This window comes from Achroia grisella, unplaced genomic scaffold (assembly GCF_030625045.1).
Source record: "Achroia grisella isolate CSIRO2021 unplaced genomic scaffold, CSIRO_AGI_Agris_v1 utg241, whole genome shotgun sequence".
In the NCBI taxonomy this organism is placed as follows: Eukaryota; Metazoa; Arthropoda; class Insecta; order Lepidoptera; family Pyralidae; genus Achroia; species Achroia grisella.
Window position 1 is genome coordinate 4,347,402 of NW_026712734.1, and position 226,043 is coordinate 4,573,444.

The 226,043-nt window shown below is 34.6% G+C and overlaps 6 protein-coding genes and 13 non-coding genes across 20 annotated transcripts; 10 read left to right on the forward strand and 9 right to left on the reverse strand.

Annotated features, from left to right (window-relative positions):
• The first annotated feature begins 10,539 nt into the window (after nt 1-10,539).
• Nucleotides 10,540-36,795, forward strand: LOC131842677 (facilitated trehalose transporter Tret1-like). 2 transcript variants are annotated; one of them, XM_059191251.1, is made up of 4 exons: nt 10,540-10,742; nt 24,343-24,395; nt 33,580-33,715; nt 34,063-36,795. In XM_059191251.1, the coding sequence occupies exons 2-4, from the start codon at nt 24,375-24,377 to the stop codon at nt 35,391-35,393; spliced, it is 1,488 nt and encodes a 495-aa protein (XP_059047234.1). In that variant the 5' UTR covers nt 10,540-10,742; nt 24,343-24,374; the 3' UTR covers nt 35,394-36,795. The 2 variants fall into 2 exon arrangements, with proteins under 2 accessions (XP_059047234.1, XP_059047233.1); XM_059191250.1 differs by lacking the exon at nt 10,540-10,742 and adding an exon at nt 19,601-19,676.
• A 3,219-nt stretch (nt 36,796-40,014) lies between these two features.
• Nucleotides 40,015-43,460, reverse strand: LOC131842686 (beta-1,3-galactosyltransferase 5-like). Its single transcript, XM_059191261.1, has 2 exons — nt 42,623-43,460; nt 40,015-40,712 (listed from the first exon to the last, which is right to left on the reverse strand). The coding sequence occupies exons 1-2, from the start codon at nt 43,359-43,361 to the stop codon at nt 40,438-40,440; spliced, it is 1,014 nt and encodes a 337-aa protein (XP_059047244.1). The 5' UTR covers nt 43,362-43,460; the 3' UTR covers nt 40,015-40,437.
• Nucleotides 43,461-48,142: 4,682 nt separating this feature from the next.
• LOC131842664 (uncharacterized protein K02A2.6-like) lies at nt 48,143-52,269 on the forward strand. The gene is made up of 2 exons (XM_059191234.1): nt 48,143-49,361; nt 49,475-52,269. The coding sequence occupies exons 1-2, from the start codon at nt 48,143-48,145 to the stop codon at nt 52,267-52,269; spliced, it is 4,014 nt and encodes a 1,337-aa protein (XP_059047217.1).
• Nucleotides 52,270-53,751: 1,482 nt separating this feature from the next.
• Nucleotides 53,752-74,414, forward strand: LOC131842685 (glycine receptor subunit alpha-2-like). Its single transcript, XM_059191260.1, has 9 exons — nt 53,752-53,831; nt 58,597-58,744; nt 59,487-59,569; nt 60,348-60,574; nt 67,056-67,190; nt 70,159-70,259; nt 72,244-72,404; nt 73,117-73,189; nt 74,286-74,414. Exons 1-9 carry the CDS (start codon nt 53,752-53,754, stop codon nt 74,412-74,414), a joined length of 1,137 nt encoding a protein of 378 aa, XP_059047243.1.
• Nucleotides 74,415-84,338: 9,924 nt separating this feature from the next.
• On the forward strand, nt 84,339-168,765 carry LOC131842689 (chloride channel protein 2). The gene is made up of 23 exons (XM_059191266.1): nt 84,339-84,658; nt 133,660-133,822; nt 135,164-135,286; nt 137,871-137,999; nt 138,990-139,123; nt 140,014-140,170; nt 142,162-142,250; nt 143,887-144,008; nt 145,034-145,135; nt 145,536-145,638; nt 146,716-146,844; nt 152,107-152,269; nt 153,213-153,304; nt 153,782-153,920; nt 160,599-160,702; nt 161,924-162,127; nt 163,179-163,269; nt 163,948-164,095; nt 164,755-164,890; nt 165,614-165,730; nt 166,143-166,238; nt 167,035-167,121; nt 167,842-168,765. Exons 1-23 carry the CDS (start codon nt 84,590-84,592, stop codon nt 168,001-168,003), a joined length of 2,859 nt encoding a protein of 952 aa, XP_059047249.1. The 5' UTR covers nt 84,339-84,589; the 3' UTR covers nt 168,004-168,765.
• On the reverse strand, nt 148,020-148,101 carry Trnas-gcu (transfer RNA serine (anticodon GCU)). The gene has a single exon. It is a non-coding gene; the product is annotated as a tRNA-Ser (tRNA).
• On the reverse strand, nt 149,978-150,059 carry Trnas-gcu (transfer RNA serine (anticodon GCU)). Its single transcript has one exon. It is a non-coding gene; the product is annotated as a tRNA-Ser (tRNA).
• Nucleotides 151,430-151,511, forward strand: Trnas-gcu (transfer RNA serine (anticodon GCU)). Its single transcript has one exon. It is a non-coding gene; the product is annotated as a tRNA-Ser (tRNA).
• On the forward strand, nt 151,597-151,678 carry Trnas-gcu (transfer RNA serine (anticodon GCU)). Its single transcript has one exon. It is a non-coding gene; the product is annotated as a tRNA-Ser (tRNA).
• Nucleotides 151,764-151,845, forward strand: Trnas-gcu (transfer RNA serine (anticodon GCU)). Its single transcript has one exon. It is a non-coding gene; the product is annotated as a tRNA-Ser (tRNA).
• Nucleotides 151,931-152,012, forward strand: Trnas-gcu (transfer RNA serine (anticodon GCU)). Its single transcript has one exon. It is a non-coding gene; the product is annotated as a tRNA-Ser (tRNA).
• Trnas-gcu (transfer RNA serine (anticodon GCU)) lies at nt 154,589-154,670 on the reverse strand. The gene has a single exon. It is a non-coding gene; the product is annotated as a tRNA-Ser (tRNA).
• Trnas-gcu (transfer RNA serine (anticodon GCU)) lies at nt 154,753-154,834 on the reverse strand. Its single transcript has one exon. It is a non-coding gene; the product is annotated as a tRNA-Ser (tRNA).
• Nucleotides 157,217-157,298, forward strand: Trnas-gcu (transfer RNA serine (anticodon GCU)). The gene has a single exon. It is a non-coding gene; the product is annotated as a tRNA-Ser (tRNA).
• Trnas-gcu (transfer RNA serine (anticodon GCU)) lies at nt 157,381-157,462 on the forward strand. Its single transcript has one exon. It is a non-coding gene; the product is annotated as a tRNA-Ser (tRNA).
• Trnas-gcu (transfer RNA serine (anticodon GCU)) lies at nt 159,028-159,109 on the reverse strand. Its single transcript has one exon. It is a non-coding gene; the product is annotated as a tRNA-Ser (tRNA).
• On the reverse strand, nt 159,497-159,578 carry Trnas-gcu (transfer RNA serine (anticodon GCU)). The gene has a single exon. It is a non-coding gene; the product is annotated as a tRNA-Ser (tRNA).
• LOC131842710 (small nucleolar RNA U3) lies at nt 168,405-168,489 on the reverse strand. The gene has a single exon (XR_009357498.1). It is a non-coding gene; the product is annotated as a small nucleolar RNA U3 (small nucleolar RNA).
• Nucleotides 168,766-178,179: 9,414 nt separating the features above from the next.
• On the reverse strand, nt 178,180-204,425 carry LOC131842669 (inhibin beta B chain-like). The gene is made up of 5 exons (XM_059191240.1): nt 204,032-204,425; nt 181,397-181,503; nt 180,729-180,947; nt 179,817-180,092; nt 178,180-179,170 (listed from the first exon to the last, which is right to left on the reverse strand). Exons 1-5 carry the CDS (start codon nt 204,405-204,407, stop codon nt 179,012-179,014), a joined length of 1,137 nt encoding a protein of 378 aa, XP_059047223.1. The 5' UTR covers nt 204,408-204,425; the 3' UTR covers nt 178,180-179,011.
• Between the last annotated feature and the right edge of the window lie 21,618 nt (nt 204,426-226,043).

A 226,043-nucleotide genomic window follows, 5' to 3' on the forward strand; every position in this document is an offset into this window, starting at 1 on the left:
TATAGAGATTATAAAGTATTGTTCTCATTCTCGAACCAAAAAACTCAATTTTTATTTTTAGTAATTTATTGAATTACACTTTACAAGTTAGTTAGTGCAGAATTATATGTTACTCCGTTTCTAATTTATTTCTAAGTTGTTAAACTTAAATGAGTCAACTGAGTTCGTACCTTATGTAGGTAGATATGCAACCTGAAAATAACACCACAGATAACATAATATTACATTTGAAGGACAAACTCTACCCTACACTAAGATGTAGTGTTAATAAACTGAATATTATTTTATATTTAAAGACCCTATATATATATACACATATATAAATGATTGCATTGTACAAGAATCGAAGATACGACCATCGGAAGCGGCGCTGTGCTGCAAAACCACTACACTACCGTCATATCACTTGATTAGTGACAAAGAGCATTCAAATGAGCAAATACTTTTTTTACCGAGCGTTCGAAATGGAGATTCAGCCCAAGTTTTTGCAGAAGTCTTTTGTGTACCAATGTTTACATATTTAAGATTTTGTGTGAATAATAATAATAGCGTAATAATTAATAATATTTCTTACACTATATTGTAGTTACAATAATTGCGCTTCTGGGAGGTGCTTGGCTGGCTACTTTAGCAATCTCGGCTCTACACGCACAACGGTCCAAATGTCAGGCTAATTGCGGAGAATGGAGTCCACGTTACATTACTTTATGTCCAAAAGTTATGACAAATTATTCTGATTGCCAGACCTTGAGCTGCGCTACTGACCACTTCCTTGTTCAAAATAAAAACTTTTGCTCATGCATGCTAATAAGTAATTGACTTTTTTTTGTGTCTAACAATTTTGCAAAACCTATTTCGGTTGTATAGTCTGACTTTTTGCTGGTTGCGCTCACAGCACGAGGTATTTCTCAAAAAATATTGTTAATAGGGGTAACAGTAAAAAATTACAATGTAAATTTATCTTAGCAGACAGCGCAATACCATCAGAGAAGGAAACTTTGTACAAGACAGAAAAGACCTGGTGGTCTTTTGCTGAAAAAGAAAACTTTGTACAAGGTTGTCCTGGATTGGCATTTCTGTCTTATCCTTTTATGACAATATACAGCTTGCTTTGCGAGCTATAGACCGGGGCTACTGGTGAGATGTGGCAGTGAAGTTATCGCAGATCGAGGTGAATCATATCCTTCCTGTCCAAAACTTCAAAGATGGTCAAGAAAGTTGTATTATGCCGCCCGCAGGAATCGCATAATATAATTGAGCGGTTGGTTGGAAACAGCGCCCTCGCAATCATGTAAAAAAAAAAGTAAATTTCCTTCCTTCTTCTTGGTTCGAATTGCTATCAATACATAGTTTTTTTAAATTCATAACTAGCTTTTGCCCGCGGTATCGCTCGCGTTAATTTATCCTCTTAGGGGTGGAATTTATCAAAATCCTTTCTTAGGGGATGCCTACGTCATAGTAGATTTATGTATGCAAAGTCTCAGCCCGGTCGGTTTAAAATTGACAAAGTTTCATACAAACTTTCATCCCCTATTTTATTCCCTTGGGGGTAGAATTAATCAAAATCCTTTCTTAGCAGATGCCTACGTCATAACATATACCTGCATGCCAAATTTCAGCCCGATCCGTCCAGTGGTTTGGGTTGTGCGTTGATAGATCACTATGTCAGTCATCTTTGAGTTATATATATTTAGATAATGGAATGGTGCACCCGCCTAGGCTAACGGTTTACGCTGGCGGGGAAAACTCGCCAGAAGTAACAAATAAACCCTGTTTATATAGATAAGTGTTTAAAACAAGTGTAATATAATTTAGGATCCTTGTCCCTCTCAACCCTAATTACATTATCACACTTTGTCGACCTACCCCCTCCTCCTGTCCCCTTCCTCCCTTGTGACATAGTTTATGGTTAGCCCCTTACGTGACATCAGATCATTTAATTTCCTAGTTAGAGCAACAAGAACAATGCAATGATTACCTAATTAAACTGTCTGCATACCTAATTTATTCATACGTCTATTCATATAATAAAAATGGAACTGATTTCTGTCTGCACTTGAATGGTATATAAAAAAATGATCCGGGATTTTATCAACATGAGAGAACCTAAAACAAAATAAAAAAAAAAATAGAAATATTGTCTGTTTGTGTTCGCTATCTCAGAAACGTCTAATTTTATTGTACTCTCTCTTCTCTTTCAGGATCTGTTAGTCCACTGTTGGACGTATGCCTCCTGCATAATTTTGTTCCTTGATCTATCTGTGGCGCATCTTGTCCAGCTCGGCCCTGCCGTCTTCTTGATGTCGTCAGACCATTTGGCAGGTCTGCCTACGCTTCTGCTTCCCATCCTAGGTCGCCACATTAGGGATCTGTATGTCCATCTGTCATCTCCGCTTCGAGATACATGACCGGCCCAACGCCACTAATATAATAAACTATTACTATTCCTAATATTTATCACGAATACAAATTAACAGATTCAGCTAGTAACATTATATATATATATATACAATACAATGAAATTCTTGTCTCGAATAGACATATACATATTTTTCATTCAACACTGGTCCAGTTCCGGAGACAATTAAATTTCCACCGTAAAGAGACAAATTATATTTAATATTGTACCAATTTTTTTTTCTTTAAATTAAGTAATATTCTGTTAACATGATAATTCATTGCATTACGTAGTTATATATTATTTTCTATTTAGTTTACTTTTCTTTATATAACCTTATCTAGCTATCTAGCGTATATTGAATGCGTCTATATAATTTAGCTTTTAGGCATACATAGTGTTGGATTAAAATCTAGTTTTGTACTGAATTACACGCTCCTAATTATATTATTATATTGATTGTAATCTGTTTTGTATGTTAATAAATAAATAAATACATATCCTAGACGCCTTAATTATTAAATAGATTAAAATTATTTTGTTAGCATGTGTGAAACTTTAAATGTTCAGTGCGGAAACCTGACCACCATTCGCTTTCCTATAAGTTAGTTCCCTAATTTACTTTCACTGGAATCGAATACGCGATTCGATTCTAGGAACGAAGTGAACATTTGTATTTATGAGTGTGATTGTTTGTATTTGTCTGCGTGTTTTTTATGTATATTATGTATATACATATTTTAAAAGAATATATACAGAAAATACCCTTCGCTTAACTGAATGGCTACGTGTAAATTCCAGTGATACTATTATTATAAGGAGGAAGACCTCCGGAATAATAATATTTAATATTATTATTCCGGATAATATAATAATATTTAATTATTATAAACACGATTCGTAACCAGTAATTTCACTGCTTGCGACTCACCTCATGGTAAGTTTTCACAATACCATCTACTTCCATTTGACCGCATTCAGAACCGAGCAGCCAGAATCATTGGTAATCAAAGTCTATGTGACAGACTCGACCCATTGGCTTTGCGGCGAGATATTGCATATCTGTGCATTTTCTACCGCATATATCACGGGGAGTGTTCTGAGGAATTGTTCGGATTAATACCAGCTGCTGAGTTTCAACACCGTACCACCCGCCAGAAACTGAAATACCATCCTGATCATCTGGATGAATGGTGGTCTTCCACAGTACGGTTCCACAGTACAGAAACTTTTTGCCCCGCACAACCACATTGTGGAATCACCTTCCAGCAATGGTATTTCCGAACCGATATGATATTGAAACCTTCAAGAAAAGAGCTTATTCCTTTTTAAAAGGCCGACAACGTACTTGCAATTCTCCTGGTGTTGCGGGTGCTCATGGGCGGCGGTAATCACTTACCATCAGGTGAACCGGTTTACGCTGGCGGTGCACCAGTGGAGGATGATAAGATGAGCATGGAGTCAGGTCAGTTAGCCCATCGTGACAAATTCATCAGGAATTTATCACGATGGTTTCCAGGGAGAACCGCGTGGAGGTCAACCTGACATGGTACATTGCTAGCAGTGGGGTCATGAGTCCATATTATTAACAATTTTCTACCCCCAGTATGACATGGTCACGTACTTGACAAGATATAGGACTCATGAAAATAAATATTAAACAGAATTCAAATTAGAACAAACATAATATTTCTTGAGCCAAGCCCCATAAGTCACAAATATTGTCTTAGTATGTATGTTTTTTGCGAACTGCCATAATCTATAATCTATACATATAAATAAAATTGGAGTGTCTGTTCGTAATATTGAAATAACCGTTTTTTAATACATGCATATGAATATAAATACGGTATATACACCAAAATAACATTTTTTACAATTTATGTCTGCCTGTCTGTTTGTTCCGGCTAATCTCTCAAATGGCTGGACCAATTTTGACGGGACTTTTATTGGCAGGTAGCTGATGTAATAAGATGTAACTTATTTTAGAAAAAATGATTTATTTTAGACAAATACAGTTAAATTCCACACGGACGAAATCGCGGGTGCAGCTAGCATGTAATAAAATTCTTATAAATATGTATATATATATATATATATATATATATATATATGGTATAATAAAGTTCAAATTATAATATCATTAGGTAATTATGACGATGTTAATAGATGAATTCTTTATCCGTATTTACAACTAGCTGTACCCGCGACTTCGTCCGCGTGGAAATTAGTTTATTTTTCTTAAAATAAATTTTAAAGATTTTTTCTAAAATAAAAGTAGCCTAAGTTACTCCTTATTACATCAGTTACTTGCCAAGAAAAGTCCCGTTAAAATCTTTCCAGCCATTTCAGAGATTATTTGGAACAAACAGACAGGCAGACAAAAATAAAAAAAAATGTTTTGGTGTACGTACCGTATTTATATATGAATATAAATACGGTACGTACACCAAAATAACCATTTTTTACTACATGCATATGAATGCATGTAGTAAAAAATGATTATTTCAATATTACAAACAGACACTCCAATCTTATTTATATGTATAGATATATAATATTATATTATCTGTGGTATAGATAAGGAATAGGTAGGTACAGTTGGCTTTATACATGGGACAGTACTATATGAATTAGCATAAAGATTATTTATATAAATGGAATGACAAACAAACTAACCCAAATGATGGTAAGTGGTAGATGATTACAACTTTACATTTCCATAACTAATTATGAGAGTCAGTTTTTTTATTTAGGTTTTGTATCTATTATAATTTGCTAAGATCTGTAGCACTGCGACCTGTATAGATCTATTGTGCTTGCCCTTATTCAAGGATGCTATAGTAATGCAAATAATTAATACTTACTTTGTTATAATCTATTCTATGTCAGTTATTTTTGAGTTAATTTTTTTTTATAACACAGGGGACAAACGAGCATGCGGCTCACCTGATGGAAATTGATTACCGCCGCCCATGAGCACCCGCAACACCAGGGGAATTGTAAGTACGTTGTCGGCCTTTTAAAAAGGAATAAGCTCTTTTCTTGAAGGTTTCAATATCGTATCGGTTCGGAAATACCATTGCTGGAAGGTGATTCCACAATGTGGTTGTGCGGGGCAAAAAGTTTCTAGAAAACTGTACTGACTAAGACCGCCATTCATCCAGATGATCAGGATGGTATTTCATTAATAATTAATTGCTTCATTAAATAAAATAAAAAATGACCTATGTAACTCGATCTTTGTACGTGAAATTCAAATTTTATGATGTCTATTTGAGACAATTATATTCCATCTTATCGCATATAATTTCTACGTGAAATCCAAATTCATAATTGCTTTTATTTCAGGATTTTATCTTATACCATCTAAAGTAGAGGTAAGAAACAATATACCCATACGCATTATACTATTCAGAAAGTCTATTATTTTATGTCCACTCTGTAGGTAAGTATAACCTTCCTTTTGATAGCCTCGGTGGTTTAGAGGTTAAGCACACCGCTTTACGTCCGATGGTCGCGGGTTCGATTCCTCGCACGGCACAAACGTTTGTATTCGTGAGTATGATTGTTTGTATCGGTCTGGGTGTTTTTTATGTATAATATGTATGTATTTAAAAAAAAAAACAAATCTATGGCAAAAATATGGGAATTTTGTTTTTTTACCCGGGACAAATTATCAAAAGACAAATTGTCTAGCGTAGATCGATAAGCCTAAAATACGGGACCTCCGGGGTAATATGGGACGTCTGGCAAAGCTAGCCGCTCAGCTAGTATATAGCCAGTGAGTACAATTCTCCCAACATGTCACTACTTGTCCAACGGCTCACGTTCATTGTGCAACGCACCGTGTACTCATAATTTGCACAACGGTGCATTCTGTGACATAAGCACATAACGTTGAATTACGACGCCTAGAGACGCGGACGTTTTGTAAATCAACTAGTGGCCGTCCCGACTTCGTCTGCGTGCTCATAATTGTTTTATAGGAATAGGGAATAGTAATGCCTTTGCTTACAATTTACCATGTGAGGTCGACCTCCACGCAGTCACCCCTGGAAAGGTCCGAACCACGGCTCAGACTGTCTAAATTAGATCCTGGTTTGAATTGGACAGTAATAATATGTAATATTATGTTATCTGTGGTAATAATGAAGTTAAAAGAGAGATATATATTTATTTGAGAGATGTATATTTTTCACAGATTTCTGAGATAAAAATAAAATAAATTATTTCAATTGTTTTTCAGGTAGATTAGGTTAGACAATTGTAAGGGTCATGTATTTTTTATATCATTACAATCGGGTGGACCGAGGGGGAAAGATAATTATTAGTAATACCTATTAGTAATTTATTATTAGTAATAAGGTCTGTTTACCTCCACGTGGTTCCCCCTGTAAACTATCCATACTAATGGAGACCATCATGATAAATTCCTGGTAAATTTGTCATAATAGACTAACTGACCTGACCTCATGTTCATCTTATCATCCTCCACTGTTACCTCACCTCACGCAAAATTCCATTATCACCACATAATTTTTTTGTTAGACAAAAAAAGTCAGGTGGGCCGTAAACGTGTTTACCATATCAATTAAAAAGGATACATAAAAAAAGCTTATTCTTTTATTGCCAAATATTAAATAATTGTTAAGTGTTTTAGTGCAAACACAGTATAACATTTCGCATATTATCGCGGAGTTGTGTGTTTAGTTAGACATAAGACTGTTTGTCACCTTATTTGAAGAATAAACTAAACAAATACGGATTAAGGCGTGTCCAAACTACTTATTAATACGATGATTTAATCATTACGTTTGCAATCTTAAAAAATAAACATTTAATTAGTAAATAGTTATGGTAGACTTTGTAAAAAGTCGACTGCGTGGGTGCCTTTGTCTAGAAGAAGAAAGAACACACAAATATTAGAATCATTAGTATCCTGACGACTTAGGCGTAATGCTGGTTGGTCAGATGAGAAACACCTCAATGCTTACAATATTCACAATTACCTATCTCTTATTTATTTTATAATAATATCAACACTCCAACTTTTTCGCTCCAAAACTCCCGCTACCTCCTATGTAATATTATATTATCTGTGGTTCAATCATCCGTCATCCACTTGTCAAACTCACAAAGATTACTTTGGCTCTGGCCTCTGACGTTCCGTTTCAGGTTATATGATTATTGACTTTACCATTTTTAATTAACGGTGCGTCACACGATATTTAACACAAAGAAGGAATACACTGATTCGATACACATAAAATAAATAACAAAAAATTATTATTAAATACAATTGGATTATTAATTGTGGTACCGAAATAGAAACTTTTTGCCACGCACAACCACATTGTGGAATCATCTTCCAGCAATGATATTCTGAACCGATACGATAATGAAACCTTCAAGAAAAGGGCTAAGAGGCCGACAACGCACTTGCAATGCCCCAGGTTTTGTGGGTGTTTATGGTTACTTTTTTTTTTTATACCACAGGGGACAAACGAGCATGCGGTTCACCTGATGGTAAGTGATTACCGCCGCCCATGAGCACCCGCAACACCAGGAGAATTGCAAGTACGTTGTCGGCCTTTTAAAAAGGAATAAGCTCTTTTCTTAAAGGTTTCAATATCATATCGGTTCGGAAATACCATTGCTGGAAGGTGATTCCACAATGTGGTTGTGCGGGGCAAAAAGTTTCTAGAAAACCGTACTGTGGAAGACCACCATTCATCCAGATGATCAGGATGGTATTTCAGTTTCTGGCGGGTGGTACGGTGTTGAAACTCAGCAGCTGGTATTAATCCGAACAATTCCTCAGAACACTCCCCGTGATATATGCGGTAGAAAATGCACAGAGATGCAATATCTCGCCGCAAAGCCAATGGGTCGAGTCTGTCACATAGACGTTGATTACCAATGATTCTGGCTGCTCGGTTCTGAATGCGGTCAAATGGAAGTAGCTGGTATTGTGGAAACTTACCATGAGGTGAGTCGCAAGCAGTGAAATTACTGGTTACCAATCGTGTTATCTTCCTCCGGAATAATAATATAATAATAGTATCACTGGAATTTACACGTAGCCATTCAGTTAAGCGAAGGTTATTTTCTATATATATTCTTTTAAAATATGTATATACATAATATACATAAAAAACACCCAGACCAATACAAACAATCACACTCATAAATACAAATGTTCGCTTCGTTCCTAGAATCGAATCGCGTATTCGATTCCAGTGAAAGTAAATTAGGGAACTAACTTATAGGAAAGAGAATGGTGGTAAGGTTTCCGCACTGAACATTTGCGGTCTCGCACATGCTAATGGTCGCGAAATTAAACAAAATAATATTAATCTATTTATTCATTAAGGCGTCTAGGATATACATTTACTTATTTATTAACATACAAAACAGATTACAATCAATATAATAATATAATTAGGAGCGTGTAATTCAGTACAAAACTGGATTTTAATCCAACACTATGTATGCCTAAAAGCTAAATTAGGTATATAGACGAATATATATAATGCTTAAAAGTCGTCTATATGTACGTATCTACATATAAAAATGTGTTTCTACTAAAATATGATTTCATGCCATACACTTTTAGGGGTCACCATTTTAGTCAGTAAGTCGTTTTAGGGGTGTTAATGAATCTGATGGCGATGAAGATGAGGATAAGAAAACCTCGTTACTAATTTATCTTGTATGGTTTTTAAAGTGCAACAATATTTTTTATAACCATATCCTTTTGTGGAGCTGTATATAACATGCGGTCATTCGTAAGTTTTGTTATTAAATAAACATTAATGAGTAATGAAAGTGCTGTTTCTAAATATTTATTAGACTGTAAAAAGTAGATCGCGGCGATTATATATGATTGTTTCAGTAGTTTTTATACTATTTTCGTACACTAGTTTTGTTTGGCAGTAGTTATTATGACATGGAAGAGAGGTTCCATAATAAAAGATGTAACATCCCACTACTGACAGGTACTGGCCATGGATAATAATAATAATAAAAATAAAACTCTTTAGGGGCCGTCCATTAATCACGTGATCTTTTTTTAAGCACCCCCCGTTTCCCTTGGTGAGATTTAAAACAACCCCCACCCCCACTCAACATCACGTGTATTTTAGTACCTACAAAGAATCTTAAAATTTTTAGAATATTATCTTTAAATACAGGTATAAAGTATAATCTTATTTTATTCTGAAATTAAGGAACATGATAAAAATGTCTAGACAGAAAGGTTGCAGATCGTTTTTGATTGGCATAAAATAAAAGCACGTGATGTCTTACTGCCCCCCCCCTCCCCTCCCCCCCCCCCCCTTGTGATATTTCGTGATTTTTGTCAAACCCCTCCACCCCCCTTTTCCAAGCCTCACGTGATTAATGGATGGTCCCTTATTGTGCATAAATAAAAAAATAAAAAATTACAAAAAAAGAAGAATATAAAAATATGCAAACGAAGTTTGTGAGTATAAATGAATGGATGGATGTAAAAAGTACTGAATGGATTTTAATGAAACTTTACAATAATATACAGCTTATACATCAGAACAACACATATGTCGTGAAATCGTATTCAATAATGTAAACGCTACATTCGTACTAAGATTCAGTTAAAAAGAGTAGACGAGAACTTAGGTAACGTAAAAGAATGTAAGATACATAATTTGTTCTACAAAACCGATTATTAATCATATCACACAGAAATAATATTTATTTCAAGTTAATTTTTAATTAGCTCTCACTCATTTACAATGTTGGGTACATTCTATTCAGCCCAGAAGAATGTACACTTGTAATATTTATTTAAATTTGGAACAAAAAAAATCCTTTAGCTTGCAATAAAATAAAAAAAAACATTGATTCAAAAAATATCTTTTATCGAAGTCCGAACTTACTGCTATTTGAAATCGTTTAAAAACTAGAAATAGTGATGTCCATCGTTCTCTATGGTAGAATAAATGCATTGTACATTATGTAACGTATCTTGTACATAATATATTTTGTTAAGAAAACGAAACCATCAATAACGGAGCGCGTGTAGCCTCCCTTGCCAATGTCGCAACATCTCTGTACTCTCAGCTCTGAGTCCATTCGTCGTGCATGGAGAAATCGATGTAGTCGCACTTTCCCCTCACTAGACCGCGTTCGTTTAATAACTAATATTTAATAACGATATTCCATAAAAATACTTCCGCGAACGTGTCAGGTTTTATTAATTGAACGTTTATTGTTTTATAACCTACAAAAAGTGCTGGCTGTTATTTTTTTAAGTTGATAAAAATTTGTGTTTGTGGGAATGATGTAAGAAACGAATATTAAGGTACAGTACATAAATGTTAAATGTTTTATATAGATTTAATTCATAAGGTTGTTTTTATGCAAATGATTTTTTAGTTTCTGTTTTCGCGCCATTCCCGTCCAGTTTCGCACTGGACGTGCATAGAGTATGTAATATTATTTTATCTGTGGTAATAGTGAACTCGGCTTTGACACGCTCCCGCGTATCTAGATGTTGGATTCTATGGCATAACTTGTCTTTTTTTTTAATTTATTATAGATAGACAAGGGACAATAGTTTTCAGATGACTTAATTTTAAAGATCTTTAAACAATATATTGTTTTAAATCTGTCGCCATACTCAAATTTAGATTTAAACAAGAGAATGTAGAAAAATCTTGGTTGATGTTCTTTTGAATAAAAGTTATAAAATATGACATATATTATGATTTTCTATGAATTTAAACTATAATACAGAATTGAAATATAGCGCTGGAAACTGTTTGCAGCATTATGCTGAGTTGTGGTCCACATTTTACTCTGTTTTGAAATGTGTGTAAATTGTTGTTTGTACGTTTTATGTATATATATATCCTTATTGTTGTTTTGTGACAAGTCTATAAATTATATTTTATAAACAGCACAAAAACATAAACTCAAGATATTAAGTATAGAAATGGAAGAAAATATAAAAATGTGTCGCTCGTGACACTCGTGTTCCCATTCTGGAGGACACCTTTTTCCTCCATACCGTGCTTACCTATACATAGTCATATCATATAATTTGATGATGGAAACGATAATATAAATCCAAAAGCATAGTTAAAAATGAGCCCAGTAGAATACAACGTCAACTGTTCTCTTTCAGAACCGCAACTGGGAGAATAGTCCCGAAAAATAGGATATACTTTTCTGTAAAATATGTTATTAATTACTTAAACTTTATTTATTTATTTATAATTGCACATGCATATACATAAATTCCACCATATTCGATGTTAGTATTAGATTATGATTATTTATATAATTTATTACTACTACTAATTCTGACGGTCTCAGTGGTGTAGCGGTTTAGGACATCGCCTTACATACGATGGTAGTGGTTTCGATTCCACGCGGTACAAACATTTGTATAAATGAGTATGGTTGTTTATATTGCTTTGGTTGTTTTGTATCTAAGTATATTATGAATATATTTGCAAGAATAGAAATAGAAAATCATTTATGAAAATAAACTTACATTGAAGCACTTTTGAATAGTCATCACATTTTTTTTTAATCTACCGCTCATTCGGTCATAAATTTACATATAATAATCAACAATACATATGGACTCTGTTTAAAGAGTATGGCAATGTCGTAGATGACTCATTCCCAAAATGAAATTTAAGATTTAAATCTGTTGTAGTGTTCACTTAGCTCCTATAGTACGTCTATTAAAAATTATTTTACTGTATAGTACGATTTTTCGGTCAGTAATTCTTTAAGCCTTTTTTTAAATAAATTAATTTTACCTTCTTGTTTTATGGTTTCCGGGATTTTGTTATATATTACAATGGATCCGTAATACGGACTCGCCCTAAACATTTCTATTTTAGGTTCTGGTAGGGCCAGTTGGCTTTTTAATCTATTATTACATTTAAAATTAAAATATGATAGATGTTCATGAACAAATACAGCTATCTCCAATATATAAATAGATGGTAAAGTTAATATTTTTAGTTTTTGAAAGTAAAATTTTAAATAGTTTATTTCTTTCAAAAACGACAGGTTTCTTGTATAAGGTAAGTTGGGACTAGAGGGCGTTGTCTGATTTGTCTAGGGTTTATATTTATTTATCTATACGAGTACATCGGCCAGGCGGTTTCGGTAGTCTAGAGGTTTAGCACATCGCATCGCCTTACTTCCAATGTTCGCGAGTTCAATTCCTCGCAAATTTGATTCTCAACTTTATTGCTCAATAAACAAGTATTACACGATGGCTATAATCGCCCTCTTAAGTGTTTTAAGGTATTATTTCAGCAAGCAACGTAATTTGATCAGTTTAGAACAAGGTTTGGATTACACGGTCGTTGATGGATTAATGATGTGGTTATTTTGAGATTCCAGAGAAGATATTATGATGACAAGAAAAAGAAAATCACGATTAATATCCCGTTACATAATGTGTATTTTGGTATAATTATTTGTAAAACGGAATGTTATTAAACTTTTGTATTCATGAGTATGATTGTTTGTATCGGTTTAGGTGTGTTCTATGTGTATTAAGTAGGTATTTACAAAAAAATAATTTAAGTAACATAGGCTCTGTTCAGCTTGGGACTAGATGGTGCTGTGTTAGTTGTCGTGAGACATTATTATTATTTATTATATCCCAGTGATAATTACTGAATAGTGAGTTGATAACTCTATTTTTATCAATATAGGTAGAGCATGTATGTATAACCTTCGCTTCACAATGCGTCTTATGGATGATAATGGAATGGTGCAACGGTGTACGTTGACGGTTTACGCTGGCACCAGTGGAAGATCATAGAATGAGCATGAAGTCAGCTCAGTTAGCATATCGTGGAAAAATCATTAGAAATTTATCGCGATGATTTCCAGGGGGAACCACGTGGAGGTCAACCTGACATGGTACATTTCTAGCAATTCCTTCCCCCTACTGTCAGATGTATCCCGCTCTACCATAACTATTTACCACCTACGTGATATTTAAATAAAAATTTCATCGTAAATTATCTAATTACTATAAACTAAAAAAAATTATTGTCTAAGAATTTTAGTAGATAGATAAGATTTTTATTTGTCTTAAGAATTAGTATTCGTGCAAACGACTTTGTACAGAAGAAGAGGGGGTTATTAGCATTGGAAACGAATGTTTATATTGCTTGCAAACATGCTATATAATAGTTTTTATTCCATTATTGTTGGGTTGACCTCCACGCGGTCACCTCTGCTTATCCTGGTGCCCCTGAGAAGCATTATATTTAATTCTTGTTGAATTTGTCAGAATGTGCTTACAGAACTAACTAACATGAAACAGTTTTGAAGGACTACGCCTTTTAGTAATCATTCAAAAGACTTTGTACGGGAAGAGAGAAGATTTAGTAAACCCCTGGATACTCTTCTAGAGAAGAATAGTATCCATTACTAGTGTAATGGATACTATTCTATCTAATCCTATTGCTAGCAATAGTTAATTCCTTGTGATTTCGCCGCAATGGGTTAACCGATCTGACAGAAAAGATATTGTAAAAACTTTCCGGCAACTATTTAGCTATTTCAACTATAACTGGTAGATATTTTAATTTAATCACACCGTTAAAAGCGTGGAGATATAGGGTATTATTATAATATTATAAATAACAAAATAACATCTAAAATAGTATAGTGTGACGATGGACAGACAGTTAAAAAGGTAATAAAGGTGTAATTGAGATAGGCGAATCATTTTCTCATCGTTTTATAAATATTAATGAGTTTAAATATTAATATATTAGTAGGTATGTCATTGACATTGGCAACAGTGAGACGCCCTCTGAGATATTTGATAACTTTATGATAATTAGAGAGGTTTAGTGAGGTACCTATCTATAAAGGCGGAATTAAACCAAAGCAGCGAATGTTCGTTCTTTTATTGGAACAAGAGTCTGATAACTTTCTGGTAATTAGATAGGTTTAGTGAGTTGTCTAAAAAGGCGGAATTAAACATCGAATATTCTTTTATTGGGTGGAACAAGAATCGTTTAGTGTGAATGTAGCTAAGAGATATAATATAAAGTAAGGCAAGAATATGTCAAATTAATTTAGGAAAAATAACACTGGGTAATAAAATTTACCTTGTTATTTGTTGCATAAGAAAGAAAGAAAGAAACAATCTTTATTCATATAAACTCATTACAAGCACTTTTGAATAGTCATATTTTGATTCTACCACTCATTCGGAATGCAGATTCATCACAAGAAGAATAAGCAAGAAACTTGTGTGTTGCTCTTTTTAATAGATGTTTTTTTTATATAATAATTACAGTATAACAAGTAAGAGGCATGCGATAATCAACATAGAAATCGCTACACACTCATTACACCTTTATTACACCTGATGGTAAGGTTTTTTTACAGATGTTTATTAATTTGGGCGTGCTGATTTCGAATCTACTCTCAGATTTTTTGTAACCGCTCTGGTTAGTGCGATAATGCATAGTCGATAATGTACATCAACAGCGGTGTAACCAAACTAGTTTCTGTATAAATGTCATTATGTCTTCCTCGAGGGGGTCGGGTTTAAATAGCCCTGATTGTGTAAGTGTTACTTCCGGAAAAATATGTTCAAAATTTCCGTTGAACTACTTGAACTACTTTGGATTTCCATTGCTGACTAATGCTATACCCTGGATACCTAGTTTGGTTTGTAAAATCGTGTTGAGTCTTTGCTATTATCACAGATAACATAATATTACATACTATTATTGACAAATAAAAAGACACTCAATAAAAATAAGTATAAATATACAATGTTCTGATCCTCATACCTAATGTCATACTTGACATTAAGTATGAGGATCAGATGGGCACGTGCCCAGGGTCCCGCGATGGATTGAGGCCCTCTAGTCTAGTCTAGGCTATTCCAAACGATAACCGATAGCTACTCTACTCTCGCCAGAAAATCAGTCTTAACAAATGCTTACCGACTATGGTCAATTTGTTCTTTTTTATAAATATCTAGTAAGAACTTGAATCCCATAATGAATATCATGCCATAATGAATTTTTTGAATTATTTTTCATAGGTAGAGGCCCTGGGCACATCAGTATAAGGGGGGCTGTTGTATAAATATGTAATAAAACTATTAATGACTGAAAATTGTATTTTAATGTTATGGTAGATAGAGAAGGTGACATGATATAATCTTCTTTTTATATTTTTGATTATACAATAGAAAAAACCTTTAAATATATTAATATCAAAAGAGTTTTCTCAACAGGGGCCCTTATACTGATGTGCATTTTCCCCTCTAATAGGAGCAAGTCGACCCTGCTCTTATACGCTTAAGATGCTTATAGTCTTATTGTATACTAGCCGTTCCTGCGATTTTCGTCCACGCGGAATTTAACTTTAATTTTCTAAAATAAAAGTAGCCGACGTTACTCCTTATGACATCAGCTACCTGCCAAAAAAAGTCCCGTCAAAATAGGTCCAGCTATTTCAGAGATTAGCCGAAACAAACAGACAGACAGAAAATTGTAAAAAAATGTTATTTTGGTGTATGTACCGAATTTATATTCATATGCATGTAGTAAAAAACGGTTATTTCAATATTACAAACAGACACTCTAAGTTTATTTATATGTATAGATGTTCTCTTACATGTATGGTGTAACTTCACGTTTAAAATATGTTAATATATGTCAAATAAAGTGATCACTAACGTATTTAGGATTATTACATCACCGTTATAATGGACAAATAAAAATTGATCGACTTTATGACCGATAACGGAACTATACCTACTCTCTTGATTAGTAATCACTAATTACTAGAATATGATGATTTAATACAAACATTGACGGCCCCGGTGGTTTAGTGGTTTAGCACACGGTAATATTTCTGATGGTCGCGGGTTCTATTCCTCGAATGGCACAAATATTCTGTATTTATGAGTATGACTGTGTTTATTGGTCTGGGTGCGTTGCATCTTATGTACATACTAGCTGTGCTCGGGGTTTCACCCGCATGAAATTCATAGCCTATTCTGATGTAAGCTATACTACTGTAAAGCTTTATCAAAATCTGTTCAGTAGTTTTTACGTGAAAGTGTAACAAACATTCATCCATCCATACACCCAAACTTTCGCGTTTATAATATTAGTATGTAATATTTTGTATCTGTGATATTAGTAAGATGATTGTCCGATAACATCTTTTCTATTTCTACTAGACTGTGCTGTGTAAATTGTTAGTCTGTTCACGTGCAAAAAGTCTAAGGCAGGTGTTACTGGAGCGGGAACACAACTACTATTTTAATAAAAACTAAATACTAGTAAAAATGTGTATTCTTGCTCACAGCGAGAAGTAATAAAACAAGATTGTGCTGTGTATATTGTTAGTCTGTTCACGTGCAAAAAGTCTAAGGCAGGTGTTACTGGAGCGGGAACACAACTACTATTTTAATAAAAACTAAATACTAGTAAAAATGTGTATTCTTCCCAAAAGGGCTCACAGCAAGAAGTAACAAAAAAAATATATAGTTAGTCAAAAGTGACATATAAAAAATAGATATAAAAAAATATAAAGTTTACAAAAAGAATGGTAGACAAGCTGCCAGTAACAGCAGGCTTAAAAAAAACATTAAAATTAAAAATACTACTTTGTGCTGAATTTAAAAAAGAACTCACAATGCATGTGACTTGTAGATAACAAGCCACATGCATTGTGAGTTCTTTATGACTCTATGTATAGGTACATACAACCTCCTTCCGATTCGCACGGGTGCAACATTTGATGTTTTACCACATTTTTCATCGCTGCTCCGGTTCTATTGGTCATAGCGTGGTGTTATATAGCCTATAGCACTTGGGGATAATATTTGTGACGACCTCGGTGGTTTAGCGGTTTAACACACGGCATAGCTTCCGATGGTAGCGGGTACTATTCCTCGATTGGTACAAATATTCAGTGAAACATTTTTTTTAATCGGATCTGCAGAACCAAAGAATACTCCGAACAAACAAACGTACAAACTTCAACTGTTTATAATATTAGTATAGATATAGCAGATAATTAATAACATAAAGGTCGAGCATAGAGCTGGATAAATTGTTCTCAATAGTTTTAATATCAATGATCCATAACTAATTTATTAGTATGTAAATTTGATTTTTATGTAACCTAGAATATTAACAAAAAAGACTAATGGAATATTTTTAATTCTAAAATAGTAACAATGTAGCTATTTATATAAAATTGCTAGATATAATTGGAAACCATAAACATTATATTTCAACTTCCTACTAGACAAAATTATTTTAGGTAGGTATTGTAGTTCGGTTTTGTACAGTCTTAGAGTTACCTCAAAGTCGCAGAGTACCTTTCTGACAGAGTCTCGCATTATAATTTCTGGATGCATAAGATTCCTTTTGTCCCTGTGAGACGTGAACATTGACACAAAAGGAAAGAGATAAACTGGAAGCCTTTGAAAAGTGGTGTTGGAGAAGAATGGAAAGAATTAGCTGGAAGGATAAAATAAGGAATGAAGAAGTGCTTGAAAGGGTTAAAGAAAAGAGACAGATCGTAGATATTACTGAGAATAGGCGGGGAAAATGTTGGGGCACTTGATACGACACGACGAACTAATTGATAACATTATTGAAGGAAAAATAGATGGAAAGAGAGGAAGGGGAAGACCGAGACACAGCTATATTAAGCAAGTTAAAGAAAAAGTTTGAGTCGTGTCGTATCAACAGCTAAAAGGACTGATAGAAGAGCGTGGAAGGTGGCGGGAGCTCCGCCGACAAGAGCACAGCTCTTAAATTGTGAATGAATAAATGAAGATTCCTTTAACTTTTTTGGAGTGAAATTAACGAAATCGTGGTTTATGTTGGTAAAGCTCTTATGGGATGCTTTATTAGATATATTTTTATCTAATCGATCTCCTCTCGAAATCAACATTACGACGGCCTGAGCTGAAGTTCGAACCCCTAGCGGCGCCTTCAGATTAAAGTCGTATCCGTTAGGCAAGAGTTGGCCTTCAGCCGCTCTATAAGTCCTCCCGCGAGTTTTTTTTTTTTGTGGAAATGATGATAATGGAATGGTGCACCCGCCTGCGCTAACGGTTTACGCTGGCGGGGCACCAGTGGAGGATGATAAGATGAGCATGAGGTCAGGTCAGTTAGCCCATCGTGACAAATTCACCAGGATTTTAACACGATGGTTTCCAGGGGGAACCGCGTGGAGGTCAACCTGACATGGTACATTGCTAGCAATGGGGTTATCAATCCACATTACTAACAATCCCCTTCCCCCCTCCTCCCGCGAGTTTAGATTGCCATCTTCACTCGCCTCCTCTAGTTCGGTGAAACTGTAAAGGCCAGCTGTGGCCAACAGCATTAAGATAATAGGAAAAAAAAATAGTGTTATGGCAACTTGCACTTCACACTTACCGTCACTTTATTTACCATTACAATTATTAAAAAAAAGTTACAAGATGATATTGGTAAATAACCATATTCATATAATATAACAGCATCGAATTAATGTTAATTAAAATTCGTATTTCTGGAATCAAACCGGTAACTATAAAAAAATGAGACAGTCACAATCGCTATAAATCCATGACAAAACAACGAAGTTAGAAGTCTACATTGCGTAACATAAACAAACATGGCTAGCCAGAGCCTCTCTCTTGTTAAAATCAATTGAAAACGATAACTGTTTCATACTATGTGCTAATAAAAGCAAATGGCTTCCTACATTGTTCAATTAAAAAAAAAAACAATAATAGCCCTAGATGAATAGCGTGAAGATAAAACAGGAAGCAAAAATTTTAATTCGATTTGTTTCCCTATGAATAAACAATACTTATTCTTGTAAACTAAAGTAATATAAGATTCATAATGCACACGTCTATAGTCTATGCACAATTTCCTCGTAAGACATTCAATGATATTTAATAAAACATTTCATTTCCCCTAACTCATTACGTGCGACTATGTCAATTTAATCGCCAAATTAATTTGAGCTATACTTATCGAAGCAATTCGTACATTTCACAGGCATATACATTGGAAATATCTGTATTTCAATGCCAAGGATTTGTTCAAATCGAGTAATGAGAAAAAAAATATAAAAAAATTCGATGTTTAAAACTGTGGACTCGACTGGCAATTGGTTTAGTCTATGGTCTGTAGTTGTGTGTAACGCGGGATCTGAAAGTGTTGAGTTTTTAATTTGATTTGTGTGGGTGAGGCTTGGCTAAGTACGTTTGTTTTTTTTTTAATATTTTTATGCAGGCCAAAGAATTTCTTTATATCATATTAGACTTCGCATAGCTGTAAATATTGCACGGATGTCTTATGTTTTATAGATAAAATAAACCCTATATTATTCTTCTATATACACAAATAATATAAATACGAAAATAAATCGTCTGTATGTCTATTTATTAGCTTTTAACGACTAAGCTGCTGAAAAGAAAGTATTTATATGTTAAAAATTTTAATTAAAATTAGTTAAGTTTTTTTTTTTTTATTTAAAAACATATTTATTAAAATTCAAATGAATATTCCAATAAAATAACACATATTATTAATTTAGAAAGACAATTATCATATGCAAATGATTATGGGATCTTCAAATCACTATAAATAATAATTTATAAATTTAATGCCACAATTGTACCTATAACATAAAACATAGGAAAATTTTCTATACTTTTTCTAAAAAAAAAAATTTATTCGAGGCTTCCCATTAATAATATAATCTTAGAAATCGACACAAAATATAATCTCTTACTCGCGAATACGTCTGATTTTTTAAATAAATGATAGATAAGATATATCTATCTATCTTTACGCTAAATTTCCTTAAAATTCGTTCAGTCAGATCCCTTATTAGTGAAAAGTACAAACAGATAGACAGATACATTTTGGTATATTAGTATAAGTGGGAATCGAACCCACAACCGAGTGATATCGAGTCATAAAGTCATTCAAATGTCTGATATAATGAGTTATTGTTCTAAAGATTTTCCTGAAATTTCTGACAAATGTAGATCAGGATCAAAATCAAAATATCTTTATTCATGTAGGTCTATTACAGACTCTTATGATATGTCAAATCTACCGTCAGTTCGGAATGATTTCGAGATGAGAAGAGCTGACAAGAAACTCAGCTCGTATTCTTTTCAAATATTGTTTACAATAATACAGATTCATTTTTAAATTCATATTTCGGAGAATATAATGACCACCAATAAGTCCTATTGCAATTTTGGAAAATAGGAAATACTATAATCAGGGTTCGTAACCCGAACAGACCACTCCCCTCGAGTATATAATAAAAATAAAAGATAAAATAACAAAAAGAAATGTTTTTGTTTTTGTTATTTTAGCGCGCCACCTACCCTTTTCTTATCTTTACTTTCTCTATGCACCCAAAGGTAGTCTGGAAGAGATTGCTTAGAGATAAGACTGCTGTTTGTATCGGTTAACTCAAATTTACTATTTTATTTTATTGTTATGAATTTGATGCAATAAATAAACATATGTTATGTAGGTTCTGTTCTAGAGGAGTATACGCAGAGTTCGAATCTGGCCAAACGTGGCGACGCAAAAAACTTTTAGGTATTTTATATTTTGTGATGTTGGAAACATTTATAACAAATCGAATATGTTTTTATATATATTATGTTATTTTTATATATACATAATATGGGTTTGCCGAAGTTATATCAAATACTGTGGTTACCACGATACTGAGTTTTTTTTAATTTATAGGTTCGATAGGTTTATACTAGTTTGACGACCCCGGTATAGCGGTTTAGCACACCGCCTTACTTCCGATGGTTCGCGGGTTCGATTCCTCGCACGGCACAATCATTTGTATTCAGGAGTCGTTTGCATAGGTTTTGTTGTTTACTGTGTATAATATGTATGTATTTACAAAAAATAATATATATCTATGTATTTGTATTAGTACCCATAACACAAGCACCCATAAATTTAGCTAGAGTAACTTGGGACTAGATGGCGCTGTGTGAATTGTCCTGAGATTATTATTACTAGTGTACCGCCAGCGTATACCGTAAGCGCAGGAGAGTGCACCATTCCCTTTATGATCGATTCCTTTTAACAAAATTGCAATAGAATTTAGAGTTATAGAGTGTGACTATTGCTATTAGTCTATTTTCTAAATGCACATATTTTTTTATTCAATGGCAAACGCGCTGAAGTGACGAGTTTACCATCAGGTAAACGCTTACGAACATTATGTTGACATATGGAAGATTTTTACATCCGTCATACTCGTGAACAGGTGCTGCTTGTGGTGAGTGGTCTGTTCGGGTTACGAACACTGATAGAGTATTTCCTATTTTTCAAAATTGCAATAGCACATGGTGGTCACTCAATTCTTCCAAATTTAAAAATGAATCTGGATTTATGTAAACATGTACCAGCAAATTTCAAAAGAATAATAGCTGAGTTTCATGTTAGTTCTTCTTAGCTCGAATACTCTGCGAACTGACCTAGTTTTTGACACATCATAAGAGTCTGTAATAGACCTACATAAATAAATATATTTTGAGTTTGATTAAGAAAAAATATATAGTCTGTGGAATAAAATCTCTTTAAACTTTTTATATTTTTCTGTATATCGAATAAAAGTATATTTTTTTCTTTATTTTAGGTTTTTTCAATATTAAATGGATTTATATATATATATTTTTTAATTCCGTGTGAGACCACAAATATTCGCAGTTTGATCGCCAAACACTCGACGCTAGGCTTCCAAGCTATATCCCAACTCTATTCAATGCAGATGATGTCTCGTTCAGAGGCAAAACACGTGTCGCGATAAAGGTTTTTTTTTTCGGACTACTCTAATGCTGTTGGCCGTAGCTGGCCTTTACAGCTTCACCGGACGTTAGGGGCGAGTGCAGATGCCACTCCAAACCCGCGGAAGGACTTATGGAGCGGCTGAAGGCCAACTCCCGCCTGACGGATATGACTTCAGTCTGAGGGCACCACTAGGGGTTCGAACCTCGGCTCAGGCCGTCGTAATTTGGATCCCAATTTGAATTGGACGGGGTATCGATCGGAGGGGGCAATATAGGTGTAGACTCAATAACGGTCTGAATTTGATCACCAATAGAGATGGTCGTAACGCATCCAGTAGCGGTGGTCAGGTTTCCGCACTGAATATATGTGGTCTCACACATGATAAAGTTAGCGGAATTAAACAAAATAATACAAATCCATTAAGTAATGAAGTGAACTATCGCAAAACAACAATTAATTAAATAATAGTGCAGGAATTCAATTTACTTTCCTCTTAAAAAAATCCGCTCTCTTTTGATAGTAATATAGGAAAAAATGGCGCGTCAAAAAACTTTTTGCGTACCTGACTTGATACCTCTTATAAAATTTGGTAATGTTAATCTATACATCTACACATATAAATAAAATTGGAGCGTCTTGTAATATTGAAGTAACAGTTTTTTACTACATGCATATGAACATAAATACGGATCATAGACCAAAATAACATTTTTTGAAATTTTTGTATGTCTGTTTGTTCCGGCTCTGAAATGGCTAGACCGATTTTGACGGGACTTTTATTGGCAGGTAGCTGATGTAATAAGGAGTAACTTAGGCAACTTTTATTTTAGAAAAATAAAGTTAAATTCCACGCGGAGGAAGTCGAGAGTACATCTAGCTTATTCATAAGTGATTACGGAACCTTGATAAATGAGGAAAAAACTACACTTTACGCGTATTCAGGAGAGTAGGTACCCAGTCTAATTACAGATCTATTGTCAGACGACGCCCTTCGATTAACGTTTTTTAGACCAACCTAAATGTATTTTTTTTATATTACTTTTCGTAGTAAGTAGTTATGTTTCAGGGACATTTGTATTTGAAAGTAACTACCTGCGTATTGAATTGGTGAGAGGATTGTTGGTAATGATGAATCAATGACCCCATAGCTAGCAATGTACCAGAGTGACCTCCACGCGGTTCCTCCTAAAAAACGTCATGTTAAATTAATGTTGAATTTGCCATGGTATGGTAACTGACCAGATCTCATACTCATCTTATCATTGTCCACTGGTGCCCCGCCAGCGTAAACCGTTAGCGCAGACAGGAGCACCGTACGATTATCATCAATTAAAAAAAAACAGGTCGATCACCATGCAATCCTCGTAATAACAATCATTAAAAACCATGAGAAATAGATAAGCATACACCCAAATATACTATTCAAAGTGATAACCCACTATTGCTTCGCTATAGCTGGTGTGTGGGACTGAGGTCGGTGCAGCCAACGGTGATGCTAATTACAGGTGCAATATGAATGTATAATAGTATATTATAGAAATGTATGTCGTAACAAAACTAGTATGAAAGCAAGAGGCAAGAGCAATAAAGGAATGACAAAACCATAAAACAACAACAAACCATAAAGCAACAAAATGGCAATATTCGTCTAAAATATAAGAATTCAAAAATATGAATTGTCGTGCCAATCAGCGGCCTGATTGTAAGGAGTCCTGTACAACTGGGTTTTTTTTTGTGCGTGAACATTTCGCTGCTAGGGAACATGATATGATGAGCATGAATCCAGGTCAAGTACCCCACATAGGTGAATTCACCAGACCTGAACTACAACAGTTACCAGGTGCGACCGTGTGGAGGACGATCTAACTTACTAGCGACATCTAACAACCTCCAACTTACCAATAAATTTATGAAACGTATTATAAACAAAGAGGTTGGATTATAATTACCTTTTTGTTACTAAATATGCCAAGTATAAGAAAAACAAACTGTGGTTTGTAAACAATAGCTTAGTTAGTAAACTGTTGTATTAATTTCCATAGACTAGGTGATAAAATAGTGTAATTATCATCATTAACGTTACAGGTACCCGCTGGGCTGCAGGTCGAAGCGAGGCGATGAAGCCGTTTATAAAACAGGTAATTTTTTTTAATTATACAAAATAATCAAATCAAAATATCTTTATTCATTACGTCTATCACAGACCTTATGGTATGTCAAATCTACCATTAGGTATTTGTTTTAATTACACTACATCCAATTCGAAATATCTTATTTATTTAGGTCTATTACAGACTATTACGTCTTTACTCTTAATCAAATCTACCGTCAGTTCGAAGTGCTTTTGACGTAGACTTAAGAAGACCTAACAAGGAACTCAGCTTTTAGTTTTCCAAATTCACTCAGGGAGAATGTAGTGACAGACAAATCCTACTCATTGATTACCTTAATATAGACCTGTAAGATTAGTAAGTTTTATTGCAAAAAGACTCCCAATATCTCTAATTTATTATGGCACAAAGCAAGTCATCGCTACATTTTTAGGTATAGCATTGAAATTCTATGCTTACCTGAAATATTTTCTCATTAGAATAGAATAGAATAGAAAATCATTTATTCAAATAAACTTAATTTAAGCACTTTTGAATAGTCATAACAATTTGTTTTTTATCTACCACTCGTTCGGAAAGCTGTCTCATCACAAGAAGAACGAGCAAGAAACTTGTGTGTTGCTCTTTTAAATAATCCTTGTAAGTTTACATTTACAAGTCGAAACGTGTGAATACAAACTACCAACAAGCACTAATTTTTGGGTCAAATATAAATATGCAATAAGATTAAATCAGTCGTAGTGATAAGAGCAGACCAGTCCCTACAAGCAGCACTCGTTCACGAGTATGACGGATGAGCCAGCCATCACTGCGCTCGACCATATTTTAGGGAGCCCATTGACCCGGCCCACCACGCCGCCACATGTCTGGACATTTTAGTGAGCATGACTACTCATTCCACACGACCACGTCACAGCTACAAAAATTACTATATGGTAGTTACAGTATTCGCACTTTACATAAGGATGCATGCGGCAATCAATACAAAAGCCGCTACGCTATCATATATCAAGAAAGCAGTATGAAAATTAAAATTATAACGTTGTCCGCAAATAAACTTATTCTTGCTATATATTGCTATCATCTATAAATTCATCTATCTTATAATAGGCTTTTTTACATAACATTTGTTTAATATAAGATTTGAATTGCCTCTCTGTAAGATTTAGCGTAGACTCTGGCAGTTTATTATAGAATCTTACGCAATTACCATAAAATGAATTACTAACTTTGTGTAGACGGCATTTAGGTAAAATTAGCTTATTTTTATTGCGTAAGTTTCTACTTGTACAGTCTTTAAGTTTCTTGAAACTATCTAAGTTTTTCCTTGTATACATAATATTTTCATAAATGTACTGTGAGGCAACGGTGAGGATATTTGATTGTTTAAAGCATTGACGTAATGACTCTCTAGAACCCATACCATAAATAGAACGTATGGCTCTTTTTTGTAAAATAAATATAGTATTTATATCGGCAGCTTTACCCCATAGCAGTATGCCATATGACATAATGCTATGGAAATAACTAAAATATACAAGTTTTGCCGTCGCCACGTCTGTTAATTGCCTTATCCTTCTAATTGCATAAGCAGCAGAACTAAGTCTACTGGCTAATTTTGAAATATGGGGCCCCCATTGTAACTTCGAGTCCACTGTTATTCCTAAAAAAACTGTATCATTAACAAAATTTACTATTTCATCATTAAGCAATAGCTGCGTATTTACTTGTTTTACATTAGGCAGCGTGAATTTAATGCACTTAGTTTTGTTGGAGTTCAATAATAGATTATTACATGTGAACCAATTTAGTATAGCAGAGATAGCATAATTTACATCGTCTAATTGATTACATTGGCGACCAATTTTAAATACTAACGAAGTATCATCCGCAAATAACACTATATCTGCAACTTTCTGTACCATGTAGGGAAGGTCATTTATATAAATTAAAAAGAGAAATGGGCCCAATATTGAACCTTGAGGAACGCCCATTTTTATATTAGTTCCCTTAGACTTTACACCATCAATATCTACAGTTTGCACCCTATCCTCTAGATAAGTTTTCATTAGACTTAGGTCATTATCTCTAATACCATAATGTTTGAGCTTGTACAAAAGTGTTTCATGATCTACGCAATCAAACGCCTTTGACAAGTCACAACAAACGCCGAGAGCATCCTGTGAGTTTTCCCATGATTCGAATATATGTGTAATAAGCGCTACACCTGCATCAGTAGTAGACTTGCCGGCAGTGAAACCATATTGCTGACTGTGAAGCAGTCCGTTATCCCTGAAGTATTTTAACATTTGGTTAAACATAATCTTTTCAAATACTTTACTTAGAACTGGCAAAATAGAAATTGGTCTATAGTTGCCTAGCTCAAATCTATCTCCAGATTTAAAGAGTGGAATTAATTATTATTGCTAAATTTCATTAATTGAGGAAACACGCTCTACAGGCGCAAATCTCCTGGGTAGCTATATCAAATTTCAGCAAGTATGTAGCGACCCACGCGGGTGCACTGATCGAGCATGAAAAAAAACGTCGTTAAAGGCAGTTATTCCAGTACTGAAGATATCCCACTTTGCAATTAATATAGTTGCTGTAACGTCAGTTAATCTGTCTCTTAACATTTATAATATCTTTGAAATGGGCTCTATCAGAGAAATAGATTGTAAAACGAGTTCGTAATTGACGGCGAATTGAGAACTAACAATAAAACTATACATGCACTTGCATGAAAATAAAAGACTTAGGATATTAGTGCGCACTTAAATATCTTTATGTAAAAGTAAGACTGTAATTAAGTATTAATACATTTTAATACCTATATGTACTTACAGAAAAATAAAAGATTACCGATATAAAACCCTATTTTAATTGGATTGACGTAGAACTTTATCTCCCGTTTGACCGCTCTTGTCGTTTTTTTATGCAATTCTAGGTAATAATGATGAAGTACCACCTGATTTTTTTTATTTGTTTAGAAGTGTGTAGACTGCGTAGTTCACTTTACACTTACATTCTTATTTTCTGGACTACTCCAATGCTGATGGCCGCAGCTGGCCTTTATAGCTTCACCGGACGATAGCGGGCGAGTGCAGATGGCACTCTAAACCAAAGAAAGGACTTATGGAGCAGCTGAAGGCCAACTCCCGCCTGACGGATACGACTTTAGTCTGAGAGCGCCGAACCCCAGGCTGTCGTAATTTCTATCCCCGTTATATACATATAGATATTTATATTATGTATATAGCCGGCCTGATAGTGCGAGGTAAAAATCAACACCGATTATTAGCCATTTCAAAGTATATTTAGTTTAAATACGAGATATTCCAATCTTATTTTTATGTATATTGTATCTAAGTGAATTATCTTACAGCTAAATAATTATAATATGTAGATAAAAACATCAGTTTATACACACACCAGCTTTTGCCTGCGGATTAAAACGAGCGACGTTTTAATTTATCCCCTTAGGGGTGGAATTTATCAAAATCCTTTCTTAATGGATGCCTACGTCATAGTAGCTTTATGCATGCAAAGTCTCAGCCCCATAGGTTTAAAATTGACAAAGTTTCATACAAACTATCATCCCCTATTTTATCTCCTTGGGGATAGAATTAATCAAAATCCTTTCTTAACGTATCATCTATTTGCATACCATATTTCAGCCCGATTCGTCCAGTAGTTTGGGCTGTGCGTTGATAGATCACTATGTTCAGTCACCTTTGAGTTATATATATTTAGATGTCAACTATGAAATTAGAACGATTGTTTAAAAGAGCAACACGCAAGTTTCTTGCTCGTTCTTCTTGTGAGGAGACAGTTTTCCGAATGAGTGGTATATTATAAATATAAGTATGATCATTTAAAAGTTTTTTTTTTTTTAATGAAGAATTTTCTGTTCTTTTAATACTTATTTTTCTTCAAAGGAAGTCTGCGTTCCTAATGAGTAGCAGAATAAAACATGTTTCTTTAAAAAAATATAAATTCTAATTTGGATAAAGATTATTTATTTTGTTTATTTATTTATTAAAACTTTAATGCACAAATACAAAAAAAGGTGCAAAGGGCGGACTTAACACCATAAGGCATTTACTCCCAGTCGACCATGAGGTCTATTTCTAATTATTTAATCGGAACCCTCAGTCTCCATTTCTGATCATATTTTACCGGTTTCGGTCACAGACCATATGACTCTTTAAAAAATAATAAAAAAATGAGAATTTCTAATTTGAATAAAGATTATGTCTATTTCTAATTATTAGTTCGGAACCCTCCGTCATCGATTCCGACTCGTACTTTACCGGTTTTTGTCACAGACACGTGTATCGGTTACTTATTGGTGACATGGCAGTTTTTTTGTTTCATAAAATCACACAATTCGTTCCAGCATATTTTCAAGTTTATATTTAGTTTATTTTAAGCAACTATACAGCTGATAGCCATTTTTTTCTATTAATATCAGACTCGACACACGTTGCCCTGTGTTAGTTATTGCGCAAACTGTCATTCGCTATTTTATATATACATTAATAATAATAATATCTCAGGACAATTCACACAGCGCCATCTAGTCCCAAGCTAAGCAGAGCTTGTGTTATGGGTACTAGACAACTGATATAAATACATGGATACATTTTTTTTTGTAAATAAATACATATTATACATAGAAAACACCCAGACCGATACCAACAATCATACTCATGAATACAAATGTTTTTTTTTTTTTTTTATATTTAAATACATTTTTCCACAGACATATTCGTCCGTGCCTTTTTTAATTTACTTTAATATTATAATATTTATTTAATTTCCATTTTTGTACAACTCCAGCCGAGATGTTACAATTTGCCTAACAGTGACACCGAGGCAGACCTTATCCGTCTGGCCCAGAACCACCGCTGGCCGGCCGGGTGAGTTGACAACATGCAGTGTCACCCATCTTTATTTGGAAGATTAGATTTATCAATATGCATATACAATTATATAAATCTTACACTACTACTAATTTCACAGTTTTCATTACATTGTGCAATGTAAGAATTCATAATGTAACAATACACATTATGAATTCTTACACTGCATATACAATTATATGAATTCTTATTTTAACACTATTTTCAAAGTTCACTATTTGTTATAGTCCAGGTTTTGTTTAATTATTGATTGTTTAATTTCACAGTTCACTTTTTGTCGTAATTCGGCAATTTTTTTTTTTTTTTTTTCCCTTTTTCACTTCCCTTTCCCCTTTTTTCCTTTCCTCCTTCTCTTCTCCTTTCCTTTCTTTTTTCTTCTTTTTCCCTTCTCTTTTTTTTTTTTTTTATACTTTTAGCGAGCATGTTCCGGCCTTTCCAGTCCAAAGCGCCCCGATGATGCATTAGCTGTTCTGGTTTTCTATGTGCTGATTATTTTAGCGCAATCAGCGCATCAACAATCGCCCTGTCTCTATTTTTAATCGCCATCTGCAGTGAGTACTCACGAATGTCCGAGTGAGTCGCGCCTTCGGCCTCTTGTATAAAACGAGCAACTGCGTCTTCTCGATTTCTCGTATAATATACGCAGTCGCCTGTGTGCCTGGTGATGGCTACCACGGCATGAGAGTAGCTGCCATGCACTTCCAAGGGTTTACTTCTAGTATTGATGATAATAACCCTCTCCGATGTCAGTCCCTGGGCCTCATGAATCGTCAGCACTTTAGACTCCTCGTCCATTCCATATCCCTCGGATATTAGCTTTGCTTTCTCCGCTTGGGTATGAACCAGGTATAGAGTCCTGCTTTGGTCCGATGGTATGACTTTGCTGTCGTATTCCATGAGCCTCAGCGACCTAATCCGGAGGTTGGTCGAGTATATCCCGTTGTATACTTCTCTCAGGGCATACGCTACATCCAAGGGGTTTCTGTGAGTACATAGAAACTCCCTAGTAATACCTGCTGATTTGTTAGGTCGCTCGTAGGTAATTTCAAATAGGTTATGCCTATCTATAAAGGGGAGTTGATTTACGTCGCCAATAAGCAGGACATCTTTTGCTTTGGCCATTTCTGCTGCTAGCACTATGGCCCCAAAGTGGTTCATAAGGGCTTCATCCACTAGGATGCGGGACACATTTGTATTGTCCCTTTTGCCGTTAACCAACAAAGAGGCCATTGTTCTCACCCTTTCTCCTGTGTTTTCCGTTGTCTTGGCTTCAGTTGATGTTTTACTTAAAAAAAAAAAAAAGAAAATTAAAAAAAAAGAAGAAAGAAAAAGGAGTTATTCCAACGAGAACGAAACTTTACTCTTCACTCTATAATTCGGGAACGGCCTGACCTATATTTAATCTTCTTTCCCTTTCCAGACCAAATTATAGTATCAATCGCTGTGCTTCCAGTGATCTCCTCCTTTTCCTCGCGAACTGTGAACTTCTGGGTTTTCTGGCTGTGTTCCAGGTTTTTACGTTTAATTATATATCTCCTGATTTAGTTGGTATTTTTTAAATCTAAAAGTGCCAATATTCTTAGAGTGAGGTGGACTTACTTGGCGTTCTCCCCGTTGAGCTCTCCTTCTGCTATATCTATGACCTCGTGGCCACGTGGTTTTCGGTTTTTTGCTTATAATTCGGTAAATTTCGGGATAAATTTATCCCGAAAATTTTTCAGATGATGGACCTTATCTAAACACACATTTTGGCTGAGTTACTTATGTTGGTCGCAGATCTCCCCAGGGAGAAATTGCACTTTTTCCCACCAACACTGTACTGCACTTTTAGGTTATGATCGAATTTTAATGATAGATTGATGACACCACACGCGATCCAACTTTTGATGATACCCTTGCGTAGAGGGCATTAAAACGCACCGTTTGGTGTTTTCAGCACGTTTCTAGCTCTTCAAGGTCCAAAGTTATTGATTTTTGACCGTGGAGCTGCTCAAAAATGATGTTTAATGGGCCGCGCGCGGGACTTGTTCTCTGAATCTTGTTCTCTGAATACAAATGTTTGTACCGTGCGAGGAATCGAACCCACGACCATCGGATAGTAAAGCGGTGTGCTAAATCACTAGACCACCGAGGCCGTCTACTTGTGGCAATCACTACAAACAATATACTAGAGATGTGCTAACTCGTAATAAACATGACTCGAGTTAACTCGAGTTGAAATTCAGGTAACTTGAGAATATAGTTTTTTTTAATTTTTCGAACAAGTTTAATGTTTTAAGTCGCAGCTGGCCTTGAAAGGTTTAGCGAACCATAGGGGGTGAGTAGAAATGACACGACAAAACCGCGGAAGGACTTATGAAGCACAAGCATGACTGCAGGTCAACTTCTCCTATTTGAGTGCTATTTTTTAATATGATTCAGAGAACGAGCTCGTATTTTCTACATATTTAAAATAAATCCGAGCATTTTTTACATTTTACACTTTTACTCACTGGCGATTCGAAAAAAACAAAGAATTTTCTCTTATGCCATAAATAAAAATATACTATTGTAACCGTTTACCATCAGATGGGTCATATGCTTGTTTGCCACCTACGTGGTATAAAAAATAATACTAGGCGTTAAAAATAACAAAGAAATGACAACTGGCAACCGTTAATTTAATCATTTTAATGATAACGTAACCGGACGAATATGGGAAAAAAATGATAGCAACCTCATATGAAATGATTGGAAAATTTCATGTCATTATCAGTTCGACGCCCGAATCATGTTCTCGCTCTTTCACTTGATTCGTTTATTACCAGTTGTATTATTCCAACTCGAGTTGGCAGAATTCAAGAATGCTGCCAGTGTAGTAACAGGCCGACCACTCTGGACCCCTCGTTGCCGCCAACCCGTCCGCTATTTTTGCAGTTGCTTAAGACACACGCAATTTGACGACATAAAGTTTTGTGTATTTTACTAAATAAAACAGCTTTCCATAAGAGGAACTAACTCACATCATACAAACCCTGAGATCCTCACGCCTATATCTGGTGCCTATAAATATCTAATATTATGTTATCTGTGCTATAACCTTCGGCGCGTGGAATTCTTTTTTTTATTAAGATAAGTAAAATTTCTAAAATAGGAGTGCCCTAATCTATTACTAACATTAGCTCTGCGAGTGAAAGTTCTGCTAAAATCGTTTTCCAAAGTCCAGCCGTTTTAGATATTAGTAAGAACAAACAGACAGACTTATTTTTTATATGCATTAAGCGAAAAAGGTTGTACGAGCTAGCATCGTACATTATTTCGCAACATTAACATTTTATTTTACATTTCACATTTCATTAAAATCAGTTCGCATTCGGTCATCAAGGACGCCGCGCGTACTCATTACAATCATTAATCAGTTATAGTTAAGTTTCAATATACAGTTTTAATCAAGTTTCTATCAGTATCATTTATCAGTTTTACCTATCAGAATCTTTATAGTTTCGGTACAACCCGAACAAAGGTGTTAATTTGAAACTACAATTTTTTTCTGATATAAACGTTATTCTAAATCTCATATATATTAGATAGGATATAAATGTTGAAATTTTGTTTTTTTTGTTGTTTAACATGTAATGTTTATTACTTTTATCAAATTGGTATATATACACTAGCTGTTCCCACGACTTCGTCCGCGTGGAATTTAAGTTTATTTTTCTAAAATAAAAGTAGCCTAAAGAACTAAAAATTATTTTGTTCGTCTTAATTTATTCGTTCCATTACCTGATAGGTTCCAAACATTTACATCCTGCATCGTCTCTTATTTTATCCCCATGGGGGTTTAATTTATCAGTCCTATTTAAGCGAACGTCTTCAACATAATAGCTCCCAATCTTTAATTTCAGTTCAATCAGTCGAAAATCTAAGAAGTATTATACAAACTTTCATCCTCTTAGGGGTGGCATTTATCAAAATTCTTTCTTAGGGGATGCCTACGTCATAGTAGCTTAATACATCTCAGCCCGATCGGTTTAAAATTGACAGTTTCATACAAAGTTTCATCCCCTTGGGGGTAGAAATAATCACAATCCATTCTTAGCAGATGCCTACGTCATAACATCTACCTGCATGCCAAATTTCAGCCCAATCCATCCAGTGGTTTGGGCTGTGCGTTGATAGATCACTATGTCAGTCACCTTTGAGTTATATATGTTTAGATTTTTATTTATTGCCGCTGTGCAACCCGTATAATAAAGACCACAACTGAGTTATCACTAATAACAAAGATTTTTTGTTCAATATTCCAGGCGTTCGTTGTAAGCGGAGCAGCACTTAACATAGCCGGGCATGGATGCGCACACGGCTTTCCAGCTGTGCTGTTCGCGCAGCTGAAGATCGACGGAGGACCTGTGGTTCTGACTGACCATGACACTTCCTGGATAGGTATATTCTTTCATCTATAGAAACCGCAGGCAATTATCTAAAAGAAGTCTTCATTTGTTTCTTCCTTATCCCATTTATGTTGGTGCAATAAGGCATTATAAATAAAAGATAATGGAAGAATACAAATGTTTGCACCGTGCGAGGAATCGAACCCGCGACCATCGGAAGTAGTTATGGGCTAAAAAGCTAGTACTGGTACTGTGTTTCTTATTGTATTTTTTTCTATGTGTACAATAAAGAGTTTTTTATTATACTTAATATTAACCACCGAGGTCGTAATAAAAATTTTGATATGGTTTAATTTGAAATTACTCATGATTTATCATATAGTGTCTTTTAAATTTCAGCGTCAGTGGTCGGCGTAATGGGCATCGTCGGCAACTTCATATCACCAGTACTGATGACGCGCTTCGGCCGCCAGAAGGCGCATCTCATCTCCACTGTCCCAGCGCTGCTAGGCTGGATCGTCTTCGTCCTAGGCAACTCCGTACCCGCCTTCCTCACAGCCAGACTACTCCACGGCCTAGCTCTAGGTCTCCGAACACCATTGGCCGCAATTCTTGTCGCAGAATACACAGATCCAAAATACAGAGGAGCATTTCTCGGAACCTTTGCCATATCATTAGGCCTTGGGATATTTCTCTCCCACCTTTGGGGTGCCCATCTGACATGGAAAATGACAGCGACTGTCTGTTCGCTGTTCCCTCTAATATCAATGGCAATTATAAGTCTTTCCCCTGAATCAGCTAGTTGGTTGGTATCTAAAGGACGATTTGAGGAAGCAAAAAAAGCCTTCAAATGGGTTAGAGGAGACGGGAATGAACAACAAGAAGAATTAGAAGCTATGATTAACGCGCAAAAAGAAGAAATGGCAGTTGAAGACGACCGTAATAGTGAAGTTAAGATGACCGTCAAGAATTTATTTAAATCAACGTCGGACGGAATTAAACGAATATTGAGAATATTTAAGAAGAAAGAGTTCTATAAGCCAGCTATTATAGCTATTAGTATGTTAATTGTATTCGAATTTGGTGGTGCACATATGGTAGCAGCATACGGCAACATAATATTACAGGCTGTTTTAGACAAAGCTGACGCAAAAGATGTTGCATGGCAGTTCACTGTGATCGACTTATTGAGGACTGTCTGTGCGTTCGTGGCTATATTCTTGCTGAAGTACTTCAAAAGAAGAACAATATTATTCACAAGTGGTGCTTTGACTGTGATATCTCTGACTTCTATATCAGTTTTTGTGTATATGAGAAAGGCTGGATTGTTTGACCAGCCGTGGATGTTAGATATAGTTCCGATGGCATTAATGGTTGCATATACATTGTCGTTTTGTTTAGGATTAGTGCCTTTGAATTGGGTGATATGTGGGGAAGTGTTTCCTTTAGCTTATAGAAGTTTAGGGTCTACTATATCGACATCGTTTTTAACACCCTCATTTGTGGTGTCTATGAAGACAGCACCCCATTTGTATTCCTCAGTAGGAGTGGAAGGTGCGTTCCTAGTATACTCAGTTACTTTAACAGTCTTCCTGTTGATAATGTATGTGTTGTTACCAGAAACAAAAGATCGGACATTACATGCAATTGAAAATAGCTTTAAAGGTATAAAGAACGTAGATCCCGAAGTACAAATGACATTGATTAATAAAGAAAATGTGGTAAAATAAGATACAAAATCAGTTTCTTCGTAAAACACGGTATATTTTAAAAGTAATGTTGAAAAAGACGTATTTGAGGATAAGACAACAGATGTAGATGTCCTAATTAACAATACGAGCGATTGATATTGTGATTCGAAGTAGTAATTATATATTCCAGTCAAGTAATATTTTTAGATGTCAGATGTAATTAGAATTAAGGAATTTTAAATTAAAGAATGACCAAGTTATATTTTAAGTTTTTAAATATATTTAGGATTAAGAAATTAGGCATTAAAGAAAGGCCAAATTATGGGTACCCCAAACACAACGAGCCTAAATAATAATGAACAATAGAAATGGAGCCAGACAAATATGTATTGATAGACAATACAGTTACTGCTTATCTCAAAATAGAAGCAAGTCGTATTTTTGACGAAGCAAGACTTAAATTCTGACGGACATTTTGATTACGCGAAGCAAATCGTGGATTGAATCTAATATGATTCTAAGTTTACAGTTGTTGGAAGAAATTCAAATTATGTGTCTCAATCGACAGTTTGGGAACAGTGGCGTAGTTAGGTAACCAAGGTCCCTGAGGCAAATAAAAAATGGGGCTACATTATAGTTTTATTAAAATGCACATATCGCTATCCGTCAAACTGCCAACCTACAGAATAAATTTAGAGGAATTCCAAAGGTATAACTTTCGAATTTCTCTCAACTGAGTTGCCATGATTAAAATCGGGTTGCAACCTGTCATATTTATTTTGAAAATAGGAGAAATTTTCAAAAGTTCAATTAGATCGAGATTTTCTGGTATGGGTTCGAGGGCCCAGCCTAGCCTCTAGGTAGCTACGCCACTGCTTATGAAACATCCTCTTGGTATCCAATTCATGGGTTTAAGTTATAGAGTTTGTTGCGAATGAAAGTACATTTGATAACAACAATTATATTTTGTATAGATTCTGTTATACACTTACATAAGGCAATGGCATGCAGTTTATCACAAAGTGTCTAAGTATAATATATACATTTATGAATCTCCTGAGAAAATAACAATATATATCTTTTCTTTACTTATACTCTATTGTAGACAAGTGTCGAATTATTAGCAGATACATTCTCCTGCTGTACGAATGAGATAGAACGATACAGCCAAAATTCTCTGTCTCGTTCTTTCTCAAGGAAGTCAACAAGTATCAAGCTAATAGCAGATACATTTTCGTCCCGAACGAACGAGTTAGAACGAGCTGCTAAGATTGTCTGTCTCGTTCTTTCTCAAACGAGGTTGTAGACAAATGTCTATTAACAGATATGTTCTCGTGTCGAATGAATGAGATAGAATGAAACTGTCAAAGTTTGCTGTCTCGTTCTTTCTCAAGCGTGGCACCGTATCACGTCTATCATATATGTTGCGAGAAGTTCGTTTGTTTCTTGGAGAATCAATGTATTCATAGGATATCGTACCCAATACTGAGCTAGTACAGATCACATTACGTAAAGTGTAAATAACTATATATAACAATAAACTGTATGTATATAAACATTAAGTCGGTTTCAGAACGACAGATGACTGTAATTATGTTATTATATGCTTTGATATTTAAATATAGTCAAAATTATTGAACGTACAAAAACCATAAGATAACAAAAGTAATTTATACTAAAATAATATTAATAATACTCAATTTTCATATATTAATTACCCGGATAATATGGCCAAGTTTACAAAAATAAACATTACAGAATAACATGCTGTTTTATAACTTATTTGTTTAACAATAAGGCACAAAATCCCTTTTTAACTTAACAGATCTCTGATAGGCCACATATGGGACCTTAATAGTAGATCATATAATTTTTCATGCAATTCAAGTAATCATATATCCTGACGACTTCCGATGGTCGTGGGTTTGATTTCTCGCACGGTACAAACATTTATATTCATGATTGTTTGTATCGGTCTGGGTGTTTTCTATAGTAACTAGTTACTCACCCCGGCTTTCCACGGGTGTACCATGTATTATATATATATATATATATATATAAATCTTCCTCTAGAATCACTCTATGTATTGAAAAAACCGCTTCAAAATCCGTTGCGTAGTTTTAAAGATTTAAGCACACACACGGATGAACAGACAGCGACAGCGACTTTATTTTATACTATGTAATGATGATGTATGTATTTAAGAAAAAAAAGCTATGTATTTGTATCTGTTATCTAGTACCCATAACACAAGATTTATCTAGCTTAACTTGGGTCTATATGGCGCTGTGTTAATTGTCCAGGGTTATTTATTTATTATTATTACTAAACTCATCATCTGCTTCTTCCTTATCCCATTTATTTGTGATCGGCGTAATATGTTTTTCTCTTCCATTCATCCCTGTTCGCAGTCATCTCGTTATTTACTTCCTTTCTTATCATATCATCTTCACACAGTCCATCCATCTATTTTTCGGTCTTCCTCTGCCCTTATAACAATCCACATTCATATGTAACCTTTCTTAAAATATTATCCTCATTCCTACGCGTTACATGTCCATACCACGATAGACGATTACTCTTCAACCTCTCTGACACCGGCGCAATGACAATTTATTATTATTACTAAACTATATATTTGATATATATATCGTATATATATATATCTGACAATATTATTACTACTAAACTATATATTACAATATGATTCCTTGAATTGTACGGTTTTGTTACTGGACAAGAAAGATGGAGTATCTGTTGTCTCAAGGCATACAAAGCCGATAGTAATAGTAGCATAATAAATGCAATGTACGTTTGTTTGTTACCTTGTCACGACTGCCGTGTCTGTCATTCAGGAACAGTCACGAAGTGTCACAAACAGCCTAATTGATTTTAATGACATGTAATGATGGTTTGCATTGTAATGTATAGTGCATTAACTATATATAAAACGAGTGATATTCTTACTAATATTATAAATGCGAAAGTAACTCTGTCTGTCTGTCTGTCTCGCTTTCACGCCAAAACTACTGAACCGATTTAAATGAAATTTAGTATACAGATAGTCTAGACCCTGAGAAAGGACATAGGCTACTTTTGAATGCGATAAAAGGGTTATAAGGGGTTGAAAGAGTTATTTATTTGAAGTGTCGTCATTTTTGAAGATGAAACAATGAAACTTTTTCATTTGGCTTTTATTGGATTGGGTCATTAAATATTATTTTTATTATTTGGTCAAGGTCACTATTTTACGCGGACGAAGTCGCGGGTACAGCTAGTATACTTATAAATAACTCTTTCCGATCCATCCCCTTCCAATTCAAACGAGGATTGAAATTACGACGGCCTGCCGAGCCGAGGTTCGAACCCTCAGTGGTGGCCTCAGACTCGTATCCCTCAGGCGGGAGTTGACTTTCAGCCGCTCCATAAGTCCTTCCGCGGGTTTGGAGTGCCATCAGTATCGCTCCCTTTCGTCTGGTGAAGCTGTAGAGGCCAGTGCGGCTAACAGCATTAGAGTAGTCAAATGCTCTCTATATCCGAACTCTGGAGTAGTCCTTTGTCCTCTCAACATCACAGCATCATCATCATCATCACAACATCCACCATTTCATGGCAACACTGCCATAAAAAGGTAGATGTTGAGAGGACAAATGCCGCCGTTGGATATTAAATATATGCATTCCATATAAAGATATGATCAAGATGTAGTTGTCTAAACTATGGAATAAACATAATATATGTTTATTCCGTGATTATTTCATAAAATTTTATATTAAAGAAAGAAAAAATACATATATTGCAACAAAAACAAGGATACAGAAGTTATCTTTTATGAAAGAAAAAGCAGACTAAGACGCGGGTAATATCTAGTATACAATATTTACAAGCCCACTGCAAAATCCGTCATTACATGTCTAATATAATTAATCAATGCAGGGTTGCCAACACCAAATAAAAAAAATCGAATTTCAATTTGGAACAGGACAATTCGGTTTAAAAACAGGACACAGCGACAGAGTCGTAATAGTGATATTAACATATAATAAAAATAGATTGAATGAAATTCAAGTAATTAAAATAAACATATTTTTGAATAAAAATTAAACGCGGTCAAAGATGTTATTAAAAGAGGCGTGCGAATTTTAAGATTTAAAACTTAGGACGCTGTAATTAACATTCAGTACACTAGGAAAAACTAGGAGATATCCTGGTAAAGCAGGACGGTTGGCGACTCTAAATTAATGTGATATTGTGCAGTTACATCTCACACTAACATATAATACTGTACACATTTATCTTAACATAATATTTAGTATTCATTTAGTATCACATCCTTAATAACATAACAATAATAAATGTATTTTTTATATAACAGTATAATTATACTGTTATATAAAAAATAAAATTTGCACCTTCTGCTCATTTCTATAAAACATTATTTACTCTAACATTCATTTCAGAAATCATGACAGTTTTAGCTTCAATCTTCGATGGGTACTGTACAACTGATAGAAATATTGAAATACTAAAACAATATATTCAATAATACTCATGATTACAAATATTTGCATTGTGCAAGGAATCAAACCCATTGACCATTCGAAGTAAGTATCCACGGCCTCCGTGGATACTTACTTCCAATGGTCACGGGCCATATTTAGACAACATAAGTACTGTTCTGAAGAGTTGTTCGACGTGATGCCTACGGCTACGTTTTACCATCGCACAGTTCGCCATCGACAGGAAATTCATATCCACGCTTTGGAATCGAAGTGGTCTTGGACAGTGCGGTTTTAGGGGAGCTTCCTCCCGTGTACACTTGGATTCTGGAATGAACTACCTGCCGAGGTTTCCTCGAGATACTATAGCATGGGGATTTTCACGTGCACATTGTCGACCCTTAAGAAACTTCGTACAGGTTTCTTAAGGGTCGGTAACGAGCACGTGAAACCCCTGTTGTTTCAGAGTCCGTAGGTTACAATAACCGTTTACCATCAGAAGGCCGTAAGCTTATTTGCCACTATCGTAGTATAAACAAAAACAATAGTAATAATAATGAAGCTCATTGACTTTAGAAGTACCTCATTCAGGTATGGCCTTCCAAATTTGTGCGATTTTGGCAGACTTGAGATCAGGAGGTCCAAAGATGAATGTACCCGTGTATTTTGGACCTAAAGAGGTGAGCAGGTTAGCTTTATGCCAGGAAAGGATGAGGTTCCCCAATGGAGTTCTTGCAACTCCAATCTGCTGTGCACAGATTCCTGTTATTTGGACATCATCAATCCAGAAGTACGGCATTGATTGTGCTGCTTTTAGGAGACGACGTACCACATCTTGGGAGTACAGGATGGCCCAACCTGAAATTAACAAACAAATAATATTTTAATTAAAAAAAATATATAGAACTATCTGACCCACGCGACTTCGCCTGCATTACAGTTATCATTATATATCAATTTACAATTTAAAAAATTACTCTTTAAAGTATAGCCTATTTATTATTCTGATGTATAAGCTATATTACTGTAAAGTTTCATCCAAATCAGTTTAATAGTTTTTGTGTGAAATAATAACAAACATCTATCGATACTCATAAACTTTCGCGTTTATTATAGCAGTGGTGACAAATGTTTTAATAAAAATTAATATACAGCAAAAATTTACACTTTTGTATTTACTCCAAAGTCAAGCTTTTTTTTACACAGCATAAAGTTTGATACAACTTTCTGCTGTGTAAAAAGCAGCAGTTGGCCTTCACTTGTTCCTTAAGTCTTTCCGCGGGTTTGCAGTGCCTAACTGCGCTCACCCCGATTGTTCGTTTATGCTGTATAGACCAGTTGTGGTCAACAGCATTAGAACAGTTTGAGAATAAAAAAGTATTCACAATCATAAGGTAATGTAATGTAAATTGGAATCTATCTTCGGCAAACAGCCTCTCATCTGGGCCTTTATACATATAGAGCTGAGATTACTAAAGTAGACAGCAAAGCTTCTCTCGGAAGCGTAGAAGTCACCGATGTCTTAAGAGACTTCATGGAACGACCTTACCGTTCCGAGGATTAGTGTTCATATTCAAGCTGACATATTCATAATAATTTCATGTACGTATTTATGTGTATTTTTTTATTATAATTCTATTTCCGCATTTGTGTATCTCTGCACATTCCAAAGGTTGACTGGGAGAGAATGCTATATCATTAAGTCCGCCTTTTGTACCAATTTTAGTGGTCAATAAAGCAAATAAATAAATAATTGGAGTGTAGAAGGCTTCTGTATAAATCTGTCATACATAGTGATGCAGTCAAAGTTGTACAGAAAAGTCAGTCCTATTTTGAAGAGGAAAGAGTTGTATTTTTATATATAACAAAACTTATTGGATGAATTTCAAAAATTCTTTTCCCATTTGTAGGAGACATAAAAACTTCTTCATATTTATTTCAAATTTCAAATGTGCTTCGCATTCATTTGTTTTAAGAATAAAAATATTATTAGAGATATGAAAATACCAACATCTCCATAAATATTGAACTATGGTTTATACACTATTAATTTGATACATTATCCCTGTAGAAGGATAATATATACAATAAAAAAAAAACATCTTGTGATGCACACTCATCATTTAAGTAATCATTTAGTGAGTAATAGGCTTTATTCTTCATATTATTTATATCAGGCTACTATGCCCATAATATGGGTGTTTCTTGTCAGTTATTTTCGTCTCGAAATCATTCCGAACTGACGGTAGATTTGACATATCATAAGAGTCAGTAATAGACCTACATGTATAAAGACTTACGACTATATTATTAAGATATTGAAATTATCTGTGTGGTCATGGTGATGATGGCAACCTGCCACAGCAATCTGCTTTGCTCAGTAAATATGATTTAACAGATGTTTTGAATTTTAAGGGTAATTCCAGTACATCCTTCGGTATCTTATTGTAAATTTTAACACCCATACTGGGAAGCCAGAATAGACCTAGTTTTATTTCCATATACATATCTTGCAATCAGTCACCAAGACTTTAGCAGATTTGTTGTGGGAATCTGTTGAATAAGGGCAAGCGCATCTATACAGGTCGCAGTGCTATAGGTCTTAGCATCTGACAATAGAATAGAATAGAAAATCATTTATTCAAATAAACTTAAATGTAAGCACTTTTGAATAGACATAACAATGTTTTTATCTACCTCATTCTGAAAGCTGTCTCATCAAGTCTTAACACATGTCTCATGTAATTAACAAAATAAAACAAACTAACCTGCACAGTATGTTGGATAATATCGATTTGCATATTCAGCAGTCGTAACTTTCCACTTCGAATTATCAGACCTCTGCGCCTGGGCATGCTCCAACACCTGACAGGTGATCAGGTTCTTAGCACCCCACGGTGACAACTCCCTTGCAAGAAAATGTCTCATCTCATACGAGTTCACAACCGTATCATCATCCGTTTTCAAAACATATTTTGCCATTGGACAATGGTGTGTAACCCACTTCAGACCCATAGCATGCTTATAAGTCAAGTTACGGTATACATCCACAAAATTACCTTGGACTATATCCCCATAGTTTATACTCTCGTTTTGAATCTTCTGGGCTACAGTAACGTTGTCTGGCTCACCCATTAAGAACACAACTTTAGTGGATTCAATAGCACGACCCCATGTATTCCTTATAATTACCCTGTTGTCGTAATTCAAAGGGTTTGAAGATATGATGACGACTAAAAGTATACCTGCAGTGTACTCCTGACACGGCTGAGGATTCACTTTGAAGCTGAAATTCTTTATATCAATCAGTTGATCGTATACATCATCAGTGGATGCTTCTGTTGTATTGTAAGGGCCGAGAAGAGTGAATTTTGGATTCGCGATTCGCGCTACAACCGGCACAGTGGTATAATAATAATCGTAAAATAATAATAAACCGAAAAACACGATGAGAAACTTGTGTAATGTAATCATTTCGATTTTATCACTACGCTGCACTTCCGTCATAGTAATTTTCTTGTAAGTGTTGAAAATTAAAATAATAATTTATATACACGGTTTACACATGATTCTAATATAAGTCGATTGGTACTATAAAATAAACAACAAAACTTATCAGTTTAATTTTTTTTTTCTGAAGGTTTGCCAGTTGCCATCTCATATAAACGTTTACCCGATTTAATCTTTCACATTCCAAGATTTTACATATATTTTTTAATTTGCATATTAAAAAATAATTTTTTATTTGTTTTGTGAACATAGTGATTTATTTTGTACGATTAAAAAATCTTGCAACAAGATATATATAATAATCGGAAAATTATTAGGTAGCGGTCATTAACTTTTATGATAGTTTTATTTATTCTCTCATTTTTTAATATAACTTATGCGAATAAATACTTCTTATTACCATTATTATTTTGGTTTCAGTATCTTTTTATTATAATAAGCTCCATTTCGGTATGAAAGATTTATTCTATTGTTCTTTATTAAACTATTAGTAAATTATTAAAATGTTATCTAAATACTTGGTTTCATTGTTTTAAACGCTCTAAACTTTGGTATAAAAAACTATACTTATCTATTATAACTATAAATATCATGGTTCTAATTTAGAAATTTAAATGTATTATTTCTTTTCATACAATTACAGTAAAAAATTAACTAAAATTGATTGATTGAATGTTAATTTTCACGAAATTTAGGGAAAATATCCTAAGTTGGTCTCATTCTGATTCATTATTTATTGGCTGAAAGGGAATTTCCAGGGCCGTAAAATATATTTAATTCTTAACGTTAGCAAGAAAATAAACTAGTAGTTGTGAAGCCTATAGTAGAAGATTTCATTTACATTTTATCTATGAAATAGTTTATTAAATCCTAATTATTAATTAATCTAGTTTTATTTAATAATACAACACTATGGTCATATTGATAGCGCCGTACAGCCATAATCGATATTTTTATTATTTCTATATTGAAGTTAATTATAAAATATCCTGTTACGTCAGACTTAATAGATCGTATCGTTATATATGTAGTGAGGAATCTATTAATATCCTCGAGTTATTAATAGATTCCTCACTATTATTATTATTATTACTATTATTTCATTATCTATTATTTATTAGTAACGCCCTGTATAAATAGACTACCTTATGCTTAGCATATAGGTAGTCCTTAAGGAGGGAAAATACTTGTAGTATTTAGATCTTGCCTCCTAACATTACTAATTATTATTACAGTTGCTGGTGGGACACCAATTGCAAATATAAGATGAGAATGCTAGCTACCAATATAAACCAGTTATAGTGATTATAGCAGACACGCCCCTTCGGATATCATCTATTCTAGGGTAGGGCCAATGGCTCAATCATTATTACGTTCAACCATATTTTAGGGAGCCTTATAAAGCGGCTCGCAAATGCTTGGAAATAAATTAATGAACACTAAGTATTTTCTGTTTTAGGAATCCTGTTATTAGATATAGACTAGAAATTATTCCATTAAGCAGTTTTTTAAATTAACTTAACATTAGGTGAAGTCTGCAGTAGTAAAGCGTGAAGAGTTTTTTTTATGGATTGCAGGGATCTACACTAAGGACTTTTAAATGAAAGATTGATTGGACTGTAGTTTCGTATAATAATCTAAATATATGTAACTCAAAGGTGACTGACATAGTGATCTATCAACGCACAGCCCAAACCAATGGACGGATAGGGATGAAATTTGGCATGCAGGTAGATGTTATGACGTAGGCATCCGCTAAGAAAGGATTTTGATTAATTCTACCCCCAAGGGGATAAAATAGGGGATGAAAGTTTGTCAATTTTAAACCGATCAGGCTGAGACTTTGCACGCATAATGCTACTATGGCGTAGGCATCCCCTAAGAAAGGATTTTGATAAATTCCACTCCCAAGGGGATAAATTAACGCGGACGAAGCCGCGGGCAAAAGCTAGTTTAAATATAAAAAATACAGAGTATGAGAGAATATTGTGCGCGCGTGTAGTACCTATTCGGTGGTGAGATCAGAAGAGAGGGCCGGTCGGTCTGGTGCTATTCGCATTCCTCTCGAGCCGCGCCCCGCAGCGTTGCTCGCGGACTCCAGTCCGGCGAGCCGACGATGTCCGAAGAGTGATAATGGAATGATTATAAAATGAGCATGAATTCAGGTCGCTATCTGACCTGACATCTTGGCAAATGGCAAGCACGATAGCTTCCAACCATACTCATAAATACAAATATCTGTGCCATGCCAGGAATCGAACCCGCGTCCATTGGGGGGAAGGGGATTGTTAGTAATGTGGATCGATAACCCCATTGCTAGCAATGTACCTTGTCAGGTCGATCTCCACATGGTTCCCCCTGGAAACCATCGTGTTTAATTCCTGGTGAATTAGTCACGATGGGCTAACTGACCTGACCTCATGCTCATCTTATCATCCTCCACTGGTGCCCCGCCAGTGTAAACCGTTAGCGCAGGCGGGTGCACCATTAGATTATCATCCATAAAAAAAAACTATCGGAAGTGAGGCAGCGTGCTACATGTCATATCATTTAATATACTCGATTAGTCCGTATTACCACAGCCATTATTACTAACAATCCTCTTTCCTCTGCGTGAAGATGATTGTAACTTAAAATATAGTCGTATAAATTGATGTTTGTTTCTGTCCGTCTGTTAGATCTATGTATAGAACCGAGTTGTGGAGGTAAAGCGATTGAACAAACGTGCTTAAGTGGTCGTAAGCCACTAGTCGATGTCCGCAGCCAATAATAGGCTTCAGAGAACTGCAGTATTGCAAGGAATAATGCTGTAATCAGCGAATAAATAGAACTCAGTTTGCAATTATTATGTCTGCTTAATGTATTTATTTATTTTATTTATTGACGACCTCGGTGGTCCAGCGGTCTAGTACACCGCTTTACGACCGATGGTCGCGGGTTCGATTCCTCGCACGGCACAAACATTTGTATTCATGAGTATGATTGTTTGTATCGGTCTGGGTGTTTTCTATATATATAATATGTATGTATTTACAAAAAAAAATATCTATGTATTTGTATCAGTTGTCTAGTACCCATAACACAAGCTTTAGCTAGCTTAACTTGGGTCTTGATGGCGCTGTGTGAATTGTCCTGAGATTATTATTATTATATTATTTTGTTCAATTCTGCTACAATTAGCATTTGTGAGACCACAAATATTTTTTTTTATTGATGACAATGGAATGGTGCACCCGCCTGCGCTAACGGTTTACGCTGGCGGGGCACCAGTGGCAGATGATATGATGAGCATGAGGTCAGGTCAGTTAGCCCATCGTGACATATTCACTAAAACCACAAATATTCAAAGTGGAAACTTGACTGTTACGACCTTCGGCGACCAAACTGCGCCATTTAACACTAGGCTTCCAAGCTATATCAATATATCAAGCTGTATTTCAATTTAAAAATTAATCAGCATTATTGTAAATATGTAAAAGAAAAGAATACGAGCTGAGTTTCTTGTCAGTTCTTCTCATCTCGAAATCATTCCGAACTGACGGTTGATTTGACATATCATAAGAGTGTAATAGATCTACATGAATAAAGATATTTTGAATTATATCAGAACTCTATTCCAATGCCTGATGATGCTTTGTTCAGAGGCGAAACACGTGTCGCAATATAGTTATAGACTCAAGGGGATGGACGAAAGGCGTGTGCATGTGGCAGAAATGCGAATGTTAAGATGGATGTGTGGGGTTACCAGGAATGACAGAATAAGGAATGTGTATATACGAGGAAGTTTGAAATTTGCGCCGCTTATAGAAAAGTTGCGAGGTAACAGATTGAGGTGGTATGGGCATGTTATGCGGAGGAATGAGGACCATGTCTTATGGAAAGTGTATAATATGAATGTGGATGGATGTAAAGGGAGGGGACGCCCTAAGAAAAGATGGATAGATTGTGTGAAAGATGATATGAATAAAAGAAGAATATGTTTAGATATGACGACCGATAGAGAGCAGGGATAAAGGCAAAGCAATGATGATAAGTAGTGTAGAAATGGACTTCCGCAAAATAACATAGAATTTGATAAAAATTCATGCCTGTATTTTTTTTATTATGATCTTTTATGCGAGAGACCAAGTAACGCTATAATTTAGGGGCCATTCAATATTATGTTATCTGTGGTTATACGTAAAGTGTAGAAGGGAGGGAGTCCTTATAAGAGTCGGTATTGCCATTATGAAAGAAACCAAAAATTAATTGACAATAGTAAATACGATCTTATTTGTGACAAATGTGATAATAAAATGGTGCACTTGCCTGCGCTAATGTTTTTCGCTGGCGGAGCACCAATGGAAGATAACAAGATGAACATAATGTTTAGCGATAAGACCGCTTCTTTGTGTGTATTTTTTTTTATATGATAATGGAATGGTGCACCTGCCTGCGCTAACGGTTTACGTTGGCGGGGCACCAGTGGAGGATGATAAGATGAACATGAGGTCAGGTCAGTTAGTCCATCGTGACAAATTCGCCAAGAATTTATCACGATGGCTTCCAGGGGGAACCGCGTGGAGGTCGACCTAACATGGTACATTGCTAACAATGGGAGTTACTAGGTCCTATTTGTGGTATAATAGATACTTTTTATAGACCAACGTCATATTTATTATTTATCTAGCTGTTGATTGACATTGTAGAAAAACACGAAACTATGTCACTATATTCGTAACATATTAAATATATTCCTCAATTACTATATTTTAATACAACATAAATTTGGCGACGAGATGTCGTTGGAACGTTTTAATTTTAATATATTTGACAACAATACAGAAGACTGGGATTACTATATACAAAGATTTGAGATCGAGTTACAACTTCATGGGCTTGACGGAACAACATCAGATAGTAATAATAAGAGAAAACAATTACTTCTCTCCCGAATCGGTCCAACATCATTCAAGGTACTTGTGGATTATTTTCGACCGACTCCCGTGACATCGAAAACTTACGAGGAACTTATTAAAGTACTACATGAATATTATGGCAAGAAGACCTACGTTCTCTCCGAACGGTTATCTTTTGCTACAAGATATAGAAACGAAAATGAGACAATTTCACAATTTATACTACAACTTCGTTCACTCGCTGGATACTGTGAATTCGGAAATACACTAGAAGAACGAATTCGAGATCAACTAGTAATCGGCATTAATAACATTACATGGCAACAGGAACTCATCAAAGAACATCCAACGAATGATTCGAAACTTGCTGATATTATCGCTACACTGAACAAACTGGAACAAGCAGAAATACAGAGTCAACGTTTAACAAACAACAATTATACTACTATGGAAACTACTAATGAATCACCGCAAGCTGTAAACAAACTTAACATCAACAACAATAGAAAACCCGGAAAGAAAACAAACATTCCCTCAAAAAAATGTATATTTTGTGGAGGAAAATACCACCAAAATTTGAACGACTGTCCTGCAAAGGGGAAAAGATGCAATGCTTGCAATAAAATGAACCATTTCTCGAGCGTTTGTATAGGTAGTGGTCATTTAAAAATAAACAAGTATAATACAAGACAAGTTTCAATAAAGAAACATCGTACTGATAGCGAAAATGAAGATTCTGATGCTGAGAGCACACACACTCGTGCGGTTGGTTTTCGTAATCCTGCCAGCAAAATTATGATATCGACGAAACTTAACAGTATAGAAGTTGATATGTTATATGACCCTGGGGCAGTACACTCAGTTATTGGCAAATTGTTATGGAAAGCAATTGGTCGACCAACACTAAAAAAATGTAAGAATCTTGTTGCCTACACAGACGTCAAGATCGAGACTCTGGGAATCTGCGACATAACCGTAATGGCCTTTAATAGTGTGAAGATATTGTCAGCCTATGTAACAAAACATAATGACTTACCTTTATTTGGATTAAATTGGTGTTTACAATTCAACCTACCTATGCCACCGGGGGCTCGGCTCTGTAACATAAAAGAACCCATAACAAAAACAATTCCCCTATAACAGGACAACATAATAAGGATGAGGTTGAATGTTTACTAAAGGACTTTAAAACACTATTTGATGGGAAATTAGGTACAATTAACTGTCATACTGCCAAGATCCATATTCCTAACAATGTACGTCCTAAGGCTTTCAGACCACGACCAGTTCCATTAGCCCTACAGGACCAAGTCAACGACGAATTACAGCGTTTAGTAAGAGAGGGGGTTCTAGAACATATTGATACAATGGTAACGCCGATTGAGTGGGCATCACCTATAGTCATTGCAATTAAATCTAATGGAAACGTACGTATTTGTGCTGATTTCAAAGTAACGATCAACCAGCATGTACAAGTTGATGACTACCCCTTACCAAGGTTTGAGGAAATTACATCCAAATTAGCTGGGGGTCAATTGTTTACAAAAATAGACCTTAAAGACGCCTACCTTCAATTATTGGTACACCCGGACTCCAGGAAGTACTTAACGATCTCAACACACAAGGGTTACTTCCAGTATAAAAGATTACCCTTTGGTATATCTTTTGCACCAGCAGTTTTTCAAAGAACCATGCATCAAATCCTAAGTGGGCTGGATGGTGTTGTATGTTACCTCGATGACATTTTGATAACGGCGGAAAACCGACATGAGCACATAAAACGAGTCAGAACAGTCTTACAAAGGCTACAAGAAGCAGGTATTAAAAGTCAGATAACTAAATGTTTCTGGTTACAGGAGAGTGTAACTTTCCTTGGTCATAAGATTGATAAAAACGGTTTACACCCAACATCGGAGCGAGTTGAAGCTATCAAAAAAATGCCAACTCCAATGAACGTGGCCGAATTACGATCCTTTTTGGGTTCCATTACATACTATGGTAGATTTATAGACAATTTACATGTTAGATGTGCACCGTTGTATCGTCATTTGAAGAAGAACCAAAAATGGGATTGGACCAGCGAGGATACCCAAATAACAAACGATCTGAAAAACATTTTAACATCGAACGAAACACTTGTCCACTATGATGAGAAACAGCCTATCTACGTCAGTAGCGATGCCTCTGATAAAGGAATTGGAGCAGTGTTATTTCATAAAATTAATAACATCATGCGTCCAGTCGCATTCGCCTCCAGAACTCTTTCCGAAACAGAACGTCGATACTCAACAATCGACAAAGAGGCATTAGGGATTGTTTATTCAGTAACAAAGTTCCATCAATACCTTTATGGACGAAAATTTACTTTGCTAACAGATCATAAGCCTCTTGAACGTATTTTTAGTCAAGAAAGAGAAACACCCAAAGTCGCAAGCAACCGATTACTTAGATGGGCCATGATCTTAAACAGTTACGAGTACACCATAAATTACCACACGGCTAAGGAGAATACTCCAGCAGATGCACTTTCAAGATTACCGCTGCCAAACTCTGATTTAACTATAGAAGAACGAACAGGGTTACCCCAATTTGCCCATCTCTTACATCTTAGACTGAGTAATATACCCGTAACAAAACAAAAACTTAGAAAAGAGACACTTAACGATATAAACCTTAACAAAATCAAAAACTTCATAACAAATTATTGGCCGGAAAAAAAAGAACTACCGATAGAAATGCATACTTACTTCGAGAAACGAGAACAATTGTCATTTGAAGATGGAATTATCCTGTGGAACGGAAGACTATGTATACCAAAAAAATTACAATCAGCCATACTAGAAATGTTACATGACGGACATAATGGGGTAAATGCTATGCAGTCACTGGCAAGATTGCATGTGTACTGGTCAAACATAGACAAAGATATTCAAAATTTTTCGAAACATTGCAAATTATGCCAATCTTCAAAAACCAACACTAACTCTGCACCGGTGTACCCTTGGGGAGTGCCGCCGGAACCATGGCATAGATTACATATAGATTTTGCGGGACCATTTCTCGGGTACATGTGGCTTATAGCAATAGATGCTTATACAAAATGGCTGGAAGTTATACCAATGAAATCAACAACATCAGGAGCAACAATAAGTCGTCTAGACAACATATTCGCCACATTCGGTATTCCGAAATATATAGTTACAGATAATGGCCCTCAATTCATATCAAGCGAATTTAGAAGCTACTGTCAGAGTATCGGCACAACACACATAAAAACAACACCATATCACCCTAGAACTAATGGGTTAGCTGAACGTGCTGTCCGAACATTCAAAGAACGTATGCTTGCCTCGGATAAGAATATTGACATACATGGACGCCTTAACAGAATTCTTCAGGCATACCGGAACACAACCCGACGTTCAACGAACAGAACCCCTTACGAAGCGATGTTTGGAAGAACAATGCGTACTACCTTCGATTTATTGAAACCTAACATCCGAGACGATCTAGAAAGAACGCGATTATATAAGGAGTTGAGACCAACAAACAAAGAAGTTGTCCCACCAACATATAAACTTGGAGATAAGGTTTGGGTAAATAAGCCCTTGACAAAGGGATCAGATCCTGCAATAATAACGAAATGTAACGGACCATACTCTTACGAGGTGGAGTTTTCAAATGGAATTCGTAACCGTAAGCATTCCGATCAATTACGTCCAAGATTGAGCGGCAGTCAGGATGATGACCCTACAAGTGCTTACACCCACTACTATAAACGTATAGACACAGAGGATCAATTACAACATGGTGATTATAGAAACCAGCTATCACCGATACCCTCTACGAGCGCGCAACATCCTGAGGGTCCAATAGTGTTTCAAGATGAGGATGCAACTTTTCCGTCGACATCACGTGGCGCCACTGCCACTACCACAACACCGCAGCTGCAAGTGCCACGTCGTTCGCAACGCCAGCGGAAACTACCAGCACGATTAGGTTTATAGAGACTAGAAGCTTTGTTTTCCATTCGTAATGTGGTATAATAGATACTTTTTATAGACCAACGTCATATTTATTATTTATCTAGCTGTTGATTGACATTGTAGAAAAACACGAAACTATGTCACTATATTCGTAACATATTAAATATATTCCTCAATTACTATATTTTAATACAACACTATTACTAACAATTCCCTTCCCCCCTCTTTGTGTGTATTTACTACTTTAATATTTTTCTGTATTTGATACAATGAATAAATAAATGTCAAATTTATTAAAAAATATATAGGATAGTTTTTATATGCGACCGCATCACATTGTTAGCAACGAGGTCTCCATTACTAATAATCCCCTCCCCTCCACTTAATGTTAGTCATCTCCTCTAGAGAAACGCATTAAACAATTAAAACTTAACGTATCAAATCACGCCTGAAGTATATAAATCTAAGAACTTACACAACACAAAAGAGAAACAAATTGAATAAATAAGAAAAAACCTAAAAATAGCATGTACATATAATCCTTGCTAATATCACAGATAACATAATATTACATATTATAAATGCGAAAGTAACTCTGTCTGTCTGTCTGTCTGTGTGTCTATCTCGCATTCACGCAAAAACTACTGAACCGATTTAAATGAAATTTGGTACACAGATAGTCTAGATCCTGAGAAAGGACATAGGGCATTTTTTAATGTGGAAAAGGGTTGTAAGGGGTTTGAAAGGTGCGAGGTTGTATGGATATATCGCCATTTTCAAAGCCTGAAACTGATTTTTAGGCTGTTGATTAAATATGAAAAAAGAAAAGATATATTAAGAAAAATGGGTTGTATGGAATTTAAAAGAGAGTTAAATGATTATATGGAAATATTTTCATTTTTAAAGCTAGAAGGTTGAAGTTTAATTTTAAGCCTATTTATTAAATATATATTAAGAACAGAGTTATAAGGGATTGAAAGAATTATGTATGGAAGTGTCGTCATTTTTGAAAATGAAATGATGAACTTTTTATATAGTTTTTATTGGGTTAGGTCATTAAATATTTTTTTCATTATTTGGTCAAGGTATTTTACGCGGACGAAGTCGCGGGTACAGCTTGTTGTACTCTATTTATAATGTACATGAATATTTTTAATGCGCATGACTAAATTATGAAACGTTCAAACGGAACTCAAATGTTGAATTTTCGCTGCACGCTGTCCGTCATTATGTCCATTTCCCGCGCTTCGGCCGCAGCTGTCAAAGTTCACGCGGTTATAACAGATCTGTGAGTTTGAGCGGGAAAATCTTTTATCAATGTTATAAAAAATTGTTCGTAAGAATACAATACTTTTAATGATAATTATGGATATATTTTTGCGACTAAAAAGGTTGATATAAGTTAAATTATTAATCATTATAACTTCGATTATATTAAAATGTTTCATATAGCACGTTTAAAGAGTCTGTAGGGAAATTAAGAAAGTAGATTTAAAAAGAAAAATGGCAGCGGAAAAACTGTTGTGGGTCACCACCGTGATTCTAAGACTGTGGCTAGGAGCAACGGATCTTTGTTATGCTCAGTAAGTATTTAATAAAGTAATTAAGCTATATATATTACTAGGTGACCCCGCCAAAGTTTTTTTGACATATAAATTAAAATCGCTTTTAAAAAAATAGGGTATGGTGATAGAAGGGTAAAAATTTAACGTTAGATATATGTTTTTTTAATGCTACATTATAAAAATAGAAATAGAAATAATTTTTATTCAAATAAACTTAATATAAGCACTTTTGAATAGTCAAGTTTTTTTATTCTACCGCTTATTCGGAATGCAGACTCATCACAAGAAGAATAAGCAAGAAACTTATGTGTTGCTCTTTTAAATAAATTTGTAAATATGTAATTAATTATAAATAATTTGTATTTTAAAAAATAAAATTGTCCAAAAAATAAAAAATAAATGTTAGGCGTGGACAATCCTTATAGATTAGGTATAAAAAATAGATAGTACCCGACTCCCAGACCTACTGAATATGCATATAAACTACCGTTTTACTTACCGTCCTACCGTTTCGGAGGAATATAGTACCAAACATTGTGACACGAGAATTTTATATATAAGATTTTAAACTTCATAAATGGTTGTTTCTGCGTACGGCACAAACATTTGTATTCATGAGTATGATTGCTTGTACTGCACTAGGTGTTCATATGTACTTTACGAATCTATTGAAAAAATATGTATATGTATCAGTTGTCTAGTACCCATAACACAAGCTCAGCTTAGTTTGGAACTAGATGGCGCTGTGTGAGTTGGGATATTATTATTACATTATTATTTTCATAACCTGAGGAAAGGTTATTGATGTAGTGGTTCGTATAATAATAATAACTAGCTACTCACCCCGGCTTCGCACGGTGTACATGTATACATATAAACCTTCCTCTTGAATCACTCTATCTATTTAAATAAACCGCTTCAAAATCAGTTGCATAATTTTAAAGATTTAAGCATATATAGGGAAGGACAGACAGCGACAGCGAACTTTGTTTTATACTATGATAATCTCAGGACAATTCAGACAGCGCCATCTAATCTCAAGTTAAACTATTAGGTACTTTAACTTGGGTCTAGATGGCTTGTGTTATGCCGGTTATGGGTACTAGATAATTGATAAATACATACATATCTATATATTTTTTGTAAACACATACATATCATATATAGAAGACACCCAGACCGATACAAACATTCATATTCATGAATACAAATGTTTGTGCTGTGCGGGAAATCGAACCTGCGACCATTGGAAGTAAGACGGTGTGCTAAACCGCTAGACCACCGAGGCCGTCAAGTAGAGTAATAGCTAGTATGTATGTAGTTAAGAACACGAAGCTTTATGGAATTTAATTTGTCGCCATAGTTACGTGGCAGTGTTATGAGCTATAAAGAGACTATAAACCAAGCTTTTTAATTAGACAATAGGATTTTTAATCATCACCTTACTGGTTATGGTTTACAATAGTGCTGGATTAACATATCGCCCTATACAATGTAATATTTGGGGACGATACCAGTTTTAAAAACAGTGCAATTAAAAAAAAAATCATCATCATCATCATCACAGCCTGGAAGACGTCCACTAATGGAGAATGGCCTCCCCCAAACATCCACGACGATCGGTCCTGCACTTCTCGCAACCATCGTCTTCCAGAGATCTTGATAAAAAATTGAAAAAGAAAAACAGTACAAACCAGTTTTATCAATGCTATTTTACATCTATGTACTTGCGTCGAAAAAATTGAATTAAAATCGGTTGCGTCTTTTAAAAGATGTAAGGGTAGAACCTTCATGCATCAACGTGCCATTTTTTCCAAAAAAAGTTTAATGGGGTCATTGACGTGCCATCAAATAATTTTGACTTTCTGATTATTTGGAAAATAATAATCTATACATATAAATAAAATTGGAGTGTCTGTTTGTAATATTAAAACAACCGATTTTTACTACATGCATATAAATACAAATACGGTACATACACCAAAATAACATTTATTACAATTTTTGTCTGTCTGTCTGTCTGTCGGTCTGTTTGTTCCGGCTAATCTCTAAAATAACAGGACCGATTTTGACGGGACTTTTTTGGAAGGTAGCTGATGTAATAAGGAGTAACTTAGGCTACTATTATTTTAGAAAAATAAAGTTAAATTCCACGCGGAGGAAGTCGCGGGACAACTATTAATAAATACTAGCAAAACTCTCTATGAAATAAGTAAACAAAAGAGGTACATTCTGGATTGTTTTCATTACAAGCATAAATTAAATTACTGTAAAATTTGAGTGACTTCTGTTGCTGCAGGTTAGATGACAAAATTTATGTCAGGCTTGTACGATGTTACTTTTAGCAAAATAGAAATAGAAATAGAAATAATCTTTATTCAAATAAACTTAATATAAGCACTTTTGAATAGTCAAGTTTTTTTATTTTATCGCTTATTCGGAATGCAGATTCATCACAAGAAGAATAAGCAAGAAACTTATGTGTTGCTCTTTTAAATAAATATTGATTTACTTACATTTAATTAACAACAAGGATTAGGCATACGACAATCAACATAGAAACCGCTACGCACTTAATCTCTGTTCAATCAGATAACATTGTCAGCGCTATGAATTTTAAGTTAGATATTTTCTACAAAAACATTATTATCATTTATAAATTCTTCAATTTTATAATAAGTTTTTTTACAAAGAAAATATCTTATGACACATTTGATTTTTTTTCTGACAAATTGACTACAGACTCTGGGAGTTTGTTGTAAACCTTACCCAATTTCCATAAAACGAATTATGACTTTCATCAAACGGCATTTAGGTAAAACTAGTTTGTTGACATTACGTAAGCAGCAAAATGCATGCATAACTGGATTCATGTGTCAAACAGTTTCTAACCGAGTTTTTAATGTTATTCATCTCTGAAAATAATGATTCGCAGGCATAGGTAGGTGAAAATATTGTTAAAATAGCATGAGCCAGCTTCTTTAAACAGTTTTATGATCGACGACGTTCCCAAAATATTGTGTCACGTGCCGTCAATGGCACGCGTGCCATTGGTTCGCCTACCCTGATCTAAGCGATCAGACAGCGACCCCGACTTTATTTTGTACTATGTAAAGTTGTAATAAAGAATTGTAGGTTATACAATTTGCCTGCATTTAATTTAAAGGCGTTTTCTGCAGGAACAATTTTTTTTAAATTAATGATAGCGGAATAGTGCTTCCGCCTGTACTAACGGTATACGCTGGCTGGGCACTAGTGGAGGATGATAGGATGATCAGATCAGTTAGCCCATCGAATACATCAGCCATCAGGCGAATTCACTAGAAATTTATCACGAAGGTTTACACTTGGACGCATGGAGGTAACACATGTGTGATTCTCAACGAGGTGCGTGGATATATCCATTAAAAACAATTATAAAACACCAAATTGTAATTATATTTTTATTATAATTTCGATATAATTAACGTGGTAAAATTTTATTAAAAAGAACATAAACAAAAAAACTCTCGTACTCATCTTTACACAGAGTTCTCTATTTGAACCTCATTAATAAATTTATTTTATTAAATTTTTTAATGAGGTATAAATCAGTTTTTGTTGCGAGTTTCCAACACATATATGACTATATGACTTCAATTCAGAAAATCGAGATTATTTTTGTAAAAAACAATTAAATTCAAATATCTCGAAAACGGATTTAGTATAGATATATATATCAGATATGATGTAAACTATACTGTCTAATATAGTTGTATACTGTCTAATCTATAGTAAATGTAAATAAAACTATATCTGTCAGAAATACCCTGAACGGGAATAGGTCGACTTTACATGTGACCCTGTCCATACTAAATTCCACAACATCTGGTGAGCGTAGCATCAGGCTGATATTTCATTGCTTTTTCATAATTCAGATTATTTTACCTGTTTCGTTCTGTTTACTGGTCCCTCTGCCATCATCTAACTAATTGTTTCTCCGTTACAAAACAAATTTTACAAATGCAACCCTTCATGCAATACTTATTTGCTTTCAGTTGGGGGTCCCGCTGTTATATATACAGTTCGAGCTACTCGCCCTGGCTTCGCCCGGGTGTCAATGTATTGTAATACAATTATATATAATTATATATATAAACCTACCTCCAGAATCACTTTATCTATCAAAAAAACCGCTTCAAAATCCGTTGCGTAGTTTTAAAGATTTAAGCACACATAGGGACGGACAGACAGCGACCGTGATTTTGTTTTATACAATGTAATGATAAAAATAGTATGTACGTATAATACAAGTATTCTATTATGTAGTTGAATACCAAACAAACTAACTGCCGGCCTAATGGCAAAATGGTGACGTCATATTTTTTTAATGGAAATTGATGTATGGTGCAGCCATGAACATGAAACAATCTGACAATCGCTGCGAGGATTTTTTTTATAATTATATAGAGATAAGTAGGTAGGTAGAGGCTTTTGAGAATCTGCCTGCTTTGTAGGTTTTTAGCTAAGTAGTTTCGTGAAATGTTTTTTTTTATGGATGATAATGGAATGATGCGTTCACTACTCTAGACATACGCTGGCGGGGCACAAGTAAAGGATAAGATGAACATGAGATCAGGTCAGTTAGCCATCAGGAATTTATCATGATGGTTTCTAGGGCAAACCAAGTGCGGGTCAACCTAACAAGGTACATTGCTAGCAAGTTCATGTCATATAGAGTAAAATAATTGGGTATAACTTTATATAGGAATGACAATCTACCAGTTAAAAAAATTGTCACCAGGTCAACTCTGCTGACATTCCAAGATCTGCTGCCTGATGACCCTCGGCTGTATGACAAGATGCGCCCGCCGAAGATCAACGACCAGCCGACCATAGTCAACTTCCACGTTACAGTTATGGGGCTGGACTCCATTGATGAAAACTCTATGGTAAAATATTTATGAATCAAGTAATTCCAATTGAAGTGAGTGTAAAATATGAGCATACAATTCCCAAGTGGAGCAATAATTAGGATTTTCAAAAAAAGTTTGTGGCTTTTAGTGAGAGGAGGATCTTGATCGTGATCTTGAAGGTATTAAAAATCGGAGATTTCTGGTTAGTTTTTTAATTACTTAAAAATGTTTTAAAATGGATGCGTATAATTATGCGTAAGCGATCGTTAGCCAATCTATACATACTAAAATTGGAGTGTCTGTTTGTAATACTGAAATAACAGTTTTTTACTACATGCATATGCATATAAATAAGGTACATACACCAAAATATATTTTTTTTTAATTTTTGTCTGTCTGTTCCGGCTAATCTTTGAAATGGCTGGATCGATTTAGACGGGACTTTTTTTACCAGGTAGCCGATGTAATAAGGAGTAACTTAGGCTACTTTTATTTAAAAAAAATAAAGTTAAATTCCATGCGGACGAAGACTCTAGTACAGCTAGTTTTGAATATAAACTGTAACCGCCGTCGTTTTGTCTATGACCCGCTGAAATCCCGACGTTGCAAGGTTGCTGTATAACAATAATATTTTAGGCCACACCTTTCTACATGAGCTTGACTTGAGGATTCAGCATATTTTTTTTTGGAATTTCACACACCTCCAGTGTTTACCGTAGACGAGTGTACCATTCCATTATCATCCATAAAAAAAATAGATCTATCTATCTTTTAACAGACATACGCGGCTGATATATTCTTCGCGCAAACTTGGAAGGACTTCCGTCTTAGGTTACCAGAGAATATGACGTCCGAATACAGGTTTGATTTTGTTTTTAGCTACAATAGCACAATTGCTCATGTATGCATAAAAATACATTAGTTTATAATCTCACACAAGAGGTTATTTATATAAGTGTGTGTGTGTTAAAAACATGGTAGTATTTGACGCACACACGCAAAACATTCTCTTTTCAGATATCCCATATTACATTTACTTTTTTGCCATGTAAAACGAGTCACATTTGGCTCGTCATTGACAAAATTATAAGTTAATTAAATTCGTTACTGCTGGTTCCAAGATCTTTTTGTATTTTTTTATGGTCTGGCCGATAATAAATAACTAGCTGACCCTCGCACATTCATCTGTATGGCACTTATTTATAAGCTGTATAGTTTTATTAGAATAGAAAATCATTTATTAAAATAAACTTACATTGAAGCACTTTTGAATAGTCATTACATTTTTTTAATCTACCGCTCGTTCGGAAAGCTGTCTCATCACAAGAAGAACGAGCAAGAAACTTGCGTGTTGCTCTTTTAAATAATTTTATTATTACTCTACATTTTTAAGTTTAAGTGTGTGAATACAAACCACCAATTATCACTAATTCAATTAAATACTCAAATAGAAAAAATATTGAATATATAACCAACTGGTTAAACAATTAATAAGAGGAAATCAGTCATAGTGAAATAGAATTCGTTCAGCAGTTTTTGCGTGAAAGAGTAACAAATACCCATCCATCCGTCCATACTCACAAACTTTCGCCTTTAAAATCTTAGTAAGACGTACATTTAAATTGAAAATTTCCACCAGGCTGCTAGAAGTGGACTGGCTGAAACACATGTGGCGTCCGGACTCCTTTTTCAAGAACGCCAAATCAGTGACCTTCCAAACGATGACCATCCCAAACCACTACGTATGGTTGTACAAGGACAAAACCATATTGTACATGGTCAAGCTGACCCTGAAGCTGTCCTGCGCCATGAACTTCCTCATCTACCCTCATGATACGCAGGAGTGCAAGCTGCAGATGGAAAGCCGTAAGTAGCATTTATACTGTACTAGCTGATACCAATTTTAATCTCCTGCTTTATACACTTTCTCATCGTTCTAACTTCTCATCTCAATCGTTTACTATTTCTGCTATTAATCTTTGGAATGCACTTCCTGTTGGGCTCCGAAGATATCAAACCAAAATTTTCCTTATCTAACACTACTCGAAATTCCTGTAGCAATATTCAGCCAAATCATCAACGCGACGGTTGACTGGTAGAGAATGCCATCAGGCATTAAATATCAATTAATTAAATACCATAGACTGTTATACTGGAAGGGTGTGTTGTCGCAACATCGATGCCATGCAGTAGGTAGATGAAGCTGGAAGCTGTCGGCTGGTAATACTGTAATCCTGGCAACCAGATATGGAAATATGCCTGAGCGAGACAACTCCTATTGGCATTTTAGGGATTACAATTAAGTACTCTGTGCTCTTTTAATATTCCAATTATTTATAATATTTTTTCATTTTCTTTTATGTATATGTTTATATATTTATGTGTATTTCTATATATATATTTTGTTGTTATAATTTTGAATTTTTTGTTTTGACGGCCTCGGTGGTCTAGCGGTTTAGCACACCGCCTTACTACCGATGGTCGCGGGTTCGATTCCTCGCATGGCACAAACATTTGTATTCATGAGTATGATTGTTTGTATCGGTCTGGGTGTTTTCTATGTGTAATATGTATGTATTTACGAAAAAAAAAAATCTATGTATTTGTATCAGTTGTCTAGTACACATAACACAAGCTTTAGCTAGCTTAACTTGGGTCTAGATGGCGCTGTGTGAATTGTCCTGAGGTTATTATTATTATTATTATTAATTTATGTTTCTATTAAAATTATTATTAGATTTACTTTTATTTCCTGTACTATATTTATATATATGTATATATATTGCTTTTCGCGTATTTTTTTATTGTACTCAAAGGTTGACTGTAAGAAATCCCTCTTTTAGGATAAGTGCGCCACTGTACCATTTTTTTTAAAACATGTATCTGTTAATAATCTGTACAATAAAAAATTACAAACAAAGTCTTTAGACTTGTTACTCGGTCGGCCTTTCATCTAAGAAGGAAGATGTCAAGACAGAACCGTACTTTATTAAATGTGTACCATAAATAACAATATTCCACAGATATATATTTTTCGGATACTTATCACTATCACTTAACATCTGTACTGTCCATAGTAAATGTGTAAACTTTCAAACGCGCGAAGTTACAATAGTTCTTTTTAATTTTTTTTCTACTTTATTCTTTCGTGGTGCTTTTTTAATTTTGTTGTTGTTCAATATATTATTATTTATTAGTTATTATATGCTTTACATTTTTACTTTTAATTTTTTTATATTCATTAGCTAGGTGGACCGACGATCTGGTTAAGATCGCTGGAGGGCGATAGATGCGAGCAACGCAGGATCGATCGTCGTGGAGATCATTGGGGGAGGCCTATGTCCAGAAGTGGACTTTCGGGCTGAGATGATGATGATGATGATATGCTTTACGCTTTATATTACTTCAACTCTATGGACATATATTTTATATCTATTTTCTTATGTTGGCTCGTTATTCAGTCTGTTCTGAGTAGAGTGGCCGCCACACTCGAGTCGCGCCGACACCGCGACACTTGAGTCGACACTCGACACTCGACACTTGACACTTGACACTTGACGTCTAATTATAATATGCAGCCAGATTACTACCCAGCTTATTTTAGTGTCAAAATATTTATTATTTTATGCACAGAAAATTAACTTGATTTCTTTGGTTATTGCAATTAGTAGATAGATGGTTAAAAAATACTTTATTTGCAACATATAGTAAATAAGAAGCGTAAAAATATCTCAAAGGACACGTGTATCGTTACGATAAGGCGGCCTTATTGCTAAAAGTAATCTTTTCAAGGCAACCTTAGGGAAACGTATTGTAATATCGAACAGGTAGGTAATATGACATGAACAACAATCTAAAAATTATTTATAGTATTAGAATAATTTAATTTCACGAGAAAATATAGATTCCAATTACCTTCTGTATAATAAAAAATATATATTCACTATAATGTTTATGTATAAAAATGACGTGTCACGTTGTTTGCCCGCGATGGACTCCTAAACTACTGAGCCAATTGCAAATATGATTTGCACATTGTGTGCAATTTGATCCAACTTGAAAGATAGGATAGCTTACATCTCAATTTATAGTCGCAATATTATTTAACTTTAGCCCTAAAAAGGCGTTTCTATTTTTTAAATAGAAATATATTTTATACTCGAATAAAAATTTTAAGTCAGTTGGTAGGTTTGTTAAAACAATATATATTATTATTTATTTATTAACAATATATATTTTTATTATATATACATGTCTGTAGTAATATTATAAGGAGCTAATGGTCCATCTGATGGAAATTGCTAAACTTTTTTTTATACTACGACCTTGGCAAATAAATATACGGCCTGTCGTAAATGGCTACCGTAGCCTATGGACGCCTGAAACACCAGCGGTGTCATGTGCGCGTTGAAAGGAACCTCACATGAGCAGGAATATAAGCTTGAAAGAATATTGTGATGCCTGTCAGAGGTTGCCATTTCTGATGACTTTCGAAATAGTATTTCCTGAGATTAGCGCGTTCAAACAAACAAACAGCAGCTTTATAATATTATTATTATATATTAATATACATACCTATTTTTAAAAACGCTGTAAAATCACACTATCTGTCTCATTAAATTTTTTTTCTACTATCCTTTCCTTTCTACTAAATTGTCTCTTTCTTAATTGCACATTGCTTAGATTATTACTAATTTACTTTTTTAATTTTATATTTATATTATGTATGATGTATGTATATGTATTTATATTATGTGTATATATATGTATATATGGATATATATGATATATTACTATTATTATTTCTGTCTATTAATTCCATTTTGCGCCATCCACCACCTTCTGTCTTTTTTCCTCTACCCAAAGGTTGTCTGGACGAAATCGCTTTAGCGATAAGACCGCCTTTTGTACCTAGCCTACCTTTCTGTATATTATGAATATTGTTTTTTTTGTATTGTTTTTAAGGTGCAATAAAGAGTTATAAATAAAAAAAATACCTAGTATAGAATAAATAGGTGACAACCCTAATTAAGATGGATGCAGCACTTCCTATTCAATTACGCGGAATATATAATATGAAGTCCAACGGCAAACAATACCCATAATTGCTACCTCTGTGCCCTGTAAATTCACCAGACCTACTGTTAATACTCATAGTACTAACATCGCATACTGCCATGGTGCGCTCATCAATCCTACTGCGGCTGCGCGCCGTCCTTATATTTTGAATCTGTGGCGCGTTGCTTTTGCGCGGGAAACTATCTACACTAACTAACTTCTTCTAGAGACATTCTTCAACTATTGTACTTCTGATCACTAATTTTTGTATACTGTTCTTCATTACTATATATAGCTGTAAATTACTATTATTTGAATAAACTTCTTATATACAAGTCCCTAAACATACCGCATACCTACATTTTGAAAACACTCAACCCGTAAGTAAAGTTTGTGGGGCGATACAGAATTTGACGGTTGAGTGGTACGCAGAATATAGGGCAAGGGCCACTCGAGTCTTCTCGTCATTCCTCTGAAGTCAGCTCGTTTTTATCGTGAGAGATCAGTCAAGTGTACTGGTGACGGGGCGAGATGTAATATCGATTTATAAATAGCTCTTGATGAGTTCTTAACGAGCGGTTGATATTTTAATATTCTCTTACTAAAATTAACATAAAGTGATTTATAGTTTATCGAATTAGGAATTATTTTGCGTTAGGCTATTTTAGTGGATCCCATAGTGGTCTATATCGACCCCAAGAGGTCTATGACAAACTGCAAGGGGTCTTTTACCTAAATGTCGTTTGGCTAAAGTTAGTAATTCGTTTTATGGAAATTGCGTAAGGTTTTACAATAAAATACCAGAGTCTGTTATAAATCTGCCAGAAAAAAGATTTAAATGTCAAATAAAACAGTTCCTTTGCAAAAAAGCTTACTATAAAATTGAAGAATTCGTTAACGATAATAATGTATTTATAGAAAAACTAAAATCCATACCACTGACAATATTATTTAATTACACTAGTAATGAGTGCGTAGCGATTTCTATGTTGATTATCGCATGCCTCTTACTTGTTATACTGTAATTATTTATATAAAAAAAACATCTATTAAAAAGAGCAACACACAAGTTTCTTGCTCGTTCTTCTTGTGATGAATCTGCATTCCGAATGAGTGGTAGAATCAAAATATGACTATTCAAAAGTGCTTGTAATGAGTTTATTTGAATAAAGATTATTTCTATTCTATTCTATTCTATTCTATTCTACGACAGCGGTCATATCGTTGTTTTTCCTTTATGTTTTTAATACTAAACTTTACTACAATTAGAAATTTACAAAAACTCAATACCAGGTAAGAATAGGAATAAGGGTAGGTATAAGGGGTATACGACACAAAAAAGTTTGGGAACCTCTGGTCTATTTCATTACCAAAAAAATATTGCTGTAACATGAAAAATGAAGAACTCTACATGACTCTGACAAATTGTACTCCGTGGTGTACAATATTTTACCTTCCACTCTGGTAATTAGGTGTTTGATAGATACAAACTTCATTCATATCCATTGAGATAACGTTTAGGCTACAATGAAATACGTGTAAGAATACTATATATACTGACGAAGATTGTTTATCGGAAATAAAGCGATGAGAAAATAAAGAGAGGAAAAAAATAGGTGCATTAAACGTCGGTAGTCTAGTGACTACCGACGCTATAAAAATAGCAAGTTAACTAAAAGCTTTTAAAATATAGGTGTATATTGTTTAAATCTGGCAACATCTGAAATAACTAGTCATTACATATATTTCTATACAATTAATTACTTCTAATACTAGTTATAAATATATTTGATTATTTCTTCTTCTTCTTCCTAATATACGAGTACCTACACTCTAATATATAAAATTCTGATGTCGCGATGATTGTTACCAAAGTCCTCCAAAACGGTTTTATAATTTTTTATGAAATTTTTCATACTCACAATGATAAGGGTGGCCCACCCCTATATATTCTTTTTATATTGTTGACAATTTTCTACAACTTTATCACTATCTGGCCCGGGCAACTTCGTATGCTTTTCATTTCCCCACCTATTGCAATATTTTTCATTGCAGCCCCGTTCCTATTGATCGTAGCGTAATGTTATATAGCTTAAAGACTTTTTCAACATTGGACTATCCACCACAAAAATATTTTTTCAATTCGAACCAGTAGTTCCTAAGATTAGCACGTTTGTACAAACAAACAAACAAATAAGCTACGCAATGAATTTTGAAGCGTTTTTTTTTAATAGATAGAGTGATTCAAGAGACCTAGTTGGTTGTAATTATTAATATAAAATGTACACCTGTGCGAAGCCGAGGCGAGTAGTTAGTTTTTTATAAAAATGTCCTCAATAGATTTCAACATTTACTAAATTCTCTCGTAAATTCGCGATTATTGCCAATATTATCAGTCTTTGACCTACTAATTGTGTTATCAGTGGTCGATACTGTCAATTTCCAATTGATCAATCCATACCATCCTCGTGATGCACTTACAGCGACATGTTTACACCCAAACAGTAGCCAAACATGCTGTAATCAGATAAGATTGTGTAAACCAAAAATTCCCTTGTACTCATTTCGCTAGACATAACAATTATATGTATTTTTATACTAGCTACTTGCCCGGGCTCCGCACGGGTGTATATGTATTATTATATATATAAACCTTCCTCTTGAATCACTCTATCTATTAAAAAAACCTCAATTAAATCCGATAGACAGCGACAGAGACTTTGTTTTATACTATGTAATGATGATTATAATGATACGTTAATTTATAATTTTGACTGTTTCAATGAAAAAGTGTTCAAGTGGGCATTTCTTCAACGGCTCGGTGGTTTAGCGGTTTAACACATTGCTTTATATCCGATGGTCGCGGGTTCGATTCCTCACATGGTACAAACATTTGTATGAGTATGAATGTTTGATCGGACTGGGTGATTTCTAGGTATGTATTTAAAAAAAAATATATCCGTTATGTAGTACCTATAATACGGGCTGCTCTATTCTTATCTTGAGCCTAAATGGCGCTGTGTGAATTGTCCAGGGCTATTATTATCTTATATATAAAATTCTCGTGTCACAGTTTTCGTTCCATACTCCTCCGAAACGGCTTGACCGATTCTCATGAAATTTTGTGAGCGTATTGAGTAGGTCTGAGAATCGGCCAACATCTATTTTTCATCCCCCTAAATGTTAGGGGTAGTCCACCCCTAAATTTTTTATTATTATTTTAAGGCAAAACAACGTTTGCCGTGACAGCTAGTTTAAATATAAAAAATGTCATTTTCTTCTATTCCAGTATCCCATACGACAGATGACTTGATCTTCCAATGGGATCCTGATGTGCCCCTGGTTGTGGATGAGAACATAGAACTACCGCAGCTGGAGCTGGTGCAGAATAGAACAGCAGACTGCACCCAGGTCTACTCAACTGGTAAGCTATCACAGGATATGAAGGCACAGGAACTCAAACTGTACGAATTTACGTACGAGTACGAGATGCTTGGTCATGAGAATATATTCAGCCACGTACAAGTCATGAGAATATTTTCAGCCACGTACAAGTCATGAGAATATTTTCAGCCACGTACAAGTCCTGAGAATATTTTCAGCCACGTACAAGTCATGAGAATATTTTCAGCCACGTACAAGTCATGAGAATATTTTCAGCCACGTACAAGTCCTGAGAATATTTTCAGCCACGTACAAGTCATGAGAATATTTTCAGCCACGTACAAGTCATGAGAATGAGAATATTTTCAGCCACGTACAAGTCATGAGAATATTTTCAGCCACGTACAAGTCATGAGAATATTTTCAGCCACGTACAAGTCATGAGAATATTTTAAGCTACGTACAAGTCATGAGAATATTTTCAGCCACGTACAAGTCCTGAGAATATTTTAAGCTACGTACAAGTCATGAGAATATTTTCAGCCACGTACAAGTCCTGAGAATATTTTCAGCCACGTACAAGTCATGAGAATATTTTCAGCCACGTACAAGTCATGAGAATATTCAGCCACTCATCCACGTACAAGTATTTTCAGCCACGAGAAGTACGTACAAGTGAGATGAAGCCACGTACAAGTCCTGAGAATATTTTAAGCTACTGAAAAGAATATTTTCAAGCTGTACGTCAGCCACGTACAAGTCCTGAGAATTTTTAATTTCATGAGAATATTTTCAGAACAGTTACGTCATCTGACCTGACATACTCATCTTATATTCCTCCACTGGTGCCCTGCCAGCGTATACCCAAACCCTTATTACTTAGGGTTATGAGTACAAGTCATGAGTATGCATAAAATTTCATAAAAATATGTGAAGCCGTTTCGGAGGAGAGCTAGTTAGCAATGCGCATTTGGTTAAAAGGAGTCTATCCTAAATACTCTTAACAATATTTGTAGGCCTTCAAACCTTGCTCCTTTTAAAAGCATAATAATAATTGTATAATCATTCAAAGCCTTGTTCTAATTAAAATTGGTTGTAAAGAGAATTAAACCATTGTGTACATGAACATATGTAGGTTTAATCTCTCATAAAGTATAAGCCGTTTATTGCCCCTAAAGTGTTATATCTTTTTATGGTGAAAAGATCATTCGATTATCATCTAGGGCATGGTTGAACAACACGCGGCCCGCGGGGCATTTGCGACCTGTTAAATGTGTATGTATGCGGCCCGCCATGAATTTGTAAAATTGAATTCTTTTTTCGAATTTCCGCCATTAAAATATTGTTAGAAAATTAATTACTATAATGAAATGAATGAAAAGAAAAAGTAGTACTAGTAAGTAGTACTAAACCACTTTTTTTTCTGTGGAGTTACTTGTCGGCGACATGTTCACACATGCAAAATAAATGCGCCGCGTCGGCTGATTATTTTGCTTAAAAGTTTGTGTATGAAATTTGTACTTTTTATTTTATATTTTTTATTCAAATATTTATTATAAATAACGTTTGATAAATTATTACTAAGCGTTACTTTATTTGCCGCCCAGAAAAAAAAAATTAAGTTGCCTCGTTGCAGAAAAAGGTTGCTCACCCCTACCATAGTCGCATCATAATCTTTTTGGATGAAAACCAAATTTCTTTATCTTAATCCAATATTTCGTAATTAACTCAACATTAGATTGCTAGCTGTATCCCGTTACTTCGTCTGCGTTTTTTTTAATTTAAAATAAAAGATGACCTATGTTATATGTCCATTCTCTTTCAGTCGATTAGTCGTAATCGAAAACATAGAAATGCATAATCCTTACAAATATTATACATGCGAAAGTAACTCTGTAACCAAAATGTATCATTTAAATCTGTTTAGTAGTTTTGGCGTGAAAGCGCTACAGACAGACATAGCGATTTCACGCCAAAACTATTTTTTTTCCCCCATATTCGTCCATCTCCTTTTCAGTGATGGAACAGGCAAAGATCCTTAGACCGTACAGCCTAGTCTACTTTTAAACTTCTTCATATTTGAACAAGTGATGAGGCCAAAGGCCAATTCTTATGTATGTTTATTTATTGTTTTCATTCGTGTTCAAAATTTAAGTCTCATCCGTAGTCCATGTCCTTGTATCAATTATTTAAAGTTTCATCGATATCGAGGTAACGTATAAATATATAGGTATATACGTTTCAAAATTATTTAGCATGTCTTGGATGTCGCGCGGGATTTTTTCCGGTTTCTTGTAAATGTTCAGTAAATTATCAATAAAGACCAAGCGTTGAATATTATAAGCGGAACATTCGAAAAATATGTGATTTAGGGTCTGACTGCTGTTATTGCACTCTTGACATGCATTTGAATCAATTATTTTCATTCGGCACAAATGACTATTGTATCTAGCGTGACCAAAACGAAGTCGTATAAGGAGTGTGTAAAATTTCCGATTTTTATAAACTCTAGATTTAGTGAACCAGGGTGAGGAATTAATATTTTTGTTAATGGAGTAACGCCAAAACTACTAAACAGATTTAAATGATACATTTTGGTACACAGATAATCTAGACCCTAAGAAAGGACATAGACTATTTTCTAACGCGAAAAAAGGTTGAAGGGTTTAAGAAGGGAGACGAACCGTTGTATGGAAGTATCGTCATTTTTACAATTTTTTTTTCAGAGTTTACAAATTTTGTCGTCATATTTATAGCTAGAACTTGAAACTCATTTTTCAGGTTGTTGATTAAATACTATAATTATTTAATCAACAGCTTTAAAAATAAGTTTCATTCAAAGTTTGTATGGAAATTCATTATTTTTACAAACTAGAACGATGTAACTTTTTTCCATCGCATTTTTGAGTTAAATGATTAAATATTTTCTACTATCCAAGGTTCCTATTCGACTCGGACGAAGTCACGGGAATGGCTAGTGCTGAATGAATGGTTATTATTATTTACAGGTAACTTCACGTGTTTGGAGGTGATATTCAAACTGAAACGACGTCTCGGGTACCATCTGTTCAACACCTACATACCAACATGCCTTATCGTCATCATGTCCGTAAGTTGAATAGAAATTGTTTGACTTGGCTAATGTAATTGTATATCAGTTTTTATTTTTGTTTTTATTATACAGTGTTTTTGTGTGTTTGTTTGTCTTTAACGTGAATAAAATTTTTATCTATCTATCTATCTAAATTATTTAGTTATTTATTTATTTATTCAAAAACATCATATGACGGTCTCGGTGGTAGCGGTTTAGCACATTGCTTTAGTATCCGGTAGTTGTGGGTTCGATCGCACGGTGATAGGTATCTCCGCCCCTGCCAGAAGTAACAGCAAGCACAAATATGTATGCTCATGCGTATGATTATTTCGGTCTGGCAGGGGCGGATCTACCTAAGGATTTCTTTAGCTGTACCCCAGGGCCCCGAAGATATAAAGCCCCCCAGCCCCCACTGAAACAATATTTAGAATATAAAAAATATCTACAATGTTAAAAAACCTATCATAAAGTTGGCAACCCTGAGATGAATTAACCCATGCAATTGCGCGTCTATCGAAAGGAACGGGTCGAATTTTTGGTCGGTGTATTTTTTAGTAAAGTAATATAATTAGGTATGCCCCTAAATAGATTTAGCCCAGGGCCCTACAAATTCAAGATCCGCCCCTGCGGTCTGGGTGTTTTCTATGCATAATATGTATTTAATTACAAAAAAAAACACCATAATACAAGCTCTGCTATCATGAGACTGGATGGGAGAATATCTCAGGAAAATTCACACACTGGTGTGAACCCCTCTGATCTGTCCCTGTGATCCCCCATCCAATTCAAACAGGGATCGAAATGGTCATTTTCCCTTAATACATTCAAACACGCGGGCCTTAGTCAAGTGTGGATGAATTTTAAAGTTATATAAGGATGATGAAAGTGAAGACGACAGAAATTTCCGTACAATGCGGCATGTGTTGAGAATAACGGCTTTTTGTAATAGGTCTATTGTAGAGGAGGGGATTTGCAACGTGTCTAGGCGTTTGATAAGACTTTTTGGTATAATTCCTGTGGATGACAGAACTATGGGTCCTATGTGGATGGTGTGTGCTTTCCATTATTTTTTTAATTCTATTGCTAGATCTATATACTTTGTTAGTTTTTCATTGACGGTGCTTTGTATATTGTGTGTGTTTGGGATGGCTATATCTACAAGATATACTTTTTTTGTTGATTTTGTCGTGTAATGTTATGTCGGGTCTATTGTGATGTACGGTTTTGTCAGTAATTATTGTTCTATCCCAGTACAGTTTACAGTGGGCATGTTCGAGTACATTGATTGGAATATATATGTAATATGGAACTTTACTTTCTATGAATTTATATTTGTGTGCTATGTATTGGTGTATAATTGTAGCAACTTGATCGTGGCGGTGATTATAATCATTTTGTACTAACGTCTTACAAGCACCCGTGATGTGTTGAATGGTCTCGGGAACACTTGCAATGTCGGCATATCATTGGGCGAGTTTCTGTCTTTTAAAATGTGCTTTGTATAGTTTCTGGTACTAATTATCTGATCTTGAATCGCTAACATGAATGCTTCTGTCTCTGGGAAGAACTCACCGCGTTTCAGCTTTTTGTTCGACGCATTCTTGTCGACATGAGTTTGGCATAGATTCGCTCTGTCTTCCATGAAGAGACTTTTTACTCCAGTAAAAAGTATAAATATAATATATTACATATGAATATCGGATTTGTCTGTCTGAAGAAAATTTCTGACTATACGGCATATATTTAGGATATATGAGTATATAAGTTTAGGGTATTTTTTGATTATTGTTGACGCCCTAGCAACGGGGACGCGGGTGCGTGGGGAGCGGGAGGACACGATCGACCGGTGACATTATGATTGCCTACAGATGCGCGAGCGCAACTTAATAAAAAATTGTAATTATCTTAAATCTTTAGAAAATAAATAAGTACGTAAACTCATCTTAATTTGAATCCACAATCCCCGTACAATTATAATTATTAATTATTCTCAATACAGTGGGTATCGTTCTGGATAAAGCCTGATGCGGCACCTGCGCGGGTGACGCTGGGCGTGACGTCACTGCTGACGCTGTCCACGCAGCACGCCAAATCGCAGGCGCAGCTTCCGCCCGTGTCGTACCTTAAAGCTGTCGATGCATTTATGTCTGTCTGTACAGTGTGAGTCAATTTATATATAGTAACTAACTGTCCCGGCAAACGTTGTTTTGTCGTATAAATTAAAATCGCTATTAAATAATTGGGGTTAGTGATTGAAGGGTGAAAAATTAGGGTTGTATGTATTTTTAACGCCACATTATAAAAATTAAAAAAAAAAAATTAGTCGTGTAAATGGAACAAAAAAGATTGTGGTACACCCCTTACACCCTTAACACTTAGGAATAAATAAATTAGTTGTAAGCCTACACTCAGATCTACTGAATATAGGTACATATAAAATTTCATCTAAATCGGTCAAGCCGTTTCGGAGGAGTATAAACACGAAACCTGTAACACAAGAATTTTATATATTAGATAGGTTTTTATGTATCGAATGAGATTTAACGGCCTTAGTGGTGTAGCAGTTGAGCACACCGCTTTACTTACGATGGTCGCGGGTTCGATTCCTCGAACGGTACTAACATTTGTATTCATGATGATGATTATTTGTATCGATCTGAGATGTTTTGTATTTATATTATTTATTTACAAAAAACATATTTATATATTTACTAGCTGTGCCTGCGGTTTCACACAATTTATCCACTTTTTACTCATGTAACCATCTATACGATGATTAAATGAGTAAAAAAATAAATCAATCATAGTGATAAGACTAGACCAGTTCCTACTAGCTGCACCGTTCACGAGTATGACCATTTCTTTATATCAGATTCGTGTTTATGGCGTTAATGGAGTACTGCTTGGTTAACATAGTACTTGGGGACGGAGCCGGCAAGCCTAAGGTATGTAATTTTTTTTAGTGTTATTGTAATAGCAAGCAAGCAAATATGCAGTGCTACAGGTCCAAGCACCTGGCAATAGTCCAAATCCCCAACAAAAAAAGCTAATACGTCGTCATAAGGAATGTACCTCTTGACACGTCCATTTTCCACTAGGTTAGTTCTCTAGTGAAAAATTGGCCTCTAAGTATTGGAATGCAATATGCCATAAAACTAGTTTGTTACCGGTGTTTTCATCATCGAGCAGTTACTCAAAGATTCAGGTATTGTTGTTTTTCGGCCTATGTCGAGTTTTATTTATTTCATCATCTGCTTCTTCCTTATCCCATTTATTTGTGGTCGGCGTAATATGTTTTTCACCTTCATTCATCTCTGTTCGCAGTCATCTCGTTATTTACTCCCTTTCCTTATCATCTTTCACGCAGTCCATCCATCTCTTTTTCGGTCTTCCTCTACCCTTATAACCATCCATATTCATATGTAACACCGTCCTTAGGATATGATCTTCATTCCTACGCATTACATGCCCATACCACGATAGACGATTACTCTTTAACCTCTCTGACATCGGTGCCACTTTCATACTTCCTCTGATGTATTCATTCTTTATCTTGTCTATCCTCGTCACACCACACATCCATCTCAACCGTCGCAGTTCAGTTGCATGCAAGGTTTATTTATTTTATTTGGGATACAAACAGTTTCAGAATGTAGTATGTATTTAAGTACATAAATATGATTTAATAATAGTAAAACCAATAGAAATATTCACGGGTTAAAAAAAATAATAACTCTTTATTCCGCACAGTAAGTAAAATACAAAAGAACACTGCATAAATCCTCTTAGTAAAAGGCTGCCTCATTGCTTAAAGCAATCTCTTGCAAACGACTTAGTTAGTACCCCAACATGAACCGAAAACTAAAAGGTCTAGAAACATCTAGAAAATTACACTGAATAAATGTGGTTACTAAAAGGCGGCCTTATCGCTTATAGCAATCTCTTACAGACGAACTAGTTAGTACCCCAACATGAAGTTCTAGACACATCTAGAACTCCCTAGTACCTGGATCATGATCATTACCAGAGTCTCCCTTTCAGGACGCAGCGGAAGCGGCCAAAGCCAGGACCAGAGCGATCAACATCGACCGATTCTCCCGCGTCTTTTTCCCGCTCTTATTCTCCGTGCTCAACGCCACCTACTGGATACAGTTCGCTCAGTACATCTGAAATAAAATTAATTTTATTTGCAGAAACCAAGTTAGATATTGATAATATGTTCAGATAATAATCCTTATTTAAAATTATAAATGAGAAATTCACTCTGTCTGTCTGTCTCGCTTTCACGCCAAAACTACTAAACCGATTTAAATGAAATTTGGTATATCTGTGTACGAACTGCGTAAGAATATAGGGTTCTTTTTGATGCGAAAAAGGGTTGTAAGGGGGTTGAAAAGGAAGATGAATGGTTATATAGAAGTATCGTCAATATTAAAGCTGTAAGTTTGAAACTTATTTTGTAGGCTGTTGATTAAATATAAAAAAAGAAAAAAGGGTTGTAAGGGGTTGAAAAGAAAGATGAATGGTTATATAGAAGTATCGTCAATATTAAAGCTGTAAGTTTGAAACTTATTTTGTAGGCTGTTGATTAAATATAAAAAAAGAAAAAAGGGTTGTAAGGGGTTGAAAAGAAAGATGAATGGTTATATAGAAGTATCGTCAATATTAAAGCTGTAAGTTTGAAACTTATTTTGTAGGCTGTTGATTAAATATAAAAAAAGAAAAAAGGGTTGTAAGGGGTTGATAAGAAAGATGAATGGTTATATAGAAGTATCGTCAATATTAAAGCTGTAAGTTTGAAACTTATTTTGTAGGCTGTTGATTAAATATAAAAAAAGAAAAAGGGTTGTAAGGGGTTGAAAAGAAAGATAAATGGTTATATGGAAGTATCGTCAATATTAAAGCTGTAAGTTTGAAACTTATTTTGTAGGCTGTTGATTAAATATAAATAAAGAAAAAAGGGTTTTTTTTGTGGATGATAATGGAATGGTGCACCCGCCTGCGCTAACGGTTTACGATGGCGGGGCACCAGTGGAGGATGATAAGATGAGCATGAGGTCAGATCAGTTAGCCCATCGTGACAAATTCACCAAGAATTTAACACGATGGTTTCCAGGGGGAACCGCATGGAGGTCGACCTGACATGGTACATTGCTAGTTATGGGGTTATCAATCCCCCCCAAGAAAAAAGGGTTGTAAGGGGTTGAAAGAGGAGATGAAATGTTGTATGGAAGTAACGTTATTTTTAAAGCCAGAAGCTTGAAACTTATTTTCAGGCTGTTGATTAAGTTGTATGGAATTCTTTTATGTAAATTCATCATTTTTAAAGCTAGAATGATTAAACTTTTTATTTAGTTTACTATTGGGTTAGATTACTAAATAGTTGATTAAGGTCACTATTTTACGCGGACGAAGTGGGGGGTGCAGCTAGTATTGTTTATGAATTGAAGCAAATCGTCGGTTGCTGTTTAATTATTATTTATATATTAGATAAATATATATATAAGGAAACTATGTTTATATTTCGGAAATAAAATGTTCATTTGTTTAATATATTTTTTTTTATAATAATAATAAATGGAAAGCACACTCCATCCACATATAGTACCCATAGTTTTGTCAGCAACAACAGTTTTTGTAGCTGTATAAACCGATACGAGAACGGCATGGCCTACCACAGGCTAGAAAAGGGAAATTATTAGCAGTAAAGAAAGAAAGAAAGAAAGAAAGAAAGAAAGAAAGAAAAACATTTATTGACTACCAATATTACATTTACACATTTGACAAAGGTACATTTTACATATATATGTATATACATACATACACACTTAGAACAATTACTAAAAAATCATATTATTTATATATATGGTTGGCAACATGGCTGACACTCAGCATATGCCGCAGCAGCTAACTGTCAGTAACAGTAGTCTGTACTGAGCCGCCTAGATGGCGCTTCCGTCTCTTGTCAGCAAGTCTTTATAACCAGGCATAATCGCAAACCTTTCGACGCTCCATTACGCGATTGCGCCAATCTGCTCTGCTGGTTGCGAGCTTTACCCAACACGGTGGTCTATTTGAAATGTGGCCATGTCACGATCTAAGAATGCGACAGAATGCGCAAAAGTCGTTGCAAAATTGAAACGAAAGAAAGCAGGAGTAACCACGACGCGGCGACGGTTTACAAGAGTTATAACTTAGAGTATTATTAGAGGTACCTGCAGAGGCAAAAAGTACCTATTGAATTACATTATCAGAGCACTATAATTCTGTTAACTACGCAGTTTGTCTTAGAGGGATATTAGATTATTGTTATTGAATTTAAATAATGATTTTTCCATATTGAAGTTACAAAAATAGAATAAAAATTTGATAATAAAAACAAAAATGCCCTATTTCTCCATATTGCAGACACATACATAGGTATCTTATTAATATTACATGGATGTTTGTTACTTTATTTTATACTATGTGAAGATTTTGAATGCTATATTCATTATTTTAAGAATAAATTACGATTAAATGTATCATCATAGTGTTTTATCTTAATTATTTAAACACATTTATAAATGCATTATAATAATGAGAGTGGACTGTACTTGCGACCCCATTAGATTTCTGCTTTGCTTTGATAACTCTCTTTGATTGCTTTGGAAAAGCGCCAATGCAATGAGGTCGCCGCGCCGGCACGGGCCGTTCAGTCTAAACCTAAAGCGAGCTCACTGTATTTACTAACATCACGCGCAATAGCGGATCCAGGGGGGGGGTCATGGGGTCATGACCCCCCCCTGAGCCCAGGTGGACCACTAATTGAACATAATGATTTTATTTATACATTTTGTCACCGTACAGATTTTATGTAACTACATACCCTCAATATTTAATTAATTATATTTATATAATTCCTCTCTGGATGTCTTCAAGAGAAGATGGTAGTATGTACAAGTTATTATGTGTTATGTTTTTCAAGTGTACAATAAAGAATAAATTTTTAAGTACAGCACTTACGTACGTTAAAATACCTACTTTTTATTGTATCTATTGTTATCAAATTATAAGTTCTTGACTTGACTACGATTATGTGACCCCTTCCTGGTGCCAAAGCTGGATCCGCTCTTGATCACGCGGCAACACCGTTGCCTGGTTATGACACAAACAGGTAAAATAACTATACAGTCATTGGAGACCGAATCCTTTACTTAATAAAATAGTAATATACTATTGTAAATATCTCTCTTAAGGGAGAAACGGGAATTGGTAGTAATGTAGACTGATAATCTTATTGCTAGCAATGTACCATGTTAGGTTGACCTCCACGCGGTTCCCTCTGGAAACCATCGTGGTTGGATATGAGATGATAAGATGAGTACGGTTAGGTCAGTTACAACATGGTAAATTCACCAAAAACGTTACTAATAATCCCCATGCAAAAACTATTTATGGCTACTAGACAACTAATGGATAGGGTACTGGCACTAGTAGTCGGCCCCGCACCAGTACTCAGCCTTTTTCGGTTTAAAACCAATAGGAATAGCGCTATAACAGAAAATAACTAATCAAATTATTTTAAATAGCTTCTATGACTTCTCATTGCTAGAATTAAATCCAAACATAGTAGCTACGTGGCTGCGAAGTACATTAAATATGAATCTATTTCGATGTCATCGGCTGACGAGGCGACATGCGGCGTGCGCGCCATTTTTTTATTAGTGAGAAGCGTTCACAGAAATAGTAATTTATTTCATTATTTTGTTAATTTTAGGCCACTTTGTATTAAAATTTACATTAATTAAGACTTTTGGCATTGAAATCAATGAAAAGTATCATGTTTTTCTTAAGAATTATTAAATAATGAAGTGGCCGACTACTGGGTACCATTTTTATATACATTATCCAGTACTCAACCACCCCTGGCTGACTACTGGTTTTAACGCTGTTTGTCAAAAACCCAATAGTCGGCCACTTAAATAGTTAGAGTTTGTTACATGGCTGAGTACTGGTGACAGTAGATCCAGTGTTCAACCGTCCATATTTAAATTGTTTTTTATATAGTTTTTTATACAAAAAAAGAAAAAAAGCAGCTCGAGATTCTACCAAAAGTAAAGTGAAGGAGACTACAAAGAAGAAAAATTATGATTATGATAAGGAATTGAGCATAAAATGCACAAAGACAGGCTGTGATTTAGTGGAAAACAAAACAAAATAAAATTAAAATTCTCAGTAATATACTTCTATATCCTGAAACTCCTGACACAGAAACCTGTAAGGAAGATAAGCTCCTAAAAAAATTGTTAATCGGCGACTTTTAGAAAGAAGAAGAAGAACTTGAAATCTTTTTAAATACTGATGTTACTAAAGAAGTTTCCGACTGATTTAAATATAAGTTAGATAGGTATTTGATTGTTGTGATTGTTAGGGCACAGTTAAGTCCTTTTAGGTTCTATGACCGGACTAATTGTTTATTAATGTTCTTAATCTTTAAGCTTGAAACTATTGATCTTAAGAGAGGCTGACCACTGGTGGCAATATGGCTGAGTACTAGTTTTTGGCGGCTGAGCACTGGTGAAAAGTGCCTTATTTTGTTAAAAAGTATTTTTCACTTTATTAAAGGATAAATTTGTAATTTTTGTTAATTTTGTAACAAAGTTTAATAAATGAGTAAGTTAAATTATACAAAAGACTTTCAATTTACTCTTTCTAATATTTTCTTATATAAGTTTGAACCCAGACTTACCACTAAAAGGCTGACTACTGGTGCCAGTACCCTAATATATATTGTAAAATGCATACAGAATTATACATAGACATCACCCAGACCGACACAAACAATTATACTCATGAATACAAATGTATCATCGGAAGTAAGGTGGTATGCTAAACCGCTACCACCGAGAAGCTTGAATGTATCTTTCAAACAGTGAAGGAATTACCCAATTCAGTACTGTGTTTCCATAATTTACATTTTTTATAAATATACTCTCTGTATGTACTTACAATATCCATAGAGTAGATAAGTTGACAAATTCGTGTACCTTTCATCATATATATTGGACAATGTAATAACTCCTTTATACGCGAAATTACTTTTTTCTCGTTAGAGTAACTAATCGTCGAAGCATGAACGTGTACTTAAACCCTATGCAGATTGGCGACTTTTAATCTACCGGGAAACGACGTTTTCGCAACTGTATCGAATTTTATTGATTGTTTTGCCACATTCAGTAATTGCATTCATGGTGATTTGTGATTTAGGAACCGTATCATGTGCATACTCGTATGTGCGTGGAATTGCTAACGATTGAGCAACTAAAAATTACTGTTTCTGTTGATGGTAAATAGATATAATATAAAAAAGAGTTTATTGTATATAAGAAATAATTAGACTATTGTAAAAGCCGTAGGATTTGTAAAACTGAACCACTAATTAAATAACTGAATATACGATAAAAAAACCTTCATACAAACTACACTACCGTACTATAAACAATTCAAATGATCAAAATTTATTTTTAATTACCACTGTTTTATGAGTATTCTAACTGATTTTTAACTTAGTAAACCCTTTTTTGTGCACTTTTGGAATTGGAATCTTTGAAACAATTTGAATGTCAGACAAGCTGACGACCTACCTGATGGTAAACCGTAATCGTCGCCTTTGTAACTGCGGTCAACGAAACTTTGAAAACTTTTGATAATTAAGTCGCAGTATAAAATTGACTTATGGTTTACCATCACAATGAGAACACATCATTAATACTCTGATCTCTATATCTTGTTTATGGAAAAGTCTGTGGTTGATTGAGACTACTTTATTGCTTTGCTTATTGTGTGAGAATTTGTTAAAGAGAAATAATGATTTCTAGAGAATACTACTTCTTTTCCAATTCATCATAAAAACTTCTTTCGCTATATAATCACATAAAAATACCTACTTAATCGTTGCCTAATTGTCTATAAATCATCTTGTTTATAGGTAGTTAATGTTGATTATTAGGTATATTGTGATTGACACTAATATCACAGAATCAATCACTAGAGCGTGAGGCTAGAAATGACGTGTAAAAAGGTAACACGTGTGTGGGAACTTCAACAAAAATAATTGTTAAAAAATTTATTTCATTATTTTTAAACAGAACACTGTGTTCTCATGGTTATGATCGTCTTTTGTTTCTATTCTCTACTTCTGTTACATCACAGATTTTTTGAAATTATTATAAAAATATATAATTTTATTTTGGTGTTTTCTTTTACTAATTGGTTATCACGATCACATCCACGCACCTCGTTGAGATCATGAAAAATGTACATATTTGATCTATTGTTTAGATATACACAGCCAGCACCATTGAGCGACTAAATTACCTATAACCGCGACTAAAAGTGGCGCGTATGCATGGTACCTTAATGGTGCGGTCAAGTTCAAGGCTTTTTTCTATAAAATAGACGATGCGGAGATAGTTACGAAAATGTTTGTGAGGTACGTTTAGAACTGACCTTGAATACTACCAGGAGGTTAACACTCGCTGGCTGCAGGGGCATTATGTAACTCAGTAGATAGATGAATAAATTGTTTATTTCAATCTTTGATACAGGTGATGACCAAACGGGGACCGATGTTACGACACCGGGTTACGACATCGGGTTACGTCTGAGGGCACCACCAGATTGCCCTTAGACTAAAGTCGTATCCGTCAGGCGGGAGTTGGCCTTCAGCCGCTCCATAAGTCCTTCCGCGGGTTTGGAGTGCGGTGAAGCTGTAAAGCCAAATGCCAAATGATAACCGACAGCTACTCTGCTCTCGCCTGAAATTCAGGCTTAACAAATGCTTACCGACTATGATCAATTTGTTATTTTTTGTTATTTTTTTTATAATTGTCTAGTAACAACTAGAACCTATCATCACATAATGGTTTTGAAAATTATTTTTGCCTTGTTTGTTTGTTTTGAAGGTAGGTTATCCCCATATATAAAGAGTCATGTTCAAAAATGGCTTTGTCCATTCAAACAAAATAGTGCTTTATGGTCATATGGGCCCCATTATCCTAATGTGCCCAGGACCTCTATTAGGTGAAAGAAGGCCCTGATTTTAGTATTAAATGGCAACACATGAGTGGTATCACGAGCGTCACATGATAACGAGATGTCTGTAGTCCTGTTTATAAACTACGGTTGCTATTTGACGTTAGCAATTATAAAAAAAAATCAATCAATCAATTTTTCTTTGATACAGGCCACTAGCAGCAGTTATTTAAAAAAGGAACACGCAAGTTTTTGCTCGTTCTTCTTGTGATGAGTCTGCGTTGCGAATGAGTCATCATTATCTCAGCCAGGAAGACGTCCACTGCTGAACAAAGGCCTCCCCGGTCCCTGCGCTGCTCGCATCCAATGCCTTCCAGCGATCTTGACCAGATCATCGGTCCACCTTGCTGGAGGTCTTCCCACGCTGCGTCTTCCGGTCCGCGGTCGCTACTCGAGGACTTTACTGCCTCAACGGCCATCTGTCCTACGAACTATGCCCTGCCCATTGCCACTTCAGTTTTGCAATTCTTCGGGCTATGTCAGTCACTCTTCTGCGGATCTCCTCATTTCTGATTCGATCACGCAGAGAAACTCCGAGCATAGCCCTATTCGATGCGAGCATAGATCCAAATGAGTGGTAGGTTAAAAAAAAAACTATTTAAAAGTGCTTTATTTGAGTAAAGATTATTTCTATCTTTATTTCTTGCGGAATTCTCAATCAGAAATCTAGATACTAGACTATTTATAGCCTCTGCATTATATGACCATTCAAAAGTGCTTGTATTAAGTTTATTTGAATAACGATTATTTCTATTTCTATTGGATATTTCATGGCGGATATATTTAAACAAAAGCAGTGATTACTGTCCACAATTGCATGACTAATCCGAACAATACATTCAAACAGCATCTACATATGAATGGATTGAATATCTCTTGTTTTAATATTTAAAATAACGCTCTTATGAAGGGTTTTTTTTTTTTTTTAGGGTTGATAATGGAATGGTGCACCCGCCTGCGCTAACGGTTTACGCTGGCGGGGCACCAGTGGAGGATGATAGGATGAGCATGAGGTCAGGTCAGTTAGCCCATCGTGCAAATTCACCAGGAATTTAACACGATGGTTTCCAGGGGGAACCGCGTGGAGGTCGACCTGACATGATACATTGCTAGCAATGGGGTTATCAATCCACATTACTAACAATCCCCTTCCCCCCCTCTTATGAAGGGTACAGATTTGGTTCTTATTTGTATTTTTTTTAATGGATAAAAATGGCATCATGCACTGTGTAGTAACGGCTTACACTGGTGGGGCACCAGTGCAGGATGTTAGGATGAGGATGAGATCAGGTCAATTGCCCACCGTGAGAAATTCACCAGGAACTTATCGCGATGCTTTCCAGGAGGAACCATGTGGAGGTCAACGTGACATGGTACCTTCCTAGTAATGGGGTCATCAATCCACATTACTAACAATCCTCTTATTTGTATTGGATTGGAGTAAAATATATTAATTGTATTTTATTTAAAAAAATCCCTACGATTTAAGTATCGGTCCCTATTAATTGTTGCAAACACTATGCACATTTTTATACATAACTAACTATTAAAAATAGGGGTGATAGTAGAAGGATGAAAATGTAGGGTTGTATGTATTTTTAATGCCGAATATATTTGAGATATACTTTTTTTTCTTTTGGTGGCTTAGGCATAAAGTGCATTTGCCAAATGCAAAGTGTAGAAAAGAAACGTGATTTTAGTATGTAACAGTACTGTTATCATATCATAGAAAAGAATATAAAAACGTGACTATGGTAAGTCTCGTAGGTGTAATATTTTTTCTATGGTTGCCTATTATTTTTTTTCAAGGCGCATTCTGTATAATTAGTAGCTATTATAATTATGATTTCGTAATTACTTGCCTATTGACTTGACTACGTATGCTGTCTAAATGTTTTTTGTGATGAAACGAATCATATGAAAAAAATCTACAATAATATCTATACAATCCATACTATTATAAAATCGAAAGTCTGTCTGTTTATGTTTATCACATATTCACGACTAAATGGATCTTAAAGAAACATTTTAGGCGAAGTCGGATTGAATCACTACCTTTATCTCGAAAAAGAAAACAGTAGACTAAGTAAAGAACTAGTCACTGAAATAAAGGTACTATCTTCTTAACAGAATTGTTGTAAGTATAACATTACGTTTGTTAGTTATATATACAAAATTAGGGTATATTACAAGTACAATAGATCTATGCAGATCACAGAGTTACAGATCTTAACACCAGCCAGTAGCTCAAAACTCTCAATAAAAAAATAGGGTATATCAATCTGAAAGTCTGGTAAAGCACTCATGAAACTGATGTACCAAATCAGGTTACTAGATTATTACCAAGCATATGGTCTGTCGGATGATACGCGAAAATTTCCGACACTCATTAGGACCCTTGTTTCGTGTAAACGTTTTGTTAAAATTGCGTATATAACCTTTCAAACTTGAACAATATAGCAATATAACATAAGGTCACGGGGGTGACCTTTCAAACAAACTTTCCACAATCTCCCCGAAGATCAAATGCAGTAGGATGGACTAACATTTATATCCAGTAAGTATCTAATAATATTCAGAACACTACCAGACTGCAAATAGTTATGTCAGTCTATTCCTTATCTCTTCCTACCTGTACTTAAATAAATCATAATTATCAGTACACAACGGAACGATGATAAAAAAATACAACCAACTTTCTGTTTTAGTTGCGTTCAGAACATTTTACTTACACACGTATTCGTTTAAATATATATAAGTGAACGCTACAAATAAGAAATAAGAGATAAACTAACAAAAAATCAATAAGTTTTATTGCTGTTGTAATGATAATTAAATAGTAATTATAGGTTGTTTGATGGAAATAAAAAAAGGATTATATTCAAGTTCATGGACGTAGAACGAGTTTGAACGTAAACGACTCAGTGTCCCGTACTAGCTGTCACCTTCTGTCAATATGTTCCGAAGTCCAATTCGAAATGTCACGTCAGTCAGTCGGTCATTGCATGAACGACTATTTGAACGTGTGTAAATATATCCGGCGGTATACGAGCAATTTGCATGAAATCGCGTTTATTCAATTGCATATTATTTTATTACAGTCGTTGGGTCCATTTATGAGCAACGGGGATATGTGTGACCACGACAGGACACAGTGATCATTGTCTTTTATTTTAAAAAAAGTTGGCCCGCGCGCAATCTTTGTGAATTGTTTTGATTAAATTTTGTTTTGTTTTCTGTGTTGACGCGGAGAAATTGTTGCGTCTAAGATGAAGGATGTGCAGGGAAAAGAAGAAACATCTGACGATGAGTCCGGTTTGGGATACCAGAATACATTGGTGAGTGTTTGCAATTTCTTCGCACACTTTCATTCTTCTAGAAAATTTCGCTACGGTGCAGACAGGGTACCGGTTTCCTTGTTTTCCGTTACCCGGTCATGTAACTCTTGTGTGCTAACGATTTGTTTGTATAGTGATTGTGCACGTGATTTAATTTAATGAAATTAATTGTCTATGCAAATAAGTAAATAATTTGTCAACTTATTTAATATTCTAAGTATAGGAACCCATATGGAATATGGTATGAATATACCATATTCCTTATGGGGTAGCCATAGAGTATACTAATGATATTCAATTATATTTCTCTAATAGAGTAATTATTATATACCTGTATAATAATTTAATAAAAATAATAAAATTTGACATATACCTGAAAAAAAATTGTGTGCAAGAAAAAATTGGCTGGATGGGCTTAGACTCTTTGCTTTTCTTATAGGGATAAATAAAAGAAAACTAAACTTATTTATCATATATTTTTAGTATCAGTTTATAATTCAATTTATAATTATGTAACAGATTTATAATTCACATAGTAATAATATTAATAATTGTGTAAATAAATTAAAATGACAATGCTGGTTGCAAGTAGTAATGCTTACCTACATTATATTTGTTATTTATTACATACAGACTTCTATAAGACATGTAATCTGTCTAATCTTGTAGATTAGGATATTACTTTGTTTGTTTGTTAAGTCACACCAATTCAGCAGTTATTTGTTTGTTTCATTAATCAATTTAATGCTAATTAATTTGAAAATAAACATATTATGATTATAAAAAATAATAGAAAACTGATACTAGTAATTAACAATAACTGAGAACAATTCATACAGTGACATCTAGTCACAAACATAACAGAGGTTGTAGAAAAATAAATAAGAATAACATAATAAAATGTATCACTAACATTAGTATACAAGATTTTTGTTAGCAAATTCAGAAAGTTCCTATTGGAATTGGTATTTTTTTAAGAAGAAACCAAATACATATATTCTTTGAAAATTTCTTACCTATTCCAATAAGAAAGTATATTTTGAATTCATTAATATTATACATCATTATTAAATAATGAAGGAATTAAATTAAAATACCAGCAAATATTATATTAAATATCTTAAATAATAATATTTTATGAAAATGCCATTGCATTTTCATATAATATTATAATTTACCATTGTAAATTAATAGTATTTATTGTATATTATGTACTTGAAATGGTAAGCTAGGTAACGGCACTGATGTTAAGTGGTAACTGTTGACTATACATAAATACAATGGATGTTACTTTACCATGTGACCCCCGTAATACCACTCATGCATTGCCAATCCAGACGACAATGATATTAGGCGTGTTATCATGTAATTTTAGAGAATAATTGCAAAATAAAACTAAAAAGCAAAAATAAACTTAAATATAAGAACTTTTGAATGTTCTTACATATATTTTTTAATCTACTGCTTATTCTGCAAACTTCTTGGTGGCTGGGTGACAAATATTCTTTGCTTATAATATTGAGTCTACATCTGGAAAAATCTTTTACTATTCTCATTAATGTAGTCCAAATTTGGTTCTTATGGTGATGATGATGATCAAATACTGTATATTCTCTGCAAGCATATCTGAAATTTATATCTTTTATTTTCGTTAATTTGAATCAAATGTGGCAGTATTATCTTAAAGGAGTAACTTTAATTTCAAAATAAGGAGAAAGAAGGCTTTTTGTCACCAGTTTCCATTTTATTATCCTCTCTTTTGTATTCAGTAGCTATAAGATATGTATATTGCATTATTACAGATCAATAGAAAAGTCTGAAGAAAAAATATATGCACAATAGTTATTTTTGGTTTTACATAAAATCTAAATCCTGTAGGAATAATGTCTGGATCGATTTTGAATACTTATTATCAATAACAATGAAAATATTAAAAAAAAAATCATTATAAAGTCTAATATAAATGCAAAATATTATAAGTCTGCTTGTATCTTATGAATAACATTACCCTCTTTAGCACTGACGCGCTGACTATGAAAACAAAGAATTTACTAGTTTAGTAAAGGCCATTAAAATATTTGGTAGGTATTTAAAAATAAATTTGTTATATAGGTCATTTATCAGTGCCGGTATTAGGCTGTGTTCACACCAAACGCAGTCAGTCGCCGACTACCGTATTTGAGATCGAAAATACTACTGCAAGGAGATACTTCCATATCATTCCAATATGCTAAGTTATTAAATTTTACACCTTTATACCCCGCGGCGGTTTTTTTTTTGTATAATTGATCTGTGCGTTCTGAAGTCCCAGTACCTGATTTAACCGTCACTCTGAGGCTCATATTTGTCAGTGTCCTAGTCATGAGATCCATAGTCGGGTACTGTTTATACGTTCGGTGTGAACGCAGCCTTATGTAATTAATTTTTATACAAGTAATATTGGAAAAAACCGGTCTGTATCTGCTTTGTATGTAATACTATTATTATAATGATAAAAAATGTTTATAAAAAAATACCTTTGGGTTTGCTTAAGATTTTTCAAAACAACATTTATGACGTCAACAATAAAATTTTGACCTTACATGCTGGCAGAACATTAGTGGAAGTAAATAAAAAAATGACATTTTTCAAAATTAGAAGCTAGAATTGCCTTATTTTATATAAGTCAATTAAATTAACCACGCCGTCTTAATCATTATATAAATACTTTTAAAATGATATATATTACTTCTATGTAAATTTTTGTTAAAACTTTAAAGGAAAATTAAAGAATATAATAATTTAAAAACTTTAATAGCTTGTCTTGTAATAATATACACTTTGAATACTGCCATTTTTCTATTTAACCGACGATATGAGTTATATATCAGACGATCTGTACCCGCAACTTCGTCCTCGAACTGCGAACTTTATTTTTCTAAAGTTAAAGACATTTTCTAAAATAAAAGTAGCCTAAGTTACTCTTTATTACATCAGCTTCAAGCCAATAAAAGTCCCGTCAAAATCGGTTCAGCCATTTCAGAGAATAACCGGAACAAACAGACAGATAGACAAAAATGCAATTTTGGTGTATGTACCGTATTTACATTCATATGAATGTATTAAAAATATTATATGGTTATTTCAATATTACAAACCGACACTCCAATTTTATATATGTGTACATATGTTAGTACATACAAAACATACGCAAACAGTACATATTGTAACAAAAAAAAACACTGAGTTTTTGCCAGTTCTTCTCAACTGAATTGTGCAGCCGGAAAATGGAGCTGCATCGGCTTGTGACCAATTCTAAACCTTGCCTTTGTAGTCTACCGCCGCGTCTTCTGTTCTCTTCTCGTAGTTCTTCCTATTAATTAATATTTAAGTAACAATATTAACAAATTCTTCTACAGCCAATATCCCGTGACTCTTATTATCATCATGACATAGTATAAAATAAAGTCGCTGTTGCTATGTATGCTTATAAACACCTATCATGTTTTTAGCTAAGAAATAGAAATAGAAATAATCTTTATTCAAATAAACTCATTACAAGCACTTTTGAATAGTCATATTTTGATTCTACCGCTCATTCGGAATGCAGATTCATCACAAGAAGAATGAGCAAGAAACTTGTGTGTTGCTCTTTTTAATAGATGTTTTTTTTATATAAATAATTACAGTGTAACAAGTAAGAGGTATGCGACAATCAACATAGAAATCGCTACGCACTCATTATTAGTGTCAGATAATATTGTCAGTGCTATGTATTTAAAATTTTTCTACAAAAACATTATTATCGTTAACGAATTCTTCAGTTTTATAGTAAGCATTTTTGCAAAGGAAGTGTTTTATTTGACATTTAAATCTTTTTTCTGGCAGATTTATAACAGACTCTGGTATTTTATTGTAAAACCTTACGCAATTGCCATAAAACGAATTACTAACTTTAGCCAAACGACGTAAGCTAAGCAAGCTGTTTCAGCTGAAATAGCTGATATAGATGTACTCAGATCTTTTTCAATATTTATTATATACTAGCAATGGCCACGGTTTCACCCGCGTTAAATTTCAATCAAAAATATAGCCTATACGTTATTCTGATGCATAAGCTATGTTACTGTCAAGTTTCATCAAAATTCGTTCAGTAGTTTTTGCGTGAAAGAACAAAGATCCGTATTCACAAACTTTCGCGTTTACTATATTACTGATTACCGTCTTCGCACGGGTGTACATATATTATATAGTGTATATAAATCTTCCTCTAGAATCACTATATCTATGAAAAACAAACTGCGTTTAAAAATCTTTAAAACTACGCAACGGATTTTGATGCTGTTTTTTTAAATACATAGAGTGATTCTAGAGGAATGTTTATATGTATAATACATGTACACCCGTGCGAAGTCGGGGCGAGTAGCTAGTATGAAATAAAAATAAGAGATACGTCTAAATAACTGTACATGCAACTTAAAAAAGAAACTGATGTATATGTTATATATATAACTATGATGTAGGCACCGAATAGAAATCAAAAAGCCAAGCTAAACAGAGCTTGTATTGTGAGTACTAGATGTACTTAGACACACATTTTTCCTGTAAATACATATATAATGAACATAGGAAACATCCAGATCAATACAAACAAATTCTCATGAATACATATATCGCAAGTTCGACTTCTTACACGGTGCGAGGAATCGAACTTGCGGCCATAAACGGTGTGATAAATCTCTGGACCACCGAGGCTGTAAAATTATTATCTTATATTATATAATGTTGAACCATCAGCTAGAGCCACAAGGAAGATGGTTGGACATCTATTCGCTGACACCAGACAATTGGGATAAAGGTCACTCGGACGATTTGATAGTTTATCTAGAACGTTTATCAAAATTAATTCATTTCTGCAACCGAGTGGTGTAGTTCCATTGTCAAATAATTCAATGAATTCTATTTATTTTATTGAATTACTAGCTTTTGCCCGCGGCTTCGCTCGCGTTAATTTATCCTCTTAAGGGTGGAATTTATCAAAATCCTTTCATAGGGGATGCCAACGTCATAGTAGCTTTATGCATGCAAAGTCTCAGCCTGATCGGTTTAAAATTCACAAAGTTTCATACAAACTTTCATCCCCTATTTTATCCCTTTGGGGGTAGAATTAATCAAAATCCTTTCTTAGCGGATGCCTACGTCATAACATCTACTTGCATGTCAAATTTCAGCCCGATCCGTCCAGTGGTTTGGGCTGTGCGTTGATAGACCACTATGTCAGTCACCTCTGAGTTATATATATTTAGATATATACTGCAATTTAAAAGTCAGCTAAATCCAAATATAGGAATGTGCGGACTATTTATTTTATTCTAAAACTATTGTATGTATAAAACTGTTGTATCTATTGTATGGTTTGTTACTCTCACGCAAAAACTACTGAATTTAGAAACTACTTTTGATGAAACTTTACAGTAATATAGCTTATGAATCAGAATAACATATAGGCTATATTTCTTATTGAAATTTATCGTCGGTGAGTCCGTGGGCACAGCTACTTAGTTATAAAAAAATAAAAGCTTTTTACCACATAGGCCTTTAAATATTTTCATTCTGTCCTGTCCTTTGCTTTATGAGTCCATACTGGATCAACTATTTTCCTGATACCATCTTCTGATCTTATATTCTCTTTACCTCTAGTTCTTTTGCCGTCTCGTGGATACCATTCCTTTATTTATTTATTTTGCTAAAACTGGCTTGACTTATCATCTTATCATCCTCCATTGGTGCTTCGTCAGCGAAAATCGTTAGCGCAGGCAGGTGCACTATTCCATTATCATATATTTAAATAAAAATTATCTATATCTGATCTATTACAGTAATAAAAAGGTTTAATTAAAAAAATAATTATTACTATTCAAAAGTGCTTAAATACAAGTTTTATTGAATAAAGAATTTTCTACTTTATTATGTTACTAGCTATTCGCCTCGGCTTCGCTCGGGTGTACATGTATTATACATATAAATCTTCCTCTAGAATCACTCTATCTATTAAAAAAAAACCGCTTCAAAATCCGTTGCGTAGTTTTAAAGATTTCAGCATACATAGGGACGGACAGACAGCGACAGCTACATTATTTTATACTATGTAATGTTATAAGATACTAACTCGGGTATTATATATACCTGAGACCTATATCTACAGTAGTAGTTTAGGAACAGGTTACTTTTAAAATTTCATGCCTAACAAGGAAGTTTTCGGGCCTACGTCAAATATTATTGACATTGAACTGCAATATACTTATTTGTATCTTATCAATGTCGTTATCACCAAAATTGACTGTACGATAACATAAAGTCATGTGGTTTTATATCGCGGATTAGCTAGATTTAATCTGTTATCATAAAACTGTATACATATAACACCAGATAAAGCTATAAATTTCAAACGCTTGAAAGTGTTTAATTTTGATAGTGTTCTTCTATGGTACAGGACGGATGACGGCCTCGATGGTGTAGTGGTTTAGCACACCGCTTTACTTCCTATGGTTGCGGGTTCGATTCCTCGCACGATGCAAACATTTGTATATATATGATTGTATGTTTCGGCTTGGATGTTCTATTTAGTTATTTGAGCGACCAACAATACATACAATATGAGGTTACAATTATTATAACTTGCAAAAAGTTCAGGTATATAGTGTTAACTTAATTACTGGTTGCCACGGCATGCGTAAATGTTTACAGAAGTTTATATATGTATACATATTTTACTTTTTATTTTATTTATTCTAGTTTATATATATATGTATATACCGATTTTTTTTGTTTTTTTTTCTATGTATATTATGTATATATTTAAAAAATATATCTAAGTAATTATATCAGTTGTCTAGTACCCATAACACAAGCTCTGCTTACAATGGGACTAGATGGCGCTGTTTTAATTGTAAATTATAGGAATGGTAAACATGCTAACGGCTGGGGGTTGTAAGTAATGTGATCTGTTGACCCCATTGGTAGCAGTGTCTTAGGGATGATAATGGAATGGTGCACCACCCTGAGCTAACGATTAACGCTGGCGGAGTACCAGTGGAGTATGATAAGTGAGCCCGTCGTGGTAAATTCACCATGAATTTGTCACGATGGTCTCGAGGGGGAACCACGTAGAGGTCAAGCTGACATGGTACATTGATAGCAGTGGGGTTATTAGTTCACATTACTAACAGTCCCCCTTCCCCCTAGCTAGCAATGTATGGCACATTGTATGGTCAGGTTGATCACGCGGTGTCCCTAGAAACCAATTCCTGATGAATTTGTCACGATGGTCTAACTGATCTGACCTCATGTTCGTCTTATTATCCTCGACTCGTGCCCCGCCAGCGTAAACCGTTAGCGCAGGCGGGTGCACCATTCCATTATCATCAACTTAAAAAATATATGCAAATATAAAAAGAGCAACACACAAGTTTCTTGCTCATTCTTCTTGTGCTGCATTCCGAATGAGTGGTAGAATCAAAATATGACTATTCAAAAGTGCTTGTAATGAGTTTATTTGAATAAAGATTATTTCTATTTCTATTTCTATGAATCTTAGAATATTATGGATATTTGAAACCGCAGGAATTGAAATGAAATCATCGTTGTAGTAAAAAGGTTTTTACTACAACGATGAATTAGTAGATAAATTATTACCTGACCTTGGTGGTTTTGCGGTTTAGCACTTACTGTTAGTTGCGGTTTGAATCCCCGCAGAAATACTTTCGTAATCGTGATATGACTGCCTGTATTGGTCGGAGTTTTTGCTATAGTAGCTTATAGTAGATATATTAATGTAACGAACGAAGAAACGGCTCCTCACGTAATCCTGGAGTGCGTTGCTACACAACGAAAACAAATCCACGAAACAATGAGGTCGCTCCGTGAAGCCTGTGAAGATACCAGGAGGCTTCTGCGCTTTTGGGAGGAGGTTCGCTGGATACTCTAGTAGTCTCTACACGTACTCTAGTAGGCTCTACATGTACTCTAGTAGGCTCTACACGTACTCTAGTAGGCTCTACACGCGCAACGGCCGAGATGAGAAGATGATTGCGGAAGATAAAGTCCAACTTACATTTACCTTTTTAGTAGGTACCTATATCATAATCCGATAGTTGCATGTTTGATTTCTCGCACAATACAAACATTTGTACGCCTGAGTATTATTATATTAGTCTGGGTGTTTTCTATGTATGCATATTCTGTACAAAAATAATATTTTGGTACCTATTTTTATCAATCGTCTAGTACCCATAACAAAAGTTCTACTTAGCTCGGAACTAGATGGCGCTGTGTGAATCCTCAGTTTTTATTATTTTACAAAGGGACGGATAACTGAAATAATAATCATCTTTATTTGTCTCAAATAATAAACTCTTACATTTGCTTTCTTATAATAAAATTTATAAACAATAAACGAGACAAAACGGTCTTCAACTCAAGAGGGGGCAGTGGCCATCCATAATCCACCCATAGCAGAGATGCTATTCTGTATAGCCTTCATTAATAAATTAATATAATAAAACATCAACAACGACGATAGACCTTAAATTCTAAACTGTTCTCCATTAGTAGAGGACAGTTTTGAACTTAAGTTAGCAAAGTAAAGATAAAAATTTAACAATAACTTAACAAACTTACTTAAAACAATTTTTAAAAGAGCAACACACAAGTTTCTTGCTCATTCTTCTTCTGATGCCTCTGCGTTCCGAATGAGTGGTAGAATAAAAAAAATGTGACTATTCAAAAGTACTTCTTTTAAGTTTATTTGAGTAAAGATTATTTCTATTCTATTCTGTTCTACAAAATTACATTTTGATATTGATTGATATGAATACATGTCGATGCTTAGTATAGTACCTAGGATATATCGTATAATGTAAACCACTATTTCAACGGGCACGTGACATTCCCTGTGTGACATCTGTATGTGTGTGTTTATCATCAGATGATACAAAGCTTGTTTACCACTGTTGTATTATGAAAATAAATGATACGCTTCCATAACCAAATTAATATGATAAAAAATAATTAGCTAATGTCGTCGCTTCGTTATTATGTCAGCCCACCCATACTTCATAATCGCACTTGATTTAGAGTAGCGTGATTTACTATACGAATGAATTGCATTGACTTATTGTGTACTCATAATAGAGGAAACGCTGCAACATATGATGCGGCATAGTCGCCGCAATTGTCTCGATCAGTCGCTGCATGCGTTGTAATGTACTGTAAAGAAAATATCCGAATAGCTTAAGTAATATACTCGATTATTCGTTAAGCGCGTTATTGCAGACTATAAAGAAAATAAGCTATTAGCATAACATATGCCGTATTCATATATCTTTTATTTATTTATTTAATTCAGGCTACATTGCCCAATATTATACATACCTTATAGACTAACATACATAAGAAATAATAATAAAATGTGTAAATAAAATTGTCTATGGTCACGGTACTGACGACGGCAATCTGCCACGGTAGCGCCGATAGACCACCCCCTTCGGCCAGTAGTCTTCCATCATGAAGGTGGGCAGCATGTTGGTGGGGACCCGGGCCACGAACCTTTTATAATTTTATTCTCAAAAAACTTGTCTCAATAGGAAGCAGCCACTCAGTATTCAATCGGATGAAACATACATAATATATATAGCCAATGTGAAATTGTGATTTCTTTTCATATATGTATAATAAATAATTTTCGCAGATTGTCCTTCAATTTACGTACAAATTCACAAAATTCATACTTGCTTTTTAAATTAATACTCCAAATAGTGTACTGGTAATTTTCGCAGATTGTCCTTCAATTTACGTACAAACTCACAAAATTCATACTTGCTTTTTAAATTTATACTCCAAATACTGTACTAGTAATATAATTAGCTTACCTTGAGTTTAGAAAGTGAATATTTGTGTGCATACATATATATATATATATATATATTAGTAAAACCGATATTTACGCAAGCAAACATTCTGAAATAACATAATTCAATTCAATAAATGTTTCATACATTAGCGTATAACTAATGTGTACGACTAACTTTTGCTTTACTTAACATTTATCTGCTTTTCTGCGTATGTTCTATATTTGTATGCAGCGTCATCTCTACACGTAAATACGTAATGCCTCAATGGTAGATATATGGTTTATTATCAGCTATCTATTATATATTTCTGATATCCAATGCGACCTTTAATTCTTGCCAGTGTCAGGGCTTGTTTGTGGTTACTTGTTATATATTTTGTAATTAATTGTATCTGGTATTGTGTATATTCACATCTTAGTTCCACTCGGTAGGTATATTGACGACCTCGGTGGTCTAGCGGTCTAGCACACAGCTTTACGACCGATGGTCGCGGGTTCGATTCCTCGCACGGCACAAACATTTGTATTCATGAGTATGATTGTTTGTATCGGTCTGGGTGTTTCTATGTATAATATGTATGTATTTACAAAAAAATATCTATGTATATGTATCAGTTGTCTGGTACTCATAACACAAGCTTTAGCTAGCTTAACTTGGGTCTACGTGGCGCTGTGTGAATTGTTCTGAGATTATTATTATTAAAGTTCCGATCTATGGGGTCAAGCAATGAGCAGTGCGGTCATTTCTTGGATGGGTGATCACTGATCAGTTACAATTTGAAATTTCGTTTTTAGCTGTCTATCAGCTTGGTAAAATTTTGGATAAGGATAAGGCTTTAAAAATATAGGATATAACATCTTAGGCCTCCAGAATAGCAATGCATGAGTGGTATCACGGGCGTCACAGGATAATGTAGTAATAGTGAAGTACATGTATATAGGCAAGGTTAATAATTACTGAAACGACTTGACCGATTTTTATGAAATTTTATATACATGTCAGCAATTCTGAGAATCGGCTACTATCTATCTGTCCTCTTAAATCACTCTATCTATTTAAAAAAAACCTATTCAAAATCCGTTGCGTAGTTTTAAAGATTTAAGCATATATAGGGACTAACAGACAGCGACAGCGACTTTATTTTGTACTATGTAATGATATACCTGATTTGTAGTCAATAAGACTTCTGCTCTTAAACAGAGTAGTTCAGTCGGTCGTCAGAACACAAGCAGGGCGGAACTCTTTAAATAATAAGATCACATAACAGACTTAGTGGATAGGAAGTAAGTGTTTAAGTGAAGTAGGTCGCCGTTCATGCAGCGGCCACAGCTGCGCTTGCAAAATGATCGTTCTACTTGTAAATGCATTTTTGTATAATGTAATTTAGATTTTCGACTGAATTGTGAGCACATTTGTTTTTTTTATTAGGGGCTTTGAGCTATTGTATACTGTAACTACCATATAGTAATTTTAAGTAGCTGTGACGTGGTCGAGTGGAATGCTTCATGCTCACTAAAATGTCCAGACATGTGTCGGCGTGGTGGGCCTGGTCATTGGGCTCACCAAAATATGGTCGAGCGCAGTGAAGGCTGGCTTATCCGTCATATTCATGAACGAGTGCTGCTTGTAGGGACTGGTCTGCTCTTATCACTACGACTGATTTAATCTTATTAAGTTTTTTTATTTGACTCTAATAAAATAGTGCTGGTTGGTAGTTTATATTCAAACGTTTCGACTTGAAAATGTGAACTTACAAGGATTATTTAAATGAGCAACACACAAGTTTCTTGTTCATTCTTCTTGTGATGAGACAGCTTTTCGAATGAGCGGTAGACTAAAAAAAATTTTTGACTATTTAAAAGTGCTTATATTAAGTTTATTTGAATAAATGATTTTCTGTTCTATTCTATTCTATTGTCAGATGCACCTATAGCACTGCGACCTGTATAGATCTATTGTGCTCGCCCTTATTCAAAGATCGCTACCTAGACCCGTCAGGGACAAGAACTGAAGGATATTCTTAGGAGCGATGGTTTTTATCTCCTCAGGATAGAGTGTAAACTTTCCAAATGAGATATTTCGTTTATGCATGAGAGGGCTACAACCACATAGAATGTCTAGTGGCGTTTCCTCTTCTGCTTGGCAAAATCTGTAAATTGATGTTACGCTAAGGCCTAATTTCGCCATGTGCTTATTCAGCTTGCAGTGTCTAGTGAGGTCCCTAGTCATGATGCCATATATTGTAAGCACATAATAGGACAATAGTAATTGCTAGTGCTCGCCAAGTAGCCAAAATTCGGCCATAATCGTCATATTATTATTAACGTGAAAGTTTGTGAGTATGGATGGATGTTTGTAACTCTTATACAAAAACTACTGAACGGATTTTGATGAAACTTTACAGTAACATAGCTTATACATCGGAATAACACAGGCTATAATTTAAAAAGTTATTATGTAAATTGTGTGATATTACTTTTCTACTATATACTTCGTCTGCATCACATTTATCATTATGATAAGTGTGATGCAGACGAAGTCGCGCGAGTCAACTAGTCAAAAATACAAGAAGATCTTTAAAAACAAGAATAAAAAATTATTAGAAAAGTATATGTGTTTATGTCACATACATTTTAGTGTGTGTAATATTGTTTTTATTAATATTATATGCATATATTTAAGAAGATTTTTAGATTAGCATTCTGTACTGCTTCTCTACTAGCGATCCGTCCCGGCTTCGCATGGATGCATCACAAATCTTTGAATTTCTCGGCTTGTTCTATACTATAACACGCATGTATTATACATATAAACCTTCCTCTTAAATCACTCTATATTACCGAAAACTGCATTAAAATCCGTTGCGGAATTTAAAAGATATAAACCAACAGACAGCGGCGGTGACTTTGTTTTATATTATGTAAAGATGTGTAAGACATACTCCTCGGTCCGCGCAATTTTCTTAAAACCCCTTTTTAAGAAAATATATAAAGTTTTTGCTTCATGTATAAATATAATGAGAATATCGTTATATTTATTATTAAGTATGAAATTGCAGTGAAAATGAATGCAATACCAATCATGCGATCCTTTGTGTTCTAAATTAACATTTTTTTAATGGATGGTAATAGAATGATTCAAGCGCTTGCGCTAACGGTTTACAATGGCGGGGCACTAGTGGAGAATGGCAATATGAGCATAAGGTTTTTTGGTCAAATTTGTTTAATAGCAGATCCGTTATAAAATAGAAATTTTAGTGTGACTTTGCCGCCGTACCAAGGACAAGCCGACAAGCCACGAGCGGAGCGGACTTGCCATTCGGCTCCGTTCGGTTCTATTCGGTGATGGTCGTTGTGATCCGTTATAAAATATAAATTTTAGACTGACTTTGGAGCCGTACCAAGGACAAGCCGACAAGCCACGAGCGGAGCGGACTTGCCGTTCGGCTCCGTTCGGTTCTGTTCGGTGATGGTCGTGCTGATCCGTTATAAAATATAAATTTTACAGTGACTTTGCCGCCGTACCAAGGACAAGCCGACAAGCCACGAGCGGAGCGGACTTGCCGTTCGGCTCCGTTCGGTTCTGTTCGATGATGGTCGTGCTGATCCGTTATAAAATATAAATTTTACACTGACTTTGCCGCCGTACCAAGGACAAGTCGACAAGCCACGAGCGGAGCGGACTTGCCGTTCGGCTCCGTTCGGTTCTGTTCGGTGATGGTCGTGCTGATCCGTTATAAAATATAAATTTTAGACTGACTTTGCCGCCGTACTAAGGACAAGCCGACAAGCCACGAACGGAGCCGAACAGACTTGCCGTTCGGCTCCGTTCGGTTCTATTCGGGTCTGGTCGGTGTCCTCCGAACGGTCCCTCCTTTTGCGCTGCTGCTTCATTAGGGTACCGTGTAATGAATATCTGTTTTTTGTATATAATAATGGAATGGCGCACCCGCCTGCGCTAACGGTTTACGCAGGCGGGGTACCAGTGAAGGATGATAAGATGAGCATGAGGTCAGGTCAGTTAGCTCATCATGACATATTGACCAAGAATTTATCACTATGGTTTCCAGAAGGAACCACGTGGAGGTCGATCTGACATGGTACATTGCTAGCATAGGCATAGACATAGACAATGTCTGTCTGCTCAACGTTGCGAATTCATCAGGAATTCATGATGGTTTCCAGGGAGGTCAATCTGAAAAGGTCATTACCCACATTATTAAAAAATACCTTCCTTCTAATGGACTATTTTTTAAAGGCTTACCTGAGGAAATAATAACCGTAGCCAATACATGAACAGCATCACAAACGTTACAGATATTTCTAAGGACTACGGTGACATGCCTGCGTACCTTGTAATTACTCTGCCATATATCACCCTTCAGACAGATTATAATCTGTCATAAATATTGTCTAAGCGGAGTAATTATAGGTTTATATGACAGCGGTGTGACGTCACTCATGGGATGTTGAAAAATGGCAGATTTAACGTTTAAGTATGCAAGATTTATCACCTTTATCACCTAATTGTTATGTTGTAGTCAATATTAAAAGATAAGATTTCTTAGAGGTAGCCATGTGGTGTGGTGTTTTTAATCTATACGTCTATACATATAAATAAAATTGGAGTGTCTGTTTGTATTATTGAAATAACCGTTTTTTACTACATGCATATGAATATAAATACGGTACATACACCAAAAATTTTTTCACAATTTTAGTCTGTCTGTCTGTTTGTTCCGGCTAATCTCAGAAATGGCTTGACCGATTCTGACGGGACTTCTATTGGCAAGTAGCTGATGTAATAAAGAGTAACTTAGGATTATTTATTTTAGAAAAATAAAGTTAAATTCCACGCGGACGAAGTCGCGAAAATAGGTAGTCGTAAATATATATACTAAAGTCTAGGGAACTAATGTACACGTAGAAGCAGTAATTAGTGTCGGCCTACGGTATGTGCTTGGTTGATCGCAATCGGTGCTAAACGGGCCGGCCATGTTGTTATTTCAATACCGACACGGTTAATTTATTATTAATAATTAATATATAATATTTTTTAATTAAGAAAGAAAAATATAGTCATTTGGTGCATACGAAACATTCGACGACCTTGGTGATCTAGCGGTCTAGCATACTGCTTTACGCGGGTTCGATTCCTCGCACGGCACAAACACTTGTATTCATGAGTATGATTTTTTGTATCGGTCTGGGTATTTTCTATGTATAATATGTATGTATTTATGAAAAATATATATGTATACGTATCAGTTATCTAGTACCCATAACACAAGCTTTAGCTAGCTTAACTTGGGTCTAGGTGGTGCTGTGTGAATTGTCCTAAGATTATTATTATTATGTTTATCTTTTCTCTCTCTTCTTTTATAAATATTATTATTATTATTCATACAACATAGTACAAAAAATTATAATTAATTATTTAAAAAAATACAGCTACGACCAAATTGGTTACCACTCTATGTGTCGAGGCTGTAATGCCCAAACGCTGATATTCAGCGGAACCTTTAATTGAATTCGGATTTTCTGTGAGTTGTTCAATAGGTTTTATTTTTTAATAATTTTATTTAAATATTTTGTAATATACCGAACAAAGAAAGTATATTGTAGTTAATGACTAATCTCGATCAGGTCAGCTTTGAAAACCGCATAATAATTGGTCCATTTCTTTAGAAGCCACAATGCCACAGAAAGATTCGTAAAACTTATAAACATGGGTGATGTTTCTTGCTAAGCAAGCTGTTTTAGCTGAAATAGGTGATATACATGTACTCATACCTTTTTCAATATTTATTATATACTAGCAATGCCCGCGGTTTCCTGCGCTAACTTTCAATCAAAAATATAGTTACAGTAATATAGCTTATGCATCAGAATAACTATATGTTATTCTGATGTTCAGTAGGTCTTACGTGAAAGAGTGACAAACATCCATATTCACAAACTTTCGCGTTTATAATATTACTAGCTTCTCGCCCGGCTTCGCACTGGTGTAGATGTATTATATAGTATATATACCTTCCTCTAGAATCACTATATCTATTTTAAAAAATCCGCTTTATAATCCGTTGCGTAGTTTTAAAGATTTAAGCATACATAGGGACAGACAGCGATAGTGACTTTATTCTATACTATGTAATGATTAAGATTAAATTAATTTCAAATATATGATTATAGTAGTAGGTAATGTACCGAGATGTGAGCACGCAATGTCTGCACGCGAAGGAGCAAGTATAATGGGTAATTGTCTTAGAACGTAAGGGGAAAAAATACTGTTTCCATTGTTATACGATTTAGTACCGTACGAATACGACATTCCATTGTTATACGATTTAGTACCGTACGAATACGACACGTCACGAAGTTATTTTACGGTTAACATTATATAGAAACCTGTTATATGAAACTAAATGTTATATAAAATCTAAAGAAATTCCACATCAAAATGTTGAATATTACATTGGCTACACCGCAGCTGGCTTTACAGCTTCACCGGACGATACGGGACAGTCTCACATATTTTAGCTTGTTTCTACATAGCATAGCGTCAGTTTTATTATATGAAGTACTAGCTACTCGGCTCTGCTTCGCACGGTTGTACATGTATTATATATAAATCTTACACTTGAATCACTATATATATTTGTTGTAGTAATAAGAAAAAAAGACTTTGTAAAATGGAGAAAATATATTAATAATAGACTGACATATTAGGAACAGAAAGAAATGAATTAATTGAACTATCAAAAAGAATCTAAAAAGGAACTATAAATTTCAAAATACAAATTTAGATATAAAAAACACATTTCTTATTAGCCAGTTACAATAATATTACAATAAAAAAAAACCCTTCAAAATCCGTTGCGTAGTTTTAACGATAGATACATAGGGATAAAGATTTAAAAGTATACATATACGCACATACAGCGACAGCGACTTTGTTTTATACTATGTAATGCTTACACAGTTTTACACAAACTGAAATGTCACACTAACTCTTTAATTACCCGCAGGACAGAGTGAATTAGGGTCAACATGTAATGAAGAACCTGAAAAAGAAGTCACTTTCGATACGGAGAGTCACTTCAATCCAAGTTTATAATAATACATCTGTCCGTAACTTTATTTATATATATGTATTTAGAACCTTAAAGAATCTGGCACCAAAGTTCTTATTTTAGTTTGTAATTTTTTTTTATTTTTATATATTTATTTAATTCAGGCTACATGGCCCATATTATAAATACCTTATAGACTAACATACATAAGATATAATAATAAAATATGAAAAATAAAATTGTCTCTATGGTCACGGCACTGACGACGGCAATCTGCCACGGTAGCGCCGATAGACCACCCCCTTCGGCCAGTAGTCCTTCTTCATGAAGGTGGGCAGCATATTGGTGGGGACCAGGGCCACGAACGCTTTGAAGCTCGCGTTGTGGCTCGATTCCAACTGCGTCACCCTCAATGTCAGGTTGCTTTTAATCCGGATGTAGTCAACAATGTCCTGTTCCTTGGTAGCGTAGTGTAGGCGGGATAGGTACATTGCCGTGGTCGGTGTTGCGGCACGTAACAAGAAGTTGGGCCCTGTCAGTGCTGTGCCACAATGGTTTCGATTGACCCTCTTTGTGCGCCTCTTCTTTTGTACTGGATAAACTACAAAAATTGTGTAATGGATAAACTTAAAAGATATCAAAAGAATTATAGGAAATCATTCAACTATATTAAGTTACATTATCCGCGAATAACATCGGCCATCGGCAAATTGAAAATAAGGAGAAATTTCTGTCAGTTATTTAGTTTATTATAGTGTTATAGCTATAGCATAAAAAGGCATTATTTTGGATTCAGGTAAGTACTGAATCGTAAAGGGGAATCACAGTATGGTAGTATATCAGTCTTTTGGAATAGCGAATCGTAAGGATGCACGGATGTCACATATTGATATAATAATCATGGTTGCCACTGAATGATGGTATCATTTGGGCCGTTAGAGTGTGTTTATTCAAGTCACATAAATCTTATAATATAATATTCTCCGTGTCACTATATTAGTTACCATACACCTCCGAAACGACTTGGCAGATTTTTATGAAATTTTATATACATATTCAGTAGGTCCGATAATCGGCTACTATTTATATACATTATTTTTCAGACCCCTAAGCGGTATGGGTTGTCCACTCCTAAATATTTTTTATTTTCTGTAATGTGCCAAATTTACGCCCTTCTACCATCAAAACGTATCTTTAATAGCGATTTTAATTTGTAAGGCAAAACAACATTTGCAGTTTGGTGTCAGCTAGTAGAGCTGAGTTTCTTGTCAGTTCTTCTCATCTCGATATCATTCCGAACTGACGGTAGATTTGACATATCATAAGAGTCTGTAATAGACCTACATGAATAAAGATATTTTGAATTTGAATTTGAATTTGAAATATAAAATCCCGTGCCGTAACAAACAATGGACACGCACCCGTCCGTACTCACGGTCGACGAGACTTCCGTCTAGCGTCTGACACGCTCCCTACCGAGCTAGTGACGTACAATATGAATAATTCATTTAAATCAGCTGTGCTATACGTAATGCTATCAATATGTTGCCACTGTAAAAATTGATTGGCAATAATCGTAGTGTATCGCGAATGAATTAGTTCGGAAGAGTGCTCCCAAGTTTGAACTATCTTATTAATATAGGGTTCTCTTTTCTGAACTATTTAGTTAGTTGACAAACTACGAGTATACAAAACTATTGAGTGTAGTAAAAACAGCTGCAAAATTTCATAAAAAGGGGTTCTCCCAAGATTAAACTATCTTATACTAGCGAAAGTTTGTTAGTATGGAAGGATTTTGTTACTCTTTCACGCAAAAAGTACTAAACGGATTTCGATGAAACTTTACAGTAATATAGCTTATACATCAAAATAATACGTATATGTAATATGTTTGATATTAATACGTGAAGTAAGAAATTTGTATGTGTCCCTTTTTATGAAAATGTTGCTACTGTTTTTATTATACTCAATTATATTAATATTTATAAAAAAAATTACACACTCTACAATGCGTTTGATACATACTTAATTACATTTAGTGTTTTAAATTGTTTGTCATTGAATTTCAACCACTATGCTGTTGGCATTAAGGTTCAATTTATAGAACGAGTGTATTTAAATCAGCTGTTCTCGACTTAATAGTATCAATATGTTGCCACTTTTGAAATTGATTGACAGTACTCAAGGAAGTTTGTCAGATCGAGGAAAATATAAACGAATCATTTATTGAATTAATGTTTTCTATGAATTGTATTTATTTATTGCCACTAAATGATCTCTTGCGGTAACGTTGTTTATGGTATTTCTTTTGTACCCGGCACGCTTCACGCTTGACCGGAAAAATAAGCTATAGGATATGTCCTCCAACATTAGTAAAGAAATACCTTTAAACCATCTATATATAATATACTAACCTTATCTGTGGAAGGGGTGAGGGGGGAAGGGGATTATTAGTAATGGATAAATAACCCCCTTGCTAGCAAAGTCAGGTTGAGCTCCACGTGGTTTCCTGGAAACCATCGTGATAAATTTATGGTGTGGCCACGATGTGGCCCACAGTGATAATTACATGTATGTATTCACAAAAAATGTATCTAAGTAATATGCGTAGAAGCAAGAAAACACTCAGACCGATTGAAACAATCCTACTCATAAATACAAATGTTCCGTGCGAGGAATCGAACCCGCGACCATCGGAAGTAAAGCGGTTAAACCGCTAGACCATCGACGCCGTCTGTCTGTTTAGACAATAATAATAATAATAATAATCTCAGGACAATTCACACAGAGCTATTTAGACTCAAGTTAAGCTAGCTAGAGCTTGTGTTATGGGTACTAGATATCAGATACATACAATCATACTCATGAATACAAATGTTTGTGCCGTGCGAGGAATCGAACCCGCGACCATCGGAAGTAAAGCGGTGTGCTTGACCGCTAGACCACCGAGATCGTCGAAGACAATAAATCTCGATTGCAAGAAGGATTGCTACACACGCTGAACTTATAAAGAGTAATTGATCTGAGTGGACAAATTGCAATTCCTCAGTTGGGAAATCATTGCAAATGCAATTACGCTATGGTAGACTACATTGAAATTCAGCGCTAAAGGTTCTTGTCGAGTTGAGAATATTGAATACAGCTACTCAATATTCGAAATAGAATACATACAATATATGTTACGTGTTTACAAATATATATTTAATGGAAGACGACTGCATGCAACTGAAATGAGCATATTGTTTTTTGTATATGATAATGGAATGGTGCACCCGCTTGCGCTAGCGGTTTACGCTGGCGGGGCACCAGTGGAGGATGATAAGATGAGTATGAGGTCAGGTCAGTTAGCCCATCGTGACAAATTCATCAGGAGTTTATTTCGATGGTTTCAAGGGAACTGCGTGTGGGTAAAGATGGTACATAGCGTATGTAATGTACGTATGTATTTACAAAAAAATAATGTAAGTTTTTATATCAGTTCTTTTGTCCCTATAACACAAGCTCTACTTTGTTTGGGAATAGATGGCGCTGTGTTGTCTTGAATTATTTATATACTAGCTTTTGCCCGCAGCTTCGCTCGCGTTAATTTATCCCCTTAGGGGTGGAATTTATCAAAATCCTTTCTTAGAGGATGCATACGTCATAGTAGGTTGATGCATGCAGTCTCAGCCCGATCGATTTAAAATTGACAAAGTTTCATACAAACTTTCATCCCCTATTTTATCCTCTTGGGGGTAGAATTAATCAAAATTCTTTCTAAGCGGATGCCTACGTCATAACATCTACCTGCATGCCAAATTTCAGCCCGATCCGTCCAGTTGTTTGGGCTGTGCGTTGATAGATCACTATGTCAGTCACCTTTGAGTTATATATATTTAGATTATTACGTGTTGCAAAGACTTTGTATCCTTTTTACGAAGATTGCGCATGCGCAGAACTGCTGATACCTGTCAAATAGGGTGCGTTCAGAAATTTGTTGCGTAACTAAATTTCAAACAACCCTTAAACTTTTAAAATTTTGAGGCGGAACAGAGTTGCCAGCGTCAGCTAGTTATAAATAATAATAATAATAATCTCAGAACAATTCACACAGCGCCATCTAGACCCAAGTTAAGCTAGTTAAAGCTTGTATTATGGGTACTAGATAACTGATACATATACATAGATATTTTTTTTTGATATTTTTCAAATTGTTTGTGCCGTGCAAGGAATCGAACCCGCGACCATCGGTCGTAAAGCGGTGTGCTAGACCGCTAGACCACCGAGGTCGTCAAATAAATAAGTTTCTTTAAGGAATGTATGATTGAGAAACTCTTTATTGTTCCTCTCATAGAAACAAAATAACAATTACATAAATTAATATGTAAAAACAACAATTACAATAAAAAGGTGACAGTGGGCGGCCTTATCGCTAAATAAGCGAATTCTTTCACATTTCTTTAATGTCTGATATAGAGGGAAAAAATCACGTGAAATTCTCAGACATTTTGGTAATTATCACATGATTATAGTGGAGCGTGGCGATAAACGGTGGCAAGGCGTCGGTACACACTAATGTACAACACAAACTGTGAGAATGAGCTATGGCAATAGAAACAAGGATAATAAAGTCAAGTACAGACACGGTATGCCACATGTGTATTCAGAATAGAAATAATCTTTATTCAAATAAACTCATTACAAGCACTTTTGAATAGTCATATTTTGATTCTACCACTCATTCGGATTCATCACAAGAAGAATGAGCAAGAAACTTGTGTGTTGCTCTGTTTAATAGATGTTTTTTTATATAAATATTTACAGTAGAACAAGAAAGAGGCATGCGATAATCAACATAGAAATCGCTACGTACTCATTATTAGTGTAATTAGATAATATTGTCAGTGCTATGGATTTAAAGTTTTTCTATAAAAACGTTATTATCGTTAACAAATTCTTCAATTTTATAGTAAGCTTTTTTTTGCAAAGGAACTGTTTTATTTGATATTTAAATCTTTTTTCTGGCAGATTTATAACAGACTCTGGTATTTTGTTGTAAAACCTGTAAACAGATTTTATTATATGTCATGGTAGCATTGTTGTTTATTGCTCCGTTTCACTTCCAAACACTCTTCGGCACACACTAATCTATACATCTATACATATAAATAAAATTAGAGTGTCTGTTTGTAATAACGAAATAACAGTGTTTTAGTACATGCATATGAATATAAATACGCTACATACACCAAAATAACATTTTTTACAATTTTTGTCTGTCTATCTGTCTGTTTGTTTCGGCTAATCTTTGAAATGGCTGGACCGATTTTGACGGGACTTTTTTTGGCTTGTAGCTGATGTAATAAGGAGTGACTTAGGCTACTTTCATTTTACAAAAATAAAGGCAAATTCGACGGGGACGAAGTCGCAGGAACAGCTAGTATACAATACAAATTGTGAGAATGAGCTGAGGCAACAGAAACAAGGATAATAAAGTCAAGTGTAGACACGGTATGCCACATGTGTAGTCAGATTTTATTATATGTCGTCGTAGCCTAGTAGTTTACTGCTCCGTTTCACTCCCAAACACTCTTGAGTTGTAGTTTTGTCCATATAAGAAAAAGACTTTGGTGTCATTCACTCCCAAACGCTAAAGTTCTAATCTTGTGTATGTTAGAAAAAAACTCTGTATCAATTTATATTTCTGCCTAATTCTGCAGTGACAAATACACTGAAAATTAAATTGACAGAACAAACTTCCAGAAATGTGGGCATGTCAACTGTTGCGTTCACCATAACTTGATAATTGATGATGTCTCTGACTACACCATTCTGGATAATAGTCGTGATGGTATGTTTGTATGTTATCAGGAGATGTCCTGTATTATACACAAATCCAAAATGTTTAATGCAAAATGTTATCACTGCGAAAGTCTGTTTGTTACCTTTTCACCACGAAACGGCTGAACAGTTCTGAATGAAATGGTGTGAAGGTGGATAGCATGCCAAGGTCAGACATATGTCATGTAATAACATTTGAGCACAATTCATACAGCTCCATCTAGTCCCAAGCCAAGTAGAGCTTGTGTTTTTTTTATGGACGATAAAGGATTGGTGCACCCGTCTGCGATAACGGTTTTCGCTGGCGGGGCACCAGTGGAGGATGATAATATGAGCCTGAGCTCAGGTCAATTATCCCATCATAACAAATTCACCAAGAATTTATCACGATGGTTTCCAGGGCGAACCGCGTGGAGGTGGACCTGACATGGTACAATGTACAATCATCATGGTACAATCATCAGTTCACATTACTAACAAATCCTTTCCCCCAAGTAGAGCTTGTGTTATGGGTACTAGACAACTGATATAAATACATAGATACATTTTTGTTATTAATTACATAATATACATAGAAAACATCCAGACCTTGACGATCAATAATTCTCATGAATACAAATATTACTGCCGTCGTGGAATCGAACTCGTGGCCATCGGAAGATGTGCTAAACCCCTAGACCTGTGAGGTCCTCATAAAAAGGAAAACCAAGTAGCAGGTATTAGAAAAATTAAAAGAAATTAAATCATCTTTAATAATTCATAAACAGACAAGACACGACAGACATTTGCACAAAAATGAATTGCATACATCAATTTACACAAAAAGGAGGAACTCCCAATTGAGTCTTCCTCGATTTAAGTGTCTACTTACCTTGATCTTGGTGTTTATTAGACGTCTCAAGGCTTTATTATTTTTGCGTTTCTCAACCAACTCCCAAATAGCGGTTACCAATTCGAATGGATTTTTTATTTATCTATTTTACGCCGATTTTGCATAAAATTCAGAAGAGCACAGTCGGATAGGCTCTTTTACACTCTTCTTTAAATGGAAGAGTAAATGCGATTACATATCCTATGTGGTTGTAGCTCACTCATGCATAAACGAAATATCTCCGTTGGAAAGTTTACACTATATCCTGAGGAGATAAAAACCATTGCTCCCATATCCTTCAATATTTTTGTTTGAGTTCCCTGATGGGACAGCGAACTCAAACTCAAAAAAATAGCGAGCACAACAGCAGGTCTCAGTGTCTAAAGGACGCAGTAATGACCTAAACCACTTAGTAAAAAAATCTCTTTATATGACTTATTTCAATTTACACTTAAAATATAAAAAAAATAAAGAAATAAATATAAGTTTTTTTATTTAGTTTACTCTAAATAAGCAGAATATATCTAAAAAATCAATAATGTTGGAATTATTGATTCGTCGCTGATTTTCAGTACCACATAGTTCATATATTGTTCCGCATAAGTTTTGCGGATTCTTTTTGCAATTTATTTAATATATTCCCGTGTTGCTTCTAAATAAGTTTTATTTGTCGGTTTGTATTGTTTATTATGTATATCTATTCCGGAGAGCTAAGATGACTCTTCTCTATCCGAACGTACTTTTGGCACCAATTCAGCTAAAAAACCTAGATTTTGTCACAGATTGTACCATAAACATGTTCTGTTTTTTTTCAAACTATGGTAATGCTGTTGGTTTCAGCTAGATTTACAAACTGTAGGAGCGAACTTCTGCCTTATGGATAGGACTTTAGTCTGAAGTCACCGTTTGGAGACCGAATCTCAACTCAGACCATCGTAATTTCGATTTATTGGACAGGGCATCGATTGGAGGGGGGTGTGTTCTGGTGTAAATATGACTAGGTTGCCAACACAATAGATGAATAAGTTGACATTCCCAGGAAACCTGAAATAAGGGTATATATAGCTATACACAGAAAAACAGTCGAATTGGGATCTTCCTTGCGCAGTCGCTTACAAATTAACCTTAACTAAGCTTTCCCGTGCAAAATTGAAATACTAATGTTACACAAGTGTTTTGCTAATCTCGACAATGTCAGAGAAAAACAATACGGGCAATTTTCGAATCAAGATAATGTACCATTTTATCCTTATCACCTGCGAAATGCAATGCATCGTGAGAACGAGTCTTAAGTTTCAGCGTTTCAGTACGTTTTGCGGAGGTGTGCCGGCGGAGTCGCGGAGTCAGTCTGCCCGGACCGTTCGTCTGGCAGGCAGACTCGAAAACAAGAAAATCTATTAGCACATCCATTACATACCATAAAGTTTGCCTAAAAAAATAAAACAATGTATTAACGTTTTTTTAGAGAATAGTCGGCTTTGAAAAGTTTGTGAGTTAGTGCGCCTAAAAGTTTTTAATTAGGATTTTCTTTAATAAATTGATAGTTTATTTGAATTAGTGTTTTCAAATACCTGGAAAAACTAAGATTTATTTATTATTCAAATTATTATTCTATTTATTAAATTTTAAAAATGTAATAACTACAAATTTTGATAAATAAAGCAATGAAAAAATAAGAAATGTTGATTCATTTTGTTATTTCATAAAATCTCAGTTTTTGGAACTTGGACTTGTTTATATTCATCCATTAATTATATATAGGTAACCAAATCTTTATCTTTATTATATAGGGTGGTAAAATAAATATTATAATATATCCAATACTAGTAGATTAGTGTTTGTTTTTGTTTTAATAAACAAAAGCATTTTTATTCGAATCGAATTCGCAAAGCGCGATCACTCGCAACTAACTGCCTGCCGATAGGGTAAAAGTGTGTGTGTGTTTTTAAAAAAAGTGAAACATGAAGTGGAGGAATCGGCAAACGTTGGTCTCCGGAGATACTTCTGAGGAGGAAATTGGACACAGCTACTTGGGCACTCTGGTAAGATTACATAGTGTTTTTTTAATAGATGATGTAAAATCGGTTCAGTGGTTTCGGCGTGAAAGTGAGACAGACAGACAGAGTTACTTTCGCATTTATAATATTAGTAAGGATCATATTGATAGCACAATTTATAATATAATTATATTAATATCTTTTGAATGTATAATATTCACTTACATAACAATGTGATGAATCGTCACTATGTATTGATTGAAATAAGCATATTTGTTAGTTGAGAGTGGCAAATTCTCAACACTACATAAATCTACATTACCATAGGTCTCCTCCAACGGTCTTACACTCTTAGTATTAGTATCCAAACATGGTATACCCCATTGCATGCCCATGAAATGGAGTATCCATTTCATGGGCATGCAAATTTTGAACCTAAGTAGTATTCACTGTTTTCGGCCTCTCGTGTATCGATTTTATTTATTTTAATACCAAGCTGATAAAATCGCGAGTAACAGCTAGTTAACTATATACAATAAATTACAAAATTTGCTTACGTAATTTGAATGGTAATTTTAAAAATGAGATGAAGTTATCCGCACCTCTCTAGAGGAGTGAAGATTGTGTCCCTGGGGCGAACTCCTTTGCCATGGCATCTCCTCCGGGAGCAACAGCTGTGATGCCAAATTGCCATCTGGCTTGAAAGTCTCTTGCTAGGAAATTTGCTAAAATGAACTTAAACTAGGAACATAATTATAATAATCAAATTGTATTTTATTTATTAATAAACTTAGCCTAACTTAAGAATAAGTGCCATACTTGGGATTTATTTATTTTTTCTTTAATTTTCGGTTCTGTTTTGGAAATGATTATTTTTCCAACTTCAATTTCATCATACTGTGACTGGCTTTCGTCTTGATATATATATATATCCTTTTTGATTGAACATATATACTCGTAGTATCTTTAATTGTAATTTTTATTGTCACAGCAGACAATTAATTCAAGTTTATAATTATTGTAATTGTTTTATAAATGCTTCATAACCGCATTGTGAACGTTGAATAAAATGAAATGAATAATTAAATAGTTAATATATCTAGGTATATATAATAAACTTCATAATACAACGGAAATATAGTTTTAAAAATAAATAAACTAAAATACCATCATGTTCATCTGGATGAATGGCGGTCCTCCACAGTGCGGTTTTCTAGAAACTTTTTGCCACGTACAACCACATTGTGGAGTCACCTTCCAGTAACGGTATTTCCGAACCGATACAATTAAAACCTTCCAAAAAAGAGCTTATTCCTTCTTAAAAGGCTGACAACGCACGTGCAATTCCCCTGGTGTTGCGGGTGCTCATGGGCGGCTGTAATCACTGATCAACAGGTGAGCCGTAAGCTTGTTTTTCCCCTGTGCTATAAATATATTTGTGTATTTATATATGTGTATGTGTATAAATATATTTAGGAAATCAAATCTGACGTAGCCTGTATTTAAAATAATCGTTTATATATAGTTTTTAATGACAACTAATTATAGTCTCTCTTCAAAATTCAAACCCTAAAAATACTTAACGAATTGTAAAAATTGAATCTGTGGAACGATAGATTATCAGAAAACCGGCCGACTAAGTTACCGAGTTAAGTTGCAAAATAGATGCCTACTTAGAGATATATGCGTATTTTATAATTTAATCACCATGACGCAAATATCATTTTCCCTATCTTGTGAAATTCGTTTTTTCCCTAACATGACGCATATTGAATACGGCTTTTTATGCAGGTTGGTGTCCTGATTACTAGAAAAAGAAAGAATAGAATAGAATAGAAAATTATTTATTCAAATAAACTTATTTTAAGCATTTTTGAATAGTCATTAATTTACCGGTCATACGGAAAGCAGCCTCATCACAAGAAGAACGAGCAAGAAACTTGTGTTGCTCTTTTAAAGAATCCTTGTCAGTTCACCTTTACAAGTCGAAACGTCAAAAATATAATAAATAATATATCGTTTATTTGTTTGTTACTAATCACACACAAGTCCCTAAATTTATAAAGAAATAAAAATAAAAAAAGTACATGTACATAAAAATAGACAATAAATAGTAAGACATAAGGTTTACAATCATAATAAATAATCAGTTATCATACTGGTTTGCCTAAAAAACATGCAAAACCGAGGTAGATCACATGTATAGTGTGTTCTTGTTTTAATGAATAGTGGTGTATACATACGTATATAGTGGTACGTGGCTTACAATAGCGTATTTGTCCGCATGCAGATATTTATAAGTCTTCTATTTGCATTACAGTCAGAAGTACTTAAGTTATTATTTATGCTACAGTGATTTCAGCATGCGTCTATGTAATACACCAATACACCTCATCTGGGGGAAAGGGGATTGTTGGTAATAGGGACTGATTACCCCATTGACGGTCTCGGTGGTCTAGCGGTTTAGCATACCGCCTTACTTCCGATGGTCGCGGGTTCAATCCCTTGCACGGTACAAACATTTTGTGAGTGTCATCATGAGTATGATTGTGTTGGGTGGGATAGGGTGTTCTATGTATATTATGTATGTATTTACAATAAATGTATATTACATTACATTACACCAGTGTACCCATAACACAAACACTGCTTAGCTTGAGACTAGATGGCGCTGTCTGATTTGTCCAGGGGTATTATAATTATCAAATGAAAACTCTCTAATCTTGTATTATTGCTAGCAATGCACCATGTCCGGTTGACCTCTACGCGGTTCCTCCTGGAAACCATCGTGATAAATTCTTGGTGAATTTGTCACGATGGGCTAACTGACCTAATCTCATATTCATCCTATCATCCACCACTGGTGCCCCGCCAGCGTAAATCGTTAGCGCAGGCGGATGCACCATTTCATTATCATCCAATAAAAAAAAAATACCTCTAGTTACTATGCAATATACCAGGATTAGATCTAATAATGGGCTACTCCAATAGACAAATGCTATCGAGTAAAACAATGTATCATCATGACTAAGACCCTCACTGGACACTACCCATGGTTGACTGGTACAAAATGCCGCATAATGTTAAGTCCGCCAAATGTACTACATACCTTTTGTATTGTATACATTCAAGTTTAATAAAAACAATATCCTCATTCGGGGAAAGACCCAGCAATGGTTCAGATTGTTATTACTATAAGTACATCGATCCCATTCACAAACTACATATGGTCATCAAATCGCCAGTTTTAATCAATTAGTGTATATATAATAAAAACGCATGAGGACATGTTACATCGGGCGGGCCCCATGACGGCACCTCGTATGAGTTTATGTTTGTCTGCTCGTTACCATTTCGCTAATTCAAATGCCTTGTTTAGCTACTAATTACTCATTATCACGTCGCGTGATTTTCGTGCGATTCGTTTAATGTCTAATTGGAGATGTAAAGAATTTGTGGCTCTTCCGTTAAAAATTGATCGCGGAAGAGTTATCTATTTTCCCTCTGTAGAACGCTTTGTCTTCATCATTGCCTTGCCTTTATCCCACGGAACAGTTATCAATTTTCCGTCGGTAGAAGTAAAATTTGTCTTTATCATTGCCTTGCCTATATCCCACGGAACAATAATCAATTTTTTTCGGTAAAACTCAAATTTGTCTTCATCATTGCCTTGCCTTTATCCCACGGAAGAGTTATCAATTTTCCGTCGGTAGAACTAAAATTTGTCTTCATCATTGCCTTGCCTTTATCCCACAGAACAGTTATCAATTTTCCGTCGGTAGAACTAAAATTTGTCTTCATCATTGCCTTGCCTATATCCCACAGAACAGTTATCAATTTTCCCTCGGTAAAACTTAAATTTGTCTTCATTATTGCCTTTATCCCACGGAAGAGTAATCGAATTTCCCTCGGTAGAACTTAAATTTATCTCCATCATAGTCTTGCCTTTATCCCACGGAAGAGTTATAGATTTTCCCTCGGTAGGACTCGGTAGTTTTTTTAGGTGCCAATCTTGGTACCTCTACCATGTAACTTCAATGTGTTTTGTGGCACAACAAAGTCATATGACTACATAAACATGTGAATCACAATATCATCTCAGACAGGATTCATAAATTACTTATATCTCAACATAAATTGTTCTATTCTTGTAAATTAAACATAAATAATCGCAGTAATTATCAAGGGGCGTTTACATTATAACATCTTAACATACATATATTGTACTAGCTGTACTCGCGACTTCGTCCGCGTGGAATTTAACTTTAATTTTCTAAAATAAAAATAGCCTAAGTTACTCCTTATTACATTGGCTACCTGCCAAAAAAAGTCTTTTGTTACTCCTTATTACATCAGCTACCTGCCAAAAAAGTCTCATCAAAATCGGTCGAGCCATTTCAGATATTAGCCGGAACTAACAGACAGAAAAATTGTAAAAAATGTTATTTGGATGTATGTACCGTATTTATATTCATATTCATGTAGTAAAAAACTGTTATTTCAATATTACAAACAGATACTCCAATTTTATTTATATAAATATTATAAACGCGAAAGTTTGTAAGTTGGATGAATGTTTGTAACTCTTTCACGCAAAAAGTACTGAACTTATTTTGATGAAACTTTTTTTGCGCAAACTTATTTTGATGAAATTTCTTTTGCGTCAGAATGACATAGGCTATCTTTTTATTGAAATTAAACGCGTATGAAACCCGGGGGCACAGTTAGTAATATCACAGATAACATAATATTTATAAATGGGAAAGTTTGTGAGTATAGATGGATGTTTGTCACTCTTTCACGCAAAAATTACTCGGATTTTGATGAAAACTTACTGTAATAATAATAATAATAAACTCTTTATTGTGTCTATACATTACAATAAGAAAAACAGTAAATAAAAAAAAAAATATTACGATAGGCGGTCTTATCGCTATAGGCAATTTCTTACAGACAAACTGTAATATAGCTTATACATCAGAATAGCACATAAGCTGTAACTTAACAAGAAATTATGTAAATTGCGTGAAGTATAATGTATATAAATGTCAGGAAAGATGCAGACGAAGCTGCGCGGGTCGACTATAGTATAGAATAATTGCAACAAATGACACGACCCAGTTAGTTTTCGAGTGTCATCAAGATTTACATAATTAGATCAAGAGCGGCACTCGCTGCACACAAACATATGCATAAGTAGAGATGTGTCAACTCGAGTTACTGACTCGAGTTAACTCGAGTTGCGGTGAGTTCGAGTTAACTCGAGTTGAATTTACTGAGTTGAAAATCAGCGCTGTAGTGATACGCTGCGGCACCAACTGGTAAATGAACGAATGAAGTGAAAGAGCGAGAGCATGATTCTGTCGTCGAACTGACAATGACATGAAATTTTCCGATCATTTCATATCATACAATTTTCACTAGTCACAAATGTTTAAATATTGATTGGAGGTCGTTATAATTATTTTTTTTCGCATATTCGTCCACTTATGTTATCATAAGATTTAGATTAGATTAAAGAAATGTGATGACTATTCAAAAGTGCTTGAATGTAAGTTTAGTTGAATAAATGATTTTCTATTTTATTAAAATGATTATGTGTTCTATAAGTCCTTCTGCGGCAATGAAGTGCCATTTCTACTCGCCCCATATGGTTCGGTGAAGCTTTCAAGGTCTTGGTCGAAAAATTAAAAAAAAAAACAAAAAAACTCTTTATTCCAGGTAACTCGAGTCAACTCGAGTTACCTGAATTTCAACTCGAGTTATGTTTATTACGAGTTAGCACATCTCTACGCATAAGTAAACGCAAACAACCGTAGTGTGTTTGACATTGTACTATGATTTTCTGAACAAACATTAGCGTAGTACTGGAAGCATAAAGTTACGAAAAACTCACTATATCATTACATAGTATAAAACAAATTTGCGGTCGCTGTCTGTCCGTCCCTATGTATGTTTAAATCTTCAACGGATTTTGAAGCGGTTTTTTAATGGATAGAGTGATTTTAGAAGCAGGTTTATATATATAATTCATGTATACTCGGGCGAAGCCAGGGCGAGTAGCTAGTGAAGACTATAAATTCAAATACAGATGCTAGGTGTATATCGTATAGTACTGCCACCAAGTAATTTGCTTTGTTAACTGTTTTTTTATGTATAATAATAATAATAATCTCAGAACAATTCACACAGCACCATCTAGACCCAAGTTAAGCTAGCTGAAGTTTGTGTTACGGGTATGGGTGACAACTGATACAAATACATAGATTTTTTTTCGTAAATACATACATATTACACATAGAAAACACCCAGACCGACACAAACAATCATACTCATGAATGCAAATGTTTGTGCCGTGCGAGGAATCGAACCCGCGAATATGGCGGTGTGCTAAACCGCTAGACCACCGAGGCCGGTAATGTATGATAATGGAATGGTGCACCTGCCTGCGCTAACGGTATACGCTAGCGGGGCACCAGTGGAGGATGATAAGATGAGCATGAGGTCAGGCCAGTTAGCCCATCGTGATAAATTCACCAATAATTTATCACGATGGTTTCCAGGGGGAACCGCGTGGAGGTCAACCTGACATGGTAAACCCCACCAGCGTAAACCGTTACCGCAAACGGGTGCACCATTCCATTATCATTCATGAAAAAAAAAACAGCGCATGAGCACAACCATGCGTGTCAAATCATATGATCTCGCACATCTAGTAAAATACTGGATTAACTCACAAACTACAAACTTTAAAAAATCCACTTTAAACTGTTAATTTTAAAGTCGATTTCAAAATGTTTCTAATTTTGACTTTATCCAGTATTTTTCTAGAACAACGTAGATGCCCATGTATTTAAGCGATTGTTAGTATCTTTCACCTGGTACTCGTTGTCCGTTTGTTTGTTTGCATTATCTTATATATATATATATATATATGTATAAAATTCTTGTGTCACAATCTTAGTTACCCAAACGGTTTGACCGATTTTTATGAATTTATATATATTTTTATATGCATAGTCAGTAGGTCTGGGAATCGGCTGCTGTCTATTTTACATACCCCTAAGTGATAAGGGTTGTCCACCGCTAAGATTTCAGTATTTTTTTTGGACAATTATTTTTACATTTTTTTTTTATTTATTTAAAAATTTGGGGTTGGTGGTAGAAGAGTGTAATCTTTCACTCTTCTAACATGAACCCCAATTTTTAATAGCAATTTTAATTTATATGGCAAAACAACGTTTGCTACTAGCTGACCCCAGCTAGTAGTTAAATATATAAAAAAAAAATGTGGTATTGGTAACACAAAACAATGGTTTATAATGTTGCCTTCGTTATAGGAAGTTTCATACCTCTTTCATGCTTTTGAATGTCGTTTATTTTTATTTATTTTATTTTATTTATTTGTACACATTACATCGATGGTTGTAGACAAGACAATTAACAGCAATCCCTGCACTAAGCTCTGGGCTTGTGTCGCAGGAATCAGAAATCCTTAATTACAAAAACATTAACTTAAAACAGGCTTAACGTTGCGTCTTCACAGATCATCAGCATAATTACCAATAATTATTTAAATGTTTTGCAGTTAAGTTAAACGACGGATTTTCCTTGGTTATCTATCGTTACTTCAAGATTTCAGTTTATATTTCTTTCAATAAATGAAAACTTGTTCTTACAGAAATATTAGTTATATACACAATCACTATCCAAGTAAGGGGGCATAAATAAATTACTTGAGATGTTTCTTTGAATTTTCTGTCCCTCCCTCCCCCCTGGCGAGATGTCGTGAGATTTTATTTAACTGGGGGATGGAGGGGAGGGGCCCTCATCCCCCAATCTCACGTGAGATTTTCCAAAATGTGGGTTTCTTACGTAAACGCGTTGGATTGTTATCGTAAAAAGAAAAAAATAAAATAAAAGCGCGAACTTAAATAATGACTAGTTTGATTAGTAATCAATATTGCTGAGAGTTATAAGTGTAATAAGCATGTACAATCTGGATTAAATGGGACCAAAATAGTATATATTTTTTTGTTTCAATCAGAAAAAAAATTGCGTGACTCTGAAATGGCCGGACCGACTTTAACGGGACTTTTTGGCAGGTAGCTAATGTAATAAGGACTAACCTAAGCTACTTTTTTAGAAAACAATATTTTATTTTAGAATAATAAAGTTAAATTCCACGCGGATGAAGTCGAGGGTACAGCTAGTGGTACATAAATGACAACATAAGTTTATTTTTTTTTTAATTTCTAAAAAAAATTATTTGTTTGTTTGTATAGTAACAGTTAGTACATTCCATGAGGTAGACCTTCAGCTTTCCCACGATTCCTCGTCGCCTAACCCTTGAAACTTGAAAATGTACGCAAAAATGAGCCTTACGTTCCTAATATTAAAATTTATTTCACATCTAAAAACCATATGCAAAATTTCTACGCGTATCGATTACCAAGCACTGACATTCGATCCTTAGAAATTGCAATGGCCCTTTGTCAAGTGATTATGATACTTTTATCAGTGGGTTTCGGTCCACATTCGTTTGTAGGGCAGGCCATGTGGGACAGATGCATCATGCATTGTACATTAGATGTCTATCTTGACACTTTGACGAGGTTATTCGTCCCACATCAATCCTTAGCCGTGACCATCCTGTTGTGCTATTTTTTTTATATATGACTAGCTGTTCCCTCGACTTCGTCCGCGTGGAATTTAACTTTATTTTTCTAAAATAAAAGTAGCCTAAGTTACTCCTCATTACATTAGCTACCTGCCAAAAAAAGTCTTATCAAAATCGGTCCAGCCATTTCAGAGATTAGCCGGAATAAACAGACAGACAGACAGACAAAAATTTAAAAAGTGTGTGTACCGTATTAATATTTATATTCATGTAGTAAAAAACGGTTATTTCAATATTACAAACAGACAGTCCAATATTATTTATATGTCTATACATAGATTGAAATTTAAAGCGGAAGAAACCGTGGGCACAGCTAGTATGTAATTAAATTGTTCAATCCTTCGTTTAAAATTCACAAAAATATACATATAAAAAAAATGGTTACAGCTAGTGTTGGCATTGTACGTAACAATTGCACGTGACATCATGTGATAACGTTACTCACTGTTATAGAATTTTACACAACTCGTACTCGTTACAGCGTTTCCGGAAACTGCACGTTCTTTTTGAAAATTAAGGCCAAGGAAAATCTCGACGCGGCTATAATTTTTATAAAGATTTTTATATACATTAGCGTACAAATGCGTAGCGATTTCTATGTTGATTGTCGCATGCCTAATCCTTGTTGTTAATTAAATATAAGTAAATCAATATTTATTTGAAAGAGCAACACACAAGTTTCTTGCTTATTCTTCTTGTGATGAATCTGCATTCCGAATAAGCGGTGGAATAAAAAAACATGACTATTCAAAAGTGCTTATATTAAGTTTATTTGAATAAAGATTATTTCTATTTCTATTTCTAGGTTAATTAATTTTTTTAGTAACTGCCGGGTTGATATATTCATAAATTTTATAAATTATAGAGAAAATAGATAATTAAAAAATTTATGTCATAGACATTATTATATATATTGTAGAATATATATTATATACTAGCTGTCCCGGCAAACGTTGTTTTGCCTTAAAATAAAAAAAAAATGTAGGGGTGGACTACCCCTAACATTTAAGGGGATGAAAAATAGATATTGGCCGATTCTCAGACCTACTCAATACGCTCACAAAATTTCATGAGAATCGGTCAAGCCGTTTCGGAGGAGTATGGGAACGAAAACTGTGACACTAGAATTTTATATATAAGATTTTACGTGACCATAAAGAAGATAATACGATCTAAAGGATAATAAGAATAATTCGATAAAAAATTAAAGTATTCAATAAAAAATATTTTTTTTTTTTATATTATGATGGTGGCAATCAAGCATACGGCCCATCTGATGGTAAACAGTTACCGTAGCCTATGAACGCCTGAAACACCAGGTGTATCACGTGGGCGTTGCGGACCCTTAAGAATATTATTTACGACTAGTTAATATATATAAATTTGTGCCGTGCGAGGTATCGAACCCGCGACCTTCGGAGGTAAAGCGGTGTGCTAGACCGCTAGACTACCTAGGTCGTTGTCGTTTTGTGGTACAATAAAGAGTATAAATAAAATAAACAAACCTTTGTTGGTAGTTTATGTGTAATTTCACGATTTTTATGATCTATTAACAGTCAAATACTCGATTCCTTCTTTATATTACTGTTATCTCATATCTATGTTAGTTATCTATTGTAATAATATTTTAGTAGGTTAGTGACTAATGCTGCTGAGATTTTGTTTGTTTGTCTTTCCCATACATTATCTGTAATTAAACAGTAGTTTGATAAATCATGTACCTATGTAATGGCTCTTGGCCAGTAGTTGAGGTTATAGAAAATATTTCTATTTCTAGTTCTTTTGAAACTCGTGTTTCATACACATTATTTATATCTATATATCTATACATATAAAATAAAATTTGAGTGTCTGTTTGTAATATAGAAATAACCGTTTTTTACTACATACACCAAAATAACATTTTTTACAATTTTTGTCTGTCTGTTTGTTACGGCTAATCTCTGGAATGGTTGGACCTACTTTGACGGGACTTTGATTGGCAATTTAGGCTACTTTTATTTAAGAAAAAATCTAGTATATTGTGGAATTTAACTTTATGTGGTCGTGGTTGTAAACTGAATGACCTTTATTTATCATAATACTTTTCATATAAAGACCCGGTTAACAATTTAAATAATTTTATTTAATTTATTTCGTGTTTCTCCTTATGGTTTCATATAATATAATTTGATAAACATCTGACCAGTAGTTTTTGAGTTATCCTTAATAATGAGATTAAAATCTTTTTTTATACGGGACTTATACACGTATATTTATTTGTTACATTGTTGTTTTTTTATTTTTCGAAAGTTAATCATTTAAATTCTGTTCTATTAAAATTGAAGAATTTGTTAACGATAATAATGTTTTAAATATTTTTTTTATAGATAGAGTGATTCAAGAGGAAGGTTTACATATATAATACATGTACACCCGGGCGAAGTCGGGGCGAGTAGCTAGTAATAGAATAAAGTAGAAAATTCTTTATTCAATAAAACTTGTATTTAAGCACTTATGGAGAATAAAATTTATTTTTTATTTATTATTATTATTGTAATTATTTCCAAGGACGACGACCTGAAAAAATACAAAAAAAAGCAAAATGTCCTAATCAGATATACTGCGCCTATCACACTTATACGTTTATCAGGCGCCTTCCAATCATACAACCTCATTACACCCATACAACAGCTACCGGTACAGTGATAAGGTTTTATAAATTCACGGAAATTAACCGGCCCGGGCATGGTGTGGGAGGTAAAATGATAATGATGAATGGCTATCATATCAATCACTCTGTGGTTATATCTACGTAACAAACCTATTACGTGACGGCCTCGGTGGTCCGCCTTACTTCCGATGGTCGCGGGTTCGATACCTCGCACGGTGCAAAATTTGTAGTCATGAGTATGATTGTTTGTATCGGTCTGGGTATTTTCTTTGTATAATTGTCGATATTCGCAACACAGTTTTATAGTTCTGTGAAATATCATCGTTTTTTCAGTAAATTAGTACTAATTTACTGAAGAATATACAAAGAAAACACCCAAATCTTTTGGATTTTTTGTTTTAAATAAATAAATAAAATAATTTTTCTATGTAAATCCGATTTAAACTTATTACAAACTGTATCTCGCTACTAAATGAAGTAGAAGTTATTTCCAATACGATACTTTTTATCTACATTTTATAATTTGACACCTTTCACAAACAAATAAATTCTACAACGAACTTAACGTAAGTAAGCAGCACCCGTTCACGAGTATGACGGGTGAGCAGCTATCACTGTGCTCAAGTACATTTAATTGTGAATGGGTAACAAACCTTACCATTCATAAAATTAACATGATAAGCAATAAAATGACGGACTTTTTACCATTCATAATATTGGTTATCACAAAACTGCTAATTACGATTCATAATATTAGCTATCACAAAGCAGCTATTTCATAAAATTTATGTATATATATGTAAGTAGTATGTAAATTAATATTATTAAGTTTTTAGTATTGCTATGCCTTTTTTATTTCTCTAAACCATTCCTGCGCTCTACCACTCTTCTCTCCTCTACCCAAAGGTTGTCTGGAAGAGATTACTTACGTGACAAGATCGCCTTTTGTGCCTTATTACTTATTATGTACTTTTTTTTTCAATTTTATTCTGGCACATAACAGTCAATACATATACAAGTGATATAATATAACAATATGTTGATAGAAAAGACCAAACAGTGCCGAAACTTAAACTAAACAAATAAGTAATTATTACAATACTTGTTGAAAGGATATAAATCTTAGTATACAATATATACAGTTGTTGAGTTTGTATATGTGTATATGTGTGTGAAAATATATGTGTGAGAATATATTATTGTATGTTCGATTTAAAAGTCATGCAATAGACTGATGACAATAAAATTTAAGTAAAAAAAAAACAAAAAACGAAGTAAAATAAAATAAAACTTCTGCCTACATATTAACAGTTTCTTGTATTTTTATAATGTTGTGTTTGAATGTTCTCAAAGAGCTATTAAATAAGTCAAGGTCTTATGTATGTTCAAGGTATGTATTAATTTATTAAAGTATGTTCTTTGTAATATACCTCTGGTGCAATAAAGAGTAAATAAATACATGTACACCCATGCGAAGCCGGGGCGAGTAGCTAGTAAACTATATATTAAAGAACACACATGTGTTGTGCTGGCTGCCTTGTTGTAACTACATTGTAAATACATATTTACAATGTAGTTACAACAAGGCAGCCTTATTGCTGAAAGCAATCTTTTTCAAGACAAGCTTAAGGGAATGGACTTAGGTAGACTTGTCATTAGTGTTTTTTTTTATACACCGACACACATTAATCTTCAAAACTTTCAGGCTTTCTATTACCACAGATAACATAATATTACATACTATTACGTTTTCTACGTTTTTTGTCATAAGTATCTGTAATATGTATGTGCATATAAGTATATGTATGTGTGCATATGTATATATATATATGTAAAATGTACCTTTGTCAAATGTGTAAATATATTTTTTTATATCAATAAAAAAAAATTAAAAAAAACAGGTTAGGCAATAAAAGGACCAACATTTACCATTCATATTGTCATGGATAAAGAGAGCGGTCAAAGCAGCTAACTTTACAAATTGCCACTGCCAATTGTGAAATTTACCTAATCAGACTGTGTATCCTTCATCCCACGGGATACCGGGATGACTGTGCTGTTACACAATTGTATAATCACACCCAAGCAGGTATATTTTATTCTTAAGCTATTTGATACGTCCTGTCGTGTATTGCATTCAATTTGTAGGTGTTAAGCGTTAATTAGACCGTTTGTAGAAATGGAATAGAGTAGAAAATACTTTATTCAAATAATCTTACGCATAATGGGCCATGCATTAATCACGTAAGGCTTAAGGGGGGGGGGGGGGGAGTTGAAAAATTAAGAACTTTCACAAGGGGGCGGGGGGGTCTAGTATGACATCACGTGTATTTATTTTATGCCAATCAAAAACAATCTGCAACCTTTCTGTCTAGACATTTTAACATGGTCCTTAATTTCAGAATTAAATAACATTATATTTTATACCTATATTTAAAGATAATATTCTAAAAATTTTAAGATTCTCTGTAGGTACTAAAATACACGTGATGTTAGTGGGGGAGAGGGGGGGGGGGATAGTTTTAAACCTCACCACGTACTCGTATCACCAAGAGGGGGGTAAATTGCTTAAAAAAGATCACGTGATTAATGGACGGCTCCTAAGCTTTTTTAATCTACCGCTCATTTAGATATTGATAAATAGATAAAAAATCTGAATGAGCAAAAAAGAGAAAATTATATTATAAAAAAGATTGTATAAACAATATTATATAATATTGTATTATACAATCTTTACTTAATATATATATGTACATAATTATATTATATTTTAGACTTATTAAAATATATTATTTAGGACTTTCCCTCGTGATGCTATATTATCACATAGAGTTCTATTAATATCCTCGCAATCGTTTTTTATTGAAAAGGTATCAACAGACAAACAGATATATTTTCATATTTACAATATTACTAATAATAAATCAGAATGCAGTATATTATAATGTGTACCTACAACAATTTCTCCTGCCCAGTAGTTCATGAAATTGCACCGTTTATTTCGCGTCTGTGTTGTCACAGCGAGGATAAATTTGAACTCGTGACTGTGTTTACCCGCTCGTTAAGTATGTACTTCACACACAAGTATATACTTTAAAAGAGTACGTACGTACGTACTTAAGTGTTGAGACGAAGTAGTTTTTGTAAATCTGTATGTAATATATATGGAAAAAGGATTTATGCGTATTATGTTATATATATAACTATCTGTTCCCGAGACTTCGAAATTTAACTTTATTTTTCAAAAACAAAAGTTTTTTTTTCTAAAACAAAATTAGCCTAAGTTACTCTCTATTACATCAGCTACCTGCCAAAAAAAGTCCCATCAAAATCGGTCCAGCCATTACAAAGATTAACGGGAACAAACAGACAGACAAAAATAATAAATAATGATATTTTGGTATATGTACCGTATTTATATTCGTATGCATGTCGGAAAAAAGGTTATTTCAATATTACAAACAGACATTTTATTTATATAGACTATATATAACACGTTAAAGACCACATGCCCAACGGTGGGACACTCCGCAACGAAAGTAAATTTACACGTTGGGACCGGGTGATCACCCGTGGGCACTTTAATTGACATAAATCTAGGGGTTAAATAATATCTACCTCAAATTATTGTACTGTATAAACATATTTCAAAAATAATATACGTAATTAACAATAAAAAAAAGACGGTCCCTATGTCAGAAATAATGGGATGATGCACCCGCCTGCGCTAACGGTTTACGCTGGCGGGGCACCAGTGGAGGATGATAAGATGAGCATAAGGTCAGGTCAGTTAGCCCATCGTGGCAAATTAACCACGATGATTTCTTGGGGGAACCGAGTGGAGTTCAACCTGATATGCAATAGGATCATCAGTTCACATTCGCCATCGACAGGGAATTCATCCCCACACGCTAGAACCTAAGTGGTCTCGGACTGTGCAGTGTCAGAGGAGCTTCCTCCCGCGTACACTTAGATTGTAGAATGAACTGCCTACCGAGGTTTTCTCACGAGACTACAGCATGGGGTTTTTAAAGAATATAAGAAGTATATTAGGGTTTCTTGAAGGTCAGCAACGCACGTGACACCCCTGATGTCTCAAGCGTTCATAGAATAGAATAGAATAGAATAGAAAATCGTTTATTCAAATAAACTAAATCTGAATAGTCATAACAATTATTTTTTATCTACCGCTCATTCGGAAAGCTGTCTCATCACAAGAAGAACGAGCTAGAAACTTGTGTGTTGCTCTTTTAAATTATCCTTGTAAGTTTACATTTTACAAGTCGTAACGTGTTACCAAACCAGCACTAATTTATTAGAGTCAAATACAAAAACATAATAAGATTAAATCAGTCGTAGTGATAAGAGCAGATCAGTCCCTACAAGCAGCTCGTTCACGAGGATGACGGAGCCAGCCATCACTACGCTCGACCCTATTTAGGGAGGTTTGACCATATCATAGGTTTCGGTAACGTAAATGTTTGATCAAATGGGCCGTATGCTTGTTTATTATAAAAAAAAATACTAACAACCTTTTTTCCAACTGTACATATTAAAGATTAAAAAACAATATTAAAGTTGAGTATATAGGATTACGACCGGAGAACACCTACGTACGTTACTATACACCTACGTTTTTTTTATTAACTCAAGATTAGTGAAGAAAGCTATAGTTATACAGCTTCGTGGAGTATTTCAATCTTTAGATAAGGATAAGAATACACAGTAGACTAATACAAGGATTAGCTAGTTTGCGAACAATACAGATAACAACGGACAGATACACAGAAAATGCGCTTAGATTTAATTGAATCAGATTAGATAAAACAAAAAAATAAACATAGATTGTAAGTAGGTTATAATTAATTAAATATTTTCATAACACGTGTATTTAGTGTTTTGTACCGACTTAAAAATAAGGAGATTAGGTAATGCTAAGGAAATATTTGAAGGATGTATGTTTTATTAAAGGACCGTTCAAGTATTACGCAAGCAGATTTATTACAATTATTTACCCCATCCCCTCTGTTAACAAAAGTAAGCAAAACTCTTACCCCCTCCCCCATGCTTACGTAAGCATTCATCAATTAATGTATTGTTTTGTAGCAAAAATTATAAATTCTTGTCCCTGACGGGTCTAGGTAGTGAACTTTGAAAAAGGGCGAGCACAATAGATCTATGTAGGTCGCAGTGCTACAGGTGCTACAAACATCTGACAATAGGGGGGAAAGGAGATTGTTAGTAATGTGGACTCATGACCCTATAACTAGCAATGTACTATGTCAGGTTGACCTCCACGCGGTTCCCCCTGGAAACCGTCGTGATAAGTTCGGGTGAGGTTGTCACGATGGGCTAACTAACCTGACCTCATGCTCATCTTATCATCCTCCACTGGTGCCCCGCCAGCGTAAACCGTTAGCGCAAGCGGCTGCACCATTCCATTATCATCCATAAAAAAAAACATCTGACAATAGCCCAAACTACCCAAAAAAAAAAAATTGTAGCAAAGACAATGTGAGGTCATTCGTTTAAAAAAGTAAATAAGTACCGATGACGTAATCATCATCTAGACTCACCTAACCCCCAAGTCAGGGGGGAAGGGGATTGTTAGTATGTGGACTAGTGATCCCATAGCTAGCAATGTCGACCTCCACGCGGTTCTCTCTGGAAACCATCGTGATAAATTCCTGGCAAATTTGTAACGATGTGCTAAATGACCTGTCCTCATGCTCATCTTATCATCCTCCACTGGTGCCCCGCCAGCGTATACCATTAACGCAGGCAGGTGCGCTATCATATAAAAAAAAACCCCCAAGTCATCCAAAATAAGCAAAACAAAGATATAGGTGACTGACGTAGTGATCTATCAACGCACAGCCCAAACTACTGGACGGATCGGGCTGAAATTTTACATGCAGGTAGATGTTATGACGTAGGCATCCGCTAAGAAAGGATTTTGATTAATGCTACCCCCAAAGGGATAAAATAGGGGATGAAAGTTTGTCAATTTTAAACCGATCGGGCTGAGACTTTGCATGTATAAAGCTACTATGACGTAGGCATCCCCTAAGAAAGAATTATAATGACAAATTCCACCCCTAAGGATAAATTAACGCGAGCGAAGCCGCGGGCAAAAGCTAGTTGGAAATAAAGCGGTGTGCTAAACTACTAAATCATCGAGATTGTCAATTAAGAACACGTGTAAATAAATGGAATTCAATAAAGTATTGATTGAGTAAGATTGTTTATATATACATATATAGGTGTTTATATGTCTAACATTAAATGAATATCTCGTGCATGAACAACTACTGCCATGAACTTCGTTCCATTGCGTAGTATAAAACAAAGTCGCTGTCGCTCCCTATGTGTGCTTAAATCTTTAAAACTACACAACGGATTTTGAAGCGGTTTTTTTAATAAATGGAGTTACTTTAGAGGAAGGTTTATATATATAATTTTGTACACCCGTGCGAAGCCGGGGCAAGTACTTAGTAACATATATAATATAGAGTCGATTTGAGAACCTATAGTTTTTGATGAAAGATACCAAACGTCTCAACATTTGCAATTGAATTGCGAATGTTCAGATGCATAGATGTAGTGTGACAAGAAAGGATAAGATAAAGAATGAATGCTTTAGAGGAAGTATGAAAGTGGCGCCGGTGTCGGATGAAGAGTAATTGTCTATCGTGGCATGGGCATGTAATGCGTAGGAATTAAGATAATATTTTAAGAAAGGTGCTACATATGAATGTGGATGGTTATAAGAGCAGAGGAAGGCCGAAAAAGAGATGGATGGACTGTGTGAAAGATGATATGATAAGAAAGGGAGTAGATAACGAGATGACTGCAGACAGGGATGAATGGAAGAGAAAAACATATTACGCTGACCATAAATAAATGGGATAAGGAAGAAGCAGATGATGTTTTTGATGAAAGAAGTCGTAACATAATATTAATAAGAGTAGTTTAGTATAATGTTTTATTTATATAATATTTATATGAGTCTGTCATATACCTGCCTGAGAAAAGATTTAAATGTCATATAAAACACTTCCTTTGCAAACAGCTTACTATAAACTTGAAGAATTCGTTAACAATAATAATGTTTTTATAGAAAACCTTAAAATCCATAGCACTGACAATATTATCTGATTACACTAATAATAAGTGCGTAGCGATTTCTATGTTGATTATATGCCTCTTACTTGTTATACTGTAATTATTATATAAAAAACATCTATTTAAAAGAGCAACACAGAAGTTTCTTGCTCATTCCTCTTGTGATGAATCTGCATTCCGAATGAGTGGTAGAATCAAAATATGACTATTCAAAAGTGTTATAAAGATTATTTCTATTTCTATTTCTAAATGTATGTGTATTTTTTATGTATGTATATTGCAAATATACATACATAAATGTATATTGCAAATATATGTATGTTTACACATACATATATTTGCAATAACTAAATATTACTATTTAGTTATATATTAATAGTTTATTTTAGTGTATATTACTATTTAAACCTATTCTGGTGTACATCTTCTGTACATTTAATTTTAATTTACTAAAAAATGAAAATTATTTACATAAGTGTAAATAATTTTCATTTTTTTTTTATTTTAAGTTTATTATCTTATTTCCACTCATGTGCCGTCTGCTTTATTTTTTTTAATACTCTCTTTCTTAAGGTTGTCCAGAAGAGATTGCGTTAGCGATAAGATCGTCTTCTGTACCTTCTTCTTTCTTTTATGTAATGTTATATATATATATATATATATATATATGTATATGCTTTTAATATTGGTGCAATAAAGATTTATAAATAAATAAGAGTAGGTATCTTATCTGGAGTCTGATGACGTCTATAAAGTACAAGTGTCCCGTTGCATTGTAAATGCATCTCTAAAAATAACACTGCCCACACTCGTTTAATTGTGGCAATAATTGTCTTATATGGTATGGTACTTTACAATGGTAATGACCTATGTTGCTCGTAATTTGCACGTGTTAGAATTATATACTTGTTTTTTTTTCGGACTACTCTAATGCTGTTGGCCGCAGCTGGCCTTTACAGCTTCACCGGACGATAGGGGGCGAGTGCAGATGGCACTTCAAACCTAAGGAAGGACTTATAGAGCGGCTGAAGGCAAACTCCCGCCTGACGAATACGACTTTAGTCTGAGGGCACCGGTTGGGAGTTCAAACCTCGGCTCTGGCCGTCGTAATATCGATCCCCGTTTGAATTGGACGTCGCATCGCCCAGTGGTCAGTGGTGGAAATTCGACCATAATTAATTTAAAATTCAGTAAGACTAGAGCAATAATAATTTGTTGTGAGTAATTTTTTTTTTCTACAAATAAGTTTATGTAGCTGAAGACATTCAGATATACATATAAATTGACGTACAGAATAATAGAATACAATAACTATATATACAATCAATAGCTTAATACAGATTAATAAACTTAAGTAATAATAATAATTTCGGGACAATTGACACAGCGCCATCTAGACCCAAGTTAAGCTAGCTAAAGCTTGTGTTATGGGTACTAAATAACTGATACATATACATAGATTTTATTTTCTTTTTTGTAAATACATGTATATTATAATATACCCAGATAGGTACATAGAAAATACCCAGACCGATACAAACAATCATACTCATGAATACAAATGTTTATGCCGTGCGAGGAATCGAACCCGCGATCATCGGTCTTAAAGCGGTGTGCTATACCGCTAGACCACCGAGGTCGCCGTCGGTCGTTAAAGATTATTACGCTTGATATAATCAGATTTTGTAAAGGCCATGTTTTCAATAATATCATATGTGTTATGTATTCAAAATCCTTTACAAATAAACTAATTATTTATTTGAACTTTATCAAAATTAGTACAGTGTTTCGTCTATCGGCTACGGCAACTATTTGCCATCAGATGGGCCGTATGCTTGTTTGCCACTATAGTGGTATAAAAAAAAGAACCGACCTGGAAGCAAACTCTGATTGATTGCGAAGAAAAAATATTTTTTCTTTGTAATTTTGGTACATAAAACAGGAAAACTTAGGATCTCTCCTTTTTGAACTTGGTAAAAAAAATTCAATCTGCATGGTTTTGAAAACAACATATTGACCTCGACCTTGCCTTGACCTTAAAGCCCCGTATAATAAACTCGTGTCGCATTAAATTACGCTAAAAAACTTACTTAGCACATCGCAGGAAACGTACGCCTATGTACTTTATATGTACTTTCGTACTACGCATGCATGACGCCTGACTAACGTGACTAGATGTCCCGTTTTAAACGGGACTGTCCTTTTTATTACTACGAGTCCCGGTGTCCCCACAAGCTCTGGGACGTAAAATTGTCCCGTTTTTGGAAACTCCGCGAAAATTTGTGCAGTCGAGCGGGCTAGTTCTGATGTTGATAATTAACCCATTAACGGTTGCTGTACCCAATTGAGGCAAAAATATTTTTTTTCTGCACACGTACTTGATATTTTAATTGTAGGTTATTATATTTTAAAGACAGTCGCCAATCATTCAATAAGTGAAAAAAGTAAACTGAGGGTACTGTCGAAAAAGTTAACATTACGAGTTGACAAAGTTTTGAGTTTTAACAGGTAAGTTTTCACATTGTTTTTTTTTATATTTAGATATATTTTTTTGTTTTTCGTTTACAATTCTAAGTAAATAAATATGATTTGTTCCTTTGAATACAAGAAATGACGTCGAAATATATTTTGAAAAGCCTTGTTTTCAAAAGAGGAAATCAGTCATAGTGATTAGAGGAGACCAGTCGTAACGTAGACTTATCATCGTCGTCATCATCATCATTAGCCCACTGCAGCCTATATTTAAGAATAAAGGAAAACAGTTAATTGTATACATTTTACAAATGGGTTATTTAGCATGATAATATTGTAGAAATTAAATGCTGCGAGCGTTATGGGAACCTTTAAGCCGGGTACGATACAGGACAATCATAGCAATTAACTTTTAGGTGTTTTTTTTTTTTATCTTTTTTTTTTTATTGTCTGTATCAATGTAATTATTAATGTAATTTATTTTATATATTATTTTTAATATTAATAATTATTGAAATTGTAAATATAATTAATTTAAATAAATTCTCATTCTTATAAAAATGTATGTAGGTGTATAGAACGATAAACAAAACGTTTGTAACAGCGTCGAAATATCACGAACTCTTAAATTAGTCGGACGGAGAAAGAATTAGTCTAGCCATTCAAAGAGGGCCAGTGCCAAAACGCTGCCAGTGTCTTCGGAATTTTCCCTAAGGGACTCTTAAATAATATTGTCATTGTTAATATCCCATAATATACAATTGTAAACAAGCAAAAAACAGTTTAAAACAGTATTCAAAATACGATACTATATAAACATAAAGAAGGTATCTATAGTGTTAATTTGTTGTTTGATAAGGAAGAGTGTTTTTAAATGAAACTGTGACCTCTTCTCATGAAGCGTTTATTGCAACAACTTAACGTTTTTTAAATTACATAGGGGTGGAGTATCCACCCTTTTCATTGGTGTTCATATGTGTCGCGTGATGAGCGGTGCTTCTCACTGGTCGATTGACTGATGCCGTCATCGACGCTAGGTTTGACGTCGACCAGTGGTGGTTGAGGATGGCGTCTGTGACTTTGAGTATTATACTACTCACAGCAGATTTGCTACTACTGTTTTAACATATAGTTATATATAATATATTATTTTAGTGTATAATAATAATAATAATCTCAAGACAATTCACACAGCGCCATCTAGACCCAAGTTAAGCTAGCTAAAGCTTGTGTTATGGGTACTAGACAACTGATACAAATACATAGATATTTTTTTCGTAAATACATACATATTATATATAGAAAACACCCAGACCGACACAAACAATCATACTCATGAATACAAATGTTTGTGCCGTGCGAGGAATCGAACCCGCGACCATCGGACGTAAAGCGGTGTACTAAACCACTAGACCACCGAGGTCGTCAAATTCAAAGGCCAAAGATTCGTATAAATTTCTACACTATATTTTACTATACTTATACTATTTATTGACAGCCTCGGTGGTCTAGTGGTTGAGCACACCGCTTTACTATCCGATAGCCGTGGGTTCGATTCCTCGAACGGTACAAACATTTGTATTCATGAGTATGATTGTTTGTATCGGTCTGGGTGTTTTCTATGTATAATATGTATTTATTTACAAAAAAAATGTATCCATGTATTTATATCAGTTGTCTAGCACCCATAACACAAGCTCTGCTTAGCTTGGGACTAGATGGCGCTGTGTGAATTATGCGGGGTTATTATTATCATTATACACTATTGTAAACAAGCAAAAAATAGTTTAAAACAGTGTTCAAAAGGAGATACTATTTAAAGGTAAAGTTATTTTAGTATACATAATTTCTTCACTATATCTACTATACTTAAGTATAAGTATTAATAAATACGAATTTATACCGTCTGTCCGACTCCCTATACTACCATCGCCCTCTACCATTAAGTCAACGTTAAATTGGAAGGAAGAACTCTTTCAGAGATAAGCACACCTTCGTAACATGTATTATTTTCAGTTACAAAAAAACACATCGCGATGGAAAAATATGCCCTATCCGACAACCCAGAACAGCTTGTCCTAACGCCACTATATGGGGGTCGACTCTACTAATTTTTGGAGAGTCGACCCCCACATAAAGTGGTGCGATAGTGCAAATAAGAAGTAGATGCTGGCTCGCAGAGTAATATTTTTTTACTTGTAACTTAAAACAGTTACAAGTGCAAAAAAATAGAGTTTGCGAGAATTGACTTAACATTTAATCATTTATTCTTCTGCTTATTAATTTGTAAGTCATTAATATTGTAATTTGCATGCGTCTCGAATATGAAGCGAATATTTGTATCTAAACACTTGTAAGAAATATACTGTAAATGTTCAAGCAAATACATTATCTATATAAAGTTATTATTAATCTTTCCAGATGTATGGTCGCTATCAACGCGACCTCAGTGAAGCTGCCAGGGAAGAAGCTAGGAGGCTACGAAGACTTCGAAAGAAGAGACGGAAAGACGACAAACTCCGGCAAAAGGAGCTGGAAGCTACCGGAAAGCATAGACCTAGGGGGAAATTCTTTAAGGTTCTAGGTAAGTCACTCAACCAAAGGGGCTATTGAAATCTAACGCTTTGTAGATACAGTGGTGGTCGCATATTTAGAAACACTACCAACGGTCCTTGACATTATGTAAGATAGGGACAACAATGTGTTCAATAATTTATCGTTTATTAGAAAAACAATTGCACTACACAAGAAGTTTCAATATTACATTAGGGACAAACATTTTAATCAGTTTTAAGGTATGAACAGTTTGACATCTTGATGGATGTTATGAATATTCAGTGGATGTAGATCAAATTACGTGCTATTTAGCAGAGGTACTTTATGGATTTATATCATTTTGTTAGTTTGGTCTAAACTAAACAGTTAATCGGCACTAGGTTCCCAAGCTATGTCCGAACTCTATTAAATGCTTGATGATGCCTTGTTCAGAGGCAATACACGGGTCCCAATATGGTGTAGACTCGGTAATAGTCGGTATTTGATCACCATTGGAAAAAGCCTAAAAGGATTAAATGACAATAAGCAACGGGAACTACAGACCTGCGGAAAGACGGAGCGGTTAAATTTTAAAACTCTTAACTGACTGATACGATTTTAGCCTGAATGCATAACAGGGGGTTCGAAGCTCTCTTCAGGCCGTCGTATTTTTTTGGTATTCTGTAATTTTGGTCTACATTTGATTGACCGGGGATTGGTCATAGGTGCCGAGCAATAAGTTTAATCAATAAATATCGACGGCCTCGGTAGTCTAGCGGATTCGATTATTTGCACAATGCAAATATTGACATTCATTAGTATGATTGTTTGTATTTGTCTGGGTGTTTTCTATGTCTATTATGTATGTATTTACAAAAAAATATAAATTTATGTATTTCTAACAACTGTCTAGTACCCATAGGACAAGCTATGCTTAGCTTGGGACTAGATGGCGTTATATGAACTGTCCAGGGCTATCCATAAGACAAGCTCTGCTTGGCTTGGGACTAGATGGAGTCATGTGGACTGTCCAGGGCTATTCATAAGACAAACTCTGCTTGGCTTGGGACTAGATGGAGTCATATGGACTGTCCAGGGCCATCCATAAGACAAACTCTGCTTGGCTTGGGACTAGATGGAGTCATATGGACTATCCAGGGCTATCCATAAGACAAGCTCTGCTTGGCTTGGGACTAGATGGAGTTATATGGACTGTCCAGGGCTATCCATAAGACAAGCTTTGCTTGGCTTGGGACTAGATGGAGTTATATGGACTGTCCAGGGCTATCCATGGACAAGCTGTGCTTAGCTTGGGACTAGATAGAGTTATGTGTATTGTCCAGGGTTATAATTATGAAGTAAATGAACAATGATGTGAAGTGTGTGACAGGGTATGTCTGGAGGCACACATTTGCGCGGCTCGGCGAGGACTGGATCTTCCTGGCGTTACTGGGCATCATCATGGCTTGCATCAACTACGCCATGGACAGGGGGATAGGCATCTGTAACAATGGTAAGTGATATTGAATTAACATTAATTATATGAGTAATATTATCAACTAGTTAAGCCTTCGAAATTTCACCCGCGTGAAATTTATAGCCGATGTGTTATTCTGATGTAAAAGCTACATATAATCATTGTAAAGTTTCTTTAATATCTATTCAGTAGTTTTGTTTATTGTCCCTGTTCATAAGAAGATTGCATTATAAGATGAGTTTTGTATGAGACAAGACAGTGGAATTACAGAGTATATGGTGCTGTGCGCGTCACATGACTATGACATTCTTTCCCCTATTTCAATCGCCAAGAAAATTGCATCGTAAGATCAGTTTTGGATGAGGCAAGGCAGTGGAATTACAGAGTACATGGTGCTGCGGGCGTCACATGACTATGACATTCTTTCCCCTATTTCAATCGCCAAGAAGATTGCATCGTAAGATCAATTTTGGATGAGGCAAGGCAGTGGAATTACAGAGTACATGGTGCTGCGGGCGTCACATGACTATGACATTCTTTCCCCTATTTCAATCGCCAAGAAGATTGCATCGTAAGATCAGTTTTGGATGAGGCAAGGCAGTGGAATTACAGAGTACATGGTGCTGCGGGCGTCACATGACTATGACATTCTTTCCCCTATTTCAATCGCCAAGAAGATTGCATCGTAAGATGAGATTTGGATGAGATAAGGCAGTGGAATTACAGAGTACATGGTGCTGTGCGCGTCACGTGGCTATGACATTCTTTACCACATTCCAAACCGTATATTTATGTTTCCAATGCTCCATAAATCGCGACATGAGATGACGTCGTAAATCTAATCTGGTTTTAAGAGTATTCTGACATTTAATATTTAAAATATTGCTATTTTATACCAGTTGCGGGTCACGGTTGTTAATATTTGATGATATAAAATAAATATATTTGGAATGATATTTCTTCCTGGTTCATAAATATGTCGTGAACCCTGTGTGAAAGAGACAGGACGATTGAAGAAATTATTATTTAGGCAGAGTATGCCCACACAATAAAATTGTGATGTAGGTACTGTCCAGTATTAGTTCTGTCTCTATTCAGAGAGTTTACGTTTCCCCTCACCCAAGCGCGATAGCAATACTTTCAAACGCAATTTTGCTGTAAATATTCACGTTCCACTCTACTAATAATACTCTCTTTTCCGAATTACTAATAATTAACACCCCATGAAAAAAAGTGGGAACTATATGAGAGAAATTGATAAAGTGAGGTAGGACACCCTGAAATTTCATTACGAAATTAAGCTACTTGCGAAAATTTTCGCTTTTTTCCAAAGATCGCGGGGTCGATTTCTTGCACGGTCCAAACATTTGTATTCATAAGTATTATTGTTTTATCGGTCTGGGTGTATCGACCTCTATATAGTAGGTGTGTACAAAATAGCTTGGGACTAGATAGCGCAGAGTGAGTTGTCCTGAGATATTCTTAAAGTTTCGTTGCATACAATTAGTTCACAAAACTTAACATTTAAAATATATTTAAAAATGAAGTTTTTGTTCCACGCAACGAAGGACAGCGACAGGTAAATAGTGTAATTGGTTTTTTTTGTTTGTTCCGAGACATAATTTGCATTCTCAAGTATAGATTAAAAATACCGATTGACTTAACGTTCGATTTATTTATGCAATATACATATTCAAATAATTATGATGGAATGCTGCTCCCTGAGAATCACGATCGTTTCCACGGGGGTCCGCGTGGAGGTCAACCTGACATGACTCCACATTTTTTTTTGTATTATGATGGAATGGAGCACCAGCCTGTTCTAACGGTTTACACAGGCGGGGCGCCAGTGGAGGATGATAACATGAGCATGAGGTCAAGTCAGTTAGCCCATCGTGACAAATTCACTAAAAATTTATAACGATGCTTTCCAGGGGGAACCCCTTGAAAGTCAACCTGACATGGTACATTTACTAACAATCCCTTTTCTCCCCCATCAGTCCACATACAGTCTCCATTCTCCTCTTAACAATTAAGGGCTCGAAACTTGACTCTTTTCAAATTTCGATAGTAAAAATGGATTTATACTATAGTCTGTTTTGTAATCCCGGAGACAAATTTGACGTTTCCGATGATGCTAGGTTTTTATATTTTTTAAACAGGGTTGTAGCACTATCGGAAATTAATATTATATACCCATTTTTATAGGTTATTCAGAAATAACGTGTGAGTGTTTATATAAAATGCATTAACACAAAATTTATAAAGTATAGATATTAATAAGTATATGGTTGTTGTATCAAAATAGTTTTTATTTTTAACTAAAATAAAGACTAACTGTCTATTTAATAAAACAAATTACATTTTTATAGTGTCATATATCATAAATAAACATCAATTTAACATATTTTGCTGTTTTAAAGTAAAAACCACTACTCCGCTATAGGTGGTAACATTATTTGAAAATGACATTTACACCTGTCAATTTAGTCTCCGGGATTAAAAAACAAACTATAGGCTTTGTTTTTTCATCATCAGGCATGTAACCCTTATTTTTTTCGTAATAAGGTGCATAATGCATATGACTGTTGCTTTACAACATTGTGCTTGATTATTGCAGCTCGCATGTGGATGTACAAAGACGTAGCAACATCGACGTTCAGCCAGTACGTAGCGTGGGTGTCGCTGCCCATCTGCCTCATACTGTTCGCCGCTGGCTTCGTGCATATAGTGGCGGCTCAGAGCATAGGTAAGTCAGTTCATTTACAATAAATATCTAAATATATAGAACTCAAAGGAGACTGACATAGTGATCTATAAACGCACAGCCCAAACCACCGGACGGATCGGGCTGAAATTTAGCATGCAGGTAGATGTTATGACGTAGGCATCCGCTAAGAAAGGATTTTGATTAATTCTACCCCCAAAGGGATAAAATAGGGGAAGTTTGTATGAAATTTTTGAAATTTTAAACCTATCGGGCTGAGACTTTCCATGCATAAAGCTACTATCCCCTAAGAAAGGATGCTACCCCTAAGGGGATAAATTAACGCGAGCGAAGCCGAGGGCAAAAGCTTGTAAATTTATTACATTAACCAGCTCAGGACAGTCAGCTACTTTACAATTTTTTTTTTTTTTCGGAATACTCTAATACTGTTGGTCGCAGCTGGCCAACGTTACAGCTTCACCGGACGATAGGGGGCGAGTGCAGATGGCACTACAAACCCGCGGTTTAAGTTAAAAAATGTTAAAAGAAAGTGAAATGACATGATTCAATAGTCATCATTATCAATTCAGTAGTCATGCTCACTGAAAGTCCAGACATGTGGCGGCGTGATGGGCCGAGTCATTGGGCTCCCTAAAATATGGTCGAGTGCAGTGATGGCTGGCTCATCCGTTATACTCGTAAACGAGTGCTGCTTGTAGGGACTGGTCTGCTCTTATCACTACGACTGATTTAATCTTATTGTGTTTTTATATTTGAGCCTAAATAAATTTGTACTGGTTGGTAGTTTGTATTCACACGTTACGAATTGTAAAATGTGAACTTACAAGGATTGTTTAAAAGAGCAACACACAAGTTTCTTGCTTATTCTTGTGATGAGAATGCTTTCCGAATAAGCGGTAGATTAAAAAAAAAATTATTACTATTCAAAAATGCTTAAATTAAGTTTATGTGTATAAATGATTTTCTATTCAATTCTATTCAAAAATAATATATTTATATATGAAATTCCAGGGTCGGGTATTCCAGAAATGAAGACGATATTGAGGGGAGTGCATCTGAAAGAATATCTCACGTTTAGGGCACTCATATCCAAAATAGTGGGGCTCACAGCCACGCTTGGGTCAGGGCTGCCATTAGGGAAAGAGGTAAGAATAATCTCAATATAAAAAATAATCTTTGATTTTTCTAAATATAAATTATATTATATACTATTTTAAATTTGACGCGGTCATAATTTATACGTATAATTAGTAAACATCACGGGATCTTACCACGTTTTATATTTATTTGCTGTAAAACTGTAAAATCTGTTCACCCGTGATCATGGTGGTTGAAACACTGCCGAAATATCGGGAACTCAGCAAGTAAATATAAAACGTGGTAAGATCTCGTGATTTTTACTAATTATACGTATAAATTATATTGTATGTAGTAAGTGGTAAACTTCTCCTTACAATATAATTACTTACTTCTTACAATATAATTTATATTTACACGTTATAGTAAGTAAATCAATAGTTATTATAAACTCGATAGAAACCTGTACTACAGATCTACAGTATCGTAATGTAGAGTCCCGGAGATATCCCGTGTAACATTTTATGTATACATATAAATAGAATTGGAGTGTCTGTTTGTAATATTAAAATAACCGTTTTTTACTACATGCATGTGAATATAAACACGGTACATACGGTACGGTAGCAAAATAACATGTTTTATAATTTTTGTCTGTCTGTCTGTCTGTCTGTTCCCGCTAATCTCTATAGCGGAGCTAGATCGATTTTGACGGGACTTTTATTAGCAGGTAGCTGATGTAATAAGGATTAACTTAGGCTATTTTTATTTTAGAAAAAAAAACTTTTAGAAAAATATAGTAATGTTGTAAAATTCCACGCGGACGAAGTCGCGCGTACAACTAGTACATTTATAAAAACTCAGGACAATTCACACTGCATCATCTTGTCACAAGCTAAGTAGAGCTTGAATTGAATATATGTATATATATATATATACGAATATTTAACTTTCTCAGGGCCCGTCCGTACATATAGCTTCGATGGTGGCAGCGCTACTGTCCAAGCTGGTGACCACCTTCCAAGGGATCTACACGAACGAGTCCCGCACCAGCGAGATGCTGGCAGCCGCCTGCGCAGTAGGTGTGGCCTCCTGTTTCGCCGCACCAGTTGGAGGTATGTTCTCATTCAGCTGTAGCATTTATATATACGAGGTTGTCCGTTGAGACGATGTATATTACTGATGATAATAATAATAATAATATAATAATAATAATCTCAGGACAATTCACACAGCGCCATCTAGACCCAAGTTAAGCTAGCTAAAGCTTGTGTTATGGGTCCTAGACAACTGATACAAATACATAGATATATATTTTTTTTTTCGTAAATACATACATATTATATATAGAAAATACCCAGACCGATACAAACAATCATACTCATGAATACAAATGTTTGTGCCGTGCGAGGAATCGAACCCGCGACCATCGGTCGTAAAGCGGTATGCTAGACCGCTAGACCACCGAGGTCGTCAATGTAATAGACTGACAATATGTACATACAAATATTGATCTTATAATTGATCTTATATTTATATACTAAATGACAATAGGAAAATGTAAGGTGGAGTAACACAGTTTAGACACGGCAGTGCTTAGTACACAATTGGATTTGTCTTACTAGACATTATTAAATGCAATTATATTCTCTATATATATGACAATCTTTACGTAGTGTAAGTCCACGCCGCCGTCTGTTCGTATTAGTCTATTACTAGCAACCCGCCGCGACTTTGCACGGGCCCAATATTTGAGATTCATCTTAAAACAATTCGTCATACATATTTTTTGGGTAACTTTAACCGTTCACGCATTACTGGCAGCGGAGGTTCTCAAAATGGATATATTTTGTATTTTTTTTATTACTGCTCCTATTGGTCGTAGCGTGATGTTATATAACCTATAGTATTCGGGGTATTATAACGGTGAAAGACTTTTTAAAAGCGGATATTACCCCGAACAAACAAACGTAGAAACTTTACCTCTATATAAAATCGACGGTCAGGACATCAGGAGCGATTTGTACTAAATGAAAGTTACAGCTCTATATATTATGTTCATCCAAGCGGATACACAATTTTCCATTCCGGATGCTGTTGGCTGCAGCTGGCCTTTACGGCTTCACCAGACGATAGGAGGCGAGTGCAGATTGCACCAACCCAAGGAATTATGGAGCGGCTGAAGACCAACTCCCGCCTGACGGATACGACTTTAGTCTGAGAGCACCGCTAAGGGTTCGAACCTTGCCACAGGCCGTCGTAATTTCGAACCCCGTCTGAGACCTTAGTCTGAGGGCATCGCAAGGGGGTCGAACCTTGGCTTAGGTCGGCGTAATAAAAATTACATCCCTATATACTCTAACAAAAATAACTTAACACCGCGTAGTAGAAAAATGTATGAAATAATACAGCGCCATCTAGTGGTGCAGATATAAAACCACATTGACTCGAACAACCTCTTCATAATCTTATTAATATTATCTATACATATAAATAAAATTGGAGTGTCTGTTTGTAATATTGAAATAACAGTTTTTTACTATATGCATATGAATAAAAATACGGTACATACACCAAAATAACATTTTTTACAATTTTGTCTGTCGGTCTGTTTGTTCCGGCTAATCTCTGATATGGTTCGACCGATTTTGATGGGACTTTTTTTGGCTGCCTGCCAAAAAAAGTCCCGGGTAAAACCTACCAAAAAAAGCTTAGGGTACTTTTATTTTAGAAAAATAAAGTTTGTGAGCTAGTCAACTATAAAGTTTGTGAGTATGGATGGATGTTTGCTACTCTTTCACGCAAAAACTACTGATTTTGATGAATCTTTACAGTAATATATGCACCGCCTTATTATCTCTGATCAACGCGACGGTTGACTGGTAGAGAATGCCATCAGGCATTAAGTCCGCCATGTATACATTTTTGTGTGCAAAAGAATAAATAAATATATTTCATACATCAGAATAACATATTGGCTATAAATATAGGATATAATTCACACTGGTGGAACCGTGGTCACAGCTAGTATTAGTATAGATATTACCGAATTATTTTCAAAACTAATTTATTCACAAGTTATTAATTGCGTTTAATATTTTTCCAGGCGTTTTGTTTTCAATCGAAGTAACTACGACATATTTCGCGGTACGAAATTACTGGCGTGGATTCTTCGCGGCATGCTGCAGTGCTATTGTAAGTATGAACTTTTTTAGACCATATATAACCTCTGTACCTAACTGGTAATGCAACCTATCTTCTGACGGAATTTCATTGAGATCTGTACAGACATTTAGTTGTGAAGTGACAACAAATAGACAATCATTTTTGCGTTTATACTATTAATATAAATGAAGGAACCAGAGGTGCATAGCGTTACGTTTTGTACCGTTATTCTATGGATGGAAAGGAATATAATATTTTCACCGGAAGGTCGTGGAAGAGATCGCTATTTTGCGATAAGGCCGCCCGTTGTTACCTCCATGTCTTGCTTATTGTAATCATTATTATTGTTAAATTTTTATATTTTTAGAACCGTTCTTTTTATATGACATTTTTTTTATATATTTCAATTATTCTTTAATGGTCTCGTAGATAGTTCGCAACTGTATTTCAATATATCTAAATATATATAACTCAAAGGTGACTGACATAGTGATCTATCAACGCACAGCCCAAACCACTGGACGGATCGGGCTGAAATTTAGCATGCAGGTAGATGTTATGACGTAGGCATCCGCTAAGAAAGGATTTTGATTAATTCTTCCGCCAAGGGGATAAAATAGGGGATGAAAGTTTGTATGAAACTTTATCAATTTTAAACCGATCGGGCTGAGACTTTGCATGCATAAAGCTACTATGATGGAGGCATCCCCTAAGAAAGGATTTTGATAAATTACACCCCTAAGGGGATAAATTAACGCGAGCGAAACCGCGGGCAAATGCTAGTTATATCATAAAGTACAGGTTTTCATCATTTAGACACCCATACAGTCCACCGATTCACTACAGTAATTATGTTTATGTAATTGTATATATGTGAAAGGAACATTACAGAGTTTTCATTTGATGATTATAATTGCCCTGGAAAAATCACACAGCGCCATCTAGTCCCAAGCTACACAGAGCTTGTATTATGGGTACTAAACAACTGATACAAATAGAAATAGAAATAGAAATAGAAATAATCTTTATTCAAATAAACTCATTACAAGCACTTTTGAATAGTCATATTTTGATTCTACCACTCATTCGGAATGCAGATTCATCACAAGAAGAATGAGCAAGAAACTTGTGTGTTGCTCTTTTCTAAAACTATATATATAAAAATAAATTGCTGTTCGTTAGTCTCGCTAAGACTCGAGAATGGCTGAACCGATTTGGCTGATTTTAGTCTTGAAATATTCGTGGAAGTCCATTGAAGATTTAAACAGTGATAAAATATTAAGAAATTGCATGTAAAATAGTAAAAACAACACTTTTATTTTCGCATACATACTGCTGATACCTGTCAAACAGGGTGCGTTCAAAAATTTATTGTATATAGTAACTAAACTTCAAAAAACCTTTACATATTTAATTTTGAAGCGGAAAGGAGTTCGCGGGGTTAGCCAGTATTTATATAAAATTCATTTTTTGTAAATACAATATACATAGAAAACAGCCAGACACCAACAACGACACAGACAAACATACAAACAATCATACTCATGAATACAAATGTTTGTGCTATGCGAGGAATCAAACACGAGACCATCGTTATAGCCACCTTTTCCCGGCCGGTTTCATATATTTCTTACTACCTTCTAATGTGGAATTAAATATTTTGCAGATGTTCCGTTTACTGTCAGTATGGTCAGGTGCTACCCCCACTGTTAAGCCATTGTTCCCCACCAGTTTGCCCCAAGACTTCCCCTTCGACCCCCAAGAGTTTGCAGTATTCGTCCTCCTAGGGTAAGTAATAACTTGATTATATTTTTTTTTATTAAATAAATAACCCTGGACAATTAACACAGCGCCATCTAGTCCCACGGCAAGCAGAGCTTGTGGGAGTACTAGACAAGTGACATAAATTTTTTAAATATCTACATAATATACATAGAAAACACCCAGACCGATACAAACAATCATACTCATGAATACAAATATTTGCACCGTGCGAGGAATGGATCCCATGACAATCGGAATAAAGCAGTGTATTACTGAAGGTACAGGGGCTCAGTATAGGTAGAAATGAATTTTACTTGTGGACATTTTCGCAGCTGGTCTTTACAGCTTCGATAGAGGACGAGTGCAGATGGCACTCCAAACCAAAAGAAGGGCTTATGGAGCGGCGGAAGGCCAACTCTCGCCTGACGGATACGACTTTACTCTGAGGGCACCACTAGGGGTTCGAACCTCGGCACACGCTGTCGTAATTTCGATCTCCGTTTGAGACATTAGTCTGAGGGCACCGCTAGGGGTTCGAACCTCGGCACAGGCCGTCTTAATTTCGATCCTCGTTTGAGACATTAGTCTGAGGGCACCGCTAGGGGTTCGAACCTCGGTACAGGCCGTCTTTCGATCCCCGTTTGAGACTTGAGTCTGAAAGCACCGCTAGGGGTTCGAACCTAGGCACAGGCCGTCGTAATTTCGATCCCCGTTTGAGACATTAGTCTGAGGGCACCGCTAGGGGTTCGAACCTCGGCACAGGCCGTCTTTCGATCCCCGTTTGAGACTTGAGTCTGAAGGCACCGCTAGGGGTTCGAACCTCGGCACGGGCCGTCTTTCGATCCCCGATTGAGACTTGAGTCTGAAGGCACGGCTAGGAGTTCGAACCTCGCCACAGGCCATCTTAATTTCGATCCCCGTTTGAGACATTAGTCTGAGGGCATCGCTAGGGGTTCGAACCTCGGCACAGGCCGTCGTAATTTCGATCCCCGTTTGAATTGGACGGGGGATCGATCGTAAGGGACAATGATGTGTTGTAATATTTCCAGTATAGTGTGCGGGTTCATGGCTGCCATCTGGGTGTGGTTACATCGCCAGTACGTGCTGTTCATGAGGAATACCAAGACCCTAAGCAACTTCCTGCAGAAGAAGTGAGTAACTTTATTTTTATATAATTTTTCAATAATACATAAATATACTAGGCGTGCCCCCGGTTTCACCCGCGTTAAATTTCAATATATAGCCTGTTTTTGCGTGAAAGAGTAACAAACATCCATACTTACAAACTTTCGCATTTATAATATTATTATATTAAGATTAATCTAGTCTTTGACAAATTAAGAAAAAAATATACAGATTATTTTAGAATTTTAAGAAAAAAACTAAACCGGTTTTGATTTAATTAGGTATCTAGCTTTTTTTAATTTATAAATTTGACCGCGTTTGTACGCAATCTCACCTAATGTTAAGTGATGATGCGGTCTAAACTAAGCTAAGCTTACCTCATCTTTAGTACACTGGTTCAAATAATAATAAAAAAAAATTTCTCAGCCGGTTCATCTACCCTGGTTTCATGACGTTGGCAGTGATGTCCATCCTGTTTCCACCAGGCATCGGGAAGTACATGGCTGCAGACCTTGGCAATCAAGGACAGGTACCCAATTACTTAATACACTCTCTATGATAGAAAGGTACTCGCGTTGCGTTCAAGTTAAATAGACTTGGGTGCATTGCTTAGAATATTGTATATATTTATGTTATATATTATTGTATCTCTTAATATATATATATATATATATTGTATATATATTTTTGTTCTGTTTATATTTTGTTGCATTTTGTTTACGTTTATCATTTTGCACCGCCAACAATTATTCTCTGCACCACTTATGGTTGCCTGGTAGAAAATGCCGCATGCTGTTAGGTCCGCCAAATGTAGTGTACTATATATTATATTGTGTCGTTTAAATTAAATAAATAAATAAATATTGATAGAGTCAGCTTCAGATGCAGCCTACGTATTGTTCTGGCTGGTATCATAATAATTTAAGCTGTATTTTTGTTATTTAATTTAGGTACGATGGGATTATCGTAAGCTCTAATTGTTATCCAATGGCCATAACAATATTTAACAAGTTGCCAAAGGAGTTAAAACAATTAAATAAAAGCAAATTAAAAAAAGAATTGTATAATTGGTTGTTATCTAACTGCTTTTATAATATAAACAAATATCTTTCACAAATGGTGAAAAAGTGACTAATATTAATAAATAAATAAATTATAATAATATATGTATGTAATAATGAGTAATGTATAATGACAATATTTTAATTGACAATTGTCTGTTGCATGTCAGACATTACTAAATGTGCGAACAATATAATAATATTCAAAATACCACATCCAATGTACTACATTTTATGCAATAAAATTTCATTTCATTTCGTCGTCATATTTTGTATACAAAAATCCTAAACAGATTTAAAAGAAAAAATACATTTCAGGCGCCAAAAATACATTTATATATAACTTCAACGACCAATAGGACTGGGTCATCAATGAAAAATGTTACAAAATAGGGGAAAACATGTCGCAGATAAAGTTTCCCTGGTCAGCTGGTATAGTGATAACATTATGGATGATAATGATGGTGGTGATGGTGATAATGATGGTGGTGATGGTGATAATGATGGTGGTGATGGTGCTAATGATGTTGGTGTGATGATGACAGGTGCTGTCGCTGTTCGCGAACTTCACGTGGGGCGACGAGCTGACCGCGCAACAAGCGGCCATCGTGTCGCACTGGCAGACTCCTGAAGTTAACTACTTTGGGTGCCTCATCATCTACTTTTTCTCTATTGTGAGTACATTTGTTTTCTTATTAGTATTAAGGAGTGCCTGTGCTTAACAAAGATGGAGATTTTGCCAAATTGAAGAGGAAACCCTACACATGCTTTGTAGTTGTAGCCCACTCATGGATAAACGAAATATCCTCCTTTGGAAAATTTGCACTCTATCCTGAGAAGATAAAAACCATCGCTAATACACTTTAATTCTGGTCCTTGGCGGGCCTAGGCGGACTCTAAAAAAGAGGCGAGCACAATAGAACTATTCAGGTCGCAGTGCTACAGGTCTAAATAGTATAAATGACGTAGTGGAGTAACTTGAAACAGTCATGCTCACTATAAAGTTCAAACTTGGGGCGGCGTGGTGGGCCGGGTCGATGTGCTCCCTCTAATATGGTTGAGTGCAGTGATGGCTGGCTCATTCGTCATACTGGTGCTTATACTGGTGGTCACTCTATTCTTCCAAATTTGAATTTAAATGAATCTGTATTTTTGTAAATATGTACAACATTTATTTAAAAAAAATGCGACCTAAGTTTCTTGTCAGTTCTTCTCATCTCGAAATCATTCCGAACTGACGGTAGATTTGACATATCATAAGAGTCTGTAATAGATCTACAAGAATAAAGATATTTTGAATTTGAATTTGAATTTGATTAAGAACTTAGCAAGAACCTCAAACCCCTTAATTAAAAAAAAAGCGCCTGGAAGATGATTCGTTTCTACTCGATAAAGCAGTGTTTGTGGCAGAACCGCACTATTCTGCCCCACTTGCATTCAGGCATGGTGGGCCATTGTAATGTATTTAGATGTATGTCATTTTATATTTTATTTTATTTATTTTATGTATTTATTCTTTTTTTATTTATTTATTCTTGGCATATGGTTCCATATGCCATGTCGGTGTTCTGTCTAATAGGGTCTTTGATTTGAGGAGTTTTCACATTTGTAACTTATAAGTTTTTTTGCTTGTCAAATGATTGCAATAAAATAAGAACAAAGTTTGAGATTAAACTTACCGTAATAAATTGGTGAAAACCGCATCCATATCGGTTAAGCAGTTTCTGAGATTAGTGCTCACAAACGCAGTGTATAATAAAATTCCTCGAATATCTTTCCGTGTCTTGAAAGGTATTCGAAGAATTTAATTAATTAGTTAAATTATATTATTAATTGATACAAAACATACCGACGAGGATGGGATTCGAACCCACGCGTGCAGAGCACATTGGATTAGCAGTCCAACGCCTTAACCTCTCGGCCACCTCGTCTTGTATCACACCAGCCAATTTAAATAACAGAAATAAAATTCATATCATTGTATTTAAATTCCGTGAAATTTAAAGTAAATAGTAACAGGTGCGTAATGTTAAGTATACAGTTAAGTTTTTTTTTATATGGTATACGCTGGTGGAGCACCAGTGGAGGATGATAAGATGGGCATGAGGTCAGGTCAGTCAGCCTGGAAACCATCGTGATAAATTCCAGATGAATTTATCACGACGGTTTCCAGGGGGAACCGCGTGGAGGTCAACCTGACATGGTACATTGCAAGCAATGGGGTCGAGAGTCCACATTACTAACCACATATAACCAAAAATAAAAAATAAAATATGTTAGGGGTGGACAACCCTTATCACTCAGGGACATGAAAAATAGATAGTAACCGATTGTCAGACCTACTGAATATGCATATAAAATTTCATAAAAATCGGTCAAGCCATTTCGGAGGAGTTTGTTAACTAATATTGTGACACGAGTATTTTATATATAAGATAATATGTACTATCAAGACCGTAACATCTAATGTAAAATATTAGTAACTGCATATATGATTTGAATTTTAAAGTGATAATAATACAGTTGATTTTCTTGTCCGTTCTTCTCAATTGAATCTGTATATTAAAATTGTTCATAAACGGGTAAAATATCCTACATGAATAAACTATTTTTGATTTGATTTATCCCAATTAATCAATATTTGACGCTCATGGGAACAAAGTCACACGTAAAAGTACTAGTATTGTATGTTCATGACCTTATTACAATTTAATTATCTACACAAGTGAATTATTAACAATTTCACAGTATATTAACTCCATTAGTAAATTATCACTTGGATAAACAAACCGTTCTCAGTCTGCAAACACTATTAGCTTTGTTTCTGACGCCCGGGCGATCGCACCGGGGCCTCCAATCGACCCCCCGTCCAATTCAAACGAAGATCAAAATTATGACGGCCTGAGTCAAGGTTGGAACCCCTAGGGGTGTCCTCAGACGAAAGTCGTATCCGTCGGGAGATGGCCTTCACCCGCTCCATAAGTCCTTCCGCGGGTTTGGAGTGCCATCTGCACTCGCCTCGTGTCGTCCGGTGAAGCTGTAAACTGACAGCTGCCAACTGCAGCCAACAGCATTAGATTTGTGATTTTAAATAATTTGTTTTAAGGTATTTTCTTACCAGGTTCTTGCGAGGTAACAGATTGAGCTGGTATGGGCATGTTATGCGGAGGAACGAGGACCATGTGTTATGGAAAGTGTATAATATGAATGTGGATGGATGTAAAGGGAGGGGACGTCCTAAGAAAAGATGGATAGATTGTGTGAAAGATGATATGAATAAAAGAGGAGTATGATCAGATATGACGACCGATAGAGAGCAGTGGAAGAGAATGACATACTGCGCCGACCCCAAATAATGGGATAAAGGCAAGGCAATTATGATGTTTTAAGGTATTTTCTTAATCAAATTCTCATTCAAAGTATGGTACTATAAATTTAATTCATAATGGGAAAAGGGATTGTCAGTAATGAGTACAATGATCCCATAGGATCCATAGCAATGTATCATATCAGGTTGACCTCCAGAGCGCTGTACTCTGGAAAATTCTTGGCGAATTTGTCACAATAGCCCAAATGACCTGACCTCATGCTTATCCTATCATCCTCCACTGATGCCAGCGTAAATGGTCATCAGGCGGGTGGATCATGCCATATTCATCCATTAATAAAAATGTAATTCAGAAAGTTTTACTAAATATTACAAAAAATATGGCAATAATTCTTCGAAATTCTTTCCGATACGCGCATATATATTCGAAGAATTTAATTAATTATTTAAATTATATTATTAATTGAAACAAAATATACCGACGAGGATGGGATTCGAACCCACGCGTGCAGAGCACATTGGATTAGCAGTCCAACGCCTTAACCTCTCGGCCACCTCGTCTTGTATCACATGAGCCAATTTATATACAGAAGATAATTCATATTTTATATAAATATATGTTACTAATTTATACAAAACATATCGACGAGGATGGGATTCGAACCCACGCGTCCAGAGCACATTGGATTAGCAGTCCAACGCCTTAACCTCTCGGCCACCTCGTCTTGTACCACACCAGTTTAATTAGGTAATTCGATACTGACTTTTCAAGAAACTTTAAAAAGAAAATACTTCTTTAGTCAGTAGTAGTATTTGTATGAATTTTACAATTAATTTTACAGAAATATATGAAATTAAATTAAATGAAAACACTTTATTGTTCCTCTCACAGGAAGATATAACAGTTACATAAATTAATATGTAGATCAAATATAAAAAGAAAAACAACATAATTATAATGTAGAAGTAACAATGGGCGGCCTTATTGCTAAATATTTCTTCCAGGCAACCTTAGGATGGAGAGGAGTGATTAGACTGTGTCTGGTCGAGGTATTATAATTAGTTAGTTATTGAATGTACAATATAACTACATAATAATCATTATATATAAAATATACATACATACTTACTTCCTTACTAATATTATAAATGCGAAAGTAACTCTGTCTGTCTGTCTAATAAATACATTACTTGTTTTGTGTCAGTAAATTCTAATAATTCTTTTATGGCCATTGATAAAGTTTCTTGCCAAGATTCCTGGGTGGATGCCACAAATTTTTACAAGATTGTAACTCCAATGATATCGTGATGACAGGCATCATCTTAAATTCAATCATCATTTCAACCATAGCTAAATGTAAAATAGTTATAAGGCATATTTTTTTTTTATTTTGCTCCTCTAATCGATCCCCCTTCCAATTCACGGGGATCGAAATTACGACGGCCTGAGCCGAGGTTCGAACCCCTAGTGGTGCCCGCAGACTAAAATCGTATCCGTCAGGCAGGAGCTGGCCTTCAGCCGCTCCATAAGTCCTTCCGCGGGTTTGGAGTGCCATCTGCACTCTCCTAATGTCCGGTGAAGCTGTAAAGGCCAGCTGCGGCCAACAGCATTAGAGTAGTCCGTAAAGATTCCCATTACATTGTCAGGACATATCGCTGATTAAATGCTAAAGGGCGACAACGCAAAGAACTGAAATTATAAAAAAAATGTTTCAGTTTTTTTTTGGGTTGTGGCCCTTTGGTATTTAATCAGCGTTATATTACTAATGTAGGCACGATCTGAATAAAGCCACAATCTGCTGCAATTATAATACGTTAAAAACCAAATTAAATTTTGAACATATTGTGTTGCTATTTACTTTAAATTTTACGGTTTTATGTTTAAAATATAAATTTTATTTCTGATAATTAAATTGGCTGGTATGATACAAGACGAGGTGGCCGAGAGGTTAAGGCGTTGGACTGCTAATCCAATGTGCTCTGCACGCGTGGGTTCGAATCCCATCCTCGTCGGTATGTTTTGTTTCAATTACCAATGTATATATACATATAAATATGAATTATATTTCTGTTAATTAAATTGGCTGGTATGATACAAGACGAGGTGGCCGAGAGGTTAAGGCGTTGGACTGCTAATCCAATGTGCTCTGCACGCGTGGGTTCGAATCCCATCCTCGTCGGTATGTTTTGTTTCAATTACCAATGTATATATACATATAAATATGAATTATATTTCTGTTATTTAAATTGGCTGGTATGATACAAGACGAGGTGGCCGAGAGGTTAAGGCGTTGGACTGCTAATCCAATGTGCTCTGCACGCGTGGGTTCGAATCCCATCCTCGTCGGTATGTTTTGTTTCAATTACCAATGTATATATACATATAAATATGAATTATATTTCTGTTAATTAAATTGGCTCATGTGATACAAGACGAGGTGGCCGAGAGGTTAAGGCGTTGGACTGCTAATCCAATGTGCTCTGCACGCGTGGGTTCGAATCCCATCCTCGTCGATATATTTTGATTTTACTGAAAAAATATTTAGTTTTAAATATTTTTTAACTTGTTTTTGTATGTTTAACAGATTTGTAACATAACTGTTTACAGTACTTCCTGAGCATGGTATCTTGTACCCTGCCAGTGCCTGCTGGTATCTTCGTACCGGCGTTCAAGATGGGCGCGTCACTAGGTAGATTTACCGGAGAGGTCATGCACTACTTCTGCCCTCTAGGGGTCGCGTACGGAGGTCACATACAGAAAATATTGCCCGGTGAGTGCCTCCATGAGGTTAAAATAATACAGAATGTCCTATAAGTCTTTTGAAACACTCCACGGCAACTGAATTCCGTTGGCGCTCCCCTCGTATCACGCGCCATTCCTGCGAGTCATTTGTATTTTATTCGATATAGGGCGCCGAAGAAGGCCCCAGCAGGTGGTAGTACTGATTTGTTAAAGAAAGCACTACTGACGCACTCACTGACCACTCTCAATCAAGTAGCAGAGAGAACGGATTTATTTGTTTGTGTGTATTTCTGTGTGAATTCATAAGGACCGCATTGTATTTATATGCAACTAGCTATACCGGCAAACGTTTTGCCTTAAAATAAAAAAAAAATTTAGGGGTGGACTACCCCTAACATTTAAGGGGATGAAAAATATATGTTGTCCGATTCTCAGACTCAATACGCTCACAAAATTTCATGAGAATCGGTCAAGCCGTTTCGGAGGAGTATGGGAACGAAAACTGTGACACAAGAATGTTATATGTAAGACGAGAGTTTTATATATAAGATGATACCGAACCGGTGTTGTAATATTGGATGCTCTGTTGAATTGGGCATATGCATGTGATGATAGTGTGTATATAAATAAATAAAAAAGTAAATATTCGAAATTGAAATTTTAAAGTACTTATGGGACATCCTGTATAATAATATATTAATTTATTCCCAGATAGATTCCCAGACATACATTTGAATTTGTTCACTGTATACTTAAAAGAAAAAAATGAGCCTCTCTTAAACTACATATCAGTTAACAGAAACATTTGGGCAAAAGAGATGCTGTGAGTGTAACTAACGAGATGACTGAGAACAGGGATGAATGGAAGATAAAAATTACGCAGACCCCAAATGAATAGGATAAGGAAGAAGCAGATGATGATGATGAAGATAATAATGATGGTGATGATGATGTAAGGTTGTTGTTCGCAGGTGGGTACGCAGTAGTGGGCGCGGCCGCGTTCACGGGTGCAGTCACTCACACCGTGTCCACAATCGTCATAGTCAGCGAGATGTGTGGACAGGTGAGGTGGATTACTTACACTATCTAAAGATAATCATAATAACCCAGGAGAATTCACACACCGTTACCCAATCCCAATAACATCATGTTAGGATGGTCGTAATAATAATAACCCTGGATAATTCACACAATGCCATCTAGTCCCAAGCTAAGCAGAGCTTGTGTTACGGGAACTAGAATCGAACCCGCGGCTATCGGAAGTAAAGCGGTGTACTAAACCGTTAGACCACCGAGCCGTCTTTTGTAATATTAATATCTATACATATAAATAAAATTGGACTGTCTGTTTGTAATATTGAAGTAACCGTTTCATGCATATTAAAATAAATACGGTACATGCATCACAATAACAATTTTTACCCTTTTGTCTGTCTGTTCCGGCTAATCTCTGAAATGGTTGGACCGATTGACGGGATTTTGCGGATACAGTTATTTTGTAATATTAATATAGTTAATATAATGTGTTTTTTCTACCCAGGTGACTCACTTGCTACCAATAATGGCGGCCGTACTTGCTGCCAATGCTGTGGCTGCCCTGCTCCAACCTTCATGCTTCGACAGCATCATACTCATCAAAAAGCTGCCCTACCTACCTGACCTGCTGTCCTCCGCCAGTCGTAAGATTCCATTTATACTCAATATAGTCCATCATACTCGTGAACGGGGCTCATGGGGTCTGATCTGTTCGGGATACGACCACTGATTAGACCTTTGACAAAATTGCAATAATATATGTTATGTTCGGGTACCCTATTCTCCGAAATTTGAATTTTAAAAAAAACGGTACATTTGTAAACATGGACAAGCTCATTTGAAAAGAATAAGAGCTGAGTTTGTTAGTTCTTCTTTGCTCGAAATCATTCCGAACTGACGGTAGATTTAACATATCATTAGAGTCAGTAATAGATCTACATAATAAAAATATTATAATATTGTTTTGATTTGATACACATTTCTTTTATAAACGGCTTTGACGGCCTCGGTGATCTAGCGGTAGCACACTGTTTTACTTCTATTTGTAGCGGGTTTGATCCTCGCACGGTGCAAACATTTTTAAATATAATTGTTTGTATTGATCTGGGTATTTTATATTTATATTATGTATATATCTAAAAATATATGTAAGTATTTCTATCAGTTGTACCCATAACACAAGCTTTCCTTACCTTGAGACTAGATGACGTTGTGTGAATTGTCCAGGGGTATTATTTCTATTATCTATTGACAAGAAATTATTGGATCAATATAAATTCCACATAGTTTTCCAATAATATCAAAATAATACCGACGAGAATGGGATTCGAACCCACGCGTGCAGAGCACATTGGATTAGCAGTCCAACGCCTTAACCTCTCGGCCACCTCGTCTTGTATCACACCAGCCAATTTATATACAGAAGATAATTCATATTTTATATAAATATATATTACTAATTGATACAAAACATACCGACGAGGATGGGATTCGAACCCACGCGTGCAGAGCACATTGGATTAGCAGTCCAACGCCTTAACCTCTCGGCCACCTCGTCTTATATCATAATTGCCAATTTATATACAAAAATAAAATTCATATTATATATTTAAAACCGTGAAATTTAAAGTAAATAGTAACAGAAGACAGTATGTTAAGTATGTACAGTTTAATACAGATCGTGACTCTCAAACTAATGTATAATACAGTATTTTATTCTGTTCTCCCAAATTTGAATTTTAATGACTGTGTACTATATTTTTTTATACTACGATGGTGACAATCAAGCATACGGCCTATCTGATGGTAAATGGTTACCGTAACCTATGAGCGGCTGAAACACCCGGGGTATCACTTGCGCGTTGCCGACCCTTAAGAAACCTTAATATACCCTTCTTGAAAAACTATTATAAACATGTACAACATTTATTTATTACTAGCTTTTGCCCGCGGCTTCGCTCGCGTTAATTTATCCCCTTAGAATAGAATAGAATAGAATAGAATAGAAAATCATTTATTCAAATAAACTTACATTGAAGCACTTTTGAATAGTCATTACATTTTTTTTAATCTACCGCTCGTTCGGAAATCTATGGCATCCTTTCTTAGGGGATAGTAGCTTTATGCATGCAAAGACTCAGCACGATAGGTTTAAAATTAACAGTTTCATACAAACTTTCATCCCCTATATTATGCCCTTGGCAGTAGAATTAATCAAAATTCTTTCTTAGCGGATGCATGGATGGATCTACGTCATAACACCTACCTGCATGCCAATTTTCAGCCCGATACGTCCCGATAGTGGTTTGGGCTATGCGTTGATAGATCACGATTTCATATATATCCTTTGCGTTATATATATTTAGACTGAGGACTATCTCGTTTTGGCAAAGTTGCAATAGTACATGCTATGGTCACCCTATTCTCCCACATTTGAATTTAAAAATGAATCTGTATTATTGTAAAAATATACAACATTTATTTGAAAAGAATACGAGCTGAGTTTCTTGTCAGTTCTTCTCACCTAGAAATCATTCCGAACTGACGGTAGATTTGACATATCATAAGAGTCTGTAATAGACCTACATGAATAAATATATTTTGAAGTTGAATTTGAATTTAGCCACATTTCCACGACACTCAAACATGCATTTTAATAAGGTATATTTATTCAAGTGCTGCGTATAAATAGTCGTATAGGGTCATCGAAATGCGGTAATTAGCTACACTACACTACTCTTCTGCTCACCTAGGGTGAAGGTTGGGCTCTCAGGTTAAACCCCTTTGCCCGGCATCGACTCCGGCGGTAACAACCCCCGGGTAACTGAGTTACAGCCTCTTGGGGCGGGTTTCTAAAAACGGAACTGGTCTCTTCGGGTTACGAAAACTGATTACACTGTTTGCTTTGGGGGAAAAGGGGATTGTTGGTAATGTGAACTTATGATCTTATTGCTAGCAATGTACCATGTCAGGTTGACCTCCACGTGGTTCCCCCTGGAAACCATTGTGATAAATTCTTGGTGAATTTGTCACGATGGGCTAACTGACCTGACCTCATGCTCATCTTTTCATCCTACACTGGTGCCCCGCCAGCGTAAATCGTTAGCGCAGGCGGGTGCACCATTCCATTATCATCCATAAAAAAAAAACTGTTTGCTTTTGACAAAACTGCAATAGCATATGCTGATAGTCGCTCTATTCTCCCAAATTTAAATTTAAAAATGAATCTGTATTATTGTAAACATGTACAACATTTATTTGAAAAAAATACGAGCTGAGTTTCTTGTCAGTTCTTCTCATCTCGAAATTACTCCGAACGTTAAAGTTATTTTGAGTTGATAGATAAATATATCTGTAAATTTATTTATTCTTACTTAAGAGGTAATACCATACTTGGGGGATGGATTTTTTTTACATGTCGGTCCGTTTTAACAGTGTGGTCGTGACTTATATGACGGTATCTCTTCGTTGTCCACCTTGACAGCTCCTCGCAATTTCCCTCCATACGGTTTTTGACTGCACAAGAACACTACAATTTGCTTGATTGCTTTCAGCAATAAGGCCGCCTTATTGTAACTATACATGTCCGTTAATATATTGTTTATGCCTTTTCTTTACTGCGTGTTACAAATAAAGTATATTCTATCTGTCTACAATGGACTGCTATTATTTACTTAAAACTTCATGGTTGTATATGTATAATTGTACTGTATTTAAATATTAATTTAAATGAAAAGCTAATTTGCGTTTCACATGTTATTAGGACGTTCCCGCCATTTTTAACAATACAGACTCTCTCAACTGCACAGAGTATGTTACAAACATAGACTAGATTTATACTATATGATTATATCTTAGACATAGATTATACCATAAACTACATATATTGCAATCATATAAGAATTTTATTTCTATAATTAAATTGGCTGGTGTGATACAAGACGAGGTGGCCGAGAGGTTAAGGCGTTGGACTGCTAATCCAATGTGCTCTGCACGCGTGGGTTCGAATCCCATCCTCGTCGATATGTTTTGTATCAATTAGTAATATATATTTATATAAAATATGAATTATTTTCTGTATATAAATTGGCTCATGTGATACAAGACGAGGTGGCCGAGAGGTTAAGGCGTTGGACTGCTAATCCAATGTGCTCTGCACGCGTGGGTTCGAATCCCATCCTCGTCGATATATTTCGTATCAATTAATAATATAATTTAAATATTTAATTAAATTCTTCGAATATCTTTGCGCGTATCGGAAACATGTTCGAGGAATTTTTGCCATATTTTTTGTAATATTTAGTAAAACTTTCTCAATTACCATCCTCATCGGTATGTTTTGTAAAACATAGATTATGGTACAGGAATTTAAAATACTATGATTTTGTAAAGCGTTTACTACTTAAAAGTTTGTAGAATTTCTCTATGGCATATAGTGTAGAAAATTGTTTTTTTACATATCTAAATGGGGTAAATTTTAATAATATTGACATCAGATATATATAATATTGATACAGAATCTCGGCTCGGCTTGAAACTAAATGGTATTGTCCTGAGACATATACAGAACAATACCATTCAGCTCCAAGCCAAGCAGAGATTCTGTTATAGATACTAGACAACTGATATAAATACATACATACATTTTTTTATAAATACATACATAATATACATAGAAAACACCCAGATACAAACAATCATACTCATGAATTCAATTATTTGTACCGTGCGAGGAATCGAACCCGCGACCATCGGTTCTAAGGCGGTATGTTCAACCGCTATACCATCGAAGCCGTAAATACTTGATTGCCACATCGTGACATAAAGAAAACTTACCGATCGTGATTCAAAGTAACGTATGACCTTCTCCAGTCCTAAACGCTGTTTACATGCCAATTTTTATATATTAGTGAAGTTGTTAATAAGTCAAACAAACAAACACACTTATATTATACTAGCTAAACCGCCCAACGTCGTCTGCGACACATTTCCTTGACATTTATCATTATACTAGCTTTGCCTTTAATTTATCCCCTTGGGGGTAGAATTAATCAAAATCCTATCTTAGCGGATGCCTACGTCGTAACATCTACCTGCATGCCAAATTTCAATTATGGTTTAAGCTGTGCGTTGATAGATCACTATGTCAGTCACCTTTGAGTTATATATATTTAGATTTCGCCCAATTTACATAAAATGTTTTTAAATTATAGCTTTTATATTATTCTGATTTATAAGCTATGTTACTGTAAAGTTTTATCAAAATCCGTTGAGTAGTTTTTGCGTGAAAGAGTAACAAAAATCCATCCATACGCACAAACTTTCGCGTTTATCATCATCATCATCATCGCAGCCCGGAAGACGTCCACTGCTGGACATAGGCCTCCCCCAAAGATCTCCACGACGATCGGTCCTGCGCTGCTTGCATCCAATGCCTTCCAGCGATCTTGACCAGATCGTCGGTCCACCTTGCTGGAGGCCTTCCCACGCTGCGTCTACTCGCGTTTTTCGCGTTTATAATATTAGTAAATTCTAAGTATTTATATCATAGACGACTGATCTATAACAAAAGCTCTGCTTACCGTAGAACCAGATGACGCTGTGTTAATTGGCCAGGTTTATTAATTATATTCTGTTATATTTGATATTTTTTGAAATATGAATGTTTCTATATCAATCCTACGACCTGATTGATACAGAACCTTCTCACACAAAATACGGCCTAATTACCTTAAAATGACCAAAACATACCGACGAGGATGGGATTCGAACCCACGCGTGCAGAGCACATTGGATTAGCAGTCCAACGCCTTAACCTCTCGGCCACCTCGTCTTGTATCACACCAGCCAATTTAATTAACAGAAATAAAATTCATTTTTTACTACCTGTACTCGCGACTTCGTCCGCGTGGAATTTAAAAAGTTAATTAGAGAATTTTTCTAAATTAAAAGTAACTTAAGTTACTCTTTATTACATTAGCTAACAGTCAATAAAAGTCCCGTCAAAATCGGTCCAGACATTTCAGAGATTAGCCGGAACAAACAGACAGACAAAAATTGTAAAAAATGTTATTTTGGTGTATGTACCTATATTCATATGCATGTAGTAAAAAACTGTTATTTCAATACTATAAACAGACACTCCAATTTTATTTATATGTATAGATGTACATAATTTATTTAACATTTATTATATATTGCTAATTGATACAAAACATATCGACGAGGATGGGATTCGAACCCACGCGTGCAGAGCACATTGGATTAGCAGTCCAACGCCTTAACCTCTCGGCCACCTCGTCATATGACATATATGGTCAATATATAAAACTCTAAAAAAACTGTTTGTACAGATGGTTATCCACTTAAATTATTAATTCATTATTGTTAATTAATAAATCATCTCGGTGAACAGAATAAGACGTTACAATGTTTACTTTATTATAATGGTCGGTATCGGTTTTTTTTTTATACTACGTAAGTGGCAAACAAGCATACGGCCTATCTGATGGTAAACGGTTACCGTGGTCTATAATAATAATAAAAATCTCAGTGCAATTCACAAAGCTCATCTAGACCCAAGCCAGCTAAAGCTAATGTTATGGGTACTAGATAACTGATACAAATACATAGATATATTTTTTTCATACATAGAAAATAACCAGACCGATACAAACAATCATACTCATTAATACAAAAGTTTGGGCCGTGCGAGGAATCGAACCCGCGACTATGGATGTAAGGCGGTATGCTAAGCCGCTAGACAACCGAGGCCGTCAAAATGTCAATGGACGCCTAAAACACTAGGGGTGTTACGAGCGCTTTACCCTTAAGAAACCTTAATACCCTTCTTGAATAACCCCTAGCTGTAGTCTCGTGAGAAAACCTCGGCAGGTAGTTCATTCCACAATATAAGTGTACGCGGGAGGAAGCTCCTCTGAAACCGCACTGTCCGAGAGACCAGGCTTCCAGCGTGTGGGGATGAATTCCCTGTCGATGGTGAGCGGTTCGATGGTAAAAGGGACACTAGAATGGCAAACGACCAGCCCATCTGATGGAAAGTCGCCCCTGTGGTGTACAGCACCAGGGACGTCGTGTCGTCCTATGACCCCGATGGTATGTGGTACCATGTACACCCGACTTCGCCAGGGCGTACATGTATTATGTATATAAACCTTCCTCTAGAATCACTCTATCTATTAAAAAAACCGCTTCAACATCCGTTGCGTAGTTTTAAAGATTTAAGCATAGATTGGGACGGACAGACAGCGACAGCGACTTTGTTTTATACTATGTAATGATATAACCAAATATTTGTACAGGTATGTACGACATATGCGTGGAAGACTTTATGGTGCGGGACGTGAAATACATTTGGAACAGAATGACCTTCCAGCAGCTGAAGGACTTGCTTAAAGAAAATAAGGTACTTACCTATTTCTTCTATCTATTTCTTTTTTGCTAGCTGTGCCCGAAATTTATAGTCTATCATCATCATCATCATCTGCTTCATCCTTATCCCATTTATTTGGGGTCGGCATAATATGTTTTTCGCTTCCATTCATCCCTGTTCGCAGTCATCGCGTTATTTACTTCCTTTCTTACCATATCATCTTTCACACAGTCCATCCATCTCTTTTTTGGCCTTCCTCTGCCCTTATAACCATCCACATTCATTTGTAACATCTTTCTTAAAATATTATCCTCGTTCCTACGCATTACATGTCCATACCATGATAGACGATTACTCTTCATTTATAGTCTATAATAGTCTATATAAATTAAGACTGATTGAATCTTATTGTGTATATTTGACCATAATAAATTAGTGCTGGTTGGTAGTTTGTATTCTCACGTTTCGACTTGTAAAATGTGAACTTACAAGGATTATTTAATAGGGCAACACACAAGTTTCTTGCTCATTCTTCTTGTGATGAGACAGCTTTCCGTTATATAGTGTTACCTGTGGCAAGACTTAAAATCATGAATACAAATGTTTGCAACATCGAGGAATTTAAAGTAAATGCTAAACCGCTGGACTACCGAGGCCGTCAATCATCATAAGCTGACTGCAGTCCACTGGCACGATCATCAGCCGTTCTTGTCCAATCTTTTAGTCTTGTAATCCCGCTGTAGCCGACTTGCCTCGCGACTGCAAACTGGACCTGTAAAATAAAACATTAAAATACTAATAAAAATAAACACATAACAATATATAGAAATAACCATACAAATATAAATGATTACTTACCTTTTACTACATATATGCATAAATTGATACTTCACTGTTAAAATATATTGTTTGTTTGTAGGGTGTATCTGTAAAACTTAATGTTACATACCTGTATACCTACTTATTTGGTAATTAAATTGATGCCACCGCTTGTGCGTAAATAGCGACATCTAGAGCAGTTATCACTCCCTCGCACCGCAGGCGAACGCGTCCACTATCCTCACGCTATCTATGCTCAAGCGACACGGACAGCTGGAAACTTCAATCGTTTTTCATTACTGAATATTTCACCACCACTCCACGCTTAACTGTATCGGCTTCACCCGCGACCTTACGTATATCGTCACTCCACCTAGCTGCGGGGCGTCAAAGATTGCAGTCATGACAATTAATTTCTTATTACAACCATTCCAGGCAATAAAGAGCTTCCCACTGGTCGACAGTCCTGCGTCCATGGTGTTACTGGGGTCCATACACAGGTGGGAGTTGGTGAGGGTGATAGAACGGCAGGTGGGCCGCGACAGGAGGCTGCAGATCGCAGCACAATGGTACAGGGAGGCGGAGATGAGGAGGCGTGATGAGGAACGGAAGAGGGTCAGGAGACCTTCCAGGTTTGAGGTTAGATACGGGGAATTTTGTCTCTTAGTCATAAGCAGTATTTACACGACACGTCTTTTCACGCGGGGTCAGGAGCACGCGCTGATTACCGCGGGGAAGACTGTGCGTGCAATCTCGAATGATCTTTTTTTTCGTTCACTCTTTTACGCGTATGGTTCATGTCATTTCACTTTCTTTAAAATCATATTTTTTATTCCACATATTTTATTTTCCAAAGACACATTAAGATTTATAAAATATCAATAACTCTATAATTTTGTCTTTGCTTTATAATCAGAATTTGCAATGATAATCTAATGATTATCATTGTGAAATAGAACATCTGATTATAAAGCTTATATTACCATTCCAGTTCATTCATTCATTCATTCATTCATTCATTCATAATTTAAGAGACATGCTCTTGTCGGTGGAGCTCTTGCGACTTACCACGATCTTCCATCACGCTCTTTAAATGTTGATACGACACGACTGCAATTTTGCCTCCAATTTGTTTGATATATCTGTGCCTTGGTTTTCTCCTCCCCTCTTTCCTTAAATTTTTCCCTCAATAATATTTTTCATAAATTGATCGTGCCGTATCAAGTAATAATATAATAATAGAATATCTCAGGCCAATTCACATAGCGCCATCTAGTCCCAAGCTAAGCAGAGCTTGTGTTATGGATACTAGACAACTGATATAAATACATGGATACATTTATTTTGTTAAATAAATATATATTATACATAGAAAACACCCAGACCGATACAAACAATCATACTCATGAATACAAATGTTTGTACCGTGCGAGGAATCGAACCCACGACCATCGGATAGTGAAGTGTGCTAAACCACTAGACCACCGAGGCTGCCATGCTATCAAGAGTCCTAATATTTTCCCTTGTCTATTTTCTATAGCATTCAATAAAAAATTATGGTAAAAAAAGGCAAATCTTTTTTTACCATATTTTTTTGTTTCTAAGCAAATGATTTGTTTATGTAACTGGTATGGTGAATGTAATGTTTTGATTATAATTAGACAGGGAGTATAACGTGGATCTGATACAGGTAACTCCAGCACCTGATATGCTCCAAGCTCAAGGTGGAATGACAAGGGGCGGATCCCTGACTACGAAGGACCAGGGTGGACTGCTACCATGTGAGTTTATAAACTTTTGGATTACGATACAGTAGTGGTCGGTTTTCTTAAACTTGCAAAGAGTTCTAAGATCTAATCTTATATGCAAATAATTTAGTTGTTGTGTTATACTACAGTACTTTCTATTTTTTATTTTATGTTCAAATTTGGTAGAAAAGGGACCGGTTGAACAGTAAACGATAACTAACTTAAATTATTCATATTCATGTATCATGATTGATCATCATATTGATCATCATATTGGATTATATTTTTTAATTCAATGTTCTGCCAATTTGCTTGCTTGCTTGCTTTGGAATTTTAACACGTAATAGTTAATTAACACATTATGAGCGAGGTTCGTATTAGTACTTGTTCCGAGGATTGCCACTTATAAGGTAATAGAACACGTTCCGCACATTGCCGTTTAAAAGTTTGAAATACGTTAAAATTACTTATTTTAAGGGAAAAATATATATTCATATAATATATATATATTTATTAATATAGGTTAAAATACCTGCCCCATTCATAATGTGTTAATAAACAAATAAGATATATTTTTCAGTTTAGAAGTGTGGCCAATTTAGAGTTTGGTATAAAAATCCAATCCAAAAAATGTAGTTGTCTTTTTTACGGTTTTCAATATCGCTAAAATTAAAAATATGCGCTAATTATTAATGAATATGTCCCAACCAGCTCCAGGGCACCTGTTCCGTCCGAAGTCGATCCTGAAGAAGACGAACTCGTTCACGCTGACGCGCGGCCTGGGCTCCCCCGCCACCCCGCACGCCGCCGCCTCCCCGCAGCCCTCCGTCTACACCACCGTCACCGGCGCGGAGACCAGGTCGCTTACTCAACCTGGCAAATGATCAGGGCAGGGCATCATACATAGGCGGTCCGAAAAGTTTCCGACTTCAACCCAAAGATGGCAGCACTCGTCAATAAAAGCTAGTGAATGTTTGAATAGTTTTCAAGTGTAGTTGTTTCTAGGGGAATGTTTTTTCTCTCTCTAAAGTTCTCTTTCTCTTACGTTAGGATATGTTAATTTAAATATATATTTTTCCCCTAGCTTAGATTTTAAAATTTAAGTTAGTTTTTGAAACCCGCTCCAAGAGGCTGTTAATCCAATTACCCGGGGATTGTTACCCCCCGGATTTCATGACGGGGCAAAGGGGCTCGCCCCGAGGGCCCAACCTTCACCCCACTAGAGGAGTGCAGAAGACCAGTGTCCTGTCAGTTACTCACCAACAATTCGGCCAGAACTTTATTGAGTGAATGTCAAAAGATGCAAAACTATGTTCATTAGCTTTTAATGATGAGTGGTGCCATCTGTGGGTTGATGTCGGAAACATTTCAGAGAATTAAAAAAAATTCAACATTATTCTGTCGCGCTGTTCATGTATATATACATCTATTGGTACATTCCATCAGGTCGCCAGTTCGCTTATTTTCCATTTATATATAAAAAATACGTATACAATAAATTTGATCATGTAATAACAGGATCCGCGCGGCGTTCGAAGCGATTTTCAAGCGTTCCTCCATGTTGCAAGATGTGCACGACAGCCACACGGCGGAAGGTGGTCTGGCCTCGCCTGGTATACCGCGGAGTCCCTCCATATACAAAAAAGTCCAGCTGGTAAGTTTTCTTATGGATAGTAATGGAACAGTATACCCGCCTGCGCTAATGGTTTACGCTGGCACCTGTGGAGGTTGATAAGATGAGCATGAGGTCAGGTCGTGGTAAATTCACCATGAATTTATCACGATGGTTTCCAAGGGAACCACGTGGAGGTCAACCTGACATAGTACATTGCTTTTAACGAGGTTCTTGCTCCACATTGCTAACTACCCCCTTCCCTCTACAATTGGTTTAACCAACGTCGGATCAAGACACGTCTTACTAATATTATAAACATGCAAGTTTGTGTGTGGATGGTCGTTTGTTAAGAAAGAAAGAGAGAGAGAGAGAGAGAGAGAAAGAGAGAAAGAAAGAAAACTGCAAAAACTACTACTAAACTGATTTTGATGAATTTACAGTAATGTAGTAGCTTCTACATCAGAATAACACAAGCAATTTCATGCAGGTGATACCACGAGCACAGTTAGTTATATATAATCTACTGACCCTTCGTCTGCATCAATTTATCATTATATTTCGCCCAATTTACCTAATATCTTTCTATTTGTGTCGTGTTATTCTGATGTGCAAGCTATATTACTGTAAAGTTTCACCAAAATTAGCTCAGTAGTGATATCCTAGACGTCAGGAATGACAATGCATTACACACATCACATAATATGTTATCAGGATGGCTGTTGATATTAATTCGGACATTAATCTTATAAATCGTCTGTGCAGCCTCGCGAGCGAGTGTGTGACATGTCTCCGGAGGATCAGAAGGCTTGGGAGCAGCTCGAGATGGCCAAAGATATAGACTTCGACAGGATGCTGCAGATCGCCAGGAAGAGAGACATGGTACGTGTTTATTTATTCGCACACACGTCAAACGAGCTTATGGAGTCATCAGTTCACATAGCATGAAGTTAAGTCAGTTAGTCGACGGGAAAACATAGGTCAACTTCACATGGGGATTCTCGTCGATCAACATTTTTTTTAAGTAACTTTGTTAATAGTTACTGGAATAAAATATAAAGCCAAACTCACAATTATTTATTAACTTAGGATCTTTGGGCTTCTTGTGCACGTTATATTTTTGATCACTATCCCTATAGTCCAGTTCGGCTAGCTACAACGGTTGAGAACTGGCAAGAAACTCAACTGGCATACTTTTATACTTTATTTTTTCGTAAATTTCTTTAAATTGTATTAAAAAATTCGTTCAATAATTTATATCAAACAAATAAACAAATAATTAAAATGTCCACAGCATCCCGAGGATACGGAGTTCGAAGACGAGAACCTGTACATGTGCCACATAGATCCAGCTCCCTTCCAGCTGGTGGAGAGGACGTCGCTACTCAAAGTACATAAACCTATTTATTTATAACTATAATTAATTAGAAGAATAACAGGAAAATACCTATATTGAATTGTTTGTGGATTCATTTATACGTATGATAAAGAGTAAAGATCCTAGAACACTGCCTTGGGTACCTCCTCTATTCATGGCGATCTTCATTTATACAGGCAACGAGTGTCACTTACCAACACATGTAACTGTGCTCTCATCTGCAAAAAGAGCCATTGAATCGTTTGTCGACTCATTTATATATACGAGAAAAAGTAAAGGTCCTAGAACACTGCCTTGGGGTACCCCACGAGTCCGTGGTTCTCTTCACATGTACAGGCAACGGTTATCATTTACCAACACATGTAACTACTCTCATCTGCAAATAAAGTCATTGAATTGTTTGTGGATTCATTTATATATACGATTAATATAAAGGTCCTAGAACACTGCCTTGGGGTACTCCACGTGTACGTGGCCCTCTTCATGTATATATGCAACCATTGCCACTTACAGCTAGGTGGTCAACCAGCTTAATTGCCATTTCAGTTATATGAGAAATTCACAATCAAGTTTAATTACTTAATAAATTTCCAATTGATCAACTGCACACGAATTTTGCACATAATAATTAATTTGTGGGTAGGCCTCCGACAAGGTGGACCGACGATCTGGTCAAGATCGCTGGAAAGCGTTGGTTGCGATCAGCATAGGACCGATCGTCGTGGAGATTTCTGGAGGAGGCCTTTGTTCGGCTTGGACTTCTCCCGAGCTGATGATGATGATGAATTAATTTGTTAAACATTTCCAGGTGCACTCATTGTTCTCAACTCTGGGCGTGAGTCGGGCGTATGTAACTGCCATCGGTCGACTCATAGGAGTCGTCTCGCTCAAGGAAGTAAGTCATTATTGTTTCATATTATTATATTTAAATAATCATTACTTAAATAAGATAATTACATATATCACGCAGCGTTGGCTAGTCGCAGCTTTTCAGTTTAGTCTCTAGATATATCTAAAAAATTGGTTCAGTATACTGAACCAATTTTTAAATCATTCCTTTTTTTAATATATCCAAATAGTCTATTGGAAATTGCTTCTCTGTTTGTTGTATTTACTCTCTTTCTTATTGTATTTCTTCTAAATGCACAATAGAGAGTTTATTATTATTTTAATATTAGATAACTCATTCATTAAATGCTATTTTTTTTTTAATACTAGCCGTGCCCGCGATTTCACCCGCGTGGAATGTATAGCCTATGTATTATTGTAATGTATAAGCTATAATAGTGTAAATATCCTTAATATCTATTCATCCACGCTGACAAACATCCGCATTTATAATATTGATAGTGTTATCGTTGTAATGGATTGGTGGACTGTATGTGTGTCTAAATGATGAAAACACGTAGTTTGCAATAATATAATATATTAATATGTGCAATTGCGAACTACACGAAAGACAATAATAGAATGATACAATAAATTGAAGTATATCAAATAACATGACATATAAAAAAGAACTCTTCAAAAATATAAATTTAAAAATAATAAAAATATCAAAAGAGTTCGGCGGTCGGTCAACAATCATTATTTATAATAATATTTCAATATGCAGCTCCGGAAAGCAATTGAAGACGTCAATTCTGGGGTCCTGACATTGGCGACAAGGCCGGAACCTCCCACCACGCCCATCCCGACCATCATCAAAGTGGTGAGCACCGAACCCGCACCGCCCACCGACAGCGAGACGGCCAAACTAACCACTGGGGACAAATGAAGTGCAAAAACGTAATTACACGTGTTTTTCTTAGACACTAGCTGTTAAACGCGACTTTGTAGGCAGTGGCGTGCCAAAAGTTGAGGATAAGGCTAGACCGATGCATTAAAATGAGTATTTATATTCTATAAAAGAAATGCCTTATTCATAGAAACGCCAAACCTATCTTAGTGAACTGTTTTTATTTATTCTGTTCTGACAAGTTGGTTTCTTCATCAGAAAGAAAGTGACAAATTACTGTAACAATTTTAAAAAGGTTGGAAGATTTTGGAAATAGTTTAGAAAGAGAAAAATCATTATTGAAATGAACTTAGTATAATAATTTGGAATATATAAATAATAAATATTTTTTTGTACAATAAAATAGTAATAAGTATTTATTAACAAGATGAACAAGCGTAGCCAAAGATTTATTAATCTAGGTTTAAATAAATTCGATCAGGTTGCAGAACTTACTATAGAAATGATCCTACGAAGTAAGGTCTTAAGATCGAAATTTTTTATATGAAATATTAGTTAAATTTACACTCTAACACTACATATTTTCCTAGATGACAAACGTGCGTGACTTTAGCTATTCATCCACTGGATTCTTTATATTAAATACTAGGTTTTACCCGCGACCTAATCTGCAGACTTTCATGTCCTATTTCACCCCCGTTCGGACTATTTCTTGCGGTAAATGATAGCCTATATCCGTCTCCGTAATACAGTCTTTTTATGTTCTGATATTTAGTCGTAAAAGTATGACAAAAAGACGAAACAAACATACATATCTGTTTTATTTACCGAAATATTATAACCAGATAAATCTGCAGTAAAACTCAATTTAGTTCCAAAAACTGTTAATTTCGATAGAATAAAGAATAAAATAGAATACAAAATTCTTTATTCAAATAAACTGAAATTTAAACACTTTTAAAATATGGACTTTCATATTTTTTAATCAACCGCTCATTAGGAAAGTTATCTCATCACAAGAAGAACGAGCAAGAAACTTGCGTGTTGCTCTTTAAATAATTGTTGTAACTTCTACAATCTATTTCATGTTTGTGTTACATAATCAACCGGTTGGTTTTCGTTTTCTATAACAGTACGCCACTGTCTATGTATGGTCCAGGATATTCCTCCTCAGGGGATGTTAGAGAATTTTTGTGTTCTCCATCAGGAGTCTACCTGCCAATTTTGAGCCACTTAGGTTAAGTAGTTATTGAGATTTCGTATAAAGTTGAGTGAGGTTTTCATAAATAGGGCTATCTATATATTATGTCACATGTTGAAGGATACTGAAGGTCACTAAAGTGTGACATTGTGTGACATACTGTAGTTGAAGATCAATAACGTGTGACACACTGAAGTTGAAGGTCAATGAAGAGTGACTTTTCACAAAGTGTAATATTATTGGCTTGTACCACAAAGGCCACGGAAAGAATAATAGAAATCCTGAAAAATACAGAGAGGAGTACACCACTTCGAATAAACTTTGATATCGAATGGTACCAAACTCCATCCCATAAAAACTATACAGTATTTCTCAATTTTCCTTGAAATATACTTTTTAAGGAAAATTGAGAAATACACACACACACACAAACAGTCCCGTTCCATCTCCATTTCTGATACAGTTCAGTTTTCTTAATTATCGATTCTAACTCCTTTTCCTCGACTTGCCGGCTGCTGAGAAGTCGTCTACTTCCCAGCAGCCTAAATAAACGCGCTCCGCTCCATGTGACTCGGTCGGTCTGTACCATAAACAACACACCGTTAAGAATCTTGTGTTCATTCTTATATTGATCGTGTGATCCATATTATTATATTTCCGTTTAATTTTTTTTATTACAATGATTTTATTTTCCAAAGATTTATAAATTATCAATAATTCTATAATTATGTTTTTGCTTCGTAGTCAGATGTCCGCCATTTTGGAATGATAATTAATTATTTTTAAAATGGCGCTAAAGCACGCACGATTGAAGGACACGGGAATGCGCTCACAGTTTGCGCGCGCGGTCTTTCTCTTTCTCTTTCTCTTTGACTCATTGTTTCTTCTGTGTACACAATAAAGAGTTATTATTATTATTTGTCCATGTAAATGTATAACATAGACAATAATAATAAGAAAATACAGTAAAATAGTACAGTAATTACAAAAGGCGGTCTTATCGCTATAAGCAATTTCTTACAGACATTATTTCCTGCGTAAAAGCCGATTTGCGCGTGAAAAACAGTACATTTAGAGGCAGTTAATGTGACAAGGGGGTGAAAGGAACGTCACATTTCATAATGTAACAATAATATTCTTAACGAATAATGTAATGTATTTTTAACTATAACTTTATAACAGTAAGGTACAAATTGTTTTGATAACAAGATTACACTAAGTTTGTTCTGTAAAAAAATATCAATTTCGTGTGCCCTTATATATGGGTAGCCCTACTTTATTACTGCATAAGTTGAATTTAAAAACATCAGTCCAAGAGCTCGTGAACTTCATGAATACCCAGGCCAAGCAGGGTTCATGAACTAGTTTATTACTTGTGACTTGTTCGCTGATTATTCATTTAAATGTTATGAAATTTGATATGGTGCTGAGTAAGTTTTAGAAACAGATTCATAAATGCTAGCTTATTAATCTGCGACATAATATTAAAAATAGAAATTCATATAATGTCATCCATTTTACATATAAAGTAAACTTTAAACCATTTATTTTTGAACCATTTTAAACAGAGATTTGTAATGTTAGTGAGTAATCTAATATAGATATTTATGCAGCATCTATTACTATAGCACCAATGTTAAGAATGGGATATGATAGTGGAACCTTTGTTTCACTTATTCGAATACGATGTAATCCATTAGACTGTAATAAGTGATCAAAAGTACCAACGCAGACGAGTTTATACAAAGTCTATATTGTTTATTCAATGAGACCGAAACAACAGCCTCTGTGGTCTTGCGGTTTAGTTCACCGCCTTACTTCCGATGGTCGCGGGTTGATTCCTTGCACGACACAAACATTCGTATTCATGAGTATGATTGTTTGTGTCGGTCTGGGTGTTTTCTATATATAATATGTATGTACGAAAAAAAAACTATGTATTTGTGTCAGTTATCTAGTACCTATGACACTAGCTTTAGCTAGCTTGGGACTAGATGGCGCTGTGTGAATTGCACTGAGATTTTTATTATTATTATTATAGACCACGGTAACCGTCTACCATCAGATAGGCCGTATGCTTGTTTGCCACTTACGTAGTATAAAAAAAAACAGATTTGCCATTATAATAAAGTAAACATTGTAACGTCTTATTCTATTCACCGAGATGATTTATTAATTAATTATTAATGCTCGTAGTTGTCAACCCGGACGAAGTGAAACTAGACTTATTATTAAAACTACATGTTATAGTTTAAAAAATAAGAAGTAAATATCAATTCTGAGTTCCAATCGAATATAAACATCTTTGAAAACTCACATTTATAACATTAAAAAAAAACGACCCATAAATGAAATAATTTCATAATTACTATCACTGTATCATGATATGAATATTTATTAAGTTGTGATTAGTAATAAAATAAATGAAATTTTATAATAAAACATTTACAAAATGTTAATTAACATTATATTTATAAATACTAAATTATAGATAGTTCTTCCATTACTTTAAATTGTTTGTACTCATCAAAGTTGTATGAAAATGAAATTTTATAATAAAACATTTATGAAATATTAATTAACATTATATTTATAAATTCTAAATTATATAAAGTTCTTCCATTAGTTAAAATTGTTTGTAGACAATATGATACGCCCCGTATACGTTAGGCCAAATTATTCAAGGCTTGTGATTTATACAAACCATTCCAAAAGTGTTGTCCCTAGGTATAAGTTGTAACTGTAAGTAATTTAAGTCACAAAACGGAGCCCAAATGTCCAATTATACGCAGAAATAAACATCATCGAAATGGCAATAATAGTCTAGTAAAATTTTTAATTAAACCATTATGTGACCTGTGATTAATCGTCACATCATGGTTTTTTTTACTGGATTAAATTTATTTTATGAAGTGCCAAATCTATGTCCTTATTTTTATCAAATTCGATGGAGTTTCAGACGTGTGTGTGTACATTTAGAGTTTAAACTCTACATTCTATAAAGATTATTCTCTCATACTCGTTTAGACATGGGTTTATGGTATGGATAGTAATCTAAATTTTCATAATTGTAAATTATTTTTGTAAAATTAATGTATGTTTTTAATATTGATTAATTTTAGATATATATTTAGACAATCAAGTCTACATTCATTGATTTTAAAGATGATTTACGAGTACGATATGAACTGAAGGAATATTTCTCAAAAACATAAGACTTCGTAACTCAAACACATTTTCTACTCGAGAAGTTTTTATTGCACTAACTCGACAACACACTTACTACATAATACAGACTACAGTCTAATTACATTATTATTTTATATATTTTTTTTTAATTAACTTCAACATAATCTCTAGAAATTCATGACTTTAATTATAGAAAACTATGAACCATTGTGAACATTGAATTACTATTTTAATTTGGAACAAATAATGGATTTAGCACTTCAGCAATTAAAAAACATATTTCTGCCAGATTATTAATACAGTTAAACGGGTTTTAATACGAATAATTTTATATAATAATAGTTTAATTACATTAATAATATGTGTTAAATACGAAAGTTTCAAAATAAGTATATTTCTGCTGTAATTGGTACATGCTTCCTCAATTTCTGTGATTATTATATTTATTACAATAACGACGGAGTGTTATGTTCTGGTCAAATCTATATAATCTTTCTACGCGGTTAGTAATAAAAGGTATACCAAGCCGAATGGCCAGGTAGAATCTCATGAAATTGCACCACTTTCACTAAAAAACTAAGTGTGAAAATGAAAATATGTTTTCAACTTCTCTTGCTGAATTGACCGCTTAACTAATTTATTTGCGTGAAGGTTTTAAAAATCTGTGTCGGTGGATCGCGGGTTCGAATCCTCGTAACATGCAAACATGTATTCAAGTATAGGATTCTTTATATTGATGTTTTCTATATATATTATTTTATATTAGAGTTTCCTGCATAGATTCACCTGTTAACCGAGCGGGATGTATAAATACATCAAACGTCAAACTTTTGTGTATGTGTAGGATGTATGTATACCTACATTTTTTAAATTTCTGGAACCTGGAGCGGGTGGAATATTTCATATCAAAAATATATACATTAAATTATATTGTGCTGACATACAGACACGCCTAGTGAGAGACAGTGCCCGTATATGCTGCGTAATTCAAAAAGGAATTCCCTGGTTAACAGGTTCAGTATTTATTTACAAAACAAATATAGTTGAGTATTTGTATCAGTTGTTTAGTACTGCTCTGCTTAGATTCGGACTAGATGGCGCTGTGTGAATTGTCCAGTGTTATTATTTCTCACTTTGCCTCTTTGTGAACTGGTTCAGATTCATGAGTATTCTACGTAATTGTATTGGTATTAACATTATGTTTAACCCCGATATGTTTAAGAAAGCCTATAGATTATATATTGTTTTATTCGGTTATCCTATAGCATCCTCGGAAATTTATTATCACGAGAATATGTAGGGCTATATTTGAATGAAAAAAACTGTCAATCAATTCAAGATATCTATTACAGACTCTTATGCTATGTCAAATCTACTGTCAGTTCGGAGTGCTTTCGAGCTAAGAACTGACAAGAAACTCAGCTCGTATTCTTTTCAAATAAGGTTGTGCATGTTTACTATAATAATTAATTTTTAAATTCAAATTTGGGAATGAAATATATAGTTATGTCGCGCAGCGGCCCAGATGAGACGCTAAATGCGAAGAATAGTCCAATTTACATTTATATTTACTAAGACCTATTCTACTATATTTGTATTCAATAACATTTGCTTGTGTATACATTGAGTCCAAGAAGTCTAACGCCAAGAAGATAATTATGGATTTAATGTCCTAATAAACAATGTAAAAGGCATTAACGTTTGATATGAAACATTAACACTATTTGAGATTATGTAATAATCATTTGACAGTTGCAATTGCATGCGTTTCGGTTTCTGTAACTATTAGATGACTCATATAAAGTAACTATATATATACTAAGTAATATTAAAAACATTTATTTCTATATATAAATGAATGTTTTCAATGTTAACTGTATATTAAATGAAAGAACATGAAGCCATAGATGTAGCATTATCTTTCGGGTGTCTTCCATCTCGCTTACACTCCAACTTTAATAGCTAATAAGGGAAGTGACACAACGGCGAGTTTCCTTGCATTCGCTTTACCCCACAAAGCCTAGACATAGAAAGATTTATGGCAACCAATTCTCTTTAGATGCTGTGTATATACTGATAACAATTTGATTGTTGTCTATGACCTGTCAGTCGACATTTACGGCCATATCTAAAGATTGTCTATGGTCTGGCTGTTAGTTTTAAGTTTACTGTTTATAATTTATTGTCAGAATAATAATTTAATTATGACTTAGATGCATTTTTTGTGATCTTGTGCTTTATAATGAGTAAATCATGTGATGTTGATAAGATTATGTTGTTTTATTTTGTACTTTTGCGTGAAAGAGTAACAAATATCCAATCCACACTCACAAACTTCCATGTTTATTTGTAAAAATAATGGGGAACATTAAAACACAAAATAGGAATGTATTTAAGTGTATTTTAAGATTATTATATAACAAGTCTTATTCTAAACAATTACATACTAGAATTACTTTACATAATACTTGAAGTGTTGTAGTGTATGCGGCCATTACACTATATACAAGTCTCTCTAAGAATAAACTGTTATTATTGGGAACACCAGGAATGGTAATCGTACGAGAATCCTCATTAGTGTCGTTTGGTACGAGGCTTTCCGTATTCGTACATTTTCATCATCGTACAAGTTTCTACGAGATTTTGACCTACGGAAATCGGTCAAATAACAATGATGTATGAGGTTGGAGTGACGAATGGAGCCAATGTATGAGGTTTATCGGATTTTTTATTTCGTCATACGGGGTTAGCATAAATTACGTTAATATATAAATATATCTATATCCCCCTACCCCCTCATTTGTTACGGATGGTCACATTTTAATAGTTAAAAGTACAAGTTTTAATCCTATAAGTTAAAAAAATCTTATAAGTTTTAATCCTATAAGTTAGTGGCAACGGCTAAACTTGTGTACTTTAGCTATTTCCATAGCATTATGTCGTATGGTATTTTGTTATGGGGCAAAGCAGCTGATATAAATACAATTTTTATTTTACAAAAGAGGGCCATTCGCTCCATTTATAGCATGGGTTCCAGGGAGTCTTTGCGAGAGTGCTTTAAGGAATCAAATATCCTCACCGTTGCTTCTCAATATATTTATGAAAATATCATGTATGCCAGGAAGAATATAGACAGTTTTAAAAGAGTTAGTGATTGCACTAATAAAAGCTTACGTAACAATAACAAACTGATTTTACCTAAATGTCGTTTGGCTAAAGTTAGTAATTCGTTTTATGGCAATTGCGTAAGGTTTTACAATAAAATACCAGAGTCTGTTATAAATCTGCCAGAAAAAAGATTTAAATGTAAAATAAAACACTTCCTTTGCAAAAAAGCTTACTATAAAATTGAAGAATTCGTTAACGATAATAATGTTTTTGTAGAAAAATTTTAAATACATAGCACTGACAATATTATCTGATTACACTAATAATGAGTGCGTAGCGATTTCTATGTTGATTGTCGCATGCCTCTTACTTGTTACACTGTAATTATTTATATAAAAAAAACATCTATTAAAAAGAGCAACACACAAGATTCTTGCTCATTCTTCTTGTGATGAATCTGCATTCCGAATGAGTGGTAGAATCAAAATATGACTATTCAAAAGTGCTTGTAATGAGTTTATTTGAATAAAGATTATTTCTATTTCTATTACTATAAATGTAATGTCACAAAATTTAAAACCCTAGGAAGGCGCATTCATTTCATGTACATGTCAGAAAATTTAAAACCCTCGGAATTATGGAATTGTACACAAAGTTTGTCACCTACGAAACCCTTGTTATATAATGTCACATTTTCTCAACCCCTCCACATGTTACATCATTTGAAGATAACCTCATACGAGGCTCCATATTTTTAAGTTGGCAATCCTGGAGCACCAAATATCTCTAGAGATACAAGCTTAGAGTTAGAGCAAGTAAGATACTGATGTCTTACAGTAATATTAATAGTAAAGAAACAATCGCACACACTACAATTGCCACACTTAATTTTACTGTTTTCAACAAAAGCAACCGTCCGCAATGTCCAATTATCAGAAAAAACTTTAAGTACATTGATAAAATTAATGGAATATAAAAAATTGTCCTTGCTTAAAATTAAATCATTCACAGTATATAAAAATCACATTATGAAAATAACATAATAAAAGCATAAGTAATATTTTAAATCAAAGCATAATATCTTTATTCATGTAGACCTACCACAGATTATGATATGTCAAATCTACTGTCAGTTAGGAGTGAGTTTGAGCTAAAAACTGACAAGAAACTCGGCTCTTATTCTTTTCAACTGAGCTTGTACATGATTACAAAATTACAGATTAATTTTTATTCAATTATAGAGAATGTAGTAGATATAGAGTAGGTATGCTATTGCATTTTTGTCAAAAGAAAGTAATTTAATGAAAAATAATGAGTAGGTATAAAAGAATATTATTTTCATAATGTGATATTTAAGTAGTTAAGTTTAAGTTCAAATTACAATAATTAAATATTTAAGAAAGTATTTTCCTGGTCCTAAAGCCTTATTATATGTATTTAGATATTGTTATTAAAAAAATAATGGCATCTAATATTTTCTTCATCTAAAACCAAGTTTGGATTGGAACATTTATGAAAAAAATAAATAGGATCCCAATTTAGCTAAAGTGATATTTCAAAAATGTTATTGTAAAAATTAATAAAATTATTTATATATTTAGTATGGGATCACAATAATAAATTAAAATTAAAGTTGCTTAGTTTATATCAAAAACATTTATGCTAAAAACACATTAAATCTATAGGAACAGTTTACTAAAAATATTACTTAAATACCTATACATATATTACAAACTTTCCTATTATATTTATATTATAATTTCTACTATTAATAGTAGTACTAAACAATGATAATTTATCATACGTAATATTACATTCTAATTATCGTAAATACAATAATTAATTAAATTTTCGATATGCATAAAATATATTTAACAGAAAAACTTTTCAGCAAATATGAATTACATATAAACATCATAATACATAATTAGTAGGAATATGTTTTAAACTATATGCTATATGTTTTGCGTCATTACAGGTGTACGAAAAAACACATGCAATCGTATTCAAGATAACTCAAAAGAGCCAGATAAACAGAAAACTATCTACACGTAATATCGATCAATTGAGATGCCTTGTAAGCCTGGTCTCACACTTCCGATAACAATCGGACGGCTCCTGTCGACGATCGGTTTAATAGTCAATCGCCGCATTTCAAATGATTTTTGAATAGCAACCAATCGAGCGTCTCTTATGGCAAATGTAAAAGGTTTTTCTCTCACTTATATATTTATGCATATCGAAATAAATCGTCATTAACCATAACCTATAAATGCATTGATATAATAATCTATAATAAACTGAATCACAAGAGAAATCCAATTGATTTCAAACATATAGAATAAGTAGATATTTATGTGTACAAAATTAATAGTAAGTAAGAACTAAAAGCCAGTAGCCATGATACTGAATGTTTTACAAAGAATCAAAGGTCTAAGCGCAGCAGCGCCCTAAACGTTGCCAGCCTGATATCGCCACTTCCGGTAGCTACCGGAAGTTCGCTACTTACGGTAGTTATTTTTAAATATAGTTGAGCCGCCATAAAGTAGAATATTGAATATAATTTTTAATGTCATCTCTATGATGTGAGGTCTGCAATAACGTGAAACTATTTTTTCAATCTTTACACTAAATAATAAAAATGGCAAAAATTATTACCAATCCATTTTGTTACTTAGTGAAAGTTTTTAAGTATATTCTATTGGTTTTCAGCTTGATATATACGTATATATGTATTTTACGACTAATCCTGTACAATTATAATTATTTAAAACTTACTATATCACAATTTAAACTTAAGTAAAAGAGTTTCCCAAACACAAAGGGAATATGAAAATGTTCACTGCTACACTCCACAGTTGTAGACAAACGGTCCTAAAAATATGCTTTTAAAAGAGTCATTATAGGATTTTAATTATATAAAATTTATTTACTATCCTTTAATATACTTACTAACACTAAAAAAACAAAGTTCTCGTAAAAATATTACAGAGTATCGGTAATCTCACTGGAAATCATCAAGACCTTCATTCGATGCAATTCATTATTTTGACATTGAAATTTTTAGTTTAGTAGTAAGTATGAAGTATTGTATTTGATAGTTTCAGTTTTGAAGAGTATGATTCGCCTTATATTAAGACATAATTCAATATCAATCTGTTCAAAACAAAAGATAATATCAACAGCCTTAGGCGGATGTTATACAGTCGGTCGTATTTGGCTGCTATACTCCACCCTCAGAGATCCGCCACCTAACAACTGACCGACTGTACATCAGCGGCCTATCAAACCCACATAGTAAGTAGATACGATTTGTCAGCAGTAAAACATTTCCTATCCCTAATCAAACATCTGGAGAACAAAAAATATCACAATATTTTATCTCCATCCAATCATACAATTGCAACTATTTTTAGTATAAATAACAATTTAAACTATAATATCAAATCAATTGTCCACTGTATATATTTAGCAAATATCACTGAGTCAGTAAGTAGATTGAACACTTAACACCTTAGTCTGTAAGTTCACTGGAGCACTAATGAACGGTCACATGCAACCGCACGATTCCACAACCATGTTCGGTAAGGTTTTCTGCGTGACCGTATTGTTTGAGTCCACATACAACAGTTGTAACGAGCTGAATGTGGTAGGCGCGCAACACGGGTTGAACTGGATTTTCTTATTTGATACCGTGTAGAAATATTTCTATAGGACAAAAGCAAAAGAAATTAACATTTTGCACTTAAATTAAATCAACATAAAATTTATTTTACTATAAACATGAGTATCATTACACATTTTGGTCGTCCTCTCCCTTACCATCCATCCACGTTTTTGTTAAATACTTTCTTTAGGACATAGTCCTCGCTCCTGAGCATGACAACCTAATGCCAAGTCAGTATGATTGTTTGTATCGGTCTGGGTGTTTTCTATGTATAATTAAAAAAAAGTATGTTTTAAAAAAATATATCTATATATATGTATCAGCTATCTAGTACCCATAACACAAGCTTTAGCCAGCTTAACTTGGGTCTAGATGGCGCTGTGTGAATTGTCCTAAGATTATTATTATTTGTCCAAGAACTCAAACGAGTCTTAAACATTTAGTTATAATTATCCTATACAAACCACACAGATGGGCACATTACCGTCACATCATCACATGGAAAACGGTAACCGTAAAATTTTTCTTCATTACATAGTATAAAATAAAGTCGCTGTCGCTGTCTGTCCCTATGTATGATTAAATCTTTAAAACTACGCAACGGATTTTGAAGCGGTCTTTTTAATATATAGAGTGATTCAAGAGGAAGGTTTAGGTATTTTTTGCCAAAGTAAATACAATACTCACTCTAATAATATTGTGATGATAACTTTCCGCGGTGGTGACAGCAGATATTGGAGCACAGGTGCCCTTGCAGAAGTAGGCGTGGTAGCCCGCCGGTCTGATGATCCAGTCATCCCAGCCCAGCTCCTTAAAGCTCACATACAGCGGCTCCCTGCAGCACTCGCTAGTGGTCGCTGAACAATCCACCGCTCGACCACGACGGTGTTTACCAGCATACTTGGTGTAGAGCACGAGGAACGGACGGTGCTTCTTGTGGAATGAGAGTGGTGCACGCCGAAGCTGTGAAATGAAATGGTTTATGGTAAATTGATATATATTATATTATAGATATATTGGAATTACCCTTAAATAAATTCAAAACGTCTTAAATCATATTTACGGTGCAATGCCTATTACTCACTAAACGATTACTTGAATGACGAGCGTGCATGGCAATAGTTGTTCATGCATCGGATTTTCTTTTAATGTTATACATTGTAAATAAACTTGTTTTTAAAAAAAAAGTAATTCAATTGAGTTTCTTGCCAGTTCTTCTCAATTGGATCCATATACCTAACTGGACGGTAGGGGAAAAAAATAAATTTAACGTTCATAAGCGGCTAAAATAATAAATTATTTTGAATTTGAATTTGAAATTAATAATGTCCCTGGAACATTCCCACAGTGTCATCCAGCCCAAGCTAAGCAGAGCTTGTATTATTGGTGCTAGACAACTAATATAAACACTTAGACCTTTTTAATATTACATAACATACATAGAAAACACCCAGACCGATACAAACAATCATAATCATGAATACAAATATTTGCACCGAGCGAGGAATCGAACCCGCGAACATTGGAACTTGGAAGCAATGTGCTAAACCGCTAGATCACCGAGGCTGTCTATTATATTTGATAACATCTAAAACCAACCTGACAAGTCCTGCACGCTACATGCAGCGTGTGCAATCGCTCGCGTCCCTCAAGCCACACCCTGACGGCCCACGCCAGTTCCACCCGCACCCAGCCTTCTCCAATATCCGTCTCCTTTATAGCTATTGGCCTGGTCTTCTTGAATTGCTGCTGACTGTCCCAATGTGCTGCTTCAGATATGACGAAGGTTTGGTTGTATTCGTCCAACGGATCGCGTTCCTGAGGAAGAACATGTGTTTGGTGATGAATTTTGATGATGAACTTAACCACACTCTGTATGCATGTGCTACATATTTTTGTGATATTGCAATAAATAAATGATGGAATTGATGAATGAGTAAATAAATAAATAATCCTGGACAATTAACACAACGCCATTTAGTTCCACCGCAAGTAGAGCTTGTGTTATGGGTACTAGACAACTGATATGTATACTTCGATTTTTTTTTATAGATACATACATAATATACTTATAAGACACCCAGATACAAACAATCATACTCATGAATACAAATGTTTGCACCTTGCGAGGAATCGAACCCGCGGCTATCGAAAGTAAACCGGTGTACTAAACCACTAGACCATCGCTGAAGATCGGATTAATGAATGAATAAATAAATAAATATATCTGTGGTAATAGTATACCAATAAAATTGCCATAACAATACCTTATAGAACCACAGCTCCACAACTGCCACCTCTTCTGGCTCCACATCTGGTGGTAACTCGAACTGCAGACACTTGAAGGGATACCGACCCGACGTCAAGCATTCACCTGGAACAAAACATATGATTTTATTTATAATGCTACTACCAACATCCAAGACTTCCCATTCCAACAACTAACTAATAAACATAATAAACAAAACAAAATTCTACCCAAAAATACAAACAAGAAAGTTATTAAAAAGACTCCCTAACAAATGGTCGCTGTTTTGATTCCTCGCACGGTACAAAAATTTGGATTCATGAGTATGATTGTTTGTATCGTTCTGGTTATGTCTAAGTATGTATATAACTATGTAGGTATTAAGAAAATAAAAATTTACCCATGTATATATATATATATCAGTTGTCTAGTACCAATTAAACAAACTCTGCTTAGCTTATGACTAGATTCCACTATATGGATTGTCCTGATATTACAATATGTTACGGGAAAGCAGCAACGAGACTATTAATTTTTCTTTCACTTATATGTATTTTTCACTTCGAGCATCTAAACCGAACTGGTCTGTGCACACTTTTTTTTCTTTTTTTCGGACTACTCTAATGCTGTTGGCCGTAGCTGGCCTTTACAGCTTCACCGGACGTTATGGGGCGAGTGCAGATGGCACTCCAAACCCGCGGAAGGACTTATGGAGCGGCTGAAGGCCAACTCCTGCCCGACGGATACGACTTTAGTCTGAGGGCACCACTAGGGGTTCGAACCTCGGCTCAGGCCGTCGTAATTTCGATCCCCGTTTGAATGGACGGGGGATCGATCGGAGGGGTCTGTGCACACAATATGGTGGTTCTTTTTAAAGTCAGTGGGACTGTTATGGTCAAATCAGAACTTATATCTTGTACTCAATAATAAACACGATTATATCAAACTTTTAGAACATACATTTTATGTCATAACTATAATTAGATTTAATCCTTACTATTTATATATTTACTTCTAGTTTATAAGCATAAATAATATTAATTAATTAAAAATATATTGTGGTGGTTATCTCACTCAAACCAGATGGCGTTGTAGTCGTTTTAGCGGGGCATGCTGGCGAACGATTGCCGTTGACGGTAACAAATAAGTATTTACAGTAAACCACATACAAATAAAGTCATTTTCACATTAATTAAAAGAAGTATTGTAAGTTGTATGATAGTATGAAGAATTAGATATCTCGTGAATCGTATCTTCATTTCGAACACTAACTGTTCACAAGTTAATTAGAGCAAGGAATGACCCCAAAGGTCGGAGATAAGCTGTACGAGATACACACTATGGCGCAAAAAGACGAGGTAAAAACATTATATACAAACAAACCTATTGGTGTTAAAAATAACAACATTCTATTCCCGCTAACAGTTATATTTTTAACTGAATGTTTTTAAATTCCGGAGAATAAATTGACAGGTGTAATTGTCAAATTTTCAAATAATGTTACCACCTGTAGCACGGTAGTGCTCTGCCTGCGATACCGATTTGTTTAATCGGTAATCAGTTTTAAAGCTTTAGATGACGTTTCCACAACAGATATTCAATATTTACGTACATATACCAGTGTTTCCATTACAATACAAAATTATATTTTTGTCGTTTCCGTACATTTTTTCTTTCAATTAGCTAAATATTTTAAATAGTTGTATGTTTTATGATATATGGCATCATAAGGTCATTTATTTTATAGTTAGTCTTTATTTTAGTGAAAAATAAAAAATATATTTTGATGCAACAACCATATACATTTTGTAATAATGCTTTTTAAATAAACACCCACACATTATTTTTGAGTATCCTATAAAAATAGGTAATTAATATTAAATTCCGATAGTGCCACAACCCTATTTAAATATTACAAAATCCTGGCAACATCGGTAATGTCAAATTTGCGTCCGGGATTAAAAAACAGACTACACTGTATTAAGTTGGGTATGGGTACTAGACAACTGATATAAATACTTAGATAGGTTTTTCTTGTACATACATACATATTATACATAGAAAACACCCAGACCGATACAAACAATCATATATATGAATACAAATGTTAGCGTTTGTGTTGAATTGATGTTTTCTATGTATAATATGTATGTATTTACTATAAAAATATATTTATGTATTTGTATCAGTTACCCATAACACAAGCAAAAGCTAGTTTAACTTGGATCTAGATGGCGATGTGTGAATTGTCCTGAGATTATTATTATGATACCTACTATATGTTTATTAATTAGGATAGAGGAAGATATCTAATGTCTAATTAGACATACCGTACAATTGGGACAAAGTAAATAAAATAACTTAGAAATAATGACCTCAACGCAGATAAAAATTTACAGTAAACAAATTTATCTGAAGAGGAATTATATTTATATGTATCTAATTACTTCAAAAAAACAATAAATAACATTATTATATCTATGAAAATATTTTTGTATTGATATCTATTTATCTACCGGGATATCTTCTTAATTAATACTACTAGTCGCCGCAGTTTCACTTGTGTGAAATTTATTGCTGCGCTCGCGACTTTTTTGTGTGTATGTTGCCAGTGACGGAACAGAGACGTGGTCGCTAACTATGGGCCCCATCAACAAGCTCAGAGTCACTCAGAGGGCAATGGAGAGGGCTATGCTCGGAGTTACTCTGCGTGATCGAATCAGAAATGAGGAGATCCGCAGAAGAACCAGAGTGACCGACATAGCCCGAAGAATTGCGACTTTGAAGTGGCAATGGGCAGGGCACACAGCTCGTAGGACAGATGGCCGTTGGGGCAGTAAAGTCCTCGAGTGGCGACCACGGACCGGAAGACGCAGCGTGGAGATCTTTGGGGGAGGCCTATGTCCAGCAGTGGATGTCTTCCGGGCTGCGATGCATGCAACGGAAGCCCTCAAAATGAATAATTTTCCCCGTTTTTCCAACATCTTTCACTGCTGCTTCGCTTCTATTGGCCGTAGCGTAATGTCATATAGCTTAACTAGTTACTCGCCCCGGCTGCGCACGGGACTACATGTATTATATGTAGATATAAACCTTCGTCTTGAATCACTGTATCTATTTAAATAACCGCTTTAAAATCCGTTGCGTAGTTTTAAAGATTTAAGCATACATAGGGACAGACAGCGACAGCGACTTTTATACTATGTAATGAAGCCTTCCTCGACAAATGATCTATCCAACTCAAAAATAATTTTTCAATTCGAATTCAGTAGTTCCTGAGATTAGCGCGTTTAAACGAACAAACTCTTCAGCTTTATAATGTTTTGTAATAAGTTATTCCACTGATATAGTCCGGTGGTAAGTTAACGTATCTGTAGGTATAGTAGATATTTTCATCAAGGAAAATACAGACAATAATTTACACGATCCATAGACAAATTTTTAGCTTTTTTTACTGTCTTAATATATAACCATGACAATTTAAATTTCGTATTCCAGTTTATATCAATATCCTTGTACTTACTAATATTATAAACAGGAAAAATTCTGAGCATGTATGAACGGATGTTTGTGACTCTTTTACATAAAAATTGGTGAACGAATTTTGATAAAACTTTACAATAACATAGCTTATACATTAGAATAACATAATATAGAACAAAGATCTCTCTTTATGATTTCATGTTTATACCACAGTCTTCTGATGAACAAGGTATAACAGGTATAGATTTAGGAATAGGTATAAATCTAGATGGGACTTTGGACAAGGAAATAGACAACTCGAAGTATTCATCACGCTATTATGAATTGGAGAATAAACGGTGAAAATGTGATGCAGACGAATTTGGTCAGCTAGTTATTCATGTTCTAAAGTAAAGAGTTAAATCAGATAAGACAAAATTACAGAAAGGAAAAAAATATAAGCTTAAAAAATATATAAATATAATCCTTCTCACTGTTAAACGAATCTTAATAAAACTTGTCATGAATATATATTGATTGCATCAGGAGTATGAATCAAAAAGCAGGAGAAACTGCGACTAATAGCTAGTAATTGTCCAGGTTGTCTGTAAGAAATTGCTTTTAGCGATAAGGCCGCCTTTTAATAGCATATTTTTATATTAAGATTTTGTTTTGTAAATATTTGTTTCTTATGCAGAATAGAGAGTATTTTTTATAGCACAGGGGATAAAGGCGCATGCGGCTCACTTGATAGTAAGTGATTACCGCCGCCTATGAGCACCCGTAACATTAGGAGAATTACAAGTGCGTTATCGACCTTTTATTTATATATTTGAGCGACCAACAAGACATACACTATGAGGTTACAATTATTATCACTTGCAAAAAGTTCAGGTATATTGTACTTTTAGCTTAACTTGGGACTAGATGGCGCTGTGTGAATTGTCCTGAGATTATTATTATTATTATAGTGTTGACTTAATTACTGGTTGCCACGGCATGCGTAAATGTTTACAGAAGTTTATATATGTATACATATTTCTATCTTTTTATTTTGTTCTAGTTTATATAGACATATCGATTTTTTTCTTTTTCTTTTGTTTTTTTATTATTTACATGTGTATAAATATTAAAATTTTAATTTTAATTTTAACTGGACTTTTAATAAGGAATAAGCTCTTTTCATGAAGGTTTCAATATCGTATCGGTTATTATTAGTGTAAGATGCCTACTTAGCAGAAACTGCGTATTACAAGAGCACAAGGGTGCTCATTAAAAATAATAATAAGGTGATAAGCTGGGGCCAAAGTAAACAGAATGATGGATAGGCAATGACCGATATACCTTTTATAAAAATAGATTTCTCCACTGCGTATCTACGGAAAGTAGAATATAAGACTTTTAAAAAACAAACAAAACATGTTCTTATGAGCATATAACTGTAATAGCAAAGAAGTATATAAAAATAAAGTAGAATAGAAAATCTTTTATTCAAATAAACTAAATTTAAGCAATTTTGAATAGTCACAGTTATTCTTCTTTAAATCTACTTATTCGGAAAGCCGTCTCATCACAAGAAGAATGAGTAAGAAACTTGCGTGTCTCTTTAAATAATCGTTGTAACTTTACATTTTTAAGTGGAAACGTGTGAATACAAACTACCAACTTCTTATTCAATTCGCTATTATCAGAACAGTCGTGAGCATTATGTAGTAGACTGAGAGTCAGATGTCATCGGCCGTACAACAGCTCGCCACTTCTCCCTACTCGCTGCCATTCTGGTGCACTCGTGGAGTGGATCGCCTACTGCTGCTTTTACTTGGTCGGTCCATCGCATGGATGATAGTCCACGAGGTCTAGTACCGTCAACTCTACCCTGTACAAGGCGCTCTATGGATGAGTTGTTTCTACGCGAGACGTGACCAAAGAAGGTAAGGATGCGTGATTGTGTTCTCAGCGTGTTCATCTGCCAAACTGCTACCAACTAGCACTAATTTATTAGGGTCTGATATTTAATACACAATAAGATTAAATCAGTCATAGTGATTAGAGCTGACAAATCCCTACAAGCAGCACTCGTTCACGAGTATGACGTATGAGCCAGCTATCACTGTGTATACACACTCATCATACATCACTGACCATGTTTTATAGACCAGGTGACCCCAGCCCTGGATCTTATTTTTTTTTCCAGACGAAGCAAAAACTTAAAATGCCTTCCCCATAAAAAAATTACAAATAGTATAAAGCAAAGTCGCTATCGCTCTCTGCCCGCTTCTATTTATGCTTAAATCTTTAAAACTACACAACAGATTCTGAAGCGGTTTTTTTTAATAGATAAAGTGATTCAAGGGGAAGGTTTATACATATAATACATGTACATCCGTGCGAAGCCGGGCTAGTAGCTAGTTACATAGTATAAAATAAAGTCGCTGTCGTTGTCTGTCCCTATGTATGCTTTTAAATGTTTAAAACTACGCAACCGATTTTGAAACAGTTTTTTTAATAAATAGTGATTCAAAGGGAAGATTTATATATATAATACATGTACACTCGTGCAAAGCCGAGGCGAGTAACTAGTACTGAATAAGATCTAAATCGTAATTTATTTATGTCCACACTGGTCTTTAGTCTTCCCACAACAATTTTACAAGTCACGGAGCATAGTATTTATACAAATATGTTATTAAATATTACCATAGCGACCTTATCTATAATCATAAATAATTGTGAGTAATCATAACATTCTGAATTTATAACTATAAACTATTTATCCAATAATATTTGACTCTGTTATCACTACAACGAACGGCGAACTTTTTAGAGTTGCAATTTCATATTATGATTTCACATTATATATATAGGTATATATAATACTAGCTGACCCTGCAAACGTTGTTTTGCCATATAAATTAATATCGCTATTAAAAAATAGGGGTTAATGGAAGAAATGTGAAACATTAGTTTTAATTCCACATTATAAAAAAATAAAAACTTTCCCCTAAATATAAAAAATGCTACGAGTGTACAACCCTTATCAGTTATAAGTATGAAAAATAGATACTTGCCAATTCTCAAACCTACTGAATATGCATTATAAAATTTTATAAAAATCGGTGAAGCCGCTTTGGAGGTGTATATATCGGTAAATAACATTGTGACACGAGAATTTTATATTTAAAATGTATACCTGTAAAATGCCTCTAGACATTTTACAGGTATACATATCTGTGCATTAAAGTTTTAATAAATAAAATATCTTTTATACATATTACTAATATTATAAACTCGAAAGTTGTGAGTATGGATTGACTGATGGATGTTTGTTAGTCTTTCACGCAAAAACTATTAAACAAATTTTGATGAAACTTCACAGTAATATAACTAGTCTTTTTAGCTTCGCCAGACGATAGGGGGCGAGTGCAGATGGCACTCCAAACCCGCGGAAAGACTTATGGAGCGGCTGAAGGTCTACTATTGACCGAATACGACTTTAGCGAAATTTCGATCTCCGTTTAATTTGGACGGGGTAACAATAGAAATGGGAAGCAAGAAGAGAGTCTTCTATTTCACCTCTTCCAGATTATTTTTAGATTAAAAAGATGTCTATTTCTCTTCTAGTTATTAAGTGTATTTTTTTTATTGGGTTGTTTGGGGTATTGTCAGATGTTTGTAGCACCTGAAGCACTGCGAGCTACGTAGATCCATTGTGCTCGCCCTTTACCAAAGTTCGCTACCTCCGTCAGGGACAAGAATTGAAGGATATTCATAGGAGCGATGGTTTTTAACTCCCCGGGAAAGAGTGTAAACTTTCCATTTCGTTTATGAATGAGTGGGCTACAACCACATAAGATATATAGTGGCGTTTCCTCTTCAGTTTGGCAGGATATGCAGATTTTTGTCGTGCATAGGCCTAGTTTAGCAATATGCTTGTTTAATTTGCAGTGTTCTGTGAGGGCCCTGGTCATCATACATATATTGTTTTTACTCAATAGCAGTAGTCTATTGGAGTATTTGTTCGAGTAGCCCGAAATTAGGGCTTTTGAATGTATTCTGGCAATTTTGATATTAAGTGTAACTTTTTGTCAAATTTCATTAAAATACTATATTTAGAGATAGTCCGTCTCTGCCATCCATTTAATTGAAATGGAAAAATTGCGTACAAACTTACACATAAGAGATAAAACCTGGGTCAATGAGATATTTTAATAATATTTATTATTAACTGGATTATCAATTAGTACGTTTATCTGTGACGCCGTGAAAGTCGCCTATAGATTTGATGCAATGTTTTCTTTTATTCAGTGAGTCATGCAATGATTCATTGCTCAACAATGTAGGTACATTTGTTTGAACTATCCCTCGACATTGATATTAATAAATTAATTAATAAGCTAATTATATATTTATTTATTCTTTTGTACACAAAATTGTGTATATGGTGGACTTAAGTGCGTAACAGTTTCTATGTTGATTGTCGCATGCAACAAGCTAATCCTTGTTGTTAATTAAATATAAGTAAATCAATATTTACTTAAAAGAGCAACACACAAGTTTTATCTTATTCTTCTTGTGATGAATCTGCATTCCGAATAAGCGGTAGAATCAAAAAACTTGACTATTCAAAAGTGCTTATATTATGTTTATTTGAATAAAGATTATTTCTATTTCTATTACTTAATGCCTGATGGCATTCTCTACCAGTCAACCGTCCTGTAGATCAGAGATAGTATGGCGGTGTAATTTAATAAGTAGATATTATTGTATATACACTAGAAAATATCTTACTTGATAGAACACATACAATACTACCTGTATATGTACTATATATGTTCTAGAAAATTCTAGAAAATAAGATATCTTCTAGTACATATCGACCATCGCACTGCGACCGCCAACCCGCATGCAAAGCGTGGCGATTATGGCAATAACCCGCCAAATGGATTTACACCCTCGTCGTGGAGATCTTTGGGGGAGGCCTATGTCCAGCAGTGGACGTCTTCCGGGCTGCGACGGTACAATACTACCAAATTTACCAAATAAATTGTAAACTTTAGGAATCAAACTGTAGATTTTCTCAGCGGAATTTTTGCATTCAAATTAAAATCACATTGAGATTATTTTCTATCAGGTTTTCTGTACATGGTAATATACAACGCGAAATTTACGAATATACTAATATTATACTTGTGGCTTTGTTTATCGGTCTGTTTGCTAAGGTTTTACGGTTTAACGAAACTCAATTACATTTGAAATGAATAAAACATCATGAGAATCGACATTGGAATAGGGATATGGACTATATATGGGGCAAGAGAGTTTTTGCAACTGCAACGAAACTTTAATTGACAATTTTTTTTTTATTAAGAGGCACAGGTGCACTATATATTCGGCTATATCTGCCAATGAAGGGAAACTTAAATGTGTTAAAATGTATCTATGTAGAGTTAAGCTTGTCAACATACAAATGTACCATAACTTTTTTTTTCCATGTTCGTCCATCTCCTTTTCAGTGATGGAACAGGCAAAAGATCCTTAGATCGTACAGCCTAGTCTACTTTTAAACTTCTTCATATTTGAACAAGTGATGAGTGTACCATAACATATTTCCTAGAAGGATTTTTTTTCCCTTTTTTATTGGAAGGCACAGGTGCAGTATATAATCGGCTATACCTTAAAAATGTGTTAAAATGTATATATGTAGAGTTACGCTTATTAACATTTTTATGTACAAATAACCTATAACATTCTTAAAACTTTTTTTTACTTTTTTATTGGAAGGCACAGGTACAGTGTATAATCGGCTATACCTTAAAAAATGTGTTAAAATGTATATATGTAGAGTTACGCTTATTAACATTTTTATGTACAAATAACCTATAACATTCTTAAAACTTTTTTTTACTTTTTTATTGGAAGGCACAGGTACAGTGTATAATCGGCTATACCTTAAAAAATGTGTTAAAATGTATATATGTAGAGTTACGCTTATTAACATTTTTATGTACAAATAACCTATAACATTCTTAAAACTTTTTTTTACTTTTTTATTGGAAGGCACAGGTACAGTGTATAATCGGCTATACCTTAAAAAATGTGTTAAAATGTATATATGTAGAGTTACGCTTATTAACATTTTTATGTACAAATAACCTATAACATTCTTAAAACTTTTTTTTACTTTTTTATTGGAAGGCACAGGTACAGTGTATAATCGGCTATACCTTAAAAAATGTGTTAAAATGTATATATGTAGAGTTACGCTTATTAACATTTTTATGTACAAATAACCTATAACATTCTTAAAACTTTTTTTTACTTTTTTATTGGAAGGCACAGGTACAGTGTATAATCGGCTATACCTTAAAAAATGTGTTAAAATGTATATATGTAGAGTTACGCTTATTAACATTTTTATGTACAAATAACCTATAACATTCTTAAAACTTTTTTTTACTTTTTTATTGGAAGGCACAGGTACAGTGTATAATCGGCTATACCTTAAAAAATGTGTTAAAATGTATATATGTAGAGTTACGCTTATTAACATTTTTATGTACAAATAACCTATAACATTCTTAAAACTTTTTTTTACTTTTTTATTGGAAGGCACAGGTACAGTGTATAATCGGCTATACCTTAAAAATGTGTTAAAATGTATATATGTAGAGTTACGCTTATTAACATTTTTAAGTACAAATGTACTATAATATTATTAATGTAAAAAGGTCGTGATTTATCATTCTGGCCGAGTGCGGGGCTGTCACTGTCCGCGCGCATGCGCATCACGTGAAACAAACCAACTAGGGCTACACCCGACAAGATCCACACTGTCACAGAGCAACAGACAAGTTTCTTTTCTTGTGAAGAGTCTGCTTTCTTACCACTTTGTTATTACTTAATTTGAGAATTTTAGTGGTAAAATGAGTTAATAATTGGATTATATTAGTATAACTTCGTCCGCGTGGAATTTTACTTTATTTTTCTAAAATAAAAGCACCCTAAGTTACTCCTTATTACATCAGATACCTGCCAATAAAAGTCCCGTCCAAATCGGTCCAGCCCTTTCAGGAATTAGCCGGAACAAACAGACACACAGACAAACTAAAATTGTAAAAAATATTATTGTAGTTTGTGTACCGTATTTATATTCATATGCATATAGTAAAAAAACGGTTATTTCAGTATTACAAACAGACACTCCAATTTTATTTATATGTAATATAATGTATAGATATATAAAATCTATAGTAAAAATATGACTATTCAAAAGTGCTTATATAAAGTTTATTTGAATATTATTTATGTTTCTACTTAATATAAACATTTTTGAATAGTCATATATTTTATTCTACCACTCATTCGGAACGCAGACTCAAAACGAGAAGAATAGGCAGGTAAGGTCTTTTTAATTAGTATTTTTTGACCTAGAAAGTTGTGTGTATGTCTTATATTTTTTTATTAGTTTTATAACTAAATTTATATTTTTAGCAAATTACTCTTATATTATTGGTAAAATCACAAAAAAACATACAATAACGATATTTTGTTTGTTGACACAATATAATACTGAAAGAGTACATAGTTATTGAGCATAGTCAATAAAATGTGTTTACATATATTAAAAGATTACTATTCCGACATTAACATTTTTTTATATGTAGCAACCCTAAGGATACACTACAAAATGTACTGAATAATATTAAGTGCAAATTACGAGGATAAGTGACTGAACCAACTATATCGCGCCATATCTGTTTGTAAGTTTAGTAGTAATCGATACTAAACATTCAAACAAACATCCATAAGCTATTACCACCGGTTGTTTTGTCAGGTGTACTAAAAAATGTTATTTTTTTATTGTATATCTTTTGTAGAGTTTATTGCACCGAATGCACACAAGAATTATAGGAAACTATGTGATACCCGTGACTTTGTCTGATTTTTCAGATAAAATTTAACGTGTCCTAATCACACAGACTATCTTTCATTAGGATTTCTGAATAGACAACGAACAGAAAGACAGACTCGATTAGCAATAATAATATACACAAAGTAATATAATACAAATATATTTTGAGCAAGAATCGAACCTGAAGTAAAATAATCATAAACAGTGACAGATGTTTGTTACTCTTTCACGCAAAAACTACTAAACGGATTTTAATGAAACTTCACAGTAACATAGCTTACATATCAGAATAACACAGACTATAAATTTCATGCGGATAAAACCGCGGGTAGAGCTAGTAGGCAATAAACTTCTAAACCGCGGGTACAGCTAGTAGGCAATAAACTTCTGCGATTGAAACCGTGGGCACAGCCAGTTATATATAACACTTACCTAAATATAAAATACGTCCCTTCAAAGATATCAAACGGAACTTAACTGTAATTAATTATTGAAATGGGACGGTGGCAGTAAAAAAATTATGTTTCGACCTCTGAACCCGACTAATTGGACCTTATCATGTTATCAGTATATACAGTTGGGTACAGCGACATATAGCGGCGGGCGAAGGTATATGCAAGGGTTTGTTTAAACATTCCCTTATCTTACATAAAGGAGTTTTTGCGATGTTTATTTTTAGAAATATCTATTGATTAACATTGTTGATATGTTTAATATTTTTTGGGAAAGGTTTAGTTTGTTTCTACACCGTTATCATACTAGTCCGACCGCCTGGCTTCGCCCAGGACTCATAACTTTGTAAGTTTTATATAAATAGGTTTTTTAAATTTTATATAAATATTAAGGTTGCTTGTAAGCGATAAGGCGGCCGTTTGTACTCGTCATTGTTAAACATATTTTTATATTAATTAATATTTTCTGTAACTGGTGCAAAAAAGTGTAAAAATAAAAACAAAACTTATATAAGTTAGTAATGTAGTTTGTCCATGTCCATTCAGTTCCGCCTGGACACCATCGTGATAATACAAAATAATATATATAAACAACAGCTGAATTTGTCTGCCTTTTCTTAAAATTAAAGCATTTGAACATAATAAGAGCTGTTTCTTTTGTCAGTTTATAGACAGAAAACTTTGTACCTAGAAACTGTTTGCTGGTGATCATTACATTCTCCCAAATTGAATTTATAAATGAATCTGTATTTTTGTAATAGTATTGTATTATAAAAAAAAACATAGTATAAAAGGAGAATTTAATACTAGAGTCATTCTCTACAAGTCAACCTTGTTTCATTCTCCATTCTTACATTAACATTAATATGAAAAGAATACGAGCTGAGTTTCGTGTCAGTTCTTCTCATCTCGAAATCATTCCGAACTGACTGTAGATTGGACATATCATAAGAGTGAGTAATAAAGTTACATGAATAAAGATATTTTGATTCAATAACTGTTTTATCTATAATGGCCTCTGTTGTTTAGTGGTTTAGAACAACAATGGTCCCAGGTTCACATGTAAGTCTGTTATAGACCATTATGAATATAAAATAAAATAAATATGAATATGAATATTTTAATTTAATAAAGACATTTCGTGATTTAACTAATTAAGTGTTATATAGTAGTATCTGTCGCATGTCTCGCTTCACAGATTCACAATTACGACATGTGCCATAAGTGAACCCCGACTAATACAGACGAATGTAATCTTATCTATACACACTACAATAACTACTATCAGTAGGTGCCTATTCGTAGTAGGTACTTATATATATATACTAATACTAGCTTTTGCCCGCGGCTTCGCTCGCGTTAATTTATCCCCTTAGGGGTGGAATTTATCAAAATCCTTTCTTAGCGGATGGCGATATCATAACATCTACCTGTATGCCAAATTTCAGCCCGATCCGTCCTGTGGTTTGGCTGTGCGTTGATGGATCACTATGTCAGTCACCTTTGAGTTATATATATTTAGTTTAGATTATAAAGCTGGAGAGTTTGTTTGTTTGTTTGATGAGCGCTAATCTCAGGAACTACTTCTGTTTGTTCCGCTAATCTCTGAAATGGCTGGACCGTTTTTGACGGAACTTTTTTGGCAGGTAGATGATGTAATAAGGAGTAACTTAGGCTACTTTGATTTTAGAAAAAATCTTTTATTTAAGAAAAAAAAAAATTATGAAGTCGCGAGAACAGCTAGTATGTATATATAATTCTTTTTAATAAAGAGAACTCAACACAACCTAAAACAAGATTCTGTAAATTTGGTAAGATTCTAAATTGTCACTGACAACGAAAAATTAAAAACTTATGAAAATCCTTTCTTAGTCTTGATAGAGGTATAGATAAAAAAGCAGATGCAATTTGAGTCTATAAATCGAATTGAATTACCCAAAATATACTCCTACGATTGTTCAACTTCTATCGTTAGCCTAGCCTTAATTAATTCATTAAATGTTAATCATTAAGAAATAATTGCATAACTCACATGTACCTACACATTGCACGCACGCGCCGAGTTTCGCATTAAATAACAATCCTTATCTATACATTAAACCATATTAAATATCAATAACGCGAAATGTTAGTCATCCACTAGTAAGAAATCTCCGAAATCATAAGAGACAACCTTTGGACGGAGGAAAAACGAAACAACAAATTACTAGGAAGACATAATAGAAACACGTGTATTTTTTAAGAAATAGAGTAATAATAATAATATAAGAACCCTGGACAATTAACACAACGCCATCTAGTCGTCAACGCGCTTTAAGGGTCGGCTATGCGCACGTGACACCCCTGGTGTTTCACCCCTTTGTGTGTTCTACCGAGTATACAACGGACTGTGTTCTGATGAATTGTTTGACATGATGCCTACGGCTACCTTTTACCATCGCACCGCTCGCCATCGACAGGGAATTCATCCCCACACGCTGGAACCTAAGTGATCTCGGACAGTGCGGTTTCAGAGGAACTTCCTCCCGCGTACACTTAGATTGTGGAATAAACTACCTGCCGAGGTTTTTTCGAGAGCATGGGATTTTTCAAGAAAGGTATATTAAGGTTTCTTAAGGGTCGGCAACGCGCATGTGACACCCCTGGTGTTTCAGGCGTCCATAGGCTACGGTAACCGTTTACCATCAGATGAGCCGTATGCTTGTTTGCCACCATAGTAGTATAAAAAAAATAGTCCCACGGTAAGCAGAGCTTGTGTTATGGATACTAGACAACTGATAGAAATACTTAAACTTTATTAATAAATTACATACGAAACACCCAGGCCGATACAAACAATCATAATCGTAAATACAAAAGTTTGCGCCGTGCGAGGAATCGAACCCTCGACGATCGGAAGTAAAGCGGTGTGCTAAACTACTACTCCCGTCAAATAATATATATAAGAAGAATGGCAATTGTTGATGAATATTGTACAACTTCTTTGCGTGTTTCTAATGCTGTATGAATACAAACTACCAAATAAGACTAAAACTTATCAATCCAAATATTAAATATACATTTTTAAGTGATAATAAACTTTATAAATGAGACTTATCAAATATTCGCAAATTACCGAGCAGCGTCTTATCAAAACAAAAGATTGTCTTAAATAATCACTTGTATGCCAATAGGTATGAAATCATAGGTCAAATTGCTGCGAATCGCGGAAATGATAAAAAAATGTAAAAACATTCTCAATCGATAAAGTTTGTGTAGGTTTCGTATAGTGTAAACAAACTTAAACGTATATAAATGAAATCTAACGTTTGACCTACATATAGATCTATAATAAGACAGACTAGTAATTTTAGTTTTAAGATAAAAATTATTTGTACTGCGTTTTTGTTTGAACATGACTAAAATAATGATCTTACGCAATGAACCGCACATAACATTTTCGGCGCCTCCATGTTACCGGCACTTAGTATTGTGACGTTTCGGTTCCCGCCAAAAATCTGTGACCACAGAGAAAATATAGGCAAATAATATTTTTTCTCTATGGTCAGTATAAAAATATATATAAGTTAAAACGGTATGGCCTCACTTGGAATAAAACAATTTTGTAACTGTGTACGTCTGCGTACACAGTACTTCTCTGGAGTATTATATATATATATATATATACTAGTTGTACATGGGACTTCGTCCACGTGGAATTTAATTTTATTGTTCTAAGATAAAGGTAGCGTAAGTTACTTCTTATTACATCAGCTATCTGCCAATAAAGTCCTGCCAAAATCGCCTGCCATTTCAGAGAGTAGCCAGAACAAACAGACAGACAGACAAAAATTGTAAAAAATGTAATTTTGGCGTATATACCGTACTTACATTCATATGCATGTAGTAAACATTCACAGACAAACATTTTATTTCTAAATATAGATATATATATATTTCATTTTCGATTTGTTCTTGTCTGTCTGTATTCTGTGTCTCTGTGTGTCTCTGTACGTGTGAAGGTAGATATATATATAAATACAAAACAATCACACTAATATTAGTTCAGTATTTCGTATTCGCTTGTACCATACTTTATATAGATACGATACGATACGATACGATACCATACTTTATATAGACTCCAAAGTCCACCAACCTGTTGCCCTGTGCAATACTGCTGAGTTCTATAAATAAAAAAAATACAGCAAACAGAACGAAGTCCAACTTCCTATTTACATATATGAATAAACTAAACGTTAGCACGTGCGACAGAGATTTGCATCTTCCTCTTGTTTCTTTCGAGTACATAAATCAATAAAGAACATATTGAATACATAATAATAATAATAATATTTATCTCTCTTATCTTATCCTCTCTCTCTCACACACACACACACACACATACACACACACACTTTGCAAGTAAATAATGCTAAGCTTGAGTTATGTAATACCTTATTTAATTATCTTTTTATAAATTGTTACTTACAATTGATTGAGAAAGAAGATAAATCAGTCATACTAGCCACAGCAGACAAGTCTCTACGGCCAAACACGAATAGGGCAAGTAACTTTCTGAACGCGACAATCTGTTCAGCTAGTCTTAACCTGGGTGCTCTATACTTGGCAAGCAACCTATGCTTGACCTCATTGATCGGCGATGTTGTGATCGCTACAACAATGTTTGCACGGCCGTATCTTTTTACGACGCAAATATCGTAAGATGACTTTTGCACTAGACCGCGAGAAGTCGAAGACCTTATACACATTTATCACAACCTGAAATACCCATTTAAGCGATTTTGCCCGCGCAAAATATGATAACTTAAACTTCAGATGGTCTGAAGTTTGTCTGAAGTTTGTTGCTTTTCCGAATTTCAACCCGTTTAGAGTAGCACTCTAAAGAGATGAAATTTCGAACAATTTTACTCCCTAATTAGGGAAATATCTAATAATTCCTGGCAAGGAGGTATTGTTAATAATAATAATAATAATAATTTCAGGATAATACACACAGCGCCGTCTAGACCCAAGTTAAGCTAGCTAAAGCTTGTGTTATGGGTACTAGATAACTGATACATATACATAGATTTTTAAATTTGTAAATACATACATATTATACATAGAAAACACCCAGACGGATACAAACAATCAAATTCATAAATACAAATGTTTGTGCCGTGCGAGAAATCGAACCCGCGACCATCGGTCGTAAAGCGGTGTGCTAGACCGCTAGACCACCGAGATCGTCCCTCATTGTTAATGTACCCTGTTGGTCGATCTCCTTGTGTCCTCTAGAAACCATTAATTTTTATTTCTGGTGAATCCTATTTGCCACCCTTGACTAATGAACCTAACTTCATCCTTGTTCTTCTTAATCAGTTTAAAAATTAAAAACCTTTTCTAAAGCTTATATATTGTAAACGAATAATCAAATTTGAGAAAAAAGGTAATTATGGTGATAACAATGAAGTCCAGTTCTCCATAACTTAGGCAGATATATTATACTGATACCTATATCAATATACACATATATATACCTATATATATCTGCCTAAATTATAGAGAACTGACCGACTGACAAGTCCTGGATTTATAAATAGGCCATATAGGCCGCGGCCTAGGGGCGGCAGCGTCCTAGGGGCGGCAGAATTCAGAGGGAGGACGATCACTCGATCAGAGGATGAAAGTCAAAGAATTAAATTAGAGAAAAATATTATTTTAGAAAGGTATATGTAGCGACGGAAATAAAGTGGTCTATACTCATAAAAAATATAAATTCGGCACTATGACTGACTAAGCAATAGTTGTGCAGATAGATAAAAACACAGTACAAAAGGAGAATTTAATACTAGAGTCATTCTCTACAAGTCAACCTTGTTTCATTCTCCATTCTTACATTAACATTAATTTGAAAAGAATACGAGCTGAGTTTCTTGTCAGTTCTTCTCATCTCGAAATCATTCCGAACTGACGGTAGATTTGACATATCATAAGAGTCTGTAATAGACCTACATGAATATAGATAGTGATTCCCTAACTCAACAAGTTCAAATTCAAATTCAAAATATTTTTATTCATGTAGGTCTATTACGGACTCTTATGATATGCCAAATCTACCATCTAGGGAAGTGATTCCCTAACTCATCAAGCCGTTTTCAGAATACCTCAACGTCAATTATTCTATTCTGTTACCAGTTATTATTAATGTTTCACGTTTCTAAATGATAATTTATTATATTTTATACAGTTATCATATTATTATGTTATATTTATAACGCCTATCACGAAACAATTATAAACAAAGTCAAGAAGACATGCCAAATAGCCGTGGTTATCGAAATATAATTGGAAATCGACAAAACAGGAGGAATCTAGATTTTTTTTTCCTAATTCATCCAAAGGAAAGAAATATCTGACGGGTTGGAAATGATGGAGTTTAAAACGTTCTACCTGAGTAAAATTTAAACCATCTTTTTAGTTTAGGATTCTAGTCCTTTTTTGAAACGTCAGAGGCCAGAGCCGAAATAATTTTGATAGGTATTTAAAAAAAAAATGTCCTTATTAAAAAATTTGGTCAAATTAATATTTAACAGAGGTTTAAAATTAAATTAAAAAAAGAATACGTAATGTTTTTATGACAGACTATTTTTTTAAATGCCCACCAAGATTATTTGGGCTCTGACCTCTGACGTTCAATTTCAGGTTACTCTGAATGCCTTAGATAGAGAAACTGAATCAACGATGTGTATTATTATTATTCAACCACTTTAACATTCCCATGTCATTAAGGTAAAGATAAAGATAAAGATTACTTGTGATTGCGATCGGTTGTGGGGAAGAGTATTGTTAGTAATGTGGACCAACTAGCAATGGGGTTACCATTGCTAGCAATGTATCATGTCAGGTTCACCTCCATGAGAATCCCCCTGGAAACCATCATCATAAATTAAATAAGTGTATATAATTTTAATTATATACACTTATTACTTATAATTTTCCTACTCTATTTTTGTAAATATTCTCTTTCTAAAGGTTATCTGTAAGATATTACATCAGCGATAAGTTACCTTTGTACTTAGTTTTATTTTCTAATGTTCTAATTTTGCTAATGTTCTTTCTTTGTTAAAGGGGGTCTTCCTATGTGACGGCCTGTTTTTTAGGGATATTTTAGGATTTTTTTTCTACGACCAGTAAATATTTAGAGCTTCAAGTTTTTTATCATTTATTAACACATATTTGGACAGTATAAATATAAAATTTCAGCTAAAAATATTCAGTCAAACTAGAGTTACAGCGCTCTGAACACCCCCGCCTCGAATAAAAGAGCTCCCACTTCCTCCACGATTCCGGCTGATCGGCTTATCTGAAAAAAAAAAAAACGGCGTTTTAATTTGTAGGCTTAAAAGCACGGAATGACCTATAATCAAATGAATATAAAAAAAATTGGATTTTTGATAGACATTTGAAATAAAAGTTGCAAATTAGGCGTTTTTTTTTTTGTTTTTTGCTATAAAAAAATCGAAGTTTTGAAAATTTTCGATTGATAATAGTTCATTCCATGCGTTTACATATATTGAGTGTGCCCTGTAAATTTCAAGTAATTCGGTCCAGCCGTTTCTGAGATACAATGGAGGAAAGTTTGAAAAACACAGTTTTGAGAAAAACGCGTTTAAAGTTTCAAGTCCGTTAAAAACTATTAAAATATCAACTTACTCTCAATCGGCGATGCCTGGTCCATAGAGTATTCCTTCCTCTTCCTCGTGAAACTCTTTTAAAGCAGATTGTTCAGCTCTTGAGTCAATCCTGGCTTGTTTAACGACATCACTTACGCGCCGCTCAGAGCGTAAGATTCGCTTTTCATCCCGTTTCTCAACATACGCTTGGGCTTCACGACCAACAGGGCATCCCATAATCGACATAACTTTTAAAATACCTTGAAAACCTTCATTAAAGATAATAACTGCTAAGTAGCTAGCAATTTCAACAACTTTGGGACCAGAATGAAGATGTTTAGGAGCGAAAGTCCAAATCAAAGAATTCAAAGATTCGTTATTGTTTTGTGTCTCTGCTCCTAAACAACGAATTAATAATTCGTCTTTCGATAAATCTTCGAAAACCGGTTTGATAGCTTCTTGGACTTGCGGAATTAGAGGTGGTTTATCGTGATGAAATTGTCCAGTTCATTATTAGCTTCAGCCTTACGCCATTTACACCAACTGTCTTCGCCTTCTGGACAAAATTGATGCTGAGGGTTTTCATCAGAAGAACATTTGTGATAGTACGTTGCCCAAACTTCCTTTCTCATATCTTCAAGCGAATCTGGATGGCGTCGAATTGCTAATCCGTAGAATTTTGTAATTTCTTGGATAACTTTCTTGGATAGACTAAAATAACTTCGGTAAAATATTATAACAATAGAAATTTCTGTTTAAGTCTGTAGAAACGTGTCTAAACTTGTATAAACAAATATATTAATAAAAGGGAGGCCAGGTATAAAGCCGACGGTACACAATAGGCCCGGTCTCTAACTGCCAACTCACCGCTCCGAACCGCTCTTTCTTTTACCTGCTGTATCTTTAAAACGACTTCGAATTTTCTAAAATCGCTTTACTACCGTATTCTAGACATGTTAAGGGAGCAATTTATGAAAAAAAAATCGATTTTTTCAACCCATCACATAGGAAGACCCCCTTAATACAATAAAGTGTTATAAATAAATCATTACATAGTATAAAATAAAGTCGCTGTCGCTACCTGTACCTATGTATGCTTACGCTTTAAATCTACGCAACGGATTTTGAAGCGGTTTTTTTAAATAGATAGAGCGCTTCTAGAGGAAGGTTTATATATATAATACATGTACACCCGTGTGAAGTCGGGGCGAGTAGCTAGTAAAATATAAATAAATTCCAGGTGAATTTACCACGATAGGCTAAATGACTTGACCTTATGCTCATCTTATCATCCTCCACTGGTGCCCCGCCAGTATAAACCGTCAGCGCAGGAGGGTTGCAGCATTCCATTATCATCCATAAAAAAATAGGGAACTGTTACATCTGCTAAGTATTTAAAAGCTGATTCATCCTTTTCGGCTGATTCATTCATCTTGAATATCGTTTTAAGATAACATACACCAGAGAAGGATGTTGCATATCTGTCGAGCCGCTATCACACTACTATCATTGTGTTTAATTATCTATGTATCTTAAGATATGATGTACGTGCAGCCACAGTATTTGAATACTGCGGCATCAATAACGCAGATTAACGTGAATCATTCATCATCATCATCATCATCATCATCATCATCATCATCAACATCAATTGTTAATGAAAAATACCGTTCGTAAATTCTCTATGAAAACTTTCATTATTTAGTAATAAGTATATGTATTTATGTAACTTAAATAAATTAACTTGTATTGTGGAACAAAAATTAAATAACATGTATATATAGTGGATTTAGAACCCTGCAACGTTGTCTATCACCCATGAGTGGTTCTTCCACCCTTCTTGGGAAAATTATTTCTATTTATTATGGATCTTTTCTGTAACTTCTGGAAAAAATTTTTCAAAGACGCGGAAGTTTTTAATAACTAAAAAAGCACGCGATGTATATCTCGAGGTACGGTATCGCGTTAGCATTTTATCACCATTCTGGCGAAATTATTGTTGACTATTTAATTAATGAATTCATTGGACGAGCTTACAAAAATCTTTTTTTAATCTTGGAATTACTTTTTAGGAATAGAATTAAAGACAAAATACATCAAATATTAAACTTAAACTAGGTTTAAGACAATTAAAATAGTTTATAAGTCGATCGATCTTTTTAGAATAATGGAGTTAATTATATAATTTAAATTACAGTAGAAAAATAAAATTTAACTAATTTAATTCAACTTAATCGAGTATGTGCTTAACTTCAACTTACAGTAAAACATTTATTTTATAGTAAAAACTTATGAAATTCTGACAAAATTGACTCTAATTCACTCTAATATACAGAAATACTTAATAATGATGAAATGTCATCAAATAAACTTAATTTAAGCACTTTTGAATAGTCATAACAATTTTTTTTATCTACCTCTCGTTCGGAAAGCTGAAGAAGAACGAGTAAGAAACTTGTGTGTTGCTCTTTTAATAATCCTTGTAAGTTTACATTTACAAGTCGAAACGTGTGAATACAAACTACCAACCAGTAATATAATAAACACTAATGGTATATAATTACATACTGATGAGTACTAGAACATCATAATTAATGTAGAGGTATTAAATACATGAATGTTTGTAAAAGCCAAGACTTTAGAAACGGAACTAGGTGTAACCTTTACGATAGATCGTTTAGAAAAAGTAAATAGGTCTTTTATGGGAATAGGTATAAAAATTTACAATAAGATACCAAAGAATATATTGGAATTATACTTAAATAAATTCAAAAACATCTGTTAAATCATATTTACTGAGCAAAGCTACTCACTAAACGATTACTTAAATGACAATAGTTGTTCATACACTTGATTTTAATTTAATGTTAGACATAGACACCTATATAAATATACATAGTAAATAAACTGGCTTATAAAAAAAAATTTTATTGAGTTTCTTGCCAGTTCTTTTCAATTGGATCTATATACCGAATTGAACGGTAGTGAAAAAATTAAATTATAATGTAAAAAACTTGACGTTCATATGCGACTAAAATGTCCTACATGAATAAATGATTATTGAATTTTGAAAAAGATAATTTAACAGTATATAAATCCATTTTAGTTTTTATATAAGTTCGTATAATTCCCAAATCCAAAGCACCAACAAAGATTCTCAAGAAACTCACCTTCCACTGGGAATATGATCTTCTGTTCTGTCCGTCCATAATAATCATCGAACTCCGGCGGTTTGTCCGTCCGTTCGTTCAGCGTCTGCCCCTGAGCCACCGGCATCGGCAGACTGTTCACAGGAAGCCCGACTATCGGCTTCTTGCTCAGCCGTAACTTCTTCAGGATTTGCTGTTTCACGAACGCCAGCCTGGCCTGATTCAGCTCAGCTACCGTCAGGTCTGCACTCGCACAGTTTGCGCATGTACCCATCATCTCACACTGAAGACTTAAAATACTAATGACTAGAAATACTATTAAAGCCACTCGCGACATTTTCGGCGGTAGATTCCTACGACGCAAGCAGTTAAAATAATATAGTAGATCGAGACGCATGCGTACGGTTTAGGCGACGGACCGCGCACGACTATCCGCGTGGGAGAATAGGAGCTACTAATATAGGGAGATTGTCGGCAAGACGGGGTCACGCATCGGGGCGGCAGGTAAGGGATGAGCAAAGCTCAGCTACAGGTTTATGTGAAATTATTGGTATTTGGGAGATTTTGAACAGATTTTTTTAAATTTCGAATTACTATTTTTTATTCTCTTAGCGATAAATATAAACTTTAAAGTAGTGTATATATTATTTAATATTATTGCGTATGTATATATAGTGTCTCTTAAAATTAAATTAAATTTCCTTTACAAAGAAACTGGTTTTTTTTTAATTAAGGAAATATTTTATTTAAATATTACTTTACTGTAAAATCTTAATAATATTAATAATACGAAAGTTTGTGAGTATGAATGTTTGTTACTCTTTCACGCAAAAACAGATAGCAAGTAATATAGCTTATATATCAGAATAGGCTATAAATTTCACTGTATGTTATTATACTGTACTTGGAGCATTGTTTTATTAATTAATAAAACAATGCACCAAGGTGTGCGTTTATTTAATTTGGAATAAAATTTTCATTTCCATTTTAATTAAACCTCTGGTCTAAAACTATTTTAGAGCACAATAAATTGCATTTGTGTAAATATAATTAAAATAGAAATAATATTTATTCAATTAAACTTAATGTAAGCACTTTTAAATAGTCAGAGTTTTTTATTAAACCACTTATTCGGAGCACAACAAGAAAGATCTTTTAAAGATTTTAAGTATTAATTGAAAAAAATTGTTAAAAATGCCTTCATCTACCGACTAGCTACATCTTCTATGTAATATACGCTTTATTTAGCTTAAAAAAAATACAGACCCTACATAAACTGCACCTGTGTAAAGTCGGTTAGTAATATTAATTCTAATCATGTTTAAAGTCCAATATGTGAACTTTATAACGGTTTTGTGAGTTATATCTAAAAATATACCGTTTTCCCGATCATGATATCCTTACAGTTATTGCATCATTTATCAGTCTATAGACACGATTGGGTACCTATCTAAACTAATAATGATGCAAGGTGTTACAGTTGGATCCAGTGGATTTTTTTTTATTTTTTAATTTGACCATAATTTTGCGGCTTTGGCACATGCATATATCATGTGATATTTTATTTTTTTCTACCATAATTTGTGTCTGTACATGATATTTCACTGTCAGATTATTATTAGATATGTATTTATGTACAGTTTATATATAGCTATTTATTCAGATATATTTGTATTTACATTTGCATCGCCAGCAGAGAATAACTTTCTCTGCACGACTCATGGTTGACTGGTAGATACAAACACGAGACGAAAAATTTCGTAATAAATTGTATAATTTTATAATATTTATATGTATATTTTTTTTTATATTATTACTAAATTTGAGCGCGTTTGAGCGCAAAGTGATGATGCGATGATGATCAAAGCTGTTACGTCACACATCACTATTTGCGTTTGCAATAGCACATGCTGTCTGTCTGTCATGATGAGCGTCTATCTGTATTTTCCCAAATTTGTACTTAAAAAGGAATTTGTATTATTTTAAACATGTACAACATTTATTTGAAAAGAATACTAGCTGAGTTTATTGTCAGTTCTTCTCATCTCGAAATCATTCCGAACTGACGGTTGATTTGATCATATCATTAGAGTTTGTAATAGACCTACGTGAATAAAGATATTTTGATTTGATTTGATTTATTACTAGCTGTCCCTGCAACTTCGTCCGCGTGGAATTTAACTTTCATTTTCTAAAATAAAAGTAGCCTAAGTTACTCCTTATTACATCAGCTACCTGCCAATAAAAGTCCCGTCATAATCGGTCCAGCCATTTCAGGGATTACCCGGAACAATCAGACAGACAGACTGACAAATATTATAAAACATGTTATTGTGGTGTATGTACCGTATTTATATTCATATGTATGTAGTAAAAAACGGTTATTTCAATATTACAAACAGACACTCCAATTTTATTTATATGTATACATTAAATTTAAGCTCGTTTGACCGCATCTCTTACCTGATGTTAAGTGATGATGCACGCAAGCTCAAATAGTGGCTATTTGTCTGTCTTTGTGTGTCTGAAAAAAATTATATTGTGATATATTTCCCTAATTACTATCTAATTCTACTACGAGCGGCTTAACAAGGTGTGTTTTGGTTTGAAATTACAGAGTACTGAAGCATATGTTAGTGCCACTGTCGTTACAGTGTAGTTTGTGGTGACTCTGATGTAAAAAAAAAAACAATCAATAATTCTACCAAACATAATTATCAAGGAAGCATCTTTCCTTGTTACATATCATTTGGAGTCTGTATAATATGTTTTTAAATACATGTTACGAAAAAGGTTTCGGTTTTGTGGCCGGTCGTCTGACTGACGACAATTCTTGTGAAAAAATATCCCATTTCTAGAAATATCAAAACGTAAAAAAACGTTAACTGTGGTATAGTAGGTCGATAAAGTGAATTCTCATGTAAAACAAAATCAGTAAAATATCTCTTTATTTCTATCCTTACCGTCCAGTTCTTTTCACGAAGAGTTGCTCATTTTATAATCAACTAGCTACTTGCCCCGGCTTTGGACGGGTGTACATGTACTATATATAAAAACCTTCCTCTAGAATCACTCTATCTATTAAAAACCCGCTTCAAAATCCGTTGCGTAGTTTTAAACATTTAAGCATACATAGGGACGGACAGACAGCGACAGCGACTTTGTCTTATACTATGTAATGATTAATAATAATGCAATAAATAATCCACAACTCACTCAGCGCCATCCAGTTACTAATATAAACTATAGAAATACTTAAAAGCATTTTTTCAATACGTAAAATGTACAAGAAATTTTAAATTTTCTCATTAAAATTTAAATTTCCTTATTAAAATTTTCTCATAAATTTTATATATCGAAAATAGTTGCTTTTTAAATGTATAGAAAAATGTTTGCGATCGCAAATAGCCCTTTATTTTATTTAAAAATAAAATTATAAAAATTCAAATTTGGAACGTCAGGCACAGAACATCGATGTTATTTAAATACATATCTTTTTTTTTTTGAATGTATATTATTTATAATTAACTTCATTAATATTTATATACATATTATTATATAACTAGTATTTACATAACCTAATTGTACAACTTAGACCTAAAATAAAAAGCTTAAAAAAAAAATATAATACGATGACTAAAATATATTATTAAAAGGGGTCCCTTTAGGCAACGTTCCGAAGATACTGGCAGCGTTCCCTCTTTGAATAGCTAGACTAATTCTTTGTCCGAGGTAGCTGCCAGCTCTTCGGTCTTCTGTGATGTTATTTTATATACATTTTGCTCTTCTTCTCGAACATTCCGTGGCGTCATTATTAAAATCTGTGTACAATATATTCTAAATATTTTTTTATTTCTATTAAAACGAATTAAACATTGCAATATTCCTCCAGCAAACAAATAAAATCTTTCGTATGGTAATTTCGATATTAAAGTAGCTTCAAAAGTACATAATAACAATTTTGTTATCAAATGGTACTTAGAGGCATTTTTATTGTACCTATTTCGATCTAAAAAACAAATAATTAATGTATTTTTTCCTTGATTTCTGTAATAATAACAATGCAATAAAAAAAGTAAATAACCTGTTTATTAAAAAGTTCAAAAGTGACACTAATTATTTATTTTCTAATACCTTTTGCCTGTGACTGTTCTCGGCTAGTTAAATTTTATAGTGCTAATGAGACAGTCTTCTGTTTGTACCTCTATCTGTAGTCATACGAGTATGTATGTTTTTCGAAGTTTTACTCGAAACCCTCTGTCAGGTGTATATACGGACTCCTCACCTATTACGATTTTATAATAGTAGATGTTGTCAAAATACTGATTGACATTATTGTAAATATATTATAAAAGGAGACAATAGAATTATTCTGCTGCAAACGTACATATTATTTATTATTTAACATATCATCTCACCATCTCAACACAAAAGAACCCCACCACAATACCCTCGGTACTCCAAACCCTCGGAAGGACCTAAAGGCTTCGCCTTTTGAAATATTTAGAGACGACTTTAGCGTGGGTATCTGCAGCGCTAAGGTTTCGAAAATCAGCCCCGTCCATTCCGATTTACAATCCCATCTAATTTGATTTCTTTTAAAATGGGAGATTCAGATCCGATTGAAATTTGAATAAACCTATCCTATCCTCGATTATGCTCCTATCCTCGATTATGCCGATACCTGCTACCTAGATCTCACCGAAGTCCAATTAAATAAACTTGAGCGCCTTCAAAATATTTGTATTAGGTTTATATTTGGACTACGCAAATATGACCATGTCTCTCAGTTTCGTTCACAGCTCAAGTGGCTCCCTATACGTCTACGCCGGGACTGGCATATCCTCTCTCTTCTTTATTCAATTCTTTTTAACCCTGCAACTCCTTATTATCTCAAAGAAAAATTTGTATTTCTCGGTGAGGCACAAAATCATGGCTTACGCAGTGCAACAAACCTATGTCTTAAAACTCCTTCCCATACTTCCTCCTTCTACACCAATTCTTTCGCTGTGTACGCCGTGCGACTGTGGAACTCACTACCATCCTCCATACGTAGCGCTCAATCATTAGCTATTTTTAAAAATGCTGTAAAATCACACTATCTCTCTCATTAAATTGTCTTTCTACTATCCTTTCCTTTCTACTAAATTGTCTCTTTCTTATTTGCACATTGCTTAGTTACTGTGTATTATTACTAATTTACTTTTTTAATTCTATATTTATATTATGTATAATGTATGTATATTTATTTATGTTATGTGTATATATGTATATATATATATATGGATATATATATGACATATTACTATTATTATTCATGTCCATTCATTCTGTCTTGCGCCATCCACCACCTTCTGTCTTTTCTCCTCTACCCAAAGGTTGTCTGGAAGAAATCGCTTTAGCGATAAGACCGCCTTTTGTGCCTAGCCTACCTTTCTGTATATTATGAATATTGTTTTTTCTTTGGATTGTTTTTAAGGTGCAATAAAGAGTTATAAATAAAATAAATAAATAAACTGACAGCACATATTCATATTCAAATTCTTTATTTGTGAAGTACAGGTTACAAAGGCCTTAGAATAAGTAATAAAACCTTCACTTACTTTATTACACTGGACAGTAGACTTTCAAATTCAAAAATTCAAATTCAAAATATCTTTATTCAGGTAGGTAAGCTACCTAAAGCTTGTGTTATGGGTACTAGATAACTGATACTAATACTTAGATTTTTTTCTTAACATTACATATTAAACGTAGACCGTATATAAACACCCAGACCGATACAAACAATCATGAATATATATGTTTGTGCCGAGCGTAGAATCGAATCCGCGACCATCGGAAGTAAGGCGGTGTGCTAAACCAGTAAAACACCGAGACCGTCAAATGATAGAAGATCTCCTAAATGAAAAAAATATTTTGGAATAATTTCTCAAAAAAAATTTTAAAAGGCACCGAACGAACCTCGCTGGGCCAGGTACTATCTCATTAAGTTGAACACGCCCCTATTCTGGCGGCGCTATCGAAATGGGGGTGGTACTCTCAGTTTTTGTACATTATCTACGGGCCCCGTTATCAGAGCTGGGGTCACTCGGTAGGTAGGTACAGTTGGATTTTGGACCCGCGTGATATGTACGTATCCCACCGATTCAACGGTTAAATTGATCATTGTTTACGGTAAATGTTGACAGATGATCGTTTTGGTTTTCCCCCAAATTTTGCCTAATGTACCGCTAAAATACTAAAATTGCCCCGAGAAGGAGTACAGTATAAAAGGTATGAGAGATCTCAGTCCATTGGAATCAACCAGTTAAATTGATCACTATTTACGGAAAATGTTGACAGACGACCATTTTGCTTTTCCTCAAAATTTGCCTATTATATTGCTAAAATTTTGAAATTGCCCCAAGAAGGACTACAGGATAAGAGGCATGCCATCTTAGTCCTTTGGAATCAACCAGTAAAATTGATCACTGTTTACGGAAAATGTTGGCAGGCAACCATTTTGCTTTTCCTCAAAATTTGCCTAATATATTGCTAAAATTTTGAAATTGCCCCAAGAAGGACTACAGGATAAGAGGCATGCCATCTTAGTCCTTTGGAATCAACCAGTAAAATTGATCACTGTTTACGGAAAATGTTGGCAGGCAACCATTTTGCTTTTCCTCAAAATTTGCCTAATATATTGCTAAAATTTTGAAATTGCCCCAAGAAGGACTACTGGATAAAAGACATGCCATCTTAGTCCTTTGGAATCAACGGTTAAATTGATCACTGTTTACGGAAAATGATGGCAGGCAACCATTTTGCTTTTCCTCAAAATTTGCCTAATATATTGCTAAAATTTTGAAATTGCCCCAAGAAGGACTACAGGATAAAAGGTATGCCATCTTAGTCCTTTGAAATCAACGGTTAAATTGATCACTGTTTACAGAAAATGTTGGCAGGCAATCATTTTGCTTTTCCCTAAAACTTGCCTAATATATTGATAAAATTTTGAAATTGCCTCAAAAGGGACTACAGGATAAAAGGTATGCCATCTTAGTCCTTAGGAATCAAGGGTTAATTGATTATTGTTTACGGAAAATGTTGACAGATGACCGCTTGGCTTTTCTCCCAAATTTAGCTTAACATACTTCTAAAATTCTGTAATTGAAGGACTACAGGGTAAAATACACGACGTCTTAGTTCTCTGGAATGGCAACGCATAGGTAGTATCGTAAGTGTCACATGCTAAAATGGAGTTCGAAGTAAATGAAGTAGAGTAGCACTACTCATGTATAGAGACGACGGTTACCATTTACCATCAGCTGTTTGCCATTTGTCAATTGCATAAAAAATAAGAAAAGTCTGTAGTATTAGCCATTATCACACATTATGTGACAGTTTGAAAGTTGTTCTTGAATTTCTAGCTCCAATTCTTGTGTTCTTTGTAATGCGTCTCATTAAAGTCCCTAGTTGAATTTTCTTCGCCATAAGTCCCCCAAATTTTTTTACGTAGTCGGAAATTCCCAAAATTTAGGGAAATTTACTATTCTAGCATTATTGTTTACGAACATACGAGAAATTCTCGATTCCATCGATCAGCTGTTTGTTAAGGAAGGTCGGATTTTAATCTCACTTTACGACTGTGTTTACTTATTTCATTATTTCAGGTAACAAGATAATGTATTGCTAATTGTGTTGATGTATATTTACTTTGCAGTTTAACATAAAACGTACTAATAAGTCTGCTTGGAATTCAAAATGGTAAATTTTATTTTATACACAGCTTTCCAGTCTATATCTACGATAAATCTTTTCAATTTGATCGAATATACAGGAAAGTAAGTACCTAATTTATTATTTTAAATCAACTTTATACGCAACTTTACCATTCATACCTCTACATCTTATTAATATTATAAATGCAGCAGTTTGTGAGTATGAATGGATGTTTGTTACTCTTTCACGCAAAACCTACTGAACGGATTTTGTTGAAACTTTAAAATGATATAGTTATACATCAGAATAAGACATAGGCTATAAATTTCACAGTGGTGAAATCGCGGGCACAGGTAGTGAATATATAAAGCTTTTAAATTAATTGCTCGAACTTACGGGAAACTTTAAGTTTTGTAAAAGTCGTTTTGTCTTACCTTTCCGATAAGGAGCTCGCTATGTCAGCTAACTGTTGCTTTTTTTTGCTTTTATACTTTGTTCTGCTTCTTTGCTATTTAAATGATATAAAAGAGCAGTCTCTTACAATATATACATATCGCCACGACTGTAATCGTAAGTGGTATAGACACATAGGTATTATATTATATTGGTCGACGACAAAACGAAACACGAGTGTGTTAATAATATCGATATAATTAAAAATAAAAATATAAAAATAAGAAAATAGGATAAGGTACCAAATATAAAAGGGAAAGAGAAAGTAAGGTACGGTAGGTAGGTAAGGTATATATGTGTTAGGGTTCACATCGATATTTTATATTAAAAGAAGGTAGTTTCATTATTACTCGGTACCGTTAAACTAGTTGCATATAACCCCCACTCATATCTTCTCTGTATAAAAGGTAGGGTTTTTGTAAGCCGCGGCATTCGGTCTTTGAGCACAGGATGTGCTGGTTGTATTTTAATTGCTAAAGTGAATTGTGTTAGAGACATAGTTAAATTAATGTTATATAGTTGTTATTTTATAATACATACTTTTACTAGTACATAGAGTTGATATATCTAACATATGTAATAAAAAATAGTATGTAAGTTAGTAACAAGCCTGGAAAATGATATCCGGGACTACCAATAAAAAAAAAATAGGAAGAAAAAAAAATATCAACATAAATATGATGCATTATATTAGTTCTGATTTAGGACTGATCCACACAAATCGTATAGTTGTCGAATATATTTATTGTAGCTCTACCCGCGACTTCGTCCGCGTGGAATTTAACTTTATTTTACTAAAACAAAAGATATTTTCTAAACTATAAGTAGCCTAAGTTACTCCTTATTACATCAGCAACCTGCCAATAAAAGTCCCGTCAAAATCGGTACAGCCATTTCAGAGATTAGTCGCAGGTACGGTTCCTCGCACGGTGCAAAATTGAATTCAAAGGTATGATTGTTTGTATCGATCTGGGTGTTTTCTATTATGTGTGTACTTACAATAAAAAAATATCTAAATATTTATATCAGCTTCACCACCGTACCACCCGCCAGAAACTAAAATACCATCCTGATAGCGGTCCTCCACAGAGCGGTTTTCTAGAAACATTTTGCCATGCACAACATATTGTGGAATCATCTTCCAGCAATGGTATTTCCGAACCGATACGGTATTGAAATCTTCAAGAAAGCTTATTCCTTTTTAAAAGGCCGACAACGTACTTGCAATTCCCCTGGTGTTGCGGGTGCTCATGGGCGGCGGTAATCACTGACCATCAGGTGATCCGATTGCTAGTTTATCACTGGTGTTATAAAAAAAATTATATCAGCTCTAGTACCCATAACACGAGCTCTGCTAACGTTGGGACTAAATGACGCTGTGTGAATTGTTCTGGGGTATTATGGGTGTTATATGGTATTCTTCACCACCTAACCATTGGTTGGAACAGAGAGTTATCTTGCAAAGATGGGTGTTATATGGTAATTATTTATTTATTTATTTATTTATTTAATTCAGGCTACATGGCCCATATTATAAATACCTTATAGACTAACATACATAAGAAATAATAATCAAATATGTAAAATAAAATTGTCTCTATGGTCACGGCACTGACGACGGCAATCTGCCACGGTAGCGCCGATAGACCACCCCCTTCGGCCAGTAGTCTTCCTTCATGAAGGTGGGCAGCATATTGGTGGGGACCAGGGCCACGAACGCTTTGAAGCTCGCGTTGTGGCTCGATTCCAACTGCGTCACCCTCAATGTCAGGTTGCTTTTAGTCCGGATGTAGTCAACAATGTATTATTGTCTACCATCTAATCATTGTTTGAAACAGTAAGTTATCATTGCAATGATAATAGGAAAACATAACGTTTAGTAGTTTTTTTATTTCTTTCATCATTACATTATTGTACATGATGAAATATATACAGGTTGTCACGTTCATGCCACTTCTATCCAGAAATAGTTAGTATAAAAAATTATCGTTACAATAGTATAAAAATAACACAAATCGATAAGATTTATATATATATATATATATAAACTACATCAAAAATAAAATAATTATCACTAAACAATAAATATTTTCCTTTTTTCTATTTCTTTTTTTTTATATATAATTATAAGAAAAAATATGATTGTAATTTAAATTAATGACTCTTTTTTGTTATATTATTGTATCACTATATACAGTTATATATTAAACGATAAGAAATACGTGTTATATTTTTAATAGCCCACTAATATAACCTATGCCCCGTAATATCATACATATAATAAAACGGAAACGAGCCGTGTCTGTACATTGAATTTTTAAATAAACAATTTGTAAGTACACATTGTACTTAATCTGCCTACTGTAGTAAAATAATTTTAGAATTTCTGTCTGTGCGTTTGTATATAGCGAACTGAGGAACGGCTTGGTCTGGTCGTACATTTCCGATAAGAGTCGGACGAATCGTTCTGACGATACCGTGCGATTTGCGCATTAGTTGCTACGCCCCGCCCTCTTTGAGAAAACGGCAATCAAACGGGTTCCTCGGTACGGTTCGTGCAGGCTGAACCTAATAATAAGAACTTACTTTTAACTGGTTTGAACTGGTTTTTACTGGTGTGTTATATAGTATATCAGTAACCAGTTCAAATCAGTTTTTGTCATAATATTTAGTATTTGATTTTTTCTATAATTGTAACGGTAAAAAAGCTGATTCACCTGGTTACCATCGCTTGTATGTATACGAGAACATGGTCTACGTATATCACGTTATCATGTTACACTCGTGATACCAATCATGCGTTGCCATTCTACAGTCAAACGGGTTCCTCGGTACTGTTCGTGCAGGCTGAACCTAATAATAAGAACTTATTTTTAACTGGTTTGAACCTGTTTTTACTGGTGTGTTATATAGTATATCAGTAACCAGTTCAAATCAGTTTTTGTCACAATATTTAGTATTTGATTTTTTCTATAATTGTAACGGCAAAAAAGCTGATTCACCTGGTTACCATCGCTTGTATTGCATACGAGAACATGGTCTACGTATATCACGCTATCATGTTACACTCGTGATACCACTCATGCGTTGCCATTCTACAGTCCTAATATGTCATGCTCTTATCCTAGATTTGCCAGCCGTCCTGTTTTCCCAGAACATGTCCTAGTTTTTGAAGTGTCCAGGGAAATCCTGAATAGTTATTCGTCAGCGTCCTGGGTTTTTAAAATATGAGCACCTCATAATTACTGATTTTCAACAGTATAATTTTATCAAATACTTGTTATTAAAAACCTGATTATATTAATTACTTGAATTTTACTACATATTAATATAACTATTGCAACACTATTACTGCGTTCTGTTTTTAAACTGGATAGTCCTGGTTTATTAAACTTTCAATACTGGTTTTTTAAATTTGGGCTTGGCAATCTTATTCTGTAATTTCAGCACCTAATCTGGTCAGTTCGTAACAAAAAAATTATAACTTTACAGGTACAAAGTCGCTGGGGCAGCTAGTAATGACTAAAAATGATGATCCTGATGGGAGCACAAATCGGTATAGTTATTTTTTTATATAAAGAACACATTTTTTACCTGTTTCAATTTTAACGTCGTAACTTTTAATTGGTGATAACTAAAACGTTCGATATAATAGTATCATTATGAGATTTCCCATTAATTTTGGTCAATAAAACTTTACCATTTTTCAACCATTAACGTTTTTCTTTTTTCTAAAGCAAAATAATTTACTAAGGTAGATTGCGCATCTGAATTGGCAATGGGTACATAGTTTGTAGGACAGATGGTCGTTGGGGCAGGAAACTCTTCGAGTGGCGACGGCGGACCGGAAGACACTGCCTGGCAAGGGCTCCAGCAAGGTGGACCGACAATCTGGTCAAGATCGCTAGAAAGCATTGGATGCGAGCAGCGCAGGACCGATCGTCTTGGAGATCTTTGGGGGAGGCCTTTGTTCAGCAGTGGACGTCTTGACGTTCCGGGCTGAAATGATAATAAGATTGCGCATAGAGTCAGCGTGAACACCTCTGTCTCGACTATTTTAGCCGACAAGTAGCTTCTTTTATGAACAATGTTTCAGTTTAAACTTAAAATATTTTACAAGCGTGTCTTGTTAAGGAGATTTAGTGTCTAGTGTACCTAGTTTAGAGTCTAGTCTCCATAAAAAGACAAACTTTATTATTAAATATTTTGTTTACAGAAATCAAACCAACTTAACTTAGATCAACGCTAGTTAATTTATGTTAGATACTCCTGTATTTAGTGCCAGAGTTTCTATCTCCTGTAATTGAAGTCGTAGCTCAATATAATGTAGGACCGAACTGACATAGCATTGTTCAGTCAACTAAACAAAGTCGCCCTTCGTAGTCCTTAGTTAATTTTTCTATTCTATTCTATTGTAGAAAGATTGCTTAATAGATTTGAGTAAAATAATATATAATAAATAGAAAATTCTTTATTCAAATAAACCTATATTTAAGCACTTTTGAATATGACCAATATTTATTATTTTAATCTACCGCTAATTCGGGAAGCCTTTTCATTACAAAAAGTAAGAGCAAGAAACTTTCGTGTTGATCGTTTAAATAATTGGTGTAACTTTTTTAATGATTGTCAATTCTGGGACTTATAAAGTAAGTTGAAGTAAAATATTTTTATTCCTATAAGTCTATTACCTCTAAAGAATCGTATAGCATGTTATCTTTAGGTGGGCAATGGTGTCTGAGATACAGGCTAGGCCTAGTTTAGACACTACTGCACTGGACTTGATATTAAATAGTTAAGAACTATATTATATGTATAAATATAGATATATAACCTTAGTTAAGTCCCTTTTGTATTTGTTTTTTTGCACAATAAAGTTATTATTAAGTTATTATTATTATTACAGACTCTTACGATACGTCTTTTCGCAGTACTCTCGAACTAAGCAGAACTAACAACAAAATCAACTTTTATTCTTTTCAAATGCGCTTGTTCATAATTACAAAAATACAGATTCATTTATAAATTCAATTAGGGACAATTCAGTAACCAGCTGTTGCATTTTTGTCAAAATAATATAATTTAATCAGAAGTCATAACTTGAACAGAGCATATTATATCTTCATGAAGGAAGACATTGAGAGAACATAGAGGTATGTAATATTATGTTATCTGTGATAGAGGGGATGTGGTAGCAGCTCTAACTACACTCACAAATTAATTCACATCTTACTATATTACAATATACTAATATCAGTTTACTTCTGTAATACCATTTCTTAATAAATTGTAAGTTAAGTCTATTATTGTTACTTGTAAAATGTTCCAGTATTTTATTTTCGAAGGGACATTTAGGGTATCCTCCTTAAATTAGTATTAAGCTATTGGCCTGCATTTATTTTGGCCATAGGAATTAACTTTACGGTTTATATAAGGGGTTATGTTTTAATAGTAATTATAATATTAATAATTATATAAATAACATAATATTTATAATAGACATCTGCCCGAAGGGAGTTGTAGTGTATCGACAAAGTCTATATTAACATTTATATTTTATTATTTTCTATATATGTTAGTCCTTAAAAGAGATATAGATCAATATTGTTATATAATAACTAGCTGTCCCGGTAAACATTGTTTTGCCTTAAAATAAAAAAAAATTAGGGGTGGACTACTACATTTAGGGGGATGAAAAATAGATGTTGGCCGATTCTCAGACCTACTCAATACGCTCACAAAATTTCATGAGAATCGGTCAAGCCGTTTCGGAGGAGTATGGGAACGAAAACTGTTACACGAGAATTTTATATATAAGATATTACCTGTTGTCTGAAATAAAAAAATAAAATATATACTCCACTAGTGTACCGTAGACGTATCATTAACTCTGACGGGTGTACCATTCCATTATCTTTCATTACAAAACACCTATTGTATCGTGCTAGTTTCTACTTTAATCATTGTCAGGGCACGCAGTCTGCCCGCGGTGTTAGACGACAATCTGTTGGTGTGCGTCGACCCTAACACATAAAGTGGTCTGCCCTATGATAAATGATTAAATTTCTTATCGCCATGCAAACAGACGCGCCAGAATCCGGGGTCAAAGTCTATGTTCTCTATCCCATACATATAATGCGCTTTGTAACTGTGTCATTGTTATAAAAAATCATTTATTTATTTCATGTATTCATATTAAAACAAATATTATGTCGCTAAATTAATAAATTGCTAAAAAATGCAGTTTTTAGTAATAAATAGTGTGATTCAAGAGGAAGGTTTATATCTATAATACATGTACACCCGTGCGAAGCCGGGGTTGGTAGCTAGTAAAATATGAAACAACTTTTACTACAGAAATTTTTCGACAGCCTCGGTGGTCTAGTGGTTTAGCACACCGCTTTACTATCCAATGGTCGTGGGTTCGATTCCTCGCACGGTACAGACATTTGTATTCATGAGTATGATTGTTTGTATCGGTCTGGGTGTTTTCTATGTATAATATGTATTTATTTACAAAAAAATGTATCCATGTATTTATATCAGTTGTCTAGTACCCATAACACAAGCTCTACTTAGCTTGGGATTAGATGGCGTTGTGTGTATTGTAGTGAGATATTATTATTATTAAATATTGTAAGGTTTATCTATTAATTGACAAAATTGTTTAAAAAAATTAATAAATTGCTAAAAACTTCAATGATAATGCAGTTTTTAGTAATAAAATAAAGTGAGTCAAGAGGAAGGTACACCTGTCTGAAGTCAGTAGCTACCTAGTAAAATATATACAGAAATATTACAACCGGAATGTACCTACTAGTTGTCACAAGATTTCAGAGGTGTCAATCAGCAGACAGTTGTTAAATCCATAGCGACATAAGATCCGGGTTGTTTTGCATTATCAATAAGAATACTTAATCTTGTATAGACGTTTCGATTAAGAAATACCGGATCATGTATTCAGTGCAAACTTTAAAATATAATCTCAGATCATCACTATGAATACCTACGTTGTGTTTTAACTGTTTATTTAATCTATATACAAAAATAAATTATATTGAAGTTCATGTTTACAATTATAAATTAACAGCTTTTCACTAAACGTGTATATACGGTATTTACGTCAAAAATATTATAGTTTAGAATTTTTTTTGTGTATCTATACATACACCCGTACATGTATTATATATATAAACCATCCTCTTGAATCACTCTATCTATTGGTAAAAACTGATTCAAAATCCGTTTAGTGCAGTTTAAAAGGTCTAAGCGAAGAGGCTGCGGAAGTGACTTCATTTTATATACAAAATACTTTGTAAAGATTTTCAGATGTAATGTTGGTTTTTTTTTGAGGGTTGATAATGGAATGGTGCACCCGCCTGCGCTAACGGTTTACGCTGGCTGGGCACTAGTGGAGAATGATAAGATGAGCATGAGGTCAGGTCAGTTAGCCCATCGTGACAAATTCACCAGGAATTTAACACGATGGTTTCCAGGGGTAACCGCGTGGAGGTCGTCCTGGCATAGTACATTGCTAGCAATGAGGTTATCAATCCACATTACCAACAATCCCCTTCCCCCCTGTAATGTTGGTTAGTTTTGTGCTTATTAAGTTAAACATTATGTACTCAAATATATAAGATTCCTACAAGACAAGTTTTGAGCTTAGTGTAGGGATTGTTGTTTAATTTTTTTCTATATTCAATAATGTAAAACCGTAAAATTGAAATATAAATGTAAATTGGACTCTATTCTCTGTATGTCCATCCATCCTGATCATCTGGATGAATGGCGGTCTTCCACAGTACGGTTTTCTAGAAACTTTTTGCCCCGCACAACCACATTGTGGAATCACCTTCCAGCAATGGTATTTCCGCACCGATACGATATTGAAACCTTGAAGAAAAGAGCTTATTTCTTTTTAAAAGGCCGACAACGTATTTGCAATTCCCCTGGTGTTGCGGATGCTCATGGGCGGCGGTAATCACTTACCATCAGTTGAGCCGCATGCTCGTTTGTCCCCTGTGTTATAAAAAAAAAAATGTAACGTCTCATCTGGCCGCCAAGCTTATCCTACAACCGTAGAAGCCTCTTGGTGTCTTCACAGGCTTCATGAAGCGAGCTCACCGTTCCAAGGATTTGTGTTCGTCGTGTGACCACTGCTGCGCACTCCAAGATTGCATGAGCGCCCACTTCTACGGCTTCAAAGCAACCACGACAAAGAAGACTGTGTGTAGCACCTATCCTGTACAATTGTTGGTTTAATGTAACAGTGTACAAATAAATATTAAAACAAAAAAGCCATTACTGTATTCTAATGGATAAACGTCTCTAAATAAAATAGAATAAAATAAATAATGAAGCGATCTATTTGGATTATATAACTAGTACGTTTTACACAACAAAATTTGTTTGGCATGACTTTTGTATCTGAACATAATTTCAAGTTGTTGTTTAATAGTAATCGTGAATGAGAATATACTATGACCTAATTCTTGGTTATTGGCTTCACAAATCCCGGGTACGTTCAACTCAGTTTATCTGTCGGATATTTTTGTGTTTCCAAACATATTGCGTATTATATTAACTACTTATCTCACTTATCGTTTTCCGCAGCGACACGCAAATATTCGCGTAAAAAAACTTACGAGACGCAAGAACACGTCGAGTAAGCACGTGGCACTCACGGACCATGATTAGTTTTTTATACAATTTATAATTTAGGTAGATAGCTACAATGATAATGTTCACAGTTCACAGAATCTGGTAGTGATTTTTGAGGTCTATAGGTCATCATGTATGGTTCTACATTTAAGATATTGTATACAAAGTAGGTATCTAATTAACTTAATATAATATAAGCTTATACTACGGGTTTGTTGTCTTGAATCATATATATATATCATCATCTACTTCCTCTTTATCATTTGGAGTCGGCGTAATTTGTTTTTCTCTTCTATTCATCCCTGTTCGCAGTCACCTCTTTATATATTTCCCCTTCTTGCCATATTATCTTTCACACAGTACATTAATTTCTTTTTCAACCTTCCTCTGTTATTATAAGCATACACATGCATATGTAATACATTCTTTGAAATATTCTCTTCATTCCTATGCATTACAAATCCATACCATGACATACGATAACTTAACTTCTCCGATACTGGCGCCAATTTTATACTTCCTATAATGTATTCATTCTTTATCTTGTTCGTTCTTCTCACACCACACATCCATGTTTACATTCGCATTTCAGTTGCATGCATCTTTCATCCGTCGCCTTTACGGGTTAGCACTCTAATCTATACAAGACAGCAGACCCGATAATAGTCTAGTAAATTTTTTCTTTAATTTTAAGTCGAACACGTCACACGTCGTCGCCATAACCTGCCACCACTTCATCGATGCTGCGTTAATTCTGTACTTTACGGTTCTGATTAATTCGCTATTACTTTGGAGGAATGAATCTAGATACCGGGAATCCGAGCAGACTAGTATTGGAGTTTCATTTAGTGATATGGCTGCAATGCCAGAAAGTTGCCAATATCCCAAAATATTGGAATTACTGGAATTATTTTTAAGACACCACTTTCCAGGTTTTGCTTCCACATCACCAATCTGCTCTCTATCTCAGCTCGCTCCTTATGGACAATGTCATCTGCAAATAGCATGCACCAGGGTGCCTCTTCTTGTATCTCCGACGTCAAAGCATCAAGAAAAGAGCTTATTCCTTTTTAAAAGGCCGACAACGTACTTGCAATTCCCCTGGTGTTGCGGGTGCTCATGGGCGGCGGTAATCATTTACCATCAGGAGAGCCGCATGCTCCTTTGTCCCCTATGTCATAAAAAAAAAAACAATTATCAGTAAAAAGAGGTACAGGCTTAAAACCGATCCCTGATACAAGCCTACAGCCACACTTAACTCGCTGGTGTTTTCAATATGATATGTATTTATTATATTTATTGTTCAAGTTGTCGGCAAACTTTGTCTTGGGGTGGGTGCCTCATTCTTGCCCACTTCAGCCGCAATTAAATTTTGTAACCTGTGTTACCACTTACTACCAAGGCCGTTTAACTTACATAAAAACAGTTAATTCCTGTTTCGCAAACATTGAGTCAAGGTTTCTATGACTCACCTGACTGACTGCCAACCCTGAGGTCAGAACAGATGAGACGAGGAATACCCATACTGACTTGGCAGTCGATTATCAATCTATGACTCAGTCAGGGTCAGATTTGAGATCAGAGCAGATGAGACAAGGAAAACCCCCACTAACTTGACAGTCGGTTATCAATAACGACCTAAAGATACTCGACAACTCGACGACCCAGGACAGTTGTGCCTCACGAAGAAGGACTAGGAAAGCCGATCCCAAATGAAATGGGAAAAGGCTAGGCAGAGAGAGAGAGAAAGCTGACCTAATTTACGCTGTTTAAATTAACCCTGAGTTAGATTTAAACAGCGTAAATTAAGTTAGTTTTGACTTTAATACACAATAATGTAAAATATATAAAAAGAACAGGCAAATACGCACACCCTCGGAGCATCTAAAGGTACGACTGACTTAACTAACAATTAGAACCTTTTTAACATACTGTTTTTGATCTTTATTTATTATCTATGTATGATATATATATACCAAATTATCCTATAACATTTTGTAGGTTCGCTGGAAGAAATCCCTTTTTAGAGATACGCTCGCCCTTGTACATTATATTTACCTTATTACTGTTGTTTTTTTCAATGTGTGTGCACAATAAAGAATACAGAATATAAAGTATAAGGAATATCTAATCTGTATAATGATTATTAAAAACTAAACGAAATCTTTAAGAAATATTTGATTAAAAATCAAACTGTGGAAGACAGATTGATGCGGGAGATTACAAGAAGAGATGTTTTTTTTCTCTTTATTTTGAAACATCTGTATGTGTCAAAATAAAGAGAAAAAAAACTTATATATTATACATTATTACTAAAAAACAAGACATTGAGTATCGAAAATTAGTTATAGAAAATGTTAGAGGTAACTTATTTCCTAGTTTCAAGGTGCTGGAGCATTGGCCGCGTTATCAAGCTGTAAAATCATATAATAATTTGCCTGTAGATTTGAAGACATTGGAAGTTTATCAGTATTCAAAAATAAATTAATATTATGATTACTCAAAATAAAAAATTATAATTTAGACCAATATTTTTTATGTACTTATATTCATACACAATTGTATATCTGTTTTATGAATAAATGATTCATGACTAATGACTTATTATGACTGTATATATATATATATATAATATAATATATATATGTTCAGTTCAGTTCAGCGATAATAAGTTCACGCCTTCTTATTTTGGGACTAGATGGCACTGCAACATGTGATATTTATTCATTTTACCGTTACCATCTAATATCCGAATATAGGACATACAAACAGACAGTTTTTTCTCATTTGTCAATGTAATATATAAATATAATCATTATCGAAAAAATATATAAATTTAATGGTGACTCAATCATTGGAATATATCCTCATACAGATAACTGAACAATACTATTAATTGGTCTTCAGGAATGTATATATATTATATCAATAATTTGTTATTAATTATGAATATATAATTAACGATACGAGTTATAACCCAATTAAAATATATATACATTTTTAATTACAGAATCAGCTGCATGAAATGTGAAACCGCTATATATAGTGTGTGATAGGACAGTTTATAGTTATTTAAAACAAATCTTATATATAAAATTCTCGTGTCACAATGTCAGTTACCATACTCCTCCGAAACGGCTTGACAGATTTTTATGAAATTTTATATCCATATTAAATAGGCCTGAGAATCGGCTACTATCTATTTTTCATACTCCTAAATGATGACAACCCTTTGTCCACCCTAAATTGTATTTTTTTCACAAATTTTTTATCTTTTATAATATAATGTTTCATCTATACATATAAATAAAATTGGAGTATCTGTTTGTAATATTGAAATAACCGTTTTTTACTACATTCATATGAATATATGTATGGTACATATACCGAAATAACATTTTTTATAAATTTTGTCTGTCTGTCTGTTGGTCTGTTTGTTCCAGCTAAGGGACCCCCTTTAGGCAACGTTCCGAAGTTGGCAGTGTTTCCTCTTTGAATAGCTAGACTAATTCTTTGTCCAAGATAGCTGCCAGCTCTTCGGTCTTCTGTGATGTTATTTTTTTTATACATTATTATTATTATATACACTATTATATACATTATTATATACACTCTGATCGCCGTTAACTGTCAAACCTGCTTTGATTTCCATGATACAGGCATAGCCTGGTGTGGAGTCATAGTTACTATATTACTTAAGTTATGTTAAGTTTTATGAAATAAATGTTATGTTATATATAATATAAGATTTAACGGGGGTGAAACCGCGGGCACAGCTAGTATGATATATTTTGTTCCCCTATTCGGGTTCTACGACATCCCTGGGACGAAATTGATGATAACAGGGTGATGAAAATGATGACACATAGCATACTTGCACCGTCATCCGTTTATTGGCGATATACAATTTACTAATTGAATAAAACCTTATTATGTTGCGTAAAAATATATATCGTTTTAATATATCTAATTAACAATATGTTCCGCCCGATAATTGGTACAGTTAACAGGCGTCCTCGTGGTAGCAAGTCAAGGGTTACATATTTCAGATAAATGCTCGAATTAACTAAACGAAATCTTATCATGGACTTGTGATATGTCATATATTGTATGACAAATAATAGGGAGACTGACCTTAGTTTTATATCATGAAAAATTACAATTATTCAACAATTCGGCGTAGGCTTCGGTGGTCCAGCGGTTTAGCACAACGCCTTACTTCCGATGGTCGCGGATTCGATTCCTCGCACGGCACAAACATTTGTTTTCATGAGTATGATTGTCTATAAATGTGAACTTACAATGATTATATAAAAGAGCAACACACAAGTTTATTGCTCGTTCTTCTTATGATGACACAGGTTTCTGAATGATCGGTAGATTAAAAAAAATAATGACTATTGAAAAGTGCTTAAATTCAGTTTAATTGATTAAATGATTTTCTATTCTATTCTGTATCGGTCTGGGTGCCTGTATTTACGAAAAAAACGTACCTTTGGATTTATATCAGTTATCTAGTACCCATAACACAAGCTTTAGCTAGCTTAACATGGGCCTAAATGGCGCTGTGTGAATTGTCCTGAGATTAATATTATATTATATTATAGTTTCAGATAATGCAAATATTTATTTTTTCATAGATAAGCTACACAATCTACAATGCTATCTCTTGCTGAAACAATGACGTCTGTTGTCGGTATCTTAGTCTCTAATCCAACCGCAAAGCAGCTAACTTTACATTTAGATTGAAGATAGAGAAAAAAAGCAAAAAAAAAAAATTAGAAAAAAAAACAAAAAATATGAATTTTGGTAGTAGTTATATAGTTAGGTTAAGTTGAACATGTTCGGTCTTATATTTTTTTCAGTTTTAGTCTTAAAAATATGAAATATCTATGTTCATGTAGGTCTATTACAGACTCTTATGATATGTCAAATAAACTGTCAGTTCAAAGGAGGATGTCTCAACCTGCACCCTCTTAGGGTGAAGCAGAAGACCCGGTTAAGTCACATTTTAGTCTGGCGTAAGGAAACCAGGATTGTCGGGAGAAAAGGCGATTGTTAGTAATATGAACTGCGAGTCCCCCTAGAAACGGACGGTAGAGAAAAAATAAAATTATAATGTAAAAATTTGACGTTCATAAGCGGCTAAAACGTCTTACATGAATGAATGATTTTTAATTTTGAATTTTGAAAAAACCATCGTTATAAATTT

Bases quoted from the DNA above. Each gene is read 5' to 3' on its own strand.
- LOC131842664 (XM_059191234.1), top strand. From the start codon at position 48,143: ATGTCGTTGGAACGTTTTAATTTTAATATATTTGACAACAATACAGAA. The intron at 49,362-49,474 runs GTAACATAAAAG...ATGGGAAATTAG, and splicing joins GCCACCGGGGGCTCGGCTCT to GTACAATTAACTGTCATACT.
- LOC131842669 (XM_059191240.1), bottom strand. From the start codon at position 204,407: ATGCGTCTCGATCTACTATATTATTTTAACTGCTTGCGTCGTAGGAAT. The intron at 180,948-181,396 runs GTATTGTTATGG...GTTCTTCCTCAG, and splicing joins TGGAGCTGTGGTTCTATAAG to GAACGCGATCCGTTGGACGA. The intron at 179,171-179,816 runs GTGAGTATTGTA...TTTGTCCTATAG, and splicing joins ATCATCACAATATTATTAGA to AAATATTTCTACACGGTATC.
- LOC131842677 (XM_059191251.1), top strand. From the start codon at position 24,375: ATGAAGCCGTTTATAAAACAG. The intron at 24,396-33,579 runs GTAATTTTTTTT...TCAATATTCCAG, and splicing joins TGAAGCCGTTTATAAAACAG to GCGTTCGTTGTAAGCGGAGC. The intron at 33,716-34,062 runs GTATATTCTTTC...TTTAAATTTCAG, and splicing joins CCATGACACTTCCTGGATAG to CGTCAGTGGTCGGCGTAATG.
- LOC131842689 (XM_059191266.1), top strand. From the start codon at position 84,590: ATGAAGGATGTGCAGGGAAAAGAAGAAACATCTGACGATGAGTCCGGT. The intron at 146,845-152,106 runs GTGAGTACATTT...AACTGTTTACAG, and splicing joins TCATCTACTTTTTCTCTATT to TACTTCCTGAGCATGGTATC. The intron at 167,122-167,841 runs GTAAGTCATTAT...TTCAATATGCAG, and splicing joins GAGTCGTCTCGCTCAAGGAA to CTCCGGAAAGCAATTGAAGA.
- LOC131842685 (XM_059191260.1), top strand. From the start codon at position 53,752: ATGGCAGCGGAAAAACTGTTGTGGGTCACCACCGTGATTCTAAGACTG. The intron at 58,745-59,486 runs GTAAAATATTTA...ATCTTTTAACAG, and splicing joins CCATTGATGAAAACTCTATG to ACATACGCGGCTGATATATT. The intron at 59,570-60,347 runs GTTTGATTTTGT...AATTTCCACCAG, and splicing joins AATATGACGTCCGAATACAG to GCTGCTAGAAGTGGACTGGC.
- LOC131842686 (XM_059191261.1), bottom strand. From the start codon at position 43,361: ATGACGGAAGTGCAGCGTAGTGATAAAATCGAAATGATTACATTACAC. The intron at 40,713-42,622 runs GTTAGTTTGTTT...TGTTAATTTCAG, and splicing joins TTATCCAACATACTGTGCAG to GTTGGGCCATCCTGTACTCC.